The sequence below is a fragment of the Corvus moneduloides genome, chromosome Z (assembly GCF_009650955.1).
Source record: "Corvus moneduloides isolate bCorMon1 chromosome Z, bCorMon1.pri, whole genome shotgun sequence".
In the NCBI taxonomy this organism is placed as follows: Eukaryota; Metazoa; Chordata; class Aves; order Passeriformes; family Corvidae; genus Corvus; species Corvus moneduloides.
This window is the reverse complement of record NC_045511.1, coordinates 63,796,615-64,084,972: the sequence shown is the minus strand read 5'-3', so window position 1 is coordinate 64,084,972 and position 288,358 is coordinate 63,796,615. Positions and strand designations below refer to the sequence as shown.

Genomic DNA, 288,358 nt, shown 5'->3' with positions numbered 1-288,358 from the left:
CAGAACATGTGTAGCACCACAGGCCGAGCTGAGGCACGCCATCCAAGAAAATTTCACTGCCTAAAATCTTAAACAGCTGAAGTGTACACCAAGACATTATAATCAAACAAGATATTATAACCCATTTTATTACACTGAATATTAAAACATCACTTTTGAAATCAGTTACAGACTGTATACATTGTTAACATGTAGACGACAGAAGCAATTACAGAAGTGACTGAATGCAGAAGTGAATGCACTTTCAGAAGTCTCTGTGGAAACAGTGCTATTAATTTCTTCTCTATTGAGAAGCTTTTGTTTCATTATATATTTACCTGTCTTATTCTAATTTTAGTTAAGTAGTCTTCAAAATCATATTTGGGACATTATCTCCAGCTGAAATTTAATTTTTGAGTCAACAAATTGTCAGTACAGGCTTAGGCTTAATTAATTTTTGGATGCTTTTTCAGCATTTGTTTTTCATTCCACAGTTACATTAATGCTAGAAGAATATCCATCTGAAACACAACATAATCTGCTTCTAAATAAGATTTCCAATACAGAAAGAAGCATTTTTTTCCAAGTGTGACATCAGAACATTAAAGTATACTGAAATTATATTCTGAGTATATATCAGGCTAGAGTAAAGGCATGCAAAAAATCCCGCAGTTTTTCAGCACTCCTAAGTCCACTTGGATCTACTCATTATAAAAACATACATTAATAATTTTGCTTGCTGTTAGCCTAAGTTAATATTCATCTTAGTAGTGAAACTCTGATTCCAATTATCAAAAAACAAATTATCCTGAGTTTCAGAATGTCGAACAAGCATGAAAAAGATTCAGGAAATAGCTACATAATTTGTTTTCTCTTTTTCAGAAACTATCTCTGCTCATACTTTAACACAGTTTTCCCTAAAAGTAAAGCACATAGTTAGCAAGTGATGTGTTTACTTCTGAACCTACTTCTGATAAAAGCTGTTTATTCCAGAATTTGAAGCAGAGATGGTGAACTCACTGCCTAAAGAACAGCAAATAAAAAAAGTGTCTTATTTTTCAAAGAAATTGACTGCCTGCTCCTGATTTCAAATTGAGCTGTGTATCCTGAAATATATTTGAAAATTATATTTATTTATTTATATAATTTATATATTTAAACAAACTTATAACTACCAATTACCGTATGTTTATTGATTACACTGAGTTTGGTCAGCACCAAATGCTTTTACTACAGGTGAAAGTTATTTTCAGACTCTGAATAGACAATGCAAATTCAATATTTCGTTATAAACAAGGAAAATATACTACAGCAAAAATGAATATTTCTAAGAGATACACATAATATGAAAACAATTGCTTTAGAAAGTACTGATTTTTAAAAATTAATTAAATTTTGATTTTACAAGAGCTCATAATCTTATCAATTTTTAAAATTATTTATTTATGTTGAAATGCAGTATTATAATCACGTTTCAGATATATAGCTTTAATAACATCTTCCTATTTTTCTATGAAGAATTTACTCTGAGATATTCTAATTTTCTCCAAATCTTTATAAGTGAGAGGTCCTTTTGGCAATTCTAGCAAAGTGGTCTGTGTGTCAAGTATGCTCTCTTCTTCACCTTAAAAAAAAAAAAAATTCAATTTCCTCAGCCTTACAGTTAGAAAGCAAAGGAAGGAAAAAAATCCCTTAAACTGATTTTGGTTGATTAAGAAACCATTCTTGTTTGGACCACAATAGCAAAATAGCAAGTCATAGCTCTGTATTTTACAAGCAAGCTGATGTCAATATAACAGCAAAGTTGCCTCTAAGGAATTTTGGACTGATGGGGTAATTAGGAAGATGAGAAGAAAGTGGATCAGACATACACATAAAGGTGTACATAAGCTTTATAAAGTAAACCTGTACACAGAATCATAGCTGTACCAAAATTTGGCACAATTTTTCTTCTTGCCTCAGGAGGAGGCCTAAAAGGTGTCAGAATGTGGGTGGCACAGGACTTGAGAAAACATTAGTCAAAGCACACTGCTCGCAAAAACGATTTGCTAAGACAGTAACCTAAACATGAAGCAATCAGGGGAAAGTTGTAGAGGGCAGAATTCTCTGAGTAAGGCTGAACATCTAGGATAGAGAATCCAAAAAACAAAGATACAGACTGAACATCATACATAGGTTGTGGTGGTCTGATTGTGATATACGAAGTGATAAAGATTAGGCAAATAATGCATTTGTTTTGGCTGATGCCATTTGGCGCAATGCCAACAATCTTGTTATCTACGCCTTAAGTCCCAGCTTCGTGATTGTTACAGCAGTTGTTTGAACTGTATTTATGTGTGATATGTTGACTGAATATTGCAATGCAGTCAAGATTATGGTCATTCTATAAAGCAGGTCCAAGTGCCAAAATCTGCAATTTTTATAGTACTACAGTCCCTGGGACCATCAGTAATATCCAACACTGGTTACCACTCCCATGACATCAGTCAGTTGCATATAGCATCTGATTAGGAGATAGCAAAAGCTCTTGCATGACAGAGAAGTAGATAGGCAAATCTCTGTGCCTGTCCCTCGTATATACTAGAGCCCATTGCCCCATCACCATCCTCCTCACACTGCTCAGGACACAAGGACTCAGCTCTCTAAATCTTAGAAAAGGAAGCCAGAGTTCCACTGCTTATTGGAGAAGTCCTGTGCAATTAAGGGCTGGCTATAAAATTCCTCCCCTCCTCTAATAATTTGTGTGAAAAACACCAGCAGTGTGTGCCTGGGCTGGGAAGAAAAGCAAAACAGCAAGGCCAAGAACACAGATAGCAGGTCCATGACTGATTCTTTGTGTCCTCAGAGGTCCAGAAAACATAGTTTGAGGGCTGTTCTCTAACCCTGACATCCCCAAAAGATTAGGTTCTGATACATGGCCCTGGTAACTTGGGGCTTTACAACGGCACAAGCAGAATTCAAAACAGGTATTTCCCCCTATATGTTCACATTGGGTTTTAGTTAGCCCAAGCTATAAAGCAGGAAAAAACACCCTTCCAGTATTTCAGTGTGGAAGAATACTAAAATCATGAGATAATTTTTTGGACAAGTAGGCTAGAGACAGAAGAAAAAATTAACTGTAAGCAAGATGAGAGACAAAATGCCTAATGAAAGAGAATGAAACCTCTCAGGGTTACAAAACTATTCCAAATGATGAAGGGCAGCAGATGCGGACCTATGTGATCAAGGTAGTTCAGATACAAGGTTCACCATGCAGCACAGAAATGATTGCAGATAAGCTTAGGAGAGGGAACTGGCTATGAGGCTGATGATAGGTATACCTTGGAGGAAAGAGATCAGTTAAAGAAAGAAAGTAAAGGGAATGGTGTATACATTCAATATTACACCAGAGAGATGAAGCATGGCATGCACCAACAAATAGATAAGCAGGGAAATGGTTGTGAAGGCGTGGGAGTGAACACAGGGATCAGTCAAGTACTGAGAATAAGCACTGAGACTGCAGGTCACTTGTGTCATAAAACCTTCTCTTCAACTACGTAATTTTAACCTTAAAATAAAAATGAACTCCTGAACCTGATGTCCAGACCAGATTCATTCAGGCTATTCCACTTCCTTTTAATCTAGTGCTGATATTGGTAATTAGTTTAATTTCCTTCTCTTACTTTCCTTTATCCTATCCTGTAAGTAGGATCTGTAGACCCAAATCTCTCATGTCTTTTTACAAAGCTAAACAAATTAATCACATTTTTTTCTCTTGCAAGGCAGCTTGTCATTCCCTAATAGTTTTAGTTCTTCAGTACAATTCTAGATTCCCTTTACAGAAGTGATCTAAATTACATGTAAATTTCCACAGTAGGTATTATTTTCCTATACCTTCCCGTCTGTACTCTACTTGTACTAAGGTTGTGAAATATGCATCCCTGGAGATATTCAAAAACCTTTTGGACATTTTCCCAGGCAGTTGGCTATAGATGATCCCGCCTGAGCAGGGGGTTTGGACCAGACAACCTCCAGAGGTCCCTTCCAACCTCAACCATGCTATGGTACTAGGAAACCTCATTTGATGTTTCTAGACTTCGCTCAACTCTCATTTTCATCCCACTATTGGATTATACCAATTTTGTGTTCATCTGCATTCAAGTTTTCCCTTTTTCTACCATTTCCACCTGGTGAGCTCTGGAGGTAGAAATCCCTATTAGTCCCTAGTTTCTTCCTTACCTTATCAAATAGAATCCTATTTTGTTGTCTCATTTCTCCAGATCATCAGTTCTTCTTGCACTACAGTTTATTTCTTCTCTGTTAATGAACATAATCAAGTTCGTCACCCAAAGATTTGATTAGTATAACCTACTCATAATTTCAAATATAAAACAAAAGAAGATCCAGATCAAATCTTGAGGAATATTGTTAATAACCCTGCTAAAGCCTAACCTTCCTTTTCAAACACAAAATTTGACCTAATTTATTTACACTAATGCTTACCTGTCTACTAATTTCCATGTCCTTCACACTACTTAATCTTTGTGTAATACCACACCAAATGCTTTCACAAGTTTATAATGGATCTACCACATTTCTTTTGGAGAAAAAAAAATCCTGGAAAAAACAGTTAGTTTGGCATATTCAATTTTATTTTCTATTTGGCTCCACAGGTTCTTTACTGCAGAACATTTTCACAAGCATTGTATACTGCTGAAATTCTCTTAATGGATCTGAAGGGATGAGGATGACTTTTCCTGTTTGGAAAGCAATAGGATACCACATTGCCCCTCTCCAACCTATACAGGACCACAGGGTACACAGTAAACACATTACATACAAATCCTTAATTCCAGGTGCTAATGCTGCTCTGTATGTACTAATCTCCTTTTCAACACTTTGATTTCCAAGAACTACCCAGTGTTTCTTCCCTATGCTTAGCAGACCCTTCATATTAAAAACCAAAGAAGTTTATTTAATGCAGTTGAGGAAGCGTTCACAGGTATACATTCCTGCATCACCTAAACGTATTTGCACCTGCACACAGCAGAAACTACAGGACATTTTGTGTAATTAATCTACCATTATTTTCAATGAAGCATACAGAGTTAGGAAACCTAGGTGTTAGATCTGGAGGCTAAGCACCAAGAGCTGAGAGAGATTTTAATTTTCAACATGGTTGTGTCAGTACCAGACAAGACAACCAGCTTAGTTAACTAAGACAGCTTGTGAAGTTGACAAGCCATGGCCCAATGCTGTCTTCACTTACAGTCAACACTCACTGACCTGGTCTCCTTGACTAGGAATCAGGGTTAACACAAATACACCTCCATAAACCTCAACGGCCATCATTTAATCAGATACACAAGGAACAACCATGAGCCAAGACCCCACTTTCTGGGACTCACCTTTCTTCAGTCTTAGCAGGACACTGCAGTAAGATCATCAGCTGATGACTGTGTTTGGTCATGAAGGTGTAAGGACATGATTCATGTTTGTATAATTATATTTGTCTTATAATCCCTAACCCTTTCCCCAAAAAACAGTGGCATACAGAAGGAAATCACTAGATCTGTCATTTCTCCCAAATATGCAATTCTTACATCAGCTGTATTTATAACCCTAGCATTCAATTTTTTTGAAATGAGAGGAGAAAATGACAGTCTTAACTGAAAAGAAATGCTGTAAAAGTACAGTGAGTACTCTTGACTAGCAAGACACCTGGTTTTAACAGAAGGAAAGAAAGAGACATAATATTTCTGTCAAAAAAATGCCCCAAAATACCTATTACAAGTTTTCTCCCAGCCATTTAAAAAACATAACAGGTTATCTGAAACTTGGTTCTACGTGAGAACAGGACAGACTTACATACCTTTGATCCTTTGCAACAGTGTCCCATAGCCCATATCATATTGATAGGAAAATACAAAGCTTAAGAGAAGCATAGGCAGTAAAACTGCTGGGTTCTTCCTTTTTATTGCTCTGTGCAAGAAAAGAAAAATATTATTTAGGAAATTCAGCACATCAGCGCTGTTACTTTAGGCTGACCTTGACTGTCTGGGATTTGTGTATCCTTCTAAAATCTCTAATCAAAGAACAAGTCTTGGTTTCCTCAGAAACATTTGTGTTCTGGTTGCCTTCCTTCTCAACCCAAGGGTACTTAAAAAAATGCATATAGTGATTTTGGAATATATCTAACAAATATGGGATGATCTAACTCATGTAGCATGCACATGCAATTACATATACCCAGCCACTTGCAACATGTAACAATGTAGATTCTGTGTTCATTCCCAAATACATCTGAGTCTACAGAGAACCCATAATGCATAAGGTGCATTTAGTCTTCACTTTGTACACAAAACCACAAGTATTTCCTGCATTCCCTCTAAACATGTTACAGCACAAGAAAAACATGTTTTCAAACGAAAGTATTGTAGGGCAAGTTCTTCCCTCTGCAAAATAGCTTTATTAGCCAGGCTTCTTTTTCCCTTGGGTCAGTTGACTCAAATTTAAGTGAGTAGACTTCAGAATATGTCCACTTGTTCACTGCATTAAAAAAATCCAGATGGGGATATGCTACTCACTAATAGTTCATTAAATCCCAGTACAGACAAAAAAATAGCATGGGTTTTAAATATTCTCTCCTCTTCCACAAATAACTTTTATTTTACACTGGACTTTTGGTACTTCAGATATATAATTTTATTGTCAGCTCATGCCTCTGCTTTTAAATAAATCTGCAGTACAGACATAACCAAAACACATCCAGAAGCAGACAGAATTCAGAGTCCCTTTGTCATTTGATCAATCTCTGAGCAATTACTGGATAAAAATAACCATTTGTTGTAACGCAAAAGAAAGATCCAGCAAAATACATAATGTAATGTATTTATATTTTCTGTTAGGGAATAAACTTCATACCCAGTTGTTAAAGTGTAGCAGAAAGTCAAAAAAAGTCCCAAAATACTTGAGAAATTCCTGTGTCCAAGCAATCAGCATGGCTGTTTGTCTCTCTCTCATCAGGTTCTGCAGTACTAGTTGCCTTTCCAGCTAAAGAACGGAGAGAGGTTAAACAAAATTAATTCATCCATTTATTTTAAAGATTGAGTCAATCCCTCAGTGGTCTGTAACTCCAAAACACTAACTAAGAAGGCAGTCTTTCATAGTTTTTGATTGAGAATGGTTTTCTTCAGTAATATCCCATACAAAAAAAAAGCATTTAGGTCAATTAGCAAATGCTTTTATGCAGAATCTTTCTAATGATGCTTCTCAAAGTCCAGACAACTAAAATAGTAGTGTTAGGTTTTGAGAGTTCCCCAAGTCTCAGCAGGACTCTCTGGATCAAGATTCTCTGACCTTCACATTTCCATGGTGATCCATAGAGTACCTGCTTTCCCAAATCATTCTGCCTAATTCTAATTTAATTGTGGTAATTTTAGAGTCAATCTTGACACCTCTTTGCCCTTTGAAGATTTCTCTTCCTCATGATGCACCATAAAGCTAATAACTCTTCTGCAACACCACAGCTACAAAAATAGAAAAACACTGTGAAGATAGCAGATCTTTTATAAATACTGGAATATATACCAAAAGTCCATAAGGAAATACTTCTGTAACTAAAATTAAAAACAATAATGCAAAAAGTACAATCTAGTCAACATATTCACGTGTCCAAGAGAACTTTCTATGATACAGAAGAAAAAAAAGCAGACTATTAGATATAATTATTTAATTACATGCCCCATCTAAACCTACTGGTACATTTTCATTAAGTAAAGTAAATTCAGTATTTCTTAAAAGTTCCTCTCAACTGTACAGAAAACAAAAAAGAATTTCCTTCTTAGAGTGATGAAAAAAATAAGAATTGTGCCAAAACCAAGCAGTCTGAAACCAGAGTGGAGAAGTTAGTTAACACAACAAGAAGTCTGCTTCATCACAGTAATGTTTATAACTCCTCTCTTGGGGAAAAAACTGACTACCTGGGTTTGTACGTCAAGGCTAGCTAGCCAAATTGGATGAAAAGTTCAGCAAGGTACAGGAAACAGAATACCAGCTGCCTGAAAAAGTGTATTCTAGGGAAGAAAGAATAAAGAGTGAATTCAGAAAGTTCTCTTCTAATGAATCCTTAAAAGTAATTAAATATGTCCTTTTCTCCTGCTTTCTAATTCAAGAATAATTTAAAGGATTTGTAATTACTTAAGGTTTCCACCCATTTATTCATCTCCATTACCATTGATTTAGCCTGAACAGAACAATTTCTGTTAAATTGTTACTAATTATTTTCTTCAGACTATGTTGATCTTGCTATCTGATTTACAAGTTTATTCAGTACCTAGATAGGTAGAAATAATTTTGAGACAGCATAATGAAAAAAGGACAGATCTAATTACATATAATTGTACACAGTAGGAAAAACAACATTCACTATAGTCTCACAGTACTATTTAATCTGTTTCTCTTTCCTCAAGACTTACATTGCAATTGTTGTTCTCACAAAAAATATCAACAGGCTTTACCCTTCTGATAGCCATAATTTTCAGATTGCTTTGTTTCGTTGTTTTTTTTTTTCTAGCTGAAGTAATAATATAATGGCTGACAAACCACTTAATAAAATATCAAAATAATTATATTTTATCTTATTCCAACAAGACAGTTGGAAATTTTAAAATAAACAAGTACACTGCCCATTAATTAGACCCATTTTTGCCCCAAATATCCTAAGCCTGGTAAATTGCTGAGGGCTGACATGATAGGATAAAATAATGACATGTAATATCCATTTAATGACTTTATTTTCATTTTCAGTGTGATTATAGGCATAGTTTCCACATATGTGAAAAGTATTAAGGGATCCTTTGTTTGCCTGTCAGCACAGATAAGGGCCTATGCTTCCAAGATGCACCGTATTACCCTAAATGAGCTTCAATTTGAAGAAGCACATGGTAAGGAAGTGGGACAAGGATATGCTGATGAAATACAGATCTTGCTAAAAGGAAACAATGGAGAAGAAGAAAAACAGACAGTTTAATATACACAGGGGTTAGAAAGAAGTAAGCATGGCATAAAAAGGAGGCTGTAAGTTCAAACCTACAAAAGTAAACTAAAGGATCCTAGCATGATTTCTTTAAAAATAAATACACACACACACACAAAAAGCCCCAACAAAAACCCCCAACAAAAACCCCCTCACACGTTATATTTTGACAGCTCTTTAAAACCCAAGTGCTGAAAGAAAAAGATAACTCACAAACAATAAAGTCAAAGAAACACCATGCTGCGAGAGACTGTCATATAAAATTCCAGAAGCCCAAGGGTACTTCCACGTATATGTACAAGTAGTTCATATAAATAACCTAGTATAACTGAAAACAACTTGTTTTCTATATTATAGACAGCAGCCAGATAACAATCAAATATTTTTCATATTCTTTTTTAGCTAGATCTTTTTTCTTTCACATGAGAGAAACAACCCTCAAATTTCTCCATCCAAAAGCAAGTGGTGGAATGAAATGCATAGAAGAATGCCTGTAATTCCTTTCCTTTGAGCAAACTTCTTCCATGCAGTTGTAAAATTTTACATAGATGAAACACAATACTGTTTTTAGATTAATTTCTTAAAAAAAAAAAAAAAAGAAAAGAAGATCCATTGGAGGGAAGTTTTAGAATTATGAATCTTAGAGATGAACATTCCCTGTGTACATGGGGAAATGTGACAGCCAAGAAACAATGGTTTCAGAGGAATACTAATGCACAGAAGGCAGTAAAAAGCAGGTCTAGTGACATTTGGCTAAAAGAATAATTTAATTCTTGCTATTACTGAAGTTTCATGATGTTACAATGAATAGTTTACAAGACCTATTTTGTCCATAAGCTTACAATGTAGCAAGAAAGCCCTGAGATGTTTTTGGGGATTCTAAGTAAGCTACAGTACTTATGCAGAGGTCTGTAAATCAATTTTTATTTAGTCATAATTTATACAGAGAAATCTTAGTAGCAATACATGAATGTGTGCTCCAAAGTCCCTTTGATCCTATGCGATTTTATGCCAAATCTAGGATTACTTCTCTTAAATGCCAGAAGTTCCCTTTGTTCTGTACTCCTTTATTCCAAGAAAATCTTCATTCATGCTTTCCATTTCCAAGATCAGTTTTGTTACTTGTCATAGTTTCATATGGCAAAACAAAAGAATATAGTGCTGTAGCTGTTAGGATTACAATAGGAATCTGAGTAACAATGAGATTTAGTCTAAGTGTTTCAAGTGTTCCAAGGCAGTTCCACACTGACTCCACTGGATTTCAAGGTCTCCGTAAAGAAAAGGAAAAACTGAGCAAAAATTATGGCCAAAGTTGTGTTACTACATACTGTTTCATTGCAAAACTTAAACTTACTAGAATAACATTAGAAAAAGCAGTTCAGAGTACATCTGAGCTCTCTTCAGGGAGCTCTGTAGCCAACTGTGCAGCACAGCCGGGAACACCTCTCTGGTATACTCTGACAAAGCAGAAAAAAGGCAGGGCACCTGCCTACCCTGTGCCATCAAAAACTGCTTTAGCATGTCCAGATCTGACACCTGATCAGCTAAATAGGCTTAAAAGCAATGTTCGACCCTAAAAGAGTATATATATTTAAATGAATTTTGGATGCTCTAAGTGTCAAAATTAAACACCTACATGGGCACTCAGGCAATTCCTCTGAACTAGTCTTTTAAAAATTCAAACAATTTATGGGCAATAGCTTTTCCATTTAACATGCCAATCTTAAATGAGTATCTTGAGCTTGGGTAGTTTTGAATGACCATGATATCCTGATAGGCTGGCACTGGCAAACAACTATTGGTAGATCTTAAGGCAAAACGAGTTCCTTGAGCAACTGCCTTAAGTTGACCTTAAGCAAGTCAGGATTTGAAAACATATCTATATAGGAAAAGACTCCAGAGTCTACCACAAAAGATGACTCGAAATTAGATTAAAGAAAACCAAACCATGTTTGACTGCAGTTCAAATCAATATCCCATTTTCAGCTGTTAATTTCCTAGTAATTGTGTCTTATTTTCCTCTGCATGTGTTCTATTGAAAATGTCAGTCACACTGGGATAGTGAAAGACTTTTGATCTATTAATATGCATATTTTATGAAAGAAGCCAAATCCTACTCTCTTAGGACTTACTTTACAATAATTTTTAATATTACTTCTCTTCCAATTATGACAGAATAGAAGTAAGAATTGAGAACAGTAGGTATTAATTTTTACTGCAAAACATTTTATAGATTTTCATAGGTAATAAGTATATAATTCAGACTTAGCAGAGGTGGGCTGTAGCTTATTTAGAAAAGTCTTACTGATGGGAGAAGATGATTATTGAGGAAACAAGCCACAGGTGCACATCACACATATCAGGTGAACAACCATTCATCATCCAAGTGCCGTGTCTTACGGAATAAATTCTACTTCATTTTAAGTACACAAACGGCCCATCTACATAAAAACTTCAGCAGGAATTATTTACGTGACTATACTTGCACTGAAAACTACAGATATATGGTCTCAAGTGCAGTTTTAGCACAGGAGGAAGAGCGATGCTGTAATTTTCCTAATCAGGTTGCTGTGCACAAGAGAACTCAACATGATGTGGATGCATGGGTACACATCCAAGCATGCTTTTCAATTACTTGTGTCCTATAACAATCAGACCATGATTTTATAGACACAGTTAATATCATAATAAAAAAAGTGACAGTAGTAACTTCTATATTGGCAAAAAATATTGACGGCATAATTTAAAAATTAAGTATAGTATTTCAAAATAAAATGGGTACAAGTAACAAGTGACATTTAAAATTTTATGACACTCTCAAGAGGACCCAATTACAAATAACTTTCCCACTTTTCTTTAAATACGGCTAGTAGTTTCTCAACACTGTGTGAGCAACAGTAAGGGCTGATTGGGATTTTGAAGTCTGCCACATACAAACCGCTATAGTAAAAGGAAATCAATGTTACAAAATGAATCATGACAGACGAAGGGAAGTGAGGTGGAGAGGGAAAAGGTCAGGTACTGTGAAACTGATAATGCTAATAAACTAGTCAGTGGTAACCATCCTTATCATTTCTACTGATTATTCTTCAGACTGCCACAATGATGTCAAACCACATAAAAGAGCATTTATACCATCATTTCATTGATTAAAATCCAGTGGGAGAAAATTCTCATCTGAAATAATTTAATCAACTTCGACAATTTGCAAAAAAAAGAACCTCTCTGGATTAAAAGCCACATCTTCACTGGACAAGAAATTTCCAATATTTAGACTCTTAGCTTGTTTTCTTCTCTTCCATGTTCAGATGCTGTAGAGGGAATGGATGCTACTTTAGTTTTGTACCCCCAAATGGGATGGAAGGTGGTGTACAAATACTCAATAGAAATGAAAAGCAGAGCCAGTGCAAAGTGCTCTTTTCTTCACTGTCCATGTGTATTAAATACAATCTCATGGTGTATTTTGTGTTAGTCTATGTGACTGTGGGGAGGAAGACACAGTAATCGCCTCTCAATGAAGAGTCAATTTGCAACCCACTATGCTTAACAGCTCTCCTGGGACATATGCTCTTTTACCCAACCTGTCTAAAATACTGGGCAGGACAAACACTTAGCTTGAGGGCAGTCATGGCAGTAAACCTATGGAGAATGTATTTCATGCCACCATCATTAAGACATAGTTATACCAACAGACTGGTAAACAGATCTTCAGACAGGAAAGGAATTAACTACCTTATAAGAAATAACCAGATAAACACCATCGCTGCTTAAGTTCTGAAACTCAGTATCTAAATCTAAAAAAAGTGAAACTTGAAGAAATTCTTGGAGTACCCTTACACTCATGTTAAAAGAACTCTCCAGTTTTGTCACAGGTTAATATATCTGTTATAGGCCATGGTTACTCTGCCTATAATAGGTTATTTTTACTTACAGTTTTTCAATGGTCAGACACTCTGAAAGTGTTCTTTTAAAAAGTGCTAATTTCTAACTTCTGAGCACTAGAGCTGCAATGAAAAATAAGGCTTAAGTTTAAAAGAAAGTGACAGTCACACATACAAAAGTGTGCAAATCCCTTCCAAAACATGTATGAAAGTTAGTGTGCAGATAGTACAGCTACATGTGGCATTTCAACAGCAGATGAAAGATTAAAGGCTAATGTGACGTATCCTTAGTGTCATTCTTCCTAATGGGTAAAACCAGAAGCTGCTGGAAATGGTTGTTTGGCAAAAAATAAATGGAAAATAGAATAGTGATACCTATCTTTACACCTCCTGTGTAAGTCACCAGAGTGCAATACAGAGATGACAACTTAAAATAATTACACAGTGTCTGTTTGGTTCTATGACCAGCATACGCACAGACATGTCAGGAAATGGGCCTCCAGATCAAACAGTTAAAATAAATCACAGCTAAATGTTTTATCCTGCTGCTTCAAAGCTTCTTTGCAAATATTTTTCACATCAAGTACACAGAGCAATTAAAATTATTAGCACTGCAAGAAACTGCACTCTTTAAAAAAACCCCTCAATTTTTAAAGCTTCCCCACACAAAGATAGATTAAAAATTTTTTACAAGCAAAGAACTATCATAAAAAGAAAAGGGTCTCACAATATTACCCACAAGACAGAACATAAACTGCACTGAAAAATATCACACAGAATCGCAGAATATTCTGAGTTGGAAGGGACCCACCAGGATCAAGTAATTTCAATATCTGACTAATAACTGAATATTTTTTTCTCCCAGACTTAACATTCAGGAAACATTATTTCATAGAAAACAGGTAAAAAACCAAATTTTACTTCAGTGGACTTAACAGAAGACTAAAATGATAGGTTTGCTCCTCTACGAAGAAAGGAATTATGGAAAATTTGTTGTGTCACAGGAAGCAGCTTCCAAAGGCATTTTTCCCTTGAAGTCAGTTAAATTCCTCCAACAAACTGAGAGTAAACATGTAAGGATAAGCTGGAGGTGCACCTCCAAGCAAGACAAAAGTTGCAAGCTGCATTCACAATGATATGTACTAATCACAGACACTCCCCCCAAAAAATACCAGTAGAATTGATTCAATGGAATAAATTTAATTAATATTTGTCTCACTGCTAGTGCAGCAACCAGTCTTTTTTTGGTTTTGCTGGTAATCACTGCATGCCAGAAATAGCTATTAAAATCTGCTCTTTGTTAACCACTTCATTTATTTCTTTACAGTGATCAGGCAGAGTATACAATGTCAGCTAATACAAAGCAAACTGGCTTTTTTTCCTGCAAGACAGATAGTTCTAATCTTCCTCAGTACAGATATAATTTATCTTGTTCTGTTCCATTTGATGCGCAGAAACTAATAAGGATATAGAATTGTTGCCAGAGAGCATTTATTTCTCCGAATTAAGCCCAGATCACCTAGGGGGCAAAACAATTTATGTAATGCTTCAAGACAAATGCATTAGTGATGTCATGAGTGCTACTAGTATCTTGTCAATAGAAAACAAATCTAGCTATTTCCCACCCCAAAGGGAAACAGATGGTGGTAATCTGGAAAGGCAAAACTTGCTTACATTTTACTTCACGAGAAAGAAAGGGAACAATTGTTTTCATTTTAATAGAACTAAAAAAAAAAAATCCTTTTGACTAAATCTCACTGAAAACTTTGGGGAGGAAAAGGTTAGGGATTTACAAGACCCTGAAGAAAATGACTCAGTGTCTGAGACATTAAGAAAAATTAAATTTTTCAGGTATCATCATAGAGGTTGATCTTTTACTAACAAAGATAAGGTGACAAATCTGTAGATGGAAAAAATGTCATCACACAAAGTTTTATTAGGCCCAGGAAGGACTGCAGAAACCTGTGTCAGTACATTCCTTTTTTATCAATGGAAGTGAAAAAGCATGGAAAAAGTTTTCTTGTTCAGAAACTCAATGGCATTTTAACATTAGCCATTTTTCCTGCCAAGAGTGAAAACATAGCACACATATGCCTTTCAAGCACTGCTTCATCTTAAGATCAACTGATAAATAATTGATAGTATTTTGACTGAGTAATGGGTTAATTGAATTTATTAAGGAAAAAAACCAAAACAACAGAACTCCAAAATTGTATTTGTAAATATAATCATCTTCAAATAAAAGAGATGTCATCTCCCCCCTGCCTTTACCCATACTTTCTCATACTCTTTTCCATTCCTACTGTTAGCTCATTACTCAAAAAGCATCCCAGGATAAAGGACCAGGACGTGCAAGATAGAGGTCCCTACCAAGAACAAACCATAGGCTTATGAGGTGCAGGGCCAGGGGCTGGACATGATGATCCTGATGACTCCCTTTCACTCAGCATATTCTATGATTCTATGAATTCCTTTTACCTGCTTAAGATGGGGTACTAATATGGTGCCTAATAGGTATCAAAAAACCATTAATGCTTCTGTTTTTCAAAAATTTTGGTTTTTCCTCATCCAATTTCCATTAACATTTTGCATTTGTCTTTATCAATGTCTAGTTTCTAATAAAAGCCCTACTGACCTATCTTGTAATAGCATCTGTACATTCTTAATAAATTTTTAATTTTAAGGAATTTAAAACTAACTGGGGAGAGGTGTCAGAGGAGCCCCATGAGCTATCTGGTAAATAAATCAGGTTTTCCTCATCTCTTCCTCACAAAATTCTCAGTATCTGTAGCAAAGGAAGTCCAGCAAATGGTTATGTGTAGAATCCATGATTCAGTTCAAATGTCACAAAAACAATAACTTAAAGAAGGTGTACATTTGTACAAAAACATTACCTCCTTAAATATGCAGGTACAAATACTGCTTGTACTTTATCTCTGCTAAATGTCTAATCTCATTTTTCACTCGAATTTGTGTTTAAAATGCTTCAGCTGTCTCTTCTACTATACATCCTGTCACATATTGTCATAGAAATTTCAGTTAGAAGTTTCTTAAAAAGAAAGAACTTCAAAAACCACTGGAGGGTTACCTAGATTATCAGACAGCTTCCAATAAGAAAAAAACATAGAACTCCTGCTGGAAGGTTTAAACTTATTTCTTACTGGGCATATATAAATGCTACGATTTGTTCGCACATTTTCAAGAAGACATTGAGGTGGCAGGCAAACACCAATAATAAACAGCTGTATAACTGAAGTTACAACATCTTGTTTTGAGAAACATATGACTGTCTGGATATAAATTGTTGTAGTCCTCTTCCATCTCTTATAGTAGATCTAACTTTATTTTTTACTGTTATTATTTCTTTAATTCAGAAAAAAACCCCAATATAATTTAGTCCAAAAAAATGGTCAATTAATAAGCATGCTACGGGGTACTTCCATACTTTCATTTCAGATTTAAGGACAAAGTGTTGAATGTGAAGAGAAAACTGCCTTGTTACTTGCATTTATTGCCATTCAAAGCAAACCTCTTAAGGCAATACAGTCCTGGCAGGAAAGTAATGCAATCATGCTTTGGTCTGCCTCTAACCAAGAGCTGACAGTGCAGAGGAAAGAAAACATATGATATTAAGTTGTATTTTTCTATGCTTTTGGTGAGTTTTTGATAGTTTTTTTCCAAACACAGATACTTTTGTCACACACCTTTTGTAACTCTAAATTACATTCTAATGATATTAATAGTTACACATTAACATACATGATGAAAAAATATCCCAAAACATTTTCTTATGAAACTGAGAGCTTTAGAACCATTTGTAGGTATGGAAAACATTCAACAACAGTTTCGCTTCAAGCTAATTTGTGAATGCATGTGACAGAACTTGTGCATACAGTGTAAAATGCATACATGTTTCTCCATAGGCAAGAGCTGAAGAACAGATGAAAGTACAGAACACTTGAAAGCCATTTTCAGAAGTAGAAATCTTATGATTTATAATTTGAATGAACTAAGATTTTTTTTTTTTTTGCAAGAGATAAATACATTTGGCATTTCCGTCTTCTGTCAAAAGAAAATTTCACTTACAGAAGAAAATGCTGTATTATTTATATCTATGAAAAGGCAGACCATGCCTTACTGCACTAGAGGATGAGTTTCCCTAGCAATGTTTTATACTATCTGCCTACTTACTCCACAATTTTAACTAACTGAGGAAGAAAAGCCTTTAATTTCTATTTCCTTTATTAATTTGTATCACTGCCAAAACTTCAAAAGAAGCTGTTAAAACAAAGCAGGGGGGAAAAAAATACCATGAAAGAGAAGGGGAAAAAAAAAAAAAAAAGGAGTATAACAGTATCCACTTCGGTACAGAACTATAGAGGATTTTCTATACCACCATCTGGTCCTCATTAGAATAGGATAATGTAGTTTTATCATGGCTCAAAATAAACCTAGATGATGTTAGGGACCCCAAAAGAAAGAAAAGATTTAAAAAAACAAGGAAAGTTTGGCAGGGATTTTCAGTAAAAAAAAATGTACTTCCACTGTATTGTCAAAACATAGAAAAATAACCTCTTCCTTTTCCAGATTTACTTGATCTTGACTTTTTTTTTAAACCAAGGAGTATAGAATCTTTTCCATGCCCACGCAGGGAGCATACAGGGAGCAAGTCTATAAACTCTCAAAGACTAACTACTATGAAAGCAGATCTATGACTGTTTCCTGGCTATCCAATATTACCTGGGGAGAAGAATGCACTTTAGAGCCTGACAGTAAAATAGGGAGAGAAGAGGGACAGCAGCAGAATGGGAATGAGACTATCCAGAGATTCATGTTGTAGACAGGTTATAATAAAACACTTTTACTATCAGTAAATACAAGATCAGTCAGAAGTATATTATTTTTCTAGCCTGTTTATTTTCTTACAAGTTAAGTGGCTCCCATCAAAGATTAACTTGAAGGACTATATCTGACTCCTGAAAGCAACGATGCTTTCCCACCAAGAAGGCTATCTTTTCGTCTGGTAAGAAATCCTCTTGCTGAGAAGAAAAAAAACCCCAAAAGTCTATAAAAAACCCCTCCAAATCACTCTGAACTGCAACCCCAAAACAACAATAAAACAATTATATGCCCTAAGCACTAACTAGTCTCTTTCCAGCATTTTCAGTGATTCTTGGCTCCTCCTGTATAACTTTTAAGAAAAAGTTACACTTTTCAAGAGTTTTAATCCTCCAGTCTTCCACTCTTATCAGCCTAATCTGACTCTGAAAGACTGGCAGAGCCAACCTGCTGTAATCTCAAAGCAAGACTTTTAAAATGTGTTTTGCTTAAATAATGGTCATAGCTTTTTACTGAAATTTCTGATTTCAACTGACTTATATATGTGCTAATTCTGGATACATAATGCTACATACAGCATAGAGGAAATGTACCTCATGTACCTCATGTAGCATTATATATTACAAAATCTTCAAAATATACAGGAGATTGAACAATTCTTTGTCAGGTAGATTATTCCCACAAACAAAATTTTTGCTTTGTTTTGCGATCTGACAGGCAGGGGACACAGAGGTTTTAATTCTCAGTCCCCTTCTCCATCCCTTGTGATGTTATTTCTGTATCATTATCACTTACATACACCTAAAGTCTATCTGACAGCTGTTAGTTAAAAGTTAGACCAAGTCATATCTTGTTTCAACAGATTGCTGCTGTGCATGTGGTGCTCAGCACAAGTGCAGACATCAAGCAGTAACTGCTCACAATTCTCAGCCTCGGAAGAAAGAGATGTAAGGAAATCCTCCTTCACAGGATCCACAAAATACAGTGAGCCACAGTCTGTGCCTGCTTCCACGGAGGTTAGAGGATCATAAAATAACTTGGGTTGGACCTCAGCAGCCTTGCTCAGAACAGGGTTAGCTATGTGATCAGACCAGGAGACCAAACTGCTGAGAGCTTTTATCCTGCCAGGTCTTGAAAACCTCTAAGGATGGAGGTTCACTGAGTCTCTGCTCCACTGCTGGATTCACCTTGCAGGGGAAAAGGTTTCTCTTTACACTCAGTCTGAACTGCTCCCCATATCCGCTTTCAGTGTATACCCATTACCTCTCGCCCTTCCTGGTTGTGCTTTCTTGATTACCTACTCATAGTTGGTGGGGGGCTGCCTTCGGATCATGCACCTCAGAAGGCATCCCGTTCCAGGCTAAGTAAGCACAGCTCACTTGGCCTCCTTGCAGGAAGTGCTCCAGCCCTTTGCCATCTTGATGGTCTGCTGCAAAAGCTGCTCTTTTTCATCATTCTTGCATTGGGGGAGAAGGGGGGCAAAAAGTGGATGCAGTATTTAAATGCATTTAGCAAAGCACTGAATAGAAGACAATGGCAATTTTTGTCAACCTACTGGCTTCACTGTAGCTTATAAAGCCCTCATTTGTCCTTTTGCCTTTTCCGTCAGGGTACACTGCTGACTTATGCCCTAGTTGCTGTCTTCCAGTGTCCCTGCATCTCTACAGATGAACTGGCAGAACTCATTGAGAGGGCTTTAAACTAGGTTTGAAGGGGGAAGGGGATGTAGCAGGGCTGTCTGGAAGCAGACCCAAGAGTGGCAAGCCTGAGTTAGGGGTGAAATCAGTAGCCCAGCTGAGGTGAATGTATACTAATGCACGCAGCATGGGTAACAACCAAGAAGAGCTGGAGACTATGGTATTACAACAAAGCTATGATGTGATTGCCATCACAGAAACATGGTGGGATGAGTCAAATAGCTGGAGCACTGCACTGCATGGCTACAAGCTCTTCAGAAGAGACAGAAAAGGGAGAAGAGGTGGAGGGGTGGCCCTTTATACTAGGGAGATTTTGGATGTCATAGGTATTGAAACTAATGACGATGAAGTTGAATGTTTATGGGTAAGAATTAAGGGGAAGGCCAACAAGGCTGACATTCTACTGGGCGTCTGTTATCAACCTCCCAACCAGGATGAAGAGGTGGACAGCTTATTCTATAAGCAACTGGAGAATGTTTCAGGATCATCAACCCTTGTTCTTGTAGGCGACTTCAACCTACCAGACACATGCTGGGAACTTCATACAGCAGAAAAATGGCAGTCTAGAAAGTTTTTAGAGTGTGTGGAGGACAGCTTTTTGTCACAACTGGTGGGTGAGCCCACCAGGGGAGGAACTATGTTAGACCTGTTGTTCACAAATAGAGATGGACTGGTGGGTGATGTGAAGGTTGGAGGCCGCTTGGGGCACAGTGATCATGAAATTATAGAATTCTCGATAATTGGTGAAATCAGGAGGAATACCAACAAGATCTTTACGCTGGACTTCCGGAAGGCAGACTTTGGCCTGTTTAAGAGACTTATTCAGAGAGTTCCTTGGGAAACAGCCCTTGAAAACAAAGGAGTTCAGGAGAGATGGGTGTGCTTCAAAACAGATCTTGAGGGCACAGGAACAGACTGTCTCTGTGTGCTGAAAGATGAGTCAACAAGGCAAACGTCCAGCCTGGATGAGCAACGAGGTTTTGAAGGAACTTAGAAGTAAAAAGATGTATCATCTCTTGAAGGAGGGTCTGGGTTCTCAGGAAGTGTTTAAGGGGGCTGATAGGGCATGTAGAAAAAAAATTAGGGAGGCCAAATCCCAGTTCGAACTTAAATTGGAAACTTCTGTTAAAAGTAATAAAAAAAGTTTTTACAAATATATTAATGGTAAAAGGAAAGGTTATTGGATGAGGCAGATAACTAAACTAACAGGTAACTAAAGATGAGGAGAAGGCAGAAGTGTTTAATGCCTTCTTTGCCTCAGTCTTCAGTGGGAAGACAGCTTGTCCTCAAGACAACTGTCCTCAGGGGTTGATAGATGGTGTCAGAGAGCAGAATGGTCCTCTTGTCATCCAAGAAGAGGCAGTCAGAGAACTGCTGAGACACTTGGATATTCATAAATCAATGGGACCAGATGGGATCCATCCCAGGGTGATGAGGGAACTGGCAGAGGAGCTTGCAAAACCACTGTCCACCATTTACCAAGAGTCGTGGCTCACTGGCGAGGTTCCAGATGATTGGAAACTAGCCAATGTGACACCCATTTTCAAAAAGGGTAGGAAGGAGGATCCTGGTAATTACAGGCCAGTTAGCCTGACCTCAGTTACCAGGTAAGGTTCATTACCAGGTAAGGTAATGGAACAGCTTATACTGAGTGCTATCACAGAGCGCTTACAGGACAGCCAGCGCATCAGACCCAGCCAGTACAGGTTTATGAAGTGTAGGTCATGCCTGACCAACCTGATCTCCTTCTATGACCAGGTGACCTGCCTGGTAGATGCAGGAAGGGCTGTGGGTGTTGCCTATTTGGACTTCAGCAAGGCCTTTGGCACTGTCTCCCACAGCATACTCCTGGAAAAGCTGGTAGCCCATGGCTTGGACAGGAGCACTCTTTGCTGGGTCAGGAACTGGCTGGATGGTCAGGCCCAGAGAGTGATGGTGAACAGTGCTGCATCCAGCTGGTGGCCAGTCACCAGTGGTGTCTCTCAGGGGTCTGTATTGGGACCAGTTCTGTTCCATATTTTTATTGATGACATGGATGAGGGTATTGAGTCCTTCATTAGTAAATTTGCAGATGACATTGGGAGCTTGTGTTGATCTATTGGAAGGTAGGAGGGCTCTGCAGAGAGACTTGGATCGGTTGGATGGATGGGCAGAGTCCAACAGGTGGAAGTTTAGTAAGTCCAAGTGCCGAGTTCTGCATTTTGGCCACAAAAATCCCCTACAACGTTACAAACTGGGGACAGTGTGGCTGGAGAGTGTCTGGGAGGAAAGGGACTGGGGGTTGCTGGATGACAGCCAACTGAATATGAGCCAGCAGTGTGCCTTGGTGGCCAAGAAAGCCAACGGCATCCTGGCTTGCATTAGGAATGGTGCGGCCAGCAGGAGCAGGGAGGTCATTCTTCCCCTGTACTCGGCACTGGTGAGGCTGCACCTTGAGTGCTGTGTCCAGTTCTGCGTCCCTCAGTTTAGGAAGGATGTTGAGATGCTTGAGCGTGTCCAGAAGAGGGCAACAAGATTGGTGAGGGGCTTGGAACACAAACCCTATGAGGAACGACTGAGGGAACTAGGGTTGTTTAGCGTGGAGAAAAGGAGACTCAGAGGTCACCTTATCACTCTCTACAACTTCCTAAAAGGAGGTTGTAGATGGGGGTTGGTCTCTTCCACCAGGCAGCAACTGACAGAAAAAGAGGACACTGTCTCAAGCTGTGTCAAGGAAGGTATAGGCTGGATATTAGGAAAAAGTTTTTCATGTAAAGAATAATAAAGTACTGGAATGGTCTACCCAGGGAGGTGGTAGAGTCACCATCTCTGGATGTGTTTAAAAAAAGACTGGACATAGCACCTGGTGCCATAGTTGAGGTGTTAGGGCATGGGTTTGACTCTAAGATCTTGGAGGTCTCTTCCAACCTCGTTGTTCTGTGATTCTGTGTGATTCTGTGAATTGCTCCCACTTTTCAGCTCCCAGTCTGTGTTGCGACCAAGGACATTCAGCTGACACTTAAATCATGTCAGCTTTCCTGAACTCCTTTATCCTTCAGAGTTCCTATGGCACCTCACCTACCAGTTTGCCAAGCAAGGTGAAATCCTCTCTCCCAATGTCCAGGGTCTGCAACTCATCTTGCCACAATCAAGTCTGCCTCTAATATTACAGTTCTCTCTTATTTGTAAATAACAAATTGAGCTGTGCATGATGGCCCTTGGATAGCCCATCTGGTTACACACATACCTGTATCAAGCAGTTATTCCTCACATTTTTGCAGAAATGTACTCAATTGCTTATGTCCTCCTATTTATGGCACTTCCAGCAGACTTTATGGAGACTACAGTCTCATGAGAATCAATCAGTAACCCAGAGACCTTCAGTTGTTAAGAAAACAGCTTCTTGTTTCTTCATGCACTTTGTTACTCTGATTGGTGACCTGCAGCATGCTCCTTCCACAGTGTCTTGTTTTGTGGACTCTACTTTTACAATAACCCACAAGCTACACCTTCTCATCATGGGTATCACCACTCCTTGTCTTTCCTTCCTGTCTTTCCTGAAGAGCTAGTGTCTGTCTGCTACAGATTTCAAGTCTCATGAGCTGCCCTATCACATCTCAGTTATTCCCATGATGTTGCAGTTTTTGTGATCAGAGACAGCTCTTGTTCTTCCTGCTTGTTTCTCAGGGTGTGTACATATGTGCTTGCACAGGTACAAGCTTCCTTTCTCCAGAACCATCAACACCGCAGAAAATCCCAGCACACTGTCTCATAAAAGCTTCTGCAAGGATCAGATACATTCTAGACTTCTTTATTTAACATCTGCTGCTACAGCAAAATGCTCCTATTGTCCTGTTGTAGTAGAAACAATTTTTTTTTGGATGGCAGAATGTGATTTACTTTTTGATTTGGAGAAAACACAGAGGTTTTTCATTTTCTGGGGTTTGGGGTTTTTTTTCAAAACCAGAATAAAGTGCTCTGCAATAGCTTAGAGAATTTATTGTGCTCTATTTACCACCTATTCACTTCATTTCAGTAGGCAGGCCTCTATGCAACACAATTTTCTCTTCCATTCTCTGACCAGTGAATCAGTGAATTCTCTTACTCTGAATCTATGCTTCTCTCCTCACTGCTTTTTTGTACAGTTTTCCCAGAAATGTATCTAGGTAAAAACTTGAATAGCTAGACAACATCAAGAGATGCACTTAACCCCTAGGTCTGATTGTTATACATAAAAATACCAAAACAAATGAGCCAGATACTGCCTTCCCATGTATCATCTTGTGATAGAGCAAAGAGTGATACAACAAAATTACAAACAAGTCTTCAATTCAGATCTCATTATTAATGATTAAGCTAATATGAGAAAGAGTAAAAAGGTCTGTCATTAAAGGATTCAGTGTATCACCAGTTATTTGTGGCATTCCAATGAAAAATGTCTTCTAGTTAAGTAATTAAACACTTATACACTGAGATATAACTGAAAACAGTTACAAAGGATTTTAAATGCTTCAAGGACTTAAATTTTTTAGCTGTATGGACTAGAAACCACTGGTTACTATGCAGTATTATTCCCATACACACCAAGATACCTTCATGTAATTCAACTCTTATAATACCACTGCAAAAAGAACCAAAACCCCTGTTATTAAAACAAAATCTCAGCTTCCTCCTCCATAGGGTTATCTTTCAGGTAATGCAGACGTGCTATATACAGGAGAACTGGGATATGAGTTGGTTTTCTCTGTGTAGAGTTTCCCAAGGAAAGAAGAAAAAGCAAGTTTTTAGAGCCAAAAGCAGTGCTACCTCTATAAAAATAACAGCAGGACACAAACTAATATCTAACTGGTGGAGTGGGATGGGGTGTCAGGGGAGAGAGTGGCATAATACTGAGTTGGTGGGGTCCTGTTCAAAATTAAAGAAATCATTTTTGATTCCTCTAAATGCATTAGGAAACCTGGCTAAAATTTGACAGGAGACCTTAGGCTTTTCTATGTCTATACCCTAAATTAAAAGCCTTTAAAATTGTGTTTAGAATGGCTTTTACACATCACTGTAAGAATGCTCCTCTGAGATGCAAAGTTAGTAAGCTCTTCTTTATGCAATCCTAGAATCAAATTCATTAGCAGTAAATTAGAATTTTAATCTATACTGTGCTGTGACCTTCTGCCATAACTTTGCTTCTTATCACTCTAAATAACACTACATATAGAGTATACAAGGTTGTTTTAGTATATTTTGTATTATTTGAAGACAATGTACTTGTATTATGCACTAATCAAACTTAAGCCTGTCTCATCACAATAAAATCTTTAGGAGCATCACAGTATGTGAAATCAGACAAATTCCTATTAAAACAACCTGTCAGGGTTCTTTGACACCTGGTTCTAGACAGTAATGTCAGGGTCTAGAAATATTAATAAGAAATATTTAAAGTGTTCTCATCCATACTGAGAAAAGCATAATCAGCCACAAACATTTCTGCATTCCTACTTGCCACTTTCAGATATGTATCTTTATCCAGGCTGCCTTCTACATCTTAAAACGGCTTTCTTAGTAAATAGCTATTGCAATAGCTTTCTCAAGGTATACATTTGGGATGTTAAAAAAAACCCCAAACAAACAAGGAATGAAAGTCAGAATGAACAGAAAGTACAGAACATAGCACTTCGACTAAAGAAATTAATGAAATCCCCATATTTAATTGTGTTAAGAGCACACACAGAGCTCACAAAAATAAACAATCTGCTATAACTGCTCTGTGGCCTGGAGAAGAGACCTCCTCTAACTCAGTCAGCCTCACTAAAAGCACTTTGCAAGGCCATAAACTAGTCCTGAGCTGTAGATCTGATACATTAAAGTGCTTGAAAATAATTTTGCAAACGACACTTTAAGGAGCAGGCTCATGATAAAAAATGAAGTCTCAACAAACTTCTACCACAAACAGTCTGCACTTGACACAGACTGGTAGTTCATTCTGGAGCCACATGAAGACAATACAAACAACTGGCAAGTCCTTCAACACCAAGGCAAACAGTTGAGTTTTTATTATTCTTCCAAAAAGCACTAAGATACAATTTACAACGCCACAATCCCTTCTTTTCAGAGTTACCCCAAGAAAGGTGTAAAGAAAAAAAACATGCCCAACATATTTTAATATTGTCTTATTCGGAAGTAGTTGAGCTGGTTTGGGTGTCCAGCACACATCACAATGACTCTAAAACTGACTGAGCTTTAGCATGCACCAAGGTTTGGGATTTGGAGGGGTCTTTACCAACTTCTGTCATGTATTTGCCTTCTTATTTTTGTAACAGCCTCTTTCCAACCTACAATCTTACACACAGAATAAGTCCAATCTTACACACAGAATAAGTCAATCACTAAACAGCTTTGTATTTTCTCTCTCTTCAGAGGACGGCATACACCTACTTGAGGGATTTTTGCTTAAAAATAAAAAGTGTTCTGTCACAGAAATGAATAGCAAAAAAATCTTGTTCCAAGCATTTTACAGGACACTTGTTCATCTACAAGGAGCAGGAGAAGCTTTCACAGGTTCTGACTGTCTCAGCAACACCTACTGTGTTTCATTCCAGTTCTACCCAAAGAGTAACTAGTTCATTTCTGTGCAGTGTCACACAATCATTGCTAGTAGGGAAGGCATTCTAGCTGAAACAATTTTGATGACTTCTTGACGGACATCAATTGTCTTGAAGTAACAATTGTACCCTATTCCTTTAACATTTTAATCATGGGGCACTTTAAGGACATTCAGAAGCTATGAAAATCTCCAAGAACTTTTGATCCCATATGTTGTTTTAGGGTCGATTTGCATTTAAATCAGATCAGTATTTTTGAATATCTTATAGTGAATACATCATATTGCTTCAAGTGTAAGCTTCTATTTTATTAATAAATATGATTGTTTTCAGAGAAAGATGGGTGAACTGATAGCATCCAAGTCCCAGTATTTCACCGTAAGAAAATGTGTAATTGCTTCAAGTTAAGCTATTCATTCAGGTCCTAGCCTGACCTAACTTCTCCGAGTATTTCTAGTTATGATTTTTGTCTAAAAGCAAATAAATCAAGCTATACCATTTTCTACAAATAGCCTGAAAGTCTAACAGTAGACTCCAGACACATCACAGGTTTTAGTCACATATGGAAAAGACAAATGGCAGTCTTTCCTCTTCCCTACACTCTCCCCAAGCTTAAAGCAGGGCTACTTTCTTCCATCCCCTAATGACATAAAATTTAGTTCTCCCCCTGCCTCCACTGAATCTTTTACACCAGATTCAACTTTACACTTCATGCATTTTCAAAAGATGGTGGTTTTCTAACATGGCAGGTGTGTCTGCAAACACAGTAGGGATCAGAGATGATCAGGTGTTTGTAGTGCTGGAAAGAAATGTACTATGCTGACCGTAACTATTGTCAAAAAGAAGAAATACAATGCAGGGGAAGTTCCTAAAGAGCAATGTGCAAGAATTTTATATGTAATTTTGAAAAGGTTTTTTTGTAACTGCCCTTGAAGTTTGTTTTTTATAAATGCCTGAGCATTTGAGCTAGAACTAGCCAAGGCAAAGACTGGCATTCAAAGTCTGCAGCTACCTACAAATGTTAGCTTGAATTCAAGCTCTTTACTCAACTCTTCCTTTCTGTTTGCATAACAGAGAAGCAGATCATGAAGCAAGCTTCCACTTTAATTTCACTATCAATCTGTCAAACTGAAAACCTTCCTGTTATTTGGATTTCCAAAAACCTTGGGGGTTGGAGCAGCACCTCTGTGTGGAGGAAAAAAAATAAAAAGATTTGTACACAAAACTTGTGATTGCATCTAAGAAACAGAAAATTATGTCTACAAACCTTGCAAAAAGTTGCTTTTCTTTGAACAGCTAAGAGTTATCCACTATTTTAATATATCTTCTTTCCTTAAGCTATCTTTCTTCTTCTTAGACCCGTTTCCACGGTCACCTTCAGCGTTAGGTTTACTTGTGATCCTACAAAACCTACTGTCTTGTCTGCACACTGCTTTGTAAGCTAAAATATGCCATCTACCGGCAATTTATTAAACTGGAAGTTCATCCGTCACTACTTGGGTATTTTAAAATTTTAACCTGTGTTCAATTTAAATGCAAAACTAAAGGAAAAGAATTCCAGCTAAATCCTTCAGATCGCATTCCAGCGCTTAGCATTCAAATATTACAAGTAAGTTACAAGATATTTAGTGACAATTAAGAAAGCTATAACTAGTGCTATTCTGTAGGTCTGTTCAGCACAGCTTTCTGAACCTTGATCAAACTGTTTTTCCTTTTTCTCTGCTGCTATTTTCTTGTTTTATGAGAGAGAATAAAACATCCCCATGCTCTAGTCTGAGGTTTCCAGAACAATTAATAGCTGCAGTTACCCGATTGAACTTTAAGCAAAAAGCTGTTTGAAAGACTTCCTTATAGTGGAAGAGTTGAAACATATTTAACTCATGTATTTTAAGAGTATAAGATCCATGTTTTAGCAACCACACTATTACTGATTCACTTTAACATATACATGTTTCTCAACACTGCAGTAGCACAGCTGCACTTGAGTGCGAGCTCAACTTGAGCATAAGTGTACTTTTCAAACTAGGTTTCCAAAACTGTGTTTTTAGGGTCTGGCTACTAGTTTTCACTTCTACAGTTTGTTAAGGCAGACTGTTGAGAAAGTTCTTTGACACAGAGAACAGGTGCTTTACACACCTGAGCCTGGTAACCACACAGGAACTGGCGGAGCACGCAAACGGAGCGCCTTTAACCCTGAGAGGAGCGCAAAGCTCAGCAGCTGCAGCTGCCAGCCCAGCCCCGTGCAGGCAGAGAGCCGCGGGTGACCTTCCCCGCACCGCCGCCGGCCTCTGCCACCTGCAGCCGCAGAAACTCCCGCTGTCCCTTCAGGCTGTCGCTCACGGCCTCCGAGCAGACCAAGCCCATCCCGCCGCGCAGCGCAGGAAACACCCGACAGGCGGCGCGGCGAGCCGGGAACCCGGGTGAGGAGAGCCGCCCCCGGGCGGAGCCTGTCCTGGCTCCCGCCCACCTTCACCCCTCTCCTCCCCGCCTTCGTCCGTAGAACCGTCTCAAGAAATTTGGAGAAACCCATCCCGTATAAATATACACACAGGCTCTGGTAGGCTCACCACTCGGGTGTGATGTATCTAGGCACTGCATATAAATCAACAAGGAAAGGAATTAAAAATGCCTTTGACACTATCTTGCTGTGCCTTTCATCGTGCTTTCATGGCATCATCATCCGTAATTAAAGGCTGGCTTTGAAATCCAAAGGAATTAAATTTTCATGCTTCAAAATGTTGAGGCAGAAATCATGCTCCGTCAGTTGGCCTTTAAAACAGCGATACAAATAGGGGCTAGAATTACAGAACTACAGAATATTCTGAGTTGGAAGGGAACCACAAGGATCGTCGAGTCCAACTCTTAAGTATATGGCCCATACAGGGATCAGACCTACAATCTTGATATTATTAGCACCATGCTCTAATATCCAGAATTCTTTTGGCACTAAAGAGTATCTTCATTCAGTTTTCCAACTTGATTCTGTGAGGATATATGGCACCTCAAACTCCACCTCATAGTACAATTTGACATCTCATCTTACCACAAAAAATTAATGCTTTTCCCAGAAAGAGTCTACTCATTCAATCTGCTGACATCTGGATATGCAAATGTTGTTTTTGCCAATACTCATTTTCTAAATTCAGGCATTTTTCAAAGAGTTTTGTTTGGGAAAAAAAAGTACTGAGAAGACAGCTGTCTTCCTTTTTTAAAATTTTTTTTCTAATTACTGGTAGAGAAAAAGCGAGAGAAAAGTAAGGAAAAAATAATGATTTTTTCTTGTGAAAGCCTGCTCAGCATTTTTACTTGAACTAAAGAACTTGAAGTATAGAACTTCCAAGAACTTGAAGTATTTTAGTGATATTTTGAAAATGTCTATGACTTTCTGAAGTACTTAACAAGTATGTCATTTCTCCCATCGATCTCTGATGCAGCAGAGATCCCGGGAGAAATTTCTTGGTATACTCCAGCTCCACGCAAGATGGCACTACTGCACTGGCAGCCGCTGACTGTATTTCTTTAACTAGACTTCATCAGAGAGAATTGTGATTGATGGGTCTCTCACTGATTAGTTTGTGAGAAGGTAATTTTCCTTCAAAGCAGGTTACCAAAGATACCATCCATCACCCACTAAGCCCTTTGCAGCCAAGCAAACCATTTTGGTCTGTCCAAATATTTTCTTTTTAGGAGAAAGGTGTTTCAGAGTGCAGTAGACCTCTATATTGCAGCTCTTACAGACCTCTGTGTTACAGAGGTCTGCTTTCTGTGGAGACATTGATGGGGCAGCAGATTTAAGTAATACAGGAATAGATAATGAGGAGGTGGAGGGGCAGAACTCTGGCTTATTGATAGGGAAATGCTGCAGTTTCTGAAGAAAGGATCTAGGATTTAAGAAGCAGCATAGAGAATGGAAGTAAGTTCCCATAGGGCGTAAAAAGCCACTGTGATCCATGCCTGTGGAAGGGAGGCTGGTTTGAACTACACCAGACTGCTAACATGGGGAAGAGCCCACCTGCAGCAAGGGCTGCAGCTCTTGCCTCTCTTTGTTGGCACCACTTGCTGCTCCAGACATGAGCTGAATGATGTGATTTCACTGACACTGTCAATATTGATGGCCCCACGCTGGGGGACGTTGCCTTTCCTGTTTGAATTCCCAGTCTGTTGGCTCATGGTATGGAGACCACAGCAAAAAATCAGACAGCATCATATATTGCATGATGCTGTTAGGTTGTCAGCATTTCTGAAGGCAGGAAGTGTTTCTGCAGTCCAGAAAACTACAGGTGTTGCTGCCATTACAGAAGACCCATGCATATATATAAATACATATAAAGACATTTTGTAGTAACACCAATCTAGCAGCCATTAGAGAGGCAGTCCTGTCTCCTTTGTTCTTACTGTCTTTTTAAAAATAATATTTAAATTATAAGATGTATTTTCTCCACAAACAGCTGGCCCAAAAATAATTGAACCTTGGAAATGTTGACTGTGGTACCTTAAAAAAAAATTTGACTCAACTAAAAATGGAAATAGTTATAATTTGTGCCAATGCAGATATTTCTTGGGTAATTTATTTGTGATTTTTTCATGATGAGGAAGAAAGAGGAACATAGAATTAGAACCAGAAGAAATATTTGAAAGAAAGCAAGCGTTCTTCCTCTTATCTTTATATGTAGCACAATTGGATGCATCAGTTGGAATTTTATCATAATGGGTGTTAAACAATTCATTATTCACTTCAATGATCTAATCCAGATTGATCATATCAGCTCAGGTCCAGTGAAGCATATCAGGCCAGAGATATCTTGTAGAACTAGTATCTGGAAAGTAGGTTATGTCTGTAACAGTCTGCCTGATTGATTTAATTGAACTCAAAAGATTATCTACAAACTTAAATTCCAAAATCTATCAATCCAAATAGTTAGTTTGAAAGAAATACAGATCAATGTCCTGAATTTGTTGTATTAACAAACCCGTTTCCTTGTTTTACCATAGTATATTTACTTAATTATGATAGAAGTGTATTGGCTGTAAACATAAATGACTGTAAGACATTTTAACCCCATAATAACTAATTATTTAACTTGTGACAATAACTTTTTTTTTTTAAATTAGGAATGAATGTCCAGCAAAACAATCCAAATTTCTAATACTTAACGAAGAAAGATGATTGCAATCTTGAAGATTTTTATGTATTTTTTTTACTATTGGACTTCTGAAAATAGGAAATGTGTGAATGAATATCCTAGCAGCAACACAGTGCAAAGAAAAACCTGTAGGTTTGACACAGCATTTTTTATTTGCTGTAGGGGAAGTCCCTATGTTATGTACTCTTAGTTGACTAAAGCATTTATCATAACCTGGAAGCTTCCACTTCATTCTGGGAATGTTTTTGTGGTCATTTTTTGTTCTTATTGGAAAGAAACTTCACAGCTTGGTTTATGACTATTTTCTCTGGCGTTGTGACTGTTTTGTAAGCTCATGTACACCGCATAGTGGTGTAAGTAAATTTGCCATTTACAAATGTCATGTTTATTGCTAAACTATTTGAAGCTTGCTAAACTATGAGCTTCCTCTGAGTCAAGGTTCCTACTTGCCTTGAGGCCTCTGTGCTCCTCTGCCTTTGTGGAGATGGATCTCTATTGGGCTGATATCCCCTGGGAAGGGCCTGAAAGCATCAGGGTCAGCAGTCATTGTCTCTCTGGAGGTGTATGTGAGGAGTGTGCAGAGGAGCTTTTATTGCACAACCTAATATATACATCCTTTCTGAGGCACTCATGATATGGTTTTGGAAGATTTGAACACAATTAAAACAATTGCTGTCAAACACTTCCATATCAATGTGCGGTGTCAACAGAAAACCCAGTGGTTTCCAGGTAGGGATTCCTGTGGTTTCTCAACCACCTGATGGCTTATGTCCCATAAAACCATTAACTACGTACTGCAGGTGGCAGTACCTGGTGCTTAGGGCATAGAGAGCATAGGGTTTGAGTGTCCTTCTCCTCCTTCAGTACACATCTCTGCAACCTGTATGCCACCATGAGTCACAATTTTGTATTTGATTTATGTATCACCCTGTAAATATACCCACTAGTAAACTGTTCTCACAACGGCTGCTTGGTTCTTTGGTAATGTCCTGAGTAATATTCTTATTTCAGGGTCGCTCTCTTGGAGAAAACTTATGGCAGAGATCTTGCTAGGGTTATGTTTCATAACATAAGAAATGTTATCACAGAAAAGATACTATATACCACACTGTATTTCCAGACTGTATTATCAGGTTATTAAATTGGAGGTTGATCTCTAGGAAGGATCTTTAAGTGGCAGGGAACAGAACTATTTAAATATATTGCTTGTCTCTGGCAAAGCAGGACGTAACTCCTGGAATTTACGGATATCCTGGATACTGTGTCATAATTTGCAGTCCTTTGGCACCAGTCATCCTCCTCCTCAGTATGTATCAGTCATGTAAGCCATCCGTTTGGCAAGTGAATAAAGTGATCTCGCCACGTTGGAAAAGAAAGGATAAGGAAAAGGGCAAGGGAAGCAGGGTGGGGTGGGGGAGGTACTGATGCTGCTTTTGGTTTTGTTTTCTAGAGCTCTCGGCTCTCAGGAATAGACAAGTTTCCCGGAGAGTTCCCTGTTTCGCCGCGGCTGAAGCGTTGGGAAACGTGAGGCTTAGGAGCACGGCGCGGGGGGGTTTCGGGACGGGTTTCTGCGAAGCGCCGCGGCCGGGAGCAGTTCCCGGCATTGCCACGGCCGGCGAACCCTCAGCGGGGGGGCCGGGGCGGGCCGGGGCCGGGGCCGGGGCGGGCCGGGGCCGGGGCCGGGGCCGGGCCGAGGTGGGCCTTCGCAGAGCTCCGGTGGCCAGGAAGGAGCCGCCAGGTAGGAGGAGCGGCCAGGCAGGGAGAGCCGACGCGCAGCTCTGCGGAGCGCGGGGCTGCTGGAGCGGCAGCCGCATCCCGGGGCTGCGCCCACCTCATCCTGCCCTGAAGCGACCCCGCGCCCGCCCCAGCCTGCCCGGGCGCGTTGTCCCTGAAGACATTTGCTTTCCTTGGGAATGCTCGGTGGCAGGCAGGACTGAGACAGGTGTCTGGGAAATTTGTTGCGAAACAGGTGAAAAAACCCCCTCAAACCCCACCATCGTAGTGTAGAACTGTGCAGTAAAATGTGTTTCTGTGCATGTAGATGTGTGTATATACAAAAAAATTAAACAATAAGAACGAGGAGAAACTCAACCAAAAAAACCCCCACCTGTCCTGGTCTTTTATTTGCTGCTAAACATTTACATGGAAAATGCAACCCTGTGACCTCGAGGCAAGCGATGAAAAAGTGGAAATTAATTTCCTGACATTGAAAGGTCACTACATCAGGGGCGTACTTTATCTCACATACTTTATAAATGTGTTTCAGTTTCTTTCTGTTGCACTTTTTTTTTTTTTTTTTTTTTTTTGGTTTCTTTACTGAGACAATATCATTTAGCCTATTTTTAAGAGCAGCAAATAAACCAGTGGAAATTGACATTCATCTATCTCACCTGCTGCGGATATCCACCCCCTCAACCTCCTAAGGTAGTTTCAGGTTGTTAACAACCTGAATGTTACACTTGACTATTTTATATACCGTGGTTTCCACATTCATCTCACACATCAAGTAAAAACATTACCCTTAACCAGTTTTGTATATTACGTGTTTTTTATTCCATGACAGATACTATGAGTGGGCTGTCAAGTGGAAAGAAGAAAACACTGAAAATTTTAAGTGGTCATTTCACAGTATTTAACTCTTCTGAGAATTTCAACCCTTTTCTGAGGTATGCGAAAACAATTTAAGTGAATGGATTTACACTGAAACATATGTTTAAAGTTGTGTTTTGTGCTGTTGACTTGGTTCTCCCACTACAGTCTGCAAGTTAATGTGAGTACATCCTTTTGCTTCTAATCTTTGGGGGGGAAGTGACGAGGGGGGTTCTGTATTCTTAAATGACTTCTAAAGTCAAGAAAATGAAAAAGGCAGTGCTCTCTATTTTTTGCTAACTGAGAGTATAGGATTAAGAACTCTTCTTTCACTACTCAGTAGCAAGGCAAGGGGCCTTCGTTGTGGCCAAATCTTGGGAAGTGAATATCTGTCTTTACCAGAGGAGGGTAGGAAATGCTTTTCCCATTATTCCTACATTATTCCTATTCCTATGACCTTTATGGACATGAGAAAGTAGTGCAGAAAGTTCTAGTTAGTTGTCTAGTGCTGTTTGGCCCTGCTTGAGATTAATAATCTAGGGACTCTGAATTTGTGTAGATGGACAACCAGTTGCAACTGGTGTTCCAAGGACTGGTACTCACACACAGCTTTGATTGGATTACCTGTTTCTTAAAATGCCCGTGGCACTTTATGTTCTAATTTTTGCAACATTTATGTCTTTAGTTACAGTGAACCACTATTAGCAATAGAGAATTTTCCCTACTGGGGAACTTTCCAATAATGGGGAAGTTTCCTGAAGAAGTAGGTGTAGTTACATCAACATTTAAGTTGTCACATGAAGTCTTTCAACAAATAGTTCTGTTTTTCCTGTCTTCTTCATTTGATAGTGGGGCAAATATGCAGCAGCAGTAGTGAGGAGCATTTTGCACAGTGAATATATTTTGCTTTTAAAAAAATATTTGCCACGGCTGTTGGAAGCTGACAGGAGGACAGAAGGGGCGTTGTGGTAGGTTCTGTAAGAAAAACAGCAACCAGATAGCTTTAGTAAAGGACTTTGATTGACATCAAGGTCTCAAACTGATCCAGAGGATCCTTCTGCTCAGGGTGAAACAGGAGAACGTTCTATAATGGTTTTCTTTTTTCATGCACATCTGGAGTTGACCTGGACCTACATTTTTATCTCTCTGAAAGTGAAAAATTGAATACAGCAGCAGACTTTCTCAGGCTTGAGGAAATCTGTAAGTAATAGTCATACTTCTTTTGTGTATTGTAAAGTTTGTTTTCCCTCCACAGTGGGAGAAAACACGCTAATAAATTTCAGCAATTGCAGGACATAAACATGGGTCTTAGAACTATAAAAGCTAACCTGTTGTCATCTGTCTTCCAGGAGTTAATCAGAACACCTCTCCTGGTGATCATGCCGACATTCAGATTTCCTTCAAAAAGGTGGACAGGGGGTTCAGGCATGAGTATGGGTATGTTTCAGTATCCTGACTGTAGTGCAAATACTGTTTGTTCCAAGTAGTGTACTATTTCAGGCAGTCTACTTTGCTCTGAGCAGTCTACACCTCTATTAAAAAAAAAAACAAACTAGAAAGTATTTGAGTCTGAGTGTTCTGCAGCTCTGGTCATTCTGACATGGGGAGTGCAAAGCAATACCCATCAGTCTCAATGGCAGGCTTGTTTCCAGAGTAAGTGTGATCATGGCACACTTGTGAGATTGGTATATCTCTACCTTGTTTGAGAAGCTTTACTTTGGAGCTTAGTTGGTGATCTGGAGTGCTTGTTACTCAAGCAGGGGAATAATGATGGAGGCATTCCAATTCATACATATTCAGAGAAGCTCTTGGAGACCCACAGGATTAGGCTGCAATTTTCTCGTGCTTTCAAGGACATGGCTTAGGAATAAATTTGGTACCTAACCACTTTATGAAGCCTAGGATTTATCAATGAATCAGGTCTTGCACCCTGAGAATCTTCTTTGTATTTTTCCTGCACTTGTTTTCAGAATGTGCTTAGATTGTTAACAATGTAGTAGGTTGCCTTCCTTTCTCAGCTCCGTATACATTGACTTCTGCAAATCAGCTGTTGGTATCAGGCAGCAGCAATTTGAGGAAAAGCAGTAGCTTGAATCAAATTCTGTGAAAAGTCTAGTTCCCTTAAGGCACAACACTGTAAAGGTACATGTGCCTTATGAATTCAGGACAATATTGGTTTTTTACTATCATACTGAAGTTGGCAATCAGAGAAAGAAGGATTAAAGAAAAATGGTGAAGAATGGCACTCAAGATAGAATTTCATCAGTTAGGAAATGCCATGGATATTACAGTTGTTTAATTTCTTATACAAATTCTGAAACTCTCACTAGAAAACAGTTAAAGGCAGTCCCTCCTTATTTTTGGGTATGTTTGGGTATCCAAAATTGGGACTTTATTTAGAAAAAAATCTACCATTTTCTGTGTTAATGAAAGATATCCGTTGCGGTGTTTGTATTTTTCTTAACAGTAAGTTGAAAAATGATGGCACTAGTGGATATTAGTATTGTTCTGACCTAAAATACTGACTTACCAAAAGCAGTGGGTGTGCGAAGATTAAATGTATGAGTTGATATTAATAAGCATTTTAAAATGTTAAACTGTGTAGGAGTATAAAACCTATGTCAGTAAAGAGGGGAAAAACTTCTGACAGAAAAGTGACGTTACTTGTATATTCAGAGGTAAAGCAGCAGAAATTCAAGACAATAGATTCTGCTTGTAGATTGACTGGCTTTGTCACTGTTTTACAAAGGCACTATTGAGTAAATAGTTGGTGAATAGTCGTTATTGTGTAAATACTTGTTACAGATGAACTACTGCATGGATTGCTTTCACAATGTGTGTAACTTCGTGAGCCTTGTGATAAGTACTGTGGGACCAGGGTAAAAAAGCAGGGTGTACTCCCAGCGTGGTAAAGTTAACAGGTGGGGAAGAACCACGTTCTATTTTCTCCAGTGACTGAATATAGAGAATTCTTTCATTCTCCTACTAAGAGCAACATTCCCTGCTACAGTTAGGGGAACAATTGTGTATTTGTGAGTCATTATTTACTAATCAACAGATAATGATAAAGCATCTATTTAGCCATTATCAAGAACAGATGTTTAAAGCAAATTAAGTAAGAGGTTTTTCCTGGACCCACCCATGCAGGAAGATTTCTGCCTGATTATCTACTGGGTGCAGTTTTGTCCTGTTTTTTATTAGGGTGGAATTCAGTGTCTTCTGTCCAGTTCTTTGTGTGGACTGACTATAAAGTGTATTTTACAGTGCAAGTCAGAAAATAAGAATGTATTTATATTTGTCTATTATTTTATCATTTTAGGTTCTATATACACCATGGGAAGACCTTTGGTTTTGTATATATTTTTATTCTACTGGCATTTCCTAAATGGTAAGAAGCCAAGTCATAAAAAGCAGTAGAACTGTTTTAGTATGTTTTCTTTCCATGTAAAAGCACAGAAATGTTAATTTCCCCAGTCTTCCTTCAGCTGCTAGCATTTGAGGTTTTTTCCTTAATGTTTTAAGTAAAAAGCTCAAAGCATGGATTTAAATCAAACTAGATGCCTGTGCTTTGATATGGGGCCAGGTTAAAATCCCTGTCTGTTCCAGCAGAGACACCATTTCAAACAAGGTACCGTTTGCATTACACAAAAGGTTTTTTTGGCTCTATAAAACCTGGGAATTGTTGTGTATTCTCTACCATTGTGTGCAAAACCAACCAGCATTTATATAAACAGAACATTCGCATTGGAGGAACTAACACTTGCCTGTTACCATGGCAGTGTTCTCAAAGCAACGGCTGAGGGGCTGTGCATACACAGTTCACTGTTTTTAGTACAGCATCACACTGTGTGTGTGCATAAAGCGGGTGTCTGCAGGTGTAAGTGCCCATTGTGTGTGCACACAGCACAGGTCTCGTGTTTTGTCACACACTTGGACAAGCACATACCAAAATGTTTAACTTTTCAGAACAGAGCAAATACTTTGGTCCTTAAAATCTCCTATGGATATGGTAAGACATGACTTCAAAGATTAGGTGTATTATTGAAAAACTAAGTTTTCTTCCAAATTTTGTTTTTCAGCTTTATTCACTGTTGAAGCTCCTCAGTCACTCTACACTGTGGAGCATGGGAGCAATGTGACCATGGAATGCACATTTCCAGTGAATGGGAAATTAAAATTTAGAGATTTAAGTGTCAGCTGGGAAAAGAAAGATGAGTTGAAGCAGGTTTATGAACTTGTCAAAGGAGAGGAACACTTCAAAAATCAGCACAGTGACTTTAGGGGAAGAATAAAATTGTTGAAAGAGAATCTGAACTTGGGACAGTCTCTCCTTCAGATCACTCATGTGAAGCTCAGAGATGCAGGGGTTTACCGCTGTGTTATTGCCTATGAGGGAGCTGACTACAAGACAATTCATCTAAAAGTAAAGGGTGAGTGTGCTACTACCAGAGGTTCAATACTCTCTGATACTCTTAAAAGATTTCAGGAGAGACCCTGACATGTCTGGATTAGCAGTTAAAGAAACCTCAGCAGAGACAGGAGCTGTCCAATGGCGCTTGCGCAGCTGTATAACTTGGCACTTCTGTTTAGGCTGAATCCGTGTTCTGTCCAATGACATGTGAGAAATGGGGTTGCAAAATCATGTAGACAGTACAAAGACCATAACGCCTAGTGAGCTTTCTAAACCACATCAAAATTGTAATAAATCCTGTACCTCCAGTTACAATTGTGTTATTTACTTTTCCTGTCAAAATCTAAGTTGAAACTTGACCCGGGGGGCTGGGGAAAAAGAAAACAAGTCTTGCATTTAATACATGCTGTTCTTCTAGTTTTCTACTGGTAATGGTTTTTTTCCCAATTGTTTAGCTCCTTACAGAATTATAAACCAAGGAGTGGGGAGCACAGGACACAACGAATGGAAGCTGATGTGTCAGTCAGAAGGATACCCAGAAGCTAAAGTGATATGGCAAAACAGAGACTATGATGATTTGACCGATAAGGCAAACACAAGATATGAAACTGGAAGTGACCAGTTGTACCGTGTGACAAGTACCCTTACAATCAAAAGTGGAATTGATGAAGTTTTTTACTGTATATTCTGGAATAAAGAGCTGCAAGAAAATACAACTGGCATTTTACACATTGCAGGTAACACTTCTAAATTTCATTTATGGTAATACACTCCAAGGTGCTAATGTAATCTTCTCCCAGATGAATCAGCCATAATTTGTTTCTCTTTCCTATCTAATTTTGAAAAGGCTAGAAAGAAATACCTGTGTCATTAAGTTTCGTTATTAATGTACACTTTTACCATACTAACATGTTCATCATGCATGTATGGTCAGAATTTCAAGACAGGAATTTTGTGTGACCTGCAGATATGTGAAAATTGGGTCTAAATGTTTAAAAAGTTCCATTATTTGGAAGACATGCAGCTCAGCAACTGGGAATTAAACTCTACTGTATAAATTAAATACATCTTCCAAGAATATTCTATTTAGTTGATGATTATTGTCGAAAAAACTTGAATAATATGGTCTTTTCTTGCCACTACAGCCTTTGCTTTGAGCATATTTAAATTTAACCTATTGTACACAGATTTTTTTTCCTCATAAAGTCTGGATTGAAGGAAAATTCATAAATGGACAAGACTAATACAATTCCTCATTAGACCTTTCTACTGGGAAGCTCCTCTGCTGCTTTTGCTTTTGATTATTCTTTTCTACATTGTAGCCTGATAAGTTTTCAACCAGACTGGAGACCCGATTCAACTCAAAAACAGTATTTCTCTTTGTCAGACTGTTAACTTTGTTGGGTCATTTCCCTGGTCCTGTTCACCACCTAGTTTTGAAAACACCTGTGCAGGCACACTTTTTGGGCCTGACAAGGGTTTGAAACAGGCAAGTTAGAGTGAGAAAGCCGAGTTGTTCTTTCAGTGGGCAAATTTGATTTTAACCAAAAAAAATCTGAGATTCAAGGAGACCGCCTACCCTTTGCAATCAGAGCTTTACCAGATGAGAGGGACTCTCTTCTCTTTCTCAATTAGCTTTTTCCTGTAGTCCTGATGGGAAACTAAGCTAAATGTAACACTTTGACAGGCAGAATTGTGGTAAGATCAAAGGCACTATCATATGGAATGCGGGGAACAAAGACAAGTATTAATATGCTCTATCTTCCCTGCCCTGTCTCCCCCCCGTCTCCCCACCGCTTTATTTGAACGAAATGTTAAAGTGCACCATTAGCACCTGACCTTAGACACAATCTATAATGCTGTTATAATGTCTTAACTGCTCTTAGCAAAAATAATACAGTGACAACGAAAGCCAAAGGGAAGATCTTATGCAATTATGTAATGTCTTATCCCCCACTTCTTTTTCTTGAAGATTCAGCCGATGGCATTCTCCAGACTAAGAGCAGACGCTTTGTTGGAACTGCTCTCATTGCTACTGCTTTTGTTGGATCAGGGCTACTATTTATGTTCTGCATAAGAAAAGGTATGCAAATTATTTATTTTAGGGTATCGCAGTTATTATCAATCTGCTCTGTTAATTCATCCTTGCTGAGTGAAATGAGACAATTTTTTACCGTATCGTTTATTTCTTTCTCTGCTGGACTTAGGTAAATACTAGCAGGTTGACAGATTGAAACAGGTTATCAGCCCCACACAAATCAATTACCCATGCATGTCTGTTAATCTTTCTTATAGATAAGGATGTAGAGCAGTAAGATTATTGTCTAACCTATTCTAACATCAAAGCACAGTTTATTCACCTACTGGAAATTGAAGATTCTTGTTCTCTGTCATCCCTTTTGACTGGGGATCAGAACGCCAGCAGCAGACAGGATACTAGAGGTTTTTTAGCGAGTTTTTTTCTGCATTCTCTGAAAAATTTCACTGGACTGTGAGCACCTGTGTTTCTAAGAGAATATTCCCACTCAGGCTTCATACCACTTCATTTATTTTCTTACTAAGTTTTGAGCTTTTTCAGTTCACTTCACTAATTTACATTGGACATTTTCAGCATCACAGTATGTTGAAAAGTTAAAGCATTGGCAATAATTTGTTTTCACTTGCTAGCTAACAAAAGAAAAAACTTGAAGAAATAATTTTTAGTGTATCTGAGTATGAAAGAATATAGTTAGCACTCAAAGAAAAAAAAAGGTTTGAAACTTGTTACTTAAACTGAAAGAAGTACTGTTAATTTCTTTTTCCTTTGTTGGTTAGTTGTGGGGGGGCTATGGAAACATGTCCTGGGAGAAGTATTCATGAGCTTAACAGGCTTGCAGGTGCTGCTAACAGGCTGCAAAAGGCCTGCAGATAACCCTGCAAGTGTAAGAATATACTTGCCCTAAGAACACGACAGGAATGGGAGCAGAACATGGAAGTGGAAGAAGTGACAGCAAAATCCTTGACTGCTCAAAAGATTCCCACTGGGGATTTCAGCGAAGGTCAGAAGATTCCTAGGTTGCCTGACTAATATTTATTGTCTGTGTATGTGATAATGTATATACATGTCATGATGTACATTATTACCATGATTAGGTTTCATAGCTATATATATACACACATACATGTGTGAGTGTGTGTGTGATAAACCGCAAGTTGATTCAAAAGCTAAAGTAGTGCCAACAGGTTTTTGTCTTAAACCCTAAGCTGTCCCAGGTTACTGGACAACTGATTCTTTCAAAACAGAATCTCCTCAGAATGTGGGCATTTTTCCCCTAAAAAAGCACTGAGAAGATGATCCGCTTTTTGTTCCTTGTTGTTTGATATGTTCAAACTTTGGGTGGGAAACCATTTGAACAAGTATTTTCCAGTGATGTTGGTGTACAGTATCAATGGACTTCTGGCTTAGGAACAAGAAAAGGAAGTTGGAAAGGCAACCAACAAACTGGGAGCACTGAAGAATTTATTTTAAAGTCTTTGAAGAAATTTAATGTTTTGAGAACAAATGATTACACTATGCTAAGTGTGCCCCTCCCACCTGTGTGTTTAAGTTCCTCATTAAGTCTAAAGGAAGTATTATGGGGTACTTTTAAATTTTTTTTCTCTTTTGTTTTCTTTCAGCTAGAGCAAATAGGGGCAACAGAACACCTGTGGCAAGTTCATCAATAGCAAGTACGTACATATGACATAAATCTAGCAGAGTGTGATTCTTGTGGAAATAATTGCGTGAGAATTAACTTTGTAATGGTGACAACCAAATGGAGATTTAAATTCAATTTTGATTTTGCCTTCTACTTTTCACTTACATAACAACTCTAAATTACAATTAAAGAGTGGCTTTCCATGACTGCGTCATCCTTTTGAAAGGAAAATGTGAAAGAAAAGCGTACTTGTTTCAGGAACTGATACGCTCCTGATATGCACAAGAAAAGGACCAAGCACTATGCAGTGTTTTGGAAAGTCTGCGACATGATGGGACAGGCTCCCTGGAACGTAATGCCTCAGAATGGCATCACACCCTGATGTGCAGACTGTGCTGCAATGTGAACTGCATTGGCGTGTTTCTGTGTTTTCTCCAGTATTATAGCATGCATCTGTGGGTCTTGGTCACAATATTCATGACAGAGAGATTGGCGCTGTTGAGAGAAACACAGGGAAGTTTCTGGCTTCTGTGTTGTGATATTGATGGTACTTACTGTGAGCAAACCTCAGTGGAAGGCCAATACCACCATGACAGGTGGTGTTGAAGGAAATGACAAAAAAAGATAAGATAGCTACTATTTACAGCAGGAGAGAAGAGATTAAAATCCTTTTGCTGCCTCCCAGGGTGGTTATGGGTTGATTTATTTTTGATTTGTTGTAAGTTTTTATTTGGAGACCACCACAAATTAAATTGCTGTGTGAAAATTAGTTCATATAGGCCACTGGCATTTTTCCTAAGAAAAACTCAGACACAGCATTTGGTGTTAATCTCATCTCTCTCTGTATTCAAGTCACTCTAGTTCCTGCGTGGCCTGAGATGGCAGTTTTAAACACAGATTTATCGCTATAGGAAATGTTTAAACTATACTCACTGCTGCGTCTATATATGTCCTTTGCTTACAGACCTGTCAAAAGATAAGGATACACATGACTGCAGAGATGCTTCTTTCGAAGACAGAGAGTTGAAATGTAAGTATAAATCACAAAGAAAAATTAGTAGCAAACTGCACACAGCATATATTGTCCCTGGTCATTGGAGCATTGATTCAAGGCTGGTTTATTTAGCTTCATTTCAACAGACAGAGCCTTCAAGAGAAATACAGCTTCCCATTCTGTGTCTTACAAACTCACCATCATAACTCACTGTGTACTGTTTGTTACATAAAAATGAATCTGGTTTTTAAAATACAAAGAAAATATATACAAAGGAAAATGTGATATGGAGATATATAAGAACCCAAATTAGTCTCTTTTTTCTGCTCACACTTCTGCTATAGAAAGAGTTGTTCATACACATCTGTAAGGGTGGTGATGGCAGTGAGGGAGGAGACAGGAACCCACCACAGCTGCTTGAGCAGGTCTCAGGCCATGCAATTTTGTCTCAACAAAGGAAGAAAATATATTATCACATATCTGAAATCTATGAAACATCCTGTGGTGTGCAACAGGAGGGTGAAATTATCGAGGTTTTTCTTTCACATTCTTGCTGACTTATAAAGTATTTGCATTAATTGCATCCCAAACCCCTGCTACATTTTACTACAGTAAACTTACAAGTAAGCCTGCTGGTCCTGCAGTTAGAGACCTCCAAGCCAAAGAGTTTGGGCCTGGGGATATGCTACTAGGAATACTGACAGATATAGCACTAAATGTACTTGAAAGAATTTTAAAAGTTCTTAAAAGAAAGGGGGACCTAAGCAACAGCAATCTCACTGTATTTGCTAAAGAGCACTTCCCATCAGTATGTTTGATCTACCCCTTTATTTCCTCCCATGATCATCTTCTTTTACTGTTTGATCTTTTAATCAATTTCATTTTAGATCTTTAATTTTGACAATAAAGGAAATTTTTTGGTACCTCCAAACTCTAGGAAAATGGCCCAAAGCTATGAAGTGTTCTGTGCCTTCATCATCTTGTAATTGGACAATTTTTTCATATAATTCTTCCTGTTACAGATATGCAAATTGAGAAGACCTAGAGAGACGAGGGGAAGACTTTTTTCCTCAGTTGTGAAGATCTTACAGCTCAAATGTTCTGTCTGTTAAAGGGGATATTAATTTTTTGTATTCATTGTCTGATGGCAATCTTAAGGAAAAAAATGTAATGAAGTTAAAGTAATTATAGCATAAAAAAATTATTGAATTCAGGCTTCTGTATATGTGACTAGATATTGAGGTATTTATTTAAATATCCAAGTTTCTACCTTCTTAAATTTAGGCAAATATGTCTTTCAAAGACACATTTAATTGAAAGTATCTCTCAGGTAAAGCATTTTATGTATATGACCATCATTAATTTCATAGTTAGTTCTTGATAGTCATCTTCTGAACCTTTTTTTTGTTCCTTCTCCACCTGAGCTCTTCATTTCCTGCAGAAAATTGGTTTTCCATCTGTTGAAGAATTTTTTCATTACTTTGATCCTCATAAAAGGTGATGGTGCAACAAGACAAGATGCCACACATATAGGGCATTTTCAGTCCTTAAAATACCAGATGCTCACAGCTAAGCCTAAAAAAGATGACTTAAAACTCTTGGCAACTATGCTTTGGAAATTAAATAATACTGAACTTTTTGATATTTTTCTTTGAAAAGCATTTTGGGCATTTAATTTCCTCATTATATAGCTGACACTACTTGGTTACTGTTCATTAGTCTTCTGATTTACAATTTGGGGATAATAAAATTCTTCGGACACTTAGGAAGAGCAGCTCTTGTTTTAGATGGCCATTTGGTTTGTCTTCGGAATGGAAAAAGGAAAATCTACTTACTTCTAGGACGTGAAATACATGCACATGTGATTACTTAGAAATGTTGAAGAACCCTGTTCCTGGATCCCATTTCGCAAGTTATTGTTATGTTATATTTGGCTAAGTGCACAGCTTTTTTTGGTGGGGTGGGATCATACACAGGTGAAAATTATTTATTACAATGGTATTCACATTTGTATTTTTTTAATAAAATACGTTTAGCTCTTCTTGTGTTTTTTCCTACTTTCCTTTGATGCCTTAAGAGGCCTCCTAGAAACAGAGACTAGACAAGAATAAGGGAATAAGGTAGGTATTTATTTGAAAGGCCTTCAAAGGTAGCCCCTGGAGAGCCAGAGGCTACTTCCAAGATGGACCCCAAGATGGACAACAGGTCACGAGTTCTTCACACTTTTATAGGTTTGGTTCATTTGCATATCGGGGTTAATTCTCCAATTAAAGCTTCAGTGTAATGATGTAATTCCCCTCCACTTGCCCCCCCTTAGAGGCTCTTTGGTTTATACTTTTTGGGCCTAGGATGGTCTGGGTGTCCTTGAAGAGCAGGCCCAGAGAGGCCTTGTTATGTCTACCTGGCATGAGACAGCAGAAGTTAACAGGATACAAGAAAATTCAGAGTTACACACTAAGCAGTACAGAATTTGAAAAATATAAAAGTTAAAACCTAAGGCATCACCTTGACCTGTCAGTAAGTAGTATAAGGTCTACTTGGAAATTTCTGAGAAAAACAGTATTTAAGATTTGTGTGTAGAAGACAGCCTACAGCCATGTCCCCTAATGGCTCCCACGAAGAAGAGATGGCAGAGAACTGGAATCTCATTGGACTCAGGTTTTATTTTTCAGTCGAAAATAAATAAGTTTATTGTGCAGTTCTAAGGATGTGGACACAGTCCTCATTCATGAATGCCAGGGTTTCACTGCTGGCAATATTCAATCTAGCTAATGTAAGATTGTGTTTAATATTCTCCGAAAGCTCTCCTATGTAGTAGAATAGAGAAATGTGTCTCAGAATCATAATGGGGTTGGTCAACCCCAGTTAAGCAAAATAGTTACTACACAGTGATTTCCCCAATTCATTGCAAAGTTTGTGTATTCTTATACTGTTTCTTGCCATTTGATTCTTTGAGGTTGCTATGTGAACTTGAACATCTCCTCCTGCTTCCCAACATGCTTTTTGAGTCTGGGTGTCATTGAAGGTGATGGCTGAATTTTAATTATCTACAGAGGGGTTTTTGAAATATCAGGGCCATTTGTAGACAAAGTGCTGACTCAGCACACAAATGTAAAATCATATTACCACATAAATAATTCCCCTTCCAGACAAGATGACCTTTTCTCTTTCTACTTCCTGTTTGAGACTGGAGAAGTTGTGTGCATATTAAAGTAAAAGTGAAGAAGTCTCCTCTTGTTAGTCCTTAAAAGCCTTGCAAGGCAGTGCTGTTAACAGTGCATGCTTAGGGTTATGGAACTGTAGTTAAGGTCTTTATCAAACTCCACTGGACAGCAGGAACAGTTACATTTCTCTTTTCCCAGCAGGAGAAAGGGCAAGTTACTGTTGGAAATGCTGTATGTCAGATGAGTAGAATAACTAAATGAGGGGACAAACATAAATTCTGTAGCTGAACCCTAACTTCTAAAACGACAGTGCTTGAATCCCTGAGTGGTTGATGGGAAGCATAAAATTTTGCTACTTCCTTGGAAAAGCAGGGCATGTGGTGACTAACAGGTAAGGAGAAAAGACCTGTCTTCACTAAACAAGCTCTACTTTATACTTCTCTGAAATACAAAGCAGAACTTGTATAATCTAATTTTAGAAATTAAGCTTTTAGTATAATCTTAGTCTTGTGGCTTCACTTTTATGAATACAGGGAGACAGGCCCACATGTTTATCCTCCAGTGCCATGAGTGGTTTCAGCTCAATTATTTTCCACTCGTTGCACAGGAAGAACACACAGGAAGAAGTGAAAATAGAACACATTTAGCTTATGGGAGCTAGATAAGTGGAAATCCTTCCTATTGTAACACAAAAAAATGTAGTTAAGCACTATATATGTAATAACATCTTTTTCCTTCGGTTAAAAACATTTGCATGTTACTTCAGTGTTTTTGGATATCTGGAAGACAAAATACAGCAGCAAGCAGGAGCAGACTTAGCTTCAGTAAGCTGCATTTTACTTCCTGATGGCCAAGCATTATTAGATTTCCAAAAGTGCTCAGAAAAGCCTGGTTCATGTGCACAATCTAAACTGGCTTACTGCTATTTCAGTTAAGGACTCATTTATTTAACAAATGTATCCATGAACCTGTGTGGTGGCCTGTTTCATGATGTGGCATTTAATTTTGCAGAATATGAAAGCTATTACTAATAACAATTCCATTAAAGATCTAATAATATGAAAAATAGAATCATTGCTATTGACCCGCATAGCTTTTCATGGAGCAGCATTGCAGGACGTGTCCCTTTTCCCCTTTGGCCAAAAAAGTACCAATGGTGCATTATTCAAGCTTGGGCTGTCCCGGAAAACAACAAAGATGTTAACAGTGGAATTTCTGCTTTTGCAGATGTTAACAGTAGGACTTCTGATTTTTCAGCATCTTCTCCCAGATTCCCTGTCTCTCTCTCCGTATTTCTCTGGTCCTGCAAATATATAATTGTCCCAGGCAAGTCAGATACTACTGGGTTCATGTGATGCCTAAGGCAAGTCACTCTTGGGCAATTTCACAGAGCTATCTCCCTGTTCCAAAATGGGAACACATGAAGGAAACATACTGTAGGCAGACAGGCTCAGAATGAGTAGAAGACAGTGATGGTGCCTGTGAAGTAACTTTGGTGTTTCTTTTCTGTCATCCAAATCATTGACTTCTGCCAAAGAAATCATTGGGGCTTTTCTGAGAAAATGTGAGACTACCCATGAATTACTTTGTGTGACAGGGCTACGCATGATAAGCTTACTGAGAAAAAATAAAATAATGTAACAGTGGTTTTGTTGAACTAGTTTGCTCTGTACTAGACAGCAGGAGACATGATTTCATGGTCTAAATCAGTCTGGAACTGTGAGGCAGGCAATCATCATACATCATCCCAAACCAGATAGGATTCACAGGAGTAAAGCCACAATCATTTTTCATGTTGAGGTAGAACACAATTCTCCCAAGCAGTGAGAATCTAACAGGAGACAAAAGAGTGTATGTGTCCACCTGTAGCACAAATGCATCCTTGAAACCTGGGAGGAAACTGTTTCTCTTTTATGTCTCTCCCTTGATAAAGCTGTTTGATAGAACACAATACTTTTGAATTGGAAACAGGATCTGTCAGTCACCTAATCCAATCTTCCACTCAAAGTAGTGACATCAAAGTTTGGTGTATTTGTAAGGATGGAGATTCACAACCTCTCTGGAGTATTTGATTAGCCTCATGGTGATTTTTTTTTTAATAACATCAATTTAGATGAAAATTAAGAAGAAATGGGTTCTGCAAATATTAGGTAACTGCTTGATGAATTCTTGTAATATTAATCTGATGAAAACTAAGAAAATGTAACTTGATAGTTTCATGAATGGCAAACAGTCCTAGTAAGCAAGTTTAGATGCCAATGCTGTACACTGCTCTAAATGGTTATAAACCCAGTGAAAAATCATGGGTATAATCAAAAGCAGAATTGGACCATATATATTTTACAGAATGCTTTGTATAATTTTTTTGGATGCACATTCTCAGCAATGCAGAGAACTGAGCTCAGCATACATTCAGCATGAAACTGAAACTGCTAACAACATCCTAAGAAACATCCTTTCAACATAGTCAGTTTTTTGTGACATAGAGCCTGAATAAGATCAGCCTACAAGCTGTGCTATTGGTGCATGTTATAGACTGTCACAAGAGCTGGGTAGTTTCTACTGTGGTGCAAATAGGATAGAGCTTTGAATATCTTTGCTGTTACATGAATCAGATTGCAATGACCTGCATAAAGATCTAATGTGAGTATAACACTGATAAAATGCCAGTTGATGTTTCCTGTATTTCTGACTGATGAATTGCAGATTTTTTCCTAGATTCTTAAGTTTTACTTAAGTTTTTTTTCAAATTATTACTGGGATATAGACTCTGATTCTGAACGAAAGACTGGATAAGTTCCAGATCCTAAAACACAGGTCCATATAACTTCTAGTCCTGATAGTTTTAGAAGCTGAACCTGTCTTGCAACTCTATCCTCTGTCATAGGCAAAGGCAGAGGAGTGGTGCTGGTGAGCCTCTTCAGTTTATGCATGAGGATGTAGCTGTTAGTAAATATTTTATCCTGCATTTCAGGGAAGATTTGAATGGGGAAAAAAACTGCTGTATATATTTGTATCTGTCTATTCCTCTTTACTTTCTTTTAGTTGTTATTAACCCACTATCTGCCCACAATGTATTGCTTTGATGGTTCAGCAAGTCTGGAGACTTTCTCCTTCTGCATCCCAGAAAGAGCACAGGCTATGAAGAAGAGAAGTTCTTGTGCCTCTCTGAGAAGTCTTGCTTTGTGTAGAAGCTGGAGATATGAAAGAAAATTTTCATTGTATCATGCCAGAATGTTACCCTGTATTCAGCAATGCTGCTAAGAGCTGAAAGGTTCTGAAAGGTTCTGTGGAATACAGAATTGAATTTTAAATGTAACAAAATTTCATCCCAATTCTATCCTAGTATCAATTTTTTAAAAAAAGGGAAAAAAAGTGGCTGTATTAGAATGATTATATTTGTCATAGGACAAAAAAACTGACAGTGGAAAATATACAACAGGTGACAGTTAAACAGTGCAAGGAAAGTGAGAATTCACAGATAGCGTGAGCAAAGGAGGAAGTGAAAAATTATATCTCTTCACCTGAAAGATGAAGTGAGAGGGAGAGCAGACTGAAATGATGCAAACAGGCTGTCACAGGTGATCAGGAGCAAAGCAATGGTCCCAACAATAAATTGCCTGTGTGGTGAGGGGACAAGGGACTGCAATAGGAGGAAGAACAACAGGTGAGATAAGGTGGATAAGGTGGGTTTGAGAGAATGAGAGCAAGAGATTATGTCCACACAATACACAGAGACAGGCTGGAGAAATGGACTTGGAACAAATTTTAATATGCATGGTTAGGTTTTTTTATGAAATTCCTGAAATGGAAACAAAGTACCTTCTTTCTGATGGTGAGATATAAAACAGCTGTAGTTTGTATGAGGATCTAATGCTGTCTTTTCTTTTATTTTGTTGTTTATTTTCTGACCTAGGATTTTAAACCTTTTTTTCTTTAATTTTTTGTTTTGTTTCTTTTCTTTTCTTTAAACTGGATCCTACATTGAAAGTAAAATCAGTTTAGCCATTTCATGAAGATATCAAAAAGTTGTGTCTTTCTGCACACGTAAGAGTCTTGGAACAAAGCTTTGGAGAAAAAGCTTTGCAAAATGCACAGAAGGCAAGGGAGTTTCCATAACAGAAAAAGACAAAACAAACAGTGACTGGGACCATATAATCTTTTGCTGTGTATGTAGGTACATGAGAAGATAGTCTCTTTTCTAACTAAGTGAGCATAAAACTCCCTTCCATGCAGGAAGAGTCAAATGGAGCCAAGTCAGATGCCACATAAACACAGCTTGATTGCTTTTGATTAAGATGAGTTTGTCATTTTGGAGTATTTATAGAAGGCACTGTGCTGTGCTTAGTACAGGTTCTAGCTTTGCAGTACAATAAAACAGAGAGTGTAGGAGAGGGATTAGGAAAAGCATGGTTGGAGCTGATCTCAGCTCAGTAATGTTGCAGAGTTTGTCAGCAGCAGAGCAAAAACTTTGAATGTAGGAGTGAACAGATCAATTGCAATATTGGTGTTTCAAATCCATAACAAATCCTACCAGCTCAGGATGTCTCAGGATACAAGACCACTTGCAAGACCTTGTTTGCTAAAGTGTACATGACAGATCGTGTGGAGGCAAACACAGGCCAGCTGGCCAGCCTGGTGACATTTCCATCCTCCCAGCTCCCAGTCCTGGAGTTCAATGTCCCTACTTCCTTCTACATTGTAAGAACACCTGTGTTATACCTAGCATGATCATATCATAAGTGCTGCCAATGAGATAGATACCTTGGTCTGCAGGGAAATACAATACTAAATAGCCATTAAACTTTAAAAGGACCAAATATCCTTTCCTCAGTCCTTTAATCCTTTGATCTTCCAGAATGAAATTTGAGTGATTATTGTGAACTTCTGTGTTGATTTGACTTCTGCTTTAAACCTGGAGGAAAGTTGGTGTGCTTGAAAGCTTTTTTACCTTTTCCAGCTGTTCTGATTATTCTAGTGGAAATTATCGCTCTACAAAACTCTGCTTGCTTAATGCTGCTAACTTTCATTATGTAGACACTAAATGTGTTTACTGTTCTAAATCATCAATTTTCTGGAATACAAATATTTTAATAGCTGAAACAATGTTTCCAGGAAAGGGCTTTCCATGATTTATTAGACTAGAATGTTCCTGAAGCAGTGACTGTGCCTCTGGTTGTTTTGTTTAGTGGACAGCACAAGGATTTTGTTCAGGATCCTTTGTTAAACTTGTGTTGAGAATAATCATAGACCTATTGAACCATAGAATTATTTGAGTTGGAAGGAACCTTTAAAGGCAATCTACTCCAACCCCCCTGCCATGTGCAGGAGCAATCATAGCAAGGGTACTAACCAAAGGTAGTTCCAGAGAATCTTATACTAAGATGCTCCTTTTACTTAAGAAAAGCATTATGATCTTTCATGGATGAAAGGAATAGGATTTAATTTACATTATTCATATGTGAGTTTCAATCTTTGTTAGAAAGGAGTAGATTGCAAAATACTCTGTGATCTTCATGATCCTTTGCTTAACAAACTTCTTGTAAACTTAATATTATGAGCATTGTGAGAGTTGTCACTAACTGAGGCCAAACCAATCCTAACTCTCATGACTAGATTGGTGCCAACCTCATTGTGGTTCACATGAGTGTTTTCTGAAAATAAGATCCAGTAGCCATAACAATAAACACATACCAAAGAGGTCAAAACTATCCTAGCTTTTGCTCAAGAGCTCCATGGCTTAAGCATGTTGCAGTTTGAAATTTATATTTTGTCACTGGTTTCAGTTCCTGAGAGTGTCCTTATAACATCCAGCTTTGTCAAGATAAACACCTTTTCACTTCTGTCTGTAGAAGCCTATACATTATGTTGAAAATGGAATAATATTGTTGCATGGAGCATACAGCTTGTACAGCTTGTCTAAATTTTCCAAGGGAACAAGAAATATCCTTCTCACTTCTTACAAGAAGGATTTTGGAAAATCATTCAAGATTTTATGTGAAATAAGGCATTTCATTGGTCAAAAATTACCCCTTTTTTGAGACAAGTGTTATAATCCCTCTGGATATGTGAGCTGGGGCCAGGACTAGAGTCACAGGCACGATCAACTGAATGAATCAAGAGGAGAAAAACAATACTTAGTATCATTTTGATCTTTAGCAAATTATTATCATTGGTGTCTGGATTTCACTCAGCATTCACTAAGAGAACTTACCAGAATATGTTACCTGTGGGCCAATGAAGTCAAGTACAGGTTTCAACTTTGTACTTCCAGTAAAGCAAAAAAGTGGTATAAAAAGACAAGATTATATTCCTCCTTTTCCCTGTTCATCATCATACTTTTGTTTTCATTGTTACCATTCAAATTTTTAGTCTTGGGCCCTACATCTTCATTGAAAATATTACAACTCATAAAAAGCCATTATGATCTTGAGATGTTTGATGTGATGCTTTTCACCACCTCAATTCTCCAAGTTTTTTTCAGCTTTACTCATAATCACACAGTACTGTGTGGTAACTTGCTTTTTCTCCTGCAGGTTGGTCTGGGAAATTAATTTAGTGACTGGATCTGAATTGCTGTTGAAATGTTATGCTACTTCTTACTGTTCTCAGATGTGTATTTTCAACTCCTCACTTTGCTGCAAGAACCATTAAGTGCTGATTTTTACCGCCCAGCATTCCTTGTTTAATACCTACGAATTTGTAGCAGATATATGATGAATACATTTTAGAAATGGCCTTTTGCCTAAAGGAAAAGAACAAAAGACAGTGCTGTGCATAAGCTTAGGAGAAGTTAGGATAGTTGTGTAAAAGGACTACTGCAGAACAGGGCATGATATATGTTTTATGAAAAGCAGCAAGAACATGAGGGCTATTCTGTAACAGCATGAATGGTTAGTAGTGCAAGCTCAGAAGAAATCACCTTCCACATGCTGGTGCTTCTGTATGGAAGTGTGTCAGAGTCACATGATGAAGTTGCATGGGTAGATTGCACTGAGGTTGCACAACTTGATGTCTGCTAGTGAGATCATGGAAATAAAGAAGGACACCTTCTAATACAGATCCTTGCTGACAGATCCTTGATCCTTCTAATACATATATCTGTTAATAGATCTTTGATCTTTCTAATACAGATCCTTCCTGATTTCCACAAGCATTCCATGACTGCTTTCAGTATCACACGTGAAAATGTTCTCATATTTGGGTTCTTTTGTGCATTTATATACACATATTATGTATGTGTAATGCTTTTCAAATGCTTTTCAAATGCTAATCCCTCTGGTCAGGCAGGATTTACTCTTACTTGGTATTTAATAATTATGATTTCAATCTGCTGGGGCTTTGATTGTGTATCTTATTCTTACTCTCAGTAATATGTATTGAAATGCCCTAGGGTATATTATGTGTCCTGCAGCCACAGGAAGGAGGAGAGAAGACCCAGCAAGCAGGAATTGTGCAGCAAGATTGATTGATTTAATCATTCTACAAACACTTTTATAGACTTTTTCTTCATAGTCTAATTGGACAAGGATCATTGTCAAAATATTTTTCTACTATAGTATAAACAAGGCTTCTCAAGTTTGCAGGTGTTTCATTGTTTACAGAACTCTGCTACTATCTTCCGTGAGATAGAAAAGTCTCTCATGGACTTAGAAAATAGCAAGAAAATTCTTGCTAGCAGCATTTTTGTATCCACAATATGCATAATTTTAAAAATCCTATCCTCTACATTATAAAATAGACATGCCCTGCATGTACTCTGAACTACAAAAAGAGAGCAGAATCCCTAAAATGTCTCACATAAAGTTAATCCAGGGACCTAAACCTTGATGTGAAATATTGTTCCGTTCTTCATTCACTTCTTCCCCTTATGTCCACCTGATCCTAGGTAAACTGTGTGGAGAAGTCAGCATAGCAGGAGATTGAGGATGGTAAATACTAACCGCCTTTACTTCTGCATCTGGAAAATAGTGATACTGATAACATTTATTAGCTCCTTTCTCCCACAGCCAAAGTAATTATGTCTCATCATGCATTAAGTAGTGATGGGCTCAGTCAGTCCTCTGATAAAGGTAACTAGCTTTCATTTACATGTAATAAGTCTGCTTAAAGTAGTTTGCTCATAAACTTTTGTGACATCACATGATTAAAGTCTAAATTTCCAGAAAAAGTCCCATAATTTTGGCTGCTAATTTGCTGAATTTTGAGCCTCCCTTTCCAAGATACTGAAAGCTCAAGGGTAGAAACAATGAAAGAACTCAGCACCTGAGAAATTTGGAACCAGAATGTTTCAAGCTGAGCCCACAAAAGAATAGGGAAGTAAAATTAAACCCCTCCTCCAGTAAGTCTAGCTCTGGGGAAGTCTAAAATTGCTCCTTCTCTTCTTTAGTTCCTTGTAGCTTATTTCTGGATCTTATTCACTACTTTTTTTTTTTTTCAGATTAAACTGCATGTCAGCAAGCTTTATTCAAAGTAACTCTTTCTTTTTTTCTATTATCTCACTAGTTTTGTTATAAATTTTACCCCTGGTATTTCTTTGCTGTTTGTTTGGGGTTTTTTATCTTTTTAGTTATGTTGACCTGTACACAATAGTATGAAAAATATTCAATAGTTTGCTTGCAACTGGAACACAAATATACTCACTCAAGAACTGTACTTACTCCTTTTGCATTATTCCAGGGCTGTTGGTTTACAATCAGTGATACAAGGCAATTTGTACATCTTAGACACTGTCATATGTAAAGTGAAAGAATTAGTAGCAGTAAGTCTTCATTCTAATCCTTTCTGAAGCAAAAATTAATTTACTCATCCTGAGATTTCCACTGCCTCACAATTTGTTCCAGGTATTTCCTGGTCTTTAGGTTTAAGGCAATAAGAACCTGCAAAAAACCCCATGCAAAGCACAGTTGAAACAAAAGCAGGGTTAAAAATCTAGTAAACTAGATCAGGTGTTAGTGCAGACAGTTAAAAAATCTGCTTGTGTTTGTTCATGACTCTCTCCTGCACGGAAAAAGTCAATTGCAATTGACTGTACGTGGGGAGTAAAAAATGCAAAAGCATTTCCCTGTCAGACTATTTAAAACTGCCTGCAAACTACAGATCCTGAAAATGTCATGAGTGAAGTTGCGGAAATGTTTTATTTCCCTTGATTGCCACTGTTTTGTTGCTATTGGTTCATATTCTTTGTGTGTGCATATGTTGTTCCAATAAGGATTTTCCTTGTTTCTGCTGGTAGCCTAGTGTATGTTTCTATTTTTGCTGTTGATGATCTGTGATGGATTTTAAAGGCTAGCATGGCTCTGATCTGCCTCAGTAGAAGATTGCAAGTTCTAATGCAATCCTACTTTTATTTCAGATCTCTGAGAAAATGTTCCAGATCCTCACAGTGCTGTTGCTGGAAACACAGCTCTCCAGGGTTTCAGGTAAGACACAAACTAGGCCTTTCAGATCCACCAGCAGAACATAATGCAGCCCTTAGCCTGTGGGCTTCCGCACCTCCAGCAGTACTAGCATGAATGGTCAGTAATGTCTGGAGCCTCTGCTCTCCATCTCACGGAAGACACTGGCACTGACTGAGCACAGGACAGGTGTCCGCCACTTTCCAGTCAGGCTTCTTTAACATATCTTGTATTGGCAGCTGAGATGTCCAGCATCAGCAGGCATGGCTTGAGAAGGAGGATGACCAAAGCAACCCACACCCACTGGGAAACAGAGCAACCTCTGAGTGAGACGGGGAGAAGTAAAATCACTTGTGTTCCCCTGTCCATGCCTGTAGCAGAAGCAGCTTGGCTAAAACTCAGAAGGAGCTTGGCACATTTTCACATAATTTCTTTCCTCGTTACAGTTGTATTAGAGCGAATAAATAAACATTGCTAAAGAGAATCTAGCAATGCTACGGTTTCCTAGTTAGTATTTCAGAGACACGTATAATAAAACGAATGCATGAAGAGTTGCATGGACTTCTCTTTGGAATGTCCCTACCAACACTTCCAAGTGCTCCTGAATTAAGTCTACCAATATATGGTACATCCAATATGGAAAGCAGTAACAAGTTATATTGAATGAGGTATTATAATTAACTCTGCCATATAAAGTACACTTTAAAGTGGCAAACTATTCATAACAATATTAATTTCAGATTGAGTGAGTGGCTAAGATTATTTTGATGTATTTTCTGTAATACTGCTGCATGTATCTGAGAAAATGCATGGGATCAAATGATATTCACATGGCTCCAGGTTTGTGGAGACTGTAATTGCTACATAGCAATTGTGAGCTTTACATGTTTATCCAGTGCAGCTCTGTTTCACAGGAAATTACACTGGCATTTCTTTTTGTAAAAGATAGTGAAATTAGATTTACAATTTTCACAATTAATGGTTGCTTTTACTACAACCTTAGGACATGTAAGAGACCATATCATAGTTTCATAAAAATGGTCCCTGTTTAACCACCAGCCGAGCCCTAAGTTATTAATAAAATGTGAAAAAAAAAAAAAAAGCTTGCTCATTTTGCCCTCATCTTTCACATTCTGTAATCAATACAGAATGTAGATGATTAGCTATAATTACTATATGGTAAAAATATTAGTGTGAATACGAACAAAAAATGCTTAAGATGTTTAGTCAAACACTGTATACAGTACACTATCTGTATACTATCTGACACAGTTTTGCCCAAATTTAAAGAAAATCAGAACATATTTTAATGAAACAAACAAAACTGTTCTGTTTTCCTCATGTAGCTTTATTTACAGTTGAAGTTCCTCAACAGCTCTACACTGCAGAGTATGGGAGCAATGTGACCATGGAATGCAGATTCCCTGTGAATGGCTCAATAGATCTAGGACTCCTGACTGTTGTTTGGGAGCAGAAAAGGCAGGGCTGGTTGAAATCAAAAGAGGTGTACACATTCCGCAATGGGAAGGCATTCCCTCCATCCCAACATCCTGATTACATAGGAAGAGCATCACTTCTGCACAGTGAACTGAAGCTGGGACGAGCCATCCTTCAGATCACCAATGTGAAGGTCACAGATGCAGGATCATACCTTTGTCTCATTGACTACCAGGGCGTGGACTATAAGTACATTGCTTTGGAAGTAAAAGGTGAGTGGTTAAATTTAATGTATGTCTCTACTAAATTCCTACAAGCTTGTAGAAATTGATTAATCTGAAAGAATTTTTGTTAATTGTCTCACCAAGACCTTGTACTTAGCCCCCACCTGAACCAAAGCCGTTGTCTTAGTGCTGGCTAGCCTTTGGTTCAACAACTGAGCTCCTCCAGAAGCACCCAGTGCCAGAGAGGGACAGCATCTGTTCTCCTTCCATCCTTCTTCCTTTCTTCTTCTTTCTACTCTTCTCTGGTGCCACCACCTCCCTCCTCTCATTTAATCCCCTGCTTTTTTGGGCCACCTCTAGTCATTCCCAAAAGTTTCTCAGAGGTGCTTTGATATCCTTATGAACCCTGCTGCAACTACCCACGTGGCTGGGAATTCCCCAAGTGATTGCAGCTCCCAGAGCAAGACATGTGATTTTCTGTGTTCATCAAAGCCAAATAGCAGTAAAGGTGTATGCTACTGGAGAGCATGACAGACCAGACCTTTGCAAGACTTCTGGTATTTCCCACTAATTGCATGTCTGTGTGATACAAGGCAGCACTCATTTCCCACCCAGACATTTAAATAGCAACCTTTATCAAATGTAAAAATGGACACAGACATTCTTAAGACCTACATTGGTTCCAACTGAAAAGTCGATTTTATACCACTATGATGAAAATATTACACTGTTTATAAGCTATGGAAGAACAAACATGAAAATTAGCCTTTCTTGAACTGGCATATTCAAAAAGTGAAAATAAGAGTCCCATAAGGCTCCACTTGTCTCCTCTGTCTTGATAAATTACAAATTTAGTGTCAAATTCTGCCCTGTGTAAAGTACTGGAGTGTGTTCTGTTGCTGTAGGCATGATAAGGATTGAATAATCAATTTTGCATTGTTCTACAAAACATCCTTCATCATTTTAAATAAGTGTCCCACAGATATAGCCAGAGACAATACATGGTATTAAAGGGAAGCAGGGAAAGTGAAGCGGGAAAATGACTATTGTTGCATACAACAATTTCACTCAACAACTTCTTATGCAGCACCTTACAAGAGAATAAACACTCAAGTAATGAGAATACCAAGTGAAGACAAGTTTGTTTTTATGTGCCAGTCAGAAGGCTTTCCTCTGGCAGAGGTTTTCTGGCAAAATGAGAATTTCAATCTTAGTGGATCTGCCAATACCACCTATACACTGACTGCAGATGGCCTCTACAATGTCACCAGCATCCTGACATTCAAACCAAATATGAGTGAGAACTACACCTGTGTCTTCTGGAATAAAGAACTGAATGCAGAAACTTCAGCTCACGTTTCCACTTCAGGTTCGTATGACCTCGAACTTGTACATGACAGAGTGTTCACACATACATCATCTGCTATGGTCCACCACTGGAGTTCAGTTCTAGAAATCAGTGTAATATTGATTATTGGGAAATTAACCATTTCCCAAATCAGTATTATTTATGTCTTTGAAGTCACAGCTAGCTGTGTGTTGTTCCACTCCAACAAACCAGTCTGTATTTTTCTATATATTTTAATTTTAGGGTAGCTTTCATTATTTTCCTGCCAATACAGAGGGAATTTTTTCACCTGCTTGGGTGTCTTCCCTGATAGACTCCTAATTAATTGTTCTATCTAGTTGTCTACTTGACTTCAGCAAGGCTTTTAACACTGTTGCCCATAGCATTCTCACAGGTAAGCTCAGGAAATGTGGGTTAGATGAACAGGATCAAGAACTGGTTGAATGACAGAGGGTCGTGATCAGAGGAATAGAATCTATTCGGAGGCCTGCTCTCAGTGGCATTCCCAAAGGATCAGTACTGGGTCCAGGCTTATTCAATTTTTTTATCAACAACCTGGACAAAGGAATCAAATGCACCCTCCACAGTTTTGCGGTGACACTAATCTGGGGTGAGTGGCTGATCCACCTGAAGGCTGTGGTGCCATTCCATTGACTGGCTGGAGGGTTGGGCAAAGAGAAACCTAATGAGGTTCAACGGGGTGTAAGTCCTGCACCTGGGGAGGAATTACCTCAAGTGCCAGCACAGGGTGGGGGCTGATCTGCTCTGAAGTGGTTCTGCAGAGAAGGAGCTGGGAGTCCTGGTGAACAAAAAGCTCTCCATGAACCAGCCAAGAAAGCCAATGGTAGCCTGGGGTGCATTAGGAAGAGCATTGTCAGCAGGTTGAGGGAGGTGATTCTGCCCCTCTACTCAGCCCTGGTGAGGCCACATGTGGAGTGCTGTGTCCAGTTCTGGGCTCGTCAGGACACGAGAGAGAAGGAGGTACTGGAGAGGGTTCAGCAGAGGCCATGAGGATGATGAGGGGTCTGGAGCATCTCTCTTATAAGGAGACACTGGGAGCTGGGCCTGTTTAGTGTGGAGAAGAGAAGACTGAGAGGGGGTTTCATCAATATATATAAATATTTCAAAGGCAGATGCCAAGAGAATGGTGCCAGACTCAAATGTTATACAAATGAGAGATTTCACTGGTTTTTTGTAGGGCTTTTTACAATAATATTTCAGAACAAAATATTCATAAAATGGGTGTAAAACACGTTGATAAATTTTAAAAATCCTTTGTTCAGTCAGAGCAAGACTTTGGAGAAACAGAACCAATAACTTGATAAAAAATGCCTGTTTTGTAAGTTATACATTTACTTTCCTTTCATGTTTTTGACAGCTTTAATGAGTACACAGTATAGTGGAAAAAAACTCCTGATCTCATTTATCATCCCCACAAGTGTGATTGTAGCTGTCCTTCTCTGTGCACTAATAATATTTCAGAAGAGAAAAACATTCAAGAATGGGCAAGCCAAAAAAGGTACATTTTACTTCAGATGGTGACACTTTTCACTATTTTATTTTTTTCCCGTGAACAATCTTTAGGAAATTTTAGTAACTCTAGGCACTCTTGTGTGACTTTGGTCACATTTTATTTCTAGATGACAAGATGATAGAAAATGAGATGTTGGATCACTTGAGTTGGGTTTTATTTTCCTCATTCTGTTACCTATGTGAGACAAGGTATATGGAAAGACACATTTTTAAAACCGCCTGGTTAGTATTCTGTATAGAGAACAAACTTTGCCTTGGGTAAAGATGACTGTAAAAGCATTGTTTGAATGGTGTTTTTTTCATAGCTACAAAGACATTGTAGCTACAGCATATTACACAGAATTTTTATTTTTCAACTCCATTAGGACTCTATAACTAAAATGATGTGCAATACAGGACTATCATGGTGTTTCTTTCCTTGTTTGCATGTGCAGTAGTGCAAAAGTCATAAAGCATACAGACTATTATTCTAGTATTTCCTTGCAAATTAACAGACTCCAGTAAACCAGACAAATGTATTTATAGTCATGAAAGGACAGTCTTAACTTTATGACTTCAGAATTTGATTCAAATTTTGTAAAAGAAAAGAAACATAGAGAAGTTTATTTATTTGGTATGATTTAAGAATAAACTTAATTGTGCTTACAGCTCAGTTTGATCTACAGGTTTATTGAATTGTATTGTTTCTTTCAAATCTAGAAATGTTTAACCTAAATTTCTACTTTAACAGACGGGAAAAGAAAACTGAACCCTAATGTGAAAGATGAGAACAGTAACTCATATGCAATTTTCTAAATTTACATCTACAGATTTTTCTTTCTTACATCTAAAATCTGAAAAAATATGTAGATTTCAACCTAAAGAATGTTACATAAAAATAGAGGGTAGTTTTGAGTTTAAATTCACTTTTTCAAGAGTTTTTTAAAAATGCAGTTTCTAAAGCTTTGAATTTCTTCTAGGCAATGTAAAAAATTATAAACACTGGTTCCCTTTCACTGAGGTATCAGCAGCTTGCATACATAGCTCAGCGCACACCTCTGTATACTAACTGGAGTTCTAGTGGTCTTGTCTGAGAAGGATACTCACAGAAAATTGGTTGTTTTGGAAAGCATCAATATTTTTGTGGCAATAATCTGTTATACTTTTGGATCAGACTACAGGTTTTAACAACAAATAAAATGATACTTCATTTATCTGTAATATTATATCATCTCCTGGGCTGCTTCTCATCTTATGAGCATCTGACTTGCCTAGACATCCAGGAATTTTTACATTTCAGAGGGAAGGTAATACCTGAAACACTACCAGGATGCACCTAACTGTTCTGTACAAAAATTGAACTGAAAAAAAAAAGATACCACCATAGAAAACTATAAATCAATATGACAAGAAACATCTTAATACACCTACTTATATAGATCAGTTTTTGTACCTATAGGTAAAAGTTTGACAGGTTAATGCACTGTGAGGAGAGAGGCTGTGGCCAGTGTTAGGTACAGAGGTATTTGGTTCAGCCGTAATTCCTTGGTGTCCAAGGAGACCCTCACACAGCAAATTGAGGTCAGTCCTGAGGCTGCCAAGGAGCACAAATGGAGTAAAACTGTGATGCAGCTGACCAAGCAGCCTGAAGAAACAATAAGTATCAATTTTTGAACACAGAGACAACTCAGGGCTTTTCCAAGGACAGGATTTATTTGAGAATCTACCCATGTTTCTCATTGCTAAAAAATACATGAAGAAGTCACCAGCTTCAAAAATAAATTTTGTAGGTAAAAATTCTGAGATTGGATGAAGAGGGCATGAATTCATTGATTTCCAAATCACCTCAGATTGTCTTGTTTGCATCTTAACTCTAACTGTTCGATCCACTACCAACAGTAGATATTACAGTTAAAATAACACCTTCAGAAATCACTTTCACATTCCAGAAATCTTGCTGTAGTCAAAGTCTCATTCTTATTTTTCATATGACAGTGTGAAACTTTAGTGGCATCATGCCATGCACTAATGAACACAAGCTCAAGGCACGCAGAATTCTGGAGGACAGCGTTAGTGCGTGTCCGGACATAATTCCAGTGCACATTGTCTGAGCATAGCTTGGCTTCCCCTGGCTTTTTGTATTACTTTTGTAGAATTTTTCCACTTTGTAGGCCATAGCCTCCTCTGTGCACTTAGTGAAATGAAGAAATTAAAGAAGACGAGGCTGCTCTTTGTGGTTTTACTTCTTCATTTTAATGACAAAAAAACTTTGTGCAACATGCAGTAAGTCAGATGACAAATATTTATATTTCTCAGCATCATATATTTTTAAGAAACACTGGAAAGAACCTTTTTTCCATGATGAGTAGGTAGTTGAAGCATAAAAGCCACAGATACTTTACCACAGTGCCTTGGAAATGACCCATACAGTCCTAGTTACAGGAACAAGGATTGTTAAGGTTACCAGTTTTAACTAACAGCTCAAGCTGTATCAGAACTGAATATACAGGACATTTGAACTCATCAGAGAAGTCCCAGTTCTGCACGCTTTTAATCACATGCGTAGATTTACTGACAATCATTCCCATGGATGCTTTCTAAACAGATTTCAGTTTTGTTATTTCATGTATATGGCTGAAAGTGAGTGATATCTTTGTTGTAACAGAAAATTCAGAATTTGGACTACAGATAAAGGAGATAATTCTTTCTTCTGAAAAGATTGCAATAGGATTTTCTTGTAAATCATGACAGATTTAAGGAGCCACTGTAACTTCAGCATGACCCCGAAGACTTGCATAAAATGAAGACAGAGCTTTTACTCTTTACCACTCAGTTGTTAAAGTCAGGCTTTTTATTTTCTTAAATCACTGCAGATTTTTAAACTAATACAATGGCATTTTCTTTCTTTAAGGCGATGATTTTAACTCTCAGACTGAGGCTTTATACTTGTCAACTGTCACAGCTTCAAGAGACAGTGGGACTGTGGGTCTGTGAAAATTCTTCATCCTACACGCCATAATTTGCACTTCTTCTATCTGTTTTTGGGGAATTTGAAAGAAAATTACAGCACTTTAGCCTTGGTGAAACAGTGAACTCATGGGGATGTATTTGCACTGCAACGATGGAAAGCTATGCCTGCTCAGATACTCTATCTTGAAGTTACTGAGAACTATGCTGTCATGAAATGTGGTTTACCACTGTGAAGAGGTCATCTGAGTGCCTTTGATACACTTTACTTTTGGACTTACTGTTGCTCAAGGGATTTTTGTTTAAGAATGGCTTTATTAACTGTTCCAGTCTCAGGAATGGTGCTTGCATTCAAATATCTTGTGGAATTTGAATAAAAGCTGTAAATGCTATCTTATGTCAGTCGTCTTTCAGGTGGAAACATCATTACATGCCTGTATCCCATTTCCAAATTTTCTAACACATTCAGCTGGAAATTGCCACAAGTACTCTCTATGATGGTAACATCTAGAGGATATTTCATGTCACAAGAGCAAAAGAGGTTGAAATTATATCAAAGGACAGACAAAAAAAAAATCCCAACACCACCAGTAAATCAACATTATGCCACATAAGAGAATTTTCATGTCTACGTAAAACCCCACAGTAAGGTAAAAAACCATGGACTGTGATGTTATGCTACACAAGAGTGAGACGTTTCAAATTTGAACTGATGATTCAACAGAATTTTCTTTAGGAGGAATTTGGAAGCAAAAGTGAAAATGAAGCTCAGACAGATTTCTGCACTAGTTATTTTTAAACAGTAATTTTGTCTTTGTTCAGATGAAGAGGTGAGTCTTTTCCATGTCAGGCTGCTTTACTTCCTAATAATGGAATGCCAGATTTGGAAAAATATCCAAAATGAAACAACTTTGCCTCTTAGGTAGTCATCAGATAGTGAAACAAGGGCACTGGGTAAGATCTGCCACATGATTTTGAAAGACCAGTGGCTTTGGTAAGCAGTGTTTTCTACTAAGATAGATGTAACAAGATTGAAGAAAGGTGTTCACGTGGAAGCTACTCCTGTCATGATCTTGCTCTTAGAGGAGTGCCGTTAGTTAAGGTATTTTCATAGCACTTGCTCTGAATTTGGATGGGAACTGCTTCTCCAGCGTCACTTTCCAGCAAAAAGCAGACCCACAGTGCTGTTGTGAGACAGAACATCAGCATTCAACCTCTCTTGTTTCACCAGGACAGGTGATTTAAAAAGCAGGACTGCTATTGATTTTACTTGTGGAAGAGAAAAACTAATCTGTCTCTGACATCACCTCTAATTTAATATCTATGTATTGCACCTTTAATTACCCATTTGTAGCCATGGGATTCAACTGACACAAATCCACACCAGGCTTGCTACGTCCTATGTCCTTGCTGACAAGGCAAATCAGGCAGATGTCAGAGAATCAGAGGCAGCTTCTTGAAGCATTGCTTAGCTTAATATGGAATAGGAGTTTGGGAACTGCCCTGGCTTGCACCATTTATCAATATTTAAGGGTCAGTGCATAAGGTCAAGCAATTTCTGTCTGTTCCAGATTTGTACTCTGCTGAGAACTGTGAGCCCTTCTGTCAGCCATGGTGAAAATCTAACTCATTGTGTTCCTGGAAAGAGTTAATTTTGCCTTTTTCTATTTCTTTTTTCCTCATAGTAATGGAATGGAAGTAATTAAAACTGAATTTATGTGAATGAACATAAATAGTACATCGCAGTCTTTGCAATTAGATTACAGTCGTTATCCTTGTTCCTTACTGAAATGGAAGTCATCCTGTCATTATCTTATACTGCTGAGTAAATACTGTCTTGGTGTGGGCAGCATAGAACAAGTGTGGGTAACATTTCCTGCCCATTTTACAGGCATGGCAAACACTACCCTGCTTTCCCTCTTACTGGATTGTACACTTAAAGGTTTCACCTGGCATCCCTAGGCAGAGGTAGCTCAGTTTTCCACAACACTCCTATACCCTGTCCACTCCATGTTATTATGAATGGAACAATAGCACTGTTTACTGCAATAATTATAAGAATACCTAGAAATGTATTTTGGTTCACGAGTTTCTGTTTTCACCAGCTCTCACTGGATGCTTATGAAGCTGACTGTAACATCTGAGCATGTGAAAGTTAGCTTGTCAGCAGCTTGGCCAGTCTATATATGTCTATGAATTCATGCATGACTTGTTTTTTACTGTAAGCCATTGAGCATATGATATGTGTGTGATGTGATGAGTCTCTGTTCTTTCTGCTTCACCTACTGTTTTACATGCTGTTACCTCCAAACAGCTGAAGCAAGTTTTTGCATACTGCCTGCAAAATGTTTGAAGGGTTTGTGTTCTGCTTGTTTGGGGTGTTCTCTCTGTGGTTTTTTTTTGTTGTTGTTTGGTTTGTTTGTTGGGTTTTTTTTAAAATTTGGGTTGTTGGGGGTTTTTGTTTGGTGTTGTTGTTATCTTTTTGTTTGATTTTTTTATAGTTTTGAAGCTTACAGTGAGTCAAGAGCTGATGTTGTTAGACCATAAAACTATTAGGTGTTTTTAGAGTTTGACTTTAAAACTTACTTTTACTGTCACCTGGTATTTTTGAGTGGCAGAGAGGATACCTTGCATAAGAAGATTCTGTTACTCTTTCTGATATGTACTGCCTCCATTCATCTCCTGATATTTGTCTCAACTAGGTGCATGTCATAAGCAATAGCATGTTAGTGTACTGGAAAAAGTATGGGTTCAACTGAAGTTGGTGAAATGTTTGTGTGAAAACACATGCAAAGAATCTACTCGGTGGTTTATAGTCATCTAAAACATAGTTCACTGAACTCTAATGATGACCATTTTTCACAAGCAAGGAGAGAAAAAATTTGTTTTAATTTTTCTGGTATGGCTAAGGAAAACCTACTTTTCCAATTCACTGACCTGCTTCACTTTGTATGAGTGAGGTACTTGCCATTTTAGCACAGGAACAACTGGCAAATTGGCTGGTTAGTCTTCCTGCTCATTCCTCATCTCTGCTATCTACCAGAGATTTTAAGGGCTTGCAGTAGGCTTATTTCATCTTTTCCACAACTGCAGCATTTTCAGTAGCCGTGAGTTGCAGCTTGGTCTGTGATTAAGAGCATAGAGCAGAGTAAGATCAGCTGTTTGTACCAAGTCCACTTTCATACCGGCACCAGCCTAAACCCATTCCATTTTCTTGATTCCCATTAGCATAGACATATCTGAAAGCAACAGTTAACATCAAGAATGTTAATATCCCTGGAAGAAGACTGAAGTTGAAAAGGTATTTCTAAGACCCAGCTGAAATGCCTTACAAGACTTAAGTCTGCATACTAGAAAACTACCAGCTGATTCTGACCATGGGAGTCATTGGAAATGCCTTCCAGAATTTTGGGAAAGAAACCCCTGTTCTTTCTTAAGAAATACTGCAGTCATCTTTTCTTACAGAATTTGTTCTTTCATCTGACAGAACTATACTGCTTGCCACCAAAACCAGTATCTACCTACTTCACAAAACAGTGAGAGAGAATGGATTTACAAACCACCTCTATACAGTAAAGAGTCGCTGCTACAGGAATAAGTCTAACTTCAAGCTTGTCTTTTTTTTCTGTGGGGATGGGGATCAACTAACTGATCTCAGAAGTACCTTCTAACCCAGGGACCTTTGACTGTAAACTTGCTGTTCAAATTAACTTCCATATCCTTTGTAATTATCTGGCTTTTTGTATACCCTGATGAACAGGTGGCCTGAAAGTATAGCCCCAGATCAATGACTACCATCTGGTTCAACAAGATATCCTGGTTTTCCTCACCATATTGTCAAGTATGCTCTGTGATACTTTTTTATAGCCTGTACTTGGTAATACTTCACTCAAACTCAATATGCAGCCATATGGTAAAAAGTAGCTGGAACAGGTAAGTGCACTGTGCAAACATTTTTAAAAGCTGACTTCAAAGAACTGTTGAGTTCACTTTTGATTTTATTTTCACTGCCATTTTTCAGCAGCTAATGTTTGTTTACTCACAAGCACCTTTCCTTAATGGGCTTTCCCCCAAGTGAGAAGTGAAATGTCTTTTGTGCAAAGTCTGTGTTAGAAACCACTTTACATAAGGAATGATGCAGTAGAAATTTGAAGAGTGGGTTTAAGCTCATTCCTTAGACACATGTTTGTCAAGCAGTAGGGTGAGATGATTACCTGAGTCTCAGCTGGTGAAGGCAGAGCTTTCTCTGGTGAGGTGGGGAATCTATCGAGTCAAAGTTTGGGGTTCTAATCACAACATTGCTAGCAAGGGGATTTCTGTGCTACTGGACACAGTACTTGTATACGAAATCAACTTTTTTCAGGTGATATGATGAACATACTCTTTACAGAAATAAAATAGATAATTGTCAGTCTTAACTATGCAAACCTGGCAGAACAGAGGTTAGCTGTCAGTGAATAGATGTATAAACTTGAGAAAATCACTGAGAAAGGAGAAGCTGCTGGTGAGAAAAAGGAACAGGAGAAGGTCAACAATTTTTTTTCAAGTGGGACATAGAATGTTTGTGAAAATGATAAAGTCAGATGAAGCACTGTGAGCTCGAAGAACTTCCCAGTCCATATAAGAAGCTATAACTGCTGAGTAATGTTTCTGTACATCCCCAAAATACTGCAGTCCTAGTCCATAGATCTGCCTCAGACTGGTAAGAAAACTGAGACAGCAAGACATCTGTAAATTTATTGAGCAGAAGCAACATATTTAGACCTCCATGCAAAGTCTTTGATCTTCTCTATGTTTGCCATGCATGTACCTTACACAACTCCTAAACAGTTGTGAAGTAAAATGCAAGCCACAGAGGGCAGACCTTGCTGAGATACTGGGGAAGATGTCAGAGGTTAGAGCCTGCTTCTGGACCAGTTAAATGCTCAAAACCAGGTGCAGAATCTGATTCAGCAAACCTAAGAGGTGAAGAATCTGGTGAATTCCCATTTGTGAAGCTTATTTAAATGAAATTTCACAGAGATAGATGAAGATTAGTATGTGTTGTGACTTGGAATGATTTCTACTGTCCCATACCTTCTTCTCTTAACATAGGTTTAACAGTTTAACTTCAGAAGGGACTACTCAATCCACTGTTTTAATTGCCACTATGTTAGAGTGTATGAAGGACTGTTTGGGTTCTTTATAAAAAGTCTGAAACTTCATTTCTACAAAGTCATTCAGTTTTTCAAAACTAAAAATGCATATGACAATTGCTGCAAGATAACAGAATGTTAGAGCCCTGGTAATCTCCACTGGGAGGAAGTTGCTTGGGTTGGGTACTCCCAGGATTTCCACAATCCTGAGTTGTACAATTGTACCCCAGACTGGAGAGATGAGGGTGGAAAAAGTCCAAGAATTTTCTTGCTTCAGCCAAGGCAGACTAGAACAAGACATACTGTGGAAGTCAGTTCAGGGCATGAGCCAACTCTGCTCCATTAGTCACTGCCAAACTATCCAGTCTACTGCAGACACCACTATTCTGGAAGCCAAACTGTGCACTGGTATAATCTAACACTCTTAGCGCTTCCAGGTGACTGGTTACCATCTAAAACATTGAGATTTAGCTGTGAATTTGGCCTGACAGGAGAATTGCTCATGGGCAGAAGCTAAAAGTTTCTTGACTCAAATATGGAAATCTGTGAAGAATGGTAGATAGTGGTTACTAAAATCAACTAGACAGACAGGATCCCAGTACCATGCAGAAAAAGCCAAGGATTTTCTTCAGTCAAAGGTCATCATCTATGCATCTGCTGTGTGCTGGGTCTTGATATAAGTCATGCATCTTTTGTTGATCTGCATGTTTTGATCTTCATTCGTTAATTGAAATGCCTTGGGTACTGTAACAGAATGCTCTGGCTAGAGTGGGGGTAAGCCAGCTTGAACAATACCCTATTTGAAAAAGCTCTCAGTGATAGATGGAGGAGAGGGCGGGCACACACTGCTTTTCTTATTGCAGAATGCTGAAACCAGCCTGACTCATCAATTCTGAACTTAAAACATCCTGAGGAAAAACAATGTTTCCTGGCAAACTGTCTACGGTGATACAAGGTTCCTGATAAAGGAATCAGTGATATTACTGGTAACTTATCTAAAGCTGCTGACCTGACACAGCTAGCCTGGAGACATTTGACTGATAGTCACTTTATCCTAAAAAAGCCCAGTCCCACTTTGTAATGGTAGGATCTTCTAACATATTCCTTCTCAGAGCGCATGTGGAGATTCCTCCCTTGAGTGGGAACAGCCCTCAAGGTTAGTCATCTTGGCTAAGCAAGAGATGTGTCCATGGTCATTGGTATAGGTGGGGAACATCAATATCTACTTATTATTTTGCTAACTTTAATATAACTGATTCAATATTGCCTCAATAAATAGTGCACTATACTAGCACTTCCAGCTACCCATACTGTCTAGCAAGTAATTCTCATTAAGATCTTTTAGTCTAACCATCATCATTATAATAAATTTGAAGAAATCATTTATTTATATAAATATATTTGGTTTGCCCTCCTTAATTGTTCAGGACAAAGTCATATAAAGGCTCAAGTACACCTACGTAATCCTTTAGTTACACAGGAATAATTATAAAGCATAATATAAAGAAGTAAGTATAATATAAAGTAATAAACTGTTGACCAAGTCTGGGGCTAGGATTGGATCTAGCACACCAAGACTCCTCTCTGAGAAGGAGTTTAGAAAGCATGTGTATCCTTTCTGTACTCAAACGAAGGATCTCCTTGATGAACCTTGTCCAAAGATTCCATTCTACCCATGACAGGTACTCTGTCAGCAACAGCAACACACTGCATATATGACTTAGCTGCAGTTCTGGGCTACACTTATAACTTGCTCCTGGATTTGTTATTTCAAATTATAATTGTAACAGATAATTCAACTTCCTATTTCCAAGCCTGCAGAGTTTTCCTTTTTGTTGCTGCCCCTTCTATAGTACTTGAGTACTCCTTGGATTTTGCCTGCCTGCAGTGAAGACAGGATTGTTGTTAAACGAATTATCTCACCTAGGTTATTAGAGAAACAGTCTACCAGGATGGAAAGGAATTGTTTAGAAGACAATAAGTGGCAGTGAGACAAAGGTATAAAGTGGCTGTATGCTAAAGGCACTGTAGAGATTAGACTTCTTGAGAGTTTTAGAGAAGGGAGGATGAGAAGAAGCTTTTCAGTGAAAGTGGTACAGCTAGAGCTCAGTAAGTTTATGAAAGGGATTGTATGACCTGAGTCTTGCAAAATCGGGGTCCTGGACATGACAATAAAGAGACCTTCTCCAACTGTGCTCTTGTTTTAAAGATCACAGAAACCCTTTTTAACACAAACTGAGGTCTATATTTCTAAGGACACCAGCCTTCCAGGAGATGCAACTTTTGAGACACTGTTTCCCACCAGTAAGCCTTGCCTATAATTATTTCCTTTCATAACCACCTATAATAAACAAGAGTGACAAGCTGTAGTTAGCCACAACTAAGCTCCTGCTCAGAAACTCTTATTGCCTAGGCCTTTAACCAAAGAAAAGGTCTGTTTTAATAAAAATTTCTTGACCTTAGAGACTGGCCAGACACTTGTTCAAACCTGGGGTTTACCCAGGAGAATAAGAACATGTACACTGTTTTGATGTATATGGAAACCTTACTTGTCATGAAAAACAGTTCTCAACTTGCACAGCCATGAAGTAAATGTTCTAGTAAAGGGGCCTACTGATGGTTTAGAAACCAGAAGCTTCACAGCAGAAATAAGGAAAAGGTAAATTCAGAAATAAGGGTAAGTTAAACTGTTCTTCTGCCTTATGTAGCTGTGTGTAGCTAGATGCTCAGGCTTCCTCCACACCAGCCTTTCACTTCATTGCTGTCTGACAGTGGGAGTTGTTGTACAGAGTACAGGTATGAGTTACTGCCCTGCCCGTGGCTCTGCTTCTGCAGGCATTGGCCAGCTGACACGTGTGTGCGTGCTGCTTGCAGGCATGTGGCTTTTTGCACAACTGGGCTTTATGCCATTAACATACACCTTGTGCTACAAAAGCTACAAAAGCAGATGAAACCAATTGTGTGAGCCAGTCTGTGGGAGCAGAAGTGACACAATCTGTTTTAAAACCCTCCTAGTGGCTATGAACACCCCTGAAATTTTAAAAATTGTTAATTACATGCAAAAAGCCATAGGGAGATAAGAGAACCAAAACGTGAATGAGTTAGGGAATCTGGCTTGTATTTTCAGTGTAATTACTAGAATTTTTCCACTTCATTAGATTTAAGTTGAACTGTTCCTTTTAGTAGTGTTTTAATAGGATACAATGCGTTCTAAAAATCCACTTTCTTCAGGAAAGGAGAGGTACTTCCTCTGGCTTTTGGTAAGCTAGGACAACATGATACGGTTGTGCTTCTTTTCCTCCAAAACCTAGTAGCTGTAGATCTCAGTGCTGCAAGCTGCATTTTGAGATATTTACAGAAGAACACTGAAGTACAGCAGACTACACTACAGCAAATATACTTGAAAGCAGGGATGCTCTTACCTGCTTTCATTAAGTGTCTGCCCAAAGAGCAGGGCATACACCCCATCATCACACTACTATATTTATTTGAACTTTGGGAAACAGTTGCAGGTAAAAGTAGCAGGAAAATAGCTGACTGTGTTTCTGAAAAAGAGAGAGTAACTAGGTTGAAAATGCAGATGGCTGCTTTCAGAAGGAACAAGGTGGTCTATTTTGGCCCCATTTTCTATCCTGCGTGTGATTTCTCATAAGATGACTTGAGAAAGGGACTACTTTTTTGTACTGAATCTTATACTTTGTCATCTAATCTACTTCACAAGAAGCAACAATTTCCTGAGAAAGGGATTTAATTAGCTGACTTGGTGTTTTTTAAGTGAAGCATCAAAACAGTATCTCCTACCTGAGTCTAAAAATGTTTTCCAAATATATTTTACTTACGGAGAAGGCAAGTATGTACCTTAATAAAAGCAGACTGAAGGACATCAAAGGAATAAAAGTCACATCTCCGAAATTTCATTACAATTCTCATGTAACTAGTTTTACTATCCTTGCAAGGTAGTCAGTGAGCTGCAAGAGCAGGGCTGCCCCATGAGGGGCTATAAGCCAGGAACAGAGGGCAACCTCAGCACCACATCCTCCCAGCAGAGCTTAACACCAAGGTTAAGCAGGACAAGGGTGAGTGACACATCTCTAAACAACCCCTTCTCAGTAAAGGTGATAAGTCAAGTTCAAGACCCATCCAAGAGATCTGGTTGGGCACAGCCAGCCAGGCCTGGACACAGGACAATCTACAGCATGCACCAATGCCCCAGTCAGGAAAAGCAGAAAGTCAGGATGACAGGGGACAGGGCTGGGCACAGACCTACCTACAGCTCAGATCAGGCAATGCTTGGGTGCCTGAGCATGAACTTAAAGGGGGATTCTTGGGCCCATGGGCAGAGGGTGCATTGCTGGGGTCACCAGTGAGGCTGGCCAGGGTAGCTAAAATACTCTGTTCAACATAGCCACCCAACAGTGAGGAGTTCATTGCCTTCTGTAACACATCCTGTATTTAATATTACTAGTTTTAATAGCAATCATCTTTGTACTAGAGTAGGATGTCTCCTATGAGTCCTATTTTTAAAGCAGCCACTTCTGGAGTAACTATCTGGAGGAACTATGTTCCTTCTGCTTTAACTGTAGTATTTAACTGCTGCCCTGCATACTGCTATTTTTAAATATTAAATGGTTTGGAGTTTCTTTTGCAATAAAGAAACACAGATGCTCAAATATATTTATTCATACTCACGTCTAACTGTCTGTTAACAAAAATTAAGTCTGTTAACTTCCAGTTGCTCTTCATTGCACAGCAGCATGATTTTTTTCCTTGTGAAATTTGGAACCTCTGAGCTCCCAGCAGAGGTTTGGAAAACTCTAAGCAGAAATACAGCTGACTTGATTCCTGCACCCACTCAAATGGATTTGTTTTTCTGAAAGTATTAACCAAGAAAAGAAACTTGTCCCAGCTAAGTTCTGCTGAGCTGACCACAATGCTGCTGACAGATCTTAGATTAGGAGGATTGGTTACATGATTAGCAACCTATTCTCCCTTTTTCAAAATAAACTTGGTTAATCTAAGGAAATGTCACTTGACATCTGCTTCTGACAGATACATAGTGTGACTTCGCAATTTTGCTGCTTCTCACAAGTCAGCAGACCAGAAGACTGGTAGGGCTGATAATGCAATAGCAAGTGCTAGAGACCTTCCTTGCAGCAGTACTGCCTTTACTGCTCAGGCAAAGCCTTTAAATTAAAAGATGGTGTTAAAAAGTTATCACAGTATGGAGCCAAGTGATTTTCAGCTGAATAAATCATCAGCACAGGTACCACAGACAGAACTTTTACCAAGTAGAGTAATGGAGAATTATAAAAAAAAAAAATCTCATAATAAGACCTCACCATCTAAAGGAAAAAAAGGTAAAATTCAAGAACAAAGCAAGAACTACTGAAAAAAAAGGAAAATTATGATAATAACTATGATACTTTCCCACATTATCTCAATCACCCCAACAGGGAAATACACTGCCTAAAATCTGAAACAGCCCTAAGGATGTGACAAGAAAATAGTTAAATAGCCAAGCAAACTGTGCTTTTTATGCAGCAATTCAACTGCTGTGAAGGCATACCATGTGTCTCAAACAGCCACAGGATTCCAATGGGGGTCTTTAATCTGGAATTTGATACTAAATCAGTAAAGGTTTCTTTGTATGCTACACTAAAGTTTTTCAGTCCTATCTGCTGTCTGGTTCTTCTCCTCTCCTGCTGCCCTCCTCTGAATATTTCATATTTCAAATTTCTCTTGAGCAGTATGTGCCAACAGCCACAGAAAAAAAAAAAGAAGAAATGACAACATATTTGTTAACATTTTAATATATATAACTAACACTGAGTCAGAGTACCATTGTCTGGCTGATATTTCAAATAATCCCTTTATTGCCAGTAAGTCTCTAAAGACTTTCTTTCACTAATACAGAGACCTGAAGATTTTACGCTATTTGACTAAGATGCCATTTCAAGTCAGACTTTATAAATAAAAGATGTCTGATGCCCAAGCACTGTGCTCTGTCCAGGGATGTTGGGGGGCATGTGAGGGCTGTTTCTGTATGCCAGGAGAAATACAGATCAAGTTGCTTCTCATAAAAAAATTTGAGGGAAAACAACAATATCACTGACAAATCTGGTTATCTTTCTTCTTCTTTAAAAAAAAAAATAATTGCTGTGTTTTTCTTCCCTTTAAGATTATTTGCTGTGCACTAGTCACAGTGCGTGCACACTAGTATGTACTTTGTAACAAGAGAAATTTGGAATCTAGGTCTGGTGTTCCTACATTTTTAATGACACCTAGCCCTGGTCAAACAGGCTAAACAGTGCTATTGACATGAGGGAGGTTTGTGTTTTACCTGTCATTTACATGTTGAAACTCCAGATTGCTAGTGTTTCCACTGGGTTTGTCAAAATTTAAATTATAATGTTCTTGTTGCAAAATCCTGTATTACTGCACCTCTTTTGTTCGACTGGCAGAAGCTGAGTTTTCAGCTCCTTAATTCCAATTTGCATGTCACATTTGGAAATGTCTCTTGAGACCTTTACAACAAAGCACAAGACTCTGCCTGTAACATAGGAATTTTAGTTTACTGCCTTAGCAAGAGGAATAGTATTTTGGAATCTAGTTATTAGTGGGAGTAGAAGAAAGGGGGGATAAAATCTCAGTATTTCAAGGACTGTATAAAAGTCTCACAAATCCAAGAATGTAACATGACTCAAGACAAGCACTTCTTTTAAATACAGCTTTTCTCCAGATTTTGCTGAGCAATGGCATACCTGGTTTTCCCATGTTTACATAGAGCTAAATCCTGAGGGATGCTGAGCTGTCACAAGTATCTATGTTCAACAGCAGCTGCAAAACTGAACAGTTGCAAGGACTAGATTTATAAACGTTTCTACTGACTTCAGTTATGCATGTCCTATGCTTGCTTATAAGCCTTGCAAGCTGGTAATTTATTCCAGCTGATAAAGCAAGGTTTCAAGAGCAGTTTCCTGTGAGCCTTCTCATAAGACCTCAGATGTCTGTCAGAGGAATTAAACAAAAAATAAAATTTTGCAAATCCATCCATTAAGAAGTAATTTGTAATTGGTGAGTCTCTGAGGTTCTGGGTTTTTTATGTCAACAGAGATTAATTAGAATTCTATTTGTACAAGGTTTTGGGATAAAATGGATACTCTATCAAAGAACTAAAACATGCCATTTTGAAATGTGTTGCCTGAGTAAAAGCTGAAGGAGGATCACTGGATACTGTGATTGAAGGATTAAAGTTTTACCTCATTTAATGCTGGGAAATGCTCATGAACTACATATTATGCATTCCAAATGGATGCAACACAGGAATTACAGCAATTTTCATTATGAGCATTATGATTTTTAACCTTTATGCAATCTTGTTCAGACTCGTCAAGTAACAATATATACTGACTGATGAACTGATTTTGAAAAAATCATAAAATGGTGAGAAAACACATGCTTGCAATGGAACAGCCTACTCAAGAAGTGAACACACTGATTTCGTCCTTCTGTTTTTTTAGTGCCGAACCAAATACCAAGCTTCACTGGATACTGCCTAGGTCTTATACTGGAAAGGACAGTGAACACAAGTCCTTGTTCATACCACCAAGTTTGATAGATTTTGCAATGCTCCCCCCTCATCTCTTCCTTCTGTGTCTTCCATGCAAACAGAAACTGCACTCACATAAGCATGGATACACAGATGGCCTGATCTTGCTCCTCCTCTCTGGCTGATCAACAGCACATATGCAGGCCCTCACTCACATATCTCAAAAGTCCATTCACATTTGGAGTCCTTTTCACGTCATGTACAATAATTTTTCACATTCTTTTCAACTATTTTAACCCTTGGTCAGATCCTACTCAGCAGCCTGCAGGCCTGAGACTTTTGATCATTCTTGTTGCCCTTGCTGACATCAAAGAGTGAGAACAGCCAACTGTGTTCAAGTGACAAGACCACTTTGAACTTTACTGATAAAATAATGTCCTTATTACTATCAGTACAGTATTATTGAGCTGGCATTTGAAAGGGCAAAACATCAGTGATTCAAAGTGTTTAAGAGCTGATATTGTAGCTGTAGTTTAGGAGTGCATTAAAAGCACTTGTCACTAATTTTTAACTTGTAAGAACCTCTTATCAGTACAATATGTCACACTAAAAAAGTATAGCTAAAGGGTTTAATCTATTTACAGTCTTCTGAAGCCAACGTGAGTTACTAAGGCACTTAAAGCACATGCTTGCTAAATCAGTTTTCTTACTAAACATCTTCCTGCATCTGTCTTCTTTAAGATGTGCATTTCCTGTCACAAAGATCATTTCAATATAATCAGGGTTGGTCTGAATTTTTTCATTGACCTACATAAGCAAAACATAAAAATAACTCTTAATATGGAAATACAGTATTCTCAGTAAAACCTGGTAGATATTCTTAATGAGACTGTAAGCCAGTCACTCCAAGACCTGTGTTCCCCAGGATCATTTAAGAACAACTGCTACTATGTTTCATCATATGATGCCTAAAGAGATGAGTAATGGAGAGTTTTCTGCATGTCCTTATTTATTTACTGTAAGTAAGTAAAAAGCCAAGTCATAAAGTAGTATCCAAGCTGAAAAACTAGCATCCAATGATAAATAACACAGTTATCAAAACAAGTAAGCTTTGATGTACAGAACTGTATTTTTTTCTTCCAGCATTCAACCAGTTTGCTTCCCACTGAATAGTTTTGTGGGTATGATCTACAAAAACTGAAATGATCCTCTTTTTCTTATTAACTGGAAACGAGAGCTTTGATTACAATTAGGAAAATGTCTAACTCTGCCAAGGAACCACGGAAAAGTTGGCATTAGTGGCTGAAAAAATGTGACTACTGTGGTATAGCCTAAAAGCAGAAGTTCATATAGCACTTCTCCTTTTATTTTGCTGTTTGGATGCCAATTTAAATCTCCTGAAGAACAAGCTCTACAGCTCCACACAGCGTTAATTTACCAACATCAAATCTCTGAATAGGCTACAGAATACCTACAGATTTCTCTAAATGTGGATAAAGTCAACTAACTTTCTATAATTTTTCAAGTGCATTCTTTTTAATGATTTTATTTTTAATGTAGGTTATTTAATATTTGTCAGGTCTATCTAGGAATATAACTGACAGAATTCACATTTTTTGTGTGTGTATTTACAGCTAGTCCTGATGCCACTTCAGGACTATCTTTTGTCACTTCAGATCTTCAGCTACGCAAGTAGAAGCCTCTGCTTGACAAAAACTTCAAATCTGTCTCTTTAAATAATTTACACACTTAAGTGTGGTGATGCACATACTCTTAGTAAGATTTTAGCAACAAAGACTTTGATGACATCCTAGAGACCACAAAGATGACCTTGCACAGTCTCAGACTAGAAGACAGAACATCTGGATTCTAAGTGTCCTCATTGTTCTGAGCCTCATAACTGGAAAATATAGTTTGCTTAATGTGCAGGGCACTGACAGGAATGAGAGCAATTTACTAACAAATACACTAATGAGAAGGCTCTATCTTATGTGATATCATTGCATTGAAAGGCTTACCATTTAATCAATGATGATTTGGAATAAACAATCAATTTTCATATAGTTTACCAAGAGAGAAATTATTTCCAAGTCTGTCCTGCACCTGAAAGGTATTTTAAGCCACAATACATAGATCATTAACAAATAGGTAAAAAAAGAAGAATTTGAAAATAATTTCTTTTACATTGCACTTCAATAGGAAACAGCTCAAAATATGCCTTCTCTTGACAGTGACAATGTCCATTGTACTTGCAGCTATATTTTAGGGATGTTTGGACAGTTCTACTTCAGTATCAACTTGGCTGAAAGTGACACAAGGCCCTTGCAAAACAGTTGATTTTTTTTTTTTTCCCCAGTGTCATCCCTGTTCACAAAGAACTAAAAACTGGATCGATTACTTTTTTTTTTTCAGACACAGCCAGGTCAGTACAGACAAAAATAAGCTTCTAGGGGAAAGAGAGAAGGGAGTTGGAACTCCTGTTGCTCACAACTCTGTGTGGTTGTAACACAAAAACTGATAAGAAATCAGGTTCTTCAAACAAGCATGTAATTTGTGTGTCATTTCATGAATCACTTACAGCACTCTGTGTATGTTTCCAAGCAGCTTGGGAATAAAATTACAAAGTTCAGATGATGCTCTACTAGGAAAATATTTTAAAAGAACCAGCTTAACCACTATAAACACATAATCGAAACAGAGTGGAGCTGCTACACCTCTCTCGGCTCACCACAAAAAAAGCCTGCAGAGGGCACTGCTAAACACTGTCTGCATCTTAACATACTGTTAGAGGTTACTTAGTATGCATCTCAGTCCAAGTAAGTGCCTGCCGTGAAGAAACAGGGAAGAGAAGATAAGGTTAAGATCCACTGATATTTTAGAAGAAAATCCCAGTGTTTTCTTTCTTCCTTTTACTTGTTCCTTATATCTGCTCAGAAGATACTTGCAGATGTGTTTTACATCTTGTCACCTGAAAATCAGGGCCCTGCTTCTTGGATATAGACTGTGTTCCATGCTGCAGATAATGTTCAACAGACTGCCAGATCAGACTCCTGCCTCCAGCCATCTGTTGTCCTTACCTTCCAACTGAAAACATTCAAATTCATCAGCAGAGCTGAGGCATGATCTATTACAGGTAACACTGTATAACACGTGTTATGGATAACACGTATGGCTACAATATGGATAGCAATGTAATTCAAGTGCACTTTCTTTGAATCTCAGATTATACAATAAAGCAGATGTTCACAAAATTCCAGAAACACCTAGTCAAACTAGTAATTTAAATGTATAATATATGACATGTCTAGGCTATCCTATCTACCAATGCTTCTAGAAGCAAGAGCTCCTATCTCTCCAACTCTTTTGTCTGCTACTCCCATATCCAACTGATATACTCCAACTGTACTGTGTAGCTCATACTTCACGTAGGTGGTGTTACCTGGTAAAAACATGCAGTTATCACCCCAAAAAAGTTTCATTAATTTCTTTGCACACATGGCAGGTTGCATGGTTCTTTTGTCAGGTTTTTTACAGTGAATAGAAAATGTCTTTCCAGCACTGGTTTATAGCAGTGAAAATTATTTATGTTAGAAAATGCATACCAGAGTCAGCTCCTTCTACATTTCCTTTTTCCTCTTGGAAAATCATGTATAGTTTATATACAGACTCTTTATCGAGCAGAGGTGACATGATGCAAGTAAATGACCTGGAGTTCATTATGTTGGTGCTTTGCATAGGAGGCAGCACTGTGTGTTCCAGAATCTAAAAGAATTTGATTATTTCCTAAAGCTGAGACTTCAAAAATTATCTGTGATTCTGGATGTTTCGTCTTCCTAGTATCAAAGATCAAAGACCTTCAAGGAACGCAGTTCTCTAGACATATTCAGAAACCGCAATGGCTTTTGGCAAAGTAATTGTGTGCACAAAGCAAATACTTCAGCAGTAAGCTATTCATGAAACTAAGAGCATATTTACGAGTCACTGAAACCCAGATAATGAAGTCTGAAAGAACAGATTGTATTTCTAAGGATATTTTCACTGATGTAGAAGATTTTTTTTTTTAAATACCCTCCACCGAACTTAAAGCAGTTATGAAAACCAAACTGAAGTCCTCAGGGCTGTATAATCTAAAGAATGCAGGTTTTCTGCAAATGTTGTGCTAGCCATGTTAAATCTGATAGACCATGGGTTTGGCACTCCAAAACTCTGAAATATTTTTCTCTCTTTTTGTCTGGCTTTATATATTGTGTATGGCTGTTAATGCATGGCAAGAGCTCTGTCATGATTTCCGTTTCTATTTTCTCAGAGATAAGTAAACACAAGAAAGTATTTCGCGCCCAAATTTACTTGATTGCTAAGCCATAACCACAACCTTATTGTATTTGTATCCACATACATTTCCACTCTAAAATTCACTAGTAAACTTATTTGTAAATTTTAGCTTTGGGTTCTTGAATGCTTGGTGAAAGCCACTTTTCAGTGATGCATACATTCAAGAAATTTAGAACAAAAATTTGTTAGTTGTTTGGTTCATCCACTGGGAAAAACAAAACCAAGACATTATTGCAACACACTGTTAAAGAACTCATACTGCTGGTCACATAAATTGTTCAGTCAGAAACTGAAATGGTACCATGTGATGTATACAAAAAGGAAAATACACTATAAAATGGATGGTGGTATAATACATATAATCAGAGAGTAATCTGAAACCAATCATTATTGATTAACTTATAAATTATCAAATGGTAAATAATGTTGCCAAATAAATTTGTGACCATTTGTGAGTGACTGACTGCTAGAAAAATCAGGTAGAATTTATCTAGTTAACTTTATTACTTGCACTTTCTTTGCTCAAAATTAGCTTTTTACTGTATTTAAATATAGCTGGGTATAGTGAACAATTTTGGAAAATTGTCAGAAAGTAAATCTAGGATTAAGATTAGGATTAAGAACGGCATTGTAATCTGTTCCAGAATTATTGCTTTTGTCCCAGTACTTCAGGGCATTTACTGAACCTAAGCACAAATTGCTGACATTGAGTAGTAACAATAGAATAAACTGTTCTTCCCCTTCTTCATAACAGTCTCTTCACAGGAATACTCCTTCCATCTCTCTTGGCTGAATTCAGAAATTTTCTGAAACAATCAGAGTGATCTCTTTTATTAATTGCAACTGACTAGCCTTAGCACCTAGTCCACCGTTTGCTCGGTTTTCTTCCTTTTACTTTTAAAACATGTAAGATTTTCTTGTGGTGTTAAAAGAAATCACTTCCCTTTGGGGAGCAAACCTTTGGCTGGTTTTGGAGTGTTTGGGTATTTTAAAAATTTCTGATATTATTATTTCAATACTTCTTTAGATTTCATCTTTAAGGATGAAACAACCACTAAAATTCACCCTCTGAGAACACCTCTGTGGATGGTCTCTCTCTGTGGAAAAATGATTTGAATATTTGTCCTACCTTGTCCTGTTTATATGGCACTGTTCTCAGTGTAAATGTCCATTTTGGTGGATCAGTGGATGACTAACAACATGGGCAGTTTAAATAACAGGCTAATCTACAGCAATCTTTACACTTCTTCAGCAGAAAGCTGCAAGGTAAAAGACTCATTTGTTCCACAACCAGTTTTACAAAGTGCAGATGACTTAATAAAGCCATTTTTATGTACATAACACAGATGCTCACTCACTGTCACACCCTTCCTGTGTTTTATATGCCACAATGCCTGCACATGTAAGCAGCATGGCAAAAACTTCATGACACTGACTCTGACCATGCCTCATTAACAGTGTTTCTGTGAATTTTCTTCTTTTACTTCGAGCTGTATTGCTAGTAGTGATGTAGTAGGGGGACTTCATGCAGGAACTGACCCTCTGTCATGGCTCATACAACAGCTGCAGATACAGCATTAGGTGAGAGCTAGCTGCACAATCTAAAAGACAGCTCAGGGCAACAGCTGCACATCAACATCAGGAATCTTAACAGAGGCAATTACACAGAACAACTACCCTTGTCCAGCATTTTCAATCCAGACCTGCTTTGCCACCAGCAGTGTCTCCTCCTTCCTTTCACTAGCCTGCTAATAACAAAACTTATGTACCTAGGCTTATGACATTTCAATGTCCCTGCATGTTCCCACGGCGCTGTATGAGCTCTTCCTTTCCAGGACACAACAATCTCAAGAGTGCTGTTTCCAAAACAACACAACTGTCACTGAATAGGCAGCTGCAATCAAGACTTATTTTCAACTTGGTCAACTTGATGACAACTGACAAGTGGACAAAGGGCTTTCACAATGCTGTTGAGCTTTGTTATGATAGTGTTGCCACTATCTCCTGTAATGGTGCCTTGGTAGGCAGAGGTGTTCAAGAAACTTTCTGAGCTTGGTCCACTGCACACATTTAATTTCTACACAACTTCTGCATCCCAAGTACTATGAGCGACATTCCCATACCACAACGCTCAGAAATGCTTTTCTAGTCAAGTACAAACAGCCTGTTATTAGAAAAAGTCTATCATTACTGAATTACCATTCTAGGCATCTTAGACGTTTTTGATTCAGCCTACAAAAATGTACCAAAACCATTACATACTTTGGATCACATTTGAATTATCGACACGAGGGTTTCTATAGTCACATTTTTAATGACACACTGCCATCATCATTATTTCTAATTTCAAATATATGCCTCCTGTCTCTCCACAGAGAAAAGAACAGCAGCAATCCAAAAATTGCAAAGGCTTCAGTCTCTACTTTTTGCACAATGTACAGTTACCAAAAAATCCTACCATGTAGCTGCTATTAAAAACAGTACCTGTTTCCTTCATTAAAGCTGGTCTCAGCACACAAACTGGCATTGATCCACATGCACAAACAGCATGACCTGGAAGTACGTTTGCTTCTTACACAAACATGTTAGGATGCTGCACCATTAACGAAGGAAGCTACAAACAAATGAAATGAAAAACATGCAGGTCCCTTACTAACTGTTTCATGAAATTCCTTTGACAAATTTCTCCTTAATTTCAAGTACAATGAACTTGGCAAAACGCAATTAATCCAGAAGAAGGATGATTCCGAAGTTGTAACTATTCTTTGATGTATTTTGTGCCATTTATTTCATAATCTGAGGAATAGAGGGAGAGTCAATAAAATGATGATCCCACATTCCTAATACAATTTCCATTTCCTAATTTAGAAGGCTAGCAGTCAAAAACATGGATCAAAAAGGATTCTGAGAAGAGACTACAACAAGGAGGGTGTTTGTAGGATAAGCACTGGTTGCATATATTTGAGAGCGGGGAATTTAATGTTAAGGCATTTCCAACTTGCCCAGTTAAAAGCTTAAGGTATGAAGTATCTGGGTATTTTGTTCTCTTATTACTTTTTTCCCCCAAATGATATTATGGTTTTGTTAGGATTCTAATATATATGTCCTTTTAACTCACTTCTCTTTTTGTGCTTGTGTTCAGATGAAAGTATTTCAGCTGGAACATGGTATTCATACGGTAACAAAAATTCATATGGTAACAAAACCAGAAAGCTGTTAGGAAAGACCTTAGGTGTGGAGACAGACTGTGTTCTTTGAAGAGGAGTGGGTAATTTGCATGCAGTAAGATGTGTTTCCTGGCAGCTCAGTCCAGACTAACTCGTCTAACAGGCAGTGCGAGGGGACTGGTTCATAAATCTCTTCTGATTATTTCTACTAATAGCCCTTCCCAACACAGGCACTGCTGCCTTACCTTTAGCTCTCTTCTATTTCTACTGTTTTCTATTTTATCTTCCAGTTACAGAAAAAAAACTAACAAGCTTCATTTACTACCTCTAAAGCTATAGCTTCAGTTTGTACTTTTCATCCTTTGCACCATGCGCTCCTGCTCTCTCCGCAGTGTGTGAATAAAAGCATTTGGGCAATCATGGAAACAAGATTAAGAACAGGTGTTGGATAAGGCAGTGTGGATCCTTGATCCAACTCCTCAGTTGGGAGAAACATTTGTGCCAGCACCTGTTAGAAGCCTGATGCCAAACCCAAGATGCAGCACACTCCACGTGCAAGCAACCGTGCCCTGCACTCATCTTGTCCCCAAAACAGCCTCAGTGGCAATGTTCACACCGGGGACTCACAAGGCTTTCTCACATGGACTTCATCACAGAACCATAGAATGGCCTGGGTCAGAAGGACTCGAAAGGTCACCTAGCTCCAAGCCCCCTGCTATGGGCAGGGACATCTTCCACTTGACCAGGTTGCTCAGAGCCCCATCCAACCTAGCCTTGAACACTGCTAAGGATGAGGAACCCACATCTTCTCTGGGCAACCTGTGCCAGGGCATCGCCACCCTCACAGCAAAGAACTTCCTCCTCAAAACTACTCTAAACCTACTCTAAGTTTGAATCCATTCCTCCTTATCCTGTCACCCCCGGCTCTTGTTCTCTCTCCACCTGCTCCTCTTCCTCCCGCCCCACCCCGCTCCGCTTCTGTCCCTTCGCCCCCCCCTCCCCGTACCCCACATTCTCCCGCACCCCCCCCGCGTCTCCTCGGCCCCGACGCCAGGCGCGCCTTTTCCGCCCGGACTACTGACGCGCTGCTCTGTGACGTCACTTCCGTTCGACCGGGCCTCGCCCCGGCCCCGCCCTCCCCGTGCCGCCACCGCCGCTCGGGGCCTCGGACACCGGAGCGAGGCGAGAGGGAGGAGGGAGAGGGGGAGGGAGAGGAGGAGGAGCAGAAGCAGAAGCAGAAGCAGAAGCAGAAGCAGAAGCAGAAAGAAGAGGAAAAGCAGGAGGAAGAGAAGAGGGAGGGGGAGGATCCAAAGAAGGAGGAAGAGCGGAAAAAGGAAGAGGAGGAAGAGGAGCGGAAGCGGAAGGGGGAGGAGATGGCGGCGAAGGCCTCGGCGACGGCGACGACACCGACCCGGAGCGCGGGCGGGCGAAACGCCCGCGGGAGGGCGGAGCCGCCGCTGCCGCCGCCGCAACGCCCCGGCGCCCGCTCGGAGCAGTGACCGCCCGGCCGCGTACCCGTCGCCGCCGCCTTCCGCAGGCCGCCCGGCCCTCGCCCAGCCCGCATCCGCCTCCGCCCCCGGCGGCTGCGGCGCTCCCCTGTCCCCGCACCGGCACCGGCGGCGGCGGCCCCGCACCGGCACCGTCGGGGTGGCCTCAGTCCCCCGTCCTCAGTGGTGCTGAGCCCAGGGGTCCGGTCGCTGTGCCGGTGATTATGTGTGGTCGGCCGCGGACTCTGCTTCTCTCCCTCCGCTGATGCCCCCGCTGTCCCCCTGCCTAGGCTAGAGCAGGCTGAGCGCCAGCTCCTCTGGAAATCTTCAGCCATGTATTTCCTCAGCGGCTGGCCCAAGAGGCTCTTGTGTCCTCTGGAGTCCCTGGAGCGACCGCTTCATATCCAGACGGATCCCCAGAGGGCTTTCTTCGCAGTTTTGTTCCCATCTCAGCTAAGCATCTGGTACTGCAGAGTGAGTATCCGTCGTCTTGTAAGCTCTCGGACCCTGCTCCCAGCTGAAAAGACCTGTCGTCTGCTGGTTTTTTTTTTTTTCTTCTTCCAGAAATGGTTGTAAAATTTGAGGCTAGCTTTACTGAATATTTCAGTATTTGTGAATCTGAGCGGGTATCCACGATGTTTAGTGATAGGATTATAGTGTTAAGAAAATATGCAACGTCAATCTGCTTGCAGTTAACACCGTTTTTTTCTAAAAAATTAGACTTCCAAGCAACTTTTTCTTTGAAACGCTACATGCTGTCTGTGCTTAACATAAGGAGTAATTGTAGCAGTGGGGGTTTTTTGCATATAATGCTTCATATCTTTTACATTTGTATTTTCTGTGTTTTATATAAAAGAAGGTATGAGTGTAGGAGATATGAAACGCCCTTTGTAAAACACAGAACAAGATCTATCACTACCCAGAATGTTATAACACAGAAGTTCACAAACTTTTCTTTTTATGGAAAGTTTAAAAGTTCTGTGGCCCTAACAGAAGACTAGTCATGGCTTTTACATGGGAGTTGCTGCTGTAGCTATATCTAGTTTGAAACTGAACAATTGACATTAAGTGCCTTGGTTTTAACTCGTGTTTGTGTGGTAACAAAAATGCTGTTGGTCAGTTTGATTTGATGCCGTCAATGAAAACTGTGATACTGACTTTAAATTTTGATGCTGGATCCTTTTAAATACTGCCTAGATTAGACCCTAAATCTGTCTATAAATATCTCCAGATCTAGGTGGTTTATAGAGTTCATCTCAGATTACCAAAGAAAACCAGCAATCCAGTTTTAGAAAGCTGAAACTGAAAGATGTCAAATGACAGTCATAGCCTTAAAATCTCGTTTTAAGTTATGCTGAGATTTCATCACATTATGTTTTATTATGCTCTGCAAGGCTGTTCACCAGTTCCTGGCTGGGATGCTGACACTGTTTTTTGAACCTAGACAGGTATCTAGCTAACACATAATCAGCCCAGTAACTTCACACAATATCATGTGGCCTCTGTTTTCTTAAGTTTATGGCACACCATGTGCATAAAGTATTAAACTTCTTAGCTTTTGGCAGTTGTGGAACCTGTAATTGTAGTCTGTCAACAACAGCAGAACCGATCTTTTCCGTGGAGAGACATAGAAAACAACAGGCTCATGAAATGCTTCACAAGATGTGCCCTGTTGTCTAGAATGTAGTTTATTTTATGGTCTCTTCTCAGGGAAGAGGTTCATTATCTTGCATGCTTGGACTTGTTTTGAAATGTTAAACGTTGTATGACTGGCTACAGACAGAGCACTAGAAGAATTCACTTGGTGCAGAAGAGTTGACTAAACTCACAGGTCATTAATATTTTTAAACTAGATTTTGATTCAGTTTGTAAATGAGTGCTTTTGAGGAAGCTGCCGACTTTGCCAGGCCTGACCACTGACTGATCTTAAACTGAAAAATGTGTTACAGTCTCATGGCCTCTGCAGACAACTGGCTGTTATCAAAAACCTGTAAGATTAAAGGTTTTGGTCAAGGTCATTTTTAAAGAGAATTTCTTGCATTATTTTTATATATATGGCTGGGGTCCTGATTTGGTTTGTTGGGTTTTTTCCCCCAGGCTTTTCTTTTTTTCAGTTTCACATTTGTTTTTGAAGGTGAAGATTAAAATCATATATTTGAACTTTGATAAAACAAAATTACTGCATTCTAGAAAATGTTTTCATTTGTTAGAAGTATATTCTTTGGAACAAGGGTAAATTCTAGTCAGGTTGAACTAACTTGATTTCTTCTAGTAGAAAAGCCTTCAGGCTAGTGTTCTTGTTAAGACTTGTTACTATCTCAGCTATATATCAAAGGTTTTGTGTAAGAATGAGGTGGTGAGACTGGGAAAGTTCTGTTTTGAAATTTTCAGAAACAAGGGGCTCTTTGAAATGCTTCCAGGTGCGTGAGTTTACATTCAGTATGTGTGTTTTTAAGGTGACATAATAATGTTAAAACTCCTTTTCACCCACTGTGTGCTAAGAACTAGTGGAACTAAGGAAAGTTTATCCCAAAGTGTCTATTGTTTCCTGTTTTGGAATCAATACAGGTATTAAGACTCAAAATTGGGTAACTGGCATTGGAAAAAAAGCCAGATGGAATTATGCTGGTGTTTTTGAACCAAAAAGTCCTTGACTATTTTACATTTTGGGAGAGATTGGATTGTGGATAGAGAAGACCACTCAGGTGAATGATTGCAATCATGCGTCAGTATTGGTGAAAGGTTGTTGAGCACGGCCCCTCAATATGTTGACATTTATTTATGAATTATACGCATGTGCTACTGTACTAGTATACACATTATCAAGCATACTCAACATAGTTTGTTCTATTCTACTCTAATTTTACTTTGTGTATTTAAAAGGGACCTACACTGGTCACCTAGTCCAACTGCCTGACCAATTCTGGGCAATCAGAAGTTTAATCATGTTATTAAGAACATTGTTCAAATACTCTTGTACACTAGTAGACTCTGGGCATCAACCACATCTCTTGGATGCCTGTTCCAGAGATTTAAAAGAAACAAAACAAGCAAAAAAGAATGAGGTAATGCCAAAATTAACACATTTTAAAATTTTTACTTTATTTTTTAATGGTACCAAAAATCCTTTCTTGCTCCCTATTGGGTTCTGTTAAATAACCCCCACTCTGGAGACGTCTGCTCCAAGTATTTTCCTTAAATCAGAAGTTTTAGATTTAGACACCTTAGATAATTCCTTGACCTTTATGAGCCAGCATAACTGTTTTCACTGACAGCACGGAAAAGCTTGTCAAATGTTTGGATGCTTGAAATGAGAAACATCAGTGAATGATAGAACCTTTCTGAAATGCTATAATGAGATAATTGCTGTTTAGTAGATTGATTTGGGAACTGAAGATGAGGTTTCACAAAGCAGCTGTGCAGTCCTGTGTGTCATCATCTTTCCTGCTTGCACCTTTATTTTAATGGGTCTTATGGTGAACTAGTGATGTCTTTTTACAGGGATGTTAAGCTTAATGAACAAATAGAAGTCTGTTTATTTAGTTGATGAAAGGATCAAAGGAACATTGTAGTTGGCCCTCTTGAAAGTGTTACTCCTTTAACAGTTGTGGCTTTAATTTCAAATTGGTTTAGTTATCTCTTGAATTCTAGAAATTCACCCACAGGGCTCTAAGTATTAAGTGACAAGGTATGCAGCTAAGAAAGAAGGTGCCATAGACAACTGGAGTTCCCTACCTAACCCTTGACAAGTGAGTTGTGTGCAGCAAGTATAGTCTGCTGACATGGTTGTACATATAAATGTGGTTCAGCATTTCCTTTCTTTAGTGTTAACAAACTTGTGGCAGTGACAGGGATAAGTACTGGCCTTGAATATTTAATGAAAACTCCTGTAGGTTGTTGGGACTATCTGCTATGACTCTGCCAGTCAAAACCAGTTTTGTAAGCCCTTTGAAGCCAAGAGTAGCTTGTCCCATCTACTTATTCAGAGGAGAATTTTTTGATTACCTATATGCTTCTCAGCTTATGATTTATACTTACTCTTGGTTTTTAAACCCGTGTTTTCGTTTCTTTTTTTCTAATGATCTGATATTGAGTCAGAACACCTAAATGAACTAAAATAAGCTTTTGGGAAAGCATGCATATCAGAATCCTAGATTGTCAAATAGTTGGTATTCATTCTAAATGCTGAGTAAGTTGATATTCAGACAGCTGTCACAGCTCTCTCATGTGTGCTCTTCGGTCTCTAGCTGTTGCTGTATTACGAGTTGAAGTCAATGTGTGCTTTAAATCTAAGCATACAATAGGACAAAACAGGGGACTGTGCTTTTGCTTGGGAAGTGAGCTCCGTAACCTGGAATTTTGCCATGCTATAAAGGGAGTTACTTGTGACACAGTGCATAAAGTTCATAAGATATATGAATAAATACATTGAAATTATCTGCAGTTGTTTCTGTAGTCTTTTTTTTAATTACAAGTGCTGTTAAAAATAAATGCTTTCACTATGCTTTCAAGATTATGTTTTCTTCTCAGAACTGTAAGCAGAATAATTCACGGAATTATCGTGTGTAGCTTTTAATGTAGAATTTGATTGCAGAATGGACAATAGATGTCTTGATATTGAAAGAAGTGGTTGTGTTGGCTGTGTGTGGTGAGCAATATGACACAGATAGCATCAATGCAAGTTAAGATATCCTACTGCTCCTGCTGTGTTTTCTTCCTTAGTCATTTAACCCCTGAAATGCTGGTCTCTTACTTATGCCCTTTAAACACTTCTCTGAGAAGGTAATTTCTTTTTATTTGTCAGGAACAGTTTACTGTTGCTTCTATTAAAAAGATGCATGTGCGATTACATAATGAAACAAATGTTACACTGATGAATTTATCTAACGAAATGCAAAATTGTCATGTGGTTATTCAGTAGGACTTACCAGGTTTTCAGTGTCTCCTGTATTAATATAAAGTAGATTACCCCTGAAAGCTGTGTCATAATTACGTGCATGAAGGGAAAAGGCATCTCAGTTAAGACTTTTCAGTGTCCAGTTAGTTGCACGTAACAGAAAACCAAAGATGTATAGAATATGCCTTTGCTTTTTGGCAGCATTTTTGAGCAGGAGGTTAACTGAAAACTTTTACTTGAGAGAGGTAGTGGTTGACAATTCTGCACTTTGGTTTTCTGAATTATTTCACAATAGCCATGAAGCACACAGTTGGAAGCTGTGTCTGCTCTGTTTGTTGAGTAGGCACTCTGTTGATTCTAAGCTTTTCCTGAAATTAAATTAAAGGAGTTACGGTTTTATAATTAACCTTGCTTTTAGAAATTCGTTTATCACCACCTTGTACCTGTGTTACTGACAAAATGGCCTTTTGTGGTCTATTTATATGAATTTTTCTGTTCCTTATGCACACATCCTTGCTTTTCTCCGTGTAACCTTTTTATTAGTTTATAATTTTTCAAAGCTTCAGCATTTAAAGTGGAGCACAGACCATATAGTGAGAAAATAAAGTGCAGAGTGTCAGGCTTTTGTTTTGTTCTGTTTTCTCCCAGCCTTGTCTTTGTCACTTAGATCATAAGCTCATCTGAAGAGCGTTTTTGATTTTTGTCTTGTGCCTACACCCTAATGAAGCATTGAAGCATATAAAACTAAACAGAAAATTTGTGTTTTTCAAAGAAATTGCCTCTTTATCCTAAATGAGATGGAGTTTTGATGTCTAGAATAATATATGGTCAGGGGATGATAATATTAGGTTTTAACAGTTATCCACAGCCATGCAGGTTCTTGGATTGAGTTACATTAAGAAACGCAAACCCGTACATAAGACCACGTTGCATATGTGCTGTCAGGTCATGTGTTTGCTTTTCAGACTTAGTCCAGTAGTTTTCTATTGTATTTGCTGACCTACTTAACTTGTAAAATCAACAATATGCACAGTTTGTCATTAACCTGCAGTCAAACCAGAGGATCTGGTTTAAAGAAATGAATTTTTTCATTATTTTATGTTCTGTCAAATGATTGTATGTCTTTCCAGTCGGTTAATGTATCATTTTCTGTGACACTCTGAACATCTCAATTAGGACACTTGCTCGTGGGAGGGCTGTTGTTCAAGTCTGTTCAAGGCTACTTGTCCTCTTTAAAAAGGGCCTTTGCAGAACAACATTCACAGCTTAGTTAAGGGTTTAAATGTCAACTTGAATTGCATTTACATCAAATGTAGTAGAATGCTTGTGTTTAGGCAAGTGAATTGATAATTTCCCATATCTAAGCTTGCTGAGAGAATTTGCTGCAGGGTTTGTATACCTTAATAAATTTTTTCATAAAAACTGCATTATATATGGCTAAGTGTTCTGATGTGGCTTATGCTGCTAATACTTGGTAAATGGGCAAGATACTGTGTTTAGTCAGGTAGAATTAAGTAAAGCAGTTACAAAAATTTGGGATTATTTCATCATGGGTTTGGCTGTGGTGTTTTGTGTTGTAATTTTTAAATTGTTTGCATAGGTATTTTGTCCAGATGTTGATACAGAGGTCATCTTTCATAGTGGAAAGTCCAGAGGATTCTTCATGTAGAACTGATAATGAAACAGCTGTGAGTTTTTAGGTAGTTTTAATTTGAGTGGCTTTGTGATGGAGCTGTCTTTGTTGGTAGTGTTGTCTTGTTACCTTACTGTTTTACAAGTAGTGCAATTCATTTCTGATAATCCAAACCAGATTTGCTTTGGTGTTGTTATAATCTCACATGAGTAAGAAGAGGCATGTTTAATGCTAGAAAAACATTGTTGTGAAGCACAGAAACTTCTCAGTAAGAGCTGTGGAACATGTTCTTGTGAAGAGATAGCCAAGGCTGCTGACTGATGGAAGGAGATAAAGTTTAGCTGTAAGAACGAGAAGTTCTGTTTGTTTTCAGTACTATTAACTAGTGCACTGAAGAGTTTGTTTACACTTTAGTAATAATAATGCTGTATTCTTTTTAAGGTTATATTTCTTCTTCTTTTTGCCATTTTTATTATCCCGTAAGCATCCACTGCCGCAGTTCTGTTTGCAAGTGAGTGGCAGCTTCTGTTTTGCCTGACCTTACCTTCTTCTGCAGAGACAAAATGCACTGTATCAAAATGCTAAATTTTCTGTGCAGCAGATTATAAAATGCTGGATGTGCTTCTTATGTATTTTGGGAAACTTTTTTTAATGTTAAATTGCAATTTGAATTAAGACTTATTTACCCAGTTCTTTCTGCCTTAATAACTGAAGGTGTTTACTTCTTCCTCTAGACAAATTTTTTACTTCTTTTTAAACAACTCTTTATTTGTTAGGTCCTTTGCTATGTTTCTGGAATCTAGTTCCTCCTCAAGCTGTGGCTTTACCATTACTATTTCAGTGGGTGGATTTTAAGCATTTTAAAGAAGGAGGATTAATATATTGGCTTATTTGAAACAGTGGCTGCAATTCATTATTTGAGCTTAACTACATTCCTTTATAATTTTAGTAGCTGCATGCAGAAGTGTGAAGAGTAAAAACCATGGGGTTTTCATGAAGCTGATAAGGAGATTTGGAGTTTTTTTGACAAATAAAACCATAAAGATTTAGGGAAAATTCTAATTAATAGAATCTAAAACCCTAATACTTCTATAAAGAGTATGAATTAAATATATACAACTAAAAAGAGGAGAGTATCTAACTAACTGGGTGCCTCTCCCCCCTCCCCCAAACCCCCCCTCATTTTTTGGGTGGTTTTTGATGGGGTTTTTTCTTTTTTTTTGTGTGGTTTTGGTTTTTTGTTTGCTTTGGTTTTGGTTTTATTTGTTAAAATGTATGTTCAATGGCTTGCTGTGCTTGGGTCAAGTAGTTAGGTTGATATATATTCCTATTAACAGAAACATTCCTGTGCCATTTTCACTCACTTTAGATGTAATAAATTACTTCAGGTAAAATTACCATTTTTCATGTGTAAACAGAGCAGGATCTTGAGCTGTCCTTCTGTATTTGTTAATCCAGAACATTCAAACATCTGTGGAAAGCTTTTAAACAGGGTGGTAGATTTGTGTGTTAGGGTTTTCCTTATGTCTGAATTAATGCTTTTGAGCTGTGGAGTATATACAAATGAATTCTATCAGTGTAATAATTCCTCATTTTACCTCTAGCTAGGTAGCCTTTGTGACCTATTTAATTCAAAGTGAGTCAGCTTCTAATAAAAAGCTACTTAAACTACAAAAAGATAACATTATGAGAGCAATCAATGACTTTTAACTCCTTAAATCCTCATCTGTAAGCCTAGAAATCAATTTGTATAAATTTTATAGCTGGTGTGTATGTAGAATGTTCTCCCAGCTTCTAAGGTGTAATAGCAGTTTTCTTGTGAATCAGTGTCACAAGAATTCTACACTATAAATACAGTAATTATATTCTGTCAGAGTAGCAATATAGAAAGAAAACTGTTGTGTATTACCGAGCTGCTAATTTTGCCAGCTGCTAAAATGCTTCAGGCACAGAAGTGCTTTAAGAATGATCTCTAAGTTTGCACTAATGATGCAGATTACCAAGACACTACTTTTTCTCAGTATATCTTAAGGCAGTTAGGGTTCTAAGCCAATCAGTGAAAGGCTGTGTAGTTTATAAGAACAATCAACAGCAATCTGTTAGTAAGAGTAATTAGCTATCGTAATGTTAGATAATTTGATGCAAAAGAAGCCACGTGAATTTAAAAAGCTGGTGTAAATAGTTCTTAGGGTAAAGATTAGTGTGCTGGTTATACTTCATAAATGTTTATTTTTGATAATTCAGTTCTGTGTGGGTGTGAAATTTAAAAGAGTAATGCTATTAGAAGGACACCAAGTCATACTGTGAATTTACCAAGGCTAAGGCTGCCTGTGTGGTACTAATTCAGCTTGTTATTTATGTGCATGGTGACATAATTTCATTGCTTTGTTTTATACTATTTTAAATTAATATTCGTACTTCAAAATTAGGCTGTTGGTAACTCTGTTTCTTCTGAAAGGAAACTGAAAGAAGTGATTTCAAATAGGATGGTAGTAGACACCCACCAGATCTGGAGTGATGGACACTCACAAGGTTTCTGAGTAGAATTAATGTTTTTATATTTGTTGTACTGCTTCTGCTGGTGCGTCAGGTAAGCTAAGAATAGTAGTAAATTTCCATCACCTGTGGTCTTAGTGGTGGTTGGGAAGCTTTGCCTAGTGGTATCATGGTTAATTTCAGCAAAATGAGTGATTACTCTGTACCCTCTTGGTTCCCTTCCAGTGTGCTTTTTCTGGTACAGTGTTCGGTGCTCCAAATATGAATGAAAACTGAAATTGATGAAGTTAGGACAGCATATGGTATGAAAATGAGGGGTAACTTCTTTGACAAAAAGTGTGTCCTGCTTAATTTAACTTCCACCTCCCAATGGAGGAGGATAACAGAGTGGGAAATACCCATCTAAGGTGAAAGCTATTACTGATTGAAGAGCAAGAGAATACAAACGGTTGTGGAATATGTTTAAGGAGAATGAATGTTTCTAAGCACTAGAGCAAGGAAGGGTAACCTACTTGCATTGGGTTTTTGTGTCGTAGCTCCCAGCTGCGTTCGTGAAAGGGAATGAAGGCTTAGTGCTTAGGGTAGCTTTGTCTGGTCTTCATCACCCCAAAGCTTTTCTCCCTTCCCAGAAGGAAAGGTGTTAATGGGTGCACCTCATTACCTGCAAAATCCTTCCAGCTAACTGTAGAGGTGGATTTTCAGCAGGTTCTGACAACCTGTTCTGGAAAACAAATTTCCTGATTATCATTCTCTTTAACACAATGGCCCACCCATTTAGTAGAAACTAAGCAAATGAATTGTACCAGATACTCTTTAGAATATTTCTTTCATCCTGATTCATTTGACAGTCCTTGTCATTATAGGGGCCTGTTTGAGATGCTTCTGTTCATCTTAAGCATGTCACCCTTTATCTAACTTGAAACTACTTCTGTATTCTGTAATGACTCCCTGCTGTGCAGTTAAGTATTTTATTGAAATATCCTGGGTTTGAAAGAGTGAGATTAGGGATGACAGTGTGGCAACTGTTCTCCGTGAACTTTCTTTAAAGCACAGTTTTGTAATGGATTGTAAAATACATATTAATTTTTTAACCTCCCTCAAGGGAAACATGTTGTAGCTGTTAAGGACACAGAGTTCTTTACAGGTATAGCACAATGTAAGAAACATCCCATTCCTTCTAGATATGAGGTGTAATTATTTATATTTTTTTCCTCCAGCCCAGTGTATTAATTGTAAGCTACAAGGAACTTTCAAAAGCAGCTTCTCAGTTTGGACCTTACAAACAAGCAGAATGGCGGCCTGACAGCACAATGATAGCTGTTTCAGTAAGTAGAATTTTTCCTTCTTACTCTGGTTAAACTACTGCAAACAGAATTTTTTGCCAATTTCTGTGCTTATACAAAATTGCATATCATATATACATTTAATTGATACTTCTCTTGTGAAAACGTGTAATGGTACCAAGGAGTTTTTAAACAATAGAAGCTTTCTTTAGTACATTTCATTAATTTTTCCTTGTGAGAATGAACTACGGTTCTTTGTCTTAAAACAAGAGTTAGATGTATTGGCCAGCGGTGATACAGCAATCTCATTACTTTAGTAACAAATAATATGGTAATGTAAAGTTATGTGAATGAAAGAAATAGTTGTGGACTTAGGTGACATAATCATATTTAACTTGATAAATAAGGTTTAAAGGTGGATCTTAAGAGATGAAACTGGCCTTATTACAGGCTTTTGGTGATTAAAAAATACTGCAAGTCACTGAGAACACAGAGACAAGGGCAGTGATAAGTGATACATGAACTCTTCTGTTTAGAATCTTAGAGATGAGATCTTGTCTCACATGGAAATTAAGTCTTGTTTCATAGCTGGTGCTGTGCTCACAGCACTTCGGACTATTTCAGCAGCAGTGTTTAAAGTTTGAGGTGCAAGATGAACCCAAGAAAGGTGGGAGTACAGTTTGTAAGAGTCGCAATATGGGATAATACTCTTGGTGTCTTTTGGTTAGGTCTTACATTAGGACCAGGTCTTAAATTAGATACTGTTATCTTAGTGGAAAACACCAGATGATGGATGGAATAGTTCATGTCTCTAGCAATATCATGATAATCATAAATCAGCTAAGCTTCCCATGGTCCCATTTTCTTTTGTGTAATGCAAGTAAGTAGTTGGTCTAAAATGTTTAAATTGCCTAAAAGTATCTCATGGAATCAGTGAAATGAAGTATTTCTGTTAGTGCCAGATTATATTCTCAGTGACTACTAGTAATTATCAATAAAGTCAGAAGGGTGATTCCTGTGATTTTTGCTATGAATCAAAAAGAATCCTTCAGTTTTATTTTGCAGCATGTTTATCCAAACAGATTTTAATTAAACATTTATGTAGTAGTTCAGAAGAAACTTTGAATTTTTATACTGAATTACTTTGCATACTGTGGGGATTTTTTCTGAGAAGTTATGACCCATTTGCTCAAGAGACCTCGTGGTTTAGCTGACCGTCGGATAACCTTTAATTTTTGCCACTTCAGTCGCTGCACTTTAAAGTTTTTCTGCAACTAAATGTACAGTGTTCTTTTTGGCAGGTAGCATCAGAATCTAAATGCCCATAAAGTCTTAGTTTGTAAACTAAAGCTCTGTGAATTAAAATTCAAAATGGTAAGCTCTTATAAAATAATAAGATTTCTAATATTCTTCATGTTTCTTAGGACGATATTTCATCCCTGGGTGTATGTATACAAATGATATAGTCAAGCATGTTTGTTACAGTAGTTTTAACATCAGTTGTTTTGCAGTATGCTTTAAATATATATATATAGTTTAATTTGAAACAGTTAAGTGAGTCCTACTGAAAGACCACATTTACAATATTGCTGGTTTTGTTGTAGTGAGACAGGGCAGAAAGTCAGTTTTTGGAGCTTAATGACGAAGGTGTTCCTGCAGATGTGTGATACTCTCATCCCCAAGGAGAGTTCTGTCCAAGTGAATAGTTTTCTCTTTTTTCTTAAGTAACACATTCAAATGAAGGAGCAATAGCAAAGCAGCTTTTTAATGAAAAAACCCAATAATTTTGAACTGAATTAGCTTCAGTTAATTACTGAAGTCATGTGCAACAGCTAAAAATTTTTGATTTAAAGCTGAGTTAGGTGATGTTTCTGACCTGTGCTCATGAGTAGCTTGATTGTAGTAATTTTCTGTAATAAAACTTTTTTTAAGAAGGTAAACAAAAGGCTTAGTATGTACTTATTAGCCAAGTGGTACTTTTTTTTTTTTTTTAATGACATAATGATGCAGAGTGTATTCTGGATTTTATGTCCACTAGAGCAGTGATATACCATGTCTTTTGTTTCTGATAGCCTGAATATTCAGAGTGTCTCTATGAAAATAAATCACTTTGCAGCATATGCTTTGAGGTAAATATTTGTACTGCAGGCAGACTTTGGGCCAGCATATCAGGCTTTATAAAATACCTCAAGTAGCTTTAAAGGTATGCAGTTAAACAAGCTTAAGCAGTTTTCTCACTGTCAGCATCCCCTAGCAAATCTAACTTCTTTTACTAATAGTATCTTCTGTTGCTAAACTGTTGGCACATTTCCTAGGCAGATTTTATTTTTTCCCCTTATATTTTGTAGTTTCTTCTTTCATATTGCTGCCTTTGTAATTTTCCCAGTGTTACTGGGAAATACTGTTTCTTGTCTAGATTAGTACGTGTATCCAAGGTAGCTAATTCTAGAAGTAAATCAAACATAGGAACAGGGTCAAGATGCTTCAGTATGGAGAAGTATAGGAAGCATTTTGGTCCTTGCCGTGTTACAAGCAGTCCTCTGATACAGACTGCTTCTCGGTGTGCATTCCCATAGCTAAGGCAGAGCTTTATTAAACATGGTAGCATACAAAAAACCATGTTGAGAAACCCCTGGCAAGATACTCAGTGTTTTTACTTCTGACTGTCAAAGATTAGAATGATCAGGGAATGGATGACAGTGATGGTTACTTATTTAGTAAGTTTCACTCAGACATTTTTAAAAGCAATGAAAACTCTGTAAATTAATATGATCAATTTGCCAGAAGTCTGTGGTTGAATGCTTCTGCATTTCATCCCCCCTCTTCGTGGAATTTGAGGTTCTATTTAAAAATGAACCTGTAACAATAGCAACTTTGTGCTTTGAATAGTGTTCAGTGAGGCCCTTTGTACCTTAATATCAGTATAAAGATACTTCACAGTATTGTTTTACTCTTCTTTCCAGGATAAGATAACTTACGGGTTAAATATTTAATGATGTAATGGAAAGAACCTGTAAAGATGTTAGAAATGAACACGTTTCTTTACCACATAATACCTGAACATGATATTACAGCACACAGAAAAGCTTCCATTTATTGTCAGCCTGTCTCAAGCTCACCATTATAGTTCAGAGTTTATTCTTTCTCGAAAAAGATACTCGCTTTGAATGAGAATAATAGTATTTCTTGGAATTTGAAGCCAAAACACAAATTTTCTAAAGCAAAATGTTTGACTGAGGAAAGCCATGGCATTTATGAAATGATAAACTAAGCTAACAAGAGTGTTGCTTTATTCAAAGAAAAGGAAACCAATCTTGCAAAGCAATGTGAAACCATTAATTTCAGTGCTTTTGTCTTTAGTGCTTTGGATACATGCCTATCCCGTATTAAAATAATTGGATGGAAATTGTATTTAACCAAAATGCATTTACCAATTTGCCTGAAAAACAAATCCATGCTGTAAGCAAATAACACTTCTTTGAACACATAACATTATTATCTGCTTCTCTCATGCTTATGCAAGCAGCTTCTAGGTATGACTGGAACATCAGGTAACTAAATTATTGGTATGTGTTCCCTGTGTAGTGTTATAATATGAAGTCATTCTTCCAGAATGACAGAATATGGCTCGGGATTGAATTATTACAGGTGTCGTGGTATCTAAAGATTAGTGATGTGAGGATTTTTGGAAACTACCTGGATGACTAACACTGAGAGGTGGTGCCTAAACTCTTTGCAGTCTGTAGTGTCTGTATGCCCTCTGTGTGTGTTCAGAAACCTGAACGGTTCATTCAGGTACTTGCCACCTTCTACTATGTTTTTCTCATTAATTCTTGTAGTTGGTATGAATTATGTGCCCAGGTTCTAAATATCTGAAATAGTTGTCATGTTTTATAGATTTGTATGAATTGGAGGAAAATTTCTGATGGATTTGTGCATAAACAGCATTGTTTTTCCATTTTTCGACCTCCTGCCTAATCTAGTCACTTGACTTTAAGGGCGGGTATGGATTTTATCTGGAATTAATTTCAACACACAGTTTTTTAAAATGTCTGAATGAATGTATATTGGAGTTCAATATATGAGACATACATAGAAATCGCTAAGACTGGATAGATTTTACTCATGCTGAGACTAGATATGTATCTTACCAGTGTTTCTCTTTCAGACTGCAAATGGATACATCTTATTTTTTGAAATCCCATCCGCAAGAGACAAGTATCTTTATGAGCCAATATATCCCAAGTAAGTATTTTAAACTTTGCATCCTCGCAGTGTGAAAAAATATGACTAGACAATGCCTAAGCAGGTTTTATGGCAAAAAATATTTCTTTACAAAGTATGGGAACTCATTACTTGATGAGTATATGAACTGTGATTCCTATGAGTTAGAGTCATTGCAGGGGAGAAGTTGTGTTTAATTAGACTGCTGTGTGCTAGTATGATTCTGTAGGTCCATCTTACAAGCTCTCAAAATCCTTACTAGCAGGGTTAAAATTGTCTAATTTTGTAATTTGAGGTAGTCTGTTGCATTCATGATCTGCAACAAGATTTAATAATTCCTTTAGCATAACTCAGTTGGAAAAATAATGTTTAGGAACTATTAAGGTTCAATTCAAAAATAAGATTCCTTTCTGCCCCCAATCTTTTAAAAACTTAGAGTTTTTTTGAAACAAATGGACAGTAAAATCCCAATCTTTTTGAAAGCAAATGGATGCTTTTAGTAAGAATGTGCAAGTATTTTTGGTGCAGTGTGTTATGTTGTCAGTTTCACCTTATTTTCCTTACTGTGAATGACAGAGGACACCTTATGTGTTTAAAATGTGACTGTATTTTGGATGTATTTGTGGTTGACTTAGTTGATTGTGGATTTTGCAAAATTGGGAAGTGCTTAGGACAAATGAAAACTTTGAGGAGTAAATATGTATGTGTCTGTGTTTTTAGACAGGCAGAATCTGTAGTCATCAGTTGGATGGAATTTGTCCGTGTGAATAATAACAACACACTCTCGATTTCTAATTGGCTAGAAACTTCATTTTTTTAAATAGATCCCTCTATATATCTTCATCATTATGATAATACCAGTCAGTTTATTTTTTTTTTCGCATTCATGAAAAGAGTTAAAGTTGAATCATGGGTGTCACACATGGTCATCTCGGAGGAGTATTGGATAACCTAGGATGTTATGTAAGAAGAAGACTTTTTTTTTCCCCCCAGTTTAACTGTTAAACCATGAACATTAGAAGAAAATAAATGGGGTTTTCACAAGCCTTTAAATTTAAAATCTGTCTTCTTTCACCAATATGTGTAGGAAGAAATTACTTAGCAGGTAGTAACTGGTTTCAAAGTGAATTTTCCTTCACTGACTAGAAAATTTGGTGTGTGTGATGGCTGTAATGCATCCTCTGACCTTTGAAATAGCCCTCAAAGCTCTGGAATTACCTGGAATTTATTGTTGCAGTTTACTTTTCTATTTTCCAAAAACTTAAGACTAATGTAGAGAAGTTACATTACTTTACTTGTCTCTTTGGAGAACTGAATAGCAGTTTTCAAACTAATTCTTCACATCTGGCTTACTGTAATCAGAGGAAAAGGCTGACAAACCTGTTGCTACAACTTGTCTAAATAAATAAAATGTGTATTTATATCCTTAGCTGTACATAATGCAGAAAACGAAGCACTAGTTTATTGTGACTTTTTCTTCTTCTCTTTGGAAAGTAGGAGGTTTTTTTAATTGGCAAAATCTGAAAACTTACGGAAATATTTATAAAATACGCAGTAAAAGTTGAAAAAGAAGCTTTGGAAAGTTTGCTTAGAATATCACTTGTAGGAAGGCTTGAAAATATCTATTAAGCTGTCAGTGACTAACCAGTCTAACTTCTATATAAAACTTTAGTAGTTGATATGAATTGTTGACCTGAAAATGCATGTTTTAGTTTTTAGTTGTGTGTTGAACAATCAGGGTTTTAAGATACATTCGTGTAGCCCAAAAAGGGCTATAGTGCAGATTCTGTAGATGGGTAGGACAAGGTGTTTGTCCCTAGTGTGCTTAGAATAGGTTGCTCACAATCTCCTAAGACTAATGCATGTGCTTACCTTTAAGAAGATGAAGGATCTCACTGAATTTACTGGGATTACTAGTCTGACTATACTTAACCCTCAATTTTGAAAACCTATGTAAAATTACTACTGTTCTGATTGTATTAGATCAAAAGAAAGACGCAGGTGTTTGTGGGTGCATTGTGCCTCCTGTGATTAATTTCAAATGATTCTTTAAGTTATTAAAATGGAATGAACTCTTTTTGCAGATGCAGATACAGTGCATTGTCTGTAGGCAGTTTCACTAATTTGCATTGCAGAGGAAATACTTGGCAGGAGGTTAATCAAACAAAAAAGCCTCCAGTCTAAAATGAGCAAACAGGCAAATGAGACCAAAAGCTAGAATTGAAACTTTCATCTTTCTTTTGGCATATGTTCATTTTCCAAAGGTATTGTTTCATTGAAATGCTTGGATTTCACTTCTGGTTTTTGACTGAACAATACCAAATTAGTTTTCTTCACTCTGAAGCCATTACAGGTCAGTGAAAGGCCTTGTATGTGACTTGCTTTGTGCTTGAAAGGGGACATCTTACGGTTTTTCCCTCTGTAACAGGATGTTCTTGGCTCCTTCCTCTATGCTGGCAGCAGTGATTATGCAGCTGTGCCTCAAGTAAAATTGGGTTGCTGACCTGATGGGGAAACTAAACCTGCCTATCTCCCTTTTTTACCCGTCCCTGTCCCCTGCCCTGGATTCCAGTACCTTAGTTTGCAAGCTGGCATTAATAAAAGGCTGGCATTAGAAAGTGGTGACCTTGAAGTAGCACTGAGTAGCTACACTGGGAAGTGTATGAAGTGACCGTTCAGTGATACTTGTATAAATGTTATAGTTCATGATAAAGCAATTGCTTGGAACATTTTAACTGTCATGCAGATGTTAATTAGGACTCTTCCAGCTCTGTCTTATGTGATTATTTACCTAAGCTAGGTGAAGTGAGAGAGAGGGTGATGGTTGTTGCAAAAAGTATGAGGGTGTCCTTGCATTAGCGAAGTGAAGTGACCGACAGCTTCTGGAAACAAGTCGGTAAAAACTGAGATGGATGTTCAGTTGTGTTCTACTTTTTAAAATTATGACTAATTCTTAATGTTCATTAACTGCCCATATCTACAAACTTTTTGTAAGCACAATGAAGCCTATTCTTTCGTAGCCTTTCTTTAAATAATAGTGGCTAGTTCTGGCAGAAATACAAAATTTCAATGTCATGACTGCAATGAGAAAGGAAAACCCCTTAATACAACTTCTTCTTGAACAGAATTCTTAAACTGTGCGTGTCAATATAACAAGGTGGTTGTGCACAGGGATTGCACACCAATAACATCCTCAGCTGTACCAAAATACTGGGCTGGTGCAAGATTTCCTACTTTAGTCAGTATCCTGAAGTTGAAATTGCAGCTAGGTTTGTTCACATGTCGATGAAAAAATTGAGAAAGGCTGTGTTTATATTCTCTTGTCAGCTTAGCTCTCATTTAAACAAAATATTTTACCATTAATGAGAGAAAAGGCGGGTAGTCAGAAAGACAGGTAATTAGGTATATAATAGGCAGATCATCTTTTGACTTCAGTGGTTTTTTTGCAGTCTTCAAGATTGAGACAGTGGTAACCGAAGTAAAGTAACTTCATGTGGTATTGGTACTTTTTAAAGAACTGCTTTGAAATTTGCTTGGTAATGGTTTAGCTTTGATTCGAAGAAAAGGATCAAAAGAGTTGCTGAAAGTTAAATCACTCATAGTATGTCTGTATGGGAGAGGGATGTTTTTGGAGAAAATGTCCTTCCAGTTTATAGGTACTTTCATACAGGGTTGTTACTATATGTAGCTGTTGAGCAAGATGGTCCAGAAGACCTGTATTTGGTGTGTTATCAGAACTATTCTAGCATACAGCTATTGTGTAAACTGTAATTGCACTTACAAAAGTTTTTTATTGATCCAATTCAAACAAAATGCTTCAAGGTAGAAAACAAAACAAAACTGTATGAGAAGTGACAGAAACACTTGGGCTGTTTATAACTCAATATGCATTGCAGTATGTCTAATCACAACATGATTTATTTTCAGGAACAAGTCTCTCTTTTTTTCTCAATCTAATCACAGCACATTTAGTAAAAGAGCTACAGCATGAGTTGAGTTTAAGATGCTATCCTGTTTGAATGCCAGAGTCTTTGCTTTTCCTTATCTTTCAGTATTACAAAATAAAGCAATTTTGGAAAATAAGGTTTGAACTTCCCCTGCACCCTGCTATTGGTTGTTTTAAACCAGACAGAATCAAGAGCCTAGGAAAATTGATTTCCTGTTCAAAAATGCACATTTGGAATGATTTCCTCCTTTTCATATCAACCAATTGTAATGGCCTTTATAGTTTGAAATTCGGTGTTTTAATGGAAGTACTGAAATCCAAAGTTAACATTTTGTGACCCACAAAACTGTTTGAAGTTTGTTGTATTAGTAACTGAAGACTTAGCTCTTATGAAATTTAGAATATGTTAAATACTTTAAGAAGGTTTAGTGGGAAGTACTTTTTAAACACTATTTCATACCTTTAGAGATATAATCTATTTAAAATCTACTCATGTAGGTGTGGTAAGAGTTAATCAACTAACCTGTTCAGTATTATGCTTACTATATATAAAAACCTGATACTAGATTTATGTGATAAAACAAGTGCTGATGCCCTAAGAGCAACATACAAATATGTACGTGTAATAAAAGAAACATTTTATTTTTTTTGCTGGAATCCATTGGTAGTTTTTTGTAAAATTGTGATACTTTAGGAATGTAGTTTTTCTGTCAAAGAAAATGTTTCTGGCACTGTTGATATTTGGCTAGGAATTGCCAGTCTGTTCTTGGAGTGAACTGTCATTCATGGTCAGTGAAAACTTACAGTATCCTGCTTAATTTGTGAGACTAAAAACAGGGGGAAAAAAGCAGTAATTGTATGGTGTTTAGTTTTTTTTAAATCGAGCCAGAGTAGTCTGCAGTTTCATTCCAGCTCTTGGATGCTTTGCTCCAGTTCAGAGCAGAGTTGGAAGAGAATCAGTATGGGCCATTAGCCCACATTCTGGGATATTTTCCTGTAGTGAACACAAGTACAAAGTCCTGCTTCAATTAGTTCAGTCTGGTTGTACCACCCAATTACTAAAGTAACTACAAGATAAAACATGAAAAATAATGTATGTGAGGTAAGGTTATATGTATTTTAACATATAAGATGTTAAAATAAAATGTATCTCTGCCTGTGATATGCTTAAGGAAAGTGACAGTGCATAGAAGCAAATTTGCAGCTTTGTAAGCTGTGGCAAGGTACAGCGATAATTTTTTGAGGAATTTCCAAACAAATTTGTACAGCTATTCCTTTGTTTGGCAGTGAGGAGATGAGTAACACCATCATTGTAGAGGCTTTTCTGTTCTGAACTGATTGTTATTTCTGCCAAGGAGAGTAACCAAAGCTTTTTGCTTGAAGAGCATATGTGACTTAGTGCTGACAATATTTTTGCCTTTCAAAAAAGACAAAATTGTAAAACTTTACATGGCTAATTAACTAAATGTGGTAATTGGAGATTCTTTTGTGTCAGGTTTCTTCATATCCTCAAGTGGAGCCTGCATTTGGGGAGTGATATGAATGTTGTGTAAATTTAGAATGAGACCTCAATGGTGTGGGTTATTAAATCCATGAAAAAGCTTTAAAAATTAAAGTTGTTATCTAGCCAGTATGAATATGTGAAGAAACTAGTTCATATGCTGGTTTACAATGCTGTGTTGTTGCTTATATATTTGGTTACTCTATTCATATCCTACTCTTTCTGGTGTTTTTAAAAGCTATCTCCTTCTCTATAGCATGATGGTTTATAGGTGCCATAAATCGCCTCATCAGTGGACATTTATTTCCTGATTCAACGGACTGAAGATTAGTATGTACAAAGGTTTTGAACTTCAAACTCTGCAAGGATAATCAATGAAGTGTATGGTTAATTAACTTACTAGGTAATTTTTGCTCAGAATTAAGCTTCTGCTGAGCTTTACGAGTGTGGTTTTCCCTGTAAGATTGTTGCATTGTTTGGAAAATGTATTTTTAAAACTAGATTAGCTGTAGAACTTTTATTAGCCATTATGGCACTTGCAAACTCTTGGTGTGGTGGTTCAAGAGGTTTTAACTGTTGTCAAGAAATCTTTGCAACTGAAATAATAATTTGGTAAACCATTTAGCTTTTTTATATGGATAGTTGATTAATATGCTAGCTAGTTGTTTCTTTTCTCAAACTGCAGAAATCTGCTACTACCTAATTGTGTAGTAGAGGCTGTACTAAGAATTACTTTTCTGAGCCCTTATTCATTCTTTATAGTTATTACTGTAAACTCACTTTTATTTTGTTGGTGCGCTGTTTCCAGTCTGTATGAATACAGCTCTGCATCCAGCCAGACATATTTAATTCTCAGCTGGTGGCTGCCTGCATTATCTGGTGGAGAGATGCAGGTTTAGGGGTGAGAAGGTGCTAGCTAGTTGCATGAAAATCAAAGCTCACAGGTGATGATGCAGGCTCCTTGAGTCAGGTATAAAAAATTAAGTCCTCAGCTTTTCAGTGTGAATACTAACTGAAGTGCACATGAACCATTGTAAAATGGTTAGTAAACACTGTGTAATTGTGCTAATGCAACGATAATGGCTGTTGCCAGGTTTTTGCCTTCTTGCCTTCAAGGAGAGCAACTTGGAGTTCTTGGTGATGTTAATTATTTTAGAAACACTGCCCTGGTTTTGTCATATAAATATTGCCATTAATGGCTGAAACATCATGATTTTTAATCTTCTTTTTGTCCCTTTCCTCCCACTCCAAGTATTACTGAAGAAGCCGTTTTAGCAGGACCAACTAAGAATATCATAGCCCAAAAGTAGTATAAAAATATTTTACTGTGTTTGTACCAAACAACTCTTCTAAAAATATTTTTTGATAGTCTGAAGTCTTTAATATTTTTTGCAATGAAATGTTTCCATTACCTCTCATTACTTTCATGGTTTAGCTAGTGAGAGTGGATTCTACTGGCTTGTTTGGTTTTTTTGTGTAATACATTGTCTTCCATTAGCCACGGTATTTTTTTTTTTTTTGAAGCACAGTATTTTTTGACTCTGAGAGCATTTATGAATTTTTCTAAACTATTATCCAACCATAATTGCTCCCTGTATTACTATGATTATCCCAAATAGTACAGTGGAAACTCAAATCTGAATTTAATGCTAATTCTGCCTCAGGACTAGGATTCTCTATTACTAAGCAGAAAACAATGAACATTATTTTTAATGTCTTAGAACAGACTTAAAAATAATATGTGTTATATACTTTAATTGCAGTTATAAAGAAGTCCTTACAGATTCTGCTATAATTAACTTCTTAAGTATTTCCTATGTGCTTTTGGTAGCAGTAGCAAATTAGTTAATATTATTTCTGAATGAATTTTGTCTGTGGATCGTGTTGTATGACTTAACTGCTGTGCAATTAGTGGAGGACATAAATGCAGTACTGTGCACCTAGAAAAATTAGCTGGCTGGTGTCCTGTTTCCTCCGTTAGCTTCCACCATTCCAGATAAAAAACTTAAAGGAAATTCCTCCTACCAGTTGAGGAGTCTATCTGACTCTGCTTTTGCATGACGCTGCCTCTTTCTTGAATTTAGGATGCTTTTAAGTTTGGCGTGGTGGGGTTTTTAAAAACGGTATCCATAATCTTTCCATGTTTGAGGTTTTCTTGGATTGCAGATTTTTCTCAGTTATGAGTTTTAAGAGATTTATTCACAGGCTTAGTTACATTAACAGATGCCATGCAAATAGCAATGATTACGTTTGATTCAACATGCAGCTGGTTGGTCACTGGAATGTGTTTGTTCCTCTCAGTTCTTGTGCAAAAGTGAATTACTTAAAGTTTGGCTACAGCCATAGCAGATGCTGATGTGGCAACCCAGACCAAACATTCTTTCCCGCTTCAGTCAGCTGTGTGCATTCTTCGTTTAAAGGTCAAAGGAACTCAGCCAGTAAGGCTGACTCATGCAGATGTGGACTATACAAACACAGTGTACTTTTGGTAGCACCCCCTTTGCGCCCATATCAGGGGTTTCTTTTTGAATTGATGAATTAGACATAATCACAGGCAATAAATTGAAGTAGTGGCATTTTTGGAGTTCAGTCAAGGTGATGTACCTCAGCTCTGTGTGTGGATCAGCCTCTTGCAAGTCAGGTAAAAGAACCCTTTTTGGGACAGGAGTGATAGTGCCCCAGTGGAAAGATAAGATGCCACAGATGGTGACAAATTTGCTAAAACTAGTTCATGAAACTGAAAATATTCAAATATTCCTGCAAGCTATTTTTTATCAAAGGTGTTCAAAGAAAAAAAGCCAGCCCACTTGGAAACTTGAAATTTTTCTTCCTGCAAAAGATGTGTTTTAAACCATGTTAGTATTCTGGCTTTGTAGTTTGTGCTGTGCAGAAACACTTGAGTTTACACTTGGTTATGTACCTTGGTCAGCTGCAAAAGACGTGTTGTGTCTTATACCTATCTAACAGTAACATTTCTGCATTACTCAACCCTTTTGTCTCAGTTTTAGTTGTTTGCTTGCACAATTCAGTTGTATCACTGATTGTTGATAAACCAGAGTAATTTCATCTAGTTCGGGAGTATACTTTCTGGAATGGTATGTTCACATGGGTTGAAAAGCCTATCTCCAGACACCTGGGGTTTTGTAAGTTTTAAAAAACACCACGACAACCCTACCATGCTGGTATTATTAAAAAAAGAAATGACTGTTTTTTTCAGGGTTCCTGTCAGTCCATGATAGCTAGCTTACATGAAGGGCTATTCTTTCTTAAGACGGCTGCCTTTTGCGATTAATTTTCGTTCAAAATGCAAACCAAACATTTTAATAATTCAATACAAATCTAATACAAATTGGCATCTTTTGGTGGCAGATTAACTAACCTTAAAGTAATTTGTCTCATTTTTTGCTGTAATTTTTCACAGCCACCATAGTTTTGTTCTGGAAAGATGATACTACTTCATCTGGTAACACCAGATTGTCAAAGGTTACCTTGGTCTTACCTTAGCTGGCATATATCTTTGTCCTTGCTACGTAAGGAAAGGTATAGTGTCTGTCAAAGTATAACAGATATGAATTCTGTGTTGCTATAAAATGGTAATGGAATTAAGGAACTTGGTATCAACTGAGATAAGCAAGACAGGAAAGAGGATGTATTCTTGTGGTATCAGACTTCTCTAAAGCTGCATCTGCTTTGGTTTCTGCCATGTCTTAAGCAGTTACATTTGCTATCCTGATGTAAAGGAAGTGTTTTGTCAGTTAAAATACAGGTAAAGATTACATAGATTTGTGTACATGTCTGTTGTTTCAGACTATTGAAATTACTCTACTTTCTAACTTGTCTGAAGTGCCTGTTTTATTCATAGTTTGCTTTGCTTACTGTAATGCTCATTAGATGGATGAGCTGGATGACCTGTTACAATACTTATGGCTGTAGGTCAGTTTTCATTTAAAAAAAAGTTAAGCACATGGCACATCTGATAACCCAGATAAATAAGGAATATTTTAAGGATGCTGTGAAGTAATGTATAATGATGTTGTAAAGTAATGAATGGAATGTGAAATCTAAATTGAGGAAGATAAAAATGAGAAACTTTTTACATCCAGAAGTTGATACTGTGTAATGGTCTATTTAAAGGGAGGGAATCAGTGTTCAGTCATCTCTTCTTAGTAGGTCTTAGGTTAAAAACTAATTAATTTGCTGCAGGGAGAAATATTCATATTAAATACTGTAATAGATGTCTACTTGTGTTATGCATGCTGAATTTGTATTATAAATATTGATCTGGCAAAAAAAATGGAAGAAACATAAACACTTTGCTGTCTGTAATATCTGTAATGCATCTTGAAAAAGAATGATTTGGAGGTACTTAAGAATTCAACATATTTAATTACTGTAAACAGTTGAGTAATAATGTATTGAATCAGATTTTTCACTGATACTTATCACTTACTTTAGGAGTATTAACGCAGGACACACAGCTGTTGTAATGTTCATTCACTGTTCATTGTCTTATTTTGCCTCCATGCTCTAGATAAAGAGAATGATATTATACACTTTTAGCACCAACATTACATCCTAGATAATCAGTGCTGCTTGTGGCAGATTGCACATGACTGGTTGGTGTATATGTGTATACACACACACACACACACACATATATATATATATGGGGGAAAAAAGACCACAGGAATGTAAGTCAGTAACTCTTGTGTCTTTTGAGGGACAGCTTGTTTTAATTGTAATTCTCTTGTATTTTAGAGGAAGCCCACATCTGAAGGGAACCCCACATTATAAGGAAGAACAATGTGCTCCTTCATTAAATCTAGAAATGAAAAAAGTGCTGGACTTGCAAGCATCTATCACAAGGTATGCTCACTAATTGGGTCTTGAGAATTTTTCCATATATACCAGTACTTTCTAAAAAGTGAAGGGAAAACTAGATGAAAGAAAAGGCTTCTGGTAAGTTTTTAGGCTTATTAATAGTAAGAATAAGATTAGTAAGTTACTATTCGCAGCTAGTAATTCTGAGGAGGTGAAAAAGTGAATTGCTGTTTAAGAATTCTTGGCTATACTGATATTTTTGGCATATAGAAGTATATAGTATGCTCAGTATTACCATGTATTACTATAAATGAGTTTGTCCTTCAGCTCAAAGTGTATATTAAAGATTTCATGGAGGCATTGGTAGGTTTTCAGCATTTCTCCTGATGCCCGCAGAGAGTCCGTATTTGTCCTTTTTCTTTACCTCTTGCTTTTTTCAGGTGATTGCATTTCTTATAAAGAAATTTTGAACATGCTGAGTATGTGTGTGTGAAAAGTTGGTGAAACTTCGTAGCATTGGGGTGAGGTGGAAAAGTAACAAAGTGAAGTTTGGGAAGAGGCTCCTTAGAAGAAAACGGCTGTTGGAATACATGCAGTATATACCGGAAAAAGCTTTGCGTTCAAGTTGATTAACAGTAGTTGTCAGGATTTTGGAGATGTTTAAGGAAGGATTTAAGAGGAGTCTAATTTCTCCTTCATCAGTTTGTTTCAACCACAGATTAAAATGTATTGTGAATTATTTACAGCCTATGCAGTATTGTTAATTTTATAGGATAGATGAATAATTGATTATTGGCAGCAATGTCTTATGGTTAGTCAAAAGTATAGAAATGAGCTTCAGCAGTTAGTATACCAGTTAAGCAATTGCTCTGACAATATAGACCTGTTCATGAACTGTGATTGCTGGGGAAGAATCAAGGTGTATACCGTATTTTGTCAGAGTGGTTGCTGGTACAAGAGGCAGTAATACAGTGTTTATGACATTAATTGATATTTCTGTGGCATTGACTTGAGATATAGATTTTTTAGGGATTAACAAATATCTTTTATTAGTTTGCAGTCCATGTTAGAGGATCTACTTGTTGCTACTGCTGATGGATTTCTCCATCTCATTCACTGGGATGGTATGACCAATGGAAGGAAGGCAATCAACCTATGTACAGTTCCATTTTCTGTGGATCTGCAGTCTTCTCGAGGTAGGTTTTAGGGCTTATATTGCTTACAGTAGTTACCTCTTAGTGACATACCATGTAATATAAAATATTAACTCTGTTCTTAAGCAGAGATGAGAAAATTTTGCCTTTTGTAAATGGGAATGAAATAGCCTGTTTAAATTAGGTTTCCTCTTTGAAGTAATAAACATCTGAAATGTCTGTTGGCTTGCAGTATTTCTGTATTCACATATTTTTAAGTTACTGATATCTTCTCAGCAGGTTCACTTTTGGGCTTCGAAGATGTTTACATCAGAGATATGGAATACTGTGCCACGCTTGATGGCTTTGCTGTTGTTTTTAATGATGGCAGAGTTGGTTTCATTACACCAATGTCAAGTAGATTCACTGCTGAGGTATATTTCCTTTAGCATTTCTACCATGCACTGTACAATAAATGCGTTTTCCTTGGTCTCTGCATTTCAGTTAGCTTTCCACTTTAAATTCTGTTCAGCTACAAAGAAACTAAAAATTAACATCTGCTTAAGAGACAGCATAAGAACGAGACTGCATTTTGTAATATAATTTGAGCTAGATTTTTAGGGGGTTAGAACCACAGGTAGACTGTAATTGATAATAGATTTAACTGTCATTTATTTGTTCAGATTGTCACTGTAGAAATGATCCTACCGTATCAGGCCAACAGACTTCCTGTTACAAGTGGGATGATAGGAAGTGGTTTCTCCTATGGCTAAGTATCCTAAGTACGGTGTTTAGGGCTTAGTCCTAATCAAGTCTGTCTCTTTCTCATAGTGACAAGCATACTTCAGAATTTGTTTTACAGGAATCTTTTCCAAGTTAGGTGTTTTCTTACCTGTAATTCAGCCTAAAAACTGTGACATTTTGTTGTTAGGTATCTTTATTTTAATTACAGAAAAATGAAAATAATATGTCTAATGTCCAGACTCCTTCACATGCTTAAAACATCTATGATCTCAGCTGTTGCAGATGGGAACTTACTTTCCTGTTTTTCTTTTTCTCTTCATTCTTAGTATCATCTACTTTTTTTTTTTTTTTTTAACTAGGCAGTGTTAGGGACTTTTTTGCCTTATAGGTATTGACTTGTTTTGTTATTAAGAGGTCTTATAAACAGTTTTCTTATATACTGTAATTTATGTTAAGAAGAATGAAACCAGATTTGCATATACTGGATTTTGTTTGTTTGAGCCATGTCAGTTGATCTTGACATCAATAGAAATTTTATGAGATGATGGAAGTCAACTAACATATGTGTGGTATGGTGTACCTGGATAGAAGCTGACTGTCATTAATAAACACACTATTTAACAAAAAAATCTTCTGAATTCCTTTCCTTACAGCAGCTCCATGGCGTATGGGCACAAGATGTAGTGGATGGAACTTGTGTGGCAGTGAATAACAAGTACAGGCTAATGGCGTTTGGATGTGCCAAGTAAGTTTTTTAAGGCTGGTTCAGAGCAGGGGGAGATTGTTTAATTATAAAGCTGAACTAGTAGTTACTTCTTACCAAGTTGTGTTACAAGAACTGTAAAGATGAAAATGATCAGTCTGCCTAGAGATTGTATAAAGTGCTCTGTCAAGAAGGTAGGAAAGAAGTGGAAAGAAATGGTTGCCTGCTTGAACTGCAGTTGAAATTTATGCTTGCTGTTCTGCTCTGGGAAAAAAAAAAGTTGGCTGGGCTAGTAGCAAGGATTGGAAAGTGCTGCTATCCCAGCTAATCTCAAAGAAGGATTATAAGGTCAGTTTTAAGTAGTTAATTGTAATAATATTGGACAACAATCTGCACTTCACACTCACAGAGAAGATGCTCTGTGAAGTCACAATTTGGTCAAGAAAAATGTTGCCTGTTTGAGTAACTTTGAATGTTTGTAAATTAAATGTTGCAGAAGTTCTTTTAGTTGTGGTATTTTTCTTACTGTTCCTTCAAGTCCCCTGTATAATACTGCTTTAGCTGGCCTTAGTACAGCTTTTTATTTTCTTTGTATTTTACTTGGGTTTTCTTTTAGAGCATTTCAAAAAATATGGTAGTTTATTTTTCAGCTGTCCTCTTAAGAATTAGTATTGTTTGTAGTAACAGTGTGGTGTGTTGGTGTTTCTTCTGAAACAGGAATAGTTACTTTAATTTACTGATCTTAGTATGTCTTAGTACATCCCTGCTGAAACGTTAGCACTGAGTAAATACTGCCTTCCCTCATGGATTGTCTTGCAGTTGGAAGCCATAAATGCATGTGGATTGTGTGTGCATATGTCTTTTCAGAGAATGAAGTAGTTTTGGTGCATTGATTGTTCTAGGGCTGGTGTTTTGGGTCCTCTCATGCCTTCTGAAAAGTTTCTTAGAAATTTGTTTCATAAGGTTCTTTGACTATTATTTGATACAACATCTCTGTTCTAGATAAATTTGGTATTGGTGAGAGAAAAAGCAGCTTTTACTTAGCCTCTTGAAAATGATGAGAAATCCAAATGGTCTGTAGTCTAAAGCATGTGTAATGTCTTCCAGTGGCTCTGTGCAGGTTTATACGATAGATACCACCACTGGCGCCATGCAGTTTTCTCATAAATTGGAACTGACACCAAAACAATATCCTGGTGAGCTACTTTTATTGCTAGAATTGCCCAGCTGTTTTTAGGGTATAGTATATTTTTTATCCTTGGCTAGTTAACCTCTGTTTATTTGTTTGCATAATCAGTGATGTGATTAGTATTTACTCCTGTTTGTTTGTAGTATTTAACTCTTACGTCTTTGTACTTAGCTGCTTGCTTTTTAATTAACTTTTGGATGTGTTTCATATGTGAGGGTTTGGGTGGGTTTTGTTGGTGGCTTTTTTTAACTAATTCTTAATCTTGAAATTACTTTTCAATTATCTGAGGAAATGAGAGGTTATTGTCAAAACTAATAATGAGTATAATAGAACTGTGAATTAACTTGAAGCAACTGACATGTAGGGTACAGAAGAAATACTGAGTAATGCACCACCCTGCACTGCAGGGAATTTTTTTGTGTTTGAGAGTAAGGAACATACAAAGTACGGGTAAATTGCATCCTCAACTGAAAATGTGTGTGTCTATTATTTTTCAGTTAAAAACAAATCTGTAAATAAGTTTTACAGTTGTGTAAAGTGCCTCTTTTGTCTGAAAAATCATTTTATCAGAATTGCAGTTCTGTGTTTCTGGAACGTTTTTCTGTATTCTTAGTTTCTTATGAAACCAAGCATGCATTGGAAAGAAACCATTTTCAATTTGCTTCATTTTGAGATGGTCAGTTTTGATGAATGTATCAGTTAATTGAAAAATCAAATATTTACTTCCATGTGTTTTTGTTTCTGCTCTTACGGTGAAACGAGTCGAAGGACTTTCGATGCTTTTCACTTATTTTATTGTCTGCTTTTAAACAGATATTTGGAATAAAACAGGACCTGTTAAACTAGTCAGATGGTCACCTGATAGCTGTGTTGTGATGGTGACCTGGGAATATGGAGGTTTATCCTTATGGAGTGTTTTTGGTGCTCAGCTTATCTGTACTTTAGGAGGTGATTTTGCGTGAGTATCTTTAATGACATTGTGAAGAGTTTATTATAAGTCTTTATTTTTCTAATTAAAAGCATCTAATTAAAAATTAATTCACCGAATTAGCTTCTTAAAAATCTCTTTTTCCCTTACGATTTCTTAGCTATTGAGATATCATTCACAAATATTTAGGAGGAGATAATTTGAATATAAACAAAAACGTATTATTTTCATTTTGTAGTGATCTTTTTGTCTGTAAAAGAAAATTACCCTAAAAGCAAGCTTGAGCAAGCAAATATTAAAATTCCCTCAGTTCTTGTATTCAAATAGTTTATGCTAGACATCTGACAATTGCGTTGCCTTTTTTGTAGTGTCATGGATCAAACAGGCTGTACCATTTGACATGAGGTTCAGTATAGAACCATATGAAAATACAAAGATAGGAATTTAATTTATTATTCTGATGGAGTTATTAGCAAATTCAAACTTGTTCTGTTCTGTTTTTAAGGTATCAATCTGATGGTGCCAAAAAGGACCCTCTAAAAATCAGTTCCATGGTAAATATGAATGTAAAAATGTTGTAATAGGATAGCTCTTAATGTGTTAAATTGTTTTTAGTATAACAATTTTCAGAAAATCAAACTTTCTTTCGTTTAATTACTTTTCATAGTAAGATGCCTTTACTATACTTCTTAACTGCAATGTTGCATTGAAGGAAAAAGTGACAATTAATGAATTTTTTTTTCATGTATAAACCTGATCATGAAGTATGCATGACATGCCTTTTCTTGCCTTTGCTTTTAATGTTAAGAATTAACACTTCTGTTTTTTCTTAATTTCTCTTTGCTGTCTGGTGCTATATTTCAAAGTGCAATGAGACACAGATCAACACTAATTATAAACTCCCTTATTTCTCTAAAATTAATAGCTGGCCTTTGAGAGTTAAAGGAACTTTACTCAGATTATGAATTCCAGAGAAACTTAACTGCTGGTTTTTAATACAAACTGGTTAACATTAAATCTAATCCTTCTAGTCTGTAAAATCAATAGATAAATAGAATACATTTGAGCAAATTTTAAGTTACACTAAATTTCAGATACATTCTACAGGGCCTCATACAAACCATGATGAATTTTGTGCAATGTTTCTAAAACAATTTATTCATTATTACATAGTTGCAATGAAGATTGACAGTTCTAAACATGCATCCAAGCTTAGGTACATATTTGCAATGGCAGTACCTCTTAAGTGTACTTTTAAAAAATTTTCAAAGATTGAACTTCTGAGATCATTGAATTTGATGAACAACAGCCAGTGTAATTTTGGAAATCAGGGTTGTTTCATACCTGACTCTGTAGAATTTTTGTTTGTTGCCTTAAACTGCAAATGGTCTTCATTACTTATGTGGGTGTCTTTGCATAGTTATACTTCATTTAATCATTATTTTTTACCCAAGACAGGAAATAATTCAAGCTAGATTCTTACTGTACCTTGTGAATTTTACTGTTTGATTCTATAGTGATACATTTTAGAGCAACAAAATGTGTGGATTTTTTCCAGGCTCATGTCTATCGTAAGATCTGTTACAATAATTTTCTGTAGTTCTTGTTTTATGAGAATATATATTGTTATATTTATATATATGTATGCAGTGTTGGCTTGCGATTTTATTGTTGTTACTCTTTTACCTTCAGACCTGGGGATCAGAAGGGTATCATCTCTGGGTTATTGATAGGAATTCTTCTAACGTGAAACCTGAAAGAAATGCAAATAATGAAGTTCACCGGTTTGGTATTCTGCAGTTTCAGTTCATCAAGAGTGCACTCACTGTTAATCCTTGTATGGTAAGTTTTTTTGTTGATAACCTTATTTTAGATCATATTTCCAGTTTTAGGTGAACTCTGAGTTTTCTCTCACATTTTAATTCTGTTTTGCAGCCATCAGAGTTGTCTTCCTTTTTTGTCATAGAGCCTTTATAATGGTACTGTGAAAATACTGCTATGCAATACTGTAACTTAAAACCAGCTTGTACATAGTGATACAAAAAGTGAGAACTGCCTCAACACTTGTTTTTCATACTGTTTACTTAGAACCTCCTAATACATTATTGATCATGTGTTTTCCTTTGTCTTCTATACGTGGAATTCAAAGTTACTTCTTTTGTTTTCTTTTGTTTTGGTTTTATTATAGAGTAACCAGGAACAAGTCCTTCTCCAAGGAGAAGATCGCTTATATTTGAACTGTGGAGATGCAGCACAGGCTCAGAGTCCCAGAAATACTTCGGCACACTCTGAACATAACCACAGCAGGGAAAGAGGCCCATTTTCAGATGGCAGTTTAGATTCTCAGGGTTTAAGCACTTTACTAGGACACCGTCATTGGCATGTTGTACAGGTAATTGATCCTGGTTGCCCGTGTGTGCTTCGTGCTTGCAAGAGTTTGTAGGAGTAGAATATGCAGTTGATCTCCTCACTCTGCCATACCTTTTTCCTCTAGTATGAGATCATTGTCTTTTTGTTGTGTCTGGGGGTTTGCCATGGTACAGCTTTTTCTCATTGACAAAAGGTAAAGGAACATTGGTCATACCAGCTTTGTGGCTATGAGTTTGCTCTTAGCCAATAAAAAAACTGTTCAAGGTCTTTTTGACTTCGGAAAGGATAGTTAATTACTTACCTGTGCTTTGCAAGGGAGAATGTGCAACATGCAAGAAATAATTTAGGTGTTTGTTTTGTTATTTATGCAAAATGCTTTAAAACATATTCAGCTGATGAATATAGCCTTCAGACTCCAGGTGTATTTTCAAGCATGAAAAGTGACATCTATTTAAGCATGTAGTTAAAACTTCACAATATCAGGCTATCAGAGAAGAAATTGTTTCCAGGATAGTAATGGAACATCTTCTATTTTCCCTGTAATATAAAGAAAAAGTTAAATATCTTTTAATCTGTAATTCTAACGTGTGTTCTTCCATGCTTGAATTGGTGACGCTTTTTAAAATAAAGATTTCTGAAAGGTCCCCAATGTTTTGTTCTTCATATAGCACACAAATCGGTAGTATTAAAAAGTATTTGATTCTAGGCATGTAATGCAGGTTCTAGATACTGCTGAATTTCCACTTTAGCTGGCCAGGTAGCTCTTCTGTCTTCTGAAACTGGTGTAGGAGGGAGAGGTCTTTGTTTTGCGGTAAAAGTAAAGCTGAAATACTTAGAATTACTGTAGGGAGCAACATATCCATGAAAACAGACATTGGCTGGGTAACAAGAATACCTACCTGCCTAATGTCAGACCAAAGACTGGAGTTTGAAGCTGGGTTTGTATCATCCCATGTGACATGAAGAACCCAGCAAGTTCTCTCATAAGAAGGCTTTTGGATATGCTGGTGTGTATTTGTGACCAGATTAGAAATTTCATCCCAGTACTGAAAGTCCTGCCTGAAGGCTGTATTGATCAAAACCTTTATGTTCCTGTGTAAGATTCTCTTGGAGAGAGAAGTACCTGGGAGAAGAGACGAGCAAATTATGATTATTGACTATTGTTATTTTTCAAAACACTGACATTGTCCAAATTCCTTTAGGATGTTATAATTAATCAGTACTGTAATTGTAGTTGGTATAGTCATGTAGTTTTGATTTTCTGTTTTTTTTTTAGATTCATAGTACATATCTAGAGAGCAACTGGCCTATAAGGGTGAGTTATTTGAAAAATACATTCTTGCTTATTTAAAAATATTGGAGTGTTATAATTGTCCATTAGCACTGGTGGTAAATGAAGTTGTCCATTAGGATTGGCTGAAAATGAAATCATTATTTTACATTACAGAAAGAAAACTGTGTTAGTAAAGTATGAAACATAAATATACCTTACAAGTTTTGAGTCTGATGTTATATTGCCTTGTGGTGTTGTGCTTGGATAGGATGTATCATTTAAATGAGTTCCCTTCTGAGGTTCTGGTAACTTTCTTTTCTTTCTTACAGTTTTCAGCTATTGACAAGCTTGGACAGAATGTAGCTGTTGTTGGCAGGTTTGGTTTTGCACATTATTCTTTACTCACCAAAAAATGGAAGCTGTTTGGAAACATTACCCAGGTGAGAGGTTATGGATTTTATTCTGGTGCACAGGGGAGATTTATTTGCTGGGATGTGAGACTTGGAGAAAATTAAAGAGTATTGTTTTCAAGTAAACAGCCTGTAGACACACTTGGATTAGGGATGCTGGTTTTACATGTGTTGCTCATAAAATGTCTGAAACACATATCTTGTGGTTTTGACACACTAATTTTTGTCTTAGTGTTCAGAGGTTTCCAAATTTGAGTGCATGTAGTCAAATGTTTATTTCATTTCTCTTATCGGAGAGTTTCTGTGATGTAGCTTTGGGTGTAAATTCTGGTAAGATTCTGGTAAATTTTGGCCAGAAGCAGATTTGAGAGAGTTCAGGGATGCCAATAGCATAAAGAACTGTGGAACTGTGTTTTGTAGGATGATGTTTGTCCTTCACATACTATTCTTTAGTACTTTGGTTTTTAAACATTAAAAACTTCATATACATAGTCTTGCCACATGAGTAAAGCTTATAGAGATCATACATGGCTTTCAGAAATTACCCATATAACGTACATCTCTGTGTGTGTAAGTATTTAAAAATGCATACATATATGTAATCTGCCTGCTTTTTTCTTTTCAGGAGCAAACTATGATGGTAACAGGTGGTTTAGCGTGGTGGAATGACTTCATTGTTCTTGCATGTTATAATTTAAATGATCACCAGGAAGAGGTGAGCTACTTTTCTTCAAAGTACATACAATTATTAGAATAGCTGATCTATATGACAGTAGTATTATAAACATGTTTATGTGCTATAAACTTAGGTGGCTTTTGGGCATATTCAGAGTTTATTTATTAATATATACGTAATTCTTTGCAGAAAAATTTTGTTGTTGCTATTAAAAGCTATTTTCTGCTGACTACAGAGAATCTACTCATTGTTCTGAAAACTTTGTGACATTTTTGCATGTTAGCACGAAGTGTGTTCTAAGATACCTATTTACAGTGTTTTGGGACACTTTTGCAAGGTTTTTTGCAAGAGAAGAGGAAATTTACTTACTCTTTGCTTTTTAAAACTGGTGAACTTCCTTATGAGTGTTTTCCAGTTCTTCAGATTTGGCTGTACTGTGCTTTAACCACTCTGGATGCAACAGTAAAATGCAATGGATGAAATACTTGATGAAACAAAAACTCAGTAATGTGTCTTGCAAGAAATTCTTGACAGGCATTCCACAGTAAAGAAAATAATCAGAAGTGGAATTACTATTATCTTGTTGGTAAACAGAACCTGTATTGAAGCTACTCCTTTCCCTTGCAGCTGAGAATCTACCTGCGAACGTCTAACCTTGACAACGCGTTTGCACACATCACCAAAGTGCAAGCACCCACGTTACTACTGAGTGTCTTCCGGGACATTGTGATATTGTTCAGAGCAGATTGTTCCATTTGCCTTTACAGTATTGAGAGAAGGTCTGAGGGGTTAGTATCACTCTTTGAATGCTTTTGCAGTAAGGTACCTGTGGATATGCTCTCAGTCTGAGTAAATTCTTAACGATGATACAAAGGTGTTTGGTAACTGGTGGAGTTAGATTTTTAAAATGAAAAGGGGTAAGTGTTACCTGTATGCACAAGTTCATGAGTGTTGTCACTTGCATGCATGCTGATAGGGACATCAGGTGTGGAGGTAGGTAGTGACTGATGTATGCACGTTTCCAGTTGTCTGAACAAACATGTTCCTAACTTATAGGAACTTGAAGACTGAATGTAAATAGGAGAAAAAGGTACTAAAAGACACCAATATACTTGAATATTTTAAAATAAAAACATGTTTCTAACATCAGAAGTAGGAATTAGTAAAGGGAAGGTTAGCAGCTGGCTTACAGAGATGAAGAGAGAAAAGGTTTAGTCTTGGTGTGGTGGTGAGGAATTGTTTTAGTGCAAAAGAAGTAGCAACGTAAGATATTTCAGACAGTTAAGATTAGTGAACCTAAGGAGGAGATAAAGATTCACAGGTAGGGGAGTTTTTTTTAAGTGCCTAAGTAGGTGATTTTTCTTACAGTTACGGTATCTTCTTTTTAGCAAGCAGGAACCTTTTTGTGTTAGAGGAAAGCAAGTTGTTGATGAACTTCAGAGAAAAATATTTTCAATGCTTATAAAAAAAAATTCCCAACAGAATCCAAACCCACGACTATCTCACTGAAGGGTTAATAGAGTCTTATTCTGAAGTATCTGATACTGTCTTCTACCCACTCACAGCTGTATTTCCCAAAGTATCAAGATAAGTAACCCAACTTAGGGTTTTTTGGTAGCTTTATGTAGAGTAGATACGTGGGCATTTCTACTGATTCCTGATGAAAGGAACGTCATTTTATTCTGTAGAGTAAACGATTTGCTAAGGATAAGTTGATTATTTTCATTAGGTTTACTTCAATATAGTAATTTCATGTTAAGTACTGTTGTAAAATTTCTAAATGTAGTAATTTTCCTTTCAGTCTTAATCCTACTGCCAGTATCCAAATTCTTCAAGAAGTGTCCATGTCTCGGTACATTCCTCATCCTTTTCTTGTAGTGTCTGTTACATTGACATCAGTGAGAACAGAGACTGGCATCACCTTGAAGATGCCTCAGCAGGTAACAGGTCTCAAAATTTGGTAGAATTGGTACCTGGATTTGTTAGTTTACTCCTCAAAGGTTACCTGGTTGATAAATCAATCATAAATTGGTGGCTCTTCTATGTGGTAAAATCCAGAACATGTTTTTTTCTGATGTTCATTATATAGACATTTTATGTGGGAATTGGGGGTGGGGGGATGGAAGGAGAAGTAAGAGTTCAGATTTTATTTCATAGCTTCTCTTGTTACCTTGCTAAGGTTGGGGCCAAATATTGGAGAACAAATTAAATTTAACTCTGTTGAGGTTGTGTTGCTCTATTGTGTATTAAAAGTTAAAAACCAGAGCAATCCATGGCATTAGGAATTACCTTTCTTGCAACAACTTGTTCATTGCTCAAAGAATAAATAGAAAAAAGGAAAAGATGGCATATGACTCTATAAGGTTATTCTTTGTCAATTCTGACTACACTAAAATAAAGTAATATAATCTCATACACTAGTTATGTCAGGAGATGGGTCAACAGCCAAACAATCACTTAAGATGTGAAGGTCCCCGTCTTAACTTCAGAATTTAGTCAGGGCACTGAAAGCAAAGAGAACTTGGATTTTTATTGTCTGGGTTGCAAACGGAGTAGGCTTAACTGAGCAGCTGCAGTATGAAGTGTATTTTTTCATGAAAGCAGCTACCTTGGGGTAGTTCAGAAGTTGTGTTGTCTGTGGGACAGCCCAAGAGACATGTAAAGGTGCATCATTTTCTCCACATAGCAAAGGCACTGGCAGGTACAAAAGTGGTGGCACATCCGAAGGTTTGTGCTTCCTTCCTTCGCTTCATTCTAATTTAATGTCACACAGTGCTGAGTATGTGTCCAGAGACTTTGTTATGGTACTGGACAAGGGCATAAAAAGCAACGTGCTTGTGGTCCATCTTAGCATGAGACAGCATCTGTATTCCTGAACTACCTGACCTGTGTTGTTTTCTAATTTTGAGAAAAAACTACTGAAACTTTTTACAGCACTAATAATATTTAGACTTAGCTTCAGATTGAATAGATACTACCTCTTTAAGAGCACCTATCCTTAAACTCTGTTGATCCTCCTTATCAAAAGATAAATATTTAGGTTAGTACTAAATATGACACTTCACTGAAGACAGAGCAATGTGTCTGACTTTGTGAACTGTGTCAGCTTTTTCAGTGTTTTTAAGCTATTAGTGACCTTAACCCCTGATGCTGCAAATTTGCCATATAGATCCTCTATCCATGTATTTTGAAACTAAGTTTCATGCATGGTAATAACTCCAGTGGCTTGGTTTAAAATTAACATGAAACAGCTATGAAATAAATCTTTAGAAAGAATACTTCACTTTCTTGATATACCTTACTGAAAAGATTTTTCTTTAACTGCAGCTAAATAAAAGTTCAATATGCTGTACAAGTGTGGCTCAACTCTATTTGGCTCAGCTCTTGGGTTGTGTACCAGTGTTAGTCCTTTCAGTCTGATACTGGCAATCATACTGTGATGATACTGATAAGAATACAGAATTTTATTTTTTCTTAAAATACTGGTGGATTGCCCTTTTAGGACACAAAAAGTCCATATTAAACACATGGAATGAGTCTGGTGGATAAGAAACCTTCCAGTATTTACTCCTTTGCACAAGAATGGCAGTACTTGGTTTTTCTTGATGTTTCTGAGTCCTTTTGTAATGAATTCGGTTGTTCGTCTTCTCTGTAAAGTGACACATTTAATGTACACTTTCTATTCTGGGTTTTTATTGTGGTTATGAGTAAAATGATCATTCAAACAGCTTGAATAATTTGCATAATATTCTTTCTATCCGTAGGCTTGTGAAGCTGAAAGTATTATGCTTAACTTAGCAGGACAACTCATCATGTTGCAAAGGGATCGATCTGGACCCCAGATACGAGATAAAGATAATAATCCTAATCAAAGAAAGCATGTGAGTAAATATATGTGGAGTACTGCGTATGGCTTCAAAGATGTCAGTAATTGAAGAAGCTGTGGGAGAGAATGGTCCAGACATAAAGAAAATAGGGCTATAAGCAACACAGTATCTACACTTACAGACCGAATTGTTAGCTGGAAGTACATTAGCGTTTACTCACTGTGTTTGCTACTTACATTGAAATGAAATAGACAAGCTTTAAGAGTAAAGATACTGCCCAAAATTTGGTATGCGCCAATAACAGAAAACCTCTGTCTAAAACTGTTCTGTATGTTTATGGAACATTATCATTTTTTGCAGAGTACGTTTACAAAGTTCTTGGAAATAACCACAATAGAAATCAATTACTGAACTTTTCAATTCTTCTGGGATGATGAAAACCATCAATTCTGTGTGAAACAAGCACTTTGGGAGAGTGAAATCTGGAAAGTTCAGATAAAGATTTGTCAGTTCTAGGTTGGACTTACTGAAGAAGCATAGAGCAGGTTTTTATTTTTCACCTTTATTCTCATCTCTCTGCTTCCTGACTAAGTATTAAGGAGGTTAAAAAAAATTAAAGAAATGTCTAGAGTTAATATAAGTATTAAGTGGTCTTTTGTCACATGCTAGGGGTACAGTTAAGGGAGAAGCAGATTTGTTTCTTCTTCGATAGAAGAATAACATGTTTGAAGAGAGTAGTTCTTAGCTGAAAAGTAGAGTTCTTGTGAATAGGGTAAAAATAAAAGGAGTACTGATTTTTAATTTTTTATTTTTCATTTTACATAGCTGCCTTTTTGTGCTCCAGTTGTCCTTGCCCAATCTGTTGAAAATGTATGGACTACTTGCAGAATTAACAAACAGAAACGCCACTTATTGGAGGCTCTGTGGCTCAGCTGTGGTGGGGCAGGTATGAAAGTCTGGCTTCCCCTGTTTCCCAGAGATCATCGAAAACCGCATTCCTTTCTGTCAAGACGGATCATGCTGCCTTTCCACATCAACATATACCCATTGGCTGTTTTGTTTGAAGATGCCTTGGTTCTTGGTGCTGTTAATGACACTGTGCTCTATGACTGTTTATACACTCAAACCAGTGCTAGAGAACACTTAGAGGTTCTCTTTCCTTTCTCCATTGTTGAGAGAACCTCTCAGATCTACCTCCATCACATTTTACGCCAGCTCTTGGTTAGGAACCTCGGTGAACAAGCCTTGCTTTTGGCCCACTCCTGTGCCACATTACCATACTTTCCTCATGTACTAGAACTGATGCTTCATGAAGTGCTGGAAGAAGAAGCTACCTCGCGGGAACCCATTCCCGACCCTCTCCTTCCCACTGTGGCGAAGTTCATTACAGAATTCCCCCTCTTCCTGCAGACAGTTGTTCATTGTGCTAGGAAGACAGAATATGCCCTGTGGAATTACCTTTTTGCTGCTGTTGGAAACCCAAAGGACTTATTTGAAGAGTGCTTAATGGCCCAGGACTTGGACACAGCTGCCTCTTACCTTATTATCCTACAGGTAATGGCACCAAATATATTGCAAGACTGCTGATATTTACTAACATTGCAGTATTTTAAAAATAATGTCCTATCAAAGTTGTGCATATTCAACAGATTTTTAATTTAACGGTTTTCTGTTGATATTATGTCCGGTTATGAAGGGTGGTAAGATTATGCAGTGTAAGTAGTTAGTTTACTGTTTTAAATAGGAAAATACTAGCAAGAGATTTGCTGTTATAATCTTTGGTATACTTGAATGTGACACAGTGTGGCTTGATTTAATAGAACTTCTTATTCTCTACAGTAAAAGCAAATCACCTAATTATGCTTTGTTGCTTGCAGAATATGGAAGTTCCAGCAGTTAGCAGACAACATGCTACCCTCCTGTTTAATACTGCCTTAGAGCAGGGGAAGTGGGATCTCTGTCGTCATATGATTAGATTTCTTAAAGCCATTGGCTCTGGAGAAACAGAAACACCCCCAGCTACACCAACAGCTCAGGTTTGTGATGAGAAAAGTAAATACTGTGCATCAAGCCTTGTATGATTAATCTTCATGTTACATAGCATGTTTGGTCCTTTGAATGTATGTTTTTGTTTTCTTGGTTTTAGGAACCTAGTTCAAGTGGTGGTTTTGAGTTCTTCAGGCATCGCAGCATTAGTTTATCCCAATCAGCAGAAAATCTCCATAGCAAATTTAATTTGACAAAAACGCTGAGTATGCCCTCTGGCCCATCTGGGAAAAGGTAATGTCTTCTTCCCCACTTTGTTAGGTACTACAGTACTAACTTACCAATTTCAGTTACAGAAATAAATTATATGATAGATTTGTCGTAATCTCCTTCTGTATGTTTTGCATTTGTCATTTCACAACTTTCGTATTGTTTGCGTCTCATAACATTCAAGGAGAATATGTTCTCACACATGTAAATATATGTATGTGTGTTTGTATGTATACACAGGCACGCTTACAGAGATATTGCTGACCAAAAGACTCTGAAACCACTGGATGTGGTACACATTACATGTGTAGTAATTTAAGTAGCTCGTGAGACCACATGCCTCATATTTAAAGGATCTGTTTTGCTGAAAAATACATTTTGAACAGCTCGCAGCATCACAGTGTACAATGTGCTGTGCTCCTATGCACATCTTGATCTAGCAGCATGTTTCCAAGCTACAAATAGAGCGTTTTATGCCTTGGTATGAGCCCCTCTAAAGCTGCTGTATGCAAACTTGATATTGATAGGTATTACAGTCCAGAAGTAGTATTGAACTAAAATTCATTATTATCTTTGCTTTGGCTTGTTTCCCCATACATATTTTTAAAACAATCCTAGTATAAATTCAAATACTCTGAATCAGTAATTTTTAATAGAGATTATCTTAAAGGTTTGGATAGGAAGAGTTCTAGACCAATACTTGACTAGTTCTCTAAACTTTGCAGTGTCATCTACATTTTATCTCTCTTACTTTACTTTTTTTCTGCATTGCTGATAATTTAATGCTCTGTAAATACTGCTGCTGTTGTAACTTAAATCCATTATTTCACCTACCTGTTGAGGCAGTGGGATCTTTTAGAGAATATAAACAGCAAGGAATGATGGAAACTGCTTTTGCTGTTACATAGAAAGCCCCCCTTCTACTATTCTGGTCACTCAAAGTTCTGCAGTTGTGGCCAACAGCCTTTGCAACTGTGCTTTATCAGTGTTCATGTGGCTGTTCTGTGCTGTGTGTGCAGGTGGAGTAAAGACAGCGACTGTGCTGAGAACATGTACATTGACATGATGCTCTGGCGGCATGCTCGGCGTCTGCTGGAGGAGATCAAGCTGAAAGACCTTGGCTGCTTTGCTGCACAGTTAGGCTTTGAGCTGATCGGCTGGTTGTGCAAGGAGCGAGCCAGAGCTGCCCGCGTGGAGGATTTTGTGTGTGCTTTGAAAAAGCTACACAAGGATTTCCTCTGGCCATTTCCAGTTATACCAGCTTCGTCCATTAATTCACCTTTCAAGAATGGAAAGTATAAGACAGGTACAGTAACATCTGAGTTTGATATGCGCTAGATTTCCCTCCTGCAATGCTACATCTGTGAATCTCAGTCTGTTCTGCTTCTGTTCAGCCAAGTTAAGAACAGGCTGAGGCATGCCACCTGCACAGCTTTCTCACACAGGGTGTATTTTTTGAAGAGATTCTGTTTAGCATAGAGAGTATCTCTTGTGTGATTATTATTTCTGTTGAAATCTCTTGCTTTCTTAGGTGCATTGAATTGGGTATCAGGTGTGCAGATGTTGAACTGAACGTGGAAATTGCTGCAGTGGAAATTCTGCTGCAGAAAATTACTAAAATCAATATTACTATATAGTTTCTAGATGAGAAAATTAAAAAGCAGTGTTCCTAATATTTGAAATTTACTTTATGTTAGAGGGTGAGAACTTTGAAGACTTTGCTGTAAACCTCCTTTATGTTACTGATCTCTTCACCTTATCTACTTACAGCAAAGTTGACACTCGCTACCTTATCTCCATATGGCAAGGTTGACGTTGGCTGCCAAGTCTCCCTCTTCTTAGTTGCAGCATCATTATTTACTTCTGTTGAGTCTGACCACTTTATCACATGATACTTCTTTTATGCCAGGGGTCACATAAAAAGCTGATCATAAATTCCCAAAATACCTAAACTTGCTGCATTCCCTTGTATTTCATTGGTCCCCTGAATATTGACTTAGATGCAAGTTTTAGCCTCCTGAAATGCCTGAAGAAAACTGTCTTAATTTCCTTTTGGATACTTACATGATACTTACACTTCTATGATGTGTTTTGATTTTTTTTTTTTTAGCTATGGGGGAGCAACTGCTAAAATCTCAGTCTGCAGACACCTTTGTAAACATGGAAGTGGACACAGGGGTTTCAAACACACCTCGCAGTCGCAGCTGGCTTGGTACTATCAGCTCTTCACAGAGAGAAATTGACACTGTTTCATCCCATGGACCACACTTGCAAGATGCATTTCTTTCTCCTTTGCTAAGCAAAGGTTAGTCACTCTTCCTTCTATCTGCTCATTGGAAAAATGTGAAGTGTGTGCTTATATTTTGATACTTGCATGTTAGTGCTGTATTGTTGCTTCTCAACTGCTGATAAGGAAAATCCAGGGAAAAAAAAAGGGCTTAATGAAAAGTGAACTGAAATTTTTACAACAGAAAGATAATGCCCATGTTGTATACCTCTACGTACCTGAAGTAGAATATGAAGTAGATATTTGGTCTGTTGTGATAACTTGAAGTTAGTATTTTTTCAGTCTGGCTAGGAAGTGTCCTACATTTTAGGGGTTTTTTTTCTTTGTCTCTTGCATGGATCAGCCTCTTGCAGGGGTTGGAACAGCTCTAATTGCATGAACTTTGTGCTTTTGGGTTTCTTAAGAATGATACTAGATACATTACTTATTGAGGAAGTTGAGGAAATTAGAGACCCATATAGTTGTATTTTTTCCTATGGCTTTATTTAAATTGCTTTTTAAAAGCTGTAATGTATGATCAGCTTATTAAAATAGAAAAAGAAGTTTTACTTTTTATATATTTTTTATGAACACAGAAGGAGATGGAAAAGTTTGTCAGGCCATTCAAGTCTTTTTTAAATTTAATTTTATTTAAAAATATTTTATACTTCCTCTTGTCCTTGAGCATAGAGCAGCATTTTCAACATTATCTAAATCATGTGATTTCTGCTCTATTAGGGCAAAGATCTCTTAAAGAGCTACAATCTCTTTAAGACTGTAGAGCCTTCTGTGAGATTCAGAGCATTTGGAGATACTCTCTGTCAGCTTGGACACTGTCATTTTATTTTCACTCCTGTTTCTCTTGTTTTTTAAATCTGGAGACTGCAAGAAAATTAGTATCTCTTTCCATTGCACTGATTTTACTGCTGTCTGCCACTACTGCTCTTTCTATAAACAAGTATATCAGGGTTTTTTTCTGAGCTGGATGAAGACCTTTGAGTTCAATGGACTTTGGTACACATTTTGAAGCCGTTTATTTCTAAAGAAACTAAATTAATAGTCTTTAAAACATTGCAAGCTGAATTCTAATAATGATTTCACAAATTACTAATCCAGCACTGGTATTCATGGGCAAGAAGATAATCATATAACCTTTTGACTTCCTAAACATTTTCCAAGAAAAGATGCATATGCTTTAATACGGAAATTGTTCTCAGGGTAACTGCCTTCATGGCTCACCACTGTAATGGTTTTAGCTTTGATGTTACTGTTCCTTTGAAAATTTTGTTACTGCATGTGCTCTTCATGTTTTTACTAGAAATACTTCTTCCTTGTAATTTGGGCAGGTAAATATTTACATTACAAAGCATTCAAAATCTTCATGGTTTTGTATGGAGAAAAGAATTTGATATTGGAACTTCATTTTAACAAAGGTTAAGAAAGCAGAATTTTAGTCAGACAGTAACCTTCCCTAGACTTAATTCTAGGACTATAGTATGCAAGATACTGTATTGGTGTTTTTATGATGATTGCCAACACATATCTAGGATCCTGTACTGATACTAATTCTCCTGAATTATTTTTACTAGATAGAAAAAGTATTGCATTCCTGTAACAGTAGTTCTACCATACAGTGTGACAAGAAGAATGGTGAAGCAGGATGGACAATACGCCTGAAGTAACTGTGATACACCGTAAAGCATTACTGTTTGTCAATTTTTATAGGAAGTAGTTCAGAAATTCTGAATCTTACTAAAGTAAGTAGTTTCTCTTTTCCCTTATGTTTCTGAGTGTTTTTGATAGGTGATGAATGCAGCATTGGTTCAGCAACAGACCTGACTGAAACAAGTTCTATGGTGGATGGAGACTGGACCATGGTGGATGAAAACTTCTCCAGTCTCAGTTTAACTCAGTCAGAGCTTGAGCAGCTCTCCCTAGAACTGGCCAGTAAAGGGCCACACAAGTCACAGGTGCAGCTGCGGTAAGTAATGACACGTGTGCCTTTGAGACTGTTTCTTTCTCCTAATGCTGCATGCCAGCAATTCTCAATCCACACAATCACAGTGCAACTTTTGTCTTTGGAGTAGAAAAATAAATGGACTTTTTTCCCTGTAGGTACTTGCTACATATCTTCATGGAAGCAGGTTGTCTGGATTGGTGTGTTGTCATAGGCCTTATTCTCAGAGAATCTTCAGTTATCAACCAGGTTTTCAGTATCATGCAGTCCTCTGATATTGATGGAGAAATCTGTCAGAATATCAAGACTGGCCTAGATGCTGTTGAGAAGTGGGCTTCTACAGATTGGTAAGTATTCCTTTCTACCTTCATATTCACTCCAGCTGTAGATAGTTTGTTACCTAAAAAGCAACTTCGAGTTATCTTAGCCTTAGCTGAAACCTCACTTCAGAGAGTTGTAATCAAACTGGGAAAAAAAGAGCAAAACAGAAACCAAACCAAACCCAAAGCAACCAGCTTTCCAACTTTTATTGTTTGATTAGGATTGCCTTCTTCTCTTTATTCAAAAACATTTCTGCGTTTCAGGCACATGACAGAAGTACTAATTTCAATTCGCTCATGGTGTTGTATCCTATTCTCTTCCTAGCCCTGGGTACAAGCCATTTCTAAATATCATCAAACCACAGATCCAGAAACTAAATGAAATAATAGAAGAGCAAGTACAACCAGAAGCGTTTCAGCCAGTGAATCCTTCTAAGGTTCCTGAACAAGCAAACCCAAGAGCTGAGGAAAGCAGGACTTCATCTAGCCATGGCACTAATCCTCAGAGTGATGCTGGCAGCAGCAGTGCAAGCAGACATGAAGAAGACAAGGCTAAGACAGAGGATGAGGATTCATTCCAAGAAGGCAATTATGACTGTGTTGTGTCTTAAGTGGAAGGTGAACAACTTCCCAAGCATCAGGTGTGAAAGGAAGCAAACCAGCTCTTAGATCTGCTTCCGTGCTTTGGATTTGAACTCTTTTTAAATTTTGTTTTGGTTTTTTAATATTTCAATCTTTGGAATTTTTAGTGGGGATAACTAAACATCAGTTTCATCTAATAATTTCAAAAGTAGGCATGATTCTTTTTTGATGAAATTGTCAGACTGCAGCTTTACATTTTGATACTTTAAATAGTGTTGGAGAGACTGTGAATGGAGACAGATTCAGCCAATGTTCATCAGTACCTTTACATCACCAACACGTTCCGAAGAAACTACTTACATCTTGCTTGAGTTTAAAAGGCGAAGAGGGGATTAAATATAAAAACTGTTTTCTTTGCAGCTTGCCTGCCTAATAAATGTCTGATCAATGCAGTTCAGATTGGTTTGATACCAATATTTTGTAGTAAAGGACTGTAAAATATATTGTATGTTTTTGTGAATAATCTTGTACAAATACTCAAGATTGTACCATATTTGGAGGTACCTATATGTATTTGCATGTCTCTAGATGACTAGTAAAGTTAAAGCAGAGTTGCACTTCTTTCTGGATGAGGCATACTTTACTGACCTAACATTGACACAAGGTGGCTTACCTGTTTTTTACTGCCACTTAACAGATCTTGTAGTTGGGTTAAGGGACTGCTGAAGGTTATTTATTTCATTGTAAATTCTTTTCTGATAAATGGATTTTTAAAATGTAAATAATCATCATATACTCTTGCTATGGAAAACTAGTTTAACAGCTCATACTTAAACATTTTTCAAACATTTTATAATATGCATACTTCTGACTAAAACATATTTAACTTTCATACAATGTTATGGAAAGCTGGCTGCAGAAGTCTGTTGCTTTGAGGTACTTATTTTTTCTAGCTGCTGTCCCTATGTAATAACTACCTGTAACAGTATTAATTTAGATATTAGCTTGTTTGTACTGTGCAATCTGAACAAAAATGCAACATTACTCATTTTATACACAATAAATTAGTTTATTTTTTATAACATCACTTGATTACTGACCTGGACCAAACTAGTCATAGTAGGATAGTTACAGCATCTGTTGCTTTTTTAGTGTAGTTACTAAAGGAACATCCATTTAAACTCTGGAAATTAAGACTATTCACAATTAAGTTTTAAATAAATTGTGGTTTCATCATCTTTATTTGTTTGTAGATAAGATCTAGTGCTTTAAAATGTACAAATATTAAACTGTTGCTTTAGAATGGCTTTACGAGCCAACACAACCAGTACAAGTGCAATAATTGCGAGTATTACTTGGAAAGCTGGAGCTATTAATGAATGCAACTTGAACTTCATTTTAAGAGTTGAAACTGATACTGAAGTTAGAGGAAAGAAACCTGGTCTGAGTCCCAGCATTAAGCTTATTCTGCATTGTAGCTACTGGTTACAGATAATGTCTATCATACCTACAAGCCTGTTGTGACCTGACGTCAAAATTCATTCTTGTTTTAAGGGGATAATACTTAAAGCTTTTTTTATGATAAAGAAACCTGCTTAATCTATGTTAAAAGAAATAAAAACTGTGCTTCAAGTTAATATTTTTCTGTGGTTCTGTGGTAATGATGTAAGCCAAGCCCATCCTGGTCAGCTTCCTGCTGTTCAGGTTTTGGATCTGTGCAAGTAAAACCATACATTAACTGATATATTAACATTCTTAGTATTCATATCTTACTACTGTGCTACTGTTGTTTAGCAGGTAAATCTTTTTAGTTGTGAAATTTTAGAAGTTTGTACTTCTTTAGTAGTAATTATCTCTATGCAAATCTTACGTGCTAATTTTGTATTTTGATTTCACTGCTGTTATACTTGTAATTAAAAGACAAATGTATTCAACTTTACTTGAAGTTACTCCTGTGAAAAAGAACTATTTCTAACTTCAAGCCATCCAGGTAGGCCATCTTAGAGGGACAAAGTTCTCAAAGAAACCACCTGATGAGGATTGTTTTTTATACTCACATGGCTTGTTTTTACAGGATGAAGAATCAAACCTTTACCTTATTAGTGAATCTTTGAAGTTACATCCAGCTGCTGCTGTGAAAAGAGGTGTGCTGGGTTTAGGTGGCAAGGTTGTGGTAACAAGGAGGGCTGTGTCAGACAGAGCCAGTTCCAACAGACTCAGGGAAGCCTGTCAGGCAAGCTGGTACCTCCTCTCTGTAAAGTGTATAAATAAAGGCTCCTGTGGGAGATGAGTGAGGAACAGTCCTGCAGCGATACCGAGGAGCAGGAGGAGGCAGTCCAGCCACTGGAACTGGGATTCCCTGCAGCCTGTGACTCTGTACACATAAACACACACATTAAAGGATACACTGACAGTCTTGCTATTAGCATCTTACTGGTGTGGTACTGCTCAACAGCTCAGTCCTTTTAGACTATAGGGAAGGAGCCTCTCCACCTGCAACCCAGTGTGGAGCACACTGGAGCAGATTCCCACAGTGGCAGCCTTGGAGTGCCCACACTAAGCTGGTGGATGGAGGAGCCCTGAAGGAAGCTTGTAGCCTGAAGAGCCCATGCAAGAGCAGGTTTCTGGCAGGAACTGTGGCCCACAGGGGATCCATGCTGGAACAGTCTCTTTCTGAAGGACCATCCCAGCAAGAGGAGGATCCCCTTTGAAGCAGTTTATGAGAGACTGTATCCCATGGAGGGGACTCCGTTCTGGAGTAGGGCAATAGTGAGGAGAGGAAGGAAGCAGAGAAGAAATGTTACAGACTGACCACGACCTGACCCTTAACTGACCATCCCCAGTCCTTCTACACCACTGTGGGAGAGAAGGTAGAAGAGTGAATCTGGGAAGGAAGGGGAGGTTGGGGTAAAGTGTTTTAATTGTTATCATATTTCTATTTTAATTGATAACAAATTAATTTTCCCAATGCCAGTTTGTTTCACCTGTTGTGGGTACCAGTGAGTGATGTTCCTGTCTCAACCCATTAATTTTCTCATCCTATTTTCTTCTGGTCTGCTGTGGGGAGGGTGTCAGAGAGCAGTTTGCTAGGTACCCACCAGCCAACCAGGGTTAACCCACCACAAAAGGTTTAGTCATCTACAAATCTCCACTATTAAACAGAAGATAGAAAAAATGGGCCACTTAACCAGTTGAGAATCTGCATCTTTTTATGGAATTCCAACATGTTGACACTGTTCTCACTTTGTGTATCCAGCTCACTAAAACTGGCTGATGTCAGATTTCCTCCCTCACAACAATTTGTGTATCATCAAGTTTTCTTATCTGTTTCTCATCCTGTGCAAAACTAATTGTCTCAGAAAAACAGCAACAATACTTTATATTCCTTGCTACCAATTTAACAGATCCTTTCACATTGGGTATACTTGCAAAACTGCTTGAAGCAAGTCGCATTTCTGAAGATAACTTTTCACAATCACTTTTGTCAAGCCAAGTAAGCTAGTTTTTCCTCACTGTGTTTTAGGCCAAAGAAACCAGAGGGTTTTAGAGCTGAAGTGTCTGTAAGCTACAGGTTAGAGAGACACTGCTAAGTAAGCAGAAATACCTGAATTCATAATCTAACCAGAACCTGTACAAAGAGGTCCTTTTCATAATAAACTCGGGAGAAGCTGTGACATTATAAAAGATGACTGGTAACTTGCTGAGGGTGGTAAGCTGGCTTCAACTGAAGGAAGGAGGGAAAAACAACTTACTGTCTCAGCTTATTTCCTTTCCTAGAGCTGAAGACTGTTGAAGTACTCTAGTAGGCAGTGACAGGAATAGCAGCACAGAGTGAGTGGCCTAAGTCTTCCTAGTGTTTAGGCACAGAAAAGAGAGATACAAACTTGTTGAGCGTTCTATTTATCACCTGGCCCCTGAAATAGGAAACTCCTTGGGCATGCTTACTGAGAGAGCATTGAGAGACAACTTCACAAGTCCACAGCTGGAGCCTGAAGTTACTACACAGCAGACACATGGCACCCAACTAGTCTTTCCTAAATTTATTCAAATTACTGTCTTCTATCCAAAAAATTCCAAGCCCCCCAAAACCCGCCAACAAACACAGAAGAATGAATCCCAAATAATACAAAACAAAAACCTCTAAACAAACCAAAACCACCCAAATAGAGCAAACTGCCACCCCTCCCCTGAAAAGAACATCCCCAAATAAATTGTGCATGGGCACCTTTCTAAGATGGTTGCTCAAATTCACCTGTATAGTTACTGGCTTTAAAGCTTCTATTTGTTCTATTCTCAGAACAGGTTGAAATAACTGCTCCTTTTTAGATAAATTTCTGCTTAAGACTGATTCTTTCAGATTTCTGAAACATTTGCTAAGGACCACATGCTTGACATCCTCCTTGAAATACAGACAGCAGTGTCTAGATCTCCCTAATCTGGTTTGTACTTCCTGCTCAAGACTCTCCTTTAATGCTTAGCCTGTTCTCAAGCTGCACCCAACAGCTTTGACAGAACCATACAGTGCTGCAGCCCAACAGACCCTCTTCTGCAGTGAACTTCCAGGGAACCCTGGCTAATTTCTAGGATCAGTTTATCTTCTGAGACTGGAAGGGATTTTCATGAAGGTTGAGAATGCATATTTTGTCTTCAAAATGGAAGGCACAGCTACATAAGTTGACACTAACCACAGAATGCAGGTTTACTGAACGTACATGTCTTCCTCCCATTCTCTACCAAGACCACATACCAAGTTCTAAGATGGGTCATCCTGCAGGCCTCTTCCACATAATTATCAGAAGTCAGATTAGGTTTAGCCCTCAAGGGAGAAGAGTATGGAACAGCTTTGCCATGCAGACAAAATGTTCTTCAGCTATGTCGCACCTGCTACAACTAGCTCTGTATAGACTTGTTAGATCTTGTCTATTTGATTAGTGTTTTTCCAGGAGGACTGCAATCCAACTAAGATTGACAGACATTTAAAGACAGGTCTTACTAGCACAGAACAGCCCCACTCAGCTCAACAGTCTGATGTCAGTTTGTATATGATAGCTGAAATTTTCCTGTTCACTGCACCTATTCCAACACTTTCTTCAAATGCGTACTTCTACTTGACAGGTGATCTTGAAGGTATGGTGACACACTGTAATAATGCACTACATTGTATAACCACAACAAGTAGAGGCCTCCTTTGCTTAAACTGATGAAGTGCTTAGTACTCAGAGAGCTTCAGAAGTATGTATTTTAATAGAGAACAGTAGATTCTCAAAGCCATCAAAACCAGGGAAGAAGAGAAGAAGAAAGCAATTTAGAAACTGCTGTGGATGTAAATTGTTTCTGATGAGCACAGGGTGATTCTAATCAACTGTTTACTGCCTCCACTAAGAGTAAGTAATTTTTCTACTCTATGCCCTTGTATCCTTGAAGTTACCAGCTGCTTGCATTTTATACACTTCAAAGAGTAAGACACACAATGCTTTTTTATGAGAAATAACAACCCATAGTAGCAAAAGACTAATCTGCTTGTACTTGAATGGGGAAGCAGATGGACATAAACAGCAAATTTTTCCATCCTGTTTTTCTCTCTGTGATCAACAATAAATCTGGTCTCAACCATCAATTTTGCAAAGATTACTTAGCTTAGCTATCAGTGACTCCTCTGTATCACATCTTATTTCAAAAACCACCTTCCTTTCCAGGAAACCAGCCAGGACTCCCATTTAAACTTTTCTGAACTCAGATGATTTTTGTGTTCTTCGGCCAAGCTTATCTTCCACACAGCTCTAACACGAGCTGTCTAACCCAGCACCTCTTAGCAGTATTTCTACTCCATGCTCAAATAAAACATTACTGCAATGAATGAAAACAACTCAAATATACCTTTAATCATGCTAAAAATCAAGTTTCACCTATCAAGTTTTGCTTTTATTTACAAAGACAGAAATTTGCAACACACCAGACATACCTCATAATTAAATTATTTAACAAGGATTAAATCCTGAGACTGAAGTTATTGCTTCACTTAAAGTTTCAGAAATTGCCAACACACATTTTTATATTTTTGGCTCCCAGTATGAATTCTTCACACAGCACTTTCAAAGCATTAAATCAGAGGCAAAACACAAAAATCAAAACTGAGGAAGATGGCAAGTATCAGTGCAGCTTTAGTTAACTAGCTGTGCATCAGCTAGAGTACAGTACAACACATTCGTTGAGATTCAAGACACAGGACTTTTAGTTCATAACTCTGATTTTCAAATCACTAATAGCACTTTAACATAGGGAGTGTAGTTTCAAATCAGATACCATCAAATGAGTGATGATTAATGCACATTATGTATAAACCCATGGGTTTTAAGATACTTATGGCCAGTTCATTATGATTACAGTAATTAAACCTCTTACCCTAGTCCATGAGTGAGCTGACACTCTGTGAATGTCCCTTGCAACCAATGAAACTGATTCTTTCCACTATTACACACAATTACAGAACAATCCGAAGGAAAAATACCTGACTGGAGAGCTGTTATCCATCACAGCTCACACAAATTAACGGCCACATTTTCTTACATGTGCTCTGCAAACTTACCAGCACTAGCATATTTCTACTCTAAATGATGATGCCTGCACAAAATCTGCTCTGCATGACATTAGGGAATACTTGTGAGATGGAAAAAAACCACTAAAATTTGTAGCATGGTATTGATACAGCAAAATGCTTTATACATAATTTGGAAAAAAGCATGAAGTTCCTTCAGATACACTGAGTTCTTTGAATTTCAGAAATTACCCTTAACTACTAACCACTGCACTAAAAAAACCCAAAAACCTGGTAAGTACAAAAAAAGAGGTCAGTAGCTTCGGATTTCAAAGCTTGTCAATTAAAATTGGAAGATACTCTAAAACACTCACAGTCATTTATAAAATCCATCCTGTGAAAATAAAAGAGCAATCCAGACATATTAGACATCTTTTTAAGATTACTCTTTTAGGTACTTTTCCTTATGGAAAGCAAACCTTATTTTAAGAAACAGTAAAATGTATTAGCAAGTGCAATACCGTTACACTACCAAAAATCTCTCCAGAGGAGATACCAAAATTAGCCAATTCTAATAAATTGGAAGGTAACTTAAAATTTAGAATCGATTAATTGTAAGACATCCACATAAAGGAGTGGGAACTTAGCACTCTTACATAGGAGAGAGCAAGTCACGTGTGCTGATAGTGAAGATCCCAACAGGAACAAAACCACAAGATGGTAGAGTTAGGTTGAACTTAGCCACTCATGCCGTAACACCGAAGAGACGGGAAAAGGGGTAGAACTAAGTTTTTTAACAGAAACATACAATTTGGATAAACAATTACAACATTCCATCATAATATTGATTTCTCTGCGTTGCGCATTTGCCAAGGACTCAATGCAACCTGTACGAGCATCACAGTTTTCAGTGACTTCATCCAGTGACAAAAGTAACACTCAGGACTTCGCCACCTCCGCCCTGCTCCCACAGGAACAAGCTGCTTTTAGCTGCAGATCTGACTTGAATAGGACGGATAGGATTGGTAGGTGATACTCCACGTACCTGTGAAGTACGGTTGTATTTTACACAGCAACAAAATAAATTCCATGAAGCCCTTCCATTACAATTGCCACCATTTATTATGCTAATATTACCTTGTCAAGTGCAGTTTTCATTTTAAGAAACCCACGAGCCAAACTGCCACTTCAGTGGAAGAGCCAAGGTGAACTGCATTCATGTTGACAGAAAAGTATCATTATATCCCCAAGATAGCAGTAGTCTTTAAATAGTCAAACTGCCAAAGAAACACAATTTGCTGAAGTCTCTGGCATCTTGTTACGAAGTGCTTGCCACAAGAGCATCCTGCATCAGAGATAACCCTATTAGCCCTGCAGCATTGCTGTCAAAAGACAAAAAGGTCGTAAGTACAGGACCAGCCAGAAGAAAACGTCCAGTTTGGAAACCTCTCCAGTAAGGTATAGAGTTGAGGTGACTTTTGATCTTCCCCAAAAAAGTAATGTGCTGCTATGGCGAGGGAGACTATTCCATCAGAATGCTTTTCTGGGGCCTGAAAGTGAGAAAAGGACAACACAGTCTTTATGATTGTTCATGACTTTTCAATATGAGAACAATTCAGATGCACTTTCCTGCAGACAGTATCTCTGCAACAAACTTCATTCTGCAGTTCTTTGTCCTCTGTGTTAAAATACTTCCTATCTTCAACGTATCAGTCTGACTACATGACAAGTACAATCTGAAACTAACTGGTAAACAGGTATTTAGATCACAGTGTCTCTGATGTGTTACACAGCTTCCATGTGCCCCAACTTTAATGTTTGTATGTCTGTTTTGCTGACAAATCAAGATATGGACTCCAACACAGTATTTACACTGATCCTTTTACTGCAAATCCTGAGGACATACAGCCCTTTCTGGCTAGCTTTGACTCTATCAGTCTTGCAAGGCTTGTCACCCTTGAGACTCCAGTCTGCCTTATCAAGTACCCTTTGAAGATTATTTGTGTTTAGACTGCCTGGTGCAGGAAAGAATAAGGGATTTCCTGAACTTTCAAAGATACTTGTAATATTCACTCGAAGGATAAGACACTGTTAAACCTGTAGTAAAAACATACAGATCTGCAAAAAGTTTTTCCTTTGGAAGTTAGAAGGGTAGGGAGGCAGATCATAAATCCCACTGAAACTGCAAGGCTGGAAGCCTTGAGTCCCACTGAAAATAAAGTAAAAGAGAATTTTGAGAACAAAGCTTTGACAACTCTCTTCAGCTTCAAGACCAGTAAATTTTCCACCAAGGACTCTGTAATTTCCCAAAACCAAGGAAACAAGGGAAGGGAAAAGGTAACTACTCATAATAATAAAAATCAACTCTGAAATAACAGTAGTAAAGATAAAACTTCAAGAACTGTGAGGTTAAGATAGGAGAAATCCAAACTTATGACCAAAGACCATGGAGACAAGAAAAATATTTTTGCCTTGGCTGTTTGTCAAGTTGGCAGACTACTCATGGAAAATACATGGGAGCTGATCTATAAAGCCAACATACTAAAAGAAGGATACCAGAATTAAGATCTATCAAATAAAGCAAAGCTTTATTTACTATAACATTCTTCACATAGGAAATGGCAGCCATGGTGGGAAGAGGGCGGACCAAGGCATCTCCAGGTTTCCAGCAGCACTCACCGTCAGTTCTACCCAGAAGAGCCAGGGAGCCGCATGCAGCCCACGGGAGTAGAACACGAAGTAGTCTCCCCCTAGGCTGGCAACCGGCATTCCATCCCCGAGAGACCAGCGGGACAGCGCCGACCCTGTGCGCGGCCGCACGTACAGGGACATGTGGCTCGGGCCTGCAGGGACAGAGATGTGTGTCCACATGATCAACAGGAGAGGCGGGATAACCATGTGCTTTCCCACAGAACAGCATGTCATCCTTGTATTACTATCCATGTCTTCCAAAGCATGATAAAAATGTCTTCTCTACAGAAGATACTTCAATTTTTGCTAAGCACCGGGATAAGTGAGATGATGATGTAACAGAGGAATACAGGACATTTCACAATGTTAATATAATATAGTCCAATATATACTAACATATAAAATGCTACAAGATGCACTCTTAGAAAGAACCTGCTGTAAAACAATCAAGACTTACTCAAGACAGACGATGTTATCAGTCCCAGAAGTAAGAACTGGAACACACCACTCACAGCTTCTAGTGTGCTATGAAACTGAATTAATTCATGCTAATCTTACATGGCTTACTATCCTGGGAACGGCACTGCAACCTGCAGTACTGGAGTCAAAGCCTGATTTATTATGGGCATAAAAATAAACACAGATCATAAACCAGAAGCTTCAGTCACTCACCAGATACTTCAAAGCTTAACCTCACAGAGTTCCTGGGCATCAGCTCCTTGGACAGAAGTTTAAACTGAATTGGGCTTCTTGGCGAAATTTCTGGAGCAGGAAGATACCAGTTTTTCCTGTGGAGAAAAAAAAGTTTGAAGTTATTCTCAATGCAACACCCTGAGGTACTAAACATCAGAAGACAAGAAGTTTCTCTATAGTACGGCTGACTGTGCTGCTGCTACATGAAATATTCAAAAGCTGTTGATTCTAGCAGAAGGCAGGTAAAATCAGCTTCTGGTCAGACAAATATTTAAAGGGCATATTAGAAAAACAGTCACCAGTGTATTCATTCATTACCATCATCTGCCTTAATTTACAAAACAAATGAGTGAGAATATTTTCACCTTCAAACGGCTACACTTTTGCTCACAAGATTCTTGAGGTGTGAGAAACAGCCACAAGCAGCTGGTTTTCTTCTGTGGAGACCTGCTACTCTAGACATCCTCTGCAGTCAGCTGGGAAAGGGAGGAGACAGACATACATCCTCCTACTCTGAACTGCCCTTTAGGAGGCCCCCCCGTTCACCTTTTTCTCCACTGGTGCTTACATCTATTTCCCACACATCAACTTCTAAAGCTCCTGCAGCAGACCCATAGAGTCTCTTTTGCAGAGACTCTAGCAGACGACTCAGCACCTAGGCCAAAGTTTGTCTTCTTAAGAGGAAGGATTATTTACTTTTAGACCAAGATTATCCTTAGTTTTTCTTCCCTTACATAAGTGAAATTGCATAAACGACCACTATACTTTGCAGTAAAGTGCTCAAGTGAAGGAGAGTTCACACCAACCGGAACATGAAGTGCACTGGCAGAATCCAAGGAAGGCCACAGAAAGGAGCCTGCTCCTCGCATGGAGTTCTAATGGTGTCATTGATTTCAGGTACATGGGGAGTTATGTGAGATATTCCATTATAATCAAATCCATTAATCCATATACCAGAGTCACTTTTAACCACATTTCCATCTATATCATGAAATCTTCTGCTTGTGTGCTAGAAGAAAAAAAACAAACACAGAAAGATGGTGGAGCCTCTGGAGCGTGCAAGCGGTAGAGGTGATTCTGAAATATCCTCCATGTGAATCCTTAAGGTCTACTGCATTTTCAGTATGCACTGAACACATATCTGAGTATTTATGAATACAAATGCAAGAATTACTGCGATAAGATACATACCATAAGAACACAATCAGAAGATGACTCTGACTGTTTTAGCCCACCTCAAACCTCATTCACTTTTTAAATTATCATCACTTACACAATTCGCCCACTTAAAACCCAAAACACCCTGCTCTTCTGACACAGAGGAGCTGAACACTGAGATTGAACAAGGGGAACATTAGCCATCATTTCAAATGCAGGAATAATCACTAGAGCTTTTAAATCAAAAAAGAAAGGGAATATTACTCTTTCTGGGATGGAGGAGGTGGGGGAATTAAGCCTTGAAAAAAACGAAACACTCTTGCAACCAAAAGAGGCAATACAACATGCAAAGCTCTTCTTACCTGGAGAAAGACTCGCTTGGGCTTTGGATTAGCTGCATCAGAAGTGTAAGGAAAGAAGATTCCACTACAAACGAGAATCAGAGTGACTACGAACACAGTACTTAAAGTTATTAGCGTCGTTTTTGTACTTTTGACAAGGTAAATGAAGTTAATCTAGAGAATAAAAAAACCAGTCCAGTTATAAAACTGCAACACTTAAGATATAAGGCACTACTTGTATAACTCTAAAATTCAATTATGGAACTGAAGGTACATTAAAAAGACATAATTGCAAGTACCACCTCATACAAGACACTTCTTTTTTAATCTCAGTATTTAAAACTGAGATTTTTAAAGCTGATTTATTTTATAAAAAAGGAATAAAGTGAGTACTTCCTGGAGCTTTCAAAACTTTCTTGTTTTTAAAACATCTGCCAACAAAAAAAAGCCCCAGAATCTTTCCAGGTTCTATGGCAGCAGAAAAAACCACAAACCTGAGTATTCTTTTTGAAGTTTGTACACGTATTGTTCAGTCATACATTACACCTAAAATGAATCTCTGCTCGAAATTCAGCATTACATTTCGTATTTTACATCAGTCTTTACTACATCATCATAGAGCAATATAAGCAGTGCTTCAATGACCTTTCTTTGACTAACACAAACATGGAATCTTTGACACATTTCCTAGAACTTTCCAGTAACATTTAAGATATTGTCAAATTATCACTAATTTCTAGTATTAATTAAAAAAACCTTCTTATTCTAAACTCTAGAGAAAGTTTAATGGTTTTAAACAATATTTACAAATTCTACTTACAAAATACGAAGACAGGATCATAGTGAAGATAACAATAAATCCTGCCAACACCATATCTGGTGGAATTTCTGAACCACTTCGTCCCATGACAGGTGTAAACATTTCAAATACAGTCCAACTTAGATACAGCATATACAGATAAGGAACAAACATCCCCAGCATGTACATCACAATGAACTGTATTGTGGCACCTGTAGGGAACAGGAAAAAACAAAAGACAAAAGAAGTAAAGCTGAAAAGGACATAAACACGCAGCTTTACTGATACATCCACAATACCACTGCAAGGCCCAATACACAATACTGGTCCTCATCCCTGATATGCATATGAAAAGATCTCATTTTGCATAGCCAACACTAGTGTAACTTTCAAAACCACCACAAAATTAATCTTGTATTACAAAAAAAATTTTAACGTGTTTTCTGTCCCAAGCATTCCTTAAATATTACAGTATTTTTTATGAACCTTAACTGTTCATCAAAATTTTGATGGCTTGTTAATATACCCACATACTGCTCTTTTAACCTGAGACATGGGATGTTTTTCAGTGTATTTTTTTAAAGCTTCTCACACTTTCAAACTGTCTTAAGTTCAAGAACACTTCTTTCATTACAAAAATGTGACTTAGTTAATTTGACTATTCAAAGTCAATGTTTGCAGTTTCTTTTGCCTAAATAAGAGTAAGAGTAGAAGTTTTTAAATACCATTTCCACCCCTCAAAACCAATACCTTTTTGGCTGAATTCCTTGTGGATCATCAGCTTAGTGAGTAAAGGAAATGCTACCCACAATGTACAAATGAATGCTGAACAAAGGCCCATCTGAGTCATCACAGCCAATGCTATTGACCAAATCATCAATGAGGCATCAAAAAAAACATCTCCCAGGTACTGCTCATTCATATTCTGTAACAAAAAGCAGTAAATACATTTAATTACTGTGCACATTCCATAGATCCCACCTCATGAGAACACACAGAAAAATCCATATTCCTTGTATATAATTGTTTTCCTTGGGCAAAACAATTCTGACAAGCATCATCTCACCATTCTCTTACCATACAGAATTATCTGTGACAGTATATTTTTTTATTAGTTTTCTAAGTCTGCTGACACAATTTGAAAAAGATTACACAGGCTTGGGCAGAAGGAGGAAGGGAATGTACAAGTGACAATACAAAAGAATACACATGGCTAGTGTTTCAGGCAAAGAGGGCCTTTTCAAAGAAAATGTAACACAGCACACATTACATAATACTTATGTGTGAAAAAGTTATCTGTACCTCCTGAGAATGTAAACTTGTTTTTGAACAGCAGCTGCTAACAGACTTCTTACACAAGCACTGTTATTAGTGCAGAAATATTATACTGGTGCCTTTGTAGGTCATGCCACAAGCTGTCACTTCAGAAGTCTGCTTATTAAAATACGTTATTTGTTTTGAATAAAAGACATCATAGGTGAGATAACACCAGCAATGTTTCAGGGAAAAAAAAAAATTTAACCGTAAAAAATGTAATTTGCTTTGGTTTTGTTTTTTTTTTAAGTTACATGAGCAATGCTGCAGTGTTTGCAGTGCAAAGTTCCTATCTGCAAATCCTGCTTGTAGCAAGAAGGATTGCTTGCATGAACAACGGTTATCAGAAAGCACCTACTTCAGTTCTGGGGTGACAAGAAAAAAAAGGAGAGCAAAGAAACATAGAAGTTGCCAAACCTATTTCAAAACATAAAGCTTATCAACTCACAAGTTGTTGAGCCATGAGTAGGCACTGCCTCTGATAGCCAAGGAAGAGACTGGCTTCCAAAAATTTTATGCAACTTCTAAGTAAAATGCAAGTTACAGAAACAACATTAACGATACACTGTGGTGCAAGCTACAGCATGCTACACTTTTGATTTTGAGATGGCTGATCTGATGATTAAGCAATCAGTAGGTATGAAGGAGAGCCAGAGCCTGCAATGTCTTAACAGCTAATGAAAGTATCAGACAGCTTATCCAGAAGACTGGAAAACTGTAACAATGCATCTATTTTATAAATGGCTCATCTCTTCCACAAAGGGATAACACCAAATACATATATTTGGTAACATACATGTACCAGTTAACACTCCCCTTCCCCAAAAAATTTTTAAAAACTCTACTTCCAGAGAAAGACATGATGGATCCTCTCAGAACTTTTCATAAGATGAAAATTCACCAAATGTCACAAAGTTCTTAAAACTTTTTCAAACATTTGTATTTGCCTGTCAACTAAGGCTTCCTAAATTCTCTTGTCCAAAACCCACACAAATGGCTGAGAAGATAAGTAACAACAAGCTGAATGACTAATTATTACTGCACCTAAAACCTCAGCCTAGAAGGCCTGAGTAGTCAACTTCTGCCCTGGAAGAATGTCATCTATCAGATACCTCAAGACACAAAACCATATGGGATTGTTATAATTTATAATTATGAAATTATTACACAAGTTAAATCACGGTAAGTTCATGAAAAAAAATCCTAAGCAAAACAAGTAGACAGACAGTAATCATGACAAATGACAGCAATGGAAAAGTAACACACACCAAATCCTCACTGAGCCTTGCAGGGGCCTAAATGACTTTTACCTAATGCAGAGAAGAACCAAGAGCTCTGTTCCATCTCCAGCTGTGCTCAGAACTATAAATCAGAATAATCATGGAATTGTTTAGGTTGGAAAATACCTTTGAGATCACGTGAGTCCAACCTAGGCCTTCCATTGCCAAGGCCATCGGTACACCATGTCCCTAAGTGCCGCATCTACACACCTTTTAAATACCTCCAGGGATGGTGACCTAACCCCTTCCTTGGGCAGTCTGTTTCAGAGCTTGATAACCCTTTCCATTACGAAATCTCTCTTTAATATCTAACCTGAACCTTCCATGGCATAACTTGAGGCCATTTTCTCTTGTCCTGTCCCTGGCTGTCTGGGAGAAGAAACCAATCCCCACCTGGCTACACCCTCCTTTCAGGCAGTTGTAGGGAGTGACAAGGTCCCCCCGAGCCTCCTCTTCTCCAGCTTAAACAACCTCAACTCCATCAGCTGCTCCTCACAGGACTTGTGCTCCAGACCCTTCACCAGCTCCATTGCCCTTCTCTGGTCTTGCTCCAGCACCTACATGTCTTTCTTGGAGTGAGGGACCCAGAACTGAACACAGGATTTAAGGTGTGGCCTCACCAGCGCCAAGAACAAAGGAACAATCCCTGCCCTGTTCCTGCTGGCTGCACTGTTGCCGATCCAGGCCAGGATGCCATTGGCCTTCTTGGCCACCTGGGCACACCCTGGCTCATGTTCAGCTGCTGGCACCAGCACCCCCAGGTCCTTTTCCTGTGGGCAGCTTTGCAGCCACTCTACCCCAGCCTGTGGCACTGCCTGGGGTTGTTGTGACCTAAATCACAAAGGCTCCCGCCTTTTTTTTGAAGCAGCTCCTAAAGGTCAAGGCTGTCTTAAATCACATAGCTCTTACCTCTCTGATTTAGCAGAACAATCTCTTATGTTTAGATGAAGCAATTTTTTACAGCAACATTTTAGATACTGAAAACTATTCGCATTTTTTTAAATCAGCTCAAAAGGTAGGTCTTCCACAGATTAAACACCTCATTGCCGTTCAACAATAACAACAAAGTCTTGCCCACCTTGTAGAAGAACTTCTTGGCTAGCATGTGCACAAGAATGAGTTTAGCTGCAGCTGCAGTGCCATAGAGAGACACAGAAACATAGAAATGGGTGTACCAAGAAAGAGCCCGTCCAATGATGGAGACAAACACTGCCACCATAAGGACTGCCACCAGTGTGCACACCCAGCTTGTGAGGGTTAAGCTGAATGCAGCAAATAACTTCTTCAGGTTATGAACAGCTATGAAGAAGAAAAAAGAAGTTTCATTCAACACCTGTGTATTCTACTGCAGACAATCATCAAAATTTTAATTACCCCACAGTGTAACTACTTTAATGACCAAAATTAAGGGGTCCCCTGTGAAGACATCTTAACAGCATGGTTTTACATCACTTAGCCTGTTTCTGTGCATGTCTACTTGCACACATCTCCACTGCAAGGTTTATTCCCAAAATACTGGTGTGTTTTGTAGATTACAGCTTTCGTGATAGCAAAAACTTTACTAGGGAACCAATGAAGCCACAGTTCCATTTTTAGGTATACAAAAAATACCCAATAAAAACCACAACAAAAATAACAACAAAAACCCCAAACCAAAACAAGAACAACGCCCTCTGCAAAAAAAACCCCACCAAACCAAACAAACCACCAAAAAAACCCACCCCAAAGCCCCGTCCCCACAAAAAACCTCCAACAATAAAAAATTTGAGTCGTTCTTCTTTTAACATTTTCTTACTCTAAAAATGTTTTCTGGATTTTCAGGAGGAGATCGGTGTGGTTTTTTAAGGTTTTTTAACAGGCATGTTCCTACACATACTAAAAAGGTCTAATTAGAAGACTTAAGTTGGTTTACACTCTATTAAGCTTTGCTGTCATTTTCTCCATTTTTTGTTTTCATACTCGGTCCTGTCTATAGACAGGCGTTAAACATGATTCTGCTACCTTATCTGAATTAACAGAATTTTAAAAATTATATGGATACAAGGCAATTTTTTTTCAATACCCAGATCTTTAAAAGATTTAATTTTAATCTTCATGATATTATAAGAGACAAAATCATGATTCATAAATGCTGGACATCTAAGCCTATCATATTCTTTCACCATCACAAATATTCAGATGAGAGACTTAAACACAAAGCAACTCCTATGGCATGCTGCACACCTAAACTTTATTTCTGAAGTTCAACTGAAGAGATGCCGTAATGGCCTGAACACATTTTCACCTACACTTCTTCATTTAGGAATTGCTAATTGCTAAAGACTAATGTAATTAAAAAAAAAAACCAAAACTGTAAACAACCTAGACTTACCTCTGGGTTTTGGCTGCAATACTTTTTTGCTTAAATAAAAAACAGCAATTGCTGCTGTAATATAGTTCATAATTGTGCCAACACGAGCAGGATAGGCCAGGACAAATAAACCAAGTATATCAAAGAATACAACATTTCCATGTCGATACTCAAAAGATTTAGCCAACTTTTCTGATGTTGCTAGGTATTTTAGGACAGCTAGAATATTGTCACCTATTAAAACAGTAGATACACAATATAATTATATCAAGGTTGATAAATTACCACACACTATTTATTTTTTACTATAACCATTCTGAAAAATTGTATAGAAATATCCTCAACAAAGACATGAACACAAATGATTATTCTCAAACAGGTATTTGACAGTACACACAGAATAGGGTTCTACATGAGTTAATCTATCCAGCTGTCAAAATAAGTATACTTGGGAATTCTCATGCACTTAGACACCATTGCAATGGAGAAACAGTCAGGCTTTCAGCCCGTAACTTCTTCTACACTTCTGATATTTAGCACTGGACTTGAAGGCTAACCCATAGAAGAGTTTATAATTTCCCAATCATCATCCCAACCATAATTTCTCCTCACCACTAAGTGACCCCTCCAGGTTTCAATGTCTATCAATTACCTGCCTTTCTTTCCCTCCATGACTCTAAAGAAAAGGCCACTATATTCCTTTGTAGCCTATAGGCACCAACCACCTTTTCCTTTCCCACAGTACAGTCAAAACAAGGTAACCAAATGAGAACAATCATTCTCAACTTTCATTTAGCTTTCACTAGACAATTAGAAGTTCTTACTGGCTGTAAAGTGTCTTTTTTTTTTTTTTTTTAATCTGTGATATGTTTAGGAGGACAGGCTCTACATAAGACCATCATGACTACAATCATCTTTCCAATAGGAATTTAGAAGTGTTACTTTCTGTCCTGCAGCTAAACTGGTGTAAGGAAGTGTTTAAAAACCATATTCATGCTGGTCAACTAAGTTGGCTTGTACATAAGCTTAAAGAATGAATGGTCAAAATCCTGGAGACATTTAGGATTATGTTAGCTTTTCCTGGGAAATTAAAGGTCTTCATAGTTTTCTTCACTGTAGTCTGTCTAATGAGCACAACCTGTTGCAGAAAATAAATCCTGTTTATCCAGGATTTATGTGGTGTGTGCTACCACATAAGTTTGACTGAGATCTATTCTAATACAAAAAACCTCTGCTGGCAGATCAGTCTCTATGCCACCAACTTACTCAAAAGCTTCTGATGAGAAACGTTAACCAATAACAGGACTTAATAAGATAAAAGGAACACAAATGCTGAACAGTCAGGTATCAATGGGCAGTAAATAACTTCGATTTGAAAGCAACTGTGGAATCTAATTGATATCACTGGGTGCTGATAAAGTTTATCTTCCCAAATTGACCAAATATATTTCTTTTGTATTTAAAAGATACGTATTCAGTTAATTCTTTGTTCTTGAGAACACAACCAACATGTACTAAATGGGTAATTAAAATTATTAATTTATCACTACAGCAATCTTACAGTGAAATGAAAAAGCAACAATACTACTCGATGGTAAATTACTGAATTAAAATACCGACCTGCTCTCTGAATGGAATCTGTCAAAATTCTGTCTGACGTGTCATATTCTGTATGATAAATGTAGCCATTTTCAATAAAAGCCAAATCTATTCCTACAGAAAGAGAAGCAGCATTTTTTAAATCTATGCAATCCTAAAACCCCAAAACAAATAGAAGTCTCCCACGTACTTCACAGAAAATGGTGCTCTACATTGTAACCCAGTCATTATCCTCAGAGATGAACAAAACAGCCTTCTTTGCAGGAGTAAAACTAACTGGACTTCCATTGTCTTTAAAACAGAACAGCTTTAAAACATTTTAAAGTACTGGTCCTTTCGTATGTACCGATTCCCATGACATCTCTTGCAACTGGAGAAACACATGGAAACACCAGATCATCTCAGCTTCAGAAAAGATGTACAAGGTGCTTGCCAAATGTTTCCTTGCAAAGCTTCAGTAAATGTTTATGCTGAAAAGTAGTAAAAAGCAGCACTGTGAAACTACAGATCACCTTCTCAAAAGACCAGGTGCGCTCTTTGTACTTCTGATGTGTAAACAGCTTTCAGAGAGTTGGTCTGAAAACCCTTCACTTCAAAGTCCAAATAATTTCTTCAAACAAACAAAAGCATTTACCAAAACCCAAAGGTTATTCTGCTTCATTAGTTACACATTCAGTGTATCCCATTCACCTGTTCAGCTGCATATGCAAAAAGCTGCTATCTGCAATCTAAATTCTCACAATTTCTGGCAAAATAGGTCTCAATTCTGAGGAACAAACCAGTTTTTTAACTCAATTCTTTTTTTTAATCTGTTTATAAAAAACCCCCAGAGGTCAGTGAGAAATCATTTACCACCCAGGTACGATTCTGAACAAAGAACACATTGTATAAAATCAGCTACTTTAGTTTCAGGCTGGAAGTGTACTTCAGAACAGTACAGAATATGCCAGAACAACTGCTTTGTACTAACAATCAATTCAGAAATATCACTTTTCTTGAACGTGACTCCAGTGACAACCTGTCCTGGACAAGAAGGACTTTTCAGAAGTTTACAGTCTTTTGAATTGTGTTCACACTGAGTGAACGCTTCCCATTTCTTTCCCACTGTTCATTCTCAACAGAAAGAATGGCAAACTGTAAACAGATCAGCAAAACTAAAAAGCTTCTATCCTGTGCTCGATTATGGAAAAAAACAAACAAAACCCGCCAAAATCCCCCAAAAACCAACCAACCAAATCCCCCAAACAAAACACCACCACCAGAAAGAAAAAAACCCCAAAACACGACAATCAAACAGAAACAACAAAACCAACAACAACAAAAAAATCCCCCAACCAAACAAAACCCAAGGGTAATGAAAATACATTAATGACTATTCACTATCTCTAAAAAAGATTATTTTGGTTTATCCATTAAATACAGACATTTCATTCCTGCAAGTACGTAATTAGCATCATGTACCAAAATGTTTCGAAACAGAATATTTAATAGCTGCTAATTCCTGGAGTATTTTCCTGATTTTCAGGACACTTTTCTACCATGTGGTTTCTTTCTGGAAAACACCAGTCATCTAAATACATTCCTAGCAAACTGTGTGACAAACTCATCTAAAAACTCTTTCCTTAGGAAAGGAGCAGGAGAATTCCCTCCCAGTGTGAGAAACAAACCAAATTTGAGGACCTTCACACAGTCAACAGCAGAACAGTATCCTCATTATAAACGTAGTAGGTATTGACATGTCTTTTGATAACATACCTGGAACATTGCCAAAATCCCTGTAGATACGGAAGTCTGTATCTGCTGGGATAATGCCACTCTGAAATATTTCCTGTGCCACCACAGAGGCAAAGGGATGTTTGGCTGCAACTACATATGCGTGTACCAACCAAGGGTTCTCAGGTCCTAACAAGAGATGAGCAGAAAGTTCACCGCAAATAGTTTTTGAACTTCAGTTAGGATATGCATCCTCATGGTAACAAATAATGCAAAGTAACTCACTGGAGATTTAACACTGTTGCCCCACAGACTATATAATAAGTATAATTAGGTTGGCTGAATGACTCACACTTCAGAGAAAGAATTAGCTACATTTGGGGGCAAAAAACCCAAACCACTGTTGCCTCCTGTGTTCAGTGACAGAGCAGATAAGCCACGTCCCAAAAAGACCCAGCAATAATGAAGTCACAACCTTTAGCTGAACTCCCAATCCATCATGTATGTATCACACATCAATACTATTGTTTAGAAAAAAGTCTCTCCCCTAAAGCATTCAGTGCATGTAAACAGCTAAGCAGCTTCAGCACTACAAGAAAGTCTGCACTCCAGCTAGGATGGAGCACAGGTCTAACTGCAGCCTACAAAACACAGAACTTTTGCTGCTTCCTGAGCATGAGATGGAATTCTAATGCCACAATCTCCCTGCAAAGATTTTGAAAGAACTGGTGTGAAAAATAAATAGAACATATGAAACTATGAGTATTAAGAGATATGTGCTATCCAAATGTTTTTCTCCTTTTTACCTTGATGCAAAAGGGAAACACAACTTCTACTATTCTGCTCTACACAGGCTTCCTACCGATGAGGCAACTTCTGTGGCAGTGCTTTAGCCTGGAAGTATCTAAAAACTGAAAACAACTTAATTGCTGCAAAGGCCTGGGAAAAGGCACAGAAATTCTCCTATCTTTTGCTTATGAGTCACTTTCAATACTCCTTCAAGTCTGCATCATTTATTACCAAATTAACCTTGTGTAGAAATTGGACACAATGCAAGCTCATACCTGTTTGAAAAACAAGTTCTTTTCCTCCTACACCTGCTGCCTCCAGGTTAATAAAAGCTCTGATTGACTTGGCCCACTCATGTTGTGTAATGAAGCCATGACTAGCCTTGATGGGAAAACAAAAAAATATAGGTCAAATATCTACCAGACAAGCCTAAATGTTATTTTCTGTCATTCAAGTTTGCATATAACTCAAGACTGCACAAGGCAGATAACACAAACAGATGCAGAAAATGCAAGTCTTATACTTAAACTAATACAGTCAATATTCTTAGTCCAAGTGCATTTTTCTCTTTGAAATCATACACATTTTCCTCAGAAAAGACAGGTAATTAATGAATATTCCAAGAGATAAACACAAGCCATTATCTTTCCTTTGTTAAGAGCTTTAATACGCTGCTTTGATGTATAATTTATAATTCTGGCATATTCTCACCTGCAAAATATTTTCTTCTGCACCATTAAATAAGAATATGACAGCATGCTGCAGGGACTCCGATGACTTGGAAAGTGTGTTAAGTATTTCAAGCATCACTGCACAGCTAACAGCATCATCACTGGCACCTTAAAACAATCAGCAAAATAGTAAGGCTTACAACAAACACACAGACTTGCAACAAAGACAAGAGAAGAAAAATGGTTTATGCTATTTCAGAATTCACACCTTTAAAAGCCTCCATACGGTATACGTTACAATAAAAGATTTTCCTGATCAGACACTTTTCACCACCCTTCCTTCTTTGCAGAAACCCCTTTCACTCCAAGCTCAGTAATCTGTCCTCTTTGAGTTCCTCATCCAATACTACAATCTCACACCTCCTCCCACACCCCACTGTTTTTTTATCTTAAGTATCCATCTTTTAGTCAAGGCCTTCCATTTTCCCAGTTCCCTCACTTTGGTGCAAGCTGTAGCACCTCCCTATCCTGCTCTAATAAGTAAAATTTGGGAGAAAACAGAAATTAAAACTCATTCCTCTGGGCCTGGGTCACACACGTGATGCTGACACGCACTGAGATGCCGACAATGATGCGGTCAAGCCTCAGCATGCTATTTAGGTACAGTTAGCTGCTCAAAATGTGCAATTTACACATAAAAGAAAAAAAAAAACAAGCAGCTTTTCCAAAGCTTGTCACCACACAAAACGTAAGACATATCTGCTATGAAATGGACATATTCCTGATACAAACATGAATCTTAATCTAGATTTTAGCTTTAGTTTATTGCATGGAATAAATAAATTCGAGACCTTTCCAATGCACCATTCTCTACTCTAGTTCTCAGAAATTACTGCCTTGTTCTGACAAAAGCTTTCCATAGATCACCACCCAATTACCTGATTTAAAGCCCTGATCGTCACAGATTTTCATTAATTTCACAGAATATTCTGAGTTGGAAGAGACCTTAACTGCTATCCAAGTTTATCAGTAGTCTGCTTTCAGCCACACTGAGTTCTTTTATCTAAAATGCTGTTTTGAAAACTCAGCAGAGGAGTATAGTTTCCACTGACATTAGTAATTTACTTGCCTTACTGTGAGGCTAAGAAAAATAAAAGTTATTGGCTTCAAGAGACATACAGATTTACATCTGATAAAAGCAGCCATGTAGCCTTAGACCGTTAACACAAACTTGCAGAGAAAATATCCCCCAGTACTTCATACAAAACAAAACTGACCGGAGGTCGTAACAGATTTTATGGCAGATATTGCCAACCTAAAAAAACCACATTATGTCTGTGATGATAATTTCAAAGATGCTTTTGCCATCGAGTTTACCAGAAAAGAATCAAACAGGCCATACAAACTGAAGTAGAATCAGAACAAGAGACACATTTTAGGACTTTACGGTTTATGTTTTTCCTTCACAAGGAACACAAGCTTTCTAAAACTAATGATTGACTGAGTCTTGCTTCACACATTTTGTGTATGCAAGCATCATAAGCGGATTATATTTTATTACCGGATTTACAAATATATTACTCACTGATCTTTGAGACATACTAATTCTGGTTAAAAGCCCACCTTTTTGGTAATGGAAAAAAGGCTGTAAGCAAATAGTTAAGAGAAATACAGGAGAAGAGAAAACAAAAGGCTTAGGTAATGTGCAAGTGGCATACTAAGAAAACAAAAGGCAGAGCAGCTCCATGCCGCAGTAAAGGGTTAGGCTGCTTTGTGATTAAGAGCAAGCACACAGGCTGATTCCCAGCTCCTCTACAGATTTCTGTAAAATCCTATACAAACCACTCTTATTTTTTTGGCACTTCTGTGCAAGGTTGGTGAAGTATTTTAGTGTCTGAGGAACTGTAAAGAAAATAATTGATGTAAACATAATCCTGTTTTATAACCCACAGAAATCAACACACAATTTACACAGGGCATCAATTTGAAAACAATTTTTAATAATCATAGTACTATGCTTGTTAAATATTCTAAGTCTAGGTAGACATACATAGACTATATATACAGTAATTAGCATCTCTGCAGTTCCTCCATCACAGAGCATGTATAATAATCATGAATTTATTAAGTGTAATTTGGAAACTCATGTTGCAGAAATATGATTGAGGAGAAAGAGAAGTTCTGTATGCTATTTGTTGACAGAAAAAAGGCAGAAAGAGTCCAGCAAAAGCTTTGTTTCTCTAGCTAATACTCATTTGTTTCCTTAATAATGAAGACTAGTCACATGTGCTAAAGAATACAACGTTCAGCACCAAAAAAATAAAATATTGTGTGGGATGTAAATGAAAAAACTCCAGTAAAAGCTGTACTGCTGGTGAGTGACATCTGTGGGTGTTATTCAACTGCAGTAACAGGCACACACCTGTGGCTGAGTGTTACAACAAATTTTGTGTTTTAGATCCATACCTTCCTGGCTCTGTTAAACCCACAAATTTACAAAGCAGTTTACACCCTTGCTGCAATAATAATTTAACAGGATTCGATTTATAAAATGTAGAGGAACAAGACTAAGCGAGTACACAAAACTGATAGTCAAAGTAGCTGTAAAAGAGATACAGACACTACCAAGGCAACAGTACCCCAGCCTTTGATCACTCCACTCTTTTGAGACAGGAGCTTTGAACGTGGAAAGAAACGAAAAAAAACCTGGCATATCTTAAGCATATCAGACTGAAAAAAAAAGATACCAGCAAAAGGAGGGGAAAACAGACTGGTTAGTGGGGATGGGCATAGTCTCTGGCTAAGCACCCTGTGAAAGAAAAGCCAGGAATAAATCAGTAAAGAAGTATGAAAAGACCTGGATGATGGGTGGAAGCAGCACATGAACTATATGCATAAGCAGTGAATTATAAGAAAGGCAGACATAACCAAACCTTCCAGAAATCTAAATACGCATCTGTAAATTGCTGCCTACAGAAAGTGAGAGTGAAATTCTAAGTTTAACAGGATCAACCTGTCACTCTAAGCAATGAATTTCACTGAGACCAAACAGACTAGCTGACACATGCAGTAATCTAATGTGGCTACTTGGTATGAGAAATCCATGAGCCAAGCTCTGCGGCTCACGTAACACACAGAAACAAGGAACAAACACACAGACCTACCCGGGGTATTTGGTACGGAATCAAAGTGACAATTGGATAACACTGCATGCTCAGCTCCATTGCGAGGTTCCAGCTTCACTACCACATTGGTTATGTTTGCATAGTAACTAGTAAAGCCTCCTAAAAAGTCAATGCTAAAGGAGCCTGTGGGCCTTTGTATGTCTACAGATATCCTGTGAGCATCCGTGCTTTCTCTTTCTATTCCCCTAATTTGTTCTAAGAGGTAGTTAACTGCAAGAACTTCGTTCTCTGGACTTCCAACTGTTCTGGGCCCAATTGCTGTAATGTTGTCAAGATATCCCCTGTAAGACATAAATTAAAACTTCAGCATCAATACATTCAACATTTAGTATGTAACTTATCTACAGCTGTAACATTTTGGTACATGGCTCTATTTCAAAACTCAAGGTAAGCAGAAAAGGCTAAAGCCAGTTAGACAGTAACTTGTAATGGGCATATAGGTCTGATCTTTACTCAGGACTCCTTAGCTTAACTACCATGATATTAAGCCAATGTACTGGCTTTCTGATCTGAACATATCAATTCAAAAAGGAACAGAAGAGTGATTGGGAAAGAGTGATTTTATCTTTAGTGAGGTTCTGTACATGCATAAATGCCCTTTCCTGAAGGTCTGAATAAGCACACTTTTACCAAGACATACACCTGACATTAACACTCTAAAATTACAGTGATAGTTTTAGTCTTCCCGACGTTTTGTTGACACAACTAAAAACTTGCAAAGAAGCTTTCCGAGACACCGTACACTACACGAGACTAACAGAACTAAACTATGGGGGACGCGCTGTTTCATCAGCTCCGAGCTCTCGCCAGGGCAAAGCATGACATGACCCCTCTGCCAGGGACCGCCACCCACCGGCGCCCCTCCCGCCCGGTGGCCCCGCCGTACCTGGCACGGGCGGCGCTGAAGTCGCGGGGCCCGGCGGCGGCGGGCGGGCGGCTCAGGAGCTGCCGGTGCGACACCTGCGCCAGCGCCCGCAGCCCCAGCAGGTACAGCAGCACCAGCGGCGCCCCCCGCGCTTCGGGCAGCGGCAGCAGCGGCCGCCGCCCGCCCCGCTTCTTCCCGCCCGCGCCGCGGTCGCCATCGTCCTGCGGCGGCGGCTGGCGGCGGTCGCGCTGTGCGGCGGTGGCGCGGAGCCGCCACACGCCCGTGTCGCCGCTGCGCTCCATGGCCGCGCCGTCCGCCCGCCCGCCGCGCAGCCGCCGTAGGGCCCGGGCCAGGGCAGAGCGCGGCCCGGCCCCGCCCGGCGCGCGGGACGGCCCCGGCGCTCACGTGGCCCCGCGAAGGGCCCGGCGGGGGCGCCGCTTCCGCGGATCGGCAAGGGTGGGTCAGGGTGGGTCAGGGAGCAGCGGGCGTCACCTGCTCCAACTTCCCTGCTCAAGCAGGGTCATCCCAGAGCACCTGGCATAGGATTTCTCCTTACTGTTCTTGAATATCCCCAGTGAGGGAGACTCCACTGCCTCTCTTGTTTTAGCGCATAGTCACCCACACAGTAAAATGTTCTTCCTCATGTTCAGGTGGAAGTTCCTGTGCATCATTTTCTGCTCGTTGCCTCTTGTCCTGTCGCTCAGCACCACTGAGCAGTGCCTGGTCCGTCCTCCGACACCCTCCCTTCAGACACTTGCAGACACTGATGAGCTCCCCTTGCAGTCTCCCTGAGGCTGAACAAACCCATGTCTCTCAGCCTTTCCTCATAAGAGAGATGCTCCAGTTCTTTAGTTATCTTTGTTGCTCTCCACTGTACCTGCTCCCGGAACTCTATGTCTCTCTTGTCCTCAGGAGCTCGTAACTGGGCACAGCCAGTGCAGCTTAGGCCTGTGTCTGGCTACACACCGAGGCAGGGAAGCCCTCAGCAGTGGTTTCCTGTGGAGAATGGTGGCCCGGCAGCAGTGAAGCCGTGAGCCCTCTGTCCAGCCACAGCTACAGGGTGAGCATCCACTTGACCCTGCTTGCCCCGTGCATTGTGTGCTGCATTGCCTTGCTTGTGAAGGTGTGGAAGGCTTTTCCTGGTTTCCTGCTTCTTTTAGTTGTTTGGTTGGTTGTTTGGTCTGGTTTTCATTAAAACAAAGTTCACAGAAGTAAAAGTGGTGCCACGTAGGGGAGCAGCAGAGTGCCACAGGGCAGCACACCAGGTGCCTCACAGAAATGAAGTCACACCACTGGTGGTTCTGGCTGGGTTTCCCCCTCCATTGCATTGTATCTTTGGCATTTCATAGCTGTAGCACTGCCCAGACCGGAGCTCAATTAGGCTGGGGTGCAGAGCAATAGTGCCAGGAGGTGCTAGTGAATAGCAGCTTCCAGGGAACTCATGCCAAGGAGAGAACCTTTGAGGATGGGGCCCAAGCTGTGACGAAGAATGTCACTCATGCAGCACTTCACACCATTCTCCCGGGAAGAAAACACGTCTGCCTGCTCTCACACTGCCTTTGAATGATGGCACAGACCTCTTTGGTGGTCATTTTCCCTATCTTTACCATACTGCTTTCCAATGTACTTCACCATGTTTTAAGATATCCTGAAAGATACTTATTTTTGATGCTTTGTGACATAATCTGGAAACAAAATATGTAATGAGGTGATCTAGAGAAATGGGAGTTTTAATAAATCCAGTGATGCAGATAAACACTGAACACTGCTGCTTTCTACCCTGCCCTTGTTGCTAAATGAAAACTAATAGGATTTGCAATACCCTTTGGAATTAAAAAGTCTGAAAAAGTGGTGAACTGAAAGGTGATGACTATGCTCTCTGCACACCCCAGGTGCTTTAGGAAATTTCCATACTCAGGCTTAGTGAGTTTTCTCATTTGCTTCACTGCATACTCAGTACAGACAAGATTATTCATGACAATTTATGATTTACAACTCCAGATTATGCTATGACCCAGTAACATAGTTCTGGGCTGAGAGATTTGGTTTATTCTGTTTTGTTCAGTTTTTCTTCCTTTCTGCTTTTGTCTCACCTATGTTACCTCTCTCTTCACAAGCAGACAAACAAACCTACAGATTAGGTCCTCAAAAGCAGATTTTACATTAGAAACTACTATGAAAAATTCCAGTATACATTTTTTCTTAAAAATACCAATGCATAATTAGTCCAGTGAAAGGCTTGCAACACAAATAACAAAACAAAACAAAAAAATAAAATGCGATCCCCCAATATGGAATGGAATGGAAACTGCCCGTTGAAAATGTTATATTCATAATCTGTATGATGTTAAGGTAGTATCAGAAATATACATAAGAAAATATGGTTTTAAAGAAAGCTCACTATTGAGTGTACATCTCGGTTTCTCCTTTGAAATTCTTGTGTAGGTCTTGAAGTTGTATAGAGAAGGCAAACAAGGAGTCAAATATGGACTTTCATCTTTTATTTTGATTTCATGGATAATATCATCAGTGCTAAAGTACTAGGGGCTACCACTCCTGAAAGACTCACCTAAGCAGCTTTTTGCAGGGCCAGTTGCTCTCCAGCAACATATTTTGTTACATACCAGTTTTACTATGCCTACATTATTGATCTGGAGCATTGTGCACAGTTTGAGAAAGAGGAGCTACACATCATTTATTTCTTTTGGCTCTATGCTTACCTGAGGATTGGAACTGTAGAAAAATTTCATTGTTTTCTTAATGGTCTTTTTCCTTTTATTCTTTGGGCAGTATAGGAACATTAAGCCACCCCCAGTTAAGAAAAAGACTTGACTGTACTGGTTTTGGTGACAGTCATATTCTATAGATCAAAACAATTTTTAAAATTCTGTCAATTCAAAATTCAGAAGTAATTTTCTGCTTTAGATCAGAAAGATTTCCCATGTTTGAAAAGCTGACAGCCCTTTTATCATCTGTTCTGAGCAAAACATTTGGGAGGGTACTGTGCGATATGAATTAAGCTGGAATTATAGTGCTTACATGTTTTGACATGATTGTAACATCAGGGTCAAATAAATCAACAAACACAGTACCCTTTATTGCTCTGTTAGTCTGGAATGGCCGATTTAAGATAATTGGATTTAATTTCCAATCAAATTATTCAGCATAAATTCAGTTTGACTTTATGTCAAGAAGGCTGGTGTTTAACCTAGTATCTTGCAATCCAAGCTAGTTCATTTTGTCAGCTCACAAAAGAGGAAAATCCTGTATTCACTGAGCATAAATCATACTTGTAAACCTTGTTTTAAGCAGAAAAAGTAAAAAGGCAATTCCTTATCCATAAGGACTACGGGTTGGATTTGTTTTTTCTAATTTAGTAGCAGACGCAAGTTAAGTCAGAGCAGGTTAACATTCTTGCTTAACAGAAAAGTACAGATATGAATGTTTTATATGCTAAGGCCACCATCAGCTATTTACGGTAAGAGAACTAGAACACTATCTTCAGAATACCATTCAGTTTTGATTAAAAATAAACAGTGATGAAGTAATAGGTAAATTGTTCCCATTGTCACCTTTCTTATTCAAATGTGACTCACTTGCAGTATTAATTTCTTAGCTTCCATTTCCTATCCATCAAATCCTCCTGCATCATTGACCGAAAAATTGAAAATCCCTTTGTTACAAGATTTCTAGTCCACTGTAGGTATTAATACATTGTGATCAAGACCCCTTTTACATTCATCATTGAGTTTTACAAACTGTTGATTTTCAAGCCCTTTCATTCTCCTACTAACCATTCTGATGGTTTCAAGTTTTCTAGTAACTTTCCTGCATTGCTAAACCAAAAGAAGTGGTATCGCGGCACCTACACCAGTGACAAATACAAAGGTAAAATCATTGCTACTCTGCAGGGAGTCAGAGATGTTTATTTGCTTTAACATAAGCATGTTGCCACAGCTTTGAAGTGACAGTCCTGTCCAGCTGTCTTGGGAATCTGGTTCTGTCACTGCAGCATGTTCCAGCCATCCACTTAGTGTCCCACAGTTTCTCTGACAGACTAGCTTGAAATGAAATTTGGACTGAGCAGGAAATCCTGTGAGGAAGAAGAATGAGATTTTACATTCTGAATTTCCAGGGCCTATTATGTCAGCCTTTCTTTAGTGACACGTGGGCTTGGAAAAATCTTTCTTCCCTGCACAGAAGGTGGTGTTGGATCACTGAGCCTTCCTGCCATAATGGAGATCAATCTTCACTCCTCCCTCAGACACAGATCTATCATCTCTTCAACCATATATCCATCAGTTACCTCACTCCTGTAGCCACAGTGTTGTAACTAGAAGCTCATATTAAATCAATTTCCTGCCCTGTCTTCAAGGTGGGTTTTTTGGTCACTACTACTGACAGTCCAGTTCCCATCCCTTAATTGTGGCCTGGCTCTCATTCTGTGTACTGCAAGCTTGAAAATGTTTGCCTTGCAAACTTGGTAAGCATTCAGTATTGCTCTGAGTCGACAGGCATTCTTCTTCATTGTCTGTTGCCATCCTAGTCTTAGAAACGAAACTAGAAAGAATATTTTAAGACCTCGGTGCAAGAATCCATCCTTACAGAAATACAGTGTACCCTTGTGTAACCTTGTATTCAGTTCAATACAAGCAGCTGTTCACTGTGAAAACTCTTCTATACAGGCACACTTCATGCTGTCAAGGAAGTTTGCATTTCTTCTTCTTGGGCTTTATTTCTTCACTTTATCATAACTTCACAATGGATAGCACAGTGTGTCACAGGCTAGCTTAAGAAAATAGCGCAGGAAGTCTTATGAGCTTATATCCCTTAATGTCTGTGTTCTCAGCTGACACCTTGTAAAAATCCATCCCAGGTATCAACCAGACAACATTTAGGGCTCATTTAGCCAACACATCCATCTCTTTCCTAAGGTACAAGGACAGAAAATGCCTCATTGACACTCCTGACATACCCAAGAATTGGGCATTTTCACCTTCATCTTGTAATTAAAGCAGAATGATTAAACTCTGGTCACTTATTTCAGAACAGGAAGTGGAAGAAGCCACCCATAGATGCTAGATTAATAGGGCACAGAGAGACTCTTGTTTGCATCAGCACTGTACTTAACCATTTTGTTTTGATAAGGTTAAGTAGTGCCTTTCCCTCTTCCCTGTTTAGCAGTACTCATTTTGTGTGCCCCCTCTTCTTCTTACCCTATTATTTTGTAATGGAAGCTATAATCACAACCAAGAATTACACAGAGAAAATGAACTGATTATTGCTTGTTGAAAAACAAAACAAACAACCTTTGTTTAGATGAATATACCCTCCCTTTGCAGCCAAGTCAGGCTCTATGTAACCTTCTTCCCTGTAGATACCCTGCCCCCGTTTCCATGCAGGCTGAGCATTCCCTTTGTTATAAAGGAAGGCCAGGGATTGATATTGCCCTGGAGCGGGGAGCAATCAGCACACCTGACTGTAATTTCAGGACAGAAGGCTTTTTCTTCATTTGTTGCAAGCCTGTAAAGCTTCAGTCAATATTAAACTAGTAAGAATTTGTTAAACTGATAATAGGATGGCCAGAACCCAGTCCAAAATCAAGACGCTTATTCCTCTTTATCTATTAAATAGCTCACTTTTTACAGTCTGACAGATTCTGAAAAACCCTAATCACTCGCTTGTTTGCTACCTCTTTCTGCTCTTTAGCCCCTCTGGTATCTGCCAGCTATCACTGCCAGTTATCCTATCTCCATAAAACGCTAGCAATCACCTCCTTCGTCATCCTAACTTTATGCAACTGAATCACCACCCTGGTTGTTCTTCTCTAATCACATCAAGGTAAAACTGGTTTTTTCCTTCAAGACCTTGAGTACCTCCACACTCATTCACATTTCTTACCCAGGTTCATTTATCATCCCATGTCATCTATTTTGACAGTAATGTCAGCCTGTTTATTTCTTACATAATAGTTTCCCAATCCTTTCATCTGCTATCTCTCCTGCACACAGTCCTGAGAATATTTATGTTCAGGCTACTCATATTACATCAGTAATCACTTAACACCACAAATCAAACAGTCATTTAGATTCAGTTATTCAATCAATATTCTCTTAGTTGACAAATCATATGACCTGGTGATGTTTTATCTTGGTTTACTATCTGTTTGTCAGTGCTGTCAGAAGACTTTGGTCAGGGAAAAAAAAAAAGAGGATATATGTGATAAGAGCTGGTAGTTCCAGGTAGAGGGACAAGCATGGTTACCACCAAGGACTGATGAATGCAGGAGGCATGGTTTCATAAGCTCTCTGCCTTTCCATCTGAGCACAGCTGACTACAAGGAGACTTTGCCAGGATCTGTGTGTATTTGTGCCAGGCTGGCTTTCTACGTTTGTGCAGTTTATTTAAATAAGAATTACATTTCAGAGACTTGTTTCCCACATTTTATATATACTACAGTAATAATAATAAACAGGCAATAGATAGAGATGTTGTATCTTCTTCAAAGGCAGCCCTGTTCCAACTGAGAAATCTGTGAAGAAATTCTCTGGTGGTGAAAGGGGTGAAGTAAATTTGAAATCAGGGAACTGAAATAATTTACAGCAGCAGAGAACACAGTCACTACTTTCAGTTTTGAGAATATTGAGAAAAAGGCATTTTAGAAATACATATATATCCAGCCTCTGTTTAAACCATTGCCGATTTCATTCTGTGAGTCTAGTAATAAAAGCCAAGACCCACTAACTCCTGGATGGTTAAGTATTTCTTTATGACTTGACTGGACAGCATGTAAGCATAATCTCTTCATAATCATGAATCACTGTTATTATCTGAAGTACAGATGTTCCAGGGAGATTCTCATTTCACTCTACACCAAATGTTTCATGAAGCAGTCTACCTGTGAACATATTTTGTGCTTACTCAAGCACTTAAAGTGGAAGCTAACCCTTGGAATTAGTGAAAGCTGAGCTGACAAACTAGATCTGAGCAGAAGTGATTCTTCTTGCCAGCTGGAATAAATTTTTTTTTCTCCAGTGTATGAATGGAAACCTGAAAGACATAAGAGTTTTCTAAAATGCTTAAATGTTGAACAAGAAACAGTATAAGCAGTATTAATACAAGTGCAGTCTACAGTTTTCTCATTTCTTAAGTAGAAATAAGAGATACTTAAATTTTATTTGTAAATTTGACATGTGGAGAAAAACAATAGATGATTAAGGAGAAGTACTGTACACAGGTGTAGCATAAAGATTCCATGTGTTGCCAGAAAACTCTGAAAATATTTTAGCCTGATCAGATGAGCAAATTCTACTATGGTATTAATTCATAACAGTAATTCTGGATAACCCAAACTAAATGATATGAGTAAAGACTAAATGTATTTAGTAGGAAGGACTGTAGAAAATGAACATTCAGTGTAGTCCCACTAAGACCATTCTGTTTTTAAACCAGAGTCGTGACAGGCCATGATGGTATTCCTTTGCACATAATCCCCAGTAATTTCAGTGAATATAATGTTAAAAATAGTCTGATGGACTGACCAGTGAAATATTCTAGACTTTATTATTTTGTCTATAGACTTGAACTCCCATGACTATAATATAATATTCAAGGACCACCTACATTCCAAGCATCCCGACAATGAGGAGGAAGTCAGGCAAAAACCCAGGCAGCTTGTCTGGGTGACAAGCAGGTTCTAAGGGATGACAAGCAGGTTCTAGGATGAACCTGCAGGTTCTAAGGGAATGGGCAGGGGACATGGCTAAGCCACAATGTCCTATTTGAGAAGTAAGTCGTGGCAGTCTGGTGATGTTGTCAATGACTGGCAAAGGGGAAGCATAACCACTGTTTTTAGAGAAGCAGTCAGGAACACCAGAGGAACTGTAGGCCAATTAGTCACACCCCTGCGCCCAGCAACATCATGGGTCAGAATTTGGTTGGGTCATAGGGCATGTGGATACACTAATTGTATACAACTGCCATGTGAATTTCTTCTCTGGATTAAGCAGTCTCATCTGCCAAGTTTCATTCCTAGCTACTTTTTTTCTGCCTTCTGCATTGTAAAAAATGCAGAGTGAATTTCTCCAAATCGGGAAACTGCCCCAGTGTAGTGAGAGGAAGGGTCAGTTCACCAGTCTGGTTCACTGTATGAAAACCCACATGGTAGCAGGAAGGTGAAGTAGGAGTGGCAGCAACTTTTATATCAAGACTGCACACTAATTCCACTTCAAAAACTACCCCATAATTTTCCTTTGCCATGATTTTGACTTCTCCAGCCCTAAAAAATAGCTCTAGAGAATTTTCCCAGCAAAAGAAAATTAGGATGTCACCACACAAACTTGCTGGCTTCCCATTCAAATATGCCAAAAATATGAAATACATCTGTTTCTTAGTTATGCAGGTCAACTGCATATTTATACTTCCCCTTAGCACACGCAAATTACACAAGTTACTGATCAAGTCATGAAGTAAGTACACAAACATGTAAATAAAAATATTACAAAAAGCAACAAGCAAAAACCCACCCTGCCTCCCCAACAATTACAGTAGCAGTACAGCCGCCACAACTTTGGTGCAAGACAAATTGGTAGGAAAGGGAATAAGTTACAATAAACTAGCAGTGAGAGCTGGGAGAGGAAAGTTTTATGAGGTCCAGCAGTATTTAACTGTGGGCCCTTAAATCTCAGAACTAAGGCACTGCTCTGATGTGGTGAAAGGTTCTGAACATGCATGTATCATGCTCAGGAGAGCATATTCAGGCTTCCTATAACTTCTTTAGTTGCTGCAGTCTATGTGATGCTCACTGTAGCCAATATCTGTCCAACAGCACAATCATAGGGAAGCCACAAATGAATTTCAAATTTGAGTAAACATTTTCAGTAAATGCCATAGAACACAGGAGAGTTCTGGTTGGTCCAATAGTTGAGTTCAATAAAAAACGTGGACAGCAGTCCAAGGCTAGTATAAGTACAGGGCAGATACATAACAAAATCTGCCTTCCTCCTCTAGTTTCCTCCACCCATTCCTCATTTTGCTTCTCTGATCTCTAGTCAGGACAGAACTTCATTTTTCTGAATATAGGTGGAGTCAAATGACTTTTGAGGAGGGGAGGAAGGGATTCTTATAAAATCCGATGCTTATGCATTCTGAGGGAGACAGATCGGTTTGCTCAGATAGCCAGATGGTAGTTCTGGTGAGAAAGATGACCTGGTGGTTTGCAGCACAACTCATGAACTTACATACAACTGGAAGGTGAAGGAAGAGCTTCGTATCACATACAAGCCTTGGCTACCTGAATAAGGTAATTTCTTGATGCAATACTTGATTTTTGTTACTTCTAAGTGGTTGCTCAGAGCATTCAGCCCCGCTTTTCCATCCTAATGTGCTTTGTCAATAAACTGTTATAGATCATGTTAGACTGACTCCTTCTAAAACGATGTTCTGAAGTTAGAAAGGAAATGGAGAGTTAATGAAGAGTTCCTCCTGAATTTGTGTCTGAGGAGCAGTAATTAGTACGACTCTGTTGTAGTTGAGGCTCTAGTGACAGGTGAGCATCAGCCAGAGCCAGTCTGAGTGTTAGATGAAAATCATAGGGTATCTGAATGTGACACATTCAGTGCCTGTTCCTTGCCTGAGTACCAAGGCACAAGTGTGGAGGAAGTTTCAACATAAATTACGATTGATTTCCTTGTTTCTTTCCATCTTACTTCTAATACAACCAATAAAACAAGACTATATTATTTAATCTGTTGTTAATTAATTAAAGATCTATTTTGTATTTAGTTTTATATAGTTCCTGTTTCAAGGTATCAGCCTTTGGTAAAAGTAGTTTTGTATCTGTATATGTTAAGTATGTTTTTCTTCCTTTTCTCTTTTTTGGTAAGTCCAAATCCAAGGTAAAGTACAATACTTGTACTGGAAACCCAAACCAAATACCCATTACCAAGTCATATTTCTTTATCTCAGTGTAGAAAAACTTGAAACTTGCCTTTTTTTGTCCTCTTGGGGAACCTGTATCTGTAAAGTATCACCAGCTCACAAGAAGCTCACTCAGCCTCCATTCAGAGAGAGTGAATACACTTACTTGGGGGGGTGTTATGTATGAGTTGCATTAGAACAAGAAGTTTAGGATTCATACTAACAACAGTCTTTTCTTGATTCCACCACCAAATTGTTTTGCAATGGGCAGCAAATGTATTCAACTCATTTGCTCTTTTGTAAAAAGTAAATTAGAATATGGAGCACAAGATAACCAAGTAAAACAAGTATCCGTCTTTACAAGTTTATGTGGCACCCTAAAATGCAAGCAGTGAGATAAGCATTTTATAATTTATTTTTATAATTGTCTGATAAGCTTTTTGAATCACTGACATGAATCAAAGCAGAAACAGCTTGGAGAACTTGCAGAGCATGAATAGAGGAACAGCCCCGGTGCCTCAGAATGTGCCTTTGTAGCTATCCAGGTGCAAAGATAAAGGTTGTACTCTTGCTCACGTTCCTCCTGGCAAATTTCGCCGTGCACATAATGACACTACTAACAGAGCTGCCTGCTCTTGCTTATGCACACACCAAGCACAGGCTTTCCTGATTTAAGCCCCTGTCTCACAGGACATCTGTTCCAGCTGCCAGGAGAAATCTTGGAGGTAGGAGTCAGTGGGATGCTAGACAGAATGATTATGCTTCTAGGCACAGCTTTAAATTTTTGAGGGATCTTGTGTATGGCCAGGCACAACAGAAGGAGCAGTTTCTCTACAGGTCTTTACTCCTTTTTATTTAGAAGGTTAGCTCCAAGGACAAAATGAGTAAGTGAAGATATTAATACCTTACTGCTTACCATTACTCAATAGCTAAGAGCAAAAGGAGATCCTATGTAGGTTTTTTTCAGCTTAGGGTGTTTGCATTGCATCATCTTATAATAAACTTTCTCTTGCAAGTGAAGGAGGAAGAAAGCAAAGCATGGTGTCAGAAACAAGTTCCCTTATTGTAATATCTATGTTTCTTCTACCCCCTTCTGGCATTCCAACAATTCCCTATAGTATGTAGCTGCACTGCTTTCAAATCTATAGGGCTGCTGGAAAATAACAACCTCATTAATTAATAATGCAACTGAAATAGTAATTTCATTTTGGAGTTACATGTAACAACATTGAAAGGAACTGAAGGTTGAATTCTGAGCTGTGACATAAAAGATATATTTGTCGTAAGGAAACATGCTGTTCATTTAAGTTTTGTGAGCAGTAAGGCCAGTTTATATTCCTACTGGGACAGAGTTTGCTTAATGTAAGTGAAGGGTGCTGGGTGGTGTCAGGAAATAGATTTTATCATGCCTGTTTTAGTCTGGGTGCTGCCTGGTAAATAGCAGGATTTCTTCTATCTGACTTGTGGCACAAATCGTAATCTCTTGCCCAGGCATGTTCATGCAGAATGCAGAATATCAGTATCACTCTACCTAGGCAGGCTCATTTAGCTTGAGTGTTGCATCCTTTTTATGTTCTTCCGGGCCTCAAACAAAATTATGACCACGCTGCTTCAATTGTCAGAAGACATGGCTACAGCTTGATATAATTTCTGTACTTTCTTATAGTAACTGAGCACTAATACAAGTATTAATGCTTCCAACTTTACAAAATTTATGACCTTTGAAAGTATCAGCTGCATTTGATAACTGAGAAAACAAGCACGGCAAGATCAAACAACTTGCTTAAGGTCACTCAGAAACTGTGGGAATGAAAACCTACATGATTCTTTCATATAGACCTCAACAAAAGGCAGTCTCTCCCTCTCTTGTGGCTGTTCTAAGATTTTTTAGGATGTGCAAATGTGTCCAGTGCCGCATCAGTCCAGACCCATGGCAGTAGAATGATCTTTCTTCTGATCCCTACAAGGCTCTGATGGCTTCTTTTCCCCACTCTGCTGCAGTGATTCAAGTCCTCCTGTGATCATGTACCTCAATGGAGCACATCACAGGACTAGTGACTGCTCCTTTGAAAATTTCAAGTGGTATGGATTCCCTCATGCAGCTCATTTTTCCCAGCTGCACAGAGGGAAGAGTAATTTTAAGTACAGTACATCTTCAGCTATCTCAAGTTCCCATTCTCCTCCTGAGATAGGTCTTTTTTGGTCTTCTGCATCTTGTACAGCATGCCTGCTCAGAATTTAGTGTCCATGAAGAAACCAGAAAAATATATGAATGTTTCTCTCCCTCCAGCCAGATCCCATGTCCTCCATGTGCTGCATGATTACTGCAAGTTTGTCACAGAACTTTTAAGGGGAAATACACTTTTTCAATTTTATGTTTAATAAGATGTTCTTGCCTATGAATATAACTTCACAAGGATGGATGTGAACCATTTTGGCAAAAATGCTTGGCGGTGCAGGAACAATTAATATTTATAAATGCTAAAATTTTGAGGACCCTAAAATTCTTCTATCTTTGAAAATCTTCATGTCTGAATCTTTTCCCATTGTCTTCTCTCCTTTGTTCACATCTGCATGCTTCTTTTGTTTTCTTCACTCTGTACTTGAATTTTTTTTTTTTCTTTAATTTCTTTATTCAGTCTTCTGTCTCTTGGGGCATCTGTTCCCCAGGTAATATTTTCAGTCAAACCACTGTAATGCATGTTGTGTTTTAACTTGGTAATTACTTGTGTAAGCCATTCCTAGAATATTTTAATTAATTTCTTTAACAATGGGCCTTCTACCAATTTGCAGATCTTTTAAAAAACCTCATCACCATCACTATCACTCCAGGAAAAAAAAAAAAAAGAAAAAACACCTCAAAATCCAGAGAAGATCTGAGAATTAGAAAACATGCAGGCTAAAGACAGCAATCCACCAGACGGTGGCTATGGATGGATTGTGGTAGTGTCAGCCTTCATGGTGATGGGCCTCACTGTTGCTGTCCTCAAGACTTTTGGTCTATTCTTTGTTGAAATCCAGCAGCACTTTGATGAACTTGCAAGCACCACTTCCTGGATCACATCAATAACTGTTGCTGTCTTTCATTTAGGAGGTAGGTAGTAGTGCTCCTCTAGCATTTTATTTTAATGTATTAACTACCCGAGCAAGTTTGCAAATCTTCCTTAAAAAACCCACCTAGAAACATGTAAGGTCTAGACTTCCTTCTTCTGTCTCTATCAAAAACACAGAAAATTTTCTTACAGAAAATTGGCATTTGCTGCCTCAGATATGGAATGGGTTAATAACAGAACTCTATAGACACAGGAATCTGATTGCCTGAAAAAACATCATGTACCTAAACTCATGATTAAGTTTTGCTACAGGCTTTGAGTTAAACTCATTAGATATAATTCTAATAGCCACAGAGCTTGTTGAATCAAGCTCTTAAACCAGTTTGTGCAAGTTCACTGATCTCTCAGAGTGACTGTCACTTTTTCAAAGTACTTCAAAACATAAAGATTGTGACCCTGTCTGGCAGGTAAACCATCTGCTACCAGAATGAATGTCAGTCCTGCTTTTTTCCACTTCTCCTTTTTATCTTCACCAAGATCCCCTTTCTTTGCATGTATTACCAATCCTGTGTCTTCTTTACCCCTGTTAGTATGATTCCAAGTTACTGATCTACCAGAAGACTCCAAGAGTTAAAAAGAAAAAAAAAAAAACTTCAGCTCACCCAGAGAGAGGTCAATAAAGACATGACCATGCAAGCAGAGAGTAGGAGAAGAGAGAGTGAACTATCCCAGTTAAAGGCAGTGAGCTATGAGAACAGGTCAAATACCACATCTCACCAAATGAAGGAGAGAAAAATATGAAACATACCGCATTTGACTCAACTTGGTTGTTTAGAGTCCTTAGTGCCCTTGTAAACTGCATGATCCTTCACATGATGGTGAGGATTCCAAACATGTGCAGGCTTGAACTGTACAGAATTTGTGAAGTCTGCTCTGCATATTCTCATAGAGATACATGGTTGCAATAGGTAAATATCCTTACATAATAAATGCTATCATAATTTTGTTTATGAAGACACTTCATTACATAGACACTGTATAATTACATGCATCCTACTCAGTCCACACCTATCAGTACTATTGCTTGCAACTGCAGTACTTCCAAACATCAAGAGCAACTGATCTTGCTTTGAAAAATGTATTCAGAAGGAAAAAAGAGTAACCCAAAGTCAAAGTAAAAAGATAAAGTAAGTCATGAGTTGAAAAGATTTTATCAGTTCCATAAACTGCTATCCTTGATGCTTGCTTTACAGTGACAGATGTAATTAACTGAAAAAAAATCATTGAAAAACCTGCTTCACAGGCCACAGAAATTAATAAATGGTAATCTATCTATTTGGTTTACAAATTAGACATATCACTGACACATTGTGATACTATTTTGTCACTCAGGCATTTGAACTTCATGAGAAGAAAAAGCCACCGTAGGAGGAAAAACCTTGAAGTCCTGTTTCAGTTAGGTTTTGTTTTGTTATAACATATATTTACATAATATAGGAATGTATCAAGGAATACAGCTTAGGACACATTAATATCAAGTATAAACCAGCAAAAACGTATTTGCCTAGCCAAGTGTGAGGCCAGCCTACTTCAAAAAAGGCAGCTATAATTTTCAGCAGAAACTGTTTTTCATCCTTTGAAATACTTTGAAAATAATCCTCTTTCAGTGAATAAAGCTTGATGGCCAAACATTCCAAACCCCTTCTGTATAGTAGTTTATAAATGTCTCAGGTCAATACATAATTGTCCTCATCTTCTCCTGCCTTTGCTTCATTTATAGGGACCACAAGACTTCCTGATGAAGATCACCTGAGCCTCCAGTTCTTTGATCATGTTTCCATGCCTGGCTTACTCTTTCTTAATATGTATCTCTGGGAAACCTTAAGTGTCATTTGGCGTATTTGGCAGTATGAAGGATGATCACTGAATTATTATTTTTTCCCATTTGGATCCTTTCAACAGCAGGTCTGTTTCTTGTGTCGAAGGAGAGCATGTGCTTCCACTCGCAAGGTCTGCACTTGCAACAGGCTGTTCAGTTTACTAGAGCAAGGATTCTCCCCATCACCTTGACCAGCCTTCTCTTGGTACTGATGTACACCTCCCAACACCTTTCTCTTTGCACTCTGGTTGTCATCCCTTTCCATTGCTTGTACATTTTCTGTGTGTTGCCCTTACCCTTTCAGACTCTGGAGTCCAGCTGTTTTACCCATTTCCAGTTCTGTGGCTAGCTTCTTTCTTTCTCTTGCTACCCCATGTTTAATGTCTGCCTGTTTATTCTTATTTGCTATTTAAAAATTGAGTTTTGGTAGTATTCCTGCTCCAACTGCAGATCTTTTTCTTGTCTTCAAGCACTTTCATGGAAGTTATCCTGTGTCCTTGCTGGCTGCTCTCTCCTAATCATTGTCTTCCTACTTATTTCAATTTAGAAGCCTGGTCCTTGTTAACAGAATTCCGTTTTATGCACGAACTCCAGCTGCCAGGATATTTAACACATTGTAGGGAGCTGGTGGTACTTGGGAATCCCCTAGTGGCCATGGCTATTTAAAGAAATCCTACGGCCTTGAACTCAACTCTGCGATGCTGATGGAAAAACAGCCAGGCAGTAAAACTGATCCTTAATTAAGCAAAAATATGCCTGACATTTCAGGTGCTTCCAGACAGCGACTAGAGACCAAAGCAGCAGCTGCACATCAGATCTGTACCGCCTGCACCTTTGCCCTTCTGTTGAAGAGTCCCCGCAGTCTCTTGAGAGAAACTGTACCACTAAAATAATGATTTAAGAAATGAACTGCCAATTTTCTGTAAAAACAATAACCACAAAATAAACCCTAATTTTTGGTCCTTTATAAACTTTTAAAATTCCATTAAGGGTTGATTTTTGCAAAATTCTAGAAAACAAAAGTTAGTTTTCTCCAGAAAGTTTTCATGCCAGCCACATCAATAATATATTCTCAATAATACAGTTTTTATAGATGAACCTATAGATTCTATGGCTGAAGTTTCTGCTAAAACAGTCCATGAGGTTCTGTCGTGTTGGTAGTTGTATACCTACATGAAAATCAGTAGAACTGTCCTACTATAAGGAAGGCACTAAAATGCTCTTTCCCTTTAAAAGAGTCCACATATGTTAAATATATTTTCAAATCTGTGCCTCAGGGACAGTCATTTCTCCAACAGCAAGGATACAATTTTGAAATTTTGATTGACCTCCTACCCCATCCAGCAGAGTTAAGGCTGTTTGTGTCAAGCATTATAAGGCTAGTCCTCCTCCAAATGTTTTATTTATTTGGCTGTGTTAATCAGATTATTGTTCCTAATGTATTTTTCTTTCTCCAATTTTGCTGCTGATCCAGCCCCTGTTGCCAGTTCACTATGTGTACAATACACCCATCGGACAGTTGTGATCACTGGAGGACTTCTGGCTTTTTCAGGAATGGCACTGGGGTTTTTTGGATTCAACATGGTCTGGATGTATGCAACGACCGGCTTCCTACAGGGTATGAATTTATGGCTTTATGGCTTTCTTCCAACAACATATTATTTGAGGGTGCTAGTGGTAGGAGTTTTAAAATCTGGTATCTATCTTGATTTTATGAGCAGCTAGAACCAGCAATGCTCTTTAAAAGAGATTTCCCTCCCGCCCCACTCTGGAAATAAGAATTTGTACAGGAAACCTGCAACAATGAAGATGACAAATAGATGCCAGTAATTTGGACCTGCAAATGATATGCAAGCAGAAAATTAAGTATTTTATTTTTCATTCAGAGACAAGAGCTTTGTGAAGGTTTAAAGAATCTTCATAAAGGGTGCTGAAGTTATAAGACATGGAGATTTTGTACTTTCTATCAACTTATCTTATGTTTTGAACAAAGTCCCAGGCTTCCATTTGATTCCAATCCTTTCCTTTACTCCAGGCAAAACCAGGCCAGAAAATTGTCTCCAACAGCTAGCAGATTTTCCTGGAACAGGAAGCAAAGCTAGCAGGGAATAATATAAACCATTCTGAATTCCATACTGGATGCCTGAGAAAATGTCTGGAATTTGAGCCCGTTGGCAGTCCTGGGCTGCTGAAGTCTAGGGAGACATCAAAATAACTCTAAGTTAGAGCAGGTTTTAAGTTTGCTCAAAGCAGTCAAGCGAGAGAATGAAGAGCAAACAGAGGCAATACACCAGCTTCCTTCATGTTCTGCCTCACTTTCTACCCTGAACACAGCTCAGCTTAACCTGCTGGTCTGACCTAGTACCAACCTTAGCGCAGACAGCATGGACACCGAGATCTGTCTAGCTTCAACCCTGTGACCATGTGATTTCTCATGCACTGACAAGGCTGTGAAACCAACTTCTTCTTTTTTTTTTTTTGAAGTGAGAATGTAATAATGTATATACTTCATGTTCCTGCTTTTTCGCTTGAATATATACAACTTACAGAATATAACATCACAAATATACTCTTACATCTAATCCAGCTAAGCTCATGCTTCTGCTAGGCAAAAATGTTTTCCTTCTAACACTTTTTAACTTTACAAACGTAGGAGCACTGACTGCTTTAATGTCCACCTTCACAGAATACCTCAACAGTGTCTAACCAGTGCTATTTCTATTGGTGATTTTCAGGTCTTGGCATTTCCTTTTCGTGGACACCAGCCATTAGCATTGTTAGCCACTATTTCTCCAAGAAAAGGGCTTTGGCCAATGCTATTGCCAGTGCTGGAGAATGTGCCTTTGCATTCACGTTTGGGCCATTTTTCCAGTGGTTGATTAGTCAATATGGATGGAAAGGTGCCCTCTTGATCATAGGTGGCATCCAACTCAATATTTGTGTCTGTGGAACACTGATGCGACCCCTGGCAAGCAGCTGCCTTGAGACCAGCCATTGCAAAACTGAAACACCACCTCACAACGGCGCATCCAGGAGAGACAAAGAAGATAAGTCTCCTATCACGCACAAAACTTTCAACTGGATGCTTGTGAGGCGACCAGAATTTGTACTTTATGCCATTTTTGGTGTATTAGCCGCTATGAGTTTTTTTGTTCCTCCATTATTTTTAGTTCCTCTTAGCTACAGCCTGGGAATAGATGAATCATGGACTGCATCCCTCCTATCCATTTTGGCTATAGTGGACTTTGGAGGCAGATTGCTGTGTGGCTGGTATGCCAACCTCCATATTACCAAAACCATTCATTTGCTGGCAATGACGATTACACTGATCAGTACTTCCCTGATGCTGTTGCCACTGGCTAACAATTATCTTTCCTTGGCAATATTCACTGGCTTCTACGGATTCTTCTTTGGTACAACAGTCGCCATTCACATTACAGTGCTGGCAGATGTTGTAGGCATGCCAGAATTTGACAGTGCTCTAGGGCTTTTCATGCTCATTCGAAGCACTGGAGGTTTTGTGGGGCCTCCTCTTGCGGGTAAGTTAAGACAACTCTATGCCAAATACAGTTTACAAGAAGAAAGGGGAATGGTAATCCAAACTGAAAAGATCTGGATCTGCACTCAATTTTCCCTGGTTTTTAGCTCAGGGGTATCTGAGCAAGATGTATATAAAAAAGAAATAGTCATTTTAAATCCTCTTCAAAATATCTTGCTCCCTCTCTTCTCTGTGATTTTAGAGATACCTTTTCAATGAGAAAACAGGGATGAAAGGCAGGGTTCACATGGTGGAACTTCCTGCTTCCTGAATCTCACATAATGCCACTTGATGGCCACCAACTGTCTTGCTGTGAAAGTGTGCCTCTGGGACAAGCAGCAGACCCACACTTTCAGAGAAGAAACTGAAATCTGAGACTAGTGATGTTGCAGAAATGCTGGTATTGTTGGGAGGGTTTCTACAGAAGTTCAAATTGAACAGCCTGAAACATTAGGCTATTAAACCTCAAGGAAATATTCAGAGAGATGCCTGCTGTTTTTAGACAGCATTTGAGCCAACTAGTATAATAAGTGAGGAAGGCAGCACATAAGAACAGTGGGAAGAAAGACCAGACAATGAGACAGCACATGGATTTATGGGCTGGCAACGAGATATAGTCATCTTGGAAAAATGTGAGACAAAGGAACTGCAAGCTGTAGAGACTTTAAAAAGTGATATGGCAAAAAAAATTGACCTGTGTGTTGTGTACAATGCAGATCTGATTCCTCATCCAAAGACCATTGCTCATGCACTACAAGTGACTTTTGTGGTAATGACATCGCTGATAGGTTGCAAATGAGTCAGATTGAATACTAGAACATTTTAACTCACTTTTGAAAATACAGGAACCAGGAAGATTTGTAGAGGGTTTGAAACAGAACAGTATCAAAAGTGTGTTGGAAAGATCTGAATAAAATACAGGTTATAGTGGCTGGTCACCAGTACTGACTATCTGGGGACCAGTGTGGCCCCTTTTTGTCTATTTAGTAATCTACAAAGAAGGCATGGCAGAGCAAGGAACCCTAAGTGCCTCTCAAGCTCTCCTCTCCCCCTTTAAGTGTAAAATGTAAAACATTTGAGTTCATGGTTCCTGGGCTGATGTGAGTTTAGAATGTGGGCTAGGAAGTACCCTAAACATGGACAAACTTCCCACAAGCAAGCAGCCTTCATCAGCCCACAAAAGAATGTGCCATCATACCCACAGGGCAGCTGACACACTGCTGAAGCGCTACTACCATACTAGATTTCTCAGTACAGTACACAGTGGCATTACGTACTTTGGTTGGCTTAAAGCTCCCTGAAAACCAAGGTCTTTTTGTTAACATCTGTGACTCTTTGTAAAATGACGAACCGGAAACCCGTAACACGTCAGACAAATTCTCCAACTCTGTCTCCAGCAGACGAATCTCCTTTCCTTCTTTAAACTGACTCGTGCTGTAGTTATGGTCCAAATTACAGCAACAGCTACACCACAGAACATGGAGCTACTCAGATACACAGCTGCATGGTCTGTCTTTTTCACCAGTACCTGCACTCTCTGCCACACTTTAGGTGGGAAAGTGCTTCAAACTGTGTAGTATATTGTTTCATTAGTAATCCACATATACAAAGCAATGAGATGTGAATTGTGTTTCAAAAATGCTGTAGTGGGGTGATGTTCCATGTGCTCATGATGTAGAACTCCGCAAGACAAATACATAGCCAGCACACTGTCTTTGTGAGAGGATATATTCACACTGCTGAGCTAATTTGCATTAGCCTGTTCTCCATCAATCACATTGCTGTCATTTGTTTCTCCCCAGGTCTGATTGTGGACATGGCTGGAGATTACAGAGCATGCTTCTACATGGCAGGAGCCACTCTTGTCCTATCAGCTGGATTTTTAGTCATTTTAGATCGACTCCAACAGAGAAAAAAAAAAGGAAGCAAGATTAGAACTAAACCAGAAAAGTCAACATTACCTTACCCTTCCCTCCATCTCCTGAAACATCAAACCAGAAGGTTGAGAGCCTGATGTAGTGGTGTGACTACATGAGACCTCTGACAACATTTCAGAACATATGGAAGTATTTTATTTTTGCCAAACTCACTATTAGTAGGATTTACAAAACAACAGAAGTTTTGGGTAGGAATGTTTGAAACAAAGGAAGAAAGTAATTAATTTACATGCAAACTAGAGCAGTAACCATTACCATATTATTTTGATATTAAGTTGAATTTTGACTATGCAAGTCTTCAGCAGAGTCCCACAGGGCTGTGCTAAATGAACTAGGGAAACCATGGTCTAAATTAAATTGCCATGAAGCATGTATGCAGCAGATAGAAACTCTACCCCCAAATGCAGACTGCAGCTATCACTAAAAAAGAGGAAGAGGCATGAGCTCACAGATGTTTACTTGGGGAAGTAGTGCCCAGTATTTTCAGTAAACAAGCTGGATGTGAAAGCACAAGTAAATGAATACAGTTTTGAGCTAAAGGGTTTGCAGGTACTCTACAGAGCAGGGCTGGAATAAGATAAATAAATAAACCTGATAAAAGGTAAAAGTTACATGAGTAATAGAATACAGTAGAGAGAAATGCAGTCCTAGATATCAGAAGTAAAAAGCAAAATATATCCACATAAAATGGAGAAAGATGGATGAATATTAGAGAAGACCTAAGGCCACAGTGGACTTCAAACTGAGTAACAATCCCAAATGCAACCCTGTATTAAAAACAGTAAATGCCTTTGTGTGTTACGGTAATATAGAGGAGATAATGATGCTTGCAAGGCTTTAACTGGAAGAAGTACATGAGTTGCAAAGAATTAAGTGGAACATAAATGAGAAGATTAAGAAAACACAGTCAAGGAAAAAGTGTAAGAAATAAAGTTTGTCTGATTTAGAAGACAAAAATTTTTACAGGGCATGAGAACAGCCTTCAAATCCATAATAGGTTGAGATAAAGAAGACATGATTAATTCCTTTCCTTGTTAAGACAATTGGTAATTGATATCATTCACAGAAAGGCAGAGTTATGTAACAGGGAAAAAGCTTCCTTGTAGCGTGTTAAGTCACAATGCAGACGATGGGGAGAATATGAAAACACAGAGGTATCAGAGAATAAGTAACACACGATCGAGAATCTAAATATATGTGCTTCCGAGTAGTAGTATGGACTAGATGACTTCCTGAGGTCCCCTTCAGTCCCATGTTCCAATTATCCTAAGGCAAATACTTTGAGTAAATACTCTATTTATAAGAATAAAAAAGAGTCTGTATCCAAACAACTGGGGTTTTTTGTAATTTTATTTTATCGGGGGAAGACAGAACTTAAGGAAGAAAAGGCTGAATCACATTTAGAAAGAAACATTAAAAGGAAAAAAAATAGCAACTGTTTAAAGCTTTCAAACTATTATGAATGTCATATCTGCTCTACTTACAAACTTCAGAAATTTTTACCATTGAAACACATCCTCTGTGAAGCCAAGTTGACATAAATCTCTCATGGGAAATAATTACTTCTTGTCTCATAAGAACAAGTATTTCAAAAATTTAATTTAACTTACAGGGAATCAGCAGAACCATTAATAAATCAACTACCTGTAACAGCTTGATTGCAGAACATATTGGGAGGAACACACCTGGGTGGGCAAAGTCTTGTAGTAAGGCTCTGAAATACCTGACAAAATCCTTTTCAAATTCATCAATTGAAAAATTTGAATTTTTCTAGGAGCATTATTCTTCAGTCTTCTGCAGTTTTCCACTACTTAGTATAACTCTTCATTTTATAAAATAGAAGTGGTATTGCTGGAGGTGGGAAGAATGGGGAAATGTTTAATAGATGCAGTTTCCATCTCTGACATTCTGTTAAAATTCTATATTTTATTTACAAGCCCTGTCACCAATTTATTTTGACATGTCCTGATGTTTGACATGGGCAGTAAAGAAGGCATTTAGTGGCATGCTGTGCTGGATGAACAGGGGCACAAGGACTAGATCAAGCGAGGTGATTGTTCCCCTCTGCTTCACAGTTATGCATACATTTTGGAGCAGCAAGCACAGGAAAGAAGTTGACAAAGATGACTGAGCTCAGCAGAGGATCACTGAGAGGCTGTGGAACCAGAACTGGTTCAGCCAGGGAGAGCAGCAGCTTTGGGGCACCAAGCAACATCCCCAGCATCAACAGGAAGGATAGAGGAGGTGCAGCTGGGCTGTTCATGATGTCATGAAGATTTCTGCCTTTTCTTTTATATCCCTGTTATACCTTTTTGCAACTTCTGTATTCCTAGTGCTTTTTGCCTACATTCTTGGACTTGTTTGTCGAGCTAAGAGACTAAACATTTTAGAAGCTTCGTAGCTAGGGATCAGTGTGCCCCAGACCCCAAGGTCCTCTCCAGAACACATTCTGTAAACCAAGATAGAACCATCCAGGGGAAGGCTCCTTGGGGAGGGGGGCTCACTTGAGCCTCTCATTGGGGAATCTTTGATAGATATGCTAATTAGTAAAACCTATAATGTTATACCCAGTGTTGGGGGGAGGGGGACAGAGATAGACTCGGCGAGGTGCATCTCGATGCATGTGACCTGGATGTGTACACCTAAGGATCCTTAAAGTAAATACCAAGGTAAAATCCCTTTTCCCCTTCTAACCGTGTATGACTCTTGATTTTAAGACCAAGAAAAGGCATCAGTTGCTGGCGACCACGAAGGGACCCTAAAGACCTTGAAACTCGCAGTCTTGGTTTGGAACACGTCTTGCTTTGCCCCTCTCTTTGCCGGCAAATTACAGAGGGGCCGGAGCAACAATCTAAGACTGTGAGCAGGACTTTAGGACCCAGCACGGAAAGGCATCATTCACAGCAGTGCATGGTGTGAGGGTGAGGCAGCAGCAAAGCTGAACAGGAGGAGCTCAGGCTGAGGCCATGAGGACAGCCCAGCAGTAGGGACATAGTCCAGCGTGGTCATGCTGATGCCATCCTTGGGGCTTTCATGGCCCAACAGAGTGAAGTCCTGAGCAGCCTAGTCTGAGCTCAGAATCGGCTCTGTCAGGACTCAGGCTGGAGATTTCCCCAGGTTCCCACCAGCCTGCACAGGATCTTGTGAGAAATGAAAAGTCATGCTTATATTTTCTTTGCTAAATGCAATAAATAGTATTAGTCGCTTGGACGCTGTCATCTTGTTGCTATGTATCTGTTTAATGGCACAAAAGAAGTCAAATCATAGACTCATAGGATTTACAGAATTGGAAAAGCTCGATCAGGATTATCAAAGTTCAACTCCTGACCACCCCAAGAGTCACACCATGTGCCTGAGAGTGTTGTCTGAATGCTTCTTGAACGCTGTCAGGCTGGTGCTGTGACCACTTCCCTGGGGAGCCTGGTCCAGTACCCAGACACCCTCCAGTTGAAGAACTTCTTCCTGATACCCAACGTAACCCTCCCCTGACACAACTTCAGGCCATTCCCTTGGGTCCTGTCACTGGTCTCCAGAGAGAAGAGATCAGTGCCTGCCCCTCCTCTTCCTCTCATGAGGATGCTGAAGACTACAATGAGGTTTCCCCTCAGTCAATTTATTTTTGGCACTGTTGCTACAGGATTAAGACTACCATTCCTTCTTTACTGTAAGATTCAGGGATGGAGCAGAGGGAGATGGGTCTGACAGTAAGGACCACAGCTTAACTTGGAAATTGCTTGAGGAGGAAGTTTCTGTCATGAACCAAGCTTTCAGGATGAACATATTTAGGGTGTTTGAGCAAGGCAGTCTACAGGATATGTTACTCCCTGGAGGGGCCTTCAGTCAAGGCAGGAACAAGTTGAGGAATAGTTTATTTTCAAAAAGCTTCAAATCTGGCCTATAGCGGAACTCTTCAGCCTGGAAGCCAGATAATACCTCCTTCAAAGTAAGTCCCCAAACCACGGAGAGATACAGATCCACAGGACGAACTGAAAGGGATATAATTCCTTATTCTCTCTTACAGTACTGTGTTACTGTTAATGTAGATTTAGCAGTGAAATACTTGTTTCCACTGAATTTCCCATAAAACCCAAAACTAAAGTCTTTACTAAATCAGGTGTCAAGGTACTTGTGTTTCTTTGCTCTGTCTGCTGTAGGAAGCCTCAAATGTCAGAGAAAAATAATTATCAATTAAAGGAAGTAAATTAATAAAAATCCTAGGATCTTGTCCTAGAAAGATGGAATCGCAATGTCAACATCACAAAACCAATCAACAGCTATTCTTTTTCAAAGGTCAGGCCTGTCATTTGTAGTTACACTACAAGCATTCATTTCCTACCTTTCACCAAGATTCATCAGTGTCCTGGGTTTGCCACAGGTTTAGCAATCACAAAAAAACCTGGGTTACTTCGGGGTTTCTCCAAAGTACTCCTCTTCCACCCACTTCTCCTGAAATACTGTCTTTGAAAAGGTAGCATCTTTGGAATCTATATAGTCAATACCAGTGACTTTACAATGATGGAGTTAGCAGCACTACATCAGAGAAATAAGATTTTGTAAAAAGCTTGAGATCAGAATCAGGATGTGGTGTTTCACATCCTCATCCATCCATTCAACTCCTCAATAGCAGCATTCTGCATTTACATTCCAGATGGCACCACAGATCCATGACAAAGTTGTTATTTTTTTCCCTTTTTTGTTGTACTATTAACAACAGATTCATTCAGAACACAAAATATTCAAGCAGTTGACATTTTGCCCCATACATCATTTGAGGCAAATAAGGGTCGGAGACTGGTTTTGCTACATAAACAAATCACATGGATTTTCTTTATTAGCATTTTGATTCTCACAAGATCAAACAGCGCCCTTCAGTTATCATCCTCTTCCAGAAGCTTTTCTTCAGGAAAACACATGACTTGATAAAGAACTCTATAACATTTTCAAAATGCACAAAGGCTGGCATGTTTCTTGGGAACTTGGCAGACTGTGATAGCGTCCATTTACAGTTTTACCCACATGGATATTTACAGAAACTTCCCCGCACCTCTTTCACCTTTGAAATTCCTACTGAGTTTATCTGGGATAACTTGGCCAAATTAGTAACTTTATGCTCCTCACTGTTCATTTTTCTTGTACCCTTTATTTTCCCCTCTGAAAAAACTGTGTTGTTTCAAACTTTAATGGGTGTAGCAAGACCAACTAGATCCTTCTGGTGCTAATCACAGAATGACTGAGTTTGGAAGGCACCTCTGGAGATCCTGTGGTCTAACCCCCTGCTGCAGCAGAGCCACCTGGAGCTGGTTGCCCATGACTGTGTCCAGATGGCTTTTGCAGATCTCCAATGAGGGAGACTCAACAAACTGTATGGGCAACATGTGCCAGTGCCCAGCAACCCTCACAGAAAAAAAAGTTTCCTATTGTTCAGAGAGCACAGCCTGTGTTTCAGTCTGTGCCCACTGCCTCTGGTCCTGCCATTAGGCACTCTAATGGAGAAAGTATATAAAGACAGGTCAGATTTTTACTATCGTTAGGAAAATACATAAGCAGAAAAATGGTGACTTCCGAGCCCTGCACTAGCTAAAAAATACCAGTGTTAATACTTTTCATCTGACTTCCTAATGAAATGGATGTTGGTCACTCACATTATCTGTTCTTTCCTATTTTCTTTGGAGTGTGTCAGCCATTTTCAGCACATTTAGAGCCTGGTGCACAGCTTTAAAGACAAGTGAAAACTTAAAAGTGTTTAATCCTTCAAACTTAAAAAATCTGTGGAAGGACAGAGAGGCTCAGATTAATGATTCATTAGGATACATGACAAGCAGAACGTAGCTCTTGTATCTTCTCTCTCTTCTAGCAGTAACTAACTGCTGGTATATCATAGTACCCAGACCTCTGAATCAATCACAGACTGCCATTTCTTGCCTCATCTTGTCAATGGAATTACTACACGGTTACCACAGGCAAAGGCCAGGCTTCATTAGTTCTGCAGCCCATGGGACAGACTCTCTTTTTCTTGCAGTGTTCGCTTCGCTGTATAGAGTTAAACTGTATTTACCTTAATCTGAGACACTTTTGTCATAGTGTAACGAATTTTGGTCCACATATGCTAGTTAGCACAGTGTTAAAACGGTGCAAAAAGTGTGCATAAACAAAGCTATAGTAAATACATGGAAATATACCAGTCCTCTGTAAAAAAATAACCAGCCTTAGATCAAAACATGTTCGAATCTACAAACAGTCTGCCCACTCTAGGAGCTTGTACTTATTGGGCAGGTAAAAAGGTGTTGGTCTGTCTCTCAGAGCACACGTAAATAATCAAGTAATAATAGATTTTTCTGCTGCTTTTTAAGAGGGAAGAATGCAGAAGAAAATGAGAAGTTGTGTCCTCAGCCCTTTCAAGCTAATTAATGCATTCAGAGGCTGTACTGAAAGGAATTTAAACTCGTGATAGTCATAAGAGGACAGATCAAAGGAGAAAAAAACAGACCAAGTCAAAGAAAGCTGCACATGCCTTCAGTTAACAGACAGAATACAGGTCCGAAGGAGGTAAGATTTATATTTTTTTATTTTACACAAAATTTTCAGTTTTGCTTTAAAGTTATGATTTAGAAGAGGCTTGACTGTCTCTAAGTGAACTCATAATATTTTCTTTCATTGGCTAGAATTCTTTTCAGTAAAGTCATCATGTTTTATAATTTACCTCTATAGGATAGGTAGGTTAGCCAGATACTATCAAGTAGGATCCGTTGTTGTGCTCTTCAGATTACAGAAACATGATTACTTGTGGATTCCTTCTTCATTATATTTGATTGAACATATTTTTAACTGTTCAAACAGCTGTGATCATCACCTTAAGACTGGGAATTAAGGTTGTAAAGATTGGGAATTAAGACTGTAATATAAATTCCCTACACATCTGAGTTTAGACTGTCAGCAGACATAAATCAGTATTTCCATCTGAAATTCAACAGATCTCTGAGAGTCTCCAGTGACTGAAAACCTGTCCCCTGAGTGTTTACAGGGAATAACAGAATAGACAAACAACTATTTGTTAGAACAATATTAGTTTTTCTTCTTAATAGGTTTTCTTGACCAGGTAAATTGCCCTTTTTTCTATATTCTAGATTTTGCTTCAGAATTCTGCCATCCCTTGGTACCAAAAAAATCACATCAAATTCTGCAAACTCTGTTACACTCAGGTGCGAACACCTTGATGTCAGTGGTGATACTCATATATATAGTTACGGGTTTGAGTTTTATCTTAAATTGGGACAGTTGCATATGTATATGGATCTAATTGATTCTGAAGGTATCAGATTATCCTGCCTCTCTAAAAAGCTCCCGTTAAAACAAAGAAGCTGATAATACTATGCTTTAAAGGTAATAAATTGTTTATCACACTGAGACACTATGTTTCTACCCTGTAGGTTTGAGCAGGACCAACCTCACAAAATGCCCAGAAGATATAACCACCTGGATGGCAACTATTTCAAAGGGAAAGGACACGGCTATTTTGCAGCAGAAGAGTAAGCATAAATCAAAACCTATGTTAGCATGTAAGCTGGTGAAAAAATTTGCATTGAAAGAAAACCAGAAAATTGTATAAAAAAAGTCACTGTTGGATATAGAGTGAGTGCATTTAACTATCTTTAAGGAGCCCTCAAAGTTAAGAAAAAACAGAACTGTAGAATTCAAAAATCAAAAGTTAAATCATACGATCACAAGTCATTAGCCTTTACCAGGTTTATTGAGGCTTATTTAAAATTTACTTTTGACGCTGTTGCAAGGTGATCTGTATACTAAATTTATACTTAGATTCACAGACCTCTCTTAGGAACCTCAAAGGGACATTGTCTCACCCTAAAGAACGGGGGAAACTCTGTGGAGAAGTGGTTAAAAAAAAAGCAGATGAAGACATCAATGCCATACAAAAGTGACTTCCAAAACTATTTCTGGCTAATATTTTTTATCTTTGAATTACAATAAAATATGTTTGGTCTGGGATTATTAGAGACACCACCCAGCTGGTGATGTTTTATTACATTAGACAAATAATTCCAGTGTGCTTGGGATGTCTGTATGTGGATTGTACTACTGGTACTGGCTTACTGGGCCTCAAATTTAATTACTTGTTCATACTGCAAGATAGTTGCTCGTCCAGGATCAGCTCCGGCAAAAAGAATAAATAAAGGGGAAAGCTCTCTCATAGTACATACAAAGCAGTTCAGTTCTTTAAAAAAAAAAAGCTGGTTAGTCATGTTTCAGCACTTGAAACTAGGCATGCTCACCTCTAACTCTAACTGCTGTGAATTCTAGTGGCTGCAATTATAAGTAGTTTTTCTAGATATGCAAAAATGACACTCTCGGTACAAAGTGTAGTCCAGATATGAGCCCAGATTCTGAGTAGCACAGCTTCAGCTTTAACTGGAATTGCAAAAAGTTGCATACACACTTTCCATACTAGCTTCTGAGTAGTTAGGGAAGGAGTTAGATGGCAAATGTGCAGTCAGAAGTACCAGCTCCAGAAATGACATACGTTCTGGGGGCATGCAGGCTAATGGATAGCTAAAACTACTCAACATGTGAAAAGCAGAAAGTCTAAAAATGTAGAGAGGGCAGCTGCCTGGAGAAGCAGTCTCTCCAAGTTTAAACCATCCTGGCAAGAGTAGCAAAACCAGTGGAGCCATCTCATATCTTTGGCTGCATCAGAAAGTGACTGCTGTGAGCTCTGTTCTTGGGTTAAACAGGCCTCCAGGCCACACAAAGTCTTCAAGGGACAGGAGCACCTTACAAGATACATGTACTTCGGAAAAAGAAAATCCCTTTGTCTCCAAGGGGCCTCATGATTCAAATAGCACACGAGACGTTCAGACAAAAAGGCAGCCTGTTCTGCCACACAAATCTCCTTGCATCTCCTTTCAGGCTTCTTTGTTCACTCCTTCATGAGACTTAGGGTCAGTGAAAATGACAGCAAATAGATATAAAACCTCTCTGATAAGTCACATATGCCACTACTCAGTCCCAATGGAATTACTGCAAGGCAACTGGGCATAAGATACACAGAAGTATGTTAGAATGGGTTTATCCTGATTCACATAGTAATTTTTTCCCTGCATACTCTTTTCCCTTTAACCATTTCACCATATTCTTCTGTTCCTGAATAGGCAAAGAACAAAAAAAAAAGGGAATTAATTCCATATATCTCAACAGGGAGGATATTAACACTGAAGGAAGGGTTTTTGTGACTAGGAAATTTGCAATTACTTTGTCAGCTTGCTTTTTGACATAGAGTGGAACTGTGCTGCTTTTGTCAAGTGCCCAGTGAGCAGTGGGAAGGATGTTTTACAGCACAGTTTGCAAAGTGCATTTTCCCTAAAATGACCCAGTGACACCAATACTGTGCCTAGTATGTCACACAAGAACTAAATCCTTATAGAGCCCTTTATGAATAATGCAAAGTTTCTTAGACATGTTTTAAGGTTGTAATGTGTTTTATGTATCCAAAAAGCCCTTCCATCAATAGCAGTTGTTGCAATATGATGCAATTAGTATACATTTTTAAATATTTGTTGCCTAGAGAAATTTAGCAAATAAACATAAGCTGCATCATTGCATATATGGCATTTAATTTATTTCACATTCACTTGCAATATCACAATGCTGTGATTTGCTAGATTTACAGACAGGCATCTTTTTGGAATCAGTAGTCACTGGAAGATAATTATTTTCAAAGAAATATATTTTTAAAATACTTAAGAACTTGGTAGAGAAATTAGCTAACTGCGAAATCTACAGAAACTGGCTGAAGTTACTGATACTTTGCCTATTTTCTGAGGTAAATTCTGCTCCATGACTTCCTCTTACAACAGGATGCTGACACAAACTTTTGGCCTAACCATTCTTGCTCCTGGGAGGCTGCATCTAGTTGCAGTGCTAATGATTTTATTTTGCTTTCCCAACAGAGCTCTGGGTATTGGACTTTTCATTTTGGTGCTGGCAATTTTACTTGCCTTTGGCTGCTGGTATTACAAAAGACGTAGTGGCTACAAAAGTCTGCGGGTAAGTGTGGCAGCTCATTTTCTATCATGCTATTATTTTGACAATACATTTCCTTGACTTGCATGACATTGATGCAGAGAACATCAAATCTGTAACATGACATCATTATCTCAGGTAGTGTTTACACTGACATATGTCACAGACAAAACCACACAATATGAAACACAACCTTTCCTGAAGAACTTGCAAGCCAGACAAAGTGGTAAGAGGAACCAGAAACAAAGGGACATTAAACCAGTTGCCCAACTTTGCACAACATATCAGTAGAAAAATTTATTTCTAGGAATTATTATATTTATATTTACACAAAATGAAGAGGTGTTCTGTGTCCTTTCACTTAAATAAAAGTAATATATTCACTATTCATAAGATTTACCCTAAATAAGGACAGATATGATTAGAGTAAATCTAGGAAGCAGAGAAGAAAAATAACTAACTTGTTACAAGCAAGTAAATATGCTCACATATGGGGGATGTGTGATTCATCCATATAAAATTTGACTTGCAGTTTTAAGGCTTACAACAAAAATGGGGCAGGTTTGAGATTCGTTTTCTAAACACTACTTTAAAATATTCTAATCTGTGTCTTCTTAGATAATATTTTAAAAAAAGGTACAATCCTTCTTATAACATCTGTTGTTAGAAGTCCCAAACCTTTATTTTTGAAGTTTTGCTCCCCCTCCTAACAAAGGAGGTCTATTTTAATCCTTTAAAGTGAAAGCTTGTTACGGTTTAACCCCAGACAGCAATTAATCACCATGTAGACACTTGCTTACTTCCCACTGCCACCCTGGTGTGGAGGAGAATCAGAAAGAAAGGTGAACTTCATGGGTTGAGATAAGAACAGTTAAATAATTGAAACAAAATATAATCATCTATTACTACTACTACAACTCATCATAATAATGAAAAAGAGAGAGAGAGAGGAGTAAAACCCCAAAGGAACAAGTGATGCCCACTACAGTTTCTCACACCCAACTGATGCCCATCTCATTCCTGAGCAGCGATCAGCCCCTCCCAGAAAAATCCCTCATTTATATACTGGGCGTGATGTTCTCTGGTATGGAATATCCCTTTGGCTAGTTCAGGTCAGGTGTCCCAGACATGAGCCCTCCCAGCTTCTTGTGCACCTGCTCTGTGACAGAGCATGAGTCACTGAAAAGTGCATGACTTAGAGTAAGAGCTACTGAGCAAAAACCAAATCATCACTGTGTTATCAGCATGAGTCTCATAACGAATCCAAAACAAAGCACCGTACCAGCTGTTTAAAAGAAAATTAACTCTACTCCAGCTGAAACCAGGACAAAGCTTTATCCAAATATATGTTTTACAGTAAGTATCTTTTAGTTTTCCTAATATTTTGAAGAAGATATAAGTAACTATTTGGGATTAAAAAACCCAGCAGAGCTCTCATCTAAATCAGCAAATCCATTTCCTTGCTGTTTCTGATAACTTTGTCCCATTCCCTTTCCAATTATCTATCCAATACATGTATCAACTGGCAGAATATCTAAAAACTGAACTTTCATAGTGAAATGTTGCAAAAATGAAAGTAATACTCGAAAAACCCTTTCAAAAATCAAACCAAATGCCTGCTTTATACAGCCTGGCAAAAAGCATAATCTGTTTTTTAATTCTTGCTCATCACAGATTGCTACTTTCTGGTTTGGAAAATGACATTTTTCTTAGGCTATTTTTGGCTAAGGGAGAACTGGTACAGCATGTGTACAAAAGAAATGTTGAAAAAATGGAAAACAAAAAGGTTGGGGATTAAGGAAAGAAATGGGTGGCATAAAAAGGAGGAGGCATTTGGGTACATGAGATGTCAATTCCTGCATCAGTCCAGGACCTAAAACATGTGATACTTATTTTTCTGGCACTGTAATTGCATTACATAGGAGAGAGAGAGTATGTCTCAGCAGAGACAGCCTGAAGTGCTAGGTAAACACACTTGCATTGTGTCTGGCCCTAATCCCAGATTCTAATACGTACTGTAAGTGTGCTGTCAAATTTTAAATTATGCATAATTTGCTCCAACTTCACAGTCTTTTCTTCCTTTCGCTTTCCCCGTATTTTTTTTATGATCTGTCACAGAGCAAAAACACTAGTATGAGCACAATACGAAAGGTGGTAGGTGAGGAAGCAATACTGGACTGCAAAATGGCTCTGCAGGACTACAGAGACTTTAATTCTGTGGTAAGTTGCAACTCAAGATCTCACTTACTTAAAACTGAGTAAGACATGGTGAGACAATATTGTTAAACAGGCACTTGATGACTTCCCCCTTGGTGTATGCTCTCATAGACTGAGTCTTCAGTGCCTCAACTTATAAAATAGTATTTTGAAAAATTCGTACTGTGAAAAATTTAAAAAATGTTAAAAATCTACTATTTAGAATTCTTATTTCAAAAATTACTTTCTTCAACTTACATTTATTCTTAAGTCATATGATCATTATGTAATCTATTAGAATAATGCAAAGCTGAAATATACTGAAAAAAACCAAATATCTCCCTAATTGATTTTCTGCCATTCTGACAAACAACAAATGGATTGTGTCTGGTATACTATACTCTGACAAACATTGTCAGGGAACATTATAAAACTTCAAGGTATTAGCTCTTCTAATCATTATGGAAAGATGAACATTTAAACTTTCAATTTTCAAAAAGGTAAATTAAGTGATAAATACATATAAATGGGTGTGTTCAAATTGCTTTAGAATTGAGAAAACGCTAACTTACAACCAATTTCAAATAAGCTGCTCAAGTTTTTAACACTAGAAATAAGACAATGTGCCTGCATCAGGACTCTCAACGAAAAGCCTCAATATTTATCTGAATTATCAATATAAAACACCCCAGATATACATAAGAAAAATATTCCTGCCTTTATAACACTGGAAATTCTCTCTTTGGATGAACAATAGCAATAAAATGAATCTGATATAAACCAGAAAACATACTACCAAAAAAGTAACCTTAAAAAAATAGACACAATGAATGAGCTCAGCTACTTTAAGTCATAGAACTGTAACTAATATGGGGGTAAACAGCTTAATGCATGTTTAATGTAATTTTCTTGTCATTTTTATTGTAATTCAATTGGTTTTTTTGATCTTTCACACCCATTTTCCTTACCATAGGTACCTGATGCTCCACCAGCTTATGACAAAATTGCTGCAGATCAGTCACCACCACCTTATTCACCATGATAACATGAAATTTGAAGTCCTAAACATACTGATTACATTTCTTCATGCTCGCTATTAATTTCCCGTATATGCTTAACTTTCTCGAAGCTCAAATCAAACAAAAGAAAACAACATGTTTTCATTAGCAGTTGCTGAAAAGTATTCCCGCTTAATTTACAGAACTGGTCCTTGAAATGCCTTAATAAATCTGAATGTGCTTTCATTTAAAGCTTTTTACTTCTTGTAGTCAGATTAATACATTAGGGTCTGGTCATCTTGAATTCTTCATAGGTCTACACAGATCTGTAATCACATACTATTCAGTATCAGAGTAAAAAGTGATGGCACCTTTGTTTTCATCTTCCTCATTTAGTCTCCCTTTCTTTAAAAAATTTTTAAAAACCCAAACCAACTATTCCTTCGAATGTGAGGTACAAGAATCTGAAACAAAATGAACCAAACCATTTGACTACATGTCTTCTTACAGACTGTTTTCTTCACCAGCAGTTTTAAAATTAACTTCCAAAAAGCGACTGTTTTACAACACACGTTTACCTCACATCACTTGTTTATGTACCTGTAATTAAAAATTCCTTACAAAAAAAAAAAGATCAGTCTAGGCAATCTAGGAGTTTCTGCTTGGAGTTCATATTATTTCATACCTGTGAATGGGTATAATGACATCACCTTTAGTTCCTTGTGGCAGTCATGTGAGAGAGCAAAAGAACTTTGTAAATACAAAGCTTTACATGTAATTTCTTTCTAATATGATGAAACTATATAAGAAAATGCATGAAAACCATGTTTCTTGAAGAATACAGAAGACAGCAGACTCCAAGATGTTAATTTTCCCAGCTTGCCAGAACACTAGCAGTAATTAAAAACAATGAATTTTGATATGCATAAATTGGCTACATACATTTTGTAGTTATTGTTTATTTAGCTTTTTTGTTACTGCTTGCTTGCCAGATTATTACTTAGTATTATATGCAGATCAACAAATTTATAAACAAGGCATGGTATCTCACAGCAGGAGGCAGCTAAAATTATTCAACACTCATTAGAATCAAAAGTAGTTACAGAAGAAAACTGATTTCATAAAGTAATGATTAAGTATTAGTAAAGAATCTAGTTCTTTGTCATCAATTACACAAATACAAACACCTTAAAACAAAAAAAGTTTTAAACACAAGGCACGTTTACTTGCCTAACAAACTCCATCCATGTTGATAAATAATAAGACATAGCTTTTTTTAAATGTTTCTTTTGTAGTAAGAATGGTTATATAGATTAGTAAAATTGTTGGAAGGTAATAAATATCAGTAATTCCTGTGAAAGGTTATAATCTATCCAAAAATTTTCATAAATTTAGTTGATATATTTATTTAGAAACTTAAGAGATACGCTTTGACTTAAAAAGCTGTCTTACCTGTGTCATTTCTGCCTGTCAGGAAAAAGACTATGGAATTATTTAGCAACAGGAAGAAGAATACACAGGAAAATATTAAAAATGCCAGCTTATAGCTAGTAAGCACTAGAGATGCAGAACACAACGGCTGATTAATCTTTTTGCAGGACTGGTAAGCTAAAGCTTGGGGCTGATATCTTAAGCAACTCAGTGCTCTGCATTTCTCTACTCTAGGGCAGCATTCCTTCAAAAAACTGTATAGTGCTACAGTGGAATAGAACTGACATACGCATTCATGTCTGAGAAAAGAATTTATTAAAAAATTAATAGAGATTATTTACTATAAAGTAATAAAGTGCTTAGAGTTAAAAAAGCTTCACTTAATTGCACACATTTTTAGTAGTGTCAGAATTAAATATATTACGAGCTGTTGCAAAAGCTCACGAGGAAGTTAACATTGATGAAGTAGGAATATTAATTTCTTTGTGGAACTATGTAAGGCCAAATTGTTAGAACTCGTCAGCAGCCACAGCTAGAGCAATTAAACTTTAATGTGAATTTATAGATACTCAAAGGATAGATAAGCCCTCTTGGAAATCTACCCTTAGTTTTCAGAAAGTCCTCTCCTTTCTTCTCCCCGTGAAAGCACTATTTTTGCTTTATAGACACAGTTAGACAGTGGTCTCAGATTTAAGTGTGTTAAAATAAGAGCATGAAATAGAGCTACACAGAGCACTCTATTAAATAGGTGTAAACGTCATCACTCATGCTGACCATCACTCTAAATTCCGTTTTTCAAATCTGGCTCTATACCCACTGATGGTACACTGCAGAGTCTCATTGCTGACTCCTTAAAAAAACACTGATACAAGACAGATCAGACCTTGAAAACAAGAGACCTGTAATTGTCAAAGCTGCATGCTGCAAGAACTGGTACTTTTGTATTACATTCAATAACACTGCACTTTACCAAAGACTAGTTAAAACATTCCACGACATCTGTTCCTTTAAAGAGAAATGCATAGAAATGTCTCAACTACCATACATGGAGAACATCGTATAGGGCATTCAACCCCCTTGGAAGTCTTTCAGATTAGACAGTTGCATGACCCCAGAGTAGCAACTGGTCACCAAAATTTAGATTCATAATTTCTTTAGTTTGGTCATGTATGTAACAGGGAGGATGTAAAAATCACAGACCTCCTACTCCTCTGGTTTTTACCCTCTTTGCAATCAGGCTGCAATCAGATGCCTTGTATTACAACCATAATTCTGAACAAACATGGTATTTGTGCTTCCTTTTCTTCCATCAAAAAAACCTAACAAAGAAATTCATGTGTAATTTGAGTTTTTCCCCATGATGCTGATGAAGAGGTGCCTGGTCATAGCTGGAGAATGAAGCTCTGCTTGCTGCTCATCTGCACTATCAGAGCAGCAGATGCACAGTTATTAAAGCTTACCCACACAAGAGGATCTTAGGAACTTCTCCATAGCTATGCATGCAACCCTTACATAGATGCAATTAATACGGCAAAAAGAGACCCCTTGCTAAAATAGTGCGCTTTGGTCTGATCAGTAAGTAAGAATGGCAACAGAAGTTACACTGTCTGCGTTTGGATTCCTGGTAAGATCCTGCTGGATCACCTACTTTCTAATGCAGCTACAAGCCTCAATGTAGTCTTTAAAGATTCTAGAATATTGGTCAGCCATCCCAGCCATTGAACAAAGGTAAAATGCAGCAGGTCCTGATGAGTTCAATCTTCCTGGCTTTCTGCATCATGCAGCAAAACACTCGCTGAGCCAAGAGCCAAAAGGTATATTCTACACATGTCAGAGAAATATGCTGAAAGAAAGAACCACAAACTTCCCATAGGAAGCACTTGCTTTTTTAGAGTCTCACTAGTCCAGTGTTACGTGACTGGCATTTGCATCTGGTTGGTAGGACAATCCAGTGACATTGACCTCAGCAATCTCTTTTGGCTTAACTCCTGCTAGAGCTGGGGATGTATGTATATTATCCTGGCCCTAAGAACTGTATTAGTATTAGCCATATTCCTTGTAATTTTCCAGTGACATATTTTGATTCATGTTTATGTCTAATATTGGTAAAATATCCATTACTTTGTTAGTGTTATGTCAATGTACTCACATGACATAAGAGTATATTTTTTTTGCCTTTAAAAGCAAACTTCTTTTTACTTCTTATGTAAAGGAAAACGTTAATGAGTTTCTCGGTCTTTGGAGAAGTAGCATTTATTCACTTGTACTTTTCTGCTGACTGCATATTGAACTGTGCAACAAGGTTGAAAGGTTGTTGTGTGTTCACGGCATTTCATTAAACATATTTTACTGCCTGTTAGAGCTAAAAAGTGCTTGAAAATTTCCAGTGTTGTCTCTTGGACACACATCTGCACTGAACTTTATATGCAGTAATAAAGGTAAACTAGCAGCAGTATAAATTTTAAAAAGCTATCTACAGCTATTATCTACACGTCCCATACGTGATGCCAGCTAAAATCCAGCACTTGTGCACTTTTTGGAATTGACACTCCATATTTTGCATCCTTAGAGAACCTCCAATTTTCACTTTACTTCCTTTCCCCAAAAAGTCTTTGGTTCAAAGGCAGCAGCCTTAGATTTCTAATGAACAGAATGAACTATTGCTTCCCTTGCTGTCAAAATCTAGCTCTTCTAGATGTTATGTCCACGTAGACTCTACTCTTGTGCCAGTACAGAAGACTACATTTTTGGGGGTAGTAGTGTTCCTAACTGCCTTGTGCTTGAAGCAATATGAAAGAGAAAGGCTTATTATCCATCTCATCTTTGTCCACCATGAACCATCTCTCAAATCACACTGGATCACATCTCTCACACTGGAACAGATTGCCCAGAGAGGCTGTGGAGTCTCCCTCAGTGAAAATATTCAAGAACCATCTGGAGCAATCCTATGCAATGTGCTCTGGGATAATCCTGGTCGAGCAGAGAGATTGGACCAGGTGACCTGCTGTGGTCCCTGCCAACCTGACCCATTCTCTAATTCTGTGATTTTATTACATTTATTCATCAAAAAAAGAACCAGACTGCTGGGCCCTATTTAACTAGAGAAAAAAGGGCAGAATGTATAATCCCTTGTGGCAACACTATGGACATTAAATGCCACAAATACTATTGACATTAAATGTCACAGTTATTGCCTCCTCTTGTTGCCCCAGAAAGCTCTTTGCATGGGATAGCTGCAAACTCCAGTCTTGGTGGATTCACATGGATGAAAATCTGAACAATGCTTGAACAGCACACGTGTCTTCACAATTCCAAACCATTTTAGTATAGCCCCAATTACATGTTGGACCACATGCTTTACTTGCTCCTTTCCTGAGAGATACACCACAAGAACTCAAATCAGTACAAAACAAAGAGTGATGGCCTAATATAAATACTTCAGTCTTTCAATACTAATGTTGTAAAGTCTTTTCAACTCCATTAGCTTCCATCTCTGGAGGGGAGAAACAGAATTCTCTGCTGCATGTTTGCTGTGTTCTCTGCTTACAAGAAAAGCAAGCTTCCCTCTTTACACTTCTTTTTTTCATTTACCTTACCATTAGCTGCATTCTTGTAGCTATAAGGGGAAAGATCTGACTCATTTTTGTTGAAAATAATTTTCTTAAGAAAAGGGTGTAATCTTCCAAGTTCTATCAAGTTGTCTTTTCTCACTTACCTTGGCAAAAGTAATTGATTTCTGTTTCTCCATAGCACCACATACACCTCAAGTAACTCATTGCTCCTGACACTCTGGAGCAAAAGAGTGGCCCTTTTTAGACACTGTTCAGTGCTAGGTTTGATTCTATAGCTGTTTGCAGGAGGAATTTTAGGATTGTCATCTGGTAGCCGTACTCAAAAAAACCTTAGAACTGCTTCAGAATTTGCATTACAACAATGAAATCATATGGTAAGTGTGAATATTCCCTGACATTAATCTCCTGTAGAGAAATCCTTGCAAGGATTAAAAGGTGTCAGATGTCTGTCTTGAAATAAATTACTCCAATTTCTGTATCTCCAGGAAACTCAACCTGAATGGTTTTGGTATTGATAAAGATTTAAGAAGACTGTTTTTCTTACATTTGTAATTCCCAGGATATGCAGCCCACATGACCTTCACTTACTGGATTTTGGCCCCAACAACAATTTTGATCAACTCCTCATTCCAAACTTCTGCTGTTTAACAGGATTCATGCACCTCTCCTACCACTTCTTATAAATGGAGAAGCAGTTTTATGCTTTTATATCACTGTTTTTCTGCTCTGATTCTCTGAATCACTGCTCACCTTTTTCCAGTACCTCTTTCTTTGGCTGCAAAATTGGCCCTTTCATGTCACAGACAAGCTCAGCCTGAATTCACACAATTCTCCTGGAATTACTGTTGGAGGCTGTGTATACATACTGGGAAAATTAACTCATACTTTCCACTAAGCATTCTCTACTGGCCACTACAGTGAGTGAAACGCCCAGCCCAAGGTGCAGCTCATACAAGGACAGAACTGCTGCACCAGTCATATCACTTGCATTTCATGTGCCTAAGTAAGAAACTCACTTTCAGACATGGGCTCTCTTTTAACAAAATGTTTTGGTTTTCCATCAGTTTCTTAGGCCATGGCAGGAGGCAAATATTTCAGACAGGCCTCTGCCACTTCTTGTTCTTCTAAGTTCACATTGCAAAAAGCATTCTACTGGCAAGAAAAATATTTTGAAGGCATAACATGTAGTTGAACTGTAGAATACTGTCCAGACAAGCCTCAATCATGCTACTGTAACTTTAGTATTGGTGTGTTGCTAATATGAGTTGACAAGGTTTTTTAAAATAGACAAACCAATTCCTCCTTCCCAGTAGCTAAAACTGATTATAATACTCAAAATACCTGCTTTTTATATTGTGTAAATGGAATCCACCATGATTATTTATTATAAGGAAGACACCCTGTGGCTACATAGTAGTACCCAGTCACTAATCCCTCTCTGTTATTCAATGTCACTGCTGCATGAGATTTTTAAAAAGAGTGAAAAATGATTTTACAAATAACAGCATGTTACATGGACAGATTTCAATGTATATGCTGGTACCAGATGCCAATGACCTACTGACAGCCAAAATAGTCTGATTTTATAGTTGTTTATTACGAGATGGAATCAATATGAACAACTAATTAAAGAAGTATATTGTCTTCTTTTCATGGTATCGGCATTGACAAGCAAAGCTCTAAAGCCTGAAGACAATCACAAAAATCACAGTTGCTTCTTTACTATCTTGCTTCCTTTTGCTATTTAATTTTTATAAATGCTATTTGTCAATGCTCCTCACATTCTTGAAAATAATTGCATTTTCCAAATATTTTCTTCATTTTTAGAAGTTGGAATAGGGGAAAATAAAGCAGTAATCTAGGTATCTAACCTTTAGTTATGGATGGGATGCTGGAAGGAGTCGGGACCAAGGATTCTATTCCCAGTTCCTTCATGTTGCTATGAGAACTCAAAACTTCATTGTCTTCATCTGTAAAAAGTGGGAAATCATATTTATGCACTGTTTAATAGACCTTCTGTGTAGCAAATATAATTTCAAGAAATATTATAAGCAATTAATTACATTTTCTTTGCATTACTTTTACATACCATTTTCATTTAATGTGTTTAGTTCAGCTGAGATTTTAATAAAAGATACTGTAAAGAACACCAACTTTCTGAAGAACTTCTGGACCAGTCACATATGAAACAATGAAGCTTCCCGGTTTCCAAGTTTATGCAAGACATTCAGGTGCGATTACTGACCAGACAGTTCAGTATTTTGAGAAAAGAAGAGAATACATAGAGATTTATCAAGATCTTAAAGTCTGCTTTTATGCCATTATAGTTTCAAGGAAAATTTTTTAAAATAACATTGCTCTGTGTCACATTTACAAAGTGGCTTCTTCAACAACTAAAAAATCTTTATGTGGATGCCAATCTGTATAAAATGACCATATACAGACTTTATCTTGTATCCTATGCACAAAAATAATGAGATTTGAAAAGCATCATGTTGAAAATCATTATAGCAGTTTGTCCTTTTACATCTTCAAGAGAGCTAAACCAAGCAAAAATAGGAATAGAGAGTGCCAGACTTGCAGTCAGCAATAATCTGGTTTAAAGATCATGCCTTTAGAGCTACAATATTCTACAAGTGGTATAGTTTTATTGGATGAGTTGGGTTGACACTGATGCGAAGTTGGTTTACAATTTATATTTCTACAAAAATGTTAGTAAGAGGCTAAATAATAGTCAGAAACCAACCCACAAACATTGAAATAATTATTATGAAAGAAAAGTCATCAACACACTGCTGAATAGCTCATAGGGCTTTTAGAACATGCACTCTTCTGACACCACATCTCAAGGATATAGTGAAATTGAAAAGGTACACACAGCAATGACAGCAACTGATTACTTCCATAAAATAAATAATTGAATTCACAATTTCTCTTTATTCTAAAAAAGAGACAACCAACATGGCAAAGGTCTACATAGGCCACATGGAAAAATAACAAAGAGCAAAGGTTTATTGTATCTTACAATATAAATATTATTTGCATCAAACGAAACTAGCAGGTACCAGGTTTGGAAACCAAAAAGGAGATTTATTTACGAACTCTTTACCACTGGATGCTGTGAATGGTAATAGTTTGTTTACATGCTTCCATGAATTCTTGAAAGGATTGGTATATTTCATCAAGAGAAATACACTGAAAGCTATTAAATTGAAAAAAATCACAGCTGTGTGAGGAAGACTCTGGCTTAGTGGATACTAAAAGACTATTCAGGCCTGTTATTGTGTTCTTTTGGAATGCTGTTCCTGAGTGCTTCAAGAGACTAGGTGATGCTGGGATAGATAGCCATAATAATCAGACAGACAGACCTTAAGTCTGATGCAGTATTATTAATCTTATTTTTCTTATTATTTGAGTCAGTAAACTCATTTGAGGTGCAGCTTACAGGGAGCAGTCTACATGAGTTTAAGTCTTTGTGAGCACCTCTGGCCATTCTATTTAAAAGAAACAGTCCTTAACAAATGCAAGAAATATTCATGCTTTAATAAAAATAATTAATTTACTTTAAAATTCATTTGGGCTATTAAAATTCTGCACTACAACAAAGTATAAGCAAAACCAACTGTGAACCACACACACTGTGGAAGCTATGGACATCCTTCAAATACTAGTTTTTAGTAATTTTCTGACCTACTCCAAGACTAATTCTCTTCACTCACTTACCAGGAGAATTTTTGCTTCCCTTTTTGCATTGAACCCTTTGCTATGTCGCATAGTGAAATCAGCACAGGTTTGAATGACTTGATAGTAACACACTTGGCTTGAACAGATACTTCTATGACCCCTAAGACTTGTGAAATTTAATTGCTTCTAGTGTGGCAGAATCCCTATGAGAAAATGGCAGCACACATGGGGGTTTGAACTGTGAAGCAATATTAGTGTCGTTTTCTACTCATAACAAAGCAAAACTATTGTGCAGAACATGTCCATTCAGGTAAATGAAAGGATGTAATTCAAAATATTCAAAGTCATTATTAAACCTATAATTTTGAATGTAATATAGTGTATGAATACTTGTATACAATATCTGAGGGTGTCTAAAAAGAAGGCATTTTACAAGCTCTGAAAAGCTGAACAAGTTTTCTTAAAAGGCTGATTTATATATCTATGTCTATATGTTTCATTAAATGTCTTTTTAACTTCAAGTCAAGATGCAGGCAGTTCTGCTTTTTTATTGTGTCTGTGAATATAATCTACTTTTTTACAGTTCTTTTTGTGCTACTGGTAGCACTACACATTTGCTAGAGAGCAAAAGGTACATAGCAAATTGTCAGTGGGTATTCACGTTCATCTGAAAAAAAAGCCTTACCTCTGTCTGACATTCATACTATCAGAGAAGAGTATTGGGAATAGGAATTTTATTCACAAAAATTACTAAAATTTGGTTCTACATAATGAATGTTGCAAGCCCATTACATAGTAGTCTGAAGACTTTCTCCAATAGGATTTGGAATTCAAACACATCCAGCAGAGAATAAAAATCCATGAAAACTCTAATCAAACGGAATCAAACTATTCATGTTGTAAAGTTTATGTCTGCCAAATTATAAAATATTTATGAAAATCAGAAAATACTATAATATTAATTCAGAAAACTTCTTGGAAATCAATCAAGCAAGTTACTCGAGTCCTGAGTTCCTAAGTTCAGCTTTTCTAAGTTTTCTCTTTATTAGAACCAATTATAGCATAAATCTTCCTACTACATTAGCACACAGAAAAATGCCACGCAAGAATTTTTTCTTCATCAAGAACAACTCCAATACTAGAACCAAGTCTCGAGTTTTCCAAACAATGTAGAGAACTCATGCTACAGTAAACATAAATTTTAAAAAAAATAGGAAAAACAACCACTGCAAGAAAAGAGAAAAATCCATAAAACCAAGTCCCAAGGTTCAACCAGTGAAATGGAAATAAGATGAGTTGCTGGTATATATGGTTTTAGAGTATGTAAAATGTCCATGAAGAAACTGCCATTCTCTGCCATCTCCCTCTGTTGGAAAAGTCACCTGCAGCATTCAACCGTAAAATGCAGTCAGACTTAAAAATCTGTAGTACTGTAAACTCTGGCAGGCAGACACCCTTACTACCAGGTGTCTTCAAAATCAGTTACAAAACACCTTTCACGAGAAGTAGGAAAAGCATAGCAGGTAGCTTTCTCTACATCTAAACAAACCTTCTCTCCTTCCAAAATTGACAGCTTCCATCTTTCCCAGCCCTGAGGTAAGATGGAGATTTCTGGTCCACAAAGATGCAATTTCCCAATGCAATTTTTTCAGTTAGTGCAAAAGGAAAGGTCCCTATGGAAGGCACAAGCCTTTCTTCCCCCCACTTTCCCAGAACTTTAGCTAAATACCTACCAGGTTACTTTTCAGAACAATTTAAAGGCAGCTGACACAGAGGAAGTAAGATGTGGTCCTGTTCTTCAGCCCAACATCTGAACTGCCAAACTGTGTACAGCAAAAAGGGAAGGGAAGTAGAAAATTCAACAGGATGAGGAGCAAAGGTTGAAGTTTCATCTTTATGAAATTCAGTCTAAGAACACTACTAAATACAGATAAATAAGCTTTTATCCCCTTTGAAGTCATAGCTATTTAGAAGGCAACTATCATTCATAAGCTCTTCTGAAATCTTCCCTTCTAGTTTCTAAAAAAACCCCAAACCAACAAACTCCACAGAAAAATTCAACACATACGAAGACGGCAATTCTAAAATCATCATCTTCCATAAGATGGGCACCCTTTTTCTGTATGCAAAGCCACAAAAGATATCAAAAATCTTATCTCCATGAGCACTGCAGCAGGCAGCTGTGAACTCAGCAGATCTGCAGAAAATAACCCAAAGGCTTTATCAGATCAAATGCTGAAATCTAAGCCAATAAATACTGAATACACTGTACAAAAAGGGAAGGTTTATGCAATGTGTGATTTATCCCCATTCAAAGTATTAATAAAGCTTCTTTTAATCTCATGTGATGTTTTAGCACTCTCCTTCCAGATAGACCACTTACAAGCTAAAGAAAAAATACAGATCTAGAAAGCATGACCAATGAAAAAAATGGGTAGTTTGTTATGGCTAGATGGAAGATGAGTGAGTGACCTTGTTACAGTTACCAGATATGTGGAAATGCATACAAGGCTGTAAAACAGAGAACAATGAATTGTTCAACAGATCTTTGAGCTTTAAGACAAAGCATGGCAGTCAGTGTGACTTAGACTGGTGTTTAGGAAGCCATTGTAGCCTTACCACTTCACTGGAGTTATTCAGGCAACATAACCAAATCATTAAGAATGGATGAAGTATGGGTTATCCTGCCCTATATCATGAGGAACAATAAGGAGGCCTTCCTTCTAAATCCCGTCAAATCACGTGAAATGTAAAATCAGAGAAGAACAGAAGAGATTAAATAATTTCATTCTACCATACACCAAAGAAGGATGTATATATACACACACACACATATATATATATTTATGCATGTACATATGTATGTATGTATGTATTCTCCCACGGTGTAACAGATATACATATTTTTAACTACTGCCAACACAAAGCAGTACAGCAACTTGATTTATTACATGCAGATTCTTCTGCATTGTTGCTAAACAGTACACTGGTCCAATGTTACTAAAATACTTAAAAAACTATACATTATGTAAACAAAACTTAAATAAGACAGCATAGTTCTTTGTACCTATTGTTTAGCTCAGGTTTTTAGGAGTTCAGGAATATGTACAATTCTATACTACTGATTGCATTTTTACAATGCATATTTTTTTTTTTTAAAGAAACAAGTCAAAAATAAATTTGACAAATAAAAAGGAGATATATACCGTCATAAACACACTGGCAAACAGTCAACAATGTAAGATGGAACATGTGCAAAAGGCGAGATTTCACCAAACTGTTTAATGAATTCATTGGTCATTTCTTAGCCTTTTACTAGAGAACTCTCTGAAAACTTCTGACAAACGAAAATTTTTCTTTCTCCAAATCCCCACGTGTAAACAGGTAAGGACCGTAACCTTAGTAATATTGAGTAAATCAATGTTTAAAACATTGTAAGAAATTATTCAATAGTTACAACTTCCAAAGCTTGAAGAATGCCCCAGAATTTCAAAGTGGCTCATTTGCAGTAAATTCAGGATGCAGCTTTGTCAGGTTTATCAAGGCAAGATGACTGAGATGCAGGGAAGACAGTGGTAGGATTTCTGCTTGTGGAAACAACAACAGGAAGCAGTGATGAAGACAGGGAAGAAACTTTTGGTGATGGAGTATTTAGAGCATTCAGTATAGCTCCCTCTGGACTAACCAACAGTTTTTTGATAGAAGTGTCTGAGTGATACACTGAAGTGTTGCTTGGTAAATGAGAATTTGGAGGATGAACAGCAGAAACAGAAGATGTGGCAACATTAACAGGAGATTTTGTCGCTGAAGATACAGACAGAGTTACCGCAGACAGTGGAGTACATGATCCAGCTGGAGTACTAAATATCTGGGGTGTTGCATGTACAATGGGTAAAGCATCTGAAGCTCCAAAACAGTTCACAATTTTTGTAGAGCTTTTCAAAGGATGTTTTGGTATCTGCCAACTTAATGAATGACTTGGTGCTAGGACAATTTTCGAGGTTATTGTATTAACAGTTGGTACACCTTGAGGCTCTTGACCATGGTTAATTGTTAAAGGAGTCTGTTTTGTATTACATGAGAGAAGAAGAACATGGCTGCCAGCTCCAAGGCCTTGCAGTGGAACAACAAAACGAGTACCATTAATCACTATCTGAGTTCCAGGTGCCAAAGGCACACAGGTGTTAATGACTATTTTCTGTTGAATGAAAGGTTCACTCAACTGACCTCCTGTTTTGCTTGTTACAGGTGGTGAAGCATCAGATATCTGAATGGTAGACGCACAAGTATAAGCATGACTTTGTTTCTCTGTACTGGGAGGCACCTGCTGGCAGTTTAGGGCAGAAAAATTGGGAAAACTAATGACTTCACCTGTATTGGGTGATGGAGGGGGCAACACACCCTGAGATTTGTGAATACCTGAATGACTTGACACAGCAGTTGAAATTCCTGATGACTGAAACTGAACCAGCGTGGGCAACTGGCTTTTTGGTACTGGAAGAGGAGCTGGAACTGCTGCCAACTGAGGAACTGTATGTAACATCTTGTGGGGGGTGGCTGCAGATCCAGGCAAGCTAATGACTGGAAATTGCAGAGCAGATGCTAAATTTTGAGGAGATGCTGTTGGCTGTGTTGAAATCAGCACAGATGAAGCAAGATGTCCTGTTTTCACAGTGGATATACCCACAGTATTTCCAATATTTGATGTACAAAGTCGATTACCCAGAACTGGCCTTATTCTTGAGGGATCATTGCCACCAATCAAGACAGTAGGCTGTGTCCCAGAGGAAGTCCCACTTGATGTTACTGAAACAGATTCTACGTGTGCACTTGATGTTGTTATTGTAAAGGCATTTTTGGCTTTTGTTGCAACACAAACAGATTCATTAGCTGACAGAGTAAAACTTGGAACAGGAACCACAGTACTACTTGTCAAGGATGGGGCCAAGGCTGTGCTCTTTTTGTCTTCTCCTTTAGAAATGCCAGAGTGCAATATATTAACTGGTAGGCCCTCCTGTGCACTGCCTTTAGTATTTACAATGGTCTGACCTATATTTAGTCCAATTTTCACATCTTTTACTTGAGCAGTAGTTGGTGTTGAATTAATTTTTATCGGTGCTCCTACTGTAGATGGGATCAAAACCAACTGTGGTTGCTCTGCGGCATTAACAAAGTTTTTGGTTAGGGAAGAAGGAAGGTTCTGTTTCAATGTCTCTGCAGGTAGACTGGTGGTTAATGGGCCATTGGCAATTTGTGTGTTAATGAAAACCAGCTTATGAGCATTAACAGCAGTGGATGCTGGAGAGGGTATAATACTGTCCCCTGATGCCCTAGAGGGAGATAAAATTGGTGGATTTGTGATTAATGTAAATTTCTGGACTGGAGTACCACTGATTAAATCTCCATTTGTTGCGGAATCAGACTCAGATTGTGTAACAGATTTTGTTTTGGTTTTAGTATCCTCTTGATGCTGCACAGAAGAATTTGGAGTTTTGATATTATTACTTTGTCCAGTGCTAGTCACACTAACAGGACTGTGTGGAGTCACAGACACCAAATTGCTAGCTAATGAAATGGAGGATAAAGGAGAAGACATATGGCAGGAGTTCTCTCTTACTTGACACAAAGAATCCCGAACAGCTGGCTGCTGTAGTGTGAATTTGGTACTTTTCTCCATTGTCTGGGTAGTATCAGCAGGGAAAACTCTAACATTAACAGAAGAAGCTGTTGAGGGGGCAAATCCAGAAGGAGATGATTGTCCAATATGTGGGAGACCAGATGTGGCTGTTGCTACAGATGGAAGACTGGAGCATGGTACCGCTGTGGTTTTTGGCACAAGAAAGGCCTGAAGCTGAGATGCGTAAGTGAAAACTGAACTAGGACATAAACTACTAGGTGAAATCTGATCTGGGTTTGTTTGCACTTTAACAATTCCGGTGTTTCCACCTCGTGTTGTGACCAGAATAGATTGTGATTCTCTTACACACACTGTCTTCAGCTCTTGCTTAGTTTCAAGGGATTCAGTTTGCTGCTGTGATGCAAGACTATGAGAGGCAGAATCAGTGTTTGTAGATGCACTTAATGCTGTTGCTGGTGTCAATGATTGGCTAGCTGTGGAAAGAGTAGGTGAAGCCAAAGACACAGGCAACGTAGCAGTTGAAACTGTAGTCTTGACTTTGTCACTTTCAGTTCGGCTTACCTTAATTGTTGACGATAATAAGTTATCTGCTGAAGTTACATCAGGCAATGGTTGTGTAGTGTTCATGGGACCAGTCACTTGTGATGAGTGGGTAGTATTCATGTTAAAAATTGTAGTGGGTGACTGAGTGGCATTTGCAGGGCCTGTTACCAGAACAGGTGTTAAAGAAACACTGACATTTGACATTTTTGGTAAAGATGTACAGTGCATCTCAAATGATTTTTGTTGTAGTGACTGAATGTCCTTGGACACAATTTTTTCTTCCTTCTCCTGAAGAAGAAAATTCTTAGGTAAAATAAGAACTTGTTGCATGACTTTTTCTCCAGTTTTAGGGTCAATCATAGCTTGCATTTGAATTTTCGCTGAGCTGTTGGGAACATCTATTGGTACACAGTGGCCATTTGGCATTTTGTATACCATTTGTAAAGGAGTCTTAGAACTGGCCTGGCAGGGCAATGCTGGTTTGATCAGTGATGATTCCAAAGGTGGTAAAACTGACTTTTCAGAAGAAGATACGTTCATGCCTGCAGGAGGCAACAGTTGATTTGTTAAGGTCACTTTGTTCCCAGTATTCTTGGCAAGCAAGGCCTGGATGGGTTTGGTCCCTTTTGGAAAGTTTGATACTGATGTTGCAGGATCTGTCAAGGAAAGCAACTCTAGACTTGACCCTTCAAATTGTTTCAGCTCAGTCACGCAATCTGACTGCAGGCTACTTTCTGCACTCTGGACCACAGCCTCATTAGTGTTCAGTTTAGCTTTCTTCCTTGGTGAAAGCTCGTTAGTGCTTTGATCAAGACAACTATTTTGCTTGAACTGTCGTTTAATGCATTTGGGCAGTGTCTTCTGTATTTCTTTAGAAGCTGATTCTTTTTTCAAAATTCTGTTTTTTCCTGAAGGTAAATTCATCTCTAATAGTTTCGTTTCATCTGCAAGGATATTAAAACACAAACACTGTTTTACATGTTTGCAACTGATACCCCTATAAAATAGTTTTACAGTGTCTCGCTAAAGGCAATACACTAGTTTGCAAGCATAAAGGTATGTGGAAGGAAATGTCTGATTTTTTAAGGGCATCTGGTCAAGGACCTTTGCAATACATAAACGGGGTAATAAAGAAAGGAGGAAGTAATAAACAAGAATATACACAGATTGAAACCTGACCAGCAATGGGAGACAGTGAGGAAAACCAAATCTGGTCATTCACATTAATTGATAATAGTATGTGAGAGCATGAGAATGTGTATTACAGCAAGGTCATCTGGAGGGGAAAAAGGGAAAAGCCAGGAAAAAATACACAGAAACACAGATCTAACCAAACAAAAATGGAGACAGTGTCAAGAAACAACTTCATCAATCACACCAACTGACTGGCTATCAGGAAAGGCCTCTTGCAGGAAGATCAACTTTTTGAACCTAATATGATTATAAACCAAGGGAGATCCTGGCGACAAGGCCAGGAAGGGTGAGGAAATTGGCTCAGCTATACAAACCCATGAAGCGATGTGTAGAGGTAAGGGGGGAGCTGCAAGGACAGCTGCAAGAGGTTACAGCATGTGGACCTGGTGCCAACTGCTGGGGGGTGTCTGTATCCTCCCCAAATCCAGTATGAGTGTATTCACTGATAAACTTCAAGCCAGAGTAACTGGTGAGCCGGAGGGCCTGGGGGTCTGGGCTGGCCTAGCAGGTGGACTTGTGAGTGGGGGATGCCTGTGCGACACAGATGTGAATGCCGTGTTTCATACTGAGCATCAAGCTGGACTAGCCAGTGAGCAGGGGATGCATGAAGTGGTAACACAGCTGAGGATGCATGCAGGAGGGCCAGGTGGACACAAGGGCCATGCACTCAGGCTTTGGTTGCATGGGGCTGCAAGGAGTCCTCTGTGAGGAGAGAGGCCAGGAACTGCCTTGTGCCAGACACACCTGGCTCTAAAACAAATCCACTGCAAGACACAGTTGAGCCTGTCAGCCAAGCTGGTGATGTCTCACGGATAATGCTTTGCAGAAGAGTGTGACAGAATGGACTGAGGAAAAAACGTAGAGACACAATTCTGTAGACATCAAGGTCAGCAAAGAAGGAGGGGTAACTGGAATGGATTCTCCTGCAATCCACTAAGACCCCTGATCAAGCAGGTTGACCTGCTCCCATGCAGGATCATGCTGGAACAGGTATGTACACTGCAAATGCTTGAGGACCCCATTCTAAGCAGGTGAGTGTGCCTTGATGGAAGTTGCAGCCCATGAAGAGCCCACTCTGGAGCAGGCTCCTGACTGGAACTGTGGCATATGGGGGACCCACACTGGTGCAGTCTTATGCTGAAAAACTCTAGCCTATGGAGAGGACCCACACTGGAGCAGTTTGTGAAGGACTGTATTCCCTAGGAGGGACCCCACACTGGAGCACGGATGAGGAAGGAGAAGAGAACTGACCTCAATCCCCAGACTCAATCCTTCCTGTGACACTTGACAAGAGAGGAGGTAGAAGAATTGGGAATGAAGATGAGCCTTGAAAGAATGTGGATTTGTGAAAGGGAGGAGGTTTAGCTTTTGTATTTGTTTCTCACCATCCTACTCTTTTTTTAATTGACAACAAATTAAATTAATTTTCCTCAAGTGAGTCTGTTTTGACTGTGCAGAAACTGGTGAGTAATCTCCCTGCCTGTATCTCGTTCCCTGAGCTTTTCCATATTATTTTCTCTCCCTATCCTGTTAAGGAAGGGGGGAGGGGGGGTGTGTGACAGTGGCTGGATGGGCATCTGGCAGCCAGCCAAGGTCAAACCACCATAAAAGTAAATTCCACACAGACCTACCATGTTATCACAGAAATAGTTAAGCACAAAAAAATGGCAAACACTTGAATAAAGCAGAATTTTCATTTTGGTCATGTCTGCCCTCTTCAAGTCTACATCTGACAGATATGCACCACAAGCTATTTTCATATTATCACAGTAGTAGAATTGAGGTAAAAAGTAGGACACAAGCTCACATGGAAAAATTAGCTTCCCAAATCAACTTGATTCAGCTCCTGAATCAAGTTCAAGCTACTGATTTCCAGTAAATGCTTACCATTGTCTGAGTGATCTTTTTTGGGAACTTCTATATGTTCTGCAGAGTCTGATGATTTACCGCATACTACTGCAAAAGATTCTTTGCCAGAATCAACTTCACTTTCATCATTACTCCACAATTCTCTGGTAAATTTATCATGGTCTGGATGTCTTTTAAAGTCATCATAGTCCTTCTTCAACCTAGACCTTAAAAATAACAAAACTAACTTTACTAAAAAACCACACTGTTTTAAACATTATTTTTATTTGTATTTGCTGCCAAACAAAAAGTTTGTGTAGATTTAATTGCCTGTGCCCTTCAAAAAATTACAGTGTAGCCCTGTCTGCAAGTCTCTAAAACCCAGAAAATGTGAAGTGACAGCAATGTCCCTTACTTTACAAAAACTGAATTCTGTGTCATTAAGTCCTCTAACAATAGGCAAAAGGACTGAGTCAAACGACCATTACTGTTTTACTGCATCAATCTTCCATTTCTTCCTTCATCTTTCATGTGACAAATACATCTGTATGGACTTGAGTATTAACTGTAAAAAGTTTACTCCTTACTTTGAAGACAACCCCAAAAAGAGAATTAAGTGAATCTTGTTTTTCTTAAGCACATCACGCTTCTGGCTCAGCTATGAGACTGCAATGTAACTTTCTCCTTAAGAACACTTTCTTTTCTCTGGTCCATTAGAACAGCTGCTGCTATTACATCCATAGGTTCACGCTCCATTAAAGAATGTGCATATGACAGAAATACATAGGTACTTCACTTACTTGAATGCCATTCAGAAACACGTCCACTTACCTTGATACTGCTAACCTCCTACGTGTTTTCATTGTCCCTTCTTCTAAACCACTGTTTAGATGGGAGGTAGTAGCTATTTTAGTGTACAAATACATTGAACTTCAGGATTCAGCTGGTTGAAATCAACACAACGCCCAGAAGGATTATTCAGCACATGAATAAACAGATTATAGCAATTAACACCTTGTGTGGAATAGAATCTAGACTGTTCTGGACCTAACCCTTATGACAGTAAGAATAAGATCTTAAATTTACTCATTCTTTTGTATTAGCGTAACAGTTACTTGCATTGAATGCAGGAATCACCAGCTGCTGTTTATGAGATGGGGAGGTAGGAGCCAAGAATGATGTCACAGCTGGCAGGGCATGAGCCTCACCAGTCAGCAAGCCATTCCACTTGCCCTGAATGAGGCAGCAGGGCACGCCTAGGGATGGTAATTGGGTTCAACCAAGAGCCCAGATCAACAAGCAAGTTCCCGGTGCTGAGGCAGGTCTGAGATTAAACTGGGAAGTCAATTCAAATTTTAAGATCAGGACCAGGTCCAGTGATGGCTGCCAGGGTCAGGATCCAGTTAAGTGATTTCTGGGCATCTCCACAGTGATGATGCAGGTAGAAGGTCAGTCTGAGGGTCAGTCCAGATCAGTAGGACCCATGGCCAGGCACAGTAACTGCTGTAGTTGAGACAAAAACTGTCATACCTACAGCAGAGATTGAAGGCTGCAGAATGACCTGAAATGGGGATCCTGGACCAATGGACAGGTGGCAGAAATGGATGGCCAGGTGGGGCTGCTAAGGGTCAATGAGATCTAGTCATTTACTCCCAGCTGTCACACTCTCGACTCAGAGCAGACAATATTGAAGCCTGTAGGAAGACGTAATGTGGACAATACTTCAAATCTGTCATCAGGGTTTTGAGCCTGAAGTCTAGGTGTAGAAGAACTATAGGAGAACACCAGGGAACCACTGCTGTACAAAAGTTTCTGGATGGAATTTCCCTTTTTCTTTTGAGGAACCTCTGCTGCGAGGCCAGTGAACAACTCTAATCAGTGGGCACAAGTAACTTTCCCTATTAAGCCTTGCTGCTATTCAAATACAATTCAACATTATACTCTGTCATAAACATGAAAAGACCAGAGGACCTTTCAGAAGGGAAAGAAAAGAATTTTGATCATGAAGTCTGCTCCTACTAGTTAAATAACAAAGGAAGGAAGGAAAACTCCAGTCTCTTATTCCATGCTGTAGCATATGGAGGAAGAAGCGCTGCCCAGCCCTTCATGGCTTAGAAGTTAAATACTGTTATTCAATTAGTATATTTCTCGCTGAGAAATATACTAATTCTCGCTGAGACACCCTACAGACACAGAAACTTCAGTGAGACTTCTGGGGGAATCGATGTTTACATGACCATAAGCAAATTTTACTCAATTGCTTTTTCCCTTTTACATGACACCTTTCTTCACCACTGTGCTACACTACTGCCTAGCAGCTGCATAACGAACCAGATCAAGACAGTGATCTAGAATCCCCCATCCATCTTTCTTTCCTCCCCACGATTTGTAAACATTGTTCTTCAGATGGACATGCTATGTGTATGTCCAAACAGTTACGTCATGGAAACACTCAGGCTTTCCTTGTTGAATAAACTAGGGTTACAGCCTAAAACATACATACTAAAAACATGAGTTGAATTCAGTTAATTTCATAAGTTAGCCTGTACTCCAAATGCATGCTTCTCTAGCTACCAGCACACACATACATATGATCTCAACTACCGTGTTCCAGACTAAAATTTACTCCTATCAGTCACAGCTCATATATAGCACTCAACACACTCTGCATGATAGTTCTGTGTTCTATAACCACATTGATGCAACACAGGCAACAAACAGAAGCTGGAAGCCACTGTGCCACTAGAAAGTTGTGACCTTGCCATTACTGAAACTTGGTGGGATGTTACTGAAGTGTGACTGTCGATGGCTACAGGCTCTCCAGAAGAGACAGGTGAGGAAAGAGAGAGGCAGAGGGCTTGCCCTCTACATCAGGAGGTAGACTGAGTGTGAAGAGCTGTCTCTGAAGAACAGCCATGAGCAGGTCAAAAGCCTGTGGGTAAGAATCAGGGACCGAGGCAACAAAGGGAACGTTGTGGATGGTTTTAAGTACAGAACCCTGATCAAAGGGAGCCTATTGATGAAGCCTTCTTGTTCCAGCTACAGGAGGCATCATGCTCGCAGGCTCTTTTCCTGCTGGGGCACCTCAACCAAAATCTGCTGGGAGAGCAGCATAGCAAGCTGCAGGCAAGCCAGGAGACTCTTGGAAAGCATGAGGGATAACTTCTTGAGCCAGGGAATAGACAGCAGCCCACAGGGGATAAAATTCGGGATGTTATGGGCACCAGCGTAAGTGAGCTAATCCTGAACATCAAGATTGGAGGGAGCCTGGGCTGCAGCAATCATGCATTGGTGGAGTTTGGAGTCCTGAGGAATATGGGCCAGGTGAGGAACAAAGTTATGCCCCTTAACTTTAGGAAAGCAGACTTCCAACTCTTCAAGGAGATAACCAGTGGGATCCACTGGGAGACTTCTCTCAGGGACAAGGGAGTGGAACAGAGCTGGCAGATGTTTAAGGAAGTCTTCCACAGAGTGCAAGAGCTGGCAATCCCCAGGAGCAAGAAACTGGGCAAGGAAGGCAAGAGAATGGCAGGGCTGAGTAGGGAACTGCTGCACAGACTTAAGAGAAAGAAGCAAATGCACAGGCAGTTGAAGCTAGGATGGGTGGCCCAGGAAGAGCACAGAGATCCAGTCTGGTTGTGTAGGGTCAGGGTGAGGAAGTCCAAGGCAAAGCTGGAATTGAACTTGGCAAAGGACACAAAGAATAACAGGAAGGGCTTCTATAGGCACGTTAACCAGAAAAGGAAGGCCAAGGAAGGCGACCCCCTCTGATAAACAAGGGTGGAAAGCAACACGAGGAAAAGGCTGAGGTACTCAACAACTTTTTGCCTCAGTCTTCGAGGGCAACATTTCTTCCACACCCCTTGAGTGGATGGACAGCAGGATAGGGACTGGGGGAGCAGAGTCTCTCCCACTGTAAGTTAAGATCAATTTCATGATCACCTGAAGAACCTGAAAGTACAGAAGAGATGGAAATGGCTGACGTATTTGCCAAGCCACTCTCCATGATATTTGAAAAAGTCTTGGCAGTCAGTTGGAAGTCCCAGGTGACAAGAAAAAGTGAAACATTGTACCCATCTTAAAAAAAGGTTGAAATGAGGACCCTGGGGACTATTGACCTGTCAGCCTCACCTCTGTGCCTGGGAAGATCATGGAACAGACCCTCCCAGAAGCTGTGCTAAGGCACAAGGAGGTGATTCAGGACAAGGCAGCACAGCTGCACCAAGGGCAGGTCCTCCCTGACCAATTCAGTGCCCTTCTGTGATGGACTGACCACATCAGTGGACAAGGGAAGGGCTACAGCTGTCATTTATCTGGACTTCTGTAAAGCCTTTGACATGGTCCCCCACAACATCCTTCTCCCTTAAACTGGAGAGACTGGGATTTGATAAGCAGACTGTTAGATGGATAAGAAATCGGTTGGATGATGGCATCCAGAGCGTAGTGGTCAAAGGCACAGACTCCTGATGGATATCAGGGACAAGTGGTGTCCCTCAAGGGTCCATACTCAGACCAGAGTTATTTATTATCATCATTAATGACAGAGATAGAGGGACTGAGGGCACTCTCAGCAAGTTTACAGATGACACCAACCTGAGTGGTGCAGCTGACACATCTGAAGGACAGGATGCCATCCAGAGGCACCTGGGCAAGCTTGAGAAATGAGGTCCATGGGAAAACTTAATGAGATTTAATAAGATCAATTGCAAGGTCCTGCGCCTGGGTCAGGGCAACCCTCAGTGTCAGCACAGGCTGGGGATGAACAGACCAGAGCAGCCCTGCCCAGAAGGACTTGGGGGTGCTGGTGGGTGAGAGGCTGGACATGACCCAGCCATGGGCACTCACAGCCCAGAAAGCCAAACGTGTCCTGGGCTGCATCCAAAGCAGCGTGGGCAGCAGGGCCAGGGAGGGGATTCTGCCCCTCTGCTCTGCTCTGCTGAAACCCCACCTGCAGTGCTGCATCCAGCTCTGGGGTCCCAGCACAGGAAGGACATGGACCTGTTGGAGCGAGTCCCAGAGGAGGCCACCAAGACGAGCAGAGGGATGGAACACCTTTCCTGTGCAAAAAGACCAAGAGGTATTGGTCAGCCTGGAAAAGAGGAAGCTTCAAGGAAACCTAATTGCAGCCATCCAGTACCTCAAGGGAGCCTTCCAAAAAGCTGGAGAGAGACTTTGTACAAGAGCTTGTAGTGAGAGGAAAAGGGGCAATGGCTTCAAATTGAAAGAGAGTAGGTTTGGATTAGAAATTGGGAAGAAATTCTTAAGTGCGAGGGTGGTGAGGCACTGGAACAGGTTGTCCAGAGAAGCTGTTGAAGCCCCAACCCCAGAAGGCCAGATTGGATGGGGTTCTGAGCAGCCTGGTGTATGAAAGGTGTCCCTGCCCATGGCAGGAGGACTGGAACTAGATGATCTTTAAAGTCCCTTCTAACCCAAACCATTCTATAATTCTATGATTCTGTGATTCGACAAACAAGAAGTAATACTGGGCACCAAACCATTCCACAGCAGAATTTACAAAAAGGATTAAATTGTAAACTTCACATACTGGAAAATTAAATTCTTCCTGACAGTAATACTGTCTGCCATGTTTCCAGAAGGATTCTGAATTGCAAAAGAAAGGAAGAAATTAACAGCTAAGGAAAATGAACAGAAATGAGAACAGAAAGCAATAGAAAAAGACCCAAAACTTGTACTTGGGTCCATTATTTAAAGCAAGATATTCAATAATATCCCAGATTTCCAAATAAGAATTTTAATTCATGCATGGTATTCACAAAATGAGCTACCAAGGAACCAATTTAATGTCCTTGGTATGTCCTTGTGTTTTTATAAATATAATACCTTTCACACTTTTCAGCATTAGCTCTGCATCATGTAACTGTGTAACTTGCTTCCTTCACACTCAGCATTTAAGAAGCAGCCTGTTTTCCTGTCCTTTGTCACAGAGCTCAAGCCTCTAATCATTCCTTGCTTTTTAATTCTCTACATGGTCGTAAGGTACGACTATAGCAATACCTGAATGGCTAACAGGCAAGAATGGCACTGAGCTTCAAGACAGTATCTAATCTCTCTATGATTTATAATGAGGGTAGCACCTTCACCGTTACTAATACTTGCACTTTACTAGATTTAAACCCATCACTGCTTCACCCGTATTCCTCTGACATACTGCTTTCCAGATTCTTTTTCTTCTTTCTAATTTACTGGGTTACAAAGACCTCAAAACAATGCTTCAAGAATTGCTCCGTGGAGAATTCATTAATAGCTGATTTATGTAGCTTTAGAAAGTAAGTACTCAGAGTATTCTAAAAAGCCCCAGTATAGTTTTCTAAAGAAAGGTCTTCAGCATCTCTTAACCAAATACGCAGCAATACAAATCCTAGCTGTATTGTGATATCCTATTGGTCAGGATGCTTAAGGATTCTACAGCGTTTTAGAGGAAAAAAACATTAGGGGGTTAAGCTCAAATTTTTTAGAGACAGTAATTCTGGAATATAAGATACTTCTTCCAACTAAAGTGCTGCCAGTGCCTCACTCCTCTCCTCAAACAATTTCAATTTTATTTATTTAAGAAGCCAACTTATTGATCAGTTTTTAAAATGTGAATTTTGTTCTGTTTTTCATCCCATGCATCACTGCTGAAAAAAAAAAAGTAGGTAATTACCTGTTTCTTTGAAATGCTTTAATTAGCTTTGGTTCCCATGGTAACAGTTCATTAAGCAGTCGTAACAACGTACCATGCAATTCCTTTACTGCTTGCTTCCGGTGGTACCATCTTCCCTGAAAACATAAATTCCATTTATTTATCATTGCATTAGACCTAAATCTTGTTAGATTGTATTAGTACTACAATAACCCCACAAATATGAGGAAAATAACTGGAAGAAAAGACCGGAAACTTTCAGAGTTACACATACCGTTAACCTATGTAAGAAATTACTACTTTTATTTTAATACTACAGAGGGATAATGTCCTAATTGGAAAAGTAATACTGCAAGCACTCTCACTTTTTACAGGTCAAAATTAAAACTGAAATAGTATTCTACAAATACACCATATGTTTAAAATTACTTAAATAAGTAACTAACGTAGGTAGTTATCCACTCAGGTCAGGAAAATCAACCATGTATGTACATTTTTCTGAGTTAGAGATAAAATTTTTACAGAAAACATCACCACAATCTCATTTAAGAGAAGTGGTATAAATTATAACATTACTATTTGCAAAAAAAACCCCCAACTTACTACAATTTTCAAGGATAAAAATCCTACAGTTTTTCCATTACATTTTATTTAATGTTCTAGAGAAAGGCTTTTTTAAAAGAGAAGTTTAGCAAATTTATCCTTTATGAAGCAACAGACTGTGCAGCAAAGACCAGTTTTCCAAAATAAAATCCTTTAAGCTTTTAATTAAAATGTATAATTAAAAAGTTTTATTTTCAAAAGTGATATATGTAATCTTACATTCATGTTTTCATAAATCTAGAAAGTCTGAATAAGGAGAGAAGACATTAGGAAATGACAATCATGCTGGCCATGGTGTTGCAGAACACACCCCTTAGCACTCACAGAAACCTCTTGTACATATTTCTTTCCAAAACCTTATTCTGTAGTTCATTGCATAAAAGACTGAACAATGCATATATACGTAACTGATATAAAAGAGATGTGGTATAGCACTTCTGCCACTCTACTAACTCTGTGCATTTTACGTAAATGAGGATTTTTAGCTCTTGACTGGTCAGAGAAGATTTAAAACAGTAAAGAGACTATGGTTCTGCAAGAAAAAGAAGCAAGACTTGGGAACTTACTCATTTCATATATATATTTAGCTTTTGATAGCGCACATATCCTTCACAGCTTCCTGTGGTCTAGCACATCAAGAAATGTAAGGCAGGAAAATCTGGATAAAGCTGTCACGGCTGCCTTTCAGCAGTCTACAAGATTGATCTTCCTAAGGACTTTGGAACAATTTCTCTCTACAAATTTCAGCAGATCTCTCCAAAGTACAGCAAGATCACTCATGCTGAATGCTTGTTTGAAGACCGGGTATCTATTTTTTTATGGATAATCATTGACATGTTACATAACAAAACAAATAGTTATCTTCATGCTTGAATTAAAATTACAAAAGCAAAGATTTAAAGTAGGTAATTATGCCACATTACCACACAACAATCACTGCTGAATATAGAGACAAGCCAGTAAACTGTATTCTAACTTCCTTCTCTTGTAGTCAGTCACATATGTAAAGCTGTCACTAATCACTACAACAAAAACCAAACCTTGTGCATACTGTAGCCTACCAGGGCATTTGGAATCATCTCTTAATGTGAGCAAACAACAGAATTAATTGTTAACATATGAAAGAATATTATGTGCACTTATTTCTTTTTCTTGTAAGATAAACAAAACATTTTGCAGACTGTTTTAAAAGAATGAATTTATATACTACAGAGCATTAGTGCATTGCCTCAAAACAAAAATCAAATAGCAAAAAAACCAATGCTACTACTACTGTGAAATAGAAATGCTGTACATGTAGTTGATATTAGCAAAGAAGATGTGTGAAAATGTAATATTGAAAAGATATTAAAAATCACTGCAAAGTAAAAAACCCAAGAAATTGATTTCTGAGACTAATTTGTCTTTAAATAAGGCTAAGATTTTTTTCTGCTAAAGCAGAAAATAAAAGGAGTAAATTTGAAGCAGCAACTGTTATGCAGCCAGCATATGTACAATACGTTTAGTCAAGAACAGACTTCAAGACTTTACTGACTTCATTAATACTTAAAAAACCCCAAAATATGTTACTTTTCTCTCTGCTTACAAACATAAAAACCTAAGCAATTCCTGGTCCCTAATTCTACATCTAGCTCTAGCTGGAGGCCTGTCTCTAGTGCTGTCCCCAAGGGGTCAATACTGGTCCAGTATTGTTTAACTTGTTCGTCAGTGACTTGGATGAAGGGGCAAATACCTCCTCAGTGAGTTCACTGATGATGGAGAGCTGGAAGGAGTGGCCAGTACCCCAGAGAGCTGTGCAACCCTTCAGAAGGACCTCAACAAGGTGGAGAAACAGGCAGAGAGGAACCGTACTTCGAAGTAATTTAATGAAAATTTTAAAAAACATAATTTTAAAAAACATAAATTAATTATTTCCTTTTATCTCAATTACTTATTTTTCTTAGTGGGGTTTTGGGGTTTTAACAATAAACCTGTTAATGGAAGCATAGACAAATTTAAGCCATGAGAAGAATCTTTTTTCCTCAGAAGTAGTCAAGACAGAACTAATACAGGCCAAGAAAGACTGGAATAAAAATAAATCCTTATCTTTTAAATTACTGTGGTTCAGTTGGTTTTCTGTGCAAACACATAAAGGTTAGATGTTATTATTCCTTAAATACTAAATAGTAAAAAGAGATATTAAAAAAATGTACATAACATTAAGACCCATCACTACAAAATTTAGCATTTCTTTTCATATGCGATTTGATTCTCTAACACAGTGTTGTGTTTGTCTTTTATTTGGGGGGCCAGGGGGAAGGCAAATCAATAATTGATAAAGCTATGAGTTAACTCCCTATTATATAGCTGCCTAATAGTTTCTGTAGATAATAAACTTGTTTTCACAAATGTCTGTGTTGCAAATTCTCAGAAATACCAAATGATATAATGTAAGAGATCAGCTACAAACTGAGCTTAGGAGGTTCAGGCTGGACCTCCAAAAGTATATGTTCATCAGGAACATACAGCACTTGTTCCCTGGGAGAAGAGGCCAACCCCCACCAGGCTACACACTCCTTTCAGGCAGTTCTGGTCTCCCCTGAGCCTCCTTTTATCCAGGCTCAACACCCCCAGCTCCTTCATCTGCTTCTTACAGGATTTATGTTTCAGACTCTTCCCCAGCTCTGGTCTCACTTCAGCACCTCAGTGTCTTTCTTGGAGTGAGAGGCCCAGAACTGAACACAGGATTCCAGGTGTGGCCTCACCAGTGCTGAGTACAGGGGGACAATCCCTGCCCTGGTCCTGCTGGCCACACTGTTGCTGGTACAGGCCAGGATGCCATTGGCCTTCTTGGCCACCTGGGCACACCCTGGCTCATGTTCAGCTGCTGGCACCGGCACCCCCAGGTCCTTTTCCTGTGGGCAGCTTTGCAGCCACTCTGCCCCAGCCTGTGGCACTGCCTGGGGTTGTTGTGGACAAAGGGCAGGACCCGGCACTGGGCCTTGTTGAACCTCACACCACTGGCCTTGGCCCATGGATCCAGCCTGTCCAGATCCTTCTGCAGAGCCTTCCTGCCCTCCAGCAGGTCAACACTCCCACCCAACTTGGTACTGTCTGTGAACTGACTGAGGGTGCCCTTGATCCCCTTGTCCAGATCACTGAGAATGATGTTAAACAGAATTTAGTTACCATCTTGTTCCAAGTAGCGACAAACAAGACACTATTTGTTTTCTAGAAACACAATATAAGGTACTAACACAGGAAAATAAAAGAGAAAAAAAAAGGACTAAACAGAGAAGTGTAAAATATGACTTTGTGCTGTGTCAAGTTGCAAGTAAATTTCAAAAATGCAAACACAATAAAAACACATTTTAGAAATGGGCTGAATGTTTCCATATAAATGCAGACACATTCAACACATTCAACTGAAAACTTACCTTTTAAAACAAGGTTTCTGACATCCAGAGCAGCCAGGAAATGCTGACTCCACTCTCTGTGACTGATGCCCCAGCATACATTATTCTGGCATATTTATCATGGAACCCCAAAGCAGACTGGAGCCAGGATATTGATACATGGGGTAAGGACTGAACTTTTTATAGTTTTCGTTTTGCTTTTAAATAAACACACACACACAACACCACAATATTATGCAGTTTTATAAGATTGTCTGTAATCTTTACTTTCTATCCCAGGGACATAAAGTAAAGAAAACTAGTAATCTTATAAAACCATGCAATATTGTTGAAAAGGGGTGGTGGTGGAGGGAGAAAACTTACCCTTAGTAGGCCTGCTCCATTCTGCTGCGGGGTTCTGTGGTATGTGTGACATCACCAGTCTAGTGTTTTCTAGTGATGTCACACAGAGAGGGAGTTGGTGATCTCCAGCTGCTTTGGACACCAGATACCTAAAGAAAAGAGATCAGTAACTTTTTCAAATCATATATGGATTAATGTTGAATGTTCTTAATAACTGATTTATGGGCCAAATACTACAATTTCAGACACTTACTTCCAATTTTGACTGAATAAGAATGCATTACAAGATCATGTATTCATACTATGCAAACTCATCTATCACTGAAAGTGTTTTAATTTTGAAAATGCTTAAGAGTTATCTTCTACGATAAATTTCCTGAAAGTTACTATCTTGTATTTTACCTTCAGCAACATAATTCTGAACATTATAAATGTATATCAACAGCTAACTTCTGATTCTGTTTGAAGACTGGGATTAAGCAGAGTCAGAAAGAATGACTTGTAAATTATAGAACAAATTCACTTATGACATCTCTGAATCAAATTGAGCATTTACCAGCAACTAGTGAAAAATCCTGAGTCCAGCTTGCACTTCCATGACCTAGATATCTGATCGCACCAAGTTATATCCTAAAATGGTATCTCATACTCTCTTCTTATACACTACAAGCAAATACAGTAAAACAAAAAACACCACCACCAAAACAAAGTGCAATAAATCTCTTGCTACCAAGACTGTCTTTGTCTCCTGATTTAGTTCTGATTTAGTTCATTACTATGAAATGACTTTTCATTCAGATGTTTAGCCACACGTTCTAATTTTCTTTAGGGAAAATTACTACACAATCATCATTGTATTGATCAATATATCACACTTCTTTAAAAGATATAAACCACAAAAACACAACAGAAAGTTTATCATCAGGATGAGCTTACTGTTGAACTCAGAACAATGAAATTATCCAAGCACTGAATTGTCACATTTTACTCCTCCATTAGAAGACCTCAAAGTTATTAACTGATTTACACTTCTGCAACTTACAAAGAAATTGGATGTATGCAGTATCTTAAACTATTTACAAAAAAGCTATGTCTTTTAAGTTGTTAAGATCTTACTTAACTCCCTCTCATATATCTGAGTATTTTATTACATTAACTCTGAATACGTGTTTCTCCACTCTTCAGCTGAGCAGCTTAAAAACAGCTGTTTTGCTATGACTGTGCGCTGACAGGAATGCCTTGAATTATTTCCTCAAAACAACATACTAACTGACCAAAATCCAAAGCACTGTGAAATGTTCTGAATACACAGTAGTATTTCTGTGACAAAAATGTATAAGTACACATTCACCTCTGATGCAGAACCCACACTTTCACATTTGGAACTGTAGAAAGGTATGTGGTAAAAGTGGCTTAAAGAAAGCTTGTTAGCATACATATATTGGAGGTTTAGTCAGTTACACAAGGAAAGGCATGAAAGATCAAGAGAAAATAGTTGAGAAAAAAGTAGACAATAAAGACAGAAAGCTGGAGAAGCTAAGAAAAACTGAAGACTGACAAAAATATTGAATGTGAGTGAGATAAGCCAAAGTTAAAAATATCAGAGAAGACAAATTAAGTCTTGTGGAGAAGATTTCAAAAACTGAAACCTAAAATTGGCTTTATTCATTCATATTAAACAACTAAATAATACAAATGCTCCACATCTTCCATCTGTCCTCAGAAGTACAAGAAGCTGCATGGATGTAAATGTGTAAATTTCTGTCTCAAAATTCAGTATTTTGGGCTCATATTAGTGTTTTCAAAAGATGCAGGCAAGACACAGAGAAGCAATAACAGTATCTGGAAGTGACTAAAGCACAAATCAAGTGTTCAGGATAAGGATGGAAAAAGAGAGTGTTAGACATGTTATAGACGAAGATACATACTAACAGAGAACCCAGGCTTAAATTAATAGGAAACGTTCCAGCTGCAAGACTTCAAGTGTGTATATTAATACTCACAAACTCTAAGTATTTATTGGTGTCTCTCTTATTGTAGCTCTCTTTATCTGCAGTTTAAACCTGCAAATGGGTGTGCATACACAGATTTCTCAGATCATAGTATTTTCTGTTTGTGTGTACATTAATGTAAATATAGTAAGGCTGATGAAAACAAGTGTAACTGAAAACTGTTTACATCCAAAAGTCTCAAGCATGGTACGTATTTCATTGGGGAGGGAGGAACTGGTCAGGACAAGAGGAGGCAGGAATGGGGAGAAGGAAGTCAACCTCTGAATAAAAACAGAAAAAGATTTAATCCAATAATAAAGATGTCTCCCTGGGCCCCAAATGAAAAGACACAGTAGGTTTTTCCACTTAATTGTTTGTAAAATTGAGGTCTGATTGACTAAAATATTAGTAAGAGCCCTAAACTATTTCTGATGTTTACATAAATTTCTGCTGAAGGGAAGTTCTTCAGAAGTCCCTGTACAGTCTTGTCTAAAGACGGTTTCCCTGCCAAACACCTTCAAATGTGACAATTTTTCCCATTTCTTCACTGAACAGAGAGGGAATATTTTACAAACTTTTTAAATAAACCATTTTGCATTATTTTTCCCACACATTAACATATTTTTAAAATAAAATGTAGCCAATCAATGAAAAACCTCAGAAAGCAGTCTTCTAGTTTAGATGCTTACACCTCCCAGGAACAAATTTAACAGCAGCCCATTTGGAATCTCAAAAAAAATAACCAGACAAGGGAAGTATGTTCCACCCTGGATCAATATATTCCTTTGAATAACCCCACAAATTAATTTCTGTCTGAGGTTTTAAATATTTCTGACCAAAACCAGTGGGTTTTTCACTTTAAATTTTCAGGCAGGCTCTGAAATACATTTGCAGAAAACCTCAGTTTGCTTTCAGATCTTTTGACTCACCTGCCTAAAAACAATATCCACTTCCAAAGATTGACAAAGGCATTCAGCCTCCTGGGACCATCTCATTATAAACTCCAGGAACAATAGCAGAACACAAAACCTTTAAAAGGAAGGATTTTACTTTTTTTTACTTTGACTCTACTAAGTCAAGAACATCAGGATGTTACAGACCTCTGCAAACTATAAAACCTTCACAGCCTTTTCTCCAAACCATAATTAGTTGTTACCTTGCCTGGTGTCCTTTGACTAAGTAATTCTCCTTCCCTTAACCTTTGTCCAACTTTCTCTCTCTATAGAGACAATGTGATTTGCTTCTCAGGAAGGTACTGCCCTTTATTCATTTTAACCTTCTCAGCTTAACTGTGGGAATCCTGGGCTCCAGCCTCCCCTCTCACCTCCTAGACAGCTATGCATTTATCCATCAGACTTAGAGGGCATGATTCAAATCCAATGGTGCTACCAAAATAAAGTCTTGCACTTCAGTAAACAAGAAGTATTTCCACATTCACGTTAAAAACCCCATTAATCTTACTGCAAGTTCAGCTGGCACCTGCAAAAAAGCCCTGAGTTCATTATCTCATACAAGTACCCGCAGTCCGGTCACTTTAATACCACACAATGTCAAGAAGGGTCTGAAAAAAATTTAAAAATGAAAAATAAATTTCTGCTATGATATGCAACAGCTAAGTACATACAACTGATCTACTAAGTAGCTTAATTAACAGTTTCACACACACAGAAAATTACTTCAGATCACAAGAGAAGTTGATTATCTGAAAGGCAGTAAGAAGACTTAAATTCACACTGCAACTTCCACTGATTTGACCAGACAGAGAAGACCTAGGGAAAAATGGGATCCAAAATGCCAGAAACTGATAGTTGTTAACTTGCGTACTGATCTGACAAAATGAGCCTCTTCTCATAAAATAAATTTCATATATTAGATAGAAGTCTTCTTGTGATCCTAAATATACTAGCAAAATGCTTCCCTATCATGTGTTTGTCAAAATTATTTTTTCAGCAATACCACTGCAAGTGTGGAATTAAGCTACTTTGCATACCTTGGTCAACTTGCTAGTTATAGCAAATTTCTAGGAGGTCACATTCAACAGAATGGTCACACATATTGTATATCAAGCCCAAATTTTACAAAAACAAACAAGAGGTAAAAATGCAACAAAATATCAATAGAATTTTTATCCAGTATGTTCCTCTACTTCAGGTTTATAATTATCTACTGACTGCTTGTAATTTCACCCACATCTTTTCTATGTAAGTACTAGCAACAAAAGAGACCTAATTTCTACTAGCATCTAATTTTTGTTGCTGTAAATTCTGGTTTTTTTCTATTGATTCAACTTTTACTCCAGTTTTTAGCCACACTATTTTAAAATTAAAGGATGCTGCTTCACATGTCCTAAGCAATTTACAAGAACTAGAAGATATTCTAGCTTAGACATTCCCTAGGGTATCAGCCTTTCACTACACAGTGCACAAAACATTGAACTTTAAGTCCCCTTTCTGCACCTTTCACACTCTTATTTCTAGTCAGGTACTTAAACAAATAGTAAATCTAACTAATTTCTCCTCTCCCTCTGGATATGTAATATGTGGTAAGGAGAAGAACTGTTCAGTAGCTGAAGAATAAACTTTTTAGAGCACCCCTGATAGTAATATCACATACAACTTCACCTGCCACACAAAGGCACTTTTTCTGTCAAAATCAGTCCCACTTTCTCTTGCCCACTTTCATCCTGTTAGATGGCTGTTTCTGTTCTTACAATGACCACTCAACCTGTAGCAGAATACAAGCACAGGTATATTTGCAACTCCACGATAAATTGCATTTGAAAACTGGTCTGGCTTACAAACAAATCACCAGCAGAAATAAGTATTTCGGTTTATCACAATCTCTCACCACACAACTGAACAAAGAATTTTGCTACCCTCTCTCATGGGGTAGCACAGAAAATAGGAGCTTCCAGAGACACAGGAAGTAGGAACTATTTATTTGGCAGCAGTTTTGGCTTATGTCAGTTGAAAGCATATGTAAAATTGCAGCATCAGTTCAGAACTGTGGCTAGACTTCAAGAGCAGAGGGGAACTCTTCAAAATTAAAGAACTGAGGTCAAATTTAATTTTCCACTCTTAACAGTCGCAGCAAACTAGCACAAAGCAAATCTCATCATGGGTATAACAAACTCACCAGTAATCAAGAAAAAGCGTAAGGCTTTTTAAAAGGAAAAATACTACTCATACCTAATTCAAAAGACATTAGAGGTGTACAAGAGTAGAGAACCAAACTAATCAACCAAACAGTGAAAATATTTTCCAACAGGTTTATTATTTCATTGTTCTAAAAGAAACTTGTAAAAATGCCAAAATTTAAAATTATCCATTATTTTCTACTACATAACCCTATCCTAAGTTTCTTCTAACTTGCCAAACAAAAATCTGCCATGTCATTTGTTGTCCCAAGTTGATGTTCTGAAAAGTATCAGACACAACCAGTCCAACTACCTACAAAAAATGAGGGAAAATAGTGTAAGTTTATTCATATTAAAAAGGTACTGTAGCTCAGCTCTTTCATTATACTCTCCACTACTTCCAAGTTCAGGAGAAGGAATTCCGTTTATATTCTCTAGAATGGTCTTCTAGGTAACAAAAGGGAGGTTATGACTAAAAAAAGGTTATACTTGAAAGGCTTAATATGAAGTTAAATAAGTGGTACTTGTAATATGTGTTAGTATTTAACATAACAGTAAAGCTTGCCTTGAAGGTTTTCCTCAGTATCATGTGCTAGCAACTACTGCAACTGAAATTACCAAGGAGATTAGTTGTGAAGAAGGAAGATTCCTATGGCTTCACCCAGGTCATTATTGCAAATAAAAATCAATATTAAATTATCATGAAGTAGTAAGAACATCACCACCTTTCAGTCAAAACAAGAAAGAAGTCCATGAACAGCATGTAAGTGCCATCATACTAAAATAAACTTTCACATTAGGTCAAATTTCCATTATCAAATTTAAAAAAATGTTTTACTTAACAGACTACGCACTTCAGAAAAACGGACCAAACTTTATTCTGGATGCTTCTGAAACTGACAATGTCATTTGGTTAGAGCTGAAGAACGGAAGTTCTGCATTTTCTCCAGTTTTTAGATAGTTGACATAATTACATATTGTGTTAGACACCAAAAATAAATCCTAAAGACTTTCCTTACAAAGCAAAACCTCATTTTAGCAAGTCAAATTTATGATTATTCACCTAATTTAGTACCTTTCTATTTGTATGTTTAAAATGAAGTTTCTCTGATAATTATTTTTTTCAAAATCAGTATCTCGCTTTACTGTTTTCTCACAACCGCTTCTTCAGCAATTAATCCCAACCCTTTTTCTTTACATAAAACTTCTAACAACACAAGTGTTTAGAGACCCAGAATCATGATCTGATAGGTCTATAAAAGCACAATGAAAAATTGTCCTTACCTCGTAACTTCTGAATGCTGGATGAGTTGTATCTTAACTCCCCTGTACTTATGTGTTTGGTATTTTTAAGATGGTGCAATTCGAACTAAACATAGTATTCCTGCTGAAGTCATGCAACGTACTTACATAATGACATTATCAGATTTCAGTTTGAAGAGCAATTATGACATATTTAGCATTTGTCCACCCTTGAAGAAGTCTTGCTCCTGCAGTTTTACTAGCAGACTAAAAGTCTCATCTATACTAAGATTAATGATATGCTGCAGCACACTCTCATTTTTGGCTTTTTATCCTGTTGCTGACATAGCTTTTTTGATACTCTCTTGGCATTCTTATGATAAAAGCAGTTTGCAATTTAGCAAGTACAAAATAATTTCAAGATTAGGCTGGTTTTATTCCTTTGCCTACATTAACAATTATTATGCTAATTGTCTCCCCTGATACCTGTCTTTCAGAATCCTAATTTATATTGTCTCTCTCTCCTACCACATCTCTCTCCCCTATTTAAATAACTTAAGAATATATTGATTCTGCATGGGACTATAAACTTTCACTTGAATTAAAAGCAGCCTAATTTCTAACGTATAGAAAAATCAACACCTCTATCTACTTCTTTTTCATAGAAATGCCACCACAGAAGTTACTACCAAAGGTTCAATAAACAGAACTACAACGAAAAAAGTAGTGAGAGTTCACTGTAGAGGGCTGTTTAAATGAGTAGCAGTCATGTCTTTAAACCCATCCATCAAGTTAATTAGAATCACTGCTTCCTACAAAAGCCCAAACATGCTGAATTCTCTTATCTGTTACTCCTTTGAGGTTTTCAGTTGCATAGACTCAGTGATCCAGTGTATATTGGTAAAATTTGTATCTCAATCTGGTATCAAAAGCTAGACAGCATGCTTTCTGGTACAAACTCCTTCAATAAATACTAAACAAAGTAAATTTTAATGACACATGCCAAAAAAAGGAATTAAGAACTCTAGTTCACTCAAAGTTCTGATCAGCACTGCATAGGCAGATACAAGAATTCTGTCCTGTAATTATTTGTTGGGAAGAACTTGTCCTCAGGGCAAAATAGTCATATGTTTAATGGAAATGAACGACTCATTCTAAGGTATTACCACTATCCATAGTTTGTTTCAGCAGGGAAAAGTGCTAACACAGTTATTGAATTCACTTGTCATAAAAACATTGAGAACAGAGCATTATATACAGAAAAGATTAAGATTACAGTCCCCAGGTATCCGCCTTAGGAGGTTTCATGCAGTTACTGAACAGCATAAAAAACTTCAGTTGACAGGCCTCAGCAAGTAACTGGCACTGTTTCATATCCATACAAGAGAAAGCTTTTAATGTCACATACCGATTTCTTTTTAATGTCCTCCAGATCTTTGAGTTCATTCTCAATCTTTGTGATTAATTCCCTGAGTTCATCAAGATTAGTGCAAATAAGCTAAAAAAACAAATGAACACAAACACTTGGTGATGTGGGACTTGGAAAATGTACAGTGAAATTAAATAAAATTTAAAAGTACATTATTGCTTAGTGCCACCATTTGATTTTTATTTTCTCATAGTATTTTTAAACATTAAAAAAAAAAACCAAAAAAACAAAAAACCAGGACTTGTTGAGAGGAAGAAAATCTAAGAAGAAAATACTCTTATTCTTCAGACATAAACCACATCTCTACCTGTAAGCTTCCATTTCAAAACATAGGTATTTTCTTAAAACTTCTGTGAATAACAACCAACAAATTTGTCTCAAGTACAGTAATGAGTTAGAACAGCTCTGAGTATCAAACAAGTCCTTGGTGAACTAAGTATACTAGCTTTGTAGTATGCTGTGGTTATAACATGTAACACTTGTTACAACTTTTCCTGAACACACCTTTAAATGCCTACACAGAGTATTCCAACCCTGGATATGTTCAAGAGGCATCTGGATCTGGTGATGGGGTTTGGTGATTTAGGAGTGACAGTGGTAGTACTGGGTGGACAACTGGACTGGATGATCTTGAATGTCTCTTCCAACCTTGATGATTCTAAGGCAGCCTAGTCATCTACCAAATCTACCTACTTAACATACGTTTTGAAAAAGTATTACATTCTTCTTATTCTTGTCTTTAGAAACCAGCTTTTTACATTTTTTTCCTTTCAGAAAATGGACATTATTTTCAAAAAATGTCAAACAAAGGTGATCTGTCTTACATATTTTGTCTTACCATCATCTAGGGCAAGTTAAGACTTAAAAAACTAGACATTATTAAGATGTTAGGTTCTTTCAGGTTATCCAATATTAATAAAGACTTGCTTTTTCTGAACAACCTTATTATTGAAAACATGTTGAAAAAATTTCAGAAAATTAAAAAAACCCCTACAATACAAAACTCATCCTCAACATTAAAACATTTTTATCAAATAACTGCTAAGTATTTTTTCCAAATCAGCAATTTATAACAATATATTTTTATTTCAAATTCATGTGCAGTTCCAGATTTTCAGCAAATTCATATTGAAAAAGCACCTTTGCTAGTCACGATTAAAACACTGAATCGACACTTTTAGCAAAACAAATTTCAGAAACCTCTAATGCACACATGCCATTATTTTCATAACATTTGTGCGCATTTGGAGCATTGAGGAAATGGAGTGACTCAAACCAAAGCTTACAGTTTTCTCATTTATCATGTTTAGAATAGGAAATTAATAAGGAAATTGCAGTGCCTTGCCACAGACAGTGTATACAAAATTTGCTTAGGAAGATATCTCTCTCAACCCAGAAAACAGAATTGCTACGTGCAACTCTACTAGGTTCAACATGCACATCCTGCACTTAAAGAATACATAAAATACAAACTGAATACATATACATAAAATATAAACTGAAGCCAAATACTGGCTTTGTCTGGCCTGTGAAGAAATCTATGACACTGCATTATTAAGCAAAAAAGTACATCACAAAATCCTTGACAAAAGTCAATAAAGGCATGGATAAAAGTTTTCCCTACACAATTATAATCCACATGTTTTGACTATACATACACCTGACAATTCAGTTACTAAATTTTATTGCTGCTTTTTATTTTTCCTATGTGACCAATACAAACTACATCAATGGGAAAAACAATGCCAATAAATACAGTTTAATTTTCTTGGGGCTGGGGGTGACAGGCAAGAGTAATCAAATCTCTAAGTCACAATTTTCATCCGATGAGATGTACATTTGAGGGTCATAACTGTGTGTCAATTACCTACTGGTAAAACAAGGAAAGTAACAGCACCTGAGTTTGGAGGATTTACGGTCAAAATTAGTTTAGTATTTGAAATACTCGAATACTCTACTGAAAAGCACTATAAAAAGGGTTCAAGAAAAAACTTTGATTTTTTCATTCACAGTATGACTTGAGATGAGAAAATAAAGATGCATGCTGACTGGGAAGAAGCTAATTCTGAAACTTCTCTCACATGGTTAACATTTCCTATCTTATAGAATGAAGCTAGCATTTTGAAGAAAGGATGAAAAAAACAGTAATGAAAATAACGAAGTGTACTTCACATGATCATTTTGATATGGACTCTAGATGCTATTTCTCCCAATGAGATATTTATGTTTCAGTGTTCTTTGCTCATGGTTGGTAATTGGTGGAACTTAGCAATTCAATTTCCTGCAAACAAGATTGCCTTCTGACTTGTTTTGTATGTTTTTATGGGTAAGTTAACATTAAGGCAAAGAAAAAAGTATTAATGTTACAATCTAATAATTCTGTCACATTCTGATAGCTTACTGGCAGTTTCACATACGGCTCCTGAAGAACACACTTTCTAATCACTTATCATGAAAAAAATAATCAGAAGTGAAAAAAAATTTCCTTTTTGAAATACCAGAGAGAGTGAAATATTTGCCCCTATTCTCTAGAACACTACATGGTAGCTTAAAGATTCAGGTTGTAAACATTTACATTAATGTAATCTCATTAGTTGTGTACATGTTAACATGAGTACATGCAACACAGACACCATCACATCCAGCACAGTACTTACTACATAGGGACTTATTTTTCATAGGCAATAAGCATCCTGTTTTTCAACTGTATAGAGTGGAAGCTTCAGGTACTCAGTATTCAGTAAAATTTCAAATTCAGTGTTCAACTTTCATGTTATGATACAACCTCAGATCTCAGTAATCTCTCAAAGACTTTCATGACTCCTAAAACATCAAGGAAGAAATACAAAGAAGTCCCCCCTGAACTTTTAAAGGAAAGACGGGGAACCAAGCTCCATTCCAACTTGGGACTCTCCTGTATTCAATTTATAAATGAACTCTTTAGCATCATAGAACCATATCTAATCTATGGATCTATAGATAAATACAAACCTAGTGTACTCCCCCAGATCACTGATGTCTCTCCTTGCCCCCTTAACTTCAGACAAACTTTTCACACAATTTTTACACACTTCAACAGGGTCTCATCTTTATTTCAGGTTATTTGTGTAATGATTGTTATTTATAATTGCATTTCCTACGAAGCTGCTCTTTTTTCACTGATATCTACACGTGGAAAACGTTCAGATATCCCACTTTTGAGATCTGCATTTAATATAGACCACAGCTGATAACACTGAAATTGTTCAAGACACACTGAAACAGAGTGTTCACGTTCCTTTTCTCCTTAATTATCATACATGTAGGTCCATATGGCTAGGTGTGAACGTACATGAGGCGAAAGGAGAAAAGACTCAGGGAAGCACTGGTTACCAAACCTAAATGTACTCTGTAACTGGAAAAAAACCCCAAAACACATTAATGTCCCTTCTGTACAGCAGTGCAATTACTGTTAATTTCTTTAAAATGTTAATGAGCAACAGTAATAAGTAGCTTGGAACTCAGAATAATAAGCAAGAGACAAATCATGATCTATGAAGCTGTAAACTCACTTCTCCAATAATTTTTAAAATATTAAAACCAGGACTTGGTTTTTGTGCCTTTTTATTTGGTAAAAAGGATTTAATTTGCATCTGCTTTCGATTTGAGTTTGTTTTGTTTTGGTTGTTTTTAGGGGTTTTGTGGGTTTTTTTTAAAGCAGCCTTGAGCTATATACTATAAAAATGGCATTCTAAATATTAGATTAGGTAGCCCTATTATCTCCTGAATTTTTGTTAGTAATTGATTTTGATTTGTGTCACTGCACACATTAGAAGACTTATTAATACAAATTTACTCAGCTTTAAAACTAAGTCATAATTTTCAGGTAAAAGATTTATCTACACTTAAGTATAGAACCTAATCCTACAAAATAAAGTGCTTTCTGGTTGGGTTTGGGGTTTTTTTACACTTGTAGGCTGCATATTATGAAGGCTGCATATGTAGGAAACATATTATACTTTTTAATTTATTAACTTTCACTCCAAAAGAACTGATGGGTAGACATGAATAGCAATATTCTTGTGGTTATACCCTCCAGTATATCTCACAAAGCCTATAAGCCCTAAGCCGTTTTACCAAGCATTTGAAAAATATACTTGCATTTTTAACCAGTTACATCATTTCATAGTTTGGCCATTCATGTATGTGGGGAAGAATGTATCGAAGCACACCTTACCAGACTCCAAAAGTCTAAGTATTCTTCCAAATATAAACATTTTAATTTTTGCAAATTCTTCTAACAGTCATACCTCTTGAAAGAGTCAGCTTAAGTTGCTAAAAACTGTTGTTAAAAAGCTCCTCAATAAGATTAAACTGCTCAGTACTAATCAGTCTGGGCCTCACCTAAAACAGATATGAGTCCTAGCTTTGATCAAAAGAGCCAGAACTATTTTATTATATTTTAATGTAAGGTTTTACAGATGATAATTAATATACACTTAGATACGTAAATGTACCTATGTTTTATCTACTAAAGCTAAAAGGTTGGGCTAAGTTTTAGACAGTGTTTTTGACAGACTACTTAACTGTAGTAGTTTAATTATGTAAGAAGTTATTTCTAACCTTACTGTATATATCCATGGCATGCAGGTAATGTGCTTGGAAAAAAAAAATTTAGACACCATACCTATTTTTGGAGCTGTTAGGAAACATTTTACTCACCACCATTACAATATAGACAAAGTCAGTGTACACTTAAACATCAGTTGTTTCTCAACGCTGACTGTTACTAACCATTTTTAACACCAGAAATTCTACCAGTTCCATCTGAAACACATGATAATGATGGAATCAGCTGATTCAGGGTGACGGTATTACAAAACAGTCATGATTCAGCTGAGTCTACTGGCCAAACTAGCAGAGATTGCTTTCTGAAGAAAAAAAAAGATAGCCAAAGGAGAACTTCAATGGAAGCAGCCTTGCACACATAGAAAGCAACTTAGAACGGAAGTGCCGTAACACTTCTACTACAGCACCATAAAACCGTATAGCATAATTCATACTCTTGGTGCTTTCTAGAGCCTAAGAAATCCTAGAGGCCTAGAAATCACATGGTGATGAGGAATAACAGTTGTAAGCAGGGTGAGCGCTGTTGCTTATCTTGCAAGTCCTTCAGTTAACCAAGCCAAATTCCAGTTCAAGAACCACATTGTCACATCTCATACAAAACCAAGTAATTTCATCCCAGAGAATCACATCTACCTTGAAAATGTTTTTAACAAGTCCTAGTATTTACAGGTTTTATACTGTAACAGATATATCTGGGATCATAAACAACACTGAAAACAGTGTTCAAGCTGCACATAATAAAAATTGTAAAATATTTTTTACCAAGAGAAGGTGAAATGTACTTCTAAAAATACTATCAGTTTAAGCCATTAAAACTAGAAGAAGCTTCAGTTAATATTTCCAAGGTCTCTATCAGAAACTAAAGGACTTATTTAACAGACATTCAGATTTCAACTGATTAAAACAAAAATTAAAATAATTTACCTGAAATTCTGGTATGGTAGACTTTCTGACACCTTTCCTCTTCTTTGTGATTGCTTTTTTAGATAGCGATTTTTTTCCTTGTAAGATTAAAAGAGAAAAGCTTCATAATGCTGTTTGTTTTACTTTATTAATAAAACCAAATTACATGCAGACTTGAAAGTTAAACTGCAACTGATGATAGCTTTCAGTAAAGCATGTAAACACGATGCATAAGAACTAGACTCAGCAGAAGCAAACATTAAACAAGTATCTGTGTACTGCAGTCTTTTGTGTGGGGTAGAAGGAAAAAAAAAGAAGAAAAAGAAAAAGCCTACTAAAATTTCAATAATACAGACTCTAAAAATCTAAGTCATAAAAGTAACATTCACACCACTCTTTCGAAAGAAGTAAAATCTAGAACTTAAGGCACAAATGTAAGAAATATAGCATCTTACCTGCAAGATTTTTTTCTCTAACACTGTAAAGAATCACATTAGGATCTGGGATCTCAGTATCTAAAAAGACACACTCAAAAGACAAGCAGTATCTAGAAATCCCTGATTGAACATACTGAATTTACCAAGGAAATCAGATTGATTTGTTTTTTCTGCCTGTGGCAATACCTAACATTTTTAGAAGAATGCAAACAACTTCCTATAATGCACTTCACACGCAGCTGTGCTATATACAAACCCAGATGTAACAAAAAATCTCTTTGAAGGTAAGGCAAGTGCTCTACTGCCTACACTATCAGAGTTCACAAGTCATATGCATTTCTCAAATCAAGTAGTTATGTCACAGCAAGACAGCAAGGTTTCTTATATGGTTATTTCTACATTTATACCATAAATTCGAACAAGATCACTTTTGACTTGTTCACTCAGGCCAAAACCATCACTCTAACATTATCACTTGTTCACATTCTGGAGTCCTAAACAATAATTAAAAACCTTAAACAAAGAGAGAGCATGAAGAAAATAATCATACAATGTAGAATTTGTTGTCAACTAGCATGATTGCAGACACTTGGTAATAATCACAGGCAGATTTGATATTTATATGAACGAAAATATTGGCAAAAACTGCACTTAACCTTCTTCCTAACAGATGCTTTAGGTGTGTGCATATGTGTATGTACATGCACATACAAACATTTATAGATGATTATGCAACTATATTTCCTGTTTATTACACTGTGAGTTTTCTGAACGTCTTACCTGACTCTGAAATAAACACAGCTATGGGACAAGGCACTTGGCTTGAAGAATCTATAGCTGAAACTCCACACAAAATCAAACTATATTAAAATCAATAAAACAACCTAGAAACTCCCCATACCAAACATATTAAAAAAATTAAAGAGCCCTCAACTACCAAAACCAAGCACTTATATATTTCACATTAGAGAGCAAGTGATAACACAGAGAAGCTTATTTATTAGAACAATAACCCAAACATTCTGACAATGGGCAAAAAAGCCAGCATTTTTGTTATATACTTTATGAATACAGCTGCGCGCTACTACTGAGAACAGTGCTGTTCATTGAATGAACTAAAGCAGACGCTTAGAAGCTTTTTTGACAAGCTGACTCAAAAAGAAGCCTGGTCATATGGTGGCTCCTTGTCATAGCCCTGTAAAAAAATGTTATCTGGAAATAAAATGAAAAGACAAAAAATAAGGCAGCTAGACTGTCTTGCTTCTTTACAAAAAAGAAAAATTTTAATATGTTTAAAATAAAATTTTCATTTTACTTGAATACTCTCAACTATTTTTCAACAAGTATTTCCTTGACTATTTTCAGCATCCAGTGCTATATGATGTATGATGCAGTACAATTCAAGATGTAACAGTTAAACAGAAATATTCTCTTTTCCCCAATATATCCTTATGAAAATGGCGAGGAAAATTTTTAGAAAGAGTTACAAATAATTAGAAACCGAAATAAAATAAACATTTCTTCCTTCACATCAGCATGAAAAGCTGAAAAGCATGAAGTAGGAAATACATGGAGATACAGACACACCAAAAATTCTTGTCCAGAAGCACAAGAAATATGAGCCTTACGTCATTAAAATAAAAATAGAATCTGACATATCGTGAAGCATACCTGTTGGAATATATACGAAAAGACCTACACAGCTCCCAGGCTAGTAACTGGTGTGAGCTAAGCATGAATCTGTATAGACCAGCAACACAGTCTTTTTCCCATCTTTTTGACACCAGATGTCCTATGGTGCAGGCATTTTTTGATATCATGAATTAAAAGCTAAGAAAAAATCTACAGATATTTGTGTGATGGGAGAGAATTAATATATACAGCAAACTAATTACAGCAAATTCATCTTCTACCTCAGTAACACCCTTTTAAAATACAAAATTGATGTTAGAAGGAAGTTGTAGTGGTAGTACTGGTAATTTCTCCCTTTTAAAAAACTTGTGTATGGTTTTCCAAAAATCATTTCTCAGCTTCAAACAATGGTAACAAAAACCAAATCTTTCACAATTGGCAGTTATCTGTAATTCATATGTATTACATAGGTGAAATACATTATTAAAAAGTGTATAAAAACCCATCTTTGTAACCCAGAGGTGTGATGGTTTTGTGGATTTCCTCTTAGCACCCAGACTTGCAACCGTGTAATAAACTTAAGTATCTTGTCTATGTAATTGGTTATACACACCCAGCTACTAACCCTGACTGGATAACAAAATCACTAGTGAGAGGCAACTTCTCAAATCACTTCACTGAGGTCTGCTAGAGATCTTTGGCCCATAATCCCAGGTGAAGAAACTATTTCAAGGGCTTATATTAATTCCTGAGCAGATCAAGTAATGTTTCTGACAGCAGTTAGATCACAGTGCATTTTGAATCATGGTGTACTGTACCTTTCAGAGCATACTCAATTACAAATATATTTAACTGCTGACTAAAAGCAATCAATTAGAAAAACCTTAGAACCTTATTAGAACCTTATTAAACCTTAGTAGAACCCTAAGTCCTTACTAGAAAAGTATTTCTAATTAAGAATCTCATATACATAATCTGTTTAGTTCACTGACTCAATTCAACACAGCCTGCTTCCTTCCCACATTGAAAGACATTCCTGTGTAACTTTACGTTTACTAACAATTTACTGTGATATAATTACTAATTATGTCTCCACACAGCCTTTTCCAAAAGGCTCCACACTTCAGTTTGGTTTCAGTTCAGAGCGGAAGAGACAATGAGGCATCTCACCCCCAAAAGGAGTTCATAGGAAATCAACATTTTATTAACCAAGAGCCCCTTAGCCAGCTCTGTGAAAATTCTTATACATTAAACTTAAATTCAGTAAGCGCAGGAGATACCGGACTGCTATAGGTTTTCATTTCAAGCCAAAACAAATTCTACAGATAATATCAGTGAATAGATATGCAAGCAATTAATAAAGTAACATAACAACTAGGGCCTGAACACTAATTATGAGCATCCAAAAAACACTCTAGAGAGATTAGATGCAACTAAAACATAAGCCCTCTCAAGTTGGTCTTGCATCTAAAGGTGAAGAAGGGGAAACAAAGAAATAATTCTGATCTCTTCTAGTACTAGTTTAGGGGCAAAAAAATGAGACTAGTAAAACACTAAACCCCAAAAATGTTCCTGATACTTGTAAATTACTTCAGCAAGATCAGAACAATACAACCTATTTATAACTTGTTCACATTGGGATCAATTGATTCAAAAACAGAAACTTTTTTACAGATCTAGTAAAACTTTTTATTGTGAACTCTGCTATTTGAGTTCTTGGGGTTTCTCCTTGAAGAACAAAAGCAATGCCCATCCACGCTTCAAATTATAAAGTGACAACACAGAGCAATTTTTAATAAATACTTATTTTAATAATTATTTTTATAAGAATGAAACTTATTTGTTGGATATGGAGCAGAGTATCTTTATCCCAGATGGGGCAACAGATGTTTTTAATATCAAACGCTAACTCAGAAGTATTTGTCATGGTAGAATACAGTTAAGTTAGCCCTGTCCAACTGCAAGAATTTCTGTTTTTTCATTACATTCTAGCAGCAACTGCAGTGTTCTCAAATTAAATAACAGGCCCTGTATCTTTCTGTTAACAAATTTGTAAGACACACTTCATGTCTTTCAAAGATTTGGCAACTACTGAGCATATCCTGTTTCCTTTTACTCTCCTATTGTTCTATCTTGCTTCCAACAGCTCTTCTTTTAGAAAATATAACATGGTACAATCTGGAAAATGAAGCATTATTACATTTTGAAGCTTCCATATTGACACAGCATACACTTTTACATAGTCAAATGAGCTAAGTCAGTCCGAACAAGTGCATTAATATTGCTGATTTACAGAACAATGTAAAGAAACCCTATAAAACCTGTATCTCTGAAGACAGCGGCACTGAAGCTTAATGCATGGAGTACATTGTTACAACTTGCTGGAATACCTCACAATGTTTCAACATGATCAACAGGCTGTTCTTTTATCTACAGGCTTGACAACACGACAAAGTTTTTACAACACTGAAGAGAAAAGTCTCCAAAAGACTTCTGAAGATTAAACTCCCAAGGACAGTAAACTAGGCACTACAAAGTTGCTGCAAGGCTGTTAAATTTATTTTCTTACGTTCAAGCAATGTTTGACTTCACACACAAAATGCAATGGTACTCTAAAGAAATAAAATATATAGTAAAATGGACTTCAAGCAGGCAGACTATTATGAATCTTCCAGAGCATGAGTACAGGGTATGGAATTTACAACCAAGGTTCTTCTAAACTAGTGTGCTGTACTGGTGTTTCCTATACCAATTGGAATAAAAAGAGATTCAATTTACACTTACTTCAACCTCTGTTTCACGCACATCACAGTTATTTCAAATAGCCTCTGGTCCCTCCTATTTTCTCAACCCTACAGATGTTCTGAATTTCATCCAATCCCCTTTTCAAACATGCAATTGTAGGATTCTCATGCTCTTGTACTGTGCCTTGCACTGAAACTTTTATTTATCTAACTCCAGTAAGAAAATAACATTCAAAAATGAATGCATAGCATGCAATTGTTTACAGAACTGTTCTCTCTGATTCTGTCTTTCCATTATGTTTAGTACTACTCTGTCAATAATATTGACACAGAACACTGCCACAATAATTAATAACCATCACCTTGTTTCAAAGACATAGATTCAGTAAAGTGGTTACACCTTTTCATAAACTGTAAGAAAACTGTGTCTTATGGTAAAGGTCGTAACATAGCTGTATTCTCCAGTAAGTTTTGCTCACAATATTTCTGTGAGGTTTTCAGATGGAAAAAACTGTCTGACCATTCTATATTCATGATGGGTACCACTGCCACAGCAAGTCAGGAGTATGCAAATCATCTCAATAGAAACACAAACTGTGACTCAGTTACTTTTAGCTGCCTAAGACAACTAACAGCAGGAAAAAAAAATTGTTGAAAACTAATGAAAGGTATTCACTTTTACATTCCTGATGTTCTCTTCTACTCACTGAGTACAGTTCATTTAAAGAACATTGTAAAGAGTTATTACGGTTAGGATCAGATTTAAATCAAGTGTCTTTGTGGACTCAGAACAAGATTTACTAAATCACTTTTTCTGCTCTACATTGTAAGGGAATCTTTAAATAGAAGATTTAATTTCAGACAATCTTTAAGAATTACTACTTAGCCTTAAACATTACGAAATACTACAAAACAAGAAGGTATTAGCATTAGTTGAATCCAATCCTACCCATTTCAGCCTAGCAGCTACAGGAGCAATGGACATTTAACAACCATAGGAAGAAAAGTGCTTTCTCGCAATGCTGTAAAGTTATCGCAAAATTTTCTCCAGCAAGGTCAAATGAAGAAGTAGTCAGAATAAGATGGGAAATGCCTCAACATATCAGGAGATAAAGAACAACAGTTCCATAAACTAGAGTCCTTGTTTGCCATTTGGGTTATTATTCAGTTTGCCTGGTTTTAAGAATGAAAACATTGATGCATTTATGGAACTAACAGTCACAAAGGTGAATGTAAAATACATTAGTTTCCCTGAATACTACATATATGAACTTCAACTGCAACTCCTAAAGTCTCTGTTTAGATGTGGGCAGTGAAATATTTTGGAAGGAGAAATTTATGATTTAAATGGTAAAACAGTTCTTTGGATGTTAAGTGCAAATATTTAGGATCTAAATATTACTTGTTCTCTTAGCCTTAGATTTTGACTTCTAGCTAAATGCACTGCCAGCAGATCTTGGCTAGCTTCTTACTCTTCAGAAGACATTTTTTTGTCACCCGGATTCTTGGTTTTGGCTTTCTGCTTTTCAGATGAAATCCAGTATTTATCTGTCAGTCTACACCATTCTGAAGAGCAACCTCACACTTCAAAAAATATAATGTTTGAAGGAGTCTGCTAAAATCTAGCACAGATAACTTAGCCCAGGACTCAACAGGATGAAGCTTCTTTGGTGCTTCATTTGACATCAAAAACACTACAGCTACCTGAACAATTCAAACTGACTTAAGGATTTTGTAACTTTACTGTTTGCAAATACCTTTAAAATTTTCTAGTGAGTTAACTGAAATCTGGGTTGTATATCACTCACCTGAAACATTTAACTAGATGCTATCCAATTCTGTAACAAAAATGTTGTCAGCATAAAATCTGATGCTGATGCATCCCTATTGTTGGACTCAATCAGGCCCACAGTCAAAGCAGTACTGTTCGGTGACCTAAGACTGCACAGTTCCACTGAGTGATTTTAGATTTATGATCTCATGTAATTACTCCGTGTTTCTTCATAATTTGAATAAGGTAGTTGTAGATCTGTCTCGGTTTTGAAAGACAGGTGTCTGCTAAGGAAGGCAGAGGCCCCCCTTGAAGTGGCAGATATAACCCCTTTTCCCTCCAAGTTATTATATTTTGAAATCAAGAGCCTTTAGGCGAAGATGTGGGAAATAGGAATAACAGTTCTTTACTATATATATATATATGTATATAACCAGTCAAACAAAACAACAACAACTATGGCAGTAACAGCAATCACAAACCCAGTGCCAGCCCTCTCGGCTGTCAGGCTATTTCCCCTCGGGTGCAGTTCCGCTCGCAGCCGGCAGGGGCGCTGGCGGCTACCGGTGAGCAGGGCAGGTGCGATGGTTCCCCCGCGGCTGCAGGGGGCGCTCCGGGGCGAGCTCGGGAAACCCGCGGCACTAGTGCCCGAGGATCCCGGGAAGGATGGAACAAAGGCTTCACAAACCCCTGGGCAGCTGATCCCGGGCTCTCAGGAACAGCAGGCTGAAACGGCAGGGACGGACGCAAATCCCGGGTGGCAGATGAGATGTATCCAGATGGGAGAACCCCACGGAGGCCCAGGCAGGCAGGGCGAGCAGGGCTACAGCGTAGCGAAAGCTCGAAGCAGCAGCGGGGCAGGGCAGCCACAGCCCGGTCTCCAGCAGGGCAGGGAAAGCGGCTTTTGGGGTCCCGGCGTTGTTTCCAGCAGGAAGAAAGAACGGCCAACAAGAAAGAAGCAGCAGCTCCTTTCTCTGCAGCTTCTCTCTCCGGACGCTCAGAGCGAACTGACCCCACATCCAGGTGTAGACAAAGGAGTAGCCAGGCCCGCCCCACTCCCTTTTTTGTCTTTCTTAAGTACAGCTATTTGTCCCCTAGCAACATGCATATGGGAGAAAATTCCTTTAACAGGAAAAAAAACTAAGACTAAACTAAAACCCCAACATTATCCACCCCGAATTTTTTCCCATACTAACATGTTACATGAAACTTAACTTTTTTAACCATATAAATCTATGCATTACCCAAATTATATACAAATATACATGCTGATACTGATACAAGTACAGAGCCATGGGTAGTTCACCCTAAAACAAGGTCCCCTTGAGGTAAGCATCGGGTCTCTCTTTTGCATCACCCACCAGGTGCAACCTGGTCCCTGAGCAAAAACAACCCCACGGATGGGTTTGTCTTTGCTCAAGGCAGACTTTACCCAAACAGTTTTTCCAAGCATACCTCTCATGTGCACCACTGGAACCTTATCCCCGTCTGTTGTTTGTAGGGGTTCAGATTGGGCAGGGCCTGCTCGGCTGGTGGAACCTCGAGTGTTAACTAACCAGGTGGCTCTTGCTAAATGCATCTCCCAGTTTTTGAAAGTCCCCCCACCCAGTGCCTTCAAGGTGGTTTTAAGCAGTCCATTACACCGCTCAACCTTCCCAGCTGCTGGTGCATGGTAAGGGATGTGGTACACCCACTCAATGCCATGTTCCCTAGCCCAGGTGTTTGTAAGGCTGTTCTTGAAATGAGTCCCATTGTCAGACTCGATTCTCTCAGGGGTGCCATGCCTCCAAAGGACTTGCTTTTTCAGGCCCAGGATGGTGTTCCGGGCAGTAGCGTGAGGCACAGGGTAGGTCTCCAGCCATCCAGTGGTGGCTTCTACCATTGTGAGCACATAGCGCTTGCCTTGGCGGGTTTGAGGCAGTGTGATGTAATCAATCTGCCAGGCCTCCCCATACTTGTATTTGGACCATCGCCCACCATACCACAGAGGTTTCACCCGCTTGGCCTGCTTGATCACAGCGCATGTCTCACAATCATGGATAACCTGGGAGATACTGTCCATGGGTAGATCCACCCCTCGGTCTCGTGCCCACTTATAGGTGGCATCTCTGCCCTGATGACCTGAGGCATCATGGGCCCATCGAGCTAGGAACAGTTCTCCTTTATGTTGCCAATCCAAGTCTATCTGGGACACCTCTATTTTCGCAGCTTGATCTACCTGTTTGTTGTTACGATGTTCTTCATTAGCCCAGCTCTTGGGGATGTGAGCATCTACATGACGGACCTTCACGGATAGCTTCTCTACCCGAGTGGCAATGTCTTTCCACTCTTCAGCAGCCCAGATCGGTTTTCCTCTGCGCTGCCAGTTTGCCTTATTCCACCTTTCCAGCCAACCCCACAGAGCATTGGCTACCATCCATGAATCAGTGTAGAGGTAGAGCTTTGGCCACTTCTCTCTTTCAGCTATGTCCAGAGCTAATTGGACAGCTTTGAGCTCAGCAAATTGGCTCGATCCACCTTCTCCTTCAGTAGCCTGTGCAACTTGTCGTGTGGGGCTCCATACAGCGGCTTTCCATTTCCGGCTAGCGCCTACAATTCGGCAGGAACCACCAGTGAAGAGGGCGTATTGTCTTTCACTCTCTGGTAGCTCGTTATATGGTGGGGCTTCTTCGGCACGTGTCACCTGCTCCTCTTCTTCTTCAGAAGATAACCCAAAAGTCTCACCTTCCGCCCAGTTTGTAATTATTTCCAAGATCCCAGGGCGACTTGGGTTTCCAATTCGGGCGCGCTGCGTGATGAGGGCAATCCATTTGCTCCAAGTAGCGTCGGTGGCGTGATGCGTGGAGGGAACCTTTCCTCTGAACATCCACCCCAGCACCGGTAGTCGGGGTGCCAGGAGTTGTGCCTCTGTGCCGATTACTTCTGAGGCAGCCTGGACTCCTTCATAAGCTGCCAAGATTTCCTTCTCTGTGGGAGTGTAGTTGGCTTCAGACCCTCTGTAGCTTCGGCTCCAGAATCCCAGTGGTCGGCCACGAGTCTCACCAGGCGCCTTCTGCCAGAGGCTCCAGGACAGACCATTGTTCCCGGCTGCAGAGTAGAGCACGTTCTTCACCTCTGGTCCTGTCCTGACTGGGCCAAGGGCTACAGCATGAGCAATTTCCTGTTTGATCTGAGTGAAGGCTTGCTGCTGTTCAGGGCCCCAGTGGAAATCATTCTTCTTGCGGGTAACCAGGTAGAGAGGACTCACGATCCGGCTGTACTCGGGAATGTGCATCCTCCAGATACCTATAGCGCCTAGGAAAGCTTGTGTTTCCTTCTTGTTGGTCGGTGGAGACATTGCTGTGATCTTATTGATGACCTCAGTGGGAATCTGACGTCGTCCATCTTGCCACTTTACTCCCAGGAACTGGATCTCTCAGGCAGGTCCCTTGACCTTGCTCTTCTTGATGGCAAAACCAGCTTGCAGGAGAATTTGAATTATTCTCTCTCCTTTCTCAAACACTTCGGTTGCGGTGTTCCCCCACACAATGATGTCATCAATGTACTGCAGATGTTCTGGAGCCTCACTCTTTTCTAGTGCAGTCTGGATCAGTCCATGGCAGATGGTGGGACTGTGCTTCCACCCCTGGGGCAGTCGGTTCCAGGTGTACTGCACGCCCCTCCAGGTGAAGGCAAACTGAGGCCTGCACTCTGCTGCCAGAGGAATGGAGAAGAATGCACTGGCAATGTCAATAGTGGCGTACCACTTCGCTGCTTTGGACTCCAGCTCGTACTGGAGCTCCAACATGTCTGGCACGGCAGCGCTCAACGGTGGAGTCACTTCATTCAGGGCACGATAGTCCACAGTCAATCTCCATTCCACGTCAGACTTGCGCACAGGCCAGATGGGGCTGTTGAAGGGTGAGTGGGTCTTGCTGACCACCCCTTGACTCTCCAGCTCGCGGATCATCTTGTGGATGGGGATCACAGCATCTCGATTTGTCCGATACTGCCGGCGGTGCGCTGTCGAGGTGGCAATTGGCACTCGTTGCTCTTCCACTTTCAGGAGCCCAACTGCAGAAGGATTCTCAGATAGTCCAGGCAAGGTGTTCAATTGCCTAATGCCCTCTGCCTCCACAGCAGCAATCCCAAATGCCCACCTGAGTCCTTTTGGGTCTTTGTAGTAGCCATTCCGGAGGAAGTCTATGCCCAGAATACACGGGGCCTCTGGGCCGGTCACAATCGGATGCTTTTGCCACTCCTTCCCAGTCAGGCTCACCTCAGCTTCCAAAAGGGTCAACTGCTGTGATCCCCCGGTCACCCCAGCGATGGATACAGGTTCTGCCCCCACATGTCCCGATGGCATTAAAGTACACTGTGCCCCAGTATCAACCAATGCATCATATTTTTGTGGCTCTGATGTGCCAGGCCATCGGATCCACACCGTCCAGAAAACTCGGTTCTCCCGTGCCTCTTCCTGGCTAGAGGCAGGGCCCCTCTAGCCCTGGTTATCATTCTTTCCCTGGGCGTACATGCTCGAGGTACCTTCAAGGGGATCCGACATATCATCCTCCCTTCTGTAATGCCTGGCAGCTCGGTCACGGGAGGCTGAGGCTACCTTCACCTTAGCGGAACCCCTTCGGTTAGCGCCTCCCTCCTTGAGTTCACGCACCCGCGCTGCCAGGGCAGAGGTGGGTTTCCCATCCCACCTTCTCATGTCTTCCCCATGCTCACACAGGAAAAACCACAGCTCAGCTCGTGGGGTGTACCCTCTCTCTCTAGCAGGGGGACGACGGGCTCTGACTTGGGGGCCTGTGACTCGCACTGGTGCCACACTGACCCTCCTCATCTCCTCCCTCATCTCCTCCCTCATCCCCTTCATCTCCTCTTTGAGGTCCTGGACCACAGCAGAGACATGAGCTTTTAGCGGGCCATTGATCATGCTGTCATAATGCCTGAGCCTGTTGGCAACAGAGCCCACTGTTTCTCGGTTGTTGTCAGCATCAATCGTTGCAATGAAGGTGGTGTATTGTGATGGCCCTAGCCTTGCCAGGTTCCACATCATCTGTCCTGTGCACCTGACCTTATCGGGGTCATTATCATGCTGTCCATCCTTCCCGAAGAGTACCTCTAATATTGCCACCTCTCTTAGCTGCTGGATCCCTTGCTCGAGTGTCTTCCACTGCATTCTATGATGATACTCCTGCATTCTTTCTTTGTGAATGAACCTTTCTCTCACACTCATTAAGAGCCGCTCCCAAAGAGAGAGAGGCCCTGGCTCCCTCACAAATATCTGGTCCACACCTGGGTCCTGGGTCAACGATCCCAGATACCTTGCCTCACCACTATCCAGTTGCACACTTGTGCCCATAAGGTCCCAAACCCGAAGCAGCCAGGTGGTATAAGGCTCACGCCCCCTTCGCACAATGTCGTTTCGCATAGCACGGAGACTGTCGTGCGACAGGGACTCAGTGATGACTTCTGGCTCTGGCTCTCCTGCTGGTTGTGAGGGCCCTGGTTGCCCATCATCATTAACTGGTCGTACTGATTTGGTCTTATACTTCCTCCTTTGCACAGGGGCGACTGCTGCTGGCTGTGGTTGTCCTTGTGGTTCAGCTGAAGCCTGGACGGTTGTAACATCCGTGGGTTCCACTGCTGCACCATCGGACTCACCCTCTTTGGGGCAGGGAGAGGGTTTTTCACTAGCTGAGGAGGTGTATTCCCTTAGCAAGTGGCATATCTCCTGGCGCACCTGGCCCATCTCCTGGCACATCTCCTTGCGCACCTGGCCCATCTCCTGGCATATCTCCTGGCGCACCTGACCCATCTCCTGGCATATCCCCTGGCGCACCTGACCCATCTCTTGGCACATCTCCTGCATCCCTTTTGCCAGTACCCCCACCCAGTTTGGGTAGTCCATTTCTGAGGTGGACTGTTGGGCAGTATCAGTCTGTGGGGCGGGATCTCTAGTGTCTGGGGCTGTGGCAGGCTCTGGCTCTGGGGTAGGATCTCTAGTGTCTGGGGCCGTGTCAGGCTCTGGGGCAGGATCAGGCTCTGGGGTAGGAACTCTACTCTCTGGGGCCATGTCAGGTTCTGGGGCAGGATCTCTAGTCTCTGGGGCTGGTGTCCGGGTAGATATCCAAGCCAATCTCAACTTATCCTTGAATGCTAAATAGAGTAGGCCTATCAGCAGCAGATGGTTAGTATTCAGAGGGAATTTAAACCCTTCGAAAATTGATGGGGTGAGCCCAAAGAACTGGTTGAGGGGTTGGGAGAAAACTTCCCCTGGTGTCATTTCCTCACAGAAGGTACCATTGTTAACATAACCCCAAAAACATGTGCTCAGTGTGTGATAGCCGTTTATCCATGTGCCCACATTCCGGAGGAAGTTAAAAACCCATGAATTCCTCACCTTCTCGACCCATAACGCAAGCTGGATAACAGCAATGGTAGCCTTAGTCAGAGGACCCATATTCAAGTAAGGAGCTGCAAAGGGGAAGAATATAGCCACGGCTACATGCCACCCAAACCAGGGTAAACTAGACCACATAGTGCTGCCTAACAAGGTTCCAATATCCAGCACACAAAATAAAGTTATCGAGGAACTGTTATTCCTTTTTCACCTCTATCTCTTAATGCCCTCAGGCCCCACATTGGGCGCCAAGATCTGTCTCGGTTTTGAAAGACAGGTGTCTGCTAAGGAAGGCAGAGGCCCCCCTTGAAGTGGCAGATATAACCCCTTTTCCCTCCAAGTTATTATATTTTGAAATCAAGAGCGTTTAGGTGAAGATGTGGGAAATAGGAATAACAGTTCTTTACTATATATATATATGTATATAACCAGTCAAACAAAACAACAACAACTATGGCAGTAACAGCAATCACAAACCCAGTGCCAGCCTTCTCGGCTGTCAGGCTATTTCCCCTCGGGTGCAATTCCGCTCGCAGCCGGCAGGGGCGCTGGCGGCTACCGGTGAGCAGGGCAGGTGCGATGGTTCCCCCGCGGCTGCAGGGGGCGCTCCGGGGCGAGCTCGGGAAACCCACGGCTCTGGTGCCCTAGGATCCCAGGAAGGATGGAACAAAGGCTTCACAAACCCCTGGGCAGCTGATCCCGGGGTCTCAGGAACAGCAGGCTAGAGCGGCAGGCTAGAACGGCAGGCTGGAACGGCAGGGACGGACGCAAATCCCGGGTGGCAGATGAGATGTATCCAGATGGGAGAACCCCACGGAGGCCCAGGCAGGCAGGGCGAGCAGGGCTACAGCGTAGCGAAAGCTCGAAGCAGCAGCGGGGCAGGGCAGCCACAGCCCGGTCTCCAGCAGGGCAGGGAAAGCGGCTTTTGGGGTCCCGGCGTTGTTTCCAGCAGGAAGAAAGAACGGCCAACAAGAAAGAAGCAGCAGCTCCTTTCTCTGCAGCTTCTCTCTCCGGACGCTCAGAGCGAACTGACCCCACATCCAGGTGTAGACAAAGGAGTAGCCAGGCCCGCCCCACTCCCTTTTTTGTCTTTCTTAAGTACAGCTATTTGTCCCCTAGCAACATGCATATGGGAGAAAATTCCTTTAACAGGAAAAAAAACTAAGACTAAACTAAAACCCCAACAGTAGTATTACCAAAAAGGGGAGAAACATTTCTACAATCACTGTAATATAACATACCATAAAATGCCTTCAAGTGACACTCTCTGATGCTAACCAGTCAGTCACATTCATTCTCCTCAATATTTTTTGCAACAAGTGAACTCTTCCAATTAATTATGTTCTCTAAATATACATTCTGCAAATTAATTACAGTTTAATCAGCTGATGGTTTATATGCTTGTGTTATCAGGGAAGTAACTTTGACTCTAAAATTAATATCCAAGTTGTTTAATGCAATAAGGTTCTGCTTTTTCACAAAATAAAATGTAGACTTATCAACTAAGGAAAAAAGCTTTTAAAAAATCTGTGTCCTCCTAATTTTTACTGTAAGTAAAAACGTCGACTTACCAGACTTGTGCTTCTTATGTTTTGCTTTCTTTTTAATTATAAACAACTTGTTCTGGATCTCAGATTTATATGATTTGAATGAATGAAGATGAATCTCACGCTTTCTTTGCAAGTCATCAAGTTTTCTCTGTAGATTTTCATTCAGAATATCCTTCAACTTCTTTTTTTTTTTTTTCTTTTTTTTTGCCAGCATCTTACTTAGTTTCCTATTATTTTGCAGTGAGGTTTCTAGCACCACTTCTTTAGTAGATTCATGGTAACTTCTGTCTTGGTTGTCATTATAAGTGCCGTTGACGTGCATTTGGCAAGCTTTCAGTGTGTTCTCCTCTAACAGACTCAGCTCAGACCTTACTCTGGCCATTTCAGTGCAACCTTGTCCATTCTCCACATCTGTTATTTCTTCTGAACTAGGGTGACCACCCATATGAACAATCTCTCCTGAAGTAATCAAATTCCTGAAGTTCTCTATAAAACAACCAGGTTTTTTGATGTCACAAACTCTTGAGGCTTTTATTTCACAGTCAATCTTCATCTCCTCTGTAGTGACTCTAAAGCTACCTAAACATGTTTTTTTTTCTGGACAGGTAACAATGGAGTCCATACTTTTCTCTCCTTCTGTCTTGGAATGACACAGCAGTTCTCTACCAGCAGAACTGATCTCCCCATTGCTTTTGCTTCCGTATTCATGTTTTACTCTTTCTGATTTAATACGTGGCACTTTTTTGACTTTGATGGGAAGAGATGGGAATTCAGGAGCCTGAAAAGGTTTTTGTTTGTAAATTCGAACATCTGCACCACAGAACTGTGGAAAGTGAACATATGCATTCTCCAAGCAGTCATAACCAAGAATTACTTCTCTGCATTCATGGATAGGCTGACCTAGCACTGCATCCTGAACATCCTTTTGTGTTTCATACACGAAGTCACAGAGACCTTTTAGCAGCCATACTTTTTGGTAGAATGGTAGCTCATGAAATGGTTTTTCCCCCAAGGGATTAACTTCTCCAAGCACTTTGAAAAACTGGGGACATAATCCAAGTTTTTCTGCAGCACCATTAGGATTGTCAGTCTGCCCTACAATGGTATACCAGTGTTGCACTTTCTTTCTGAGTGCTGCTTCCCAAGTCCTGTAGGAAAATGTAGGCCTGCGATGTAATGTAGATCTGCGATGAGGAGGACTTAACAAAGAAGTCATTATTTTAGATAAAAAAACATTACACTGAGGCATCAGAAGACAACGTTCCAATTCATAGAATACTATTTCAGGTAAATTTAAAATCTGTTGTGCTAAACAAAGAAAATGACCAATAGATGGAATCTCCCACATTGTCTCCATCCTTGTAGGTGCTGCTTGAGCTAAAAGTGATTTTTCCCATTCTTCTATTTCTTTCTGAGTAGCTTCTTCTGCTTCTTTTCTTTCTTGATCTCTCTGCCTATTAAAAGAAATTTCATGAAAATTCAGATATTGGGTGAACAAAAAGAAATGAGGGAGAAAAAACCCCAAAACTACAGTATGACAAACATATTTCTCTTGAAGTAATAAAGGGCACAGTAAAACTAAAGTTTTACTTCAGTTTGTCTTACTTTGCAGTGCACAACACATCACTGGACCAAAATGGGAAATTATAGTCTTTTGTTTCTATCATCACTAGTTTAAAAAAGGGGAAAAGGTTAGAAAAAAGCCTGGCAAATATCAATAGTCTGAGTTCTTTAGATTTTTGGATTTTAACAAAAATGTATTTCCTTCCCCAACCCCTTTTTATCAGAATTAAGTGTTTCCAACAAACCATCCAACAAATTCCAGGTAAATCTTGCTTTCAAATGGTTGCCCTGTGGCTTGCATCACCTGCATTGTACCTCCCTTGCTCAGACCACAAGTGTACATACAAACTCCTTCACTTAAATGCACAACAGCCATTTTCCCTCCCACCCAAAGGTGTGCTACTAGTTAGTTTGCAATGGTGGTCAAAAAAGAAACAAGTATCAGGACGCATGAAGAACGTGATGGAAAATAATACCGAAAATAAAATGTTATTACATTAATTGGTTTGCCCTCACCTGAAAAAATGTATTCAGCTCTGGTCCCCCTATCTAAAAAACAGGATAGAGCAGAAATAACGTGCATTCAGAGAAAGAGGTTATCAGAAATCAGAGGCCTCTAAAAACTTCTGAGTAATCTGGGAGTCCACACAAAACACTAGCAAGAGGAAACATGACAGCAATATGTAAACTTCATATGATAGACTGGGAACGTCTATTTGCTTTTATTTCTAAATTCATCATGAAATTTAAGGGCAACAAATGTCAGAAAAAGAAATGCTTCCATTTCAGATAATCAATTACATGCAGCTTACCATCTCTAAGACAGAATATATGTTAATTTATTTCCAAAGCAGAAAACTGGATATCTGCATGAATCACACAAATATCAAAGACTACCAACAGAAGGATATTTTCTTTAATGCTGCACTAACATTTTTGCCTGAAAGCACGACCAGATTCCAAAAGACAGGATTAGGATACAGCTGCACTTACAGAAAATTTATTAGAGCTCATCCTAAGCTTCTCCTACCTTTTTCTCTGAAGCTTCTATCACTGGTAAAAACTATAATCTAACTCTTACACAAACGTGACCTGCTACCAGAATTTACACATACTCATTTCCAAATTGCAAACCTCCAATTTTATTTCTTCATAAAAAAGTAGCAAATAAATGTCATGTATCCATTCCAAATTCAGCAAAAGAGAAATGATACATTAAAATGTTTCTTTTGACAACATGACGCTAATAGTGGCTTCTAGCTTGAAGGGCATGCATTTCAAGCATTAACTATTGACTAGCTATCTTAACAATGTAAAAAATGCAACAAACCTAGCTTAGTCCATATTTTAGTATCAGCACAGGAGAAACATGCCATATGTATGCAAAATAACATAAAATACAGTTACGATTCCACCGAATACTTTATATTCTATAATCAAATTAAATTTTCAGTGACTTGTTACCATACTTGGAACAAAAATTTTTAATACCACATACATGCATTCTTGTTATTTAAACATCTAGTAAGTGCAGAAAGACAGACTCATGTAAAACATAAAAGGTAAAAGCAAACAGGTCAGTAAATTCTTAACTTCAGACTCCCAATGCAGCATTAACTGCATCGAATAGAATATAAATTATGACATATAAAGAATGGAATATAAAGACAAAATCCCACTTTTCAGCACAAAATCTTACTAGCCATTCTTGCTGAATAAACCACTAAATTCAACCGTTACTACTTGCACAGGTAAAGTGGGCATTATTTTATTCTGATTTATGTTCTATTTCAATGTGCTAATATTGCATTGATATAATAAATAAAAATAACTGAAAATAATAAATAAAAATAACTAATGTCCAAGTGAGGCAGAGGGAGAAATGATATTAAGCACGAAGTGGTCTCAAATGTAAATCTCATAGCACTCCTGGATCCCACTCCCTCACTCCTCCTAAATGTATGACATACTTCCTAATAACCTCCTGCCTTCAAAAGGTGTGAAACCTATTAACATAATATGGAAATGAGACTAAATTAGTGAGTACATGGTGAGATGGAACATATGTAGAAACAATAGCATTTCAGTATTGTCTAATAAAAAAAAGCTGTAGCTGATGCAAAAATACCATCTTTGCAAAGAGTTTCAACTTCCTACCAAGTAGTAATTTAAATCAAGGTAGGATTATCAAAATAAATACAATACTCTAGATTCACCTCTGTCTAGATAAAATTACAATTACTGTATCATTTTTAAGAACGTTTAAAAAGGTTCTTTAAAAAGAAAAATATAAGTTTTTTCACTAGTAAAAATTTTGCCTTGTTTTTACACTGTTGTTTTATCGTATCTGTTGTCATTCCATTCTCAGCAGACATTCAATAAAAAATTTCATATCTTCATTATTGAAGTCTTCCTGCTAGCATGTTTTGGAGGGCACAGCTTTTTCCTGGGGTGGTTTTTTTCAAGAGGATAAAAGGAAGTAAAGAGGGAATAGGAGACAGGGCAAGGGAGCAGGGGTGAAGGAAGAAAGAAACTGGAGAGAGGGGTAAGAGAATGACATTTGATATTTTAGCGGCACAAATATCTTTACACTGAGAAATTCTCTGAACATACAAATTTGGCTTTTATGCCGACAGCAATTGTAAAAAACCCTGTTGTTTCATACTTTCATTTACATTTACCAGAAATATGTTTGCAGATATGTATTGGACTTCCAGCAATAGCAGAACTATTCTAAGGTGAAGCTGACTTTCCTAGACTAACAACAGCCATATTTCTAGAACACACCTGCATCAGTTGTTTTGCAGCTCTCGTGCAGCATCTGACCTTAAAACCCATCAAACATGATACCCAAGTAGAGACAACACCTAAAAGAGAGTCCAGACATAACTCCCTACTTTTCTTATAATTTCCTCCCTTATTTAAGGCAGCAGACACAAATCACCAGCAAATTCCTTCTTGCTTGCAACAGGAGACTTCTTGGTGAGGAAAGGAGACAAAGATTAGATTTTACTTTGTTCTCCCAATTATCACTTCTAACCTTAGGTGTTGATTCACTGGTAAAAGGTCAAACACTGGAATCTAATGACAAGATACAGACAACTGTTTTAATTCTACAATAACTTGTTTTTTCAAACTTTCTTTTAAAAAATAAAGCAGAAAGTTACATACAGACTAGCAATACATATTATTCTAAATTAAGCCAAGATTCAGTAGTCAGAAGATAGTAAATTTAGAGATGCCCATGCAACCTTATTTCTGTACCCCCAATATCTTAAATCATATTATTACTTACTCTATATTTTTTCATAGAATCCAGTTAATTCCATACTAACATCCTCATAAAAAGCAAAACTGATTATATAGGCATACCTTGTTCCACAATTTCCTTAATTAAATTACCAAATTGCAGCCAGAATTCAATTCTCTAAATGTTTCAATGACCATGTCTGAAACTTATCCCAGGATCATGTTTTCAGAGATGGTAAAGACACAGAACTGCCTAGCATAATTTTCAACAAACTAAAGCCACACAGACACTTAATTCCCACTGAAATCAACCAGTTAATTATCTGCCATTCACTGGTGGTTTTGAAAATTTCAGTAGGAATCTACCTTATACTTCAGTATCTAACTAGTCACGCATTTCCAATTATAAAATAATTCCACAATTACTTATTGTTAACTAATACGTAAACTAGTTGATTTGTTACTTACTTAGCATGTAGCCAAGCAACTGGGTAGAAACTCATAGAAAAGTAATTAATAATTCGAAAAATAGTCAGTATTCTGACAATTACAACAACTGAACAAAAGGAATGCTTAAAAACAAGACTGACAATAATAGTAAATCAGATGTTGTCATATATGTACTTTGGCGGGAGAGGAAGTGCTTTTTCCGCTGTACAAAAACTATTAGGTGCAAAATAGTGAAATCAGCTTTGCAATGATATCTTCTCAGTTTTTACATGTTGAGTCTACTATTATGAATGTATCCCCTGGAGAAATTTACAAAACATTACATAAAGAAAAGTGTAACTGATTGTGCAAGAAATGGATAAATTACAAGAAAAAGAGAACTCTCAACAAAGGATACCTATATAACAACAGTAACTAACGGATTTGAAGTAGAATTTCCCTGAAGATAAATGCAGAAGAGAAGATAAAAATCCCACTTCAGAATGTTCTTCCAAAATATACAGTTGAAAAAAGCTCACAAAATCAATTTCAAGGGTTTTGTGGGGAAGAAATAATCAAACATTATTTTAAGGATTTAATTTACTAATTTAATTTGTATTTTATTTTTATTTCTGTACAATATACATTATAATATTTGTTTATATTTTTGAATATTTAAATTTAATTTTAGTTTTATTTAATTCTCATCATAAGATGCCTGTGTCTTACAAAAGTACCTAAACATCTAAAACAAAGAATTTATATATAAACTTGGACTTCAACAGACAATTTCTTTAGCTATGAGGCTAAGTTATGTAGAAAGGCCCTTGCATTTATACCCTTATTTATTTGGGACTGAAAGCATGCAACTCTTAGCATGCAACTCTTAGACATTCTAAACTAAGATAATTTATGGCTAGTAAGTACAAGCACACTGAGTCACCCACTAGATGGCCAGAAACGGAGCCCTTTTCTTTATGTTCCTGATAACTCATCTGAAAGTTGGGTGAAGAGCAAGTGCTGCCTATCCAAACATAACTGTCAGTACGGTGCTCTCCAACTAAAATACCCAAGGCTGCAATCTTCCATATTGTTTAGAAAGTACCTCTTCTGTTCCAACCTCAGTGTACCAGATTTCTAAAAAAACAAAAAAAAAGTAGAATAACCATTTTCTCTTCTTAATAACGTAATACATACTTTAGCAATAAGCCAAAGTAAGTTTAGAAAGTTGCAATACATTTTCAAATAAAAACAGTGTTGAAAGTATGTGCATTTATATATGCATCACTTTGAAAATTTATATACACTATAAAATGTGATCTCCACTGGAAATGTACAATGCCTTTTATAGGCCTTCCAATTTCCAAGCCCTTTTCATAAAACTGCTCGAAAAAGGTACTTTGGGAACTTTTTTGGTGAGTTGGGAAACAATTGGTACAGAGAGGTCCAAATTACTTTGAAAACATGGTGCGATTAGGCAAGAAAACTTAGACAAGATATCCAAAGCATGATTACTTGAGGAGGTCAGGAGAGTCAAAAAAATATTGAACCAGCTATCTACTGACAGATTTTTATTGCCTCTTAATAAGTGGTACGGTTCAAAATTTTAAGGTGTAAAGAGGCAAGCTAGTCATGGTCTTTTTCTGTTATCATGGAACATTCTGTAGAATCAACCATCCTTTGCACAGGTTCTGGGACTTTTGAGTATATCCAGATACACAGATTTACCAGTTAATTACTACAGTTTTGCAGCAATGTGCTTGAAACAGGTGTATGAAAGCATAATTTTTACTTTGTTTGGTAAACTGTTCTACAGACTCTATCAGTGAATTAAAATCCAATCAAAATGTCCTTTTCCATAAAATTGTTATCAAATTCTGAGTTCTAGAACACAGAGTTGAGCAAAAATCAAGAGAATTTTACCAAAGAAACAAATCTTTGTGCTTTTTTTTTTTTTTGCGAAGTGTTATTAGAAGATTAGTGGCTTAGAAGAAAGAAGAAAGTTCTAGAGAAAAAAAGTACTAACAGTCAAGTCAGCCATAAAGCTCCAAATCTGTTGAAAATGAAGATTACCTGCAAAATTAAGAGTGAGCTGGTTACATATGGGAAAAAGTCTACAAAGCTGTAAACTTTGAAAAAAGCTAGAAACATTTTGCTTCCTAAAGCAAATACTGTCTTACCATTTTGCTCCATGTTCAGACAGTCACTCAAATTACTGTTAAAGTATACAAACTTATAAGCTTCACTTTCCTCAAAGTGAAACATATTAACATTAAACACTGCATAGAATTATTTATCTCTTAAATTTAAGAAGACCACAAAATCTCAGAGTTATTTACAAGTACTATCTAAAATTGTTACCTAACTCACAAGCTGAAATGCCAAATCAGTGGGGTAACAGCAGTGGCACTGGCAAAGATAATTTGCTTCTGGCTGTCAGTGAGGGAAGCAGTGACAAGATCATGAAATTAGACTGTAGTTAAGCATTCTGGTAGTTTTTAATCTAATTGTTGCATGAAAAACTGTCCAAGGATACGTATGAGAAACTGTAAGTGCATCAGCAGGAAATTACTGTGGATGCTTTTAGTTAATATTAGAAGTTTCACAACACTAAAATAAGAGCATCTGTAATTTAATTCAAAGCTTAAATGACTTCAGTAATTTTTCAAGGAAGTGGTACTAATTTTTTGCTTTGTGTATGCACTGTATTGAAGTAATGAACTTAAGACCGTAAGAGCACCACAACATTTATTTACCTAAAAAAGCCATAAGGAGCTAGCCTCTTTACAAAAAGCTAAAAAGCCTCTTTATATCTTTAGGACAATATAATGATTTAAAACTAAAGCAAAGCAGTTTTTCTTATTACCTCTTTTCCTCTTTTGCTCTCAGTTGCTCCTCTTGTCTTAGAACCTGAACCATCACAGACTCAAACATGCCTGTTGACAAGCCTACTAAATTTCGAGGTGTGGAACGACGTCTTGTAGAAATGCATGCTGTTGCTTTCTCATCCTCCTGCCCATAGCATCCGCTAGATGTTACAGCCAATGATGTTTTCTCTCTTAAATGCCTAGAAGAAAAAAGCAATCCAATTCACAACTACAAACTTCTGTACCAGTGACACATCAACGCCTAGCCTATGAACTATGAATTGAGCATCTTTACTCAGAAAAAAGTTATTTTTTCACCTGTCATTTTTTCCACTTTGAAAGTTCCTTTATTAAATTTTAAACTTAAACCCAACACACTAATACGACCTATGTTTACACACCAGTTAAAACCAGTGTATATTTACTACAAATTACCAAATATTATTTGGAGATTGAATTATCTATCTTAATCCACATGTATTTAGAAAGAAAAAACTTCCACAAGGCCTAAGATAAGAAAGTATCCTTTTTAGCAGACACCTAAAAATAGGGGGCTGGGTGGTGTGCAGAAAGGTGTATTAGTTGTTTTAGGTTGGGGAAGAGTATGTTAAAAACCAGTTTTGTTCTATTTAAAACTACAAAAAATGAAAGACAAAATGCTACAAATTTGTCTGCGAAGTTACATTTCTTCTTACATGGTTTCAAAATACTCCATTAAAACTAGTATGAGTTTTTCACCACCTGTGAAAACATTTGAGGGACAGAGGAGAAAAATCCAATCTCCATTCAAAAGGAATCTTCATTCTAAGGTAATTTTCTGTGGCTTGTAGGATCCAAGAATTATACAACCAATATTGATTGATTCCCTTGAGTCACTTGAAGGGGATCATTGACCTAAACACTGCGCTGTAATGATGAAAGAGTGAGTGTTCCAAGAAGTAGTTCTTCAATTTCATCTTACAAATAAAATTATGTTAAACACTTCAAGCAAATTTGTCTGATTAAAAATTGTAAAAGAACTTTGAGACTTTTAGGTTCCATAATCCTCTATACTTACAGTTACTAGAAACTTATTACTAAGCTAGTGCACACAGACATATGGAATAAATCTTAACAAATATCTGAGGAGCTAATACAAGACACATTCTCTATATACTGAGACAGGACTATTTTTAGACAGTTCAGTATTTCCTAATATTTATTTGAAAAAGACCATGCATTGAATGGAAGAAGGACAAGAGCAACTGAATTTATTTTTTTAGTCAATACCTGTATTGCTATTTGTTAACACAGTGCATGAACTAACTACACTTTCTCACAGAGTTTCTAATAAAAAGGCATCAAGCATTCTCAGGTCCTACCAAATCCAATGAGGAGTCATTTAATTCAACAAAGAGCCTTCAACAAAATGCCCCTCAATTCAATACAGTACAGATGCTACAGTCACACAATATACAGAAATCAACACAGCACAAATCTTCCAAGTTGCTATTGGTTATTTATCTGCCTGCAGTAACTCTATTAAGCCGGGAATTCTGGTATTTTTTTTAAAATCAGGTTTTACTCAAGCAAACTAGGAACCCTCATGCCCCATTACGTTCGGCTCCTTCCCTTCTAGGGTTTACCAGACTGTCCCAAAACTGCTGTTACACAGAAACAGTGTCAAATACATTGTTGCTACAGCAGCACTGAATACATTAACTCTGCTTTCAGGTAACTTCTTCACCACTCTCCTCAAGTGTTCTTACTACACGAGCAAGGTTCTTACCAGCTGGCAGTTCATACTGTATGTCACTAGCAAACTTAACGCTGATGGACACGCACAGCTTTACACGTTTCCTAATACTGTTCCTTCTTCACCTTCATCCTTCACAAAAAACACCTCTTGGTTTCTACATGCAGAATACTATGTCATTCAGAAGACCGGTGGGCTTTTCACTGTAAGAAGCCACCACGGTTTTCTGATAATGACTAAACTGTGCCTATGACAAGCTCATGAGAAAGCATGTACTTCAGTTGTGATTTAAACTCGGCTTTCCACTATGAGCTCGAGAGCTTTCCATGTTTTAGCTGCTTTGGCTGATAAGAAAGTTCTTGCCAGGGACTTACGTTTCAATTTACCGCGATTTCCATTTTGCCATTTAAGACTACAGTATGCCAAGCATTGTCTCTCATTTTATGATTATCAAAAAATACACCATTTCAAGGCAGGTAACTTCGGCTTAGTATTTTATTCCTACATATTTTAAGGGCGGTAAAAATTTCACAGATCGTAAAAATAACAATTTCAAAGAACCAAATATTCATGCAGAGTTTAGGTAGTTTCACGACAGAATAAAATAAAGAAAGAAGCATTTGACATCTTGTGTAAACAAGTGTCCCTCCATGTTCACAAAAGGCTTCTTTCAGAAGGAAAATCTTAGCCAGGAAATGCTGTGCTCTATTTGGTATTTTGAGGTTTGGAATTTCCAAAGGGTTTTGAATTAAGATTTGAATAGTTCTCAGTAGGAAACGCTCGTCTGCATGAAAGTATTGAAAGTTCCAGTGTTCTTTCTGTTGTGGGGTTTTGTTTGATGCCCGTTTTCTTTTAACGAAACTTTTTACGTAAAGAAACACACCCTCCTGCTCTACTTTATGTAAACAACACGTGGCACGGACCCTATAGAGTTTTCTACACCTACCGGGATAGCAGCGCCAGCTTCTGTTCCAGCATCATCTCCAGCTTCTGGGCCTGTTTGGAGAGCCAGTGATCCACACCGTGCAGCCGGTAGCAAGTCTCCAGCATGAGCCGGAAATCACACACGAAATCTGCTATCCCTGTGTACTGCCCACTGGAAAATTTCTCTTCCATTTTCAATAGCCATATTCCAGCTGGCAACTGCTGCAAGGACTGGCTGCTCTTACGGCCCGAGAAGGATCCAGCGCCTTCTTCTCCGAAAAATGCCTGATCGGCGAGGGGCTTCAGGAACGGCGCCGTCAGAGGCCGGTACTTCTCCAGCAGGAACTCGCGCAGGATGCGGTACCCCTGCTGCAGCTCGGGATTCAGGCTCTGCTGCCAGGCAGTCTGCCCTCCCGCACCATCTGCCTCCTCCGCGGGCTCCTCCATCCCGCTCCGAAGGGCCGAGGGCCGATCCGCCGGGAGGTCTCCGCCGGAGTCCATGTCTCCCGCCCCGGGCCCGTTCTCCGGCACCTGTCGGTGACGGCGGCGCTGCGCCTCGCCCGGCCTCCGCATCTGCCCAGGGCTCACCTGTGCACACAGACACCGCTCAGTGCCCCGCCGGCCCGGGGGGCGGGACGCGGCCGCCGTGGGGGAGGCACCGACCGGGCTCGTGCGCGGCCCCGCCCGCCCGGGGACCGCGCCCTCGCCCTCAGGGCCCGCCCCCTTCTCCCCCCACCGCCGCCGGCGGCACCGGCGCATCCCGCCCCCCGCGTGCGCCCTTCCCGCCGGGCCGGGCCCTCCCTCCGCGCCGCGCGCGCGCTCCCGACGGGCAGGCGGCGCGTGCCGGCCCCGCTCAGCGTCCGTCGGGTAACGGGCGGCGCGCGCGGCAGCGCGGGCGGCGGGGAGGGAGGGGCGCGGCCCCCCCGGCGCGGAAGGGGCGCGGCGCCTCTCGCCCCAGCGCGCATGCGCGTTCTCGGCCAGCGGCGGCGCCCCTGCGGTTGCGTCGGGGGCCTGGTTTGGGTGACGTCATCAGAGAGCGCGCAGCTCGGAGCCGGCGGGGGCGGGGCGGGGCAGCGAGCCCCTCACGGGCCCGGGCCGGGCGGGGCTGCTCTCGCCGCTTTCCCTCGGCGCGGATGGCCGTGGCAGCGGCCTCGCAGAGCTCTGGTGCTGTGCTGCGGCTGGTAGATTTTGGACAGGTAACGAGTCTGTCGTCCCATGTCAGAGGTGTGCCACCATAAGTGTTCAGCCGTCGAAGCGAGGCAGCAGCTCACAAAAGCACTCAGTTCTGTATTCGGTTCTGCCTGACTTGCCTTGGGAGTTGGTGCCTTTTGGTGGGAGGCTGCTACTAACGAAGCTCACCTGGCCTGGGGTGCACCTGTAGTTCTTGCACGTTTGCCCTCACTCACCTTCCAGTCCTGCTCACCCCTGAGATCCTAAAGGACATTTCCCGGGCACCAGGGAACTCCACAGTAGTTGTTGTCTCCACAGCAGTGCAAAGCACCTGGAGACACACATGTGTGTGTGGTTTTGGTATTATCCTTTTCACATTCCTACCTACACGAAAAGCTGAGGGCACCCTGCTGAGAGAGAGAGAGAGAGAAAGAAAGAATGTGAGGGAGCATGAAAAAAAAACCCCTTCTACTTCTGTAGGAGCATTCTTGTTCTTCAGAGATCACTCAGAGATCTTGCTAACAATGGAGTTCTCTTAATGGGAATAAATGCCTCCACACTGCAGGAAGGTGAACCTTCTCAGAAGGACCATTGGACACTGAGACTGTAGTGATCCATGCAATAGTCAACCCAAGTGTAGCCACATACAGGATGGCCTTCGGGTCTGTGTTGTGCTGTGCGTATCCCACGGCCACAGGACAAATTCAGGCAGCACATCGTTAGAGCAGCTATGGGCAGCTCCCACCCTCTACTGGCATCTCTGTGATCTTGCTGCTATCTAAAACCGCAGCAAGAAGTCCTTGTGCAAACGTACTCTCTGACAGTAGAAACGATGAATAAAATTGTTCTCTTTTAAGGAAATCCTCTTATAGCTTGAATGACCACAATGGAACAGCCCTTCCACAGACAGGGTCTTTGTGATGCACCCTCGTTACAGACCCTCATTCGATGCTGCATTGCTCATGGTTTGTGGTGCTGTAGGATAACAGTTACCTCTTACTTATGGTGTTAACTCTAAAAAATGGCATTTGAAGTCATACTTTGCAGAGTTTGGATGTCTTTCTTGTACTGGGACCAGAAGGACCAGTATGTCCTGTTGCAAAACAGGGGGAATGCTGTGTTGTGTTTTCTTCAATAACTGATCTCAGGAACAGTGTTCATCTCGTCTAAGTCCCACTCTAAGCTGAAGGTGGAGGGTCATCATCAGAGGGATGGAGGAATTCCAGCAACATGTGTGGAGATTAAATCAACTATAGGAAAAACGTAATTGAAGAAAGCAACTGTTAAAGTTAGAGTGAGAATTTCTAGTATAAATTAAATAAAACTAGGTTAGGCTGGCAGCTCTTTTAGAAGTTTTGTGCCTTTTGGATGTCTGGTCTGCAACGCTCACTTCCTGGTTCATTTATACTTTCTGCAACAATACCGGGTAGCCTAATAAAAGTTTTTGCTTCTTGCTAAATATGGGGCCTTGCTTTGCGAATATAAGAACTTGTATTTATAATTCTGCATACAATTCATAGGCTGAGTAGCCACAAAATGTGATGTTCAGAGATAACATCTCAGCTATATTCAGATCTCCTGTCAAAAATTTAACTTTTATGGTAATGAAAGAAATTCAGATACCGAGTTTACACTCTAAAATTAAATTTCAGTGAAGAAGGGGCCCCATATGATGAAACAAGATGATATCCTTTATTGGGAGCTCTGACTTGTATCATCAAAATACATAAATGAGAATTTTTTTCCCAGGTATGCAATTAAAGTAGGTTAAAAAAATTTAAAGAAAGGATTGTACTGGGAAACATCACTGTATCGATCTACAAGACTTTTTTGTGTTTTCCTCTGTAATAAGAAAAATACATTGTATTCAAGGATACTTTATGTATGTACTTCCTGAGTTTGCCACACGAGTGCACTGTTGAATAAATGCCATGTACCGTTCCTGCCTTAAATTAGAGGTAATACTCCCGTCTCAGTGGAACCAGGGTGGAACTGCTGAAGCAGAAGCAAACATTTTGGAAAACCTGTGACAATGGAGTTTCATTTTACATATTCAGTATTAATAGGAGCTATGACTCACATATCAGAAAAGAATTTCACAGAATCACAGTATAGTTGAAGTTGAAACAGACCTCTGTGTGTCTGTTGCCTCCATGTCTCCATGCTCGAGGCAGGAGCAAATACAACTGCTTGTTCAGGGCCTTGCTCAGTTGGGTTTTGAGTACCTTCAAGGATGGAGGCTCCACAAAAATTTTGCATGCAAAAAGGCAAACTGCTGTAGTCCAAGAAGGTATCCTGATAGCCTCTGTATTTTCCTCTATTTGCAGTTAAAGTACCTGGCTTATAGCACCACAGGGTGTTATCAACACAGAATATCCTGAGTTGGAAGGGACCCACAAGGATCATTGAGTCCAACTCCTGGCTCTGCTCAAGACACCCCAAGAGTCACACCATGTGCCTGAGAGTATTGTCCAAATGCTTCATGAGCTCTCTCAGGCTGATGCTGTGACCACTTCCCTGGGGAGCCTGTTCCAGTGCCCAGCCACCCTCTGGGTAAAAAACCTTTTCCTAAAACCCAACCTAAGCCTCCCCTGATACAATTTCAAGCCATTCGCTTGGGTCCTGTAACCAGTCCTGTCACAGAGAAGAGATCAGTGCCTGCCCCTGCTCTTCCCCTCATGAGGAAGTTGTAACTGCAGTGAGGTCTCCCCTCCGTCTCCTCATCTCCAGGGTGAACAGACCAAGTGACCTCAACCACTCCTCGTATGGCTTCAATATGTTACTGTCCAGTGGACCCCTTTTGCTGAATGCCTTTTGTGGTCCTGTGTGTCTTCTAGCAAGTGAAGGGAGGACATCTTTTGTGATCTCAATTTCAAGAGGCATCATCCTTCTCTTATTCCAAGAAACACAAAAAATAATATAACCCATCACGAGTAAAAAACATTTACAGAAACATTTGATGTAAGATTTCTAAACTTTGAGAAGTGTTAAAAAATAGTAATTTAGCATGAAGCTAAATAGTTTTCATTTATACACGCCATTTTTTCACTTTTGTGTGTATGTTTTTAAGAACAAACTTTAAAAAAATTGTAGATTTTTCAGCAGCGGTCAGCATAGACTTTACTATGTCATAAGTCTTCTGTTGTAAACAGAAACACATGATGGTTTAAATAAGTTCCCACTCTTTTGAGTAGTAGAAGTCTTCACTACACATAGAACTATTTAATGACAGTGTGGAAGCACTGGGAGCAATAGATAGGCTACAGTAGGCTCTGTTTAGTCCTATATATGTCTTTGGCATGCCATGTTAACAGGATGTGAAACAAGATTAAGTTGGAAGTTAAGTGCTCACGTTATAGTGTTCTTAGAATATTAAAAAAACCAACAGTTTCCAAGAAAAAATGCATTGATAGATTACCATGTCAGTTTCTGTCAGTTAGAAAATATATAACTGTTAAATATATTCAGTTTGGTATTTTTATACCTTTGGGGGAGAAAGACCTCAGTGTGAAAAAAACCAAGAACTTCTCATGCAAATGTTAATATATATTCTGGACTTTAGAATAGAAACCCTGTATTCAAAACTAGAGCAAGTTTTTGTGAACTGACATCTCCAAAATCTGAAAACCCTACCTTGTGCAATCTATTTTAATGTTTTCAATCACTTTCACTGAAAATGTTTAGAAGAGGCTTTCTTCACAGTATTACTACTTGTAATCAGCCTTTTCCCCAGTGTAAATCTGACTATTCAGACTAGAGTCTGAATTATAAATATCTAATCTTTTTGTCTGGTGCCATCCATTGGCTATGTTTCAGTTTTGTTCCAGCTTGAGAGACTTTGAGTTAGGTCTCCTGTAAATTGTTTGCAGATTAAGTGGCTGATAAAATGGCTGGTATTTACTGTATGCTCAAAATTATTCATGCAGTAGCATGTGGTACCAGGAAACTTTTCCTTCTTCTCTTTTCTGCAAATAGGTACTTTTTGCAGATGAATATCTAAAACCAATAAAACAAACCAGTTGTCGGCAGCTGCTTTCCTTGTTACTTTACATGCCAATAAAGTTATACGTAAAATATTTTTTTAGTAATTTCATTGATGTTTTTCTCTCTATCACCATTTTCTAGAAACTGTTGCCTTTCAAGATAATTTAATATGACATATTAATTTGAATTAGAAGAGGATTTTGAAAACCTGTCCAGTAATGGACTGAACATAATGTTACAACTGTAGGGATACTGTTATTAAGAGGGGTCCATGACTGATGAAATACATTAACTCTAATGGTGAAGCTTGGGGAAGAAAGGAGAAAGAGAGAAAGAAAGAAGGAAAGAATGAAAGAAAGAGTGCGATTGAGAAAGGGAAAGGGAGACATAGGTGCCAGGGAGTAGGGGTGGAGCAGGCAGTGCTGGAAAAAGACAGAGAATGGAAAACGCTTCCCAGTGGCCAACCTAGAAGAGAAGTATTCAGGGTTGCCCAGATGAGCATCCTCCTCTGTTTCACTTCTAACATGGTAACTTGATACTTTTCATCAGGGTCTGCACAAAGTGTCTTTGGGCTTTTCTGCTGTTGGTGCTGTTATTGCTGATGGGACCAATAAAACAATAAAGTTTAAAATAAACTGTAAAGGTTAAGGTGGAAGACCAGCTGCAATGTAGACACATCCTCAATATTTCTATGGCTTAATCCCCCCAGATTGTACCAATTACAATTAGCTTTTGTGTGTGCGTGGCTGCTGATGGCATATGTTATCATTTAGCTCTTCAAGAGTAGTGCTGACGTAGCACATTATGATGTCCCTAGAGTTGCTCATTTAAAATAAGAAATTGTCCTGTGCTATGGCTATATTGACGACACACTTTGTAGTGGTTTGGTCCAAAATACTCATTACTGTTTATCTGCTGTGAGATAAGAATTAGGAGAAATGCAAAACAGGCACCAAACTTGAAAGAATATAAAGAAGTTTATTAACAGACCTAAAAGAGGGAAAAAAGAATTTATACCACCTTCAGAACTCTCCTCCTCCCCCCACCTTCCTCCCTTCTCCCACTGACAATGTGAAAAGACAACCCTTAAGATGTTCAGTCTGTTTACCACTTCCATAATAACCTTGTTCAGTCCATTTAGAAAGAGAAGTCTCTTCTTGCTCATGCTATGAAAACATTATCACAACGAGACAGCTGCCCACTTCCAAATATTGTTCAGTCCATTTAGGAAGAGGAGTCTCTCTGCCTGCGTGTGAGTCCTTTCCCCCGACTTGCAGCTTTTCCCACAACTGCTTTCAAGGGTCCACTCTTGAAGGTTTTTGGGGTACAATTTTAAGGTTGAGCCGTTCAGAAACAAAAACAGAGGCCCTTCTCCTTCCCTGGGAGCAAAGGGTCTTCATCATCTTCATCTTTAGGACTATCTCTGGGAGCATCTCTAGGAACTGAGGTTTTCTCCTTTCCCATTTGGAGCAAAAGTCCTCATCAGGTTCATCTCTAGGGACTGAGGTTTTCTCCTTTCCCGTTTGGAGCAAAAGTCCTCATCTGGTTCATCTCTCCCTGTCCAAACTTCTCATGAAATTACAGCTGCGTCAGCATCTGCCTATCTCAGCGCAGGTGCTTTTGCTTATGAGTTGAACACTCCACCCCCCGTATCTTCATGAAATTACAACAGGATACTCTGATATATCATAGCTTCACAACAGAATTTCAGCTTTAAGTATCTCCTCTCTCTCTTCCCTCAGGTTTTCAGCTCTTCACAGCAATAAAAGGGTTACTCTCACCTCGGCCTTGCAGCTTTGCAGCTGGAATGTTGAATTTTTCTTATCGCAGTGGAGAGGGGGGAGAGCCGAGCCGCTCCGGCTGCCCACGGCAAGGCAGTGGGGGGGTTCCACGGCTGGAACAGGTCCATCGGCTCCAGGATGGCCGTGGCCCGGCCCGGCCTGGCCCAAGCAGGGCCTGGCCAGGCCCACTGGCCCCCACACGGGGCCCGCAGCCACCTGTCCCAGTGCTGGAAACGAGAGAGAGCTTGGAGGGGGAGTTTGCCTATTCTTAAATGTGGATCACAGAGGTGGTCACAATTTTAAGTGGCTTAGAGAATTGTCCATATTCAAACCGGCCAGCTGATAGGTTCTATCAGTTCCCAGAGGAAACTGTAAGCACCCCTTAGCAAGGACGTCCCTTCCGGGACTATGCTTGCTAACCTATGACACACTTAAACATGGAATTTTACCTCCTGGCCCAGGTACATGTGCAGCCTGCAAGCATGGTTAATGTGGTATGCAGTCTACCTGTTACAGCCTGTATTCTTACCAAAAAATGCAGTAGCAGCAGCAGCAGCAGCAGCAGCAGCACCAAATCTTGACTCAGTATAGTCTCTGAACAACTGCATTAAAATAAATTCCAATGCTTTTGCCACATGATATGTTTTTCATTGCATTTGTCCTTGCTGTGGTTTAATCTGGAAGGTAGCTAAACAGCTGTGGGCTGACTTTCCACCACCACCCTCTCCCTGTGTCTCCTCCAGCTTCTTGTGCCCCATGTTCCTCATTGGTGTGGCAGTGTGAGGACCTAAAAATTCCATGACTTAGTGTAAACACCGCTTAGCTATATCTAAAACATCAGTGTGTTATCAACATTATTTTTGTCCCAGAGCTGTAACACAGTAGTATACTAGCTAGGGCAAAAATTAACTCTGTCCCAGATAAAACCAGAACAATATCCACCCTTTATTCTATATCATTTGTCATGCCCAAGTTTCACTCTTCCCAATACATCCTTTCCTGTCTTTTGATACATACACGCAGGTATCATTTCCTTAGTCTGTGGGTCATCCCTCTAAAATGTCTGTTGAGTAAATTTAGTCCATGACTTTGGGCTTCATCTGTTGTAGTAGACCTTCTGGGCTGAAGAGATGGTGCATGGTATTGGACGGTGCCCATGATAAGTCCATCCTTCATGCACAAACCCATTTGTATGTTGCATCCCTTCCTCGATGGCCCAAGGTGTCATAGGCCCACCAAACTACCTATCTTCCTCCTTCTCTTCTTGTGATTGCCCTGTTTTGGAGTAGTCTGCTTCCTGGTTCCTCTTAGAAGCAGCTCCTTTATCCCTTATCAAATGAGTCAACTTCTGCTTCCAGTATTTCTCCTTGTGTACAGGGGCAGATAATACTGGCACAGGTTGGTGCTCTGGTTCAGCCACGGGCTCTGTCACTTTGCTCTCAGTCCCAGAGACCTTCCCTCCCTGCCATGGGCACTGAGCACTGTTGAACTCAGGCCCAGGCCTGGCCCCAGCACATTGCAGTGATTTGTGTCTCTCTGGAATTATCTGGTGACAGTTTGTCTTTTCCAAATATTTTAATACATTTTTCTGCACTTGTTCAGAGATGAAGTTCCAAAACACTGGAGGTTCCCACTGTCCTAGGCACTTGCTCATCCGGCACCACACTCCCTGCCACTCATAACTATCCAGCCTTGGGGCAGATCCCTGGGTGATGTTCTTACCTAGTTGTGTAACCTTACACAAGACCTCAGACACGTTCATGCGTCATAGCAATGCAAAGGTGCTGGTTTGGACACCCTGGGGTTACTTCCCAAGAGCTGTTGTAACTCACCTGGAGGAGAAGGGAATGATGGCAGAGGGTGTCATTCCCATTGATGGGCCATCGGAGGTGTAGTTAAGGGTTATTCCCAACAGGTAGCTCCTGCCGTGCGGGCACAGTGACAATGCCGAGTGCACACAGTGCCTCAGTCCTGCCAACAGGCATCATATCAAAACCCTGTGTTATAAAGTACAGCATCATAACCTTAACGCAGAGCTGAGAAATGACACAACAGGGATTGCACACAGCAAGTAAGATGTTACATAATGCAACTCTGAGAACACACGACAACACTGAGATCAAATAAATCAACACTGTGACCAGTGACTATTAAACTAATACAACTAACTGCTTATGACAAATTTGTTTTAACATGTTAGCACTGTGGTTATCTTAACCCTTCACACTCCAAGGGCTGGGTGCCAAAAGAGACTGCAGTGGTTTAACCCAGCAGGCAGCTAAACACCACACAAACCACTTGCTCACTCCCCTGTCACCACCCCAGGATGGGCAAGAGAATTGGGGGGGAAAAACCCATAAAATTTACCCATTGAGATAAAGACAGCTTAACAGGCCAGAAACAGGTGGGGAAACAAAAATAACTATCATAAAAAGATTGGAATATACAAACCAATAATGCGCAATGCAACTGCTAGCCACCTGCTGGCTGATACCCAGCCAGTTCCCAAGCAGTAGCCCCCAGCCAGCTTTATCCCTAGCTGGTATTACTGAACTTTACACCATATAGTATGGAATATCCCTTCAGTCAGTCAGGGGCAGCTATATCACTTGTGTCTCCTCCCAGCTACTTGTGCCTCCCAGCCTCCTCACTGGTGGTGTGGTGTAAGAAACAGAAAAGTCCTTGTCTTAATGCTTAACACTTCATCCAGCAGTGGGTTATGAACATCATTCTCATCCTAAATCTAAACCACAGCATGATACCATCTACCACGATGAAACTTACCTCTATCTCACACGAAATTAGGACAATTGTGTACTGAAAGGACAAGCTTACATCATGCCATTTAGAAACTTTCCCACATTTTTCAGACTAGTTGGGTAGTGGACAAAGACTTGAGATTTCAAAGTTTCACATTGCATTGTCATTAAATATGCATTTTAATAAAATCTTTCTGCTGACCTGATACACTACCAGTGTCTGGTGAGGGCTTAAAAATTTAATAAAGACTTTCCTAAACCAAACACAGCTAAAATATAGAACTTTGTTTACATCGCAAACAAACTCTAGATAAAAGCAGTAGCTCCTTGATTTCAAGAAAACTTTGGCAAAAAATAGTCAATATAATTGTTTTTAGAGGAGTTTCATCATTTCAGTGAGGTAAATACAAGTGTTATTCACTCCTATAAAAATGCAAAGCTCACTAATTAAAAAAAAAAGTTAGATAATGTGATAGGGAGGCCTCACCAATAGGTGAGTGAAGGGTTACAAATGTAAATATGTAGATAGATAAAGCCAACTGAACATACTAAATTTGATAATAAAAACTTATATATTACCTGTGCTTCACAGGCGGAGAAGTGTATCACATCCGCTTTAGCCAGTTCACTCATGTCACAAGCAGTCCAAGTATTCCCATTGATGCAATGCCTGCAAAGCCCATTTGATAGCTGGGTTAATGTTTTAGCAGTTTGTTTTGAGTGAATTGCCCCAAACTGGGCCAAGAGACACTTCAGAGACAGAGTCCAAGAAGTGGGTATTTGCTTTATTTGGTGTGCCGGGTGTGGGGGATTACTCCTCCAAGCGCACACACTGGCACTTCCTACAACACAATATTATGGGTAAAATTCATGAATTGTCATCACATTCCTTGGGATAGGAGTGGTTATACAAATCAGTTCTCGGAAGTCATTAATATCATTAGCATATGTGTCACACATGGGTGGTGTGTCCTGGTGGTCGCACTGAGGAAGGCTCCTCTTCTTCCTCGGGAGTCTTTCTGATGAAGGTCAGTAATCTATCACAATGCACTTTTCACCTCTCTTTCTGGAGCATGCGCAGTCCTTTGTGGAATGATTCAGCAGTTTCTGTGTTGGTTTCAAGTAAATTATTGTTCCTCTAATCTTGACAAGGTTAAGGTGAATCCTGCTTCTTAGGTTTTGTAATTAACACTTGCTGTCTCTTAACAGTTAACTCTGCTTACATGAGTTAACTATTGATCAACCATTTCTCATGAGCTCCCTGAAACAGAGGCTACAGTTCTACTTTTAATATGTTTATATTGCTATAAACCCAGTCTCTGCACATGGCTCAGCCTTGGAAGAATGACAGAAAACAAGAGCAATGTTAGTGACATAAAATATAGGAACAGAATACACAGAACTAGTGGCTAAAAATTCGCATGCAGTTCTAGGCACAAAATCTTCTGTGGCATCTTATAGAAACAGACATTTAAAAGTTTGTTCCTGCAATTTCCAACACTCCTGTAATTCCAAGAGCAGTTAGAACCGTTAGAACGTGTATATAAACGAAAGTATGTAGAGATCTAGGAGATTAGGTCCACGTCAGACTTTTGTTTTATTCAGAGGTTTGGCTTCCTGCCCTCCGTTCAGGCAATAAATTGGCTGTAACAGAGCTGCTTCTAGCCTTTTGTTCAGTAGAAGTATCTCAGCAGAGACAAAAACACACACGAACTAAGGTAAGCAAGAGTGGAAGATTACAGCAGGATTAAATAATTTAAGATAATATCAGAATTTTTGTTGAAATTCTATGAAATAGCAATTTTTTCAGTTGTCTTTAAAGTTTTCTTAAAAAAATCTCTTCATCTATTTTATGTGTATTTTTTTGTATTCCTCTGCCTAGTTTAGATGATAGATTTTGTAAAATCTTATTTGAGAGAGACTATAAACCTCATTTTTTATTAGCTATAGGATGCTAAAGATTCTTTTTAATCAACTGTTAAATTGGAACAAACTTGGAGGAGTTTCTTACTATCTTTGCTAGCAGACTAACAGCTGCAACTCAATACACTCCACAAAAACAGTTCTGACCCTGTAAGGATCTTAGACATATCTTGTTATGAATTTATCAATACAATATGAGATAATATTTGGGACATACCACCATATGAATGAACTTCAAAATTTTAAATGTTGTTTTCATGTACTGAATTTAGTTTTATGATTACATGTGTCTTGGGGTTAAGTGAAAGCAAGAGTGAAGGCTAAGAACAAACTATCACTAAGGGGGCAAGAGAGGCTATGTAACAGATTTTCTTTGCTGTCTTCATATCAAGGAATTCATATAATCTATGTAATACAAAAAAATTTCAAATTTCCTCTGCTTTTAGTGTGATCATGTTGTCATTGGCCATAAACATACTCACTAATATCTGATTTCAGCAGTTTAAAGAGCTTTAATTCCCTTGTTCTTAGCTTAGATGCAAAATGAAATGAATCAGATCCAAGTTTCCAAAACAGTGGTTGACATGTCTGCAGCCCAGAACAATATCCAGATCTTCCTAGTCCTCTTCAATGTATACATTACAGAAGAGAGAAAAGGAAGAAATAGGTATGAAAGATCTTAAGATACAGAAATCAACATAGGGAGATATACACAGCATAAAAACTATGACAAAGAATGAAAAACGTGGGCTTGGGCAACATCTATATAAGAACATGTCATGACAGGAAAGGTCTATTGAAATGGGAGTATTTATATGTCACTCAGTCTTAAGGAATATATGAGGCATTTCAAGGTGTGAAAGCTTCTGTTATTTGTTGTAGGGAGTTTTATTGTTCTGGAGACCCAACGGAAGTGAAGTTCCACCATAGACTTTTCTACTTTCTACTTGTTTAAACAAGACAAAATAAATAAACTTTAGCACTGTCCTTCAGAACATCACTTGTCCATCATTCATCATAGAAAGTTTCTTAAGAATTTATCCACTGCCTAAATATATTTCTGAAAATATCTTTGAGCTGTTCTGCCCTCTTCAGGAATCCTTCAGTCCTGACTTGTCAACATTCTCCTTTTCTTACAGTTGTGAGTGTAAGTAATGCAGGTGCAAGACTCTAAACATAGATAAAAATCAGGAATTGGGATCTTCAGAACTTCTGACCAAGAGCAGCCAAACTAGAATTACACTTGTTTTCAGTAGGAATCTTGAGTAAGTGATTGTCTGTTCTTGAGCCTCATAGACCTAGCAAAGTCTGAACGCTTTGTTAATGAACACCGACAGACTTACATCTCTCAAGATTCACAAGGTGGTATTACTGTCCAAACACACCACAGAGCCCGATTCAGGTAGAAGTTTCCAGAGACCAGGTTCCAGTTAGGGCACAAAGAATGTTTTCTTTTGTTGAGAATGCTCGGTGATAAAGCAGTTTCAGCAAGATGAGGAAGACCCAGGCCTTTCTTTCTACCTCTGACTACAAGTTATCAGATACTCAAAATCCAAGACCTATTTACTAGGAAGAGCAATCCCATATAGTAAGTGTTTCACTTTTCAGTGTCCTAACTGAATGTTGTTATAACTAGAGTTGAAGAGAGTGAATAAGAGCCTTAGTTATCCCTTTTAGTCTATTAACAAGAGAATTGACAGGGACAGAAGTCTTTAATTTCATGTAAAAATTTAATATGAAGTTTTGTATCAGGGAAGTGAACCAAATCAGAAAACAGAACTGCCCTACCCTTCCTTGGGTGAATTTAGAAGCCATTACACTTGCGTCAGAGCCATGATCTCTCTGGCCTACCAGATATTTAGTTAGTCCATGCAAAGCTGCACGGGGCTAAAATTGTACCCACCTTTACTTGGTTCATTCACCAGGATACCAGACAGAATTGAAGCTCCTTGTTTTCTTTGGTCTGCACTTGTCATAAAGACTTGTCATAAACAGGTGACTTCAGGAGAGCATGTAGACTTCAGAACTTCAGTTTCCCTTTCTTCAAACCGAAGTAAGGTCTTTAGCTTTTCTGAAATGCAGTGATTTAACTTGCAACTTCAGGATATCTTGATAGCCGCCTGTGTGGTTTCACCATCAAAGTAGTTAATATTTTTAGACATCAACCTCTCCTTCAGATATCTAACCTTACTGATATCCCTTAATAATTATAATATATTCCTCAAATTTCCAAATTCCAGTCCTCAAGATTTCCTGAACCTTGGTTTAAGATTGCAATATACTGCATATACCTCTGAGAGTCAGATTATGCTGTGTTCAAGTTAGCATCATTTTCAATCACTTATGAATACTTTGACAATTATCTTAGACTGAATTCACAAAATGAATGTGATTTTTCAATTCAGTTAGTAAAATGTAGCTAACTTCCTATGATTGACAAACATAAAGAAATTGAAGTCACAAACACTGCTTATGTCTTATCTAAGGGGAAGTCTTTCAAAATATATTCCTTCGACACAACTGTGTTATCCGTGTTAGCATGCATCTTAGTGGAAGTTTAGAACAGTTAACTGATTTGCCATCACTGGAAACACACTGTTCTTGCTTTGCAAGTCAAAGGCTTGGGTCATGCAAGCAGTCAAACATTTATTGAGTTTATCTGCTTCCATTAACTGTCATTTATCAAAATTATATTTGAAAATTTGTTTCTCAATGGAAACACAAAGTCCTGTGACAAATTCTAACTCTACTTTAGGACTGGAAAAGGAAGTCAACTGATGTCATCATCATCAGTATTTCTTGAGTGCCTCTGCAATGCTGCTCCGCTCAGGCCGTGAAAAGCCATATCAAATGCCTCTCCATGGAAGCCAGTCTGTGGAGAAGCAATTACTGCTTACAAATATGAGAACAGCTCCTGGAAAGCCAGGTAACTCTTACCTGAGTGACAGGTATGTCTGTTATCTTGAAGAGAATATTCCAATCCAAGGTAAAATCCAATGAAATTAAGCATGTGGAACAATTTTTCTGTAATGTTGTCAAAAATAAAAATACTTGGTGAAAACAAGACCTCAAAAGCTACCTTTAAAATAACCAGAACAACAATACTCCTTAAAATACTGACATTAGATTTTTCTCGCCACCATGTTCAGACCAGTAGTTCCTTACGTACAAATGTACCTCCCTGGGAAAGAGTGAATGACATAAGCAGACCTGCCAAAAATTTTAGTGTGGGCGCTGCACTAGTTCTTGTAATTCTAGTTATAAGTAAAATTCTTACACTATAACTTCTACAATACACAATTTTTGAAAGGTTTGCTGTATTGATTATTGTAGCTGTTGTCCTGTTGCTTTTTAGAATAACCCATCATTTTTTTCTGGAAGCCTGATCACCAGTTGCCTTTGAAGAGAAAACCAGTCATAAATTAGCTAGGCATGTAACCAAAGGTCCAACACAGAACTTGCCACTTCTGGAGGATGTGACTCAGGCTGTCAGAATGTGCATCATCCTTCTCTTTGATTGCATGTGCAGAGTTTCTGCTCAGCCTAAACAGGCTGGAAAGAAAACTTCTTGGAAAAAACGTAATTTTTTCAAAATACTTGCTTAAATACAGATGTTCCAGATGAGGTATCTCTATATAAAATAAGTAACAAAGTTTTTGGTGAAGTCAGACATTCCTAGAACATTATGCCACTGCTGGTGCATTCTGTGTATCCTGTTGTTTTGCTTGCCTAATTATTCTGGCAAAGACAGAATGTTTTGTCTTGGAGCATACCCTGAAGCTCTGTGTGATCTCAGAAATGTCTTAACTGCATTTGAAAATATCAAACCTCTTCCAGTAAAACGATGTTCAGCTGAACATAATCAAAATTGTTCCTTAGAGTGTTATTCTGTAGGTGTCTGACATCCAAGTGTCTGGATGTCCAGAACAGCACAGTTGTGTTCAGGAGTGAAAGGGAACAATTTCCCTCCTGGCAGCTTTCAGCTAGAAAGACCTGGGGGTTTTTGTTTTATTTTCAGTAAGAGATGTCTGATCCCCCAAATAAATGCTGCTGTTTTAGGTAGCTGTATGCACTCTGACCTAAAAGTCCTGTTGATACCCAGATCCAATTTTCAAAATGCATAATTGGGAAATGGGCAAGTACTTACCTATGAAATACAGGAAACTAGTCTATAAACAGTATGCTGCAGAGAAACATTCCCTACTTTACCTCTTCTTTTCTTCATAATGAAGCTTACAACTTTATTTTTCACATCTCTCCATTCAAAGACTTCTGTGAACAGCCTTGCTTTGGCTCAGGCTTCCCACAAAGCTCCATTGGCTACTCTAAGTCTACTCATTCACCAGCCAACTGCAAATGTGGACCCACTCTCCCATGTTCAAACTCATCCTGTTCCCATTAGTCTTTAGTCTTTTTCAACACAGCTATCTGCACGTTGCCCACCATCCCTCTTTTCACGCTACCCTCAGGTTCTTGGTTTGGAAGCTGTTTTGTCGAACTCAAGTTTTCACATGTTATCTCTCTGCAAGTTTGAGATACATATTTTCTGCTCACTGGCATAACCTTCTAAGCAAAAAAATACTTATTTTCCTTCTTCACACTGACATCAAGCCCCCAAAACAGCTGCTTAAGCCCACTGTGAAACTTCTCATACATGTTGGCTATACTGCTCATAGTTCAAATATACATAGATTATCAAGTTAAGATTGTTAAGAAATCACACTTAATCTTTTTCTAACGAAATGTTGCCATTTTTCTGTTGACAGTAAAATTAATTACAACTCATTTTTTATTAGTGTTCAGCCTGCGAGAAACAGTGAAATGTTACATACTAACTGAAGACTCAAAAACAGTGCATTTTGACATAGATGAAGATGGTCATCATGAAATATCTACCAAGGATTCACAATCCCATGAAGGTAGTGTTCTTTATGTACCAAAACTCACCAACTGTATGTATAGTACTCAGAACATTTTAAAATGTACTGTTATGTACATTTTATTTTGTAATTTGTCCAGCCCTGGGCCCCTCACTCCAGGAACGACATGGAGGTGCTGGAGCATGTCCAGAGAAGGGCAACAGGGCTGGTGAAGGGTCTGTAGCACAAGTCCTTTAAGGAGCATCTGAGGGAGCTGGGGGTGTTTAGCCTGGAGGAAAAGAGGCTCAGGTGTGACCTTATCACTCTCTACAACTCCCTGAAAGGAGGGTGTAGCCAGGTGGGGGTCAGTTTCTTCTCCCAGGTAACAAGAGACAGGATGAGTGGAAATGCCCTCAGGTTGTGCCAGGGGGGCTTTAGATTAGATATTAGGGAAAATTTCTCTACTGAAAGAGCTGCCAAACTCCGGAACAGGCTGCCCAGGGAAGTGGTTGAGTCGCTACCCCTGTAGGGATTTAGGTGTGTGGATGTGGTGATTAGGAACATGGTGTACTTGGCAGTGTCAGATTAGTGGTTGGATTCAAGGATCATAAGGGTATTTTCCAACCTAAATGATTCTATGATCCTATTCTCTGTAGACATTACTTTATACTGGATCTGAATGAATATTGATAATGATAAAAGAAAACTTTTATCCTGATTTACAGCGGGTACCTAATATACATAAATGACAAGATTATATTGTTCACACTCATTTGACTTAGCAGGAAAGTCCAGACTAAAGAGAGAGAAAGGAAGGATAATCCTCAAGAACAAGTGCAAAATGGAGAAAATTAGAGCATAATTTGGAATTTGTGGGGTTATTTTATTTTTCATGAAACTCTTTTGTCTCAAATGGGGTTTCTCTATTTGACACCAAGGATGTTATCACAGCTATCATCATGCAAACACTTGCTAGAGGATGTAATGTTGGTAGAGAAGAGATAAATAATATCAAATGCAGTTATTCTAGAATGATGCAATTATTCTAGAATGGTACAATTTCCAATATTTGAAAGTAGGGAAAAAACCCAATAAAACATATTTTTGACAAAACCAGAGGAGAAAGTCGAAATCTTTAAGTTAGCTATTGAATTACTAAAACTTTTAGTCTATTAAATTGTGAATAATAACAGCTGCACTGACAGGGTACTTAAGTGTGCTTTATGTATTTTTCAGTATCTTTTTCTTGATAACTCCATAGAATTTTGAAGTCACTCAGACAATTAGTATTGTTATTTTATGAACAGAACCAAAACCTGTATAGGTATACAATGGAAGCAGTTTGTGAACAGATACATAGTCTGACAAGCCTGATGTAGAAGATAGTGATACTCCTAGAAGACAAAAATAAAAAAAGGAAATTCTGTGTAATGTTATTGTGCACACAAGCACCACAGACATATATTCATGATGCAGTTAGGACAACATAATATTAGGTACCAGTTGTAACCAGGATGTTTGTGATTTTGACCTGAAGTGGGTGATGTTTTCCCCACCTGACTGGCTGTGTGATTCAGGCTGTAGAAAAGCCAGAAACCACCTGCTATTGTTACCTGTTACTTCCCAATCTCGTACATTTCATATTAGGGTCCTCACTTTCACTGCCAAGGCACTTCAGGCTCCTCTTTAACAGCACACTAGGCTTTACATCTGGTCACCAAGCTCTTGTTTCTCAGGTGCATTCTCTGTAGCAAAAGATATTTAAGCAATCAATACACTTTTTAGACTCAGACTTCACGGTACCTGTTCACAAGTCTAACTGTACAGCCCTCCAGGGTTAAATGAATTCAGAAACCCTCAAGAAAAGAAATCTGATGTCTGTTGCTATTATACACTCCTTCTCAGATTGCAAAACAATTCTTTAAATAATCTGTATTATTTTTAAATTTGAGGAATGTAGCTCTCTAATTCCACATATTTGTTAAATACATTCTATTTTAGATATTGCGTGGTTAAGCGTGTTCACAAGGAATGAAGCAGCAGTTACTGATAAGCCTCTTGTGGGAATAAAAGGTATCATCTCTTTGTTAGGGTGTGGTTATGAAGATACATTTGAGAGTAGGAAATGAAGGTAGTAGTATTTTACACATAAACTTGACATTAGAAGTAACATATTGTACCAGGTTTTTCACTTAGCTCACATTACTGGACAGCTCTAGAAATAAAAGTGCTTTTCTGTGTTCCGTAAGAAGAAATCTTCAAAGTTACAAAATTTTCAAATTAGGAGTAGTGGCTTGGACTGAACACAAATGCATATAAGGAAATAAATTGCGTGCAAACTAGAACATACAATTTGTTTTGTGGAAAAGTGTTGGTGTTCTATTGCTCTATTGCATATGAGTCTTAACTAGCAAAGACCTGTTTTAGCAGGACAGGAAAACCAAAAAGAAGTGAATATGAAGAAAGAGGAGGCACACTTTTGGAACTTTCATATTGCACACGTGAGAAATGATTGAGAAAATCAAAGATATATTAGTTCAGGTATTACAGTGGAAGAAAAACGCACTCTAATTCCAGCCATTGAGGGCTCCTGTAACCGATGAGAACAAATATCCATCTGGTCCAGTACTGCACCTTGAAGAAGGGCCAAATGAGGGTTTCTAGGGAACAGTATAAAAATATTGATATCCTCCCAAATCCCAAAGCTTTGCATTTTAGGGATATCCCAAGCAAGAAGTTATTTAATTTATTTAATTTCAAGACATTTTATTTGCATGAATTTTAAAATTTCCCCTTAGACACTGGTGAGGTTTTAGTGACCAGAGAGATGAGGTAATTCATTCATAAGCCATCAGAGAGTGGAAGCATCACGTATGCAATCATGGAAAGGTCCCTTACTTTCATTGCCATTCACTGGCTGTCTGATAGACCACTTGTCATGTCTTTCAGAGGCGATAGAGAAAGTTGGGCTCCTTTGGACTTACTTAGACTAAACAATGTGCAAGCAAGTCACAATAAAAGCTATTGATGGAGAAAGCCAAGGATAGTTAGGATACAAGTCATGTTGATAGATGTCCCTGGTCAACTGGATGGACTCCTGCATACCTTTTTTGTTGTCACTCTTTCTTCCAAATGAGAATACTCTTGACTTGGATAAGAAGTTTCTCTTGCCTGTTGATGTGTCTCTTTAAATGCCCCAACTGAAATTGGACAATTGCAGCTGAGGCAATCTAAGGTGATGTCACAAAAAGTAATAAAAATGACAGAATTGTAGACCTAGTCTACTATATCTATCTGAATACCCATGTAAACTGAGTAAAGCACACTCAGTTTAGCCTAGAGAGTTTTTTCTCAATTTTTGACAAGGATTTTAATGCTATTTTCATGCTATAGCTATCTCAGAAAATTTGCTTCAGAAGAATAATACAAAAGCATTATAGTCAAGGAAAGTTAAGGCAATTAAAATCAGGGCCAAGAGCAGCTAAAATTAGTCAGGTGGGATTAATATGGTCTGCTAATTCTGAATATACTTCAGAGGCTAGAAAATGCCTTTGGTAATACATAAAAAAACCCCAAAGTCCTTAACTACAGCTGTTAATGCATAAAAATCTAACATCTTTAAAATTTGTATTCAGTTGCTGCAGTGGTAAACATATAGATCAACTGCCACTTTCTTTTATATTTTTTGCGTTAAATGGTACGCTTGAGATACTTCTAAAAGCACAAGTGGTATTATTTGAAATAAGTCTGAAAGTCAGTCAGATAGGTATAGCCTCACTGAGTAGTCATTACTGTAATGGGTTTTGCCAGGTAATGCTCTTGTGTGCTGTATCCGCTGGCCAAGGGTACCTTTGTTTACTTTTCGCTGAGGCCTTGAAGCACCAGAAAGTAGCAACGAGCATTGTCAGTTTATCAGGCTGAAGAATGTCCCATATTATTGATATTGTCTTACTTCCTGCAGCTGAAAAAACGGTATTTGCTCAAAAATTGAATTAATCCAATGCATTCACAATTATGATAGTAGGAGGATTTTGATCTAGAAACATACAGAAAATAAAAGGGAAATAATTCTACATTTTCCATAGTGACATATACATAGTCAAGTATATACCGTAAATGTGTTTATTACACAAATGTGTTATCTATCTACTTATGCCTTTGTGGTTTATATTAATGTATAACTGATATTTCACACATTGAATATAAAAGTAGAGAAATAAAATGTATATATTGTATATATATATGTATATATGTATATATATTGTATATATATATGTATATATGTATATATGTATATATATACATATATATACATATATATGTATACAAATGTATATATGTATATATGTATATATAAATGTAAATTTAAAGCCTCACAGAGGAATAGGCTTTAAACACTTTAGACAAGAGAATGGTATCAAAAGTGATTTTATTTATTTCCATTCCTATGCCGATAAACGAATGTTTTCTCTTTGTACTGTATTCAGCTCTGCTTCATTTAATAAAGTAATACATTATTACAGTATTCTCCTCTGTGTAAAACAGATTCAAAAAATTTGGTGATCCTCACACAGAGATCAAAGCTTAATGAATTTGTTCTGTTGTGCAAGGGTAAGAAGCATCTGTCTCTGAAGGTAAGAAGTCATTTATTTTCTTTGTAACATGCGGGTGCTCTTCCTTACTATGGGAAAATTTCCCCCACAGACCTTTTCAAATTCACTTTACTTACCACCTTCCACATTTCATAACTTCCAAGTACATCCCTTTATTCTGTCTTGGTAAATACTCAGAGAAGGTTATTGCAAAAATTTTTGGGTTGGGTAGTTGACTACTGCGACTAGTAGACAGTCAGGGATGTTGGGGTCCAGTCTCTGTGGAGGAAGAGGGAGCTTCTTAGCCAGAACACATACAGGAAAATGAGAGGGGAGTAAACAGCAGGAATCTTGCCTTGGAAAGAGATGAGTTTAAATGGAAATTATTTTCTTCCAATGAACCCACATTACAAGATAAGGAATGTGATGAAAAGAAAACACAGCTGAACATCCTGTTTCAAGCATTTACTAGTGTCTAAGCATCCTCATTTTCTCCAGTCCTGTGAAGGTTTGTTTCTGATAGGAAGAGAAGGCAAGCATAGTCTTCCCTAGTGAGGGATTATAACCATTGTTAAAATCTGTCTGAGGAAGAGTGCTACGTTGCAGTTTACCCTCTTAAGAACAAAGGTCCAAGAAGCTCTGTTTGCACAGGTATGTTGAGATAAAGAATGACGCTTCATCTGATGTCAGCCATGCATGATGGTGTAAAACACCAAATGCTTCCTCAAAAAGTCTTGGATGTTTTTCATTTGTTTTTAACTTACAAACAACTATAAAATCTATTTCCTGAATTTTTCTAGGGAAATGTATGGTGTAATATTACCGCAGGCCTAGGCCCTACGGTATATCACCGTGTCCTGCAGCCATAGGGAGGAGGAGGAGGAGAGAAGATCCAGCAGGCAGGAATTGTGCAGCAAGATTGATGATTTTAATTATTTTACAAACTCTTTTATAGACTTTTTTCTTCATAGTCTAATTGGACAAAGGATCAGCCACCCCTTGGGGTGATTGGCTAAAATCCTAAAACATCCATTTTCAAAATATTTTTCTACTATACCATAAACAAGACTTTTCAAGGCTGCAGGTGTTTGGTTGTTCACATACTCTGCTACCTCTTCTGTGAGAGAGAAAAATCTCTCACGGGCTTAGAAAATAGCAAGAAAATCCTTGCTAGCAGCATTTTTGTATCTACAGTGTAAGATGCATACATTATATTAATAGCCTATTACTCACAGAGAGGGATTTTCCTTTCTGTCCCTAAAACAGCAACTATTTTAAAAGGATTTTTCTGATTCAGAGGTTACTTTTTCATAAATTAGTTGTTTGAAGGGTGTTCCAGCAAATCAGGAGAAGAACTGAGTGTGTTGAGCCCTAATGGATTTTACTTTCCAATGGGCTATTTTAAGATTCCCAGTCATACCAGATTATGTTTCTTGACATAATTGAAAGCAGTTCTTATCGGAAGATGAGGTAAGACATACTTGGTGTCTACCAAATATGTGAAAACCTTAGAATGATCACAGACCTTTCTTTTTCCAGCACAATACAAATAATTTCACTAATCCCAACAGGAATTCTGGTACGGAACACGACAAGGCTTCTTATCTGGAATAAAGTTTTGTTATCCTGGTACAATATGGTTTGATCAGGGCTGCATTTCTAAATAGAATCTGGGCATTAAACAGTGTGAAGGACTGCCTTGAGTATTTGCTTTCAACCCAATTCATTTTGCTTTGCAAATGGCAAAGGAGAAATATAGTAATAGAAGTTTTTCAAGAAATTATCAATTTATTAATTTTGGATAATTTGAAAGTAATAATTAATGAACTTCAAAAAAATAGTTTTCTTTAGAATTAATGCCACATTTGAAGGGTTTAAAAAGCAAAATATGAAGAAAAAATTACCAAATTAAATTACAAAATTAACCAATCTGTGTGGTTGTAAACACAGGTCTTAAAAGCATCCTGCTCAGAGCCAGATTATCCTTCAATGGAGAGATGCAATATGAAAACATGCAACCATGAAGATCCTGACTTTAAACAGGTATAAATCATGATCAAACAAATAAAAACCTGTGTGTGAGACTGGGTATGCAAACATAGGTGTGTAAAAAGAGCTGCTAAATTCATCCTGTTACTCATTAAGTGACAAATTGCTTACTTTTCTTTCAACTGATCTTTTGTATTTTCCTCAGAAAAAGGAAAATAAGACATTTTCCCTTGACTTGTATTTATGAGAACATCCTTCAATCTCCAGGCAAAATACCTGACTTTCAGTTAAAACATGAAAGGTAGATATGTTTCTTGTATTATTATGCTTATAGAAAATGGAGGGAGATACAAAGTAGATTTCATCCAGTACCAATTCTTAGGCGAGACCTAGAAAATCTGGATGAGTGTATTAGCAGATCTAGAAGGATCAGATCGCAAAAGTTATGGTGTTTTAAGAACTAATGAATCCATCAGCCATAAACTTCTGGGAAATAATAAAGCCCTGTCTTATTTTCAGAATGATTTTCTTATTGTCAGATGATTATAAAACAGGAGTGATGCATTGTGGACAGAAATACAGATAGCTGGGTCATTTCTTAACATGTTTTTGTGACAAAAGCTTGGTTTTGTTGGCTCTTCTCTAGGTAGAAATGATAAAACATAGTACGCACATGGAGGAAATTATTTGCCCTTTAGGATATCTTACCTAGACATGTAAGGTTTAGACCTTAAAACTGAGAGAAAATGCAAAACTAAGGAAATGTAACTAATAATAATTTCTATGTGGGTTTATTATTAGACTGAAAAGACAATCTTTCCAATTTCAATAGGCAAAATTAGAGCTATTTGGGCTCAGATAGTTTCAGAACTTCATAATAGGGACTGTGAAACCATGAAAACCTGAAATTCACAGCCTAAATTTCCTAAAATTTCTAACCTTTCTCCTAAACCAGAAATTATTAAATTACCAATTCTGAGAAATCAAAGTCTCTCTGAAATGGTTTTCGAAAGGTATGAGCTACACTACTAGTAATTAATGAACAAATCTCCTGAATTCTGGGCCTAGAAAATCTAAGTGGGTCCTTCAGTTTAAGTTCTGCTGATTACTCATCTGCCACTAATACTCCTTGGCTCCACACAGAAGGAGAAAGCAACAAAACTTAGGAAAATTACGAGGCAACTTCTAGTCCCCTCCTTGTATGCTGCAAACTATCACAGTCATATTGATTCTTGCAAATTATATTTCATACACTCTTTTATTTCAAGCACTTTGTTTTTAACATAAAAATACATGCCTTTTCTGTGGAGCTGTTCACAAAAAAAGACTTAGTGTCTTTATGCCTTCAAGTTTTGGAGGAACATCTGAAAGAGCTGTAACAGTTGCCTGTAGAGACATATTTATCACTTTGGGTTTTTTAAATATAATTAAAATGAAAAATTCTTTCTGAGAACCCATTCCTTTCCTAACAAAATCTGGTCATCATGGTTTCTTGTTGATACCCTGAAATAGAAGAAAAAATGTTACTCATTTGTATGAGCAGAAATCAGAAGCCTGCACTTGAATCACATATGGTGGGAGAAAGAAGCAAAATCATAGGCAACTCTGAATCATGAGATTCTTAATAAACCTTCTAAAATGAATGTACTGGTCAGTAAATATTTTCTGGTGTGATGAACAGAGCCTGCATTGTCCTTAGGATGAGAAAGTGTGGGAGTAGTGCACTGAGATGGAGAAATATTTCTCACGGATAATGACAATGCTATGCAAGGCTGGAATGTGATACTTAATCTGCTAGCTTTGAATAGTTAATCTTAAAGACAGTAATTTTCCTGGTTTTTATTTGAAGACTGCCAGTAGAATTATCAGAAACGTGAGAATCTGTGGACCCTGTTGTTATACCAGGAAGAGTTGCATATAGTGTTGTAAACATTCATTTCTGTAACCAAGGCTATAGAAATACGGTTCACAATCACTATTACTTGAAACATCTTTTATTAAATTTAATAAAAATATTAATTAGGTTGTTATAACAATAAAATAATTTTTTAAATTTACAGCAAGTAATACTCTACAATAACATCAGATTCTGATTGGGGATTAAGTCAGCAAGGTAACACAGGTGACAACCAATATTTATTGCAATGCTGTTGTGGTAAGAATGGAAAACTGCACTGTAGACACAACTATGGCCACACACAGTTCACACAGTGGCAGCATCCCAGCCAGAGCAGCAGTAGAGAAGCCAACCCCAGCAATTCACTCAGGAGCATTTACTTATAACCGTGATTATTCTAGCTCTATAATAGAGCTAGAATATGTTTTTCGTAATTAATAATATCATTGAAGGAAATGCAGTTAACTGTGAGGTATGCCCAGCCCCTGCCCTGGAGGGATCTCTGCTGAGATAAGAGATTGCTCAATCAGCCAGCAGGACTCCCCGGAAAGGCAACCACTTCTGTGGTCACGGCGAGAAAAGACAAACCCACAATCCTTTAGGAGACCCTATGCAGATCCTTTGTAACCCGTTGGCCTTTACCCTCTGACACCCACCCCCTGTATCCCTATAAGAGCTAGCCCTCTGCCCCTGAGAGGGCAGAGAGCTGCTCGTCCCTGGTTTTCCCCTTCGCTGGAGTACAGACCAATGAAGCTCCCTCGTGCAGAACCAGCCACACGAGCCTCTCGTCTCTCTCTGGTCTGGCCTGGAGGCTGCCCTGCAGAGCTGAGCTGAAATCACGAGCTGACAATCACTAAAGAGCTGACATCTCTGCAAGGGCCCTCCTGCCAGCAGCTGAGGGAAGACACCGGGCCTCGGGAAGACGATTCCTTTCAGGACCATCTCTCCGGACTGGTCACCTCTTCCTCGGTCAGAGCTACTGACCCCATCTCCAGCTGTAATAGTTAACCACACAACAGGATGAACTAAGAGCTGCAGAACAGTATTTCCCTTTAGATCCTCCACGGAAAAGGTTTTCCCAGTTCCCCCACCCTTACACATATTTCTCCCTGTAAGCAAGAGAGCTCTCATTTTACCATTTTCATTAATTATGTGTAAATTTTTACTATTCTTCTTTTTCACTCTTCCAGAAGTGCAGGAATTAGTGAGTATATACTGGTTATCAAAGAAGTACATATCATCTTCAGTACATATCTCTAGTATCTCACTTCAGTGTAGTTTCTGTTCCTGTTCAACCGTAATATTTTACTTGACCTATTACTACCCTCAGACTTTTGCAGATGTATTCTTTACTCTCTCAGCTTTTCTTAAGTACTAGTAGCACTCAGTTTTCCCTCAGTTTCAAATCTTCATGAATTAACACATTTGCTTAAAAGATGACCAAAAGATAGAAGTCAACAATTTGAATCACTGGATCTGGCTGCTTCTCTTCAAGTTGTTCCTTGCTGGATAATGCAACGTTACTAGGTGATTGTATCTGGACAGCATTTTCCCAAACTTTTGACTGGAATACCCCAGCCTGGATGAACTGGAATGTGAAGGACTGCAGCTGTAAAAGTCCTATTAAGAGCTGTAAGAGTTTTTATTCTATAGTCCTCTCTATTTTACTGAATAGCTTAATGAACCTAAATACGAGAGAGATTACACCAGAGGCTATGCAGTCATGAAAGACCTTATTAAGAGACTTACTCTTTACTCTAGTTAAGTAGGCCAAAATAAACTCTAAACAGGTAAAATCTGGCATGAAAGGCCCACTAAGATATCCTTGTTCAGAAGTTTTGACCTTGTAAGTAGTGACAATGTCATGTTTACTGTGCTTGGCAGCAGGCTGTGGGGGCACAGTCCTTTTTGGCACCCAGCATGCAGCTAGAGGGGGTCTTCTTTTTTGGCTCTGAAAGTTGATTCATCTATTGAAAAGCCAAGGAGTGATCAGCAAACCTCACTCACCCTTCAGTAGTCATGTATGGCCAGTGTGGAAGACTGATGGAGGGTGAAAGTGGACTGTTCTGGGCTGAACAAAGTCACGTCATCATTGATGGCTGCTGTATCAGAGATTCTATACATTCAGTATGAAAGGAATCAAAGGTGGCAGAGTGAATGCTACAGCTGATAATGCCAAAGCATTTTTCTTGATCCCCTTGGCAGCAGTGTGCAGGCCAAAGTTTACTTTCAGTGGAGTGATGTCCAATACACCTGGAGCTGACTGACCCAGGGCTGGAAGCACAGTCCTACCATTTGTCAGAACAGGACCAGCTGTAGTAAAAAAAAAGCACTGAGGTGTGCTGGCTCCAGTCAGCATCCAAGACCCTGCCCCAGATATTCACTCAGACCCACTCCCTGCCAGTGGACAGGGGAGAGAATAGCAAGAGCAAAAGTAAGAAAACTTTTGAGTCAAGAAAAAAACTCAGAAGCAAAACATATGTAGGTCAGAAAAACCATCACAACTGATGCAAAAGTACTTAGTCATTTCCTCCCATAAGCAGACCAATGCCCAGCCAGTCTCTGAGCAGTAGCCTTCTTGGAAGCAAACACCCATTCCCTCAGCCTCACATTCTCCTTCCTCTACACCAGGCTTTATGACTGGCCATGATGTTACGTGGCATAGAGTATCCCTTTGCCCACTCTGGGACAGCTGTCCCAGCTGTGTCCCAGCCTCTTGCCCATCCCAGCCTATTGAGGCTGAGTGGTCAGAAAGAGAAACGAGTGATGCTGTGCATGCACTGCACAACAACAGCCAAAATTTTTACTGGTGTGTCACCAACCCTGTTTTAGCCACAAACCACATAATTAATTTGTAATACCTTCCAAAGTCCATAACTTCTCTGATGTAATTGGGATGGCAGCTCAGTTTTACTAGTTCGTGTATCATCACTGTATGACTCATGTCTCTTTGATCACGTGCTCATTTCCTTGCTTCATCTGAGGCAAAATGTAGATTGCAGTGTGGCCTATGCTCCTTTGTGTAATGTGTCAACACAAGATACTCTGTTTCAGCTGGCCTTCAAATCCATTCCTTTTTATCTTCTAGTTTCTTCCTAGTTTAGAGTGCAGCACTTTAACCAAGCTTGGAGTAATGCTCATTGTGCCATATTCAATCTGACTTCATATAACGTTGATTTTAAAACTTGTATACTACTCTCTCACATCTCTTTCTGTAGTTCCCATCACTGACATGTTTTTCTTTAGCCTGTGAAGACAATATTTATAGCATTTTTCTGACATGAGCATATGTATTCTATTTCAAATGCATTGTGAATCACCTCTGGGACACGAATAAAGGTGTAATTTTTGTCATTAAATGTGAAACTTAAGCTGCATATTGGTTCTTCATTTAATGCAATGGAAAACAAATGATCAGATTTTAACTAAAAATCAGTAGCTTTTTTCTTGGAATTTGCAAATTATCTTGACTGCTACTGTGGAAGCTGTCCTGAGGAGGACCTTATTCTGACAGTAGTCCACTACATTCTCCAAGTTTCCTCATCATCCTTCCTTACAGGTCATAATAGAAAATTTCCTCTGCCATGATTTCTTGCAAAACATTTTGTTCTTCAATGACCTGCTCCACCTCCCAGCCCTGATGGTGTTTCATTATGCTTCTAGTTGGAGTTCCTCTTTCTTCTTACATAATGTCATTCACCAAATCATTTTCCTCTTATAGTTTTCCATCTAATTTTCCATCATTTCATGCAGGTACAGCAGGTATTTTAAATTTCTGGATCTCAATCTGCTTTTGCAAGCATGTAATTTTTGCTTTCCATTTACAAGAGCCCATTGGATTCTCCCTTGTTCTAGCATGAATTTCGGCATTATACGTATGAATTCCTTGCTTCTGCAGGTTTTCTTTCAGCAAACATTCTTATTCCATTTATGTTTACTTTTTACCATTCCTAGTCCCTAGAAGGTATTTGATTCCCAAAGACAAATTTTCTTCAACTTTCTTAATAGTACTTTTAAAAACAGACTTGTTGGATTGAAGCTCCTGATACACTGTTGTTACATTGGCTTGATCAGGACAGAGTGTTTTAGCTGCTTCCCACTATAGTTTTGCTGATAATAGAAGGTGTGCCCTCAAGTTTCTTTCAGGTACTCTGCAATAACTGCAGGATATTTTCTTTCCATCTCCTGTTGTCATATGGGCTGAAAGAACACATTGCTCCTTCCATGGAAAGGTTGTTATTGACAATGCTGTAATCTCAGGCATAGATGGTACCTTTAAATGTGCTCCTGGTTTTCCTCAAGCATTCAGTTTTCTTTTAGAGGTCCTCTTAAGCTATGATAATACACCAGACTTGTCAGAGTTACAGAACTGTCTCATGGGTAGGATGAGAGTGTTCAAAGAGGTCACTTAGAAGGAAAGTTTAAATAGTTTGATTATGATACGTTCACTCTTTCCCAAAAGATACTATAAATTCCCTGCTCTCTGACAGGAGTTTGAGGAAACACAAATCTCAACCTTCTATTAGTTAATATTTTACTATTAGGAGCAGATAACTGTTCACACAGTATTCTCAGTGCACTCACACCCACACTCCAGAGGGTTTCAAGCAGCTGTGCACAGTCACACCCAGGAGCCCCAGTTTCAGGAGCTGTGTTCACATACACTGCCCTGTAATCTTTGTCCAGCTGTAGCAGCTGCTGCCCCCTTGGATGTGGTGTGGATTACACGACCCGTGGTAGGTGCCAGAGGTGTGCTGGAGACCACTGGCAGGTTCAGCAGCCCTTTGGTGCCCCAAGCTTACTGGTTTCTGCAGATTTCAGCACATACTCTTCCTCTGTCCGGCATGAGGTGTTTTTGTAACTACTTCTCCATCCCCACCCTGAGGTGCCTAGTGAGCCCAAATACATACATACATAGACACACACACACACACACAAACACACACACACACAAAGGAGCTCATTAGACAATAGCTATTGCTCCAGAGATGGATCTCAAAAAAAGTGCATTGGAAACTAGAGATGTACTGAAAAGCCATAGGTAACAGAACAGTTGTTTAAGAGTAATTTCTACTGTAATATTCTAATTTTACTTCAAAAGAGGCAAGAAAAACTGTGGACTGACATTTTATTGCTAGTGGCAGTTGACAGGGTAGGCCTATAGTAAGAAAATAACCAGATGAAAAACCGAAGTTATTGTCATGACACTGGGGAAACTGTGCTGGTGTTTTTGTGAAGCAAAGGAATGCATCTGTTAGTCTGGTATTACTCAGTCCTTTGAGGGAGATGGGTATTATTTATTCATAGTTATCACAGAATCTATCCCAAAATGATTAGCTGTTGTCTAAGGCTTATTTAAAAATTGATATATATGAGTCACTAGGGAAAAGCATAAGAAGCATAAAATACAACAAGCCAACAACATCCATGATTTTTGTCACATTTAACATTGTAGAAAGGCATTAGAAATATAACGTGTTCTTTACTTTGTGTATTTTCACAGCTGAGTGAAGATAATAACTTTTTCATCATGCATTACCAAGGAGATTCAGTGCAGTTCCAATGCTATGAAGATACAAGTTACTATCTGTGTGTGAACGACGACTCACTTGATATTCGCAAGCTGGAAAACAAAGAACCCAATGAGGACAAAAAGTTTTACTTCAGGGTGTCATATTTACAAGAAAAGTAACTTGTCTATCTTTCAGTGGCCTAAGTGCCCATACAGCTCCTAAGAGGAGGAAGTTTGAAATCAACTAATTTCTGTTTGAGCTAAATTCTTGCATTTTCATGATTTCTAAGTCACCAACATCCTTCATTTCTGTACTTTCAGTAGCAAAAGACGAAGGCTAAATTTGAAAAACGTATGAACTCATCAGTCTCTGTGTCTTACCTACACAATTATGTTTTTAAGGAAACAAAATATTCTGGTACGGGAAAATATACAGGGGATATTTCAAGGATGGCAACAATAAAGAACATATACGAATATGATCATAAAATGTGCAGTTAATTCTCCATGTGGTAACATTTTACTTTTTAAAAATGTCTCTTATAAGCTCACCTGAATTTGACAAGAAAACATTTAGAAGTTGTTAAACTCATGTGTGCATATTCTGACTGACTGACTTAAGAAAGAGGTAGAAAAGGTGTCTTGGGTCTATCTGAGCATAAGGGAAGATGCTGAAAGTTAGAAGATCTCTCTGCATCTGTAGCTAGCTCCAAGTCAGTCCATATACTCCATTAGGCAATTTCAGCATCTGTCCAGCGTGGCAGCTTTCTAAGAAAATACACAGAGCATCAGATGCAAAACATGGAGGCAGAGGGAGGGAGGCACATTGAACTGACGGGTCATAAGAGATGCCTGTGAACACAGCAGAAAATTGCTCTGACATACTGGCTTCCACTTCTGAGTC

The 288,358-nt window shown here is 38.5% G+C and overlaps 9 protein-coding genes and 1 long non-coding RNA gene across 36 annotated transcripts; 6 read left to right on the top strand and 4 right to left on the bottom strand.

Annotated features, from left to right (window-relative positions):
• Nucleotides 1-1,434: 1,434 nt before the first annotated feature.
• PLGRKT (plasminogen receptor with a C-terminal lysine) lies at nucleotides 1,435-7,365 on the bottom strand. The gene is given in 5 exon segments (XM_032097110.1): nucleotides 1,435-1,603; nucleotides 5,831-5,940; nucleotides 6,883-6,903; nucleotides 6,905-7,011; nucleotides 7,318-7,365. Coding segments are annotated over 5 exon segments (408 nt in total). The 3' UTR covers nucleotides 1,435-1,481.
• Nucleotides 7,366-32,418: 25,053 nt separating this feature from the next.
• LOC116438217 (programmed cell death 1 ligand 1-like) lies at nucleotides 32,419-43,984 on the top strand. 15 transcript variants are annotated; one of them, XM_032096956.1, is made up of 11 exons: nucleotides 32,419-32,437; nucleotides 32,582-32,655; nucleotides 33,695-33,797; nucleotides 34,874-34,920; nucleotides 37,040-37,108; nucleotides 37,800-38,150; nucleotides 38,587-38,868; nucleotides 40,104-40,214; nucleotides 41,789-41,839; nucleotides 42,773-42,838; nucleotides 43,825-43,984. In XM_032096956.1, the coding sequence occupies exons 3-11, from the start codon at nucleotides 33,700-33,702 to the stop codon at nucleotides 43,845-43,847; spliced, it is 1,098 nt and encodes a 365-aa protein (XP_031952847.1). In that variant the 5' UTR covers nucleotides 32,419-32,437; nucleotides 32,582-32,655; nucleotides 33,695-33,699; the 3' UTR covers nucleotides 43,848-43,984. The 15 variants fall into 15 exon arrangements, 14 of the variants coding, with proteins under 14 accessions (XP_031952847.1, XP_031952855.1, XP_031952848.1 ...); XM_032096964.1 differs by lacking the exons at nucleotides 32,419-32,437; nucleotides 34,874-34,920 and adding an exon at nucleotides 35,070-35,157 and having other exon boundaries at nucleotides 32,517-32,655; XM_032096957.1 differs by lacking the exons at nucleotides 32,419-32,437; nucleotides 32,582-32,655 and adding an exon at nucleotides 32,669-32,869.
• Nucleotides 43,985-48,448: 4,464 nt separating this feature from the next.
• PDCD1LG2 (programmed cell death 1 ligand 2) lies at nucleotides 48,449-63,249 on the top strand. Of its 2 annotated transcripts, none has more exons than XM_032097278.1 (6): nucleotides 48,449-48,609; nucleotides 55,322-55,388; nucleotides 56,927-57,073; nucleotides 58,113-58,394; nucleotides 59,752-59,892; nucleotides 62,797-63,249. In XM_032097278.1, exons 2-6 carry the CDS (start codon nucleotides 55,334-55,336, stop codon nucleotides 62,877-62,879), a joined length of 708 nt encoding a protein of 235 aa, XP_031953169.1. In that variant the 5' UTR covers nucleotides 48,449-48,609; nucleotides 55,322-55,333; the 3' UTR covers nucleotides 62,880-63,249. The 2 variants fall into 2 exon arrangements, with proteins under 2 accessions (XP_031953169.1, XP_031953168.1); XM_032097277.1 differs by having other exon boundaries at nucleotides 48,450-48,609; nucleotides 56,711-57,073.
• Nucleotides 63,250-84,647: 21,398 nt separating this feature from the next.
• Nucleotides 84,648-131,896, top strand: RIC1 (RIC1 homolog, RAB6A GEF complex partner 1). Of its 4 annotated transcripts, none has more exons than XM_032097157.1 (26): nucleotides 84,659-84,996; nucleotides 94,766-94,873; nucleotides 99,000-99,076; nucleotides 109,261-109,368; nucleotides 110,377-110,519; nucleotides 110,754-110,890; nucleotides 111,857-111,945; nucleotides 113,011-113,099; nucleotides 113,906-114,050; nucleotides 114,526-114,574; nucleotides 115,713-115,862; nucleotides 116,209-116,412; nucleotides 117,667-117,705; nucleotides 117,993-118,103; nucleotides 118,699-118,788; nucleotides 119,377-119,537; nucleotides 120,551-120,689; nucleotides 122,514-122,630; nucleotides 123,402-124,130; nucleotides 124,454-124,612; nucleotides 124,723-124,856; nucleotides 125,852-126,138; nucleotides 126,943-127,137; nucleotides 128,902-129,079; nucleotides 129,214-129,402; nucleotides 129,701-131,896. In XM_032097157.1, exons 1-26 carry the CDS (start codon nucleotides 84,856-84,858, stop codon nucleotides 129,984-129,986), a joined length of 4,254 nt encoding a protein of 1,417 aa, XP_031953048.1. In that variant the 5' UTR covers nucleotides 84,659-84,855; the 3' UTR covers nucleotides 129,987-131,896. The 4 variants fall into 4 exon arrangements, with proteins under 4 accessions (XP_031953049.1, XP_031953048.1, XP_031953047.1 ...); XM_032097156.1 differs by having other exon boundaries at nucleotides 84,660-84,996; nucleotides 110,757-110,890; nucleotides 111,854-111,945; XM_032097155.1 differs by having other exon boundaries at nucleotides 84,660-84,996; nucleotides 111,854-111,945.
• A 3,914-nt stretch (nucleotides 131,897-135,810) lies between these two features.
• Nucleotides 135,811-169,789, bottom strand: ERMP1 (endoplasmic reticulum metallopeptidase 1). 2 transcript variants are annotated; one of them, XM_032097159.1, is made up of 15 exons: nucleotides 155,962-156,251; nucleotides 155,055-155,356; nucleotides 151,931-152,058; nucleotides 151,495-151,600; nucleotides 150,473-150,619; nucleotides 148,739-148,831; nucleotides 147,140-147,352; nucleotides 145,847-146,067; nucleotides 142,925-143,099; nucleotides 142,196-142,386; nucleotides 141,397-141,549; nucleotides 140,683-140,885; nucleotides 139,856-139,971; nucleotides 139,172-139,335; nucleotides 135,811-138,042 (listed from the first exon to the last, which is right to left on the bottom strand). In XM_032097159.1, the coding sequence occupies exons 1-15, from the start codon at nucleotides 156,240-156,242 to the stop codon at nucleotides 137,878-137,880; spliced, it is 2,658 nt and encodes an 885-aa protein (XP_031953050.1). In that variant the 5' UTR covers nucleotides 156,243-156,251; the 3' UTR covers nucleotides 135,811-137,877. The 2 variants fall into 2 exon arrangements, with proteins under 2 accessions (XP_031953050.1, XP_031953051.1); XM_032097160.1 differs by lacking the exon at nucleotides 155,962-156,251 and adding an exon at nucleotides 169,720-169,789 and having other exon boundaries at nucleotides 137,878-138,042.
• On the top strand, nucleotides 166,223-177,619 carry LOC116438317 (monocarboxylate transporter 2-like). Of its 2 annotated transcripts, XM_032097162.1 has the most exons (5): nucleotides 166,223-166,583; nucleotides 170,692-170,876; nucleotides 172,265-172,408; nucleotides 173,526-174,329; nucleotides 176,131-177,619. In XM_032097162.1, exons 2-5 carry the CDS (start codon nucleotides 170,828-170,830, stop codon nucleotides 176,340-176,342), a joined length of 1,209 nt encoding a protein of 402 aa, XP_031953053.1. In that variant the 5' UTR covers nucleotides 166,223-166,583; nucleotides 170,692-170,827; the 3' UTR covers nucleotides 176,343-177,619. The 2 variants fall into 2 exon arrangements, with proteins under 2 accessions (XP_031953053.1, XP_031953054.1); XM_032097163.1 differs by lacking the exon at nucleotides 170,692-170,876 and having other exon boundaries at nucleotides 166,530-166,583; nucleotides 176,131-177,618.
• A 5,087-nt stretch (nucleotides 177,620-182,706) lies between these two features.
• Nucleotides 182,707-189,740, top strand: MLANA (melan-A). Its single transcript, XM_032097638.1, has 5 exons — nucleotides 182,707-182,811; nucleotides 183,693-183,791; nucleotides 186,228-186,324; nucleotides 188,419-188,520; nucleotides 189,470-189,740. Exons 2-5 carry the CDS (start codon nucleotides 183,718-183,720, stop codon nucleotides 189,536-189,538), a joined length of 342 nt encoding a protein of 113 aa, XP_031953529.1. The 5' UTR covers nucleotides 182,707-182,811; nucleotides 183,693-183,717; the 3' UTR covers nucleotides 189,539-189,740.
• Nucleotides 189,741-190,091: 351 nt separating this feature from the next.
• KIAA2026 (KIAA2026 ortholog) lies at nucleotides 190,092-257,655 on the bottom strand. Of its 4 annotated transcripts, XR_004237854.1 has the most exons (9): nucleotides 257,011-257,655; nucleotides 254,329-254,529; nucleotides 246,243-247,675; nucleotides 231,718-231,794; nucleotides 226,165-226,254; nucleotides 214,069-214,184; nucleotides 207,444-207,631; nucleotides 199,915-205,306; nucleotides 190,092-196,467 (listed from the first exon to the last, which is right to left on the bottom strand). XR_004237854.1 is itself a non-coding variant. In XM_032097635.1 (8 exons), exons 1-8 carry the CDS (start codon nucleotides 257,559-257,561, stop codon nucleotides 201,696-201,698), a joined length of 6,267 nt encoding a protein of 2,088 aa, XP_031953526.1. In that variant the 5' UTR covers nucleotides 257,562-257,655; the 3' UTR covers nucleotides 196,690-201,695. The 4 variants fall into 4 exon arrangements, 3 of the variants coding, with proteins under 3 accessions (XP_031953526.1, XP_031953527.1, XP_031953528.1); XM_032097635.1 differs by lacking the exon at nucleotides 190,092-196,467 and having other exon boundaries at nucleotides 196,690-205,306; XM_032097636.1 differs by lacking the exons at nucleotides 190,092-196,467; nucleotides 226,165-226,254 and having other exon boundaries at nucleotides 196,690-205,306.
• A 1,401-nt stretch (nucleotides 257,656-259,056) lies between these two features.
• On the bottom strand, nucleotides 259,057-267,494 carry LOC116438365. The gene is made up of 3 exons (XR_004237699.1): nucleotides 267,262-267,494; nucleotides 265,756-265,920; nucleotides 259,057-259,408 (listed from the first exon to the last, which is right to left on the bottom strand). It is a non-coding gene; the product is annotated as an uncharacterized LOC116438365 (long non-coding RNA).
• Nucleotides 267,495-267,524: 30 nt separating this feature from the next.
• LOC116438364 lies at nucleotides 267,525-287,959 on the top strand. Of its 4 annotated transcripts, XR_004237698.1 has the most exons (8): nucleotides 268,041-268,400; nucleotides 271,361-271,531; nucleotides 273,402-273,524; nucleotides 275,466-275,537; nucleotides 278,010-278,098; nucleotides 280,007-280,099; nucleotides 280,251-280,346; nucleotides 287,446-287,524. XR_004237698.1 is itself a non-coding variant. In XM_032097229.1 (7 exons), exons 2-7 carry the CDS (start codon nucleotides 271,420-271,422, stop codon nucleotides 287,632-287,634), a joined length of 678 nt encoding a protein of 225 aa, XP_031953120.1. In that variant the 5' UTR covers nucleotides 267,525-267,710; nucleotides 271,361-271,419; the 3' UTR covers nucleotides 287,635-287,959. The 4 variants fall into 4 exon arrangements, 3 of the variants coding, with proteins under 3 accessions (XP_031953120.1, XP_031953119.1, XP_031953121.1); XM_032097229.1 differs by lacking the exons at nucleotides 268,041-268,400; nucleotides 280,251-280,346 and adding an exon at nucleotides 267,525-267,710 and having other exon boundaries at nucleotides 287,446-287,959; XM_032097228.1 differs by lacking the exon at nucleotides 280,251-280,346 and having other exon boundaries at nucleotides 268,066-268,400; nucleotides 287,446-287,959.
• The last annotated feature ends 399 nt before the right edge of the window (nucleotides 287,960-288,358 follow it).

Excerpts from the sequence above, each read along its gene's own strand:
- PDCD1LG2 (XM_032097277.1), top strand. The coding sequence starts at position 55,334 with ATGTTCCAGATCCTCACAGTGCTGTTGCTGGAAACACAGCTCTCCAGG. Across the intron at positions 55,389-56,710 it reads ACAGCTCTCCAGGGTTTCAG|CTTTATTTACAGTTGAAGTT; the intron begins GTAAGACACAAA and ends TTCCTCATGTAG. Across the intron at positions 59,893-62,796 it reads GAATGGGCAAGCCAAAAAAG|GCGATGATTTTAACTCTCAG; the intron begins GTACATTTTACT and ends TCTTTCTTTAAG.
- LOC116438364 (XM_032097229.1), top strand. The coding sequence starts at position 271,420 with ATGCTGCTCCGCTCAGGCCGTGAAAAGCCATATCAAATGCCTCTCCAT. Across the intron at positions 275,538-278,009 it reads GCCTCTTGTGGGAATAAAAG|ATTCAAAAAATTTGGTGATC; the intron begins GTATCATCTCTT and ends TGTGTAAAACAG. Across the intron at positions 278,099-280,006 it reads AGAAGCATCTGTCTCTGAAG|GTCTTAAAAGCATCCTGCTC; the intron begins GTAAGAAGTCAT and ends TTGTAAACACAG.
- MLANA (XM_032097638.1), top strand. The coding sequence starts at position 183,718 with ATGCCCAGAAGATATAACCACCTGGATGGCAACTATTTCAAAGGGAAA. Across the intron at positions 186,325-188,418 it reads GTGGCTACAAAAGTCTGCGG|AGCAAAAACACTAGTATGAG; the intron begins GTAAGTGTGGCA and ends GATCTGTCACAG. Across the intron at positions 188,521-189,469 it reads ACAGAGACTTTAATTCTGTG|GTACCTGATGCTCCACCAGC; the intron begins GTAAGTTGCAAC and ends TCCTTACCATAG.
- LOC116438317 (XM_032097162.1), top strand. The coding sequence starts at position 170,828 with ATGATCACTGAATTATTATTTTTTCCCATTTGGATCCTTTCAACAGCA. Across the intron at positions 170,877-172,264 it reads TTGGATCCTTTCAACAGCAG|CCCCTGTTGCCAGTTCACTA; the intron begins GTCTGTTTCTTG and ends CTGCTGATCCAG. Across the intron at positions 172,409-173,525 it reads AACGACCGGCTTCCTACAGG|GTCTTGGCATTTCCTTTTCG; the intron begins GTATGAATTTAT and ends GGTGATTTTCAG.
- ERMP1 (XM_032097159.1), bottom strand. The coding sequence starts at position 156,242 with ATGGAGCGCAGCGGCGACACGGGCGTGTGGCGGCTCCGCGCCACCGCC. Across the intron at positions 148,832-150,472 it reads GGATTTTGGCAATGTTCCAG|GAATAGATTTGGCTTTTATT; the intron begins GTATGTTATCAA and ends CTCTTTCTGTAG. Across the intron at positions 139,972-140,682 it reads CCAGTGCACTTCATGTTCCG|GAAAAACTGGTATCTTCCTG; the intron begins GTTGGTGTGAAC and ends TTTTCTCCACAG.
- LOC116438217 (XM_032096955.1), top strand. The coding sequence starts at position 33,688 with ATGACAGATACTATGAGTGGGCTGTCAAGTGGAAAGAAGAAAACACTG. Across the intron at positions 33,798-34,873 it reads AATTTCAACCCTTTTCTGAG|TGAAAAATTGAATACAGCAG; the intron begins GTATGCGAAAAC and ends TCTCTCTGAAAG. Across the intron at positions 37,109-37,799 it reads CTACTGGCATTTCCTAAATG|CTTTATTCACTGTTGAAGCT; the intron begins GTAAGAAGCCAA and ends TTTGTTTTTCAG.
- RIC1 (XM_032097155.1), top strand. The coding sequence starts at position 84,856 with ATGTATTTCCTCAGCGGCTGGCCCAAGAGGCTCTTGTGTCCTCTGGAG. Across the intron at positions 126,139-126,942 it reads GAATGGAAAGTATAAGACAG|CTATGGGGGAGCAACTGCTA; the intron begins GTACAGTAACAT and ends TTTTTTTTTTAG. Across the intron at positions 129,080-129,213 it reads AAGTCACAGGTGCAGCTGCG|GTACTTGCTACATATCTTCA; the intron begins GTAAGTAATGAC and ends TTTTCCCTGTAG.
- KIAA2026 (XM_032097635.1), bottom strand. The coding sequence starts at position 257,561 with ATGCGGAGGCCGGGCGAGGCGCAGCGCCGCCGTCACCGACAGGTGCCG. Across the intron at positions 247,676-254,328 it reads AGAGCAAAAGAGGAAAAGAG|GCAGAGAGATCAAGAAAGAA; the intron begins GTAATAAGAAAA and ends TTCTTTTAATAG. Across the intron at positions 231,795-246,242 it reads ACATAAGAAGCACAAGTCTG|GAAAAAAATCGCTATCTAAA; the intron begins GTAAGTCGACGT and ends TAATCTTACAAG.